At 40.4% G+C, this 223,966-nt stretch overlaps 34 protein-coding genes across 51 annotated transcripts; 16 read left to right on the forward strand and 18 right to left on the reverse strand.

The window, feature by feature from the left end:
- The first annotated feature begins 3,945 nt into the window (after nt 1–3,945).
- Nucleotides 3,946–12,893, forward strand: nrv1 (nervana 1). The gene is made up of 4 exons (XM_017144659.3): nt 3,946–4,531; nt 11,176–11,433; nt 11,489–11,748; nt 11,813–12,893. Exons 1-4 carry the CDS (start codon nt 4,399–4,401, stop codon nt 12,089–12,091), a joined length of 930 nt encoding a protein of 309 aa, XP_017000148.2. The 5' UTR covers nt 3,946–4,398; the 3' UTR covers nt 12,092–12,893.
- A 205-nt stretch (nt 12,894–13,098) lies between these two features.
- LOC108059408 (uncharacterized) lies at nt 13,099–17,749 on the reverse strand. 3 transcript variants are annotated; one of them, XM_070219690.1, is made up of 7 exons: nt 17,540–17,749; nt 16,212–16,275; nt 16,030–16,143; nt 14,266–15,568; nt 13,961–14,055; nt 13,821–13,898; nt 13,099–13,759 (listed from the first exon to the last, which is right to left on the reverse strand). In XM_070219690.1, exons 1-6 carry the CDS (start codon nt 17,732–17,734, stop codon nt 13,822–13,824), a joined length of 1,848 nt encoding a protein of 615 aa, XP_070075791.1. In that variant the 5' UTR covers nt 17,735–17,749; the 3' UTR covers nt 13,099–13,759; nt 13,821. The 3 variants fall into 3 exon arrangements, with proteins under 3 accessions (XP_070075791.1, XP_017000145.2, XP_070075792.1); XM_017144656.3 differs by having other exon boundaries at nt 13,110–13,762; XM_070219691.1 differs by lacking the exon at nt 17,540–17,749 and having other exon boundaries at nt 13,124–13,762; nt 16,212–16,407.
- A 1,992-nt stretch (nt 17,750–19,741) lies between these two features.
- On the forward strand, nt 19,742–34,413 carry LUBEL (Linear Ubiquitin E3 ligase). Of its 3 annotated transcripts, none has more exons than XM_070219480.1 (18): nt 19,742–19,954; nt 21,784–21,912; nt 21,976–22,174; nt 22,394–22,530; nt 22,579–22,716; nt 22,948–23,298; nt 23,824–24,105; nt 24,263–24,548; nt 24,602–25,798; nt 26,072–26,241; nt 26,296–26,553; nt 27,085–27,643; nt 27,736–31,595; nt 31,668–31,934; nt 32,231–32,688; nt 32,758–33,129; nt 33,536–33,704; nt 34,078–34,413. In XM_070219480.1, exons 2-18 carry the CDS (start codon nt 21,859–21,861, stop codon nt 34,111–34,113), a joined length of 8,793 nt encoding a protein of 2,930 aa, XP_070075581.1. In that variant the 5' UTR covers nt 19,742–19,954; nt 21,784–21,858; the 3' UTR covers nt 34,114–34,413. The 3 variants fall into 3 exon arrangements, with proteins under 3 accessions (XP_070075581.1, XP_017000153.2, XP_070075582.1); XM_017144664.3 differs by having other exon boundaries at nt 22,588–22,716; XM_070219481.1 differs by having other exon boundaries at nt 21,798–21,912.
- Nucleotides 34,414–35,394: 981 nt separating this feature from the next.
- meng (serine/threonine-protein kinase meng-po) lies at nt 35,395–52,687 on the reverse strand. The gene is made up of 2 exons (XM_070211691.1): nt 52,172–52,687; nt 35,395–38,515 (listed from the first exon to the last, which is right to left on the reverse strand). The coding sequence occupies exons 1-2, from the start codon at nt 52,182–52,184 to the stop codon at nt 37,158–37,160; spliced, it is 1,371 nt and encodes a 456-aa protein (XP_070067792.1). The 5' UTR covers nt 52,185–52,687; the 3' UTR covers nt 35,395–37,157.
- LOC108061276 (uncharacterized) lies at nt 45,729–46,218 on the forward strand. The gene has a single exon (XM_017147365.3). The coding sequence runs from the start codon at nt 45,790–45,792 to the stop codon at nt 46,108–46,110; it is 321 nt and encodes a 106-aa protein (XP_017002854.2). The 5' UTR covers nt 45,729–45,789; the 3' UTR covers nt 46,111–46,218.
- On the forward strand, nt 48,426–49,386 carry LOC108061250 (uncharacterized). Its single transcript, XM_017147341.3, has 2 exons — nt 48,426–48,877; nt 48,937–49,386. The coding sequence occupies exons 1-2, from the start codon at nt 48,495–48,497 to the stop codon at nt 49,343–49,345; spliced, it is 792 nt and encodes a 263-aa protein (XP_017002830.2). The 5' UTR covers nt 48,426–48,494; the 3' UTR covers nt 49,346–49,386.
- Nucleotides 49,375–50,139, reverse strand: LOC138911840 (E3 ubiquitin-protein ligase KCMF1-like). Its single transcript, XM_070211416.1, has 2 exons — nt 49,957–50,139; nt 49,375–49,897 (listed from the first exon to the last, which is right to left on the reverse strand). The coding sequence occupies exons 1-2, from the start codon at nt 49,968–49,970 to the stop codon at nt 49,549–49,551; spliced, it is 363 nt and encodes a 120-aa protein (XP_070067517.1). The 5' UTR covers nt 49,971–50,139; the 3' UTR covers nt 49,375–49,548.
- A 4,915-nt stretch (nt 52,688–57,602) lies between the features above and the next one.
- On the forward strand, nt 57,603–62,556 carry TTLL3A (Tubulin tyrosine ligase-like 3A). The gene is made up of 4 exons (XM_044395176.2): nt 57,603–58,992; nt 60,162–60,229; nt 60,292–60,736; nt 61,268–62,556. The coding sequence occupies exons 1-4, from the start codon at nt 57,603–57,605 to the stop codon at nt 62,332–62,334; spliced, it is 2,970 nt and encodes a 989-aa protein (XP_044251111.1). The 3' UTR covers nt 62,335–62,556.
- Nucleotides 62,557–63,007: 451 nt separating this feature from the next.
- TTLL3B (Tubulin tyrosine ligase-like 3B) lies at nt 63,008–67,227 on the reverse strand. 2 transcript variants are annotated; one of them, XM_070215130.1, is made up of 4 exons: nt 65,595–67,227; nt 64,273–65,078; nt 63,120–63,328; nt 63,008–63,059 (listed from the first exon to the last, which is right to left on the reverse strand). In XM_070215130.1, the coding sequence occupies exons 1-3, from the start codon at nt 66,898–66,900 to the stop codon at nt 63,197–63,199; spliced, it is 2,244 nt and encodes a 747-aa protein (XP_070071231.1). In that variant the 5' UTR covers nt 66,901–67,227; the 3' UTR covers nt 63,008–63,059; nt 63,120–63,196. The 2 variants fall into 2 exon arrangements, with proteins under 2 accessions (XP_070071231.1, XP_044251012.1); XM_044395077.2 differs by having other exon boundaries at nt 63,008–63,064.
- A 705-nt stretch (nt 67,228–67,932) lies between these two features.
- Nucleotides 67,933–76,854, reverse strand: Liprin-alpha (PTPRF interacting protein alpha). 3 transcript variants are annotated; one of them, XM_017147425.3, is made up of 15 exons: nt 76,690–76,853; nt 75,368–75,637; nt 75,203–75,304; nt 74,385–74,738; nt 74,206–74,307; nt 73,963–74,130; nt 73,786–73,905; nt 73,212–73,340; nt 71,663–72,586; nt 70,532–71,157; nt 70,274–70,476; nt 70,110–70,217; nt 69,735–70,054; nt 69,555–69,671; nt 67,933–69,495 (listed from the first exon to the last, which is right to left on the reverse strand). In XM_017147425.3, exons 2-15 carry the CDS (start codon nt 75,614–75,616, stop codon nt 69,406–69,408), a joined length of 3,612 nt encoding a protein of 1,203 aa, XP_017002914.2. In that variant the 5' UTR covers nt 75,617–75,637; nt 76,690–76,853; the 3' UTR covers nt 67,933–69,405. The 3 variants fall into 3 exon arrangements, with proteins under 3 accessions (XP_017002914.2, XP_017002911.2, XP_070069947.1); XM_017147422.3 differs by having other exon boundaries at nt 73,200–73,340; XM_070213846.1 differs by lacking the exon at nt 73,212–73,340 and having other exon boundaries at nt 76,690–76,854.
- Nucleotides 76,855–78,673: 1,819 nt separating this feature from the next.
- Nucleotides 78,674–82,979, forward strand: homer (protein). The gene is given in 7 exon segments (XM_017147447.3): nt 78,674–78,702; nt 79,389–79,677; nt 79,742–80,190; nt 80,249–80,327; nt 80,895–81,164; nt 81,219–81,353; nt 81,408–82,979. Coding segments are annotated over 7 exon segments (1,620 nt in total). The 5' UTR covers nt 78,674–78,688; the 3' UTR covers nt 81,792–82,979.
- A 59-nt stretch (nt 82,980–83,038) lies between these two features.
- Aatf (Apoptosis antagonizing transcription factor) lies at nt 83,039–84,792 on the reverse strand. The gene is made up of 2 exons (XM_017147464.3): nt 83,381–84,792; nt 83,039–83,314 (listed from the first exon to the last, which is right to left on the reverse strand). Exons 1-2 carry the CDS (start codon nt 84,715–84,717, stop codon nt 83,212–83,214), a joined length of 1,440 nt encoding a protein of 479 aa, XP_017002953.2. The 5' UTR covers nt 84,718–84,792; the 3' UTR covers nt 83,039–83,211.
- A 987-nt stretch (nt 84,793–85,779) lies between these two features.
- Smg5 (Smg5 nonsense mediated mRNA decay factor) lies at nt 85,780–92,464 on the reverse strand. Of its 3 annotated transcripts, none has more exons than XM_017147427.3 (6): nt 92,239–92,464; nt 91,617–91,768; nt 89,683–91,325; nt 87,818–89,161; nt 87,061–87,219; nt 85,780–86,995 (listed from the first exon to the last, which is right to left on the reverse strand). In XM_017147427.3, exons 2-6 carry the CDS (start codon nt 91,754–91,756, stop codon nt 86,754–86,756), a joined length of 3,528 nt encoding a protein of 1,175 aa, XP_017002916.2. In that variant the 5' UTR covers nt 91,757–91,768; nt 92,239–92,464; the 3' UTR covers nt 85,780–86,753. The 3 variants fall into 3 exon arrangements, with proteins under 3 accessions (XP_017002916.2, XP_070069209.1, XP_070069210.1); XM_070213108.1 differs by having other exon boundaries at nt 87,818–89,164; XM_070213109.1 differs by having other exon boundaries at nt 87,818–89,164; nt 91,617–92,020; nt 92,094–92,464.
- A 2,379-nt stretch (nt 92,465–94,843) lies between these two features.
- Ance (Angiotensin converting enzyme) lies at nt 94,844–97,710 on the forward strand. The gene is made up of 6 exons (XM_017147459.3): nt 94,844–95,460; nt 96,028–96,391; nt 96,455–97,021; nt 97,081–97,221; nt 97,378–97,550; nt 97,613–97,710. The coding sequence occupies exons 1-6, from the start codon at nt 94,872–94,874 to the stop codon at nt 97,627–97,629; spliced, it is 1,851 nt and encodes a 616-aa protein (XP_017002948.2). The 5' UTR covers nt 94,844–94,871; the 3' UTR covers nt 97,630–97,710.
- Nucleotides 97,711–98,296: 586 nt separating this feature from the next.
- Nucleotides 98,297–100,682, forward strand: Ance-2. The gene is made up of 4 exons (XM_017147300.3): nt 98,297–98,320; nt 98,378–99,324; nt 99,699–100,259; nt 100,319–100,682. The coding sequence occupies exons 1-4, from the start codon at nt 98,297–98,299 to the stop codon at nt 100,623–100,625; spliced, it is 1,839 nt and encodes a 612-aa protein (XP_017002789.2). The 3' UTR covers nt 100,626–100,682.
- Nucleotides 100,683–101,147: 465 nt separating this feature from the next.
- Acyp (Acylphosphatase) lies at nt 101,148–101,667 on the forward strand. The gene has a single exon (XM_017147335.3). The coding sequence runs from the start codon at nt 101,264–101,266 to the stop codon at nt 101,621–101,623; it is 360 nt and encodes a 119-aa protein (XP_017002824.2). The 5' UTR covers nt 101,148–101,263; the 3' UTR covers nt 101,624–101,667.
- Nucleotides 101,668–106,462: 4,795 nt separating this feature from the next.
- Nucleotides 106,463–153,090, forward strand: Ance-3 (angiotensin-converting enzyme Ance-3). Its single transcript, XM_017147408.3, has 9 exons — nt 106,463–106,962; nt 107,421–107,927; nt 109,775–109,933; nt 109,994–110,234; nt 110,295–111,019; nt 111,514–111,617; nt 111,672–111,770; nt 152,028–152,168; nt 152,656–153,090. The coding sequence occupies exons 1-9, from the start codon at nt 106,726–106,728 to the stop codon at nt 152,969–152,971; spliced, it is 2,529 nt and encodes an 842-aa protein (XP_017002897.2). The 5' UTR covers nt 106,463–106,725; the 3' UTR covers nt 152,972–153,090.
- Vajk1 lies at nt 114,233–117,172 on the reverse strand. 2 transcript variants are annotated; one of them, XM_017147410.3, is made up of 4 exons: nt 116,990–117,172; nt 116,056–116,529; nt 115,389–115,988; nt 114,233–115,281 (listed from the first exon to the last, which is right to left on the reverse strand). In XM_017147410.3, the coding sequence occupies exons 1-4, from the start codon at nt 116,999–117,001 to the stop codon at nt 115,276–115,278; spliced, it is 1,092 nt and encodes a 363-aa protein (XP_017002899.2). In that variant the 5' UTR covers nt 117,002–117,172; the 3' UTR covers nt 114,233–115,275. The 2 variants fall into 2 exon arrangements, with proteins under 2 accessions (XP_017002899.2, XP_017002898.2); XM_017147409.3 differs by having other exon boundaries at nt 114,233–115,988.
- LOC108061303 (uncharacterized) lies at nt 124,398–125,448 on the reverse strand. The gene is made up of 2 exons (XM_017147413.3): nt 125,211–125,448; nt 124,398–125,152 (listed from the first exon to the last, which is right to left on the reverse strand). The coding sequence occupies exons 1-2, from the start codon at nt 125,403–125,405 to the stop codon at nt 124,772–124,774; spliced, it is 576 nt and encodes a 191-aa protein (XP_017002902.2). The 5' UTR covers nt 125,406–125,448; the 3' UTR covers nt 124,398–124,771.
- Vajk2 lies at nt 128,378–130,190 on the reverse strand. The gene is made up of 2 exons (XM_017147412.3): nt 130,108–130,190; nt 128,378–129,307 (listed from the first exon to the last, which is right to left on the reverse strand). Exons 1-2 carry the CDS (start codon nt 130,117–130,119, stop codon nt 128,495–128,497), a joined length of 825 nt encoding a protein of 274 aa, XP_017002901.2. The 5' UTR covers nt 130,120–130,190; the 3' UTR covers nt 128,378–128,494.
- Vajk3 lies at nt 140,880–143,945 on the reverse strand. Its single transcript, XM_017147411.2, has 3 exons — nt 143,845–143,945; nt 143,528–143,566; nt 140,880–142,199 (listed from the first exon to the last, which is right to left on the reverse strand). The coding sequence occupies exons 2-3, from the start codon at nt 143,537–143,539 to the stop codon at nt 141,348–141,350; spliced, it is 864 nt and encodes a 287-aa protein (XP_017002900.1). The 5' UTR covers nt 143,540–143,566; nt 143,845–143,945; the 3' UTR covers nt 140,880–141,347.
- Nucleotides 153,091–154,860: 1,770 nt separating the features above from the next.
- Nucleotides 154,861–160,650, forward strand: NimA (Nimrod A). Of its 2 annotated transcripts, none has more exons than XM_070211590.1 (5): nt 154,861–155,509; nt 158,252–158,426; nt 158,480–158,597; nt 158,697–159,410; nt 159,713–159,868. In XM_070211590.1, exons 1-5 carry the CDS (start codon nt 155,201–155,203, stop codon nt 159,729–159,731), a joined length of 1,335 nt encoding a protein of 444 aa, XP_070067691.1. In that variant the 5' UTR covers nt 154,861–155,200; the 3' UTR covers nt 159,732–159,868. The 2 variants fall into 2 exon arrangements, with proteins under 2 accessions (XP_070067691.1, XP_044250878.2); XM_044394943.2 differs by having other exon boundaries at nt 154,864–155,509; nt 158,697–159,406; nt 159,713–160,650.
- Nucleotides 160,651–160,850: 200 nt separating this feature from the next.
- NimB1 (Nimrod B1) lies at nt 160,851–162,660 on the forward strand. 2 transcript variants are annotated; one of them, XM_044395210.1, is made up of 4 exons: nt 160,851–161,057; nt 161,208–161,765; nt 162,106–162,309; nt 162,368–162,660. In XM_044395210.1, the coding sequence occupies exons 1-4, from the start codon at nt 160,876–160,878 to the stop codon at nt 162,621–162,623; spliced, it is 1,200 nt and encodes a 399-aa protein (XP_044251145.1). In that variant the 5' UTR covers nt 160,851–160,875; the 3' UTR covers nt 162,624–162,660. The 2 variants fall into 2 exon arrangements, with proteins under 2 accessions (XP_044251145.1, XP_044251146.1); XM_044395211.1 differs by lacking the exon at nt 161,208–161,765.
- On the reverse strand, nt 162,581–165,257 carry NimB2 (Nimrod B2). The gene is made up of 3 exons (XM_070211472.1): nt 164,485–165,257; nt 163,355–163,891; nt 162,581–162,971 (listed from the first exon to the last, which is right to left on the reverse strand). The coding sequence occupies exons 1-3, from the start codon at nt 165,159–165,161 to the stop codon at nt 162,662–162,664; spliced, it is 1,524 nt and encodes a 507-aa protein (XP_070067573.1). The 5' UTR covers nt 165,162–165,257; the 3' UTR covers nt 162,581–162,661.
- A 558-nt stretch (nt 165,258–165,815) lies between these two features.
- Nucleotides 165,816–166,368, reverse strand: NimB3 (Nimrod B3). The gene is made up of 2 exons (XM_044395212.2): nt 166,128–166,368; nt 165,816–166,072 (listed from the first exon to the last, which is right to left on the reverse strand). The coding sequence occupies exons 1-2, from the start codon at nt 166,310–166,312 to the stop codon at nt 165,856–165,858; spliced, it is 402 nt and encodes a 133-aa protein (XP_044251147.1). The 5' UTR covers nt 166,313–166,368; the 3' UTR covers nt 165,816–165,855.
- Nucleotides 166,369–166,689: 321 nt separating this feature from the next.
- NimB4 (Nimrod B4) lies at nt 166,690–168,733 on the reverse strand. Its single transcript, XM_044395209.2, has 3 exons — nt 168,372–168,733; nt 167,745–168,308; nt 166,690–167,265 (listed from the first exon to the last, which is right to left on the reverse strand). The coding sequence occupies exons 1-3, from the start codon at nt 168,659–168,661 to the stop codon at nt 166,773–166,775; spliced, it is 1,347 nt and encodes a 448-aa protein (XP_044251144.1). The 5' UTR covers nt 168,662–168,733; the 3' UTR covers nt 166,690–166,772.
- A 552-nt stretch (nt 168,734–169,285) lies between these two features.
- Nucleotides 169,286–170,737, forward strand: NimB5 (Nimrod B5). The gene is made up of 3 exons (XM_017147319.3): nt 169,286–169,651; nt 169,952–170,494; nt 170,565–170,737. Exons 1-3 carry the CDS (start codon nt 169,347–169,349, stop codon nt 170,659–170,661), a joined length of 945 nt encoding a protein of 314 aa, XP_017002808.2. The 5' UTR covers nt 169,286–169,346; the 3' UTR covers nt 170,662–170,737.
- Nucleotides 170,738–171,009: 272 nt separating this feature from the next.
- Nucleotides 171,010–171,918, reverse strand: He (Hemese). The gene is made up of 2 exons (XM_017147322.3): nt 171,697–171,918; nt 171,010–171,475 (listed from the first exon to the last, which is right to left on the reverse strand). Exons 1-2 carry the CDS (start codon nt 171,802–171,804, stop codon nt 171,056–171,058), a joined length of 528 nt encoding a protein of 175 aa, XP_017002811.3. The 5' UTR covers nt 171,805–171,918; the 3' UTR covers nt 171,010–171,055.
- A 457-nt stretch (nt 171,919–172,375) lies between these two features.
- Nucleotides 172,376–175,157, reverse strand: NimC1 (Nimrod C1). Of its 2 annotated transcripts, none has more exons than XM_070211477.1 (2): nt 174,873–175,157; nt 172,376–174,278 (listed from the first exon to the last, which is right to left on the reverse strand). In XM_070211477.1, exons 1-2 carry the CDS (start codon nt 175,077–175,079, stop codon nt 172,503–172,505), a joined length of 1,983 nt encoding a protein of 660 aa, XP_070067578.1. In that variant the 5' UTR covers nt 175,080–175,157; the 3' UTR covers nt 172,376–172,502. The 2 variants fall into 2 exon arrangements, with proteins under 2 accessions (XP_070067578.1, XP_070067577.1); XM_070211476.1 differs by lacking the exon at nt 174,873–175,157 and adding an exon at nt 174,339–174,622.
- Nucleotides 175,158–175,715: 558 nt separating this feature from the next.
- Nucleotides 175,716–189,250, forward strand: LOC108061227 (probable cytochrome P450 28a5). Of its 2 annotated transcripts, XM_017147317.3 has the most exons (7): nt 175,716–175,914; nt 176,215–176,461; nt 176,528–176,632; nt 187,525–188,071; nt 188,136–188,402; nt 188,521–188,693; nt 189,009–189,250. In XM_017147317.3, exons 1-6 carry the CDS (start codon nt 175,727–175,729, stop codon nt 188,682–188,684), a joined length of 1,518 nt encoding a protein of 505 aa, XP_017002806.2. In that variant the 5' UTR covers nt 175,716–175,726; the 3' UTR covers nt 188,685–188,693; nt 189,009–189,250. The 2 variants fall into 2 exon arrangements, with proteins under 2 accessions (XP_017002806.2, XP_070075619.1); XM_070219518.1 differs by lacking the exon at nt 175,716–175,914 and having other exon boundaries at nt 176,436–176,632; nt 187,547–188,071.
- Nucleotides 179,964–180,933, reverse strand: LOC138914830 (probable cytochrome P450 28a5). The gene is made up of 3 exons (XM_070219519.1): nt 180,683–180,933; nt 180,352–180,618; nt 179,964–180,233 (listed from the first exon to the last, which is right to left on the reverse strand). Exons 1-3 carry the CDS (start codon nt 180,864–180,866, stop codon nt 180,070–180,072), a joined length of 615 nt encoding a protein of 204 aa, XP_070075620.1. The 5' UTR covers nt 180,867–180,933; the 3' UTR covers nt 179,964–180,069.
- Nucleotides 189,251–189,632: 382 nt separating the features above from the next.
- LOC108061226 (probable cytochrome P450 28a5) lies at nt 189,633–191,972 on the forward strand. The gene is made up of 6 exons (XM_017147316.3): nt 189,633–189,894; nt 190,071–190,317; nt 190,391–190,495; nt 190,568–191,114; nt 191,176–191,442; nt 191,641–191,972. The coding sequence occupies exons 1-6, from the start codon at nt 189,707–189,709 to the stop codon at nt 191,802–191,804; spliced, it is 1,518 nt and encodes a 505-aa protein (XP_017002805.2). The 5' UTR covers nt 189,633–189,706; the 3' UTR covers nt 191,805–191,972.
- An 804-nt stretch (nt 191,973–192,776) lies between these two features.
- Nucleotides 192,777–196,150, forward strand: NimC2 (Nimrod C2). Of its 2 annotated transcripts, XM_017147311.2 has the most exons (5): nt 192,777–192,841; nt 192,910–193,012; nt 193,362–193,417; nt 193,488–194,406; nt 195,188–196,150. In XM_017147311.2, exons 1-5 carry the CDS (start codon nt 192,777–192,779, stop codon nt 196,148–196,150), a joined length of 2,106 nt encoding a protein of 701 aa, XP_017002800.2. The 2 variants fall into 2 exon arrangements, with proteins under 2 accessions (XP_017002800.2, XP_017002801.2); XM_017147312.3 differs by lacking the exons at nt 192,910–193,012; nt 193,362–193,417.
- A 769-nt stretch (nt 196,151–196,919) lies between these two features.
- Nucleotides 196,920–218,717, reverse strand: rk (G-protein coupled receptor rickets). 3 transcript variants are annotated; one of them, XM_017147302.3, is made up of 15 exons: nt 218,615–218,716; nt 209,494–210,344; nt 208,191–208,262; nt 207,461–207,604; nt 206,990–207,133; nt 206,338–206,409; nt 206,192–206,263; nt 204,559–204,627; nt 203,365–203,502; nt 203,163–203,303; nt 201,314–201,379; nt 201,111–201,254; nt 200,677–201,044; nt 198,323–200,116; nt 196,920–197,367 (listed from the first exon to the last, which is right to left on the reverse strand). In XM_017147302.3, the coding sequence occupies exons 2-15, from the start codon at nt 210,012–210,014 to the stop codon at nt 197,039–197,041; spliced, it is 4,074 nt and encodes a 1,357-aa protein (XP_017002791.2). In that variant the 5' UTR covers nt 210,015–210,344; nt 218,615–218,716; the 3' UTR covers nt 196,920–197,038. The 3 variants fall into 3 exon arrangements, with proteins under 3 accessions (XP_017002791.2, XP_070067678.1, XP_070067679.1); XM_070211577.1 differs by lacking the exon at nt 206,990–207,133 and having other exon boundaries at nt 218,615–218,717; XM_070211578.1 differs by lacking the exons at nt 204,559–204,627; nt 206,192–206,263; nt 206,338–206,409; ... (3 more) ...; nt 209,494–210,344; nt 218,615–218,716 and adding an exon at nt 203,569–203,833.
- Nucleotides 218,718–223,966: the final 5,249 nt, after the last annotated feature.

The following is a 223,966-nucleotide window of genomic DNA, read 5'->3' on the forward strand; positions in this document are numbered from 1 at the left end:
CACATTTTGATCAAAAGAACAACATTTGGAAACCAGAAACTCGTAACTTCGGTTAATTTGTAAGCTTATAATATAATAATAATTGCGAAGAGAGAAATTTAAGAAAATTACTTGAATTGAGAATTGAGAAGCGAATCACTTTCAAATCTTTTTCAATAAAATTCAAATGAAAGTAGTCAGAAACAAAACATGTATTTTATTTAATTCATAGGTTGGAAAGGATTATCTCATATTTGGCCTAAGATCTCCAACCTCTGTTAGTCCAAAAACTTACTTGATGGGCATATGACATACTTTTCGGATTTACGTAAACGCTGTTGCCCTGCCGTGATAAGAATTATCACATGAGATAACGCTGATAATGCGATATCAAAAAAATCTCGACCGTCACCCACCTGAGGAACTGGTCAGCCGCTGACTGATAAAATAAACTTAAAGCCAGATCGATTGGCTTTTATTTGTATATAATCATTTAAAAATGTACGCGGTAGGAACCATTTTTATCAGTTCAAATAATAAGTCGGCCAAATGCGTCATTCAAAATCATTAACGAAGTGCTGCTGTTTGCTTTTTGATATTTTGTTTATTTTTAAAATGCCGGGAGAAAAGTGTACACTAACATAGTAGTAGTTATTACTTTGGAAAGAATTCGAAGGAATGATGTTTCAGCTCGTAAGTATTTTAATATTTTTATTTAATTCTGAACAACTCAAACAATTAAATGTATACCTTTGGTGGATAATATTATAAGGAGCACCTTTATCTTAGAACTTATCTTAAGATATTAGCACTTGCAGAGGTTAGCTACTTATACACCAATTTCGTTTTTTTTTTTTTAATACAGGTTAAATTCCCCAAAACATCCCTGGATTGCCAATTCATATCTATAAAATAGATATTGTTAACTAGTTAATTGATCAAAGTCGAAAATGATCATTTTCGCTGGAAAGTATTTCTTTCCCGAACAATTAAGTGGATCTATATGAGTATCTTTCGGTCAGCTTAGTGCTTATGTAGATGTATGTATACCCTCTAATTGACAGCTAATTAGTTGAATGACAGACCATTGTCCACTGAACCTACGCCAAATAGTAGTTGAATCTTTCGCTAAATAAAAAAAATCAAAGCACATCTCTAATGAGGAAGCTCTCTGAGATTGAAAGATCGACACGCTCACGCACACAGGAGCTGCTGGAAAATCGGTTTGGTCCAGGATAAACTGGTTTTCCGAAGATATTCTCGGGGATAAGGGAGATCTGTCATGTGTAATTGCATTTTCTTAATTTGGAGTTCAAATGAAAGCGAAGCGTGAGCTGGACAAGGCAGCTTCTTTCATAATCTACTCTTGTTAAGATATAACCAGACAAATCCAAACGAGGAAGCTGTGAAGTTACAGTTTTTAGACACGACTTAACCTACAGATGTGTGATGTACGTCATTAAAAAGGTATTTTTAAAGACATAGGAAAAATATTAAAAAAAACTACAACCGATATTTAAAGATTCTATTCATATAAAAATAACAAGACGATTCTTAGTTTGAAAAGTTTGTTCCCGAAAAAATTAATAAACCTTTTTGGTACACCAGCTTTGACTTGTAGCTCATAAAGTTTTGAAAATTGTACCAGCTCTCCGAAACTCTCTTACATTCCACTCGTCTGAGAACCCAATAAACTCAGCTACAGGAATTGCGCCTTACAATTGAGTTGTCGACATAATTTACCTACTCTGCCGTTGTCAAGTGTAATTTAATCAACTCAAGATGATTACAACAGTGGAGCACAGAGATATATGAGCATAATACGGTGACCATTTATCCATGCAGATTATCCATACTCATAATCAGCAGCAACAGTCCAAGAAAGAGGAAAATTGGCAATGGCAACCCATTGTTGGGGGAGTTGGGTGCTGCAAGGGGGGTTGCCATGCAGGAGGAAGTGCACATTTATGGGATTTAATGAACTCAGAAGTTCTTGACACTTGGCAACCGTTGATACACTCGAGAAAAGTATTCTCTGTATTACGGATTTTATGGAAAATATTATTACTTGTCTATACTTCGTATGAGGAATTTGAATTAGGGATATTGGAGTTTTTTGTTGCTTATATTATTTTATATTTTTTTTTATTTAAAATAAATTTTGTGTGTTTATGAGCTAAATTAATGTCAAATAAATATAAAATTTTAATCAACAAATAACAAAATAATTAAAATGAAGCCTGTTCATTTTGTTCAGTGCAGCATTAGCAATATCCAAATGCTGATGACGACGAGCAATGATTGAGGAACAATAACAAAGAAAGTTTTCCCGTTTTCCGCGTGGAAATTTCCAAAGCCCAGAGCAGCCAAAAAAATGATCCAACCGTTTGGGAGAGCGTGGAAAAGCAAAACAAAGCGAGTTTGTTGGGGAGTAAAACAACACGCGAGCATAATGAGAGCAACAGTGGTGGGGGGCGGCCAGTGCGGAGGGGCGGGGATGTGGGTGGCGGAGTGTAGTGGAGCCAATGTACTCAACACTCGGCGCATGTCAAAGAGAGAGTGGGAGAACAGAAGATTGGGAGAGAACTGAGCTGGTGTGCGTGTGATTTTCTTTGTGCTTTGTATTTCATATTTATAAAGCAGGGGCGCATCCAACTTTTTGGGGGCTGAGTGGGGCCCACTGCCATTGAGCAGACAACTGTTGGCTGCACTGGCAGAAACTGCTTGGCCCAAATGACCACCCTCGGGTGTGTTGTTGTCTGGCCGCTGTCTGCACTCAATCATTTATTCTATTTGCGTAGCCAGCGAAAGAGGTAGAGAGAGCGAGAGAGATAGACAGAGAGAGGCAAGGTAAGACACACACGAAACCACAGGCTAACACACACACACCTTGGCCACCCACCCACCTCCTCCGGCCACCCCCTTTCACCCACAAGCTTTTGCTTTGGCATTTTTTCATGTTGCTTGGCAAAGTATCGAAAACGTTCAACAGCTGTCGGCGTCACACTGCGAGAAAACGACCATAGGTTAAATGGTATGTTACATCTGACACTATCTTGCCTTGTATGCAATCCAATTAATCGAAACCCAGAAACTTGTATAGTATTTGAGTAAATATTTTATTTAAAGAAGTTTTAAAGTTTTAATAAAATCGTTTACATACTATGGTTGCTATTAACACCTTTGAGTTTCCGTATAAAGAACGCAATGAGATTGGCTCTGTTATAATTATTAAAATAAAAGTCAAAGGCAAAATTAAAAAAAAAAAAAAATTAATTTAATATACGTAAATATTAAAATATCATGTTCCTTATTCGATAAACTGTTTGATTATAGTAAGAACCACCTGCTTATTAGCTGCTTAAATAAAAAATCGACACGAAAAAAAGGTATTTTTTCTGTATAATATTTTTAGCACATTTCTAATTTTCCTGCAATTTCCCCGTTTTTCCCAGTGCAGCTCCACTCTTATCTTGGAGCTTTTGTCGGGAGAACGCAAGAGCTACACTCAGAAAAAAAAATCGCCCTAAATTTTAGAAAATCGCCATACTTTGAAAATCGCCTTGATTCCGTTTCTATGCGATCTAGTCTCTCAGTTTTAAAGCCATCGCGATGAAACTTTTCCGAAAGTCTTCTTTCTATTGCAGGTTGTACATATGTCGGAGCGAGCCGGATCGGACCACTATATCTTAAGGCTCCCATAGGAATATTCAAACAAATATAAGAAAATTCATTGTAACTTTGTAGGAAGTGGGCGTTTTGATTCTTGACTACTTATGTATAAACAAAATTACTTTACTTTACTTTATCTACAAGGGTATATAAGCTTCGGCTGGCCGAAGGTAGCTTCCTTTCTTGTTTTCAGGGCGATTTTTTTTCTGAGTGTATAGAGAGCGCGGCGCGTGGTGTGCCTGTGTGAGTGTTGAGGGGCGAAGAACGCTGGCGTTGTTTTCCGCTGTGCTGGGGCTGCGTTCGGTTAGTTGGTGATCTTCCGCCGAGAGCGCAGCACGCATAGAAATCCGCAGTCGCAGGAAGCAGGGAAACCAAGAGTTGGCAACAACTTCCCGTGGCTCCCAGCCCGTTTGTGTGTGCTTCTGTTTCGACCTCTTCCGCGACTTAAAATCGGCTGTAACGCGCCTAACAGCCCTACAATCCAGCCGTGTATTCGAAAACGCAGATAATTGCATAATTACAAGTTTTTCAAAATATATTCAAGAGTGCTGCGAGTGCGAAAATAAATGAGAATTCGTTTCCGAGTCTGCTGAATCATCGCATATAGACAGCACCACATATACATAAATCAATTTTCGTAGCCTTCGCGCCGTCCACGTCATCAACGAAAAATATAAACCCAATTTTCGAATCCAATCGAAAAACTGAAAAACTAACCGTAAATAAGTGCGAAAGAACTGCGCCGAAATGTCAAAGAATAACGGAAAGGGCGGCAAAGGTGAATTCGAATTCCCGCAGCCAGCGAAGAAGCAAACCTTCTCGCAAATGATCTACGATCCCCAGGATGGAACCTTTTTCGGACGTACCGGCAAAAATTGGAGTAAGTAATCCAGTAATGGGAACCTTGTTTTGTTTAATTTAAAATTTATTAAAATCCTATATTTAGGGAGTTTTAGTGGACAGATTTCCAAGTAAAATCAACCTATGTTTTGAAAAAGGAAAAATCGTTTTAATCTCTTGAATGTATTGAATATTTGAAAGAGAATTTTAGAAAGAGCAATATACTATTTTGACCGAAACAGTAGTTTTATAGAAATTAAATTTCCTTGGGATGACTCCACTTCATACTTATCTTTTTACGCACTCTACAACTAATATACCCAAAATATCTCTATGGAATAACCACAAGAGATATCCATATTTACTCCCCACTCGCTCTGTACATAGAAACAAAAATGCGATTGTTTATTGCATATAACCAGCCACATGTCCGTCATTTGGTTATGGAAACTATATATACGAAGCGGTTGCTTGTAAATAAGGCTTATCAGTTCATTTGGCGAGTCATAAGTGAGATGAGGTAGAGAAGCTGCTTTGGAAATCTCCGTCACGCTGGCTCGAAAATGTTTAGTCAACCGCCATAAAAAAGATAAAAAACATTGCAAGCCAGCCTGATAAAGGGAATGTTTTATAAGCAGTCATTAAAAATATTATTAAGAATTACAATCACCTTGCGCAACTGTGAGCAAGTAAGAAGAATCTAAGCAGTGAAAAAAGCCCATTAAAAATTTGAAATTAAACAAATGGATACTTTTCTTCCACACATTCGTTTTTTCCTTTGTTTAATTGCCTTTTATAATTTGGCTGCCGATCCCTCTTTTTTGCTACCCACAAAGCATAGCGAAGCATATTTCGACGATAATGCGAATTCTTGATTTTTCGAAAATGGACACGGACCCACGTTCGCAAAAGTAGAAAATCGGAGGGAAAACGTGAGAGGGCAGGGTGCTGAGTAGAGAGCCGATCGCTTTTATCGCCTATAATATTTGCCTTCTTATATTATAATGGGTTCTGTAAACAAATTCAAGGTTTCGTTCGGAGAGGCAGAGTGAGATTTTACGCTCTCACGATACCAATATTTCAGAAAGCTGCCGATTGCAAAACAAACTGCTGAAACACTAGAATTTTAGAATTGTTTTGTGGATTTCTCCGGACTTCTAAATGAAGTGGAGCACCTATGTAAGTGGACACCTTAATTCAGATGTTTGAAGCCCCTTATCGGAAACACGCTGAATAGTTCTCTTGACGTCATTTGTTTGCTTTTAATTAAGTTGGCCGAGTTCGCTTCAAATTTATCGAAATGTTTAGATTGATGTATAATTTATTTGCCAAATTAAAGCCACAGGTGTACCAGCGAAAAGCTCTAATAACTTTTTATGCTAATTCCCAGTCTCAATTTGCTTGCTTTGGAAATGGGAGCCAAGCCCCAAAGAACTTAACCCTCTGTTGACACACCTGCTTTCACAGAACAGATGTCAGAATGTCGATTTAATAAAAACTACTTGTTCAACAAAGTGTGCATATGGACAAAGGTTAAAGTGTTTGTTTTGCCTCCTGCTAATTCCTATCATTAAAACCGATTCATGGTGCATGTCCTTTTGGTTTTCCACTGCTTATTGCCCGGCAATTTTTGTCATGTGCAGCACATTAGTGGGAGAATTAAATGGCAACGACCCCATGGAAAAAGTCAAGAATTGTATACATACTAGATCTAAATTTGATTTACGATCGCCCGATTTTATTCGGATTTCAAATGAAGGCAAAGCATTGGACGGTTGGCTAAGCTTTGATTTCCATTAATTAACGCAATGAGAACTTGTTTAGGTTCGAGCTGGTTTTTTTTTAGGTGGGGATGAACCTTCTCGTAGAACCGGTTCAGCGGGTTTATGTATTTTTGTTTTTTTTTTTTGGAAATGCTTTCGCTTTATTACACATTTTAATTCTCTACAGCGGATTTACCTGCACAGAGGAAAATTCAAATATATTTGCTATCAAAATATAAATAATTTTAAAATATATTTATTTCGTTTTAAATTAATTTGTATTAGTAAATCTTCAGTAATTTCTTTAATGTGTGACTTCGTTTTCTGTACAAATCACACTGCGGTGGATATCAGATCAATGCAACCGCAAAGCAGCAGGAATGGCAGACAAATCACTGCCTTAGCCAGTTTCTAAATCGGGCTCAAACCGGCTAGAACCGCATTTCCCCGGTTACATCTGATTTCCCCATCAATCGCCCCCGCCACGCCCCCCAGTCTGCTTACATTGACATGCTGCTAACTAATTGTCACGATAGCGACAAGTCTACGATAAAATACACAATTTAATTAAAGCACAGGAAACTAGCCTAATTTGCTTAAGGTAATTTAAAACTAAATTTATCTTTCACTGAACAGTATAGAATTCAATTTAGTCTTTTGTTCTTAAATTGATTAAATCTCTTCGATCTCATCAACTATTATTAGGTATTTCAAATATTTTCCTATTGCAAAGAACATTTTCGAATGCCCTCTAGTATATTTTTAAATAATAATAGAAGCTTTTGTTTTTTTGTGATTATGTTGCTATGAGGCTAAGGTAAACATTTTTTCTGCTTGTACACTAGTCTAACTTATTTCAACAAAACGTAATTATAGAAACCAATCCAAAAACTTTCCTGCTGTCTTTGCTCACGCAGTTCGAATAATTCGGCAATTTCCAATTTGTTGTGAACAGAATAAAAAACGGGTAGTTCCGTTCCGCCCGCATTCCAGCCCAGAAATAATCAGCAAACTAAACGTTTGCAATGTTTGCCGTGGGCGGGTCATTCGGGGCTTCCCCTCGTTAACATGTGAAATTAATTCACTTAAAATGCCGCAAAGTATGCTATAGGCCCTAAGCACACAGACAGCTGAAAGAAAGATGGCCAAGGGATCCTGGGTGTGTTACTGTGTTGGTCTGTGCTTGTGTCTGTGGTGGTGACGCAAGGACAAAGGGTGCGGCGAGTAGCAACAAATAAAGCGGCGCCACGGAGACGGCTTATTGGCAATGAGGACGAAACGGGACGGGATGAAATGGATGGCGGAGATGGAGGTGAATGTGAATGGGGATGTGGAGGTGACGTGACCCACTCAATCTGACTGGATTCGGTCCGGGGGTAATGAGTATAATATAATGATGACAGACACCAACAAGTTGCATCCTTGTTCTTATTTCATTTCTTTCTGTTCTCCTTGGCCAGGACTTTCGTCTCGGTGGCGTCATAATTGTTGCTTCCCCTTTGCTCAGCTTAGGCACCCGTGCCCAAGTACACCAAAAAAAAATTGCAAGTCCTTTTAAAAGCTTAGAAAAAAAATTTTAGATAAGTTAACTTAAATTGTTGAAAAATAAAAAATCTCAACATAAAAAAAATTTTTGAATAATTAACATAATAAATAATTAGATACTAGTAAAGGGAAAGAAAAAGGCATCAAAGGAATAATGTTCGACTTTATGAAATTTTAATCGGATATAATGTTATTTGACACCCTTAATGCAAAGTTGGTTTCAAATTTCTTTACTATTTGCATTAGAATATTCTACACATTAAATAATTTTGTATAATTCCCCATTATATTTTCCGGTCTGTTTTACCTATTTTTATTAACAAGTATCACGATCGTGGGACACTTCCAAAGTCAACTTGTCACACACTCATTACATAAATGAGCTATGGTTGCACATGTGCAGGCCGTTAACCGATTTCCCACAACTACGCGGCTTACTGGTCAAATGTGCAAATTAAGCCACTCAGCGGTGGGTTTTTAGTGCTCGAAGCGTTGTCCTGGATTCTGGCCATATGTGCGTCCAACACGTAACTAAATTATTAAGCTTAGTCGGCCTTGGTGGTTTCACTTGGATGACGCCTAGAACGGAGCGAGGTTATCAATCGTTGGTCATGCAAACCGACTAGCGTTTCCAGCGCTTTTGGGTTGGGTTTTCCGGGGTTGGGAATGGGGATGGGGATGGGTAGGGAGTGCCGCTATGTATATGGGTCACGGGTCCTTTAAGTTTGTTTACCACACCAAACGAACGGACGAATGGACAAGGATAAGCGAAGCCCTCGACCCCGCACCCTCCCACGTCTATGATTGTCCAGTGTTATTATAAAAACTTGGTCACTGAGTTGCAGCACTCCACCTCCACGACTGGTTGCACAATGTCCGAGTGTGGGTGGCAGGCCATATAAGTAAAGTTTCCTCCATGAGTCGCATTTACTGTTATGCATAAACTTGATACCGCCCGTCGACATCTTGTTTGACTTTTATATAAGTGTTGAATAAGTTTTGAGCCAGCGGACGAGGACTCTCTGTCACTCGTCCTTCGGGATAAACGTATTTCTTGCTTGCCGATCTCTTTTACTGGCAGATTGTTTTTCATAATTACATTTTCCAGAACTCAAGTTTATTTTCGGTTGTTTTCCATGTATAAATTTCAAGAAAGAAATACATTTTAAGGCAAGAAAATGGCAGAATTGAAAGAACGTCTGGCATATTTTAAATTGAAATTTTTACTTATGGAGCAGAAAAATGTATATGACTTATATATTAAGCCAAATGAAAATGTTTGCTATTTTTCATTTGCCAAGACTTTGGAATATGGTGGGACTGTACTTTTTCGTTATCTCTATCGTGGTGCTATTACCATCAAAAATAATGTCCATTTATCATATGTATGCCATCAAGTTTTTACTTAGTAATAAAAAGTAAATTACGAGAAACCATATTTTTACGATATTGCCACTAATGCAACAATGCCCCTCGGGGGCACAAAAGTAATAAATATATTCATGATTTCAAATTCATCTACTGCATACGCAGTGGGGAGGACATGGCCTGCAATAGACATATGTAGTGACTTCTATATAGTATATACATTATATTTCTCGGCGAGTATCAAATGAAGTGGAGTAGACTTATCGATTTCAGTGGGAAAGGCAATGGCGGTCCCTCCTTGTGCGAGTCTTTGTAATGCCTCATTCAGCGAAGACATAAGAATGTTTTGGGGACTCTGCCGTCATGTAATCGTAAGCGTGTAGACCAGAATTCCTTACACATCGGATATTGGTGGCCAAGCGCCACAGGCCGTCGCGTCGTCCCACCTTGCCAGGCGGCTAGGCGATTGGGATTGGTAATGGAAAAGGGGCAGGGGAATGTGAATGGGGAGGAAGACTGGCGTCACACCACCGATAGACTATAGTCTACCGCCGGCACTTGTCTATGACTGGGTCCGCGCTCCGGTCATTGCCAAACTTATTTCCTTGTACTTGAACGCAATTATTTCCCATTTGGACTTGGCAACAAGCAGTCGATCCATTTGGCGGACTCTGAAACTTTGATGAGCGAATGAAAGCTGAAATATGGAAAAGTCGTTACCAACCGACGGCGAAGGCCATCGATTACCAATTGAAAGTTCTAGTTGATAGTCTTGTGCCTTCTTAAATTGGGAATCGTATAAAGCCACAAATGGTTTGGATATATGATATATATTCACTATACTGGGATGGATCACTGATTACCAATAATACATATAACAATATAAAACTTTGACAAGCCTTTTCATCAGCGAAATATTTTATTTTTCTTAAATTTTCTTTTTATAGCAATTTATAAACTTAGAAAAAGAAAAGTCATTACCAATCGAGGGGCACTACAATCGATTACCGGGTGATTAATTAATGGGTACTCAAGTATGGAAGAACCGAAATGTGATTTACTGGCTCGAAGCAGTTTTTAATCGACCACTTGGCTGGCTCTTTTTTGTAAAGACCCTGCCAAGGCCCATCGATAGCTGGGTGCTACGGGGTGCTCAAACAAGTCAATATCTACCCCGTATCGAGTAATTTCTCCTTGCCTTTGTTACCTACTGTACTCTGGGGTCTGTGCATTGTATTCGATATTCATTCATACGATTAATTTGTTTGGAAATTTTAGCTCGGTTTCGCTGTCAATTTCGGTTTGTCGATGTTGTCGCTTATTTATGCAATTGCTATGGGGCTTGGCAAAGTCGGGCGCCCGATGTCCGGTGCTCAGTGTCCGGTGGCCGCAGGGAAGTAACAAACGCCCCACTGAATTCTAGCTGACTCGTCAATGGTAATGACATTGAAATACTGAAAAACGCCGGTCCCTGCCTCTGTTTGTTGTTTCTGGTCTTATTTACTGCACTCGTCGTAAGCGTTCGATTAGCTGCGTGCTCGTTTCGATTGCATAAGCCTCTGTTGCTATTCTCTTGTTTATACCCATTCCCGTTCCCATTCCCAGATCTTCCCATTATCCAGTTCCGCAGTGCCACTATGGCCCCATTTTCGCAAATGACAGATACTATAAAATCGTAATCGAGTGACACACAAAAGGCAGATGCGAAGACTGCAGACCATATTTTATAGTGAAATATATATTTAAGCAATCAACAATTCTGATTAATATAAAACGAGGTCCCATTGTCATCCATGACTCAAGCTTACGATAATGAATAATTCCTTATTTTTTATTTTGTACATGTTTTAAATTAGTTCGTGATAATATAAATGACAATATATCATCGTACTGCGATTTTCCCAAAATGAGAGGCCATTATTTAAATATATATTTTAATATAATTATATTAGTGATCATAATTATAAAGAACACTATCTAATTTTATCCGTTTCCTTTGTCGCCACAGGTCAGCTGCTGCTGTTCTACACGATTTTCTACATCGTGCTGGCCGCCCTCTTCACCATTTGCATGCAGGGTCTGTTGTCCACCATCAGCGACGACGAGCCCAAGTGGAAGCTGCACGATTCGCTCATTGGCACCAATCCCGGCCTGGGATTCCGCCCCTTGAGCGAGCAGACGGAGCGTGGATCGGTGATCTCCTTCGACGGCAAGAAGGATGCCGAGAGTGATTACTGGATCGGGCTGATTGACGACTTCCTCCGCGGTAAGCTACCTCAAGTCTAACTAACTTTACATTCTAAAACATGGTTCCCTTTCAGACTACAACCACACCGAGGGTCGGGAGATGAAGCACTGCAGCTTTGGTCAGAAGAACGAGCTCACAGATGTTTGCGTGGTCAACACCGAACTGTTTGGCAGCTGCTCGAAGGCTAACAACTACGGCTACAAGACGAACCAGCCCTGCATATTCCTCAAGCTGAACAGAATCTATGGCTGGGAGCCGGAGGTTTTCGAGGAGGAACAAAAGGGTATGCCAGATGATCTGAAGAAGGTGATCAATGAGACCAAGAAAGAGGAGGTGAGTAGATTGGATTCGAGGGCATGTGATCCAGGATACTATTTAAAATACTGCTTAATTTCAGCGCAAGCAAATCTGGGTGAGCTGTAACGGACACATGGGCAAGGACAAGGAGCACTTCGAGAACATCAAGTACTTCCCCACCCAGGGATTCCCCACCTACTACTACCCGTACCTTAAGCAGGATAGCTACCTGAGTCCCCTCGTCGCCGTGCAGTTCAACTCACCACCAAAGGGACAAATGCTGGACGTCGAGTGCCGCGCCTGGGCCAAGAACATCCACTACAGCGGCAGTGCTCGCGATCGCATGGGGTCAGTGACCTTCCAGATCATCGTGGATTAAGTCGCCAATTTGTGATCGCAACAAACAAAACAGAAAACACTAGCCGTATTATTTGTCGAGGATATGGCGACCGCGTCGGAGACCAACTACCACCTACCTTACTACAAGAGATACACACATATGCGTACATAGATATAAATATATATATTTGAAATCAAAGCTAGCGACCTTAGGTTCTCAAGTGCATTGTATATATTTATACGAAATATCGATCCGACCGTCAATTGAACTCGAAACATCTGGCCCAATTTGAAAATAGAAAAGTTGAAAATCTTGAAATTAAAGTTCAAATCGTACTCACGCAATTGTTGTTATAGCTTTTAGCTTGTCTATTGCTATCAGTTATTATTATTAATATTTATCTTATTATTTCATTATGAATTCTTGTAAATTTGATCATTATTTTCTGTCAGTTGTATTTAGTTTTTATTCATAAATGTTAAAACATGCCCGAAAATTATTTGTTTCCTGCACACGGCCTGTACAAAGAAGTAACTAAATAAATTGAAATTGTTAAACGTATGCAAATAATGGAAAAACAAACAATGGAAAATGAAACATTTTGACCTAAGTTAAATGTCAATTATTATTTTCAAACTGGAAAGTATTCAAGAACCTCTATGTAGTGCAATTTAAAAACCATTAACCGCAGCAACAAAGAAATTCCAGTCATATTTATGCGACTAACAAAACACAATTTTTAATTTATTTTAAACATACTTTCATTCACACAAAAAAAGAAGCTAAGCGAAAAATGTTCTTGTGTTGCATCAATTTAATAAAGAAACAAATAATATAAGTACCCAAATTGTATTTTCATTTTATACAGGGTGTCGAAAGTCAATACATTTCTGACAGTTTTAAAGAATTGCCCTTGTAATATCCAAAAATTAGAGCCTACTTTTTGGCAAAATTAAATTTTTTTTTTCTTGCGGAATACCATTTAAATTTTTGTTAGGCTTTTATTAATTTGAATGTATTAAACAATTGCGAAATATTATCTCTTACAATATAAACATACATATATAGCATAGTTATTGATCTTGATTTGTAACATTTTAAACTGCGATATTTTTAATATTTTCAATGCATAATTTTGGTACACATAAATATTTAGGTCTATATAAAGTAATCACAAAATATTATTATCACAATTTATGGATACATGTACATATCAGTATTGGTTTAAATGTCCTCTTACCTTTCGCAGTAATGTTATTCTTGCAACTGGTTTTGATTCAAAACATATTTATGATATGCGATTTAAATTCGTTTATCTTTGAAGAAAATTAAACGATATGGGATTACCAATTGTGTCTTAATTTGCAATACAAATAAGATGTAGTTTCTCTCTTAAATATTAAAAAAATAGAAGCATTGATAAAATTATATTTTTTAAATTATCGTAACGCTTTATGGTTCATTGGTAGGCAATTCTCAATCCAATTTCATAGCATACCAAACCCAGTTACAAGAATGCCGACTTCATTAATATCTTTACGGTTACAACGACGCGAGTAAAAACATCGGATTTCAGATAAAACTTCATTATTCTGCTACTTTAAGTTAGGATTAGCTTGGAGTTGTCGGCTGACTTAAGACAAAAGTTTAGCTTTAGTTGAGACGAAGATTGAAACACGATTTCGTTAGGTACTTTTACAATTGTTACTGCTGTAAATTATAAGAGAAGGTTACAATAGTAATCATGAATTAAGGGTATCAATTTCACCTCAGGCATGTCGGGCTCCCCAAAGTTGCGTCTCATGGTACATTCGATAGATATTGTCTCTGATAAGTTTGGCTTTATCTGAATTGAATGAAAATGTTAGTATTAGGGATTTCTATAATAGTTTTAAAAGCTGCTCTTACCCTTAGATAGGTTAAGGGCCACCACATTCTTTTTCAGGAAGTCAAGGCACACGTCTTGAGAAGTCCCCAATGAGTGCATATTGCAAGTCAAGGCTCTGTGGATTAATATTAAATTGCATTTGTAAGTTATTCTTCTGAATATATGGAAATTAAGCTTTTTAGAACTTTTCAATTCCAAATAATTCCTAACATTATTAACTTAATACAAAAAAATATTGTATTAACAATTTTTTTTTTAAATTAAAATATAATAAATTTTAATTGGAATGAAATACATTATCTTATACGCGACAACAAGGACTCACCCGAGCTGTCGAAATGCCATGTCCTCCTGCTCCCTGACCGACTGGGCCTGCGTGAGGCTGGTCTTGCTCTGCCTCCGATTGGCCGGAACGGAGCCAGTGGACGCCGGAGCCGCCGGAGTGGCTGATTGCACCGCCTGATGCGAGGAGCTGGACGAGGAGTCGCCGCCCTGCTTCCGCTGCGACTTGGAAGGTGGCACATCTACCGCTCCCGTTACCACTCCTCCTCCGGCTCCTCCTCCGGCTGCCTGTCGCTGTTGCTGCTTCTGCTGACGTCGCTTTTGCCGCCTCATCTGACTCTGACCCCGGTGCTCCCGTTCCGCCTGCAGGGCGTCGTGGAAGATGGCGTTCCAGAAGCGCGCCTGCTGCCAGATGGGCTGTTGCCGCAGCGAGGAGAAGAGGTACTCGCGATAGGGATCGCAGCCGGGCACCTCGACCTCGTGGTAGAAGAGGAAGCAGAGGTTCATCAGCACCGCCGCCGGGCCATAATCCTCGCATTCGCTGCACTCGAAAAGGGCCAAGGCGAAGTACTGGGCCAGACCGCTGAAGGTCAGCGAATCGAGTCGCTTGGACTTGTGACGCTGCTCGGTGAGGAAGCGGGTGAACCAAAGGCGGCCAATCTCCAGGCGCAGCAGCACCCCGAACTCCGACTTCAGCTCCAGGTCGACGGCACTGGGGGATCCACCAAAGAGCAGGGCCGTAAAGTGCTTCATGAACTCCTTCACAGGCTCCTCGCCCGCCCGACAATCCAGACTAATCGAAGACGCCCACGATGGCACTGAGTTCTGCGACTCCGAGCGGATGAAGTGCCTCCAGTCGGTGGACTCCATGCTGGGGCTGGCCAACAGCTGATCGGGCTCATCCCGCAGGCTGGTCAGAGTGCTGCTATTGGAGGCTCGACTGCGCGACGGCAGGCGCATCGAGTTGCTGCCCCCCGCCCACTGCTGACGTCCTCCGGATCCCCCTGTTCCCGCTCCGCCCTCCGTGGGCGGCTGGACATCGATGTGCGGCGGCAGGGCTTCCATCGCATCGCCTATCCTCTGCACATCCCTCTGCATGTCCATCTCGCTGCGACGGGCTCCGGCAATTTGCCTGGCCCTCTCATAGCCGCCGGAGTGACGCGACTCTATGGAATCCGAGCGGGTGGTGCTGCTCACGTGGGATCGATTGGCCATGTGCTCGGGTAGGGACATCGAGCTGCTGTCGTCGCTGCTACTGGAGCTGCTCGAGGAGCCGGAACTCGAGCGGAGTGGTCCACCCAGTTTGCTGGCCGCATGACGGCCCCGCGATGGTTCCAAGCGGGGACCTAGAAGAGGGTCAAGGGCAAATAAGTGAGGTGTTTTGTAAAGGAAAAACTAAGAATAAGGACATGTACTACATTTTTCCTAAAAGTATTAAGAGATTTCTTAGCAATTTTTTTTATTTTTTTATGGTATATTCCATAGACCGAAAATAACAGATATTTGAGTCTTTTATTTTTTTTATAGAAAATACATAATAGGAACTTTTATATATGGTCTTTGGTGTATTAATATTTACTACAAAAATTTTGAAATATTTACAGATTTCCCTAATCTAAGACTCTTTTAAAACTTGTTTGTAATATCATAAGTTTACATAGCGAATAATTATAACTAACTTAATTTAAATCAATTACTTATAGCTATTTTACGTATAAATTACCTATATCTTAATGAGAAATACAAAATTTAGAAGATTTCGTAAGCTAGTTTCTAGACTTTTGAATTTTCTTTGTGCTTTACTTACGTGGCGCCAAATTGGGCTGGCGATAGCGTCCTGAGATAATCTCCTCGTGTGCTCGTCGAGCCTTCACTCGTCGACCCTCGAAGTCGATCTTGGTGTAATCAATAGTCTCGTCAACTGCAGAGAGAAATCATAAAGTATTTGATAATACTGTTGTCATAAGTTCTGTAGTTTGGGGTACTTACACTTTGGTATATCCTCATCGTCATCACAGTAGTCAGAATCGCTGCTACTGCTGCTCAGGGTCAGCTGCAAGTAAACAAAGTAAAATACGCATTTTAAAACGAACTCGATCATAACACCGCATACAGAATGTTGTTCAATAATGTATGTTTCAATGTAAGTGTTTCTAATGGTGTTATCATTTTGACTTTTAACTGAAGGACATGTTTTCAAAAAAAAGAGAAGATTTTATTTCATTTTATGTTTAATGTTCTAGACTTTTAACAAATTAACCCTGTTTTAATAAAATCCGCCACTGGGTCTCACTTTATTAAATAAATATGCAATTAAATCACCTTAACAACCTGCGATGAACACACTCAAAAATGATTGATATTCCAACACAAAGAGCGCCGAAGAAAAATCGAATGTGCACTTTCTCCTCTTTTCTGACTGGTGTGAAAATAATTAATTTCAATCAAGGACGAGGCTGCAGCGCCCAAAGCGAGAGAAAGTCAAGTACAAAGGGAGCAGCAGAGATTATACTCCTACCCGCTTTTCCTTTTCCCTTTTCCATTTCCAATCCCAGGCCCATCTGCAGCCATAGCCGGCACCTCCCCCAAAACGCAGATTGGGGCCTCCAAGTGAAGGTCAAACGAGTGCAGCAGCAAAGCGGAAACAGCAAGAACAAACAGCACAACAAAAGTATCAAAGTGTCAGTTGCTTTTGCAGCATAGACAGAACCCACACACAATCTGCCAGCCCAGCCCAGCACCACCCCCGAGCACCTCTTGTCGCGTTCATTACCAAGGCTAACCCAGCTCAACCCTAGAGATGTGCGTCGTGACTCAAGGGTGGTCGTGATTATAATATAATCGAAATCGTAACATATTGCCTGCATAGGGGGGCAAAAGCTAGAGCTACCATCTGGAGCCAAAAATAAAATAAAGGTATTTTCTTATGGTTTCTTTGGGTTATGGAGGTTGACCTACCAGTATTTATAGTCATACAAAATGTGACCTAGTCAATTTCAAATGAATCCCCATCCTTAAAAGTTAAAATTAGTATTATCTAACAATTTTTTTTAAACTTAGTGAAATCTGCTAGAAATTGCACATGTTTTATTTTTCTCAGTTCACTAGAAATTACGTATGATAAATGAAAAGCTTTAGAGTCGCCTAAATATACTAATTCAATACTAATAATCGGTTTGGAAATGTTTCCGAATTTAGAGTTTTTTTTAAGTTTTTATGTCACGTCGTTTTGGCTACCAGTTCATCCCCCGTTTTTAATATAGTCTATTTTATTATTATAACTACGCCCGTCACGCTGCCTTCCCTAGTTCGCATACCTTGTTTGATATTCCGTTGAGCAGCTCGTTGCTGTTGCCCAGCACTGTGAGAAACTTGGACTTGAGGGCCCCGATGCTGGGTGTCCGTTCCATGAACAATTTGATTTTCGATCGCTCGCCGGCAAAGCCAGCCGGTGGAGTCCCCGTTCCCGGCATCGCTCCCGGAGTGGGTGGCTGCGGCTTGGCATCCACCATGTCCTCGTAATATCTATTTTTGACCCAATTTCCGCCGAATCGCCTGACGTCTGATGATGTCGCTTTACTTGTAGGACCTCTCACTTGGTGCTGCAGTTCTTTTATTTCTTTGTTTAACTGGGAGCAGCAGTAGAGCGTTGCAACTGCTGATGCTTCTTGTATCGATTTTTCATATGCATGTCATAAACTTTGGGTGAAGGTGAACTTCGTACTCAGCTGCAGAATTTTTGGCGCATTTCGGATAATTCTCAAAGGAAACTTTTAAGGGTGTATGGATATTCTTTAAACTCGACGCTTTTCCTAGCCAATTATCTGTTTCTAAAGAAAGGGGTTTTGATATTGGCCTCTCAAGCAACTGCAAATTTTATGTAATTTTATATTAACTGACACTGAGCCTTAAACATAGCTTATTTATATGTTTATTTATGTATTTCTAGTTCTCAGAAGGCTATTCTAATTTTTGGGCAAAGTAACGTGAGGAAAATCGGTAAATTATAAAGGCACTTCTTTGACTTTTAGTATTTTGCATGTACTCCTTGAGCGCCCAACTGGGATACTACATTTTCAATTCCCCCTGGCCCACACACAGGCACACACACTGGCGCACGCACACGCCCCTTTTTTACACGCAATACGACAGGCGGAAGGGTAACGCTAAATATATTTTCCTATGAATTTTCCACACGCGTCCATTGCCTGCAGCGAACATTGCGCGAATGCAGCCGGAAAATGCTTCGACCAAAGTCGAAGTAGCGCTAACATTTGTCGGGCTTTACGTTCGCAGCTGTTATCGATTGCGTGGAAATCTACATAATATCTACATACGGAATTTTCTTCGGGAAAAGCTCTGAGGAAAATCCTACCTGTTCTCTACACAAGTGCACTTGAGGAAGCTTGCCGAAAGCTTTGCGATGGCCGCTGAAGAGACCCGGCATTTCAAGTTGTTTACATACAGCTGGCGAACAGCTGATTGGGAAAACGTCGGCTTGCGTCAACGGAGGCAAGGTCAAAACGTGGGCGTTCTGCTTTTGGGGGTGGGATAAGGTGGGTGGTTGACACTTCTCTGTGGTTCGTATCCCCAAAATGTGCGTGTCTGCAATTATCGAACTTTGACTCTGTCGCAGCCAATTTAATATGCATTGCATTTATTTTTAGACCAGCTATCGCGGTTATCGAACGGACCCCACACGAACCCATCGACGGGGGGCCTTAATTCCATAATTCCCATTATACCATCATATCTCCCATCCATCCGAATTGCCTTTTGATTTGCACCTCCGGCAGACAGCAGGTGGCCCGTGCCGATACTTTTATTGTTGTTTCCATTTGTTCGATCTGAAAGTTATGGATGTTCTTTTTTATTGCTGGCATCTAATGTGCAAAAATTGTTCAAGGTTTGAGATCCACAGGAGATCCCCATGGATATTTGTTTGCCATAAATCATAATTATAGCCGGGGTGTATCCCGATGAACGATTCAGCGGTTTTCTCCATGGATTCTGGATAAATACGTTCTTTAAAAATCATTTAGAAAAACATTGACTTTTTAGGTTTTTTTCTGGATTTTGCAAATAATAGTTCAATGTATACAAAATGAACTTTAACAACTTCAAAACTTCTTTACAATTTTTAATATTGTTCAAAATACTGTTCAAAAATATAAATTACATAATTAAAAATACAAAATTGTCATATTTTCATTCATCGAATCAAACGAAATTCAGGAAACGCAACAAGTAATAAATTCTGAATAACACTCGTAAAATGTTTAACAACAAAAATCGGATAAAGCAGATATATTCGAAAATTAATGTTATTCACACACGCGACGGCGTCTCGCAATCAAAATGTTCTATACCGCTCGAAAACGATGTATTTATAAAACAACGCGAAAATGCTGAAAATAGGAAAGAGAAGAGACGGAGACTGAAGGAAATGGTCGGGAAAGGCAGACAAAATGAGAATATAGTTCTGCGTTGACTTCTTCCTACTCGTGCGACGACTGGGGACCGAGGATTGCAGTAAAAGTGCTGTTTAGAATCTGATTGAGATTTCAGTTCGCTGGGAGACGATCGCCGAACGAGACCGTAGCTGAATTTTCATGTCGTGCTGTGGCTAGACATTAGAAATATATATATCCCTATATATATATATTCATGTGCTACCAGCTGGCAGTGGCAGTTTTGAGTGCGGCAAGACGCGTCAAGTGAAATCGAATTATGTAAGTGACCTCTGCATTCGCGGATTCCAATTGCTGTCCGTCGATCCACAACAATTCACAAAGTTCAAAAGCAAATTCAAATTCGCATGGTAATTAAATCGATCTGAAGTGTTCTAAATATAAAACTCAGCTAATTTTAAACACAGAACGCTCCATGCGAAAGTTCAAGGCATTTTGCAGAATAAACAATCGAACGAAAAAGCGAGTAAAATATGGATGTATATTTTTTGTAGTTAATTCGCCAATTTTAAATAATAAAAGACTGTGCATTAAAAAAAATACGAAAATATAGGCAAGCCAACAAAATGTTTAAAAATAGTTCACCAAAAGTTCTCCCATAAAAATAAAAACTTTTTCTTTCGCCGCGTGAGACTGTGTCTGTGAGTCAGCGTTGCGTTCGCCTCGGTGGCTGCTCCCAGGGCATTTGCCACTCGAAGATGCCGGACGAAGATGACGGCGGAGGCGGATCTTCTGGGTGAGGCGGAGCGGGTTCATCCATCCCAACCCAATCCAACCACTGCAGGCGGCTTTCATAAATATTGCTGCGCAGTGTGACACAATTTCGGGAAATGAGTATGGAGTGGCTGCAGAAGGTTTCAAAAATAGCGCGAGAGACTCGCGAGTGCAGGCCCAGTGAACACGTTGCGTATACGCGATGAGTGAGAGAGGAAAATAAGTCTTGTTTTTTGCCGTGTGTTGGGTAAGGCCTCTTGTTTTAAAAATATTATGGACAGAATTAATGGTGCGTTAAGCACGTAATTAGTGCATACAAACAATGCAAAAATCTTGTGTAGAAAATAATTTGGAATATAACTTGCACCTTAAAAAAAACCTTACTCTTACTTTTTTAGTTTATTTTTATAACTTAAGTTTTTTTAATTTAAAAATGAAAATATACAGAGATTTCCATTAAATATTGTTTTAAAGGAGAGCAGGAATGCGTTTGCACCTGCCGTTTTTCGATGCCTTCGCATTTCCCACATACACAGCCTAAAAGTTCATTTAAATGTCAACAAATAAAACAATTTTTTCTATAATGAGAAATTTATAATAGATAACGGACGAACATAAATAGATAGCTCAAGAAAATCGTCTGATATCTATATTTTAAGTTAATTAGGTTCTTTCTATTTTAAAAGTGTTTAAAAGTATTATTAAAAGTGCTGATAACAGTTTGTATTTATCGTCATCCCGAATATTATTTTCCAATAACCTGCGTCATTACAGAATACATATTCGCTCAGCCTTTAAACAAGATTTTATTCTCTCTGTTAGTTTTCTTCATTCGCTTTTATTTGCTCTTTAATTCAAAATTTTAAAAACGATTCTCTAATCACATTTTCTCATTTGTTCTCTTTTCTAATATTCCTCCCTCTACCGCGGATTTTCTCGGCATCTCAGCCACTTATCCGCGTTGACAGAGTGACTCAATTGAGTCGCTATTTCCTCTTTCGCCGCATTTCATAAATAAATAAGACCGAAAATGTTTTGCCAAAATAATGTATATTTATTTCTGAATTTTTCTATGCACAGAAAACAGTTTTAGCCTAAATTTAGCGGTTTTATTCTCGATCGAACTCTGGCTGCGTTTAGTATTGTGCACAGCATCCACGAAATTGCATTTCTGGTCGTTGCCTCCGGAATTTGGGTGAGCCAGCTAAAAATATGCATTCATAATTCGCATTTTTTGGCAGTTTGCTTAATTGTATTTGAAGTCGTTTGAAGTGGCTGCGAATGAGCAGAAATGTGCCACAGGGAATTAGTGTTCTATAAATAAAAGTAGTTAAATAAATTACATTTCAACCCTAATTAGTTTTTTAATTATTTAGAAACTATATTTTAGATACACAAAAGAAATCAAATAAAACTTATCGAAAAGCTAAGGAGACGGCAAAACGACAAAGATGACGACCCAACAGTTGCTTAGCAAGAATATTCGCTCCATGCCCTCATGGGTGGTAAGTGATAGTCAGTGATCTTAATCAATTTAGAATTGCAATATCCACTATCCACTATTTTAGAACGAGGCCAATGACCGCATTGGACCAAAGCCACCGCCCACGCCCCCAAATGGAGTGGCTGGGGGTCAATCTAAGGCCCCTGCCCTGCCGCCCAAATCGAAGAGCACTCCCGAACCGGATTACGAGATCATAGAGTTCTCCAGCCAACAGTACTCCAACGAACCGATGAAGACCACAGTGATTAGGACCAAGACGCCAGGTGACGGAAAAATTAAATAGATTTAAAGATAAAGATGATAAAGATTTCTATTAGTATATATTATGTTAGTAATAATTATTATTATAATCCCATAAAAACAAGAATATTTCTAAAATATAAGGGACATAAATATTCTAACCATAAATTCTTATTAACTAAAAAAGATTTGTATTTCAACTATTTTAATTTTTTATCCTTTTATATTATTCCATATTGCAGATAACAAACTGAAGTGCACCCTGTGTGGTTCCCAAAATCCCTGGGTGACCTGTGCCGAATGTGCGGGTCAGATCTTCTGTGCCTCCTGCGACGACATGTTCCATAAGCATCCCAAGCGAAAGCAGCACATGCGAAAGGTATGTTTAAGTTCAATACGGAAATCATATAAGAAACTAATGACTTAGACCTTGCAGGCCGTGGAGCAAGGCACACCACCGATTCCCCCGAAGGTGCAGCCCGGTGGTGGGGCACCTCCCCCAGTGGCGCCTCCGCGGCGCAGCAAACGCGGCCTGCTGACACCGTTTCTGGGCCGCAAGGATCAGGTACGCCACTGCACGATCTCCTAGACCCGTAAGAAAAGCCCTTCGATGGGCTTAACCAAGTAGAACCAAGTTTGTAATCTTCAATTTGAATGCTTCAATAAAAAACAAGTCCTTAAAAAAACCAAAAACGGCCCGCCAAAAAACATAAAACCAACAAACCAGAAATATTTTTGTATCAATACTTTTCCGACTACCGAAACCGAAATGGCACCCAACCCGACTCTTTTCCAGATGCTGCCGCCACCCTCGCCCACGCCCTCGCACAAGTCGCTGGGTGGCTGGCGGGGAGCGCTTGGGGGCGGGGCCACGCCCCCAGTGCCATCAGTCGCCAGCAGCACAACGAGCAGCGTAAGCAACCAGATGAACAACCGACCGCTTCCAGAACCACCGCGCAGCGAGGGCGGTGGATCCTCCAGATCGGGCACCCCCAAATCCGTGTTCGACACCATCCAGCGTCCGCCGTCGGTGCAGCTGGAGAAGATCAAGAGCAAGGCGAGCGCCACCCTGGACCGCATGGCCATACTGCAGCAGCGGTACCGCCAGCAGAAGGCCCGGCAGGATCTGAGCGCCAACAGCGAACAGGTGAGTGACCGCCCGATCATCCCACGAATTCCCTCATCATCGAGTGTCTCGTATTGTCTTTGCTACGAAAAAAGTAATATCAAATGAGGGTCAGTCATACCTTTAATCATAAAAGTGGTATTTTTATACACAGATAAAAAAAAAATAAAACAAAATTTTAGAAAAATTTATTTTTTTCTTTTTTAAGGATTTTTACTTAAAAAAGTCTGAGATAGGAAATTGGTTAATTTAAATGTGTCGAAATTAAAAATTATTTTAGACTCTTAATTCTTATGCTAATTTTACAAGGCTTTAGAAAATTACTCTTTAAATTCTTGATTACCCATTCATTAAGAACTTGAGTACCCATAAAATAATAACCATTAATTTCAAAAAAATGAAATAAAGGGTATTTCGAGAAGATCCTTGATATTATTTTTTCCTATGCACCTCGTATCGTCATTGTCTCGTCTCGTCATGTGTCGTTTCTCCCTTTCCTCTCTCTCTCTCTTTCTCTGTTTCTCGTTGGTCATTTCCCCACCGCAGCATTTGTCGAATGGAGCCGGCTTCGAGCACTGGTCAAACATTTCACCATCGCCCTCGCATTTTCGTTCCGGCAGCATGTCATCCGGTTTGAACTCATCCCATTTCGACCTCTCGGATGACTCACAATTTCACAATTCCTTGCTGCTCCAACAACGACAGGCGGCCGGCGCCCAGCGGCGTCAGATGAGCACCTCGGTGTTTAACCTTAACACAAACCCACGTCGACCTTTGGCCGAAACGCAGAACGGCAGCGCCTGGCTCACCAATCAGCGCATCCAACAGGTGAGAACGAGATTGGATAAAATATGATTCTATAAATTGCAAAGATTAGGATTATTAATCCATGATTAGTCCTAATGTATTACAGTGATTTCTTGAAGGGCGATTATTATTTCTTCGGTTTATTATATTAAAAAATCTCTTTAACCTCCTTTTGCAGGCCCAATCGCTGGCTCAGCTAAACTGCGCTGGCTGTCAGCAGAGTCAACAGCATCCTGGCTGGCCACAGAATCCCCACCAGCACCACCATTCGCATCCCCAGCACCCCGACCAGTGGTCACAATTTGGCTCCCAGCAGCAGTTCAACAACTCCAATCTATCACTAAACGTGGGACCCGGTTATATGTCACAACAACAGCATCATCCGCACTATCCACCGCCGGTGTTTATGACCCAGCGCGGAATGATGTATCCCGGAGCACCCGGCTATCCCATGATGCATCCAGGTAAATAGGGATTTTCCTCTATATAAAAGTTAATAATGCTTTTCCTTGACTAGGTGTCATGGGAATGCCGCCCTCGGCTGCTTCGAGGGCTGCCTCCCGTTCCCGTTATGCCGCATCCCCGACGCCAAGTCGAAAATCCATGTCCCTGCGTCGGAAGCGCAACAGCTATGTGGATGACGAACTAACCGATGACGAGGACTCCGACCAGGATGACCGCAGGTCCTTGGTCTCCAACCGATCGGGCATGACCAGCGCCTCGCGATCCCAGCAGCATCATCAGCCCCGTCAAAGGCGCATCTCCAGTGCCTCACAGCTAATTGGTGGCGATGAAGTGGATGGCGATCAGAGAATCAGGCATCACAAGATAAGGGATCGCCGGGGATCCATTGCCAAGTCCGTGCAGAGCGAGTGGCTGCCGGAGAGAAGGGACAATAACGAGGGAACCCTCACCAGAAATAAGCCATCAACCGATTCGGCCCGAACCAGTCGCATTTACTCCGATTTGGAATCAGAGGGTTCGGGTGCCCGTGCCCTGGTTCAAGCGAAAATCCAGCAGAAGCTCCAGGAAGCCGATCAGAACAGGACCTCAAAGAAGGTGGAACAAAAACGAAAACCGGAGATGAAGGACGAGAACACCCAGGCTGCGGCGGTGGTGCAAAAAGTGGTGGAGCCAACGCCCCAAGAGGAGAGTGCCTCGGAGTACGAGGAAGTGGTGGAGGAGGTAACCGCCTCGGAGAGTGAGGCCGAGGCTCCAACTGAAGCACCCAATGCCCAGGAGATCCCCGAGGAGATTGAGGCTGATGAACTGGGACCACCACCTTCTACGCCCGACCACGAATGGGAATGCGAGTTTTGCACGTTTGTGAACGAGCCCAACATCAAGATCTGCTCCATATGCTGTAAGACACCCAGTAAGCCACCAGTTCAACCGAACAACGCCAAAAAGGTAGAGGAAAAACCACAACCTCCAGCTCAAGTTGGAAAATCCAGTAATATCAAAGGAGGGGTGAAGCCAGAGGTCAAGCCAACTCAAAAGCCTGCTCCAAAAAGCCAGCAACCCAATCAGAAAACAGCAAATGCGTCCACCAAGACTACTACCACCACCACTAGTCCAAAGATTCCCTCGACTGCAGCTAATGGAGCCAAGAACACCTCCAGTATTCCCGTCAAGACACCTGCAAAGCCAACACTGAAAACCTCGTCGGAGAACGAATTCGATAACTCGCTGGCCAAGAGCCTATTGCACAAAGGTAGGATACAAAAGAGAATCTCATTTTTCGAGGGCACAAAGGCCTAAAGCCTAGAAACCCCGCCATCAAAGACTATACCTAGTTAGTACACTAATAGAGCGATCGAACTGTAAGCTTACAATTAACGCATTTATGGAAACCAAATACAGAACATAACCACAACCCAAGACGCATCCAGTTTGTTTGATTTGAATCAGTTTGGTGACCCCGAACCCATTACTCTCCACCCCACCCCCCACCACCAAGCTAATGCTCTCATCCGTATCGTTCCAGAGTCCGTTGAAAACATTTGGAATACGCTAGATGAGAGCATTCAGGCGCAGGCGGAGAAGGTGCTCAAGAAGGCCCAGAAGGTGTCCACGGGCTGTGGTGGGACTCCTCCCCGGGAAATAGCGGCCGTGGAAATGGGAACCTCGCCGCCGCCCCAGAGCATTTCCACTCAAGTAAATTATTGTGAAAGTAGTTCAATCGTTCAGTTATAAACCGATGAATTACAGACCTACGACGCCCTGCCCTTCAACTCAAAAACGGAGGAGATCCCAACGGTTGTACCAGATCGTTTCAGAACCCCGGAGCCCAATAAGATGGAGCGACGTCCCCACTATCGCAGCAACTCCCAGTTGCCGCAGGAAAATGAACGATACCGCAGTGCCAATGACCTGAGGTATCACGACGGCTTCGGTTTGGATCCTTATAGTGCCGGTCTCGTCACCAGAAGACCCAATTTCATAAACGAACTACGCATGCTGCAACATGTAAGTTGAGCTACTTAGTTGTAGGAAAAAAGAGAGAACGCTATCAGATACCCTTTACTTAGCTAAAGGGAGTGCGAGGAAGATAAAATTTTGATTGGGCATAACTTTTTAACGAATTGTCCGATTTGAAAAATTTCTTCTACATTTAGATAGGTATAAATAAACGCAACAAAATTGCAATTATACCTTTCCGAAATTTTTAAAAATGTGAGCGCTAGACACATTTGAAAATCGTTTGTGGGCGATTGTGGGCGACTTTGGGCTTTTGTGGGCGTGTGAGGGGGCGTGGCGCTCGGCTGAAATAAACTTGTGCTGCGTAGGAAGCCCAAGAATATGTGTGGGTAGTCCCAGCTTTCTAGCTTTTGTAGTTTCCAAGATCTCAACGTTCATATAGACGGACAGACGGACGGACAGACAGGCATGGCTATATCAACTTGGCTAGTGTCGGAAACGCTTCCTTCTGTCTGTTACATACTTTTACTAATACAAAAGACCCCTTTACTCTACGAGTAATTGTTTTAATTGTTTCAGCAAATCTCTTCACCCTTCGACCTACCCCACGAGTCGTTCGGCGTTAAGCACGAACCCGCCCGAGATCCGGAAACGGAAATGCACATCATACTCAAAGAGCTGGAGCTGTACAAGTTCACGGTGGAGGAGCTAGAGGCGGCTTTGAAGTACTGCTCCCCCGAGACGCATCCCATTCAGTGGCTGCGCGAGAACTGGCACAAACTAGTGCAAACGGTGCAGAGTTTGTCCACGAAGTATGGTCAGGAGAGAGGTGAAAACACCATTGGAACCGTATCCCAGAACGAGGCACGCGAGGCTCTGCGCAATTCGGGTGGCAATGTGTGGCAGGCGGTGGCCGATTGCATTCAACAGCGACAGCAAAAGTACCGGAAACTGGCCTCCAAGGGGAACTTCCTGCGGGACGACATCGTGAATGCGCTGACCGCGCACCAAGGTAATGTGGAGCAGGCGCTGGTGGAGCTCAATCGCACGCAACTCAAGCCATTTCTAATGCGCATCTGGGGCTCGCCGAATGGCGTCGAGAATGAGAGTGGCTCGACGGCCATAGACACCAAGTCGGGTTAGTTTGTAGATCGATCATCCAGAATCCATAGCAATGCCATAATGTCGCATCTCTCTCTCTCTCCCCCCGCATTCATTTGCCAAAAACAGATATCCATGACTTCTTGAACACTCATGCTTTGGACTGCCTGCAACCTCAATTAGTCGGAGAGAGTCCCAGTCCCGCCCAAGCCAATCCCTTCGACCAACTTCGAACTGACGACAGCCCCGTGAAATCCACATATGCCACTCCTAGTCCCTATCAGATGGAAGACAGCACGCTGAAGAACCTGGAGATACTCATCGGCAACATGGAACAGAACCAAGCCAAGCAGAACCAGGAGGTCCTGCGATCCATAGAGACCATGCTGGACACTTTCAAGGGCAAGCCGGAGCTGGAGTACGAAACGGATCCCGAGATAATGCGTATCCTTACAAAGAGCCCGATTAGCACGAACCTGAAACCTGCTGGGTCCGTGGAGGATAAGTCCAGCGAGGATGTGAAGAACTTTGTGTGGCAGCACATTCAGGATATTGTGCCCAATCTGGTGCAACAGGTCGAGCAGGAGCTCATGGAGAAACCTGAGGTAGAGGTAACAGTTGAGGAGCCAAAGAAGCCTGAACCTGAACCTCAGAAGGATCCTGAACCTCAACCTCAACCTGAACTGGAGCCCACGCCCAGTGTTGATCCTGGAGTGTACATCATGGAGGAAGTCATCAAGCCTAATCTGAGGGAAGCCAGCATACGCGAAGAGATTCCACAAAGTTTCATTTATGCCACTGAAATAGCCAACTTCAAGTTGGAATTTGATCGAGGCACCGAACGATGGCACGAGGCTGAGTGGGAAAGCAGTGATCTTAAAGATGCAGAACGTATTGTATACAAAAGCTACCTAGCTCCGAAGGAAACAGTTAAGGAGGAGGTTAAAAATACAGAAAATTTGATTCCAGCTGCGAAAACTGAAGAAGAATCTGCATCAGAAATCTCCATCAAACCTCAAAAGACTGAAAACATCGAAGTATCAAAACCAGAAACTTCAACACCCCCAATAGGTAAAAATGAGATCGTTAATAAAGCACTTGCACAACACACACCAACAGAAACATCAACACCTTCAATTACCGAGAAAAACATAATTAATGAAGAAACGGAAAATAATAAACAGAAATCGAATGAAAATAATTTGCAGACACAGAAGAGTTCATCAGAATCACAAGCACAATTGGATGACCAGCCAAGTACGAGTAGGGAGGCCAACCGAAGAAATAAGAGGTCTCAGCAGCCGAAAAAAAGTAGACAGCGTGAGCAAAGTCAAAAACCTACTAACAGGGTAAAGCTACCAAGAGATATAGAATCGAAAGAAAATGGAACCAAAGTAGTACAAACAGCTTTGACAGAGAAAGAAGCAACTAAGGAAACTTCAGCAGAAACTCAGTCAAATTCTATTTCAACTGATATTCAACCAGTTGCAACTGAAACCGATATTGAAACTGTCATAGACTCTAAAAACGAGACTGTAACCGAACAAAGTTTGTTTCCTCCATCAAAGGATGACAATGAAAATAAACCTTCCTTGGACCAGTCGGAAAATCTACCGACAAATGTCTTAAAAGAAAGTGCTGCAGAAGAAGTTTTGGAGCAAGTCGAAGAGGTTCAAGAATCAGTTAGCCTGAATGAAATAATTGAGCCCATAACACTCACTAAAGATGAATCAAGTATTCAAGATGTTTCTCCACCCCTCAATACCATAACATCAGAAAAGTCTGCAGAGTCTCAAGGGGAAGCCGAATCAGTCAGCATAACAGAAATAACTGAAACCAACATACAACCCCAAGAAGAAGCAATACCTAAAGATATTATGCTACCAACCAATACATCGGTAGAAGAAGAATCATTGAACGAAGTTAGTAAAAAAGATACTATCGCATCTACAACCATTATTTCACCTTCGATAACTGAAGCTCCAGCACCTGAAAACATCGATATAGCGCCCAGTGCTTCATCAATAACCAACGATCACAAGCGAAGTCCTAAACGGTTTTCAAAGATACCCGTGAGAACCTTGAGCAGCAACAGTCTTCGAAGTGAGAGCAGGGCTAGCAATCGAACTCCAACAGCAACTGATGAAATCGAAAGGGAAGAAACTACGAAGGAAGAAGAAATTATTCAGAGAAGAGACAGTCCTTCCAAACCTGAAGATGGAATTACCACGTCTGATAATCAAGTTAGCCAAGTGGAACAGTCTGAAAGAGAAGCTAACATTGTTGAAGGAGCTGCAGTCCAACCTATAAATTTGGAACCCGAAGTGCATACCCCAAGTGCAACAGCTATAGCAGTTACTCCCACAGACTCCGACGAAGTGTTCGAAGATGCTCCCGAGTTCAGCAGCAGTGAGGGAACCCGGCCTCACGATGAAACCGCTTCGGATACAGAGCTCTATAGTCTGGATAGCGATGGTCAGCGGGCAGAAACCAAATCACCGGAGAATGAAGTTATCCTTTTGCTGGACGAGGAATCCCAGCTGGAATCCTCCATAGCCAAGTCCAGCAGCGATGCTAGCATTGGCTCCCAGTCAAGCCATTCGGAAACATCTAAAGTTGTGCTCAAGGAATTCGTTCCTTCCGGAGATCCGGCCAAGCAGAACCTCAGCGAATTGGTAGAGGACACACAGCGGTTGATCAAACAAATGCGCGATGAGATCAGCATGGATGAGTTCGAGTCCACCGACGAGGATGAATACTCCGATGAATACTCGGATGAGTATGACGAGGGCGAAGAGGAGGAGTGGTACGACAGCGAGGGCGAGGAGGAGGGCGATTTCGATGGGGAGGAGGGCAACACCTACAATGAACACCCTTCCTATATAGAGGAAGCATCCACCGGTGACGACGAGGGCACCGAAATCGAGGACATAATGGAGGAGGACGAGGATCTGGCTGATGAAGACGAGGCACAACCCACACAAATCGCACAACACATTGAACCAGTCATATCCAGTTCAGCTCTGTCAGTCACGCCCACAAATCAAGAAAACGATGCGATCGCAACCACTGAGGTTGTTTCCTCCACAGGAAGGAGCCCGGAGAATCCTGAAGTGGAGGTGATCTTGCCTCTTCAGACAAGTCAAGAGGATGAGGTAAAAGTGGAAGCTCTGCCCATTCAATCCCCTCCTATAATAACGGACTCGGAAACTCGACCTGCGGAACAACCTGTTGAACTTGTCCTGGAAGTTGAGCCTCTCCCAGAAGTTGAGCCTTCCCCAGAAGTTGAGCCATCCATTGAAGAACCATCCGCCCTGCCCATAACACCCGCACCACCCATTGTTGATTCCGAATCCCAACCCGTGGAGCCGCCCGTCGAAACGGTACTGGAGGAGCCCAAAAAGGTAACAACGAGCACCAAGGGCAAAGCTGCAAGCAGCGGAACTGCCTCCAAAACGGCCAAGTCCACAGTCAGTAAGATTCCCAAGCCCACCAATGAACCCACCACTAACAGTTCGACTAGCTCACCCTTAAACAAGAAGGTTCCGCTGCGGTCCAAGTCCTTCTCGGCGCCCATGGGCATTTCGTCGGTGAAGAGAATCCAGGAGGTCTACCTCCAGAAGCAGACCACATCGATTGCGGCCAGTCGAGTGCCGCTCAAGAGCAGTCCGACCACCAAGAAGTCCATCAACGAAGCCATCTCCAGGTTCAACTCAAATCAGTCCGATGGACCGAGCACCAGTGGAGCAGCGGCGGCGGCTGCAGCGGCATTGTTGAAACCCCGTTCCCAGCCCCGAATTCCGAAGAAGAAATACCACGAGACCTGCTTCTCGGACGACGACTACGAGACCTCGGCCACCGAGGAGGAGGAGCCGGAGGATCCCAACCAGGGCGAACCCCTAAAAGCAGAACTGCTAAAGCGTAAGCTGAGTATGCCCGTTTTCCGGGCATATCCTAGTGTCCAAGAGCCGGTTATTGAGGACCCAGCGGTGTGTACAAGTCGAGATGTGGCTAAGAAAGTTCAATTATCATCTAGGTTCATTTGCTCTCTCTCTTTTCAGATCCTGGCCCGCAAATATGTCGATCAGGAACTGGTGGCCAACATCGCTGAAGCCCAGATAGCCGCCACCTTGGTGAACATGAAATTCTCGGAGGATGTAGCTCTATGGGCGGCCAAGGAGTGCTCCGACCTGGACCAAGCCATCGCCATGCTGCAGCAGGAATGTGAACTCTGCATGAACAGTTTTCCCATGAATCAGATCGTGTCCATGCTGAAATGCCTCCACAAGTGCTGCAAACAGTGTGCCAAGAGCTACTTCACAGTTCAGGTGAGCGCTGAAAAAATATCTTATGAGTTTTTGGAAAGATTTATAAATAGACGATAAATATACCTCCAGAACTGATTTATCCTGAGGTGTTTTAATAATCTGAAGGGTTTTTAATTAAGGTTTTTTATGCTAGACAATTAATAACGAAAGCCTTTTGTAGTTCCAAATTCAAAATAAATTGTAACATACTTTTAGACACCTTTATAAGCTTTTGGGATTTTTAAGATTTTAAAACGAGACAATTCTTCTATTTTATTTAATTAATTTATTTACTTTTAATCTTTAATTTTTTTCAGATAACCGATCGCAGTATCAACGATTGCAATTGCCCCTTCTGCAAGCTTCCCGAACTGAGTAACGAGGCTGAGCATGAGGACGAGCACCTGGAGTATTTCTCCAACCTGGACATCTTCCTAAAGAGCATCCTGGACAATGATGTGCACGAACTGTTCCAGCGCAAGTTGCGCGATCGCAGCCTGCTGCAGGATCCCAACTTCAAGTGGTGCATCCAGTGTTCCTCCGGATTCTTCGCTCGGCCCAAGCAGAAGCGGCTGATCTGTCCGGACTGCGGATCCGTGACTTGTGCCCAGTGCCGGAAGCCCTGGGAGCGACAGCACGAGGGCAGCAGCTGCGAAGCTTACCTGGAGTGGAAGCGCGAAAATGATCCCGAGCTGCAGGCCCAGGGCGTTCAGGAGCATTTGGCCCAGAACGGCATCGATTGCCCCAAGTGCAAGTTCCGCTACTCTTTGGCCAGGTAAAAATAAGCATTTTTACTTTATAATATATATAATATATTTTATATAAATATTTCTCATTTTCCCAGGGGCGGTTGCATGCATTTCACCTGCACCCAGTGCAAATTCGAGTTCTGCTACGGCTGTGCTCGGCCCTTCATGATGGGCGCCAAGTGCTCGGTGTCCTCGTACTGCGCCAAACTCGGTCTGCATGCCCATCATCCGCGCAATTGCTTGTTCTATCTGAGGGACAAGATCCCCATGCAGCTGCAGTTCCTGCTCAAGGAGCAGAAGGTCAAGTTCGACACGGAGCCCGTGCAGCTGAAGGACGAGTCCAGCAGCTCGACAAATGCCCGCGCCCAGGCCCGCTGTCCCATTCCGCTGCAAAAGGAAACGCCGCAGGGTCTGGTCGATACAGTGTGCAACACCGAAGTGCCCGACAAGCACGCTGGCATGTGTCGGTAAGTTTTGGTATTTTAAATTAAATTAAGATTGAAAAGTGTTTAAAATCTATATAAGTATAGTTCCGCAGAAACCTCTTGGGATTAATGGCGAATATACCTTTCACATACCTTTTTAAATGATTATAAATCTTCAGATCAGTGGCAGCCAGCAGAGGCCGAGCGCACGACCCATGGGATTGGGAATTTCTCTGCCGCTGCGCTGTCTGCGTTTCGGAGCACACGTACGCTGTAACGCAGATAAATGCAATGCGTGTTTTTATTGTATGTGTGTTGCTTCTGCTGGCCACCACTGCTCCGGAGTATTCCCTTATATTACCACTAAAGTCAAAACTCCTGTGAATAATATTGTCTTCCTCATAACTTAATCTAATATAAATTCCCCTATATTCCGATATTATTTCAGCACCCACTACGTTGAGTATTTAGCAGCCAAGGTGGCCAAGGCTGGCATCGATCCGCTGCCCATCTTCGATTTGACGGACTGCGTCCAGGAGCTGCGGAGGCGTGGCATCGCCCTGCCCGAGCGAGGACCCTGGGACACCGATGAGATCTACAAGACCATGTGCTCCGAGGTGCGTTCTTTGGCTATCATCCATTTATCGCTTTATTGATTTCCTATTATTTGCTTGGCATGGTTTGAGTTCGCCATTTCCATTTGCTTTTAACGGGTTCCTTTACGCGGAAATCGAGTTTCCTGCGGCCGAGGGCGATTTGTTTTCGCCGGGTGATTCAGTGTCCGCCCCCATCGATTGATCGAGGCGGAAAAAAACAAATAAAGAAAATAAGATCGTTTAGCCGCCAACTAAATTTGGATGCCGTCTGACGTATTTCACACGCGTCTTAATTGATATTCGTTTTATTATTATTTAATTGTAAACAGTTTGCGCGGTCGAACCGAAAATGTTTATAAATGTACCCATCTCTCAATCTCGTTCTTACTTATAGGTAATCAAACAGCATATTCCACTGAAATCGGCATGAGCAGGAGCAAAAGGAGAAGTGAAGCTATGATGGTCGACTGTTGCAATTCTTCATTAATTTTTATGATTTATGGCAAGCACTTTTATAGACATTTTTATACACCAACCTGCACACGAAACAATTTTAAGTCTTAGACTGTTCGTTAGACATTATACATTAGCCATGGCATGTATACACCTTCATCGACACCTACTCATCGTCCATCCAGAAGCCTTTCCCATTTTGTTTAGTTACTAAGAGATGGAAAACAACAGCCCAAAAAAACGGCACGTGGAACAGAGTGCATTCAATAAACCGAATATGTGAAAATTCAATGCAATTGTTTTTATTTTTTTCTAATGATTTTCAACCTGTGAATAAGAATGTGCAGACGCCTTTTCAAGATACCTGTGGTTATGTGAAGCACAAAAATATGAGTAACCAGTGATTTTCTCCCAAAAATCCTAGGCAAATAAAAAGTTTGTCAACAAAGTGGGCGGTACCAAAAAGTTCTACTATATAATTCTCAAAATTATTGTATACTTTTGAGCTGACATGCTTTGTCAAAGCAAATGATAGCTTTGAGTATCTCGAAAGTCGTAATTCCACTAAGAATTATATTCTTCCCCTTGAGCGTTTGCGATATTGCCAAAAAGGCAAATGCGACCCATAAATTATGTCCCGCGGCAAAAAGAAAAGGCAATAATAATAACAACCACATGAGCAGAAAATAAACCAATACAGTAAGTGGGGGATATTTAAATTCAAATTCAGATTCACATTCACCGACGCGCCGGGACAAAGTTACTCGCGGAGGCCAGGAGGGAACGTGATGAGACGAGAGGCGCTGGCGGAGGAATCGTAAAAACCTATTTTCGTAGCGATTGAAATGAATTTATGCGCGCGGCACAACATGTTTTGATATTCGGACAGTTTTACACCAATAACAACTAATTAAATGGGATAAATTGTATATTTATTGATCCATAAACGATCGCCTCGTCCTGGCAGTTGCTTTGAACTCAATACCCCCGAAGTGCAGCATTCGGATGCGCTGTTTTTAGTTCAGGGATTCAAAGCGCGTGGCATGGAAATATGCAGATCACATGGCCCATGTTATTTATGATCATCCAGACAGTTTGGCACTTAAGGTATTTATTCCTCGTTCACGTAGACAGGCGTTATAGACATTATAGTCATCGCAAAGCGATAGTCCCTTGGGAATCCATCGAATTTATTATTTCTAAATAAAATAATACAATATATTAAAAACGTTAAAATGGAAAAATACAATTTGTTGGTCTATATAAAAGTAAAAAAAATCATAATTATATTAATATAAATCTATTGTTTAGATTAAACAACCTATTTTAAGAATGTTGTGAACATTTTTTTTATTTTCAGGTATTATAAAAAACGTTCATATTCTTCGTCTAGCCGGCAATATGGAATGCCTTGTGCTTGGCCATTAAAAACGTTTAAGTGTTGGCATGTGCCTCGTAAAATAATGTCTTCAATTTGTATGTTTTATGAAACAAAGTCAAGGTGAAACGACATTGACCTTAGGGGCTCAAGTTAATTACAGGTTAACCGAAGCCATTAATCAATCACTCGGCCAATCGATCGGATTGAATCCGAGCGGCCTTTGATTCATGGGTGCCAGAATTATACAATTTAATGGCTTTACTATATGTGGGAGGGAGAACGCGTAATGCAAACATCTTGTCCGCCCACCCAACACACGACGTAACCCCACCTTTGTTGAATTAACCTTAGCGCTTGTTTATTAGAGACTGAATTACGGGCAGCGGCGTCACATCCTGTCCACTGCAAACAACAACGGCTGGATGGGTCTAGACCTCCTCCTCTTCCCATTTGGCCGCCATGGAAACCGTGACATTCAATGTCGAAGCAACTAAAGAAAATCATCTGAACGACCTTCGCGAACAGCACAACAAATAATTAGCCAAACAATGGTTGGGTTTGCGCGGAAAGCCATCATCCTGCTGATAAACAACAATAAATAATTTAAATTCAAATAATAAATATTTACGATTAGTTGTAGGTAGCTTCTCCAGAAATGTTATTCCCCTGATTGTTTTGCAAATCGCGTATGGCGGATTATGAGGCGATTTGTTTAGAGGGTTTTGTTTGCCAAAATCTTTTATGAACATGTGGAAACGAAAACTAGATTTCGCCAGTTATATTAAAAAATTCATTTTTAAATAAACTCAGTTTACGGTTCTATATTTTTAGCATTTCGTAGGTGTACATAGGGTATTAACTGGTAGATACATATAAGTATACTTTAAAAGTCGTATGCAATTAAATAGTATTTACAAAATGGTTTTATACTTCACACCAATGCGGTCGTATTAGGGGTAGCTACATAAATACATATATAGTCTATTTCACAAATATAAAACAAACCTTAGCCGTCTAATAATTGGTCGTGAATGCACCGTTCGCACTCCTTACATATCTTTAAACTATAGATCTAGGTTATTGCATTAGTTTGTATCCCGTACACACATAAAGTAAGTAACGCGTAAATCACACAATATAGTACACTCATAGATATAATCATAAAACTACATACATATATATGTTTAGAGTATATAGAAAATCATCGTAGCGGAAGACTAGAAAGGTAACACTACTGGAAAGTTATCCGTTGACGTGTTGTTTTTTTTTCTCAAACTGGGTTTCATTATCCTACAAATTCTTACTACTTAGTTATTACAAATTTCGTCTATATAAAATTATATTAAATTCAGTTCTGGGATTTTGCACTCGCAGAACAACAGAAAAAAACCGTCGAGAAGTGGCTTCTCTGCTCTACAAAAACGATCTTATAGATCCACAAATTCAAACAGTTCACATTTCTCCGATTGGGCGATATCGTCTTATTTACACATTGATGTTATCATATTTTGAAACATCTAAAATATTTGGGTTCAAAAATCTTTGGAAAAATTCGGAGGAGTCTCTAAGGTCATTTATATATTCCGAATCGTCACCCTGCTCAAATCTCTTGAGGATTCGCTAGATAGTTAAGTAGTAATCTACTGCATCAGATCCAGAGCGTGCAGGCTCTCGACATCCGGATCGGAGGAGGCGTCGCAGGTGGAGAGCCAGTCCCAGACTCGCCGTCGCACCATCGCCTGATCGATGGGTATGTCCAATCCATACGTGGACATCATCCGCTTGAAGCGCAGCTTGTTCTCATCCCCCGAGAGGCGACCTTCCCGCTGGTTAAGGTAGATGCACGAGTCCTGGTCGTGGTTGGTGGGCGAGATGAGGGTGGCCGACTTGGAGGTGGAGATGCGGCACTCCACCCAGCGGTCCTTCATGTACTTGGCCACCTCGGTGATCTTGCACCGGTCCTCGGGATCGTGGCTCAGATACTTTCGGAAGCAGCGCATCAGACGCGGCGAGAAGCGCCGGAAATTATCGGGCACCTTGGTCGTCTTGCGCTGTTCGTACTTCATGAAATTGGCATACGACACATCCTTCACCCAATCGGCGGATTGCCAGGGGGGATTTCCCGTCAAGATGTTGTACAGCAGGATGCCAAACTGCCAGGAATCGCTGACCGGCAGGCACTGGAAGCGCTCGTTCTTGATCAGCTCCAGCTGCTCGGGCGGCACACAGCTGGTCCACGTGTGCTTCACCTTGTGCACTAGCAGACCCTTCTTCGTGGTGGCTCCAAAATCGCAGAGCTTCACGCGCGTAAAGTCGGGCGTAAAGACAAGTATGTTCTCGATCTTCAGATCGCGATGCACCAGACTCTTGGAGTGCATGAAGCCGAGGGCCGAACTGAGCTGCTCCGAGATCAGCTTGCAGGCATTCTCATGCAAGCCATTCGGTCCGATATTCGAAGCAAGATCTCCGTAAGGGGCGTGCTCCATGGCGAAAACGTAATAGTCCATCGTCTGGAAGGCCACTGCGTAGGCGCTGAGGATGTGATGGTGGTGCGACAGCTCGTAGTTGTAGTGGAACTCCTTCTGGAACTCCTTGATCGTGGTCAGCTCAGCGTGTACTGCCTTTAGCACCACCAGCGTGCTGGTCTGTCTGTGCCGGCACAGCAGGATCTTGGCGAAACAGCCCTCGGCCAGCGTCTTCTCGATATTGTACTGATCGGCGAAGGTCATCAGCGGCAGCTCCACGTCCGGAATGAGATGGATCTGGCCTCCGTCGTTCTTGTCCGGCTTCTTGTAGATGCTGCTCCTGCGGCTCACGGACGCGGCGCCTGGCACCTCCAGGCGCCCGGTACTGGTGCTCGTCGGCGTCAGCGGAGTGCTGCACCGCTTCTGGTTGTTGTGGTTGGTGCAGGTGCTGCTGTTGTTGTTGCTGTTGCGGCTATTCGTGCTGCCGCCGTCGCCGAAGGAGCGGCGCAGCCGGAAGGAGAATGAGCGTTTCTCTAAAAAATAAAAAAGAAAATCAAATTTAGAAAAATGTTTAAAAAATATGTTATTTGAATTTTGACAAAAAAAAAAGTTTTTTATTTAATTATTACTTCTTTCTTTCATTTATTTATTTTATAAAACAACAAAATAATACAAAATTTGTTTTTAAATTAATGTTTTTTATATTGATTTCTTAAATATGATCGGGGTAAATAGGTATAAATTCGAAATCAATTTCGTAGACAACTTAGTAATGACTTCAAAGTTTTTAAGTGTTCTTAGATACATTCTACTTTAAATTGATTTATTCGAAATCATTTACATACCTACTTGTAGTATATGAAATAAAAGCTAACTTTGAATTGATTTATTCGAAAATAATAAATAAGCACATAAAGCAAACAGTAAAAGGAAAACCCAAGGCTATGAAACCAAAAATAGAAAAATCGATTTCAAATGAAAGTCAAAATATTAAAATGTCATTAGCAATGACCCCACCCATGGCAACACAGAATTTACCTGTTCACACCTAAACATAACTAACCACAAATAAAAAACACAATATTGTGTCATTCTGAGCTGTTTTAATTGGATTTATTTTTGGTTATTTTGCTCCATATGATTTATAGCCAACGTTTGATGTGCTGCTTGGGTTGCTTTTATGTGTCCATTTGTTGTTCCACAATGCGAATTATTAATTTATCAGCCAGCGGAACATAGGAAAACGTTTTACAGCCCTCCATATCGAAGGGGGCGTGTGATGGGGATTCGCCCACGCCCAAGACAGAGAAATAGACGATGTTGTCGCCAAATTGTCTGTGACAAAGTTAGTGCAGAATTTGCGTAGATCCGCGGGGTGGGCCGGGCTGTCTTCACTATGAGTTATGATTATATGGGCCGCGCAGCAAAGACGTCAGCAGTTAGTCACTCTGACTGACGATTGCTCTGATTTTTGGAATCCGCAATCTGCGTAGTGCCAGCCGCAACACTCCTACCTACCTACAGTCGGTCTCGTTTATAGCCAGGGAAATCGCGGAAAATCATTTGATTTGCAGTCAAATGGGACACAGTCAGGCACCTACATATATCAATAGAATGCGTTAGCTGGAAAATCGCACCCGGCTAAGCAAATAAAATTTTCACCCGTACATTTATAGGGCGTGATGTGATTCTCCTCTCTTGATTTTCTCACAATTTTACCGCGAATTGTTTTTGACGCCGAACTTGTATCTATATAAATCGGGACTCTTGCTCGTATTTCATTCGGTGTCACTGGGAACGAGCTGTGTTGGCGAATTAGTAATTACATCTATTCAAAAATATTTCCCCTTAAGACAAATTACTATCAGACGCCAGAGGAAAATACTTAAAGCTCAGGCATGCGGGAAATGCATTTTTGGTCGAACAATTTATGAACACTTCCCAAGGTGGGTCCAAGTATACACATATGTATGTACCGAAATGGGCAGCGGGTATAAATAGTTACGGGACAGCTTGACAAATTTTCTTGATTTACGATATTAAACGATCTGCTTAATTTTGTAAATCTATATGAGACAAATCGAGACATAAAAACCGTCTAGAGGTAATTATAAATTCCTAAATCATTTACTTAGTCGTTTAGTTCCCATCAAGAGCGTTATTATAAAACATAAAATAATATTTAGATTGTATTTCTTAGATTTCGAAATTTGGAATATAAAACAAGAGAGAACGCTATAGTCGGGTGCCCCGACTATCAGATACCCGTTACTCACCTAAAGGGGGTGCGAAGGAGATGGAGAAAAACTTTGATCCGCCGTAACTTTTTAACGAATGGTCCGATTTAAAAAATTTCTTCTACATTTCGATAGGTATTGATAAACACAGTAAAACTGCATTTTTACTTTTCCAAAATATTGAAATTTTTAAAATCGTATATAAGCGATTGTGGGCGTTAGAGGGGGCGTGGCACCCTTTTGAAATAAACTTGCGCTGCGTAGGAACTCATAGAATCTGCATGCAAAATGTCAATCTTCTAGCTTTTATAGTTTCCGAGATCTCAGCGTTCATACAGACAGACAGACGGACAGACAGACGGACAGACAGACGGACAGACAGACAGACAGACAGACGGACAGACGGACAGACGGACATGGCTAGATCGACTCGGCTAGTGATCCCGATCAAGAATATATATAGTTTATAGGGAGCGGAAACGCTTCCTTCTACCTGTTACATACTTTTGCACGAATCTAATATACCCTTTTACTCTACGAGTAACGGGTATAATGACTAAACTAAGTTCTGTTTTTAAGGCTAAAAACAGCTATGAATGTTAAAAGAACTTGAATATTTGACCCTACTAAGTTTTGGGGATTTCTTGGGTACTTTTTTCCTTATATAATATTTCTGGAAGGAGAGTATTTTTGGAGAAAACAAATGTGATTTCATTTGTAGCCCATTAACCCCCAAAAATAAGTGCCATTAGTTTGGAGAGTGGACATTGGCAGCAACAAGTCAAAGTTTTTCGCGGTTCTTTTCTGTTTTTTTTTCGAACATTGTCTATTTCCGTTCCAGAAGTGATTGGCTTGTGGCCAGAGGTGGTCAGTGCCCAACCGCAGAGATCCCTAATAAACGAGATCTCCACTTGTTAGCCAGCCACAAAATATGGGGAAACTAATTATAAACCGTTGGAAACCGTCAAGCAGACGAACAAAAGCCCCAGCGACCTGCGTGTGCTCATAAATCAAACTTTCACTTTCCTACCATTCAGTCCAACCCCCTGAAAATCCCTCCCGTCCCTACATACTCAATTCAAATGAAATGCCAATTTCATCTTGATATTCTCTTCATATATTTGCGGCAGAAACACTTTGCAATGCCAAAAATAGCAGAACAAACAAATGAGCCAAAAAGGGTCAGCAGGCATTCTCAAAGATGCATTTCGGCGGGCTAAATATAAAATGGAAGTCAGAATTTCCGTGTAAATCATCTGCCTTCGAGGGGAGTCGTGTAAACAGTGGCTCAAAATAAACAAACACCCCAGTGGACAGTCGGATCGAAGTGAAATGTGAAATGCAATTGCAACAAAGGCGCCAGGAGACTCGAACTGCCAAAGGAAAAAATTGTTTTAACGATAGCTGAATATTTTTGGCTAATATCTTAGCCGATCTGCAGTTTCTCTTACTAATTCAGATTTACTATATTGAAATCTTATTATTAGTTGAATCTTTTTTTTTCTTTATAATTTTTCCCAAAAGTGTTACCTGTGTAAACATCAAGCTGATACTTTTTAATTATAATAATGGTAATCGTTCTTAAATTTGAAAAAATTTTAATTTTGTATTATATTAAATATTACCTTCTAAGACTTGGTTAACGCTAGCCAAGGTAGATATATTTTAAACGAAAGCTACATGAAGTCAAATATGGTATATTGACGACTTCAATTGTGATATCTGTCCATAGTAAATATTTAATTAATTGTCTTCTTTTCTTTAGGTATCGTTTTTAATTATATCTTGTTTAATGATAAAGCCACAAAGCTTTTAAGCAGCACTCGAGGATTTCCAAAGAATCGATATGCTTTTCTTGGCCACAGAGCAGATTCGCCGGGCAGATTCGTCCAACTCTCGTATGAGTGACTGACAAAATGAGCGTTTCGGCTGCCGTGCCCCCCGCCCCCCTGGGGTCTAGGGGGTCCACCCAGAGATTTCTGTGTCCCGGTTCCCGCCTGCTTGGCAACCCGCCCGACACTGTGCGCGACTTTGGGGGCATTGCTGACGTCAATCGGCAAATCGTTGTCGGTCGGCGTGCCACATACAGGCACAGATATAGCCCCACTCACGGGCCAACGAGGCTAGGCTGCCGCTGGGTCTCCATCGGTTTGTAAGTTTCCTATTATTACAAAATAAATGCAAACACTTTTAGACCAGCGCCAATCCAGCCAGCCATGATGAATTGCCCGGGCTGGCGTCTGGAGACTAGAGAGAACGGAGAACGAAGAACAGAGACCCGAGACCATCGACCGGACAATCCCCCCTACTAATACCACTACCAGCCCCTAATCGAGCATTTTAAACAATTGATCCAAGCTGATTGCCCAATCAGCGGAACTGGTTCACTTAGTGCCCCACTCTTTGATGTGGGCGAAAGACGTAAGTTGATTTTCAGGACCTACGGCAACTTGAAAAAGTCGGAATGGCTTTTACGTGCTGCATTTATAGGGTTGGGGGACCTACGACAATCTGTTGCCGCGCTTTCATTTCCCATCGAAATTCAAATTCAATTTCTCCATATCTCTCGCTTTTCAATACTTTTTTCTGTATACCTAATTACTGTTTACACAAACATACGAATTTGGGTCAAGCAAGTTCTATTACAATGTACATAATGTAATTTTGTTGATTTTTTCAACGCAAGGTAGCTGTGAACTTTTCTATATTTATGTTAGTGTTTATAATCTTAAAGATTTGAATTTCCCTTTCCGTTTAAGAATAATTTATAAATTAGCTAAAAAGGAAACCATTAATAACTTAAGTTATTGTTGGTAAATAAATAATCCTATTATTTGTGGTGCAAAAAATGTAGTAGGTTTTTTCCTATTGCTTATTTTAAGGCTTGTCCAACACACTGTATCGCATTGCTCACTCCCTATATAACAAGTTTTCGTAAGCAGAATATAACATATTATACAACAATTCAATAAAAATTAACGACTGAAAGAAAATTTCCGCTGCGCCCACAAGCCCGAGCGAAGGCAACAAAAACCAAAATAAACAAAAAGAAATAAAATTAAATATATATAGGTTTTTAATGTAGGCAAAGGCGGCAAAACAAGAAAAACCAAAATTAAATAAATAATATTAAGAGAGATCTTTTTTTTATGCCTGGATCCTACATGCGTCTTAGACAACGGATGAGTATTGATATAAAAGCAAAGGCAGGCGAAAAATGCGAATTTTTTGTATATTTTTGTTGTATTTATAAAACACGTTTAAATTTGTTCAATTCGCTTTCCCTATCTTTTTGGCCCAAGGAGTGTATTTTTAGAAAAGTAGGCGTGTATCCAGCCGCCCTCCCCGGTCCACGAAATATTGATATATGGCAGCACTCTAGAGGACCACCAACCAGAGGCAGCTGCTCTGGGAAAATTGCGCACATGACTAGCACGAGCGGCAGGTGGCAAGGTGGCAAGTGATGATGCAGGATGAAAGCCGGCTCCTTCAAGAAACACCTTCGTTCTGAGTGGCGCTTGACAGGCTCGCATGCCAGGGCTAAAAAGAAGAAGAGATCTGAACTGAAGAGGCACAGTGATGGCCCAAAGTCACCGCCCACGGTAAATTTTTCCATAATTTATTTTAATAGTTCCGCCTTAACGATTTATTTAATTTGCTCGCCTTTATTTCATATTATATCTGAAAGTACATATTTTTTTGTGCAAAATAAATGCTTATAAATAGCCTCCTGTGAGGCGAACAAATTTGTAATTACGCGCTAACGAAAATGAATGAAAATCAGCGTGAGGAAAAAAACTGAGAGTCGTGTAAAAAATTCATGTAGCTGACAGTTTTCAAGGTAAGGTCAAGGCAAGTGCCTACGTAAAATCATTTATCAAACCTCTGGTTGATTAAAAAGAATCTCGCAAAAATGTTGAGAAATGAATAATGTACAATTGAGCAGGACCTATAAATAATATCCGAATAGTTTGCCCCCGTCGAAGGTAAGGCGATATATGTATTATAGATTGAGCCGATGCCTGCGTACATAAATTAAGTGGGCCATTCATTAGGGGTCAGATCGGTGCGAAAGTGGAAAAGCTCCATACTTGTAAAAATAAATACATAAGTTTTGGGAAATATTCTGCGGAGGAGGCTAGGGGTTAAACAATTGCTGTTTAATATCTCTCATGTGGTCTTGGCTCTGTAATATGTGTTCACGGAACACTTAAAATGCTCATAAATAATTGTAAGTAATGGTAATAATAATATTTGCATTGCAGTCTGAACGCGGGAAATTCTCTTGGTTGACGTCAACTTTACTTAGCGATGATTGAAATAATTAGAAGAGTTTTTCTTGTTTGGGGAAGCGGATATTAGGCATGGAAATCAATTCGATAATTGTTTGCTGATTAATTGACTGTTATTTGATTTGTTTACCCTCAAGATAGAGCAATAAATTAACAATTCAGCAGGCAGCCTTCTTCGAATGACAGGCAGGATTTTAGAATGACCTATAAAGACTTGATTAATGTGTGGCCCGTTTTCAGATATATCTGTCAGTCTGATAAATTTTTTTTTAATTCTAAATTCTAATCGCAAATTTAAAAAACTATTTTTTATAAAATATGGCAAAAAAGGGGTCACACCTATTGCATTCCCACAACAATGAATATTTTTGGACACTCGGTAAACAAACAAATTTCATGCCATGCACTCTTAAATTTTTTGTTCTTAATAAAATTAACAAATAATGCCCCAGAGAAGTAAAAAGACCGAAACAACATTTCTAGACGGACGGGACAATAACAAAAACATTTCAAGAGAAAGCTCAATGGCAAAAACATCATCACGTGCATCTAGTATAAACAAAAACACCGCGTCTAGACTATATCCAACAAACTGGTTAGAACTGACTTCCTTTGAAGTGCTCCTGGAACCATTGACCACTTGATGGCTTTCGAAAGGTGTTCCCATTGTGAAATTATAGATAGATAGTTCCTAAGAGTTCCAAAATAAAACATGATCGAATAATGTTCTTTAAAAAGAAACATTAATTAGAGAAATAATATGAATGTTCAATCAAAATGTTAGACTACATTTTCGAAAGCCCAATCTGCGTAAGATATTTTCCATTTATATAATAGACATTTATTGGCCCGACCAAATAAACGATTCATGTGATGTTTGAGCGGCTAAAGCGTAGCAAAAATTAATAATTTATTAAATACTACACACGTATATCCGTACGTATATTTATATACAAAAAATAAAATAGAAATGCTTTCTTCAGCGTCACGAATACAGAAGGAGAAGAAAAAACGTTCACAGTGTTTCCCACGCATTTAGCTTGGCTTTCTCTTTTAAAAAGTAATCACACAACATTTTTGTATTTACTCTTACTCTCATTGTTTATATTTTGCATTCTATTTTGACTAGCATTTCATTATAGAGTCATTATGTTTTCAATAATTTAATCTTATAATTTAATCGATATGTTTTAAGTTTTAAACTTTGGGCTACCCCTGAGTGTTACTTCAGAATTATACTTTTAAATACGAAAAGCATGTTTACAAAGTAGTAAATAAATGTTTCCATCCTGGAGAAGTCTTCTGAACTGGAAACCGATTAAAATGGAGGGCCTACGTCGAGCAGCCGATGGAATTCAACCCGCAGTGATTATTGACTTGACCACCCTCGATGACATGCAGCCCGTCATTAAGCACCTGGCCGATAGAAACAATGGAGTCTACGTGTGCCCCGTTTGCATCGAGTCTCCTGAGGAGCCGGTGACCACCATGTGTGGTCACATCTTTTGCAAGGAATGCCTGATCGCCGCCTTGGTTCCATTTCAGAACTGTCCCATGTGCAAGAAAAACGTTTCCAGTTTTGTTCGCTTATACATATAGCCGTTTATTCAAATTTTGTTTTTAAAGTTTAAAGTTATGTTCAAGTTATGTATGTTTATTTCGTTCGGTCCAATCCTAGACAACAATAAAATTAGCCGCACCAGCAGACGATTTATGCACTTAACATATCAAATCTTTAATGTGCTCATTATGAGTTTGTACAATTTTTAAGTACATATTTTTATTGCGTGTCAATGGCAAAAAGCACGTCATCAAACGCACGGAGCACAGAAACAGTTGGTCGAACGAACCTGTGCAGTCTTTCGCCTTTCTCGCACCGACACAGATGGATGTTGTATCTTTTGCGGGGCATGGCAATACTTATATATTTTATCTTTTGGTTAGCCATAATATTTCTCGCGCCGACAGGCGACGGCACGACCTTGTCCCATGGCTCAACGCGTAGAAAGCGAAAAAAGCGGACAGTAGAAGATCAAATCGGAATGAAATAAACCAAACCAAAGCATTCCTCTTGGATGCATTATGAAAATATATTTTATTTTAGTAACAAATTAAATTTTGATTATCATTTGGAAGGGATTATAAATAGAATAATTATTATAAACTGCAGTTGGTTGTGTATTTCTTATATTTTAATATATTAATGGCCAACAGTGCGTATGGATAATATAGAAATTTATTTTAGGTAGCCCTCCCAAAGAAATATTTATGAAAGTGCAATTGAAACGAGTGATTTTGGTTTCATCCGACATCTCATTTCACTATGAACATTTATAAATAATATTCAAGTCGTATTTTTGCCCATTCGCCCGTTTTGCAATTATCTCGAAAGGTTCATTGCACCTTGTCTTCTTAATTTGAACACAATCAAAAAGCATTTGCAATATCTCGCCAGAATTAATTGCACATTAGCCTATCGGTGTTGAGAAAACACATCTTGAGGGCACACAAGAAGCACTTGTCTGGTCGAAAATAGCCTAAACACATTACACCAGAGAAGACATCGCGCATACGAAGCGTGTGCCGCTGTGGCAATTAAAAATCAGAAATCGTAAACAATGTTCAGCCATAATGTGCGAAATGTGGATAATATTTTTTTTTAATTTTTGTTATATCTTTTAACAACTTATTTTGAGAAGAAAAATTTTATGTTTCTGGATTGTTGGACTTTCACAAGTTTCTTTATTGCAGAAAGCGAATTAACGATTGAAATGCTCTCCGTTTTTTTGTAATCAATATATTTATTTCAGGTATTATATTTCATTTAAATATATTTTAAAACTTTTACTTTTTGCCCTACCATTTACATTTGACAGCCGTCAATATTTTCAACACATTTTTTCAATTAGGGCGCATTTAATATGCGTACACTCTGCATTCACATGTTTTGTTTTGTTTATTTGAGTGATATTGAAAAATCGTCTGGGGATGAGCAATGTTTGCGCTGCGGTTTGACTGGCCCGAGTTCAAATTTCCACCAAAATCGACACAGATATATGAAATACTCTTGAGCGAGCATGAGTATTTACTGTCTAGCTAAAATTGCTGAAGGCGGCAATTGGCTTCGCACTTCATTAATGATGCCGCGTCGGAAGCTTCATTGCCCAAAAGGAATACAAAAAAATTACGCATTTAAAAAGAAATATACACATATCAACGGATTTTCTTAAATGTACGTTAGGGAGGTCTAAAAAATATAAACTTTTAATCTTAATTAAGGTGCATATTAATGTGCAAATATTATAATTGAAAGCTACAAATTTTTCTTTTAATATTAAGTGGTTAATGAATTTCTTGATAGAAATGAGGAATTTTATCATTGTGGTATTGAACCGCCCTAATGCACATATACAAAGATTGGTTAGATGGCTCTCGGAAAATTCGGCAGCAAATTTCATTTCCGATTCAATGCATCCCGAAAACCAAAAATGCTCAAAATTCGTATCAATCAAAGCCGTTTTTTGTCGCTTGACTGATTTCAATGGCTCTTGCTGTACCTATAAATATTTAATATTATATTTTGTTTATTTTTATTTCAATATCACATGTTATTCATCGATCGAGAAGCTGATTTCTTTTTTACGTACATCTTTTTGGCAGACAAATCATTTTTAAATTGATTTCAGTGAAATAATCATTTTTCATAAGTAGACATTGATTTTCATCTGATCTTAATTAAAAGCGATTTTTCGTCAATTCTTGGCGGATTTGGTTCTGCTCGCTGCCAAGCAAATTAGTTCAACCTTAAAGATCTAATTGGCCACTGACGAAAGAGATGAGTATCCAAATTGATGGCCAGAAGACCAACATTGGGATTAGCACATCTAGTGTGCCTTGAGGGCAGCTCCCATACGAAAATCACAGACAGTCAGGCAGTTGGAATTAAAACACACACTAAAACGTACACGTAGTCAATAAACAAAATGGAACACAGAGTTGAATTGTTAATGGAACCAATAGCGGATAGCAAGTTGATGTGCAGATCGGACCACAAAACGGACCGAAAAGTGGAGATTGAGGAGCCCCATCTGACGCAACAGCTTGGGAAGCACTACGAAACGGAGGCCGAAGTTTTGGGGTTGCTTCTGGACCTGGAATCCCGATATCGCCAGTACTACGATCTGTACCAGTGTGAAATGCTGGCCCAGAAGACACTAATCGAACGTATATGGCTGTTGACACAACGCTACCTAATCCTGATCAGTTCGGAGCAGAGCTGTCGATATCCCGAGGTCTACACCCTGTCGACCGAAGAGGCGATTGTCAATGAGTACGAGGAGAAATTGGAAGTACTGCGAGCCTCCAAGTAAATTTATTAAAATATTTTAAAAATCTTATAAGCTCTAATATCAATTTTTCCCAAAGCAATACCATGAAAAACTCGCTGTTGAAAATAAATCAGCACTGCAAGAAGTTTTATGCCGCCTACGAGCGACTCGATAAGACCCTGGAAACCCCGATGATCATGGGCGATTGCCATCATAGGAGCATCAAGTACCACAAGATGATGGCCGTCGATATATTCAACTATTTGTACGCAGTGGTCCTGAAACTCAAGTGCTACATGCATCAGCTGGATCCCGTGAATTTGGAGAGTGTCGAGGACTATCGCGATTTGCTGCAAAACGAATCACTGATGGACGAGTTCGACGAGTACCTCAAGGGGAACTTCGTGTACTGCAAGTGCCTGCTGCCGACTCAAACCTGCCCAATACTGAAGCTAAAGTGTTCCCACCAAAACCTAGTAAATTTGAAGTATGTCAGTCGTATCTAATCAAGGCACAATAAATGGAAGCCCTCTAATATTAAATAGGATTCCTTGTGTTTCCTTTATTTATTGGTCTGCCCATGGCTGCTTATACAAGTAATCAATATTAATGAGCGTCCCATTAACATTTGTGGGGCTCTGTTCCCAATAAACAGAAGCCCCAAAATGGTCGTCATTATTCCCTATAACTGAATGACTTCAGTGGCAGTTCAATAAACATTTAGTTTATAGCAGGTCAACAAGTCGGGATCTGCGCTGGGGTGAAGCTCCTCCAAATGCCGCTCGAATTCCTCCAGATTAAAGTTGTTTATCTTGCAGTAGGGACAGCGAATAATCACCGGCTCATCTTCGGTGAAGAATCGAGCCAGGCTAGCTGGCGTGAGGATGCAGAGCATCGCATGGTCGAACTTGTGCTCCTCGGTGGTCACGTCAAGGGCGTAGCACCCGTTGCACAAGTTGAAGTCCACCGGGCAGGAGAGGCAGTGGAACCGGCGACCCGGAAAATTGCGGCGCATGCAGCCGTTGCAGGTGATGCCCATGTGGCGGTGGGTCTCGTCTCTACATGGGATCTTATTAGTTTGGTTTGAAACTATGTGCCTTTGGAGATTTAAACTTACTTAGCATTCTGCATTTTCTTGAAAAGGTTAAGTATTTGTAAATGTCACGCGGAATTTAGAACTCAACACTTAACATAAACCCAATAGAGTGCAAATGGTAAAGGATGCTGGAGTAATGTTGAATGGTAGAAGATATTTCCTCACAAAGTACGTGTCGCCAAAAGGATTTGAGAAGTGATTGTCATTGTGAGACCTTAACAACGGTATTTCAGAGAGCTATCGATAAGGACAGCTTTTTCTAGTAGCGTCAATCAACCATCGGTAAACATCGTTATTTTTCAATACTATAAAGTGGTGGAAAATATTGAATTTTTGTTTAATAAAATGTCTGATTGTCTTAAAAAAAATTTATCCAGGAATTGAAAACTACAAAAATACTGTCATATCCCAGTTCTCAAAATAATAAAAAATCTATATCCAAAATAAAAACCTATTCTATTTAAGGACGGCATCTTTACACATACTGCATTTATATTTGTTCGTACTTGTTGAATGTATAAATTTGGCATTTAAGATATTAGTTTTGAATATATTAACCGTAAAGCTAATAGAACTTTTATTGCACGACCACTTTCGCATCCTAAAAATTATAAAATACCAAAAGATACTGGATAAGCAGATATGAAGTCAGCTCGTGTAAAGGGGCCTTAATCCAAGACAATTTAAATGCAACCCTGTTTTAAATATTTCCAAGCATACGAAACGAAAACCTGAAAACGAAACTTAAAACAATCTGAAATTGAAAAAGCCAGAGGGCTCAAAGATATTGTGAAAGTGACCTTTGCTCAATCGTTACATTTTCGTGCTGGGCATAATGTTGCATTACCATGAAGACACAAAGTCATTTCTGTTATCTATGGTTTTATTAACCCCTGAACTTTTAGCAACGCCAGCGAGAAAAGTGCTTTGAGGATGTTCGGGCGACGAGCAGCATGTCACATATGTACATAAGTAGCTGAAGCGTGTTTAATGCGATTCGCCCAGGCACTAGTCGCATTCACATCCCGAGGATGGCATTCAAAAAGGCAAGTCCTGGCCGCAGGTGGCACTTGAGTATGCAACTGTCGTGGCCGTGTGGGGCCTCATCACAATGAACCCATTGAGGCAGAAGTGCCCCGACTTTGGCCCCAGCGAGATGGCAATCAGAGGGCATTTGTGGGCGCACCCGAAAGGACACTGGATCGTAGATGGCCGGGCCCAAGGATACCGCTCTGAAGCCAAAGTCAAAGCCACCTGGCTAATGACCGGCTGCTACACCCACATATATACACCGATATTATGAGCGGAGAAAATCAGAATCTCGTGCGTCATTCCGATTATGAGTTTAGGGTCTATCCCCAGCCGCCTAATTTATTTTATACATTTTGGATAAACAAAATTCATGGCATTTAGCGGGCAGGCCGGGCAGCCCATGTTTATGATAATGACGTCGTTGTCATTTGTCGCCTGGTGTTTTTTCTTCTCTTTTTTTTTTCTTTTTTGTTTGGTGTTGAAAGGAGCTCCAAGTGGTAAACCATGTGGGTTGATTGCTCTCTTCGGCCTGTGTGCTTCTCGATTTATTTTTAGCCAGGATAATTGAAAAGCAAGCAACACAGAAAAACAGCAGGATGAAAATGGAAATGAGAGGGGCGTTGACAAGGGGCTAGCTCGACTCCCACATCCCACACATTTGATTGAAAAGAATCTCGTCAGTGTTGTGTGAGCTCTCTGAAAAGGATTATTTACATAAATATAGGATTGGCTCACAGCTGAGCTCGTGTGGAGTTGGCCTGGGCCAACAAAGGATAATCGGATTGGATGACAAGCAATCAAAGAGTAAAATTGTGCAACTGTTCGATAACCACTGGCAATTACAGCACTCAAATGGGGAGCTGCCTTCTAGGAAGATTAATAACACAGTTCGAAGAAAAAGTTCTAGCTAAGAATATAATTTAAGAGGGTCGAACAAGTGTGTCTAAATATTTTAATGGAAGTTGTAAATAAGAAAATCATAATTTAACTTAATATTTTATTTTGGGCTGATCATAGGATCTTTAAAATACAAAATAAAACATTAAAATACTTTCATGACGCCAAAATTAGAATTTATCCATTCACTAATCATTAGAGCCTTTTCGGTTCGATAATTATAATTATTATGATCTTTAGCGATCATCTTTACAATCAGATTAAGACAAATATAACCCCAAAGAGAAATAAGACATATTTTACTCACCGATAGTGCCCATTTTTTGCAATTTGGTTTCCTTGATCAGTAATCCAAAAAACGATCTGTTATCCTTTTTTTGTACTTTTAAAATGTCGGTATCAAATACCGTTGATCACCGATTCCAGTGTGTGTCTTCGTGGCCAAATAAAACGTCAAAAAAGCTGCGATCACACTTAGAAAGTCACATTGCAAATAGCAAAATTCGCTGATAATTGACTAGTTTTCGGTAAACAATATATTTTGCGTTTTGTTTTTGTTTCGCAATTTCCAGCGTAAGGTGGAAATTTCAAGGTTGCTTCACAATTAGAAATAAGTTGGCAGAACAAGATGAATGGGATATTTTAGTTGACTTGTTTTCTTGCCTATGATTTTTCTTTATTTTTCGCGAACGGATACTAAGTAGCGGGCAGTATAGTCGCAACGAATAATGGCAACAATAGAAATACACAAAACACAAGCAGCGAAAGACGCGACAAAAATGAACGCAGAAATCACGGCACTTTCACGTCCACACGTCAGGAGTTTTCCGTTATGAATGATTTCCCATTTCCCAGACTGTTCGGTTTTTATATTTGCATGGACAACCGAAGGCGTTCGTCGGCAACTTTAGCTTTTAAGCTCTTAGAAGAACACTTTTAAAAAAGTATTATTCTTGGAAAAACATTTAGTGAGCTACATTCATTTAAATGTCTATAATATTTTAGATTCAAAATTAAAATATAATTATATATTATATATATATATATAATAATATATAATAATAAAAAAATAATAATATTATAATAAAGAATTTAAAACAAATTGGCAAGATACTCAAAAATTATTATACCCGTTACTCGTAGAGTAAAAGGGTATACTAGATTCGTGCAAAAGTATGTAACAGCTAGAAGAAAGCGTTTCCGACCCCATAAAGTATATATATTCTTAATCAGGGTCACTAGCCGAGTCGATCTAGCCATGTCCGTCTGTCCGTCTGTCTGTCTGTCTGTCTGTCTGTCTGTCTGTCTGTCTGTCTGTCCGTCTGTATGAACGCTGAGATCTCAGAAACTACAAAAGCTAGAAGGTTGAGTTTTCCCACACATATTCTTTGGCTTCCTACGCAGCGCAAGTTTATTTTAGCCGAGCGCCACGCCCCCTCTAACGCCCACAATCGCCCACTAACGATTTTAAAATGGGTCCTGCGCCCACATCTTTAAAGATTTCCGAGAAGTATAAATGCAATTTTGTTGTGTATATTTATACCTATCGAAATGTAGAAGACATTTTTCAAATCGGACCATTCATTAAAAAGTTATACGCAATCAAAAATTATATATCTATCTCCCTCGCACTCCCTTTAGCTGAGTTACGATTATTAGTCGGGACACCAACCCGACACAGCGTTTAGCTGAGTGACGGGTATTAGATAGTCGGGACAACAACCCGACTATAGCGTTCTCTCTTGTTTTTTTATTAGTACCTTAAATTTTTCTATTACTTTATCTCTTTACTTTTTCTTTTGTTTTTAGTTCGGTAATTTTTTTAAGAAAACAAACTCTCTTAAATATTTAAAGATGCTTCTCTTTCTTTAGCGCTCTCTCCGACTCTTTACCTGCGTTTTCCATGTTGGAGAAAAGCTTCTTTGGCCGACGGGAAAAAGCTTTCATCTTTGTTGCTGGCAGTAGTAATTTTCATTCGAGGGCCTTCACTGAATGATTTTGCCTTGAGTTCAACGCATCCTGGCGAAAGTTCTTTCACTTTTGTCAGGAGCGGATTTGAAAAGGGTCTGTAATATTTTTAGATTTTAGTACATTTCGAATATCTTCAAAGGTCGTATTTAAATGCAATAAGATTTATGAAATGGAGCGCGGCATAAAATTAAACTTGTAAAAAATATTGAGAGTCTAAATTACCAATCTTATTTTGGACATGGATTATCGGCTCAGCGGTAACTATGCTGTTACATTATGAGATATTATAAACGCAACAAGGTACATGTTTTCAAACAGTCTAACTTAAAACCCATTTCGTTTTATGATAATAAAATATTAAATATTTAAACTCTTTTAAAACAAACGCTTAGCCATGACGTGTTCTAAAAACTTACAAAATAAATTGTACTTCTTCTGTACATTTTCTGAGCTTTTCTAATGGTTTCCCCTCTACTTAAAAATTAGTAAGGAAGTTGTACTTACATATGTCAAAATCTTTAAACCACGAAAATAATGCTTCCAACTTAAGCGCATCGCTTTCGTCTTGTCAAAACTACCTGACCCAAATCTGCTGGAATTCTTAACCGACTCCGCCTCTAAAGTAAATAAACTTAATCTGGCGCATTACCTCAAATTACCAGGCCTTAAGCCCATTCCGATATAACCCCACCCTCCGCCCCGACCCAAAATTAATTACCGCCCCAGTTACAAGAACAACTGTCTTCGAAAGTGAACCACCAGCCCCGAGAGGCTAAATACCAGGCAATTTTTTAATGCAATGCAAATAAAATAGGCAAAGGATAGGCGGTCTCTTAACTTTGTTGGCACGCAAGGACACCGGAGTTGAAATCCGGCTCCTGTCGAAGGTGTTGCCGTGTGCTGGTCGTTCCACAGACAACAACTTTGCCGCAACTCCGGCAGAAAGCCGTGCAAAAACCGCTACGAATCAAGTTTTGCGGCCGGATTGTCCTTGAACCAAATACCTCCCACAAGGAAGGGAGAAGGAGGCGGAGCAGGAGGAGCACATGGCACTGACGTAAGGCCCCTGCACTCATAGAAATTTTTACCCTAAATCGCCCTAAAAAACTGACTTTTCGCCCGTGGATTTAGAAAATCGCCCATAAATTGTATCCGCTGGCGATTCGCCCGTGTATTTAGAAAAATTTTCTAAAAAATCCCTATAGAAATTTGGTTTAATTTAGGGTGATTTTTCTTGAAATAAGAAATATTTTCCTGTTTTTAGGGTGATTTGCCCTTATTTTAAGGTGTATTTTTCTAAAATTAAGGGCGAATTTTCTGTTTTTATAGGCGAATGCCCTAAAAAATTAGACAAATTAAAAAAAATCGTGTTTGAGCATGCTTAACTGAATTTGGGAAGCATGTTTTTTTTTTAATCGTCTATATTCTGGGAACTGGGACTGCTTTAATTAAACAACACCGGCGGAGGACACCGTTTCATATTATTGTATTGGTGTGTAGCTTATATGGGAGCCGCGTTAAGAGGGGGGCCCGATCTATACAGCACAGCCGTTAGAACTGAAAAATCATGTTTGTAAATGAATTAGGGAAATAAATATGAGGAGAAAAAACAACTTACTTTTTTTGGTCATTGCGAGAATCGAACCCACGACCTCTCGGTTTAGAGTCTAACGTCCTACCGCTGCACCACAGACCCATCGCGCAAGACGACGAACAAACTCTGCACACATCTTATTTTCTTGAGGTCTACGTTATAATATGACTAAAGGCAACTAAACCGTATATTTTTTTCCTTACGACTGTGACAATTAGTCCCGTTTTCTTGCCCGCAAACACAAAGTATACTTTTAACTCAGAACTCCCATACGTTTTTAAGGTTTAAAGACTACTTTAATTTAAAATTCGGACGAAAAAATGTCCTCAGTATTATGTTTAAAAAAAAAAAAAAACATAAAAATCAAGTTGAATCACACAGGGTTCGAACCCACAACCCCACGACCTTAGTCCTCATATAGCAAAGTTGAAAGCGCAAGTGATTAGACCGCTGGGCTACCGAATTTCACACTTTTGGAGTGATTTTTAAGGCAAATCGCCCTTGTATTTAGAAAAATTTTAGAAAAAAAATTAGGGCAATTCGCCGTTGGATTTAGAAAAGGTCAAAACGAAGCAAATCGAAAAAAATCGCCCTAAATATTAGAAAAATAGAAAAATTAACCCTAAAAATATTTTTTTATGGTCACCTGCCTTAAATTTATGGCAAATTTGTCGTAAAAATAGAAAATTTTTCTCAGTTCAAAGGCGAAAAATTTTTTAGGTCGATTTTCTAAAATGTAGAAAATTATTTTTATGAGTGTGGGTAACCTCAGCATAACCCAATAATCGCTCAGTCGCTCAGTCAGTGATTGTGGTGGCAGTTAACTTGATTATTTTACAAATAATTGAAAAGTTTCCCTTTTCCTCGCCATTGCGAAAATTGCACAAATTGCGCAGACAAGCAGCAGTACATCCATCAAGCAGGCTAAGACACCTCCCCACTGCCCATCTAGCAACCCCCTCGGTTGGCTTTTCCGGTCCCCTGACGTAGGAAAAGACTCTTCCCAGTGACGACAACGCCGGCGATGACACCAACACCAAACAACAGCGATGACGACGACACCCACCGCTCCATGGAACCGGAGAAAACAAACAGGTATCGTGCAAGAACATCATTCACATGACGAGGATTATTCGGTGCCGAGGAGCATATGTTTCGTTTAGAGTCGGAAAACGAGGGAAATGGCACTAGGATAAGTCGCACTTTATGCCAATTTTATGCAATAGGTTAAATAATTTTCAATTATGAAAATAGTTTTTAAAATAATAGGAAATGTTGATGTAATAAATATAAATTTATTATATTAGATTTTATTTTTTTTGATATTGCTTCTTAAGTTTGGAATTATACAGTTTTTAAAACTATCAGTTGCTTCGAATACTTATCAAACCTTCAACGATAGAAGCAAATCCCAAGAATATAGTTTTGAAGGTCATTTTTATGTCACCTAATATCGCCAGGTAACCGTTACAAACATTTATACCCATTCGACCTAACCCAACGTGAAAAGTACAAAAACTATGCTCCAAAGCGGAAACTCGAATACAACTAGAACGAAGGTATCTATAATGTCTGTTCTGATATTCGCATTTAATGGAATTTCTTGAGCTTCATTTGCTTACTTAGGAAAATATAAAAATATTTTTTGAAATTGACCAAAGAATTATTTTTGCTTTAGAAAATTGGAATATAAAATATGAAAAAAAAAATGTGTAAATATTAAAGGGCTATAAACAAAAAGATTAATCATGTGTTTTTTTTCAGAAAAGATGTTGGAATAATGGGCTTAAATTACAATGTAAATAGACAGATCCTTATGTTATTTAAGTACTAATTAAGATCCTTTATTAAATTTTCAGGTATTTAACTATTTGTAATATTAAATAAATAAAATAGAGATATTCAAATAGAATTTTAATAAAATTTCTTACATAAAAACCCCGGAACATGACTTTGAGTATCCTAGTGGAGAAGCCCGACCAAAAGCCAGAAACTAAGCCCAGGAAGCAAGTTGAGCATGTACCTATTAATAGAGTCGTTGCCGAAGTGAACTTGTGAACTTATTTCTGGCTCAATGGTTGCCAGGGAGCCCCGCGAATTAACAACCCACTCACCCAGTGGCCCAGTCCGAGTGCCAAGTGCTGCAATTCAGTCGGCTGGCGAGGCTTCCGCCATGCAGACGCGTCCGAGCAGTGAACCGCATCGCAGCCGGGATCAGGTGAGGGATGGGGATCGGGAGCGGAGTCAGCCGCAGAAATGTGCCAGTGCCACGTTGGCCAAGAAGCCAGTCACCCCGCCGTCCGCCCCACCGCCCACGCCGGCCAACAGGGTGGTGGCTCCACTGACGGTGCCCGTGATTCAGCTGACTCCCGCCCAGAGTGAGAGTCCCGCGAAGGTGGGTCTGATAGCTTCCCTAAAGGACTCCTCCACCACCACCACCGTTTCGGATAACAGCAACAAGGAGAACCAGCCAGCAAAGGTTCAAGCTATAGCCCGGATTTCCTGCCCCCTGGGCGCACCCACCAACTACGTGGCCAGACGCACCTGGATCACCACCGAGCGGATGAACGAGCTGAGGCGAAAGGCCCAGGAGGCGGCCAAGCAGAACAAGATCTTCACCATCCGGGGTTGCTTCAATTCGGTGCGGAATGCCCTGCTGACGCGGGGCTGGGTGGAGAAGCTGGACGACCACCGGAAGGTGATGCCGGCGGGACAGATGACCTACGAGGATCTAACCCAGCGGCTGCCTAAGAGAAAGGCGGGCGAAACGCGGCGGCAGTATGTGCAGAAATGCGAAAGGAACATCATGTCTCGATTTTTGGAGCACATGCCCGTCGACTTTCTGTGGACGAACCGCAAGGAGAAGTGCGACTACATAGACCAGGCCAAGAATCCCGGCATGACCATCAACAAGTTCCACCGGGCGCCGTTCACCTCCAAGGAGGGTCTCTGCAGTCAGCTGCGCGACTTCCACTGGTTCTTCGAGGAGGGCACCGCCGAGATGTACTTCCCCAGGTGCTACAACGTCTGGAGTCCCGAGGAGCTGGGCGATTTCATCGAGAACTTCAAGCTCACCGCCTGCGTCGCCTTTCTGAGGGCCATGCTCTGCAAATACCACAAGCAGGGCTCCGAGGCGGTCTTCACGTGCAGCGGCAAGATTCCCTACTCCTCGATAGACTTTGCCTACAAGCGGCTGGTGGAGTTCCTGGACAGCTGCCAGCACAACGACATCGACTTCGAGGATCCGCCCAAGATATGGGAGCACGACTGGGACGCCTTTCTGTTCCAACACCAGCAGCTGGTCAACGAGGACGGACGCATCCAGCACGACGGTGGCCAGCGGCTAGATCCCATGGTCAAGAGCTGCTTGTCACTGGTGGACAAGATGAAGATTCACTGGCCGCAGTACAGCCTGGATGGATATCAGAATCTGTGGATCGTCAAGCCGGCCAATAAGTGTCGGGGCAGGGGCATCATCCTCATGGACAACCTCAAGAAAATCCTGGGCGTAGTCAACCCGTCGATTGCCTCGAAGAGCCGCTATGTGGTCCAAAAGTACATAGGTGAGTTTACGAATAAACCAGGGATATTTTCAGAATTTTCGGAAATTTCAACTATTGGATACTAACTCTTAAAAGGTTTTTTATTCGGATATCAGAAAACCATAGGTAGTTAGTGAAACTGAGTTTGTATTTTATAAAATTGCCTAAGACCTTTACTGAAATTTCTAAGACTTTGATTAATTTCCTCTCTAGAAATATAATAGTAGACTATTTTAACCATCAACTTATTTTCTAAAATTAAACTCTCTGACACAAAACATGGTTTTTAACGGGATACCAAACTTCCATTCACCAATCGATACCGACTAAAGCATCTTAAGTGCAGACCTAAAACATTTCAAGTCCCGCTACTGAACGATATAAACAAATACACGGAAACTAGGTCGTAAATCAGGACGGTGCCAAAGTTGTTGTTCGAGCTGCTGTTTTTGTTCTATGCTCTATGTAGGCCCCGTTTTCGAGGAGCTTGAAACGTCAGTTGCGGTACCCACACGCACGCACATGGGTTCCAACACCCATACTATACTATATTCGTATATCTAAAAGTCTTTGGCTCCCAAAGCCTACATAAATGCATAAATATTTGGCCTAAAAACGCAATCATTGCTTTTGCCGCCGTCGTTGTCGTGCTCGTTTGCTGGCAGCAATCATAATTTGCTTTACGGTTTCTGTCTGCCTCGTGGATTGCAACAGGTTGGCTGGAGACCCGAGCAAAGCAATTGATTTTTAATACAACCCGAAAAGGCTTTTATTTGACCAGAATTAAGATTGTCAATTTGAAAAGGGAATTGCAAGGAAGTCCATCGGAAGAAAGTGGAATTACAATGGAACCTATTTGACTTCTTGATTTGTTGTCTTTGGGATTTATCTTTTCAGTTTCCGCCAAGTTCATTATGAATATTATTTACATTTTTAAATCGGACCAATCGGACCATTAATTAAAAAGTTATAATTTATATGAAATTTCCGATAGATGGCGACACTTTTAAGCTACTGCTTGCATATCTCCATCTCTCTCACACTCATACAGCTAAGTAATTTGATGGTATTCTCTCTTGTTAATTTTTTTTATAAAGATTTAATGAAATTCGTATGCTATTTTTGGGATTTTACTAGAACTTAAACATTTGGTTTCCGATTACTCCTACTACATCTTTATATTGTTGCAGAACGGCCCTTGATCCTGTTCCAAACTAAATTCGATATTCGTCAGTGGTTTCTCATAACCAACACGCAGGTGAGTCAACTTTCAGGAGCATCCAGCCCAGCTATTTATAATCCGCCTTACACAATCTCTAGCCCCTAGTGGTGTGGTTCTACCGGGAGAGCTACCTGCGATTCAGTTCGCAGGAGTATAGCCTGAGCAACCACCACGAATCGGTGCACTTGACCAACTATGCGATCCAGAAGAAATATACGAACGGAAAGCGGGACAAGCGGCTGCCGAGCGAGAACATGTGGGACTGCTACTCCTTCCAGGCGTATTTGCGTCAAATTGGCAAGTACAACATGTGGCTGGAGCGGATTTATCCCGGGATGCGAAAGGCCATCGTGGGCTGCATGCTGGCCTCCCAGGAGAACATGGACCGGCGACCCAACACCTTCGAGCTCTTCGGTGCCGACTTTATGATCTGCGAGAACTTCTATCCCTGGCTGATCGAGATCAACTCCAGTCCGGATTTGGGGGCGACGACCAGTGTGACGGCGCGCATGTGTCCGCAGTGTTTGGAGGATGTTGTAAAGGGTGAGTTTGTGTTTATGGGGAACTGGAGAAAGTTTGTCTTTACTTCCATACATATTTTAAGAAAATCAAAGCTCTTAAACTTTTAATTTGGAAAATATATTCATAAGGTAATACCATATTTGATCACAATGTCAGAAATCTTAGGTGACACTAAGAAAATATATTGTTTTTTCGAAACGGAATTTAAAATTTTTTTGTTTATCGACCTAGTTTTTTTTTTATGACACATAGAATTTATTACATTGATCAGCCAATTTAATGGCTATTCCAAAATTAGCATAATACATATAAAAAATATATTTTTTTATAAAATATTCTATTAAAAGGAAACAAATTAAAATAATGGTTAATAGTTAATAGTTAGGAACGTTTTCTCGTCTGTATGGTAAATTTAAAGTTAGAGTTGAGCCTTGAAAATGTATGCGAATTAAAGCATACATTAAATTTAAGATGCAGAGGGAAAAATAAAAAAACAATAAATAAAATATGTTTCAAAGCTAATAAATATTAAATATTTATTTTTCCTTTCAGTGGTCATTGACCGTCGCACGGATCCCAAGGCGGATATGGGCAACTTTGAGCTGGCCTACCGCCAGGTGGTGCCGCCCACACCTGCCTACATGGGTCTCAACCTCTTTGTCAAGGGCAAACAGGTGCTGCAGAAGGTGAGCCATGGCGGTGGTCATGGACACTACTACTACCAGCAGCAGCGGAAGGAGCGTTCGCTGGCCACCAGCAGCGTTTACCGCCAGCGATCGGCCATCATCCATCCGGCGACGAGTATTTCGCGGATCCACCGAGCCATGCCCACCTTCAATGCCACCGAATACATGGAGAAGTACATGGTGGAGCCGCTGAGCAGCAGTCGGAGCAGCCTGTGCAGCCAGCAGCCGCAGAAGTCGCCCTCGAAGGCTCCCGTTCTCACTGCCCCGCCAACGGGATCACCGAGTCCCTATATCCTCAAGCAGGCTGGCCGCTCCATTACCCAGCTGCTGAGTGCCTCCCACAAGCGAAATACGGCGGGATCTCTGCCGGGTGAACCGATTCCGAGCACCGCCCTGCCACCGAAACGTCAGCGCAGCTGTGGACCCCGTCTGAGCTCCACGAATCCCGTGGAGAGTTCGGAGAAAAAGTTCAAGATTCTTATCAAAAACTATTCGGCCGCCGGAAATGAAACGCTGCAGGATGTGCGACCGGAAGCGGCGCCGGCGATGAGCGAGCGGAAATGGCGCAGTTTGCGCAACATTGCGGCCACAACAACTGGCGGCTCCTCCAACTCGGCGTCCCGCTCCAAAGCGGCACCTTTGGTAGCTCCTCCCAGTCTGCCCACGCGCCGCTTTAGTCGCACCAAATCGGAGATCGATAGCATGCACGCCATCGGCAGGACCTTTGGCCGGAAGTCGAATGGTCCCAGGCTGCCCATCAGCATATCCGTGCAGGCTTTGCATCGAGGTGAGCCCATTGTGGCGGCTCTGAAGCAGGCCACCAGTGAGCTGCAGCTCTCCCAGGCCCAGATGATGAGTCCTCGAACCGCGCTGGCCAACAAACTGAACAGCGCCACGCTGACTGTTCCCACGCCAGCACTTCCGGTGGGCTAAGACACTGCTGAATCGAAGAAATGAATACCTATTACCTGACCTAGGAACAGATGTTCATTTACCCTGTGAATAAGCTGCCGTATCTATTTATACAAGCGAATATTTAAAGGCAACATAACTAATCTTCAAAACCGAACATAAATATAAGTGTTAATTGCTCTTTTTAAATAATGAAGATAAATGTTTGATTTTATTGTCCACTTTAAAATTAAACAAAGATTATTGAAACTTTCCAAAAGCTGAAGTTTAGTAATACTTATTTAAGCTAACTAAATTTATCTGCTTTCTTTTTGATACATTTGTTTTTAATTTTCAAGACAAGTTTATTGGAAAAATCGTTGTATAAACTAGGAGATGTTATTGTATTCTATTAAATGTTTTACCTATTCAATAAACTTTAATCGATTTGGAATTGATGATACTGTGTGTAAATGGTATTTTCGCTACCGGTTCGGACACTCTTTTTGGGATATTTTGGGGGAACCCTTTCCACATAGATTCTAAACCCATTCTGAAACGATTTTATTTTAAGTAAATTATAAGTTTTGTTAATTTAACTTACTTTTTGTATATTTTTATGTTTTCAGGCAATATTTTTTGGATCAGTCTGTTGCTCTGGGGAATAAAAACTAACTTACTAAATTTCTTTATAAATCTTGTAAAAAAAACTTACCGCTTTATTTAAATTTTTTCACATAGATACTACTAATACAGTTCTGTAAAGTCTGTTCTTCAAGAAAACAAAAATTAAATAAAAAAGATTATAACTCGTAAAGTTTACCTACTGCACTAAGTTTTACTGCAAGTCGGTGTTCCAAGTATACTTGTCCTTTGGAATTGGATCATCTTGTTTACTTAAGCTTCACTTTGGAGCCGTATATTGAAGTGCCAGGTTCTCGCGAGCTGTTGGGTTCAGAATAACCTTGGGTTCCAAGTTCTGCGATGATGGTTGGGCAGAAGCCGCACTTGAACTTCCAACTGATGCAGCAAGTTTCTTTAAAGATTTGAATACAATTTGTTTTGAAAAGTCATAAATAATATTTTATCTAACTTAACTATTAATTTCACTAAAGATGAATTAACTATTATAGATATATTTTACGACCTCTTAGTATCAAAGATTTTAAAATCCATTTGTAATTTATCTTACCTAGTTTTTTCACAATTCTACACCCAGAAAAAAAAGAACGAAAAAAATCAAGAACATTTTTCTTGATTTACGAACAATCCGTTCGCTATTTTTCGTTCATGAAAAACGAACGCCGCGGGGTCAAATCATGAACTTATTGGTAAAATTATGAACGCGTCACAGAAAAGTGTTGAGCTTTGAACGATTGTGGTCAGATTATGAACAATGGTTCTGAAATTGCGAACGCTGTTCATAAACTATTTCTTTCCCGGACCGAAAAACATGCAAGTCTAGTGCCCCGTTTGTCCGTACTTGAAAAATTGGTTCCGTGGTCCAGCTGTTAGACCGTCCGCCTTTGACATAGAGTAGCCCAGGTTCGAGCCCGCGAGAGGACGTCGTGAATCGTAAGTTTTGATAAAATATTATTTCTAATGTTAATATGTACTTCTAATAATAAATAAACTATATGACAACAACAAATTCTAAAATATAACATGTATTAAAAATAATTCAACCACTAAAAAAAAGAATATTAAATACATCTCTACCAGGCGCACAGTAAAAACAGCAAGTGGCAAGTACAGAAATCTTGTTTACTTTTGTTTTTTTTATGAACTTTTTGTTCTCAAATTGACCCCAAAATGTTCTAAAAGTGACCCCATTCGTTCGCAAAACATGCCAAATATTTTGGTAAAATTTTATGAACAAGCGTTCATGAACTGACAACAAACGGGCTTACGCACTTTTTGACCCCGTTTGGGCTTGATTTTTGAACGTTTCGAACGGATTTTTTTCTGGGTGTACCTTACCTTCTTTTTAGAGATTTTGACAGCGGAGGCCTTGACATTTTTAGCCTGAGCTTCCTTGACCTTTTCCACCTTCTTGCTCGTGGTCTTAACGTTGTTCAGAATCTTGCGCAGGAGCCGCGTCCTCGGGCTGTTCCTCATCCTGGGCATGTTCTCGAAGAGAGTCATCTGCTTGCCATTGAGTTCCAGCGGCTTGCCGTCGGCTCCCTTGTTGATGCTGTAGTTGACCTCGAAGGCCAGCTCAAAGAGTCCGGTGGGGGTGGTGGGGTTCTTTGGCAGATCGACCACCACTCGGATGCAGTCCTTCAGGACCATCGGACAGATCCTGGCCGTGATCTCGGTGGATGGCGAGAGATCCGGCGTCGAGTTGATCTCGATCAGAATGGGATTGTAGTGCTCGTCGAGCATGAAGTCACAGCCGTACAACTCGAAGGCGTTCTGCAGCAGTTCCGTCTCATCCAGACTGGCCATCACCACGGCCACCAGGTTTTGCTTGAATCCGTTGTAGGTCTTCGCCCACGTCCCATCCGGAGCGCCCATTTGGCGGAGGTAGCTCTTGAACTGGTCCAGCGACCACATGTTGTTCTTGGGCAGCCTCGGGTCCCGGTTGCTCTTGTTCTTGTACCGCTTCTGCACCGAGTTGTTGGTCAGGTGGATGGACTCGCGCAGGTCGTCCATGGTGAACTCCTGCGAGCTGAAGCGCAGATAGCAGTCGCGGTACGTCCAGATGCTCACCTTGGTGTCCGTGATGCTCAGCAGCATGTACTGCCGGATGTCGAACTTGGTGCGGTAGACCAGCAGGGGTCGTTCTGTGGAAAAAATATAAGGGTTTGGGGAAATAGTGAATAAGAACAGAGGAATTTGTATTACTCAAAATCATTTACTACTTTTATTAGTAGATTCAAACCATTTCCTACAGACTTTTACGAAAGTGCAGCAAAACGCAGTTCCGAATCTTCAAAGTATATCACTCATACGCACTGTGGCCTTCGATCAAAAAGTTATTTTAATCTAGCTGATTAGGACTTCAGCCATACATTTGATTTATTCAAACGAAATTCACACGAATTTGGATGAGAAATGAGAAAATTAAGTTCTAACTGCCATACGTGTCGTATGAGTAATTTTTAAGGAAACTTTAAGACCATTTCGCAAAACCTACATGTTTCTTAGAATAAACTTCATTTGAATTCATTTGTTGCACACATAATTCTATCATATTTAAAGGTGATGATTCAGTCTTTCAATGCTACAGAAGTCTCTTTCAACAAAATCCCAATTTGATTAAAGAACCTCTATTTATAACCCTTAACAACCCCACTCACCTATGTACTTCTGGACAATGTACTTCTTATTCTGGTTGTTGGATGTCCACTGCAGGATCTCGTCGAGGGAGCTGCGAATTACGATGCCGATGCCGCGCGACTGGTATCCCGGCTTGAGGATCCACAGGTTGCGGCTGCCGTCCCACCGATAGTCCGGTCGCAGGGATTCAATTTGGTCCAGATACATCCCCGCCAGACGGGCGTACTCCGTCATCACCTTCTCGCTTACCTTGAACTTGGCATTGGACTTGAGCACATCGGTGGACTGGACCATGAAGGTCTGGTTCTCAACGATTTCCGCCGGCGTCGGTGGCTTGATGCGGGCATCATCCAAGGAGTAGTGTTCCGCATTCCGCACCATCTTCTTCACCTTCCCGAGGGCAAAGTCCAGAGAGGTACTCGAAATGGTGCCATGCTCGCTGATCATTTCCGCCGGCTGGTGCTCCCTCACGTAGAGCAGCAGGGAGCGGGCCTGCGTCTGCTGGTAGTCCTCGATGAAGGCCATGCGCTCCTCCAGATTGTTGCCGCCCAGGCGATAGAAGCGCGGATAGCTCATGCCGCAGACGCCGTCCTCGCGATACCAGCGCTCCTGCTCGGCACAGCCCACCAGGCCGACCTTGGTGGAGAAGTCCAGGAACTGACTGCGGCGCACCCGGTTCCGGAAGGGTCGCACCTCGGCGCACAAATCACGCTGACCCTTGCCCTGCCAGATGAAGAAGGCCGGAAAGTGGTTGATCATCTTGGAGATGACCACCGCCTCGTAGTCGTTGCCCCGCCTCGCGTGCTCCAGCAGGGCATCCTCGGACATGCTCTGCAGCTTGGCGTGCCGCGAAGCTGGGAGCTTCTCCAGCCAACCCCGGCGCATCAGAGCCCGTCGCACCGTGTGGTAATTCCCGTACACCGTGAATATCCGCCGATTGCGGTACGCGTCGATCACACGGGTTCGGTAGACATTGCGCATCTGACGCTTCTGGGCATCCGGTGCCATGGGTGACATGGACGTGGTGGTTCTCGTGGTCGCATTGGAGACTCTGGCTCGGGCCAGGAGATTTTGAATGCTTTCGGGACGGTAGTGATTGGCGGTCATGCTGCTGCTGCCGCCGAAGGTCGAGGCAAAGGGACCTCCAAACGTACCGCTGTTGTTATTGTTGTGAGTGGTGAGCGGCTTCTGGACGGAGCACTGCTTGCACAGCTGGACCAGCTCCGCGTCCAGGTTGTGGATGAGCGACTGGATCTTCGAGACGGGGTTGTAGTAGCGGTTGCGATTCCCGGTGAATCCCGCCGGCGTGCTGCTCTGCGTGGTCATACTGCTAACTGCTGCTCCTGTTCTCCGCCCTCAAATCCCTTTTAGTGTCCGCCGTCTCCTTGGGGGTGTCCTTCTTGTCCAGGGACCCTGCCCTGTTCTGCCGAAAAGAGTGAGTGTTTGGTGAGAGTGGGCTAGTTGCCAAAGCCAAGGCCAATTGCTCCGCGCAATTAACGTGGAATTTTGAAGCAGGAGCCAAACAGTAGTTCCTAACAGTATCGCATGTACTAACGAAAAGTCTTGATTGACTTAAAAAACATTTCTTCGCATAGACAATAAAATTTGAGACTAAAAAGGAGAGGAAACCTTTGACGAAACGAGTGTGAAATTGAAATGAACGCATTGAAATCAGAGCTTACTATATAAAAAGTGAAAGGAAATTCCAAGTCCTAAAAAAATACCCCAACGGAACCCGCTTAAAGAATATATCAATATCGCTTGTTTCCTTTTTTTTGTAATAAATTTTAATTTGTAGTTATATTTTCTTCATTTGTTTTTGTGGTTTGCTGGTTTCCTTTTTTCAAATATATATGGTACATATAAAAAACTCCTAACCGGAATTTTTACCTAATTTGCTTGTATTGCATTCAATTTTCATGTTCACAATATTGTATAAATATATTTACATATGTGTGTATGGTAATCAACTTTATATTTAGGTTATGCATTTAGTTTAGTTACGCTCATTTTTTAAACTTCCCCTTGCGGAATTTTCAACAAAAGTCAACAATTAAACCAATCCTTGTTCAAATTAACTTAGATATTGGGGATTAGTAGTTAGTCAATTAAGGTTACACATCATAAATATTTGCTTTACTTCTGGTTTTACTTAGATAATGCTACAGTTACATACATAAATAAGTTTTCAGTTTTTAGAGCTTTTATAAGTTTCTTTACGCATTTCTTTTTTTTGTTTTGTTTTGTTTTTTTAATTTTGCTAATACAGTTGAAATAATTTCATTAAGTATTCTCTTGTTGTTAGTATTTTTATAATATATATTTTAGTTTTATAAATTAGTTAGTTAGTTTTATAAATTTCTATTTCAACTTAAGGACAAGCGTTAGTTGCAATTTTGGTTTGTCGTACAAATAAGTAAAAACTTAAACTTAGTGTACAGAAGACCCCAGAACCAACATTTCAGATGCTGTGGATGTTTTCTTGTGTACGTGTTGCTATGTGGCAGTTTGTGTGCTTTAACATATATATATGGGGACAAGTAAGTACATGCGAAACTTAAATAGAGTGGTTAGTATCAAGGGGGATTTCAACAGATTAGAAAGACTTGATTCATAAATGAACTGGCCGCGCTTGCAACTAAGTATCCACGTCAACGAATTTCGAAAAGGATTTGGATTTTTATGTTTTGAAAAACAATGGATATGCTTTTAGATTTTGTGAGTAGATCGTTAAAAATATTTTGAAGATTTTATTCGCTATTGAAGATTGAATTTCCTCAAGCCAATGAGCAAAGAAATTCTTTTTATTAGGGGCTTAAGCAAAGGCTAATATTTGAGTTTTGGTGTAGGTTTAGATCGCCTTTAAAGCTTTTTCGATTACTAAATGATCTCGTATATATAAGTATGTAAATAGTTGATTTCAATGGGCGCTTGCGACTTCTACACATCCCTTCCCCTTCGTTCACTTCACATTTAATACTTTCTTGTTAGTTACACGTATGCTTCATAATGTTTAATAATTAGATTTATTATAATGTATAAATCGTATATATATGCAGCTGTTACTCTATATATGTATGCCTGATTGTTGTGCATGTTGTTCAGTTTATAAACTCAATCGGAACGCCGTCTCTGCCTTCTACAAAAAGCCTAAACAGAAACACGATAATGTCATTTGTAAAGCGTATGTTAGTTGGTTTAATTTAAAAGAAAATTAATATTGGATTAAATTAAAAACTGTACAAAATGCCATAAAAATTATATAACAAACAAGTTTGGTCACGAATTTGGTTCGAAGCACGCCGTCATTTCTGTCCACCTCTGCATCATCTAAAACAAAATACTGTTAGTCTATTGCAAGCCCAATTACACTATATAAAAAAATACAATAATAATTTTACAATCGAAAACTGATTAGCTTCTAAAACTTGTACACGCCCGGCAGCGGCAGCGACTTGGCGCCAATGCAACTACGTATGTCCTATGTAGAGTATGTGCTATGTCTTGTATACATTGTCTTGTTATGGATTATGTGACTATGCGTGTATTTATATATATATTAAATATGTGGATTAGACGTGCATCATGCTGGGGAGTCTCTTGCGTTGCGTCTTTCTTGTTAGAGTTATTTGTGGCTTAGTTGCTGCTAGCATTTAAATCCCTCTCTTTTTTAGTTCTGCTTGTATGCTGTTACTGTTGCGGTTTAGGAAACGTTGCCCATGGTCTTTACGTTCTTATTGTTGTAGGTTGCTTATGCTGTCTGTTGTCTATGTCCTGCCCTCCAGCTGGTGCTCACTCATCCACCGAAGAAGTGGGCGGACTGTAGCTGCATCAGGAAGCGCTGCGCTGCTCGTTCTCCGGCCTGCGATCTGTGGCGATCTGCAGCAGATTGTTGAACTCCGTGTCAAGGATTTGACGAGCCTATACAATAAGATTAAATTTACTTATTTGAATTAAGATAGAGGGTTCGTCTGGTTAACCTGAGCATTTTGTGTGGGTATTTGGAGGGCCAAACCCATGGCGGTGGCATCGAAACCCTCGTCCAGGGCCATCAGTCCCCCATGCACTCCCGATTCGAGCAAGTTGTTGGCATATTCCTGTAAGCAGTAAAGTATATTTGATGCTTAAGATTCTCCCATGAATCACCTAGAAATACTCACCTTCAATCCGATACTGCCCACCCACCGTATGACTCGGTCGTTGCTCCAAACCAGCACGTCGCACAGACCGTTTTCACTCATCTTGCGCCTGTGCTCCAGCTCCGTGCGATCGTAGTTAAGGCGCTTGAGCATCGATATGCCATACTGCAGGCTGGTCCGATGGAAGCTGTCCACCATTTTGAGCTGACCCCGCAAGTCCTTCTTGGTGAGGTGGTCCAGCATGCGGGCATCCACCAGACACTCCATAAAGGTTGTGCGATATTGCGGCAGGCCGAGGCCGGGCAACCAGTAGTTGCCAATCCACTCGTGGTTCATATCGCCTAAGGGACAAATAATTAACCACTGATTCTAGCATTTTAATAAGCATTATCTTACCAAACGCCAGAGTGGTCCGTGAGGTTTGTGGTGCCGAGGGAGAGGTTAGTGAAACCATTTCCTGAATGGCCAGGCGAAGCTTCAACCGGTGCAGAGGATTGCTGATGCCTGTAAAGGGAAAAAGGTTACCCAGCGAAAGCAATAAAGACATCCAGGTTGCATACCGATCTCCCGCTGAATTTCCGTGTCGCTCAACGCACTCATAATGGCCCCGGATTTGACATTGGCCCGACAAGCGGCCACATACCAGGCGGGCATGCCCACCCACAGCTCAAGCCAGGCGACTATGGTGGGGCCGTTCCACAGGGCAAATGGAGTGCCCGCTTTCATGGCCTCGCCCAGCAAGTCATTGCGATAGTCGTGCTCCCTGGAAGTACAAGAAAAAGGTTATAATACATTCCCATATTAAATGTAATACTCACTTTTTCTGTCTGCCATAGTCAACGCTGCTTATTTTGGATCCCTGGGAGCTGGCAATGCGGGGCATCATGCCACCAGTCATGCTCATGGCATCATAGTTTGAGTCCACCTCGCTCAATCCGATCGACAGGTTGCCAATGGACATCATGCTGGGCGATCCATCGGGCAGCGTGTCCTTCACGCCCTTAACCTTCTCCTTTTTGCTAAAGAACCGGCCCAACGAGGACTTGATGCCCTTCTTCTTCTGCACAGCAGCGGCTGCAGCTTCCCTGGAAACGCCCGAAGTGGGCGTCTGCAGCATGGACATGGAGCCCATGGTGTTGTAGTGACGCAGTGACTCTTGGCTGCCGTAACGAGAGCTCAGCGGCGACAATCCGTAGCTGTGGCTGCTCATCGCCATGTGACCGCCACCGTGATTGGGCGCCACCGGGGCACTGGGATTGAGGCCAATCGAACGTCGCCTCAGCTCCTCCTGGCTGTGGGCCAAGGCCTGGGCCACGCGCTCCAGGCGCATGGAGCGAGCGGTGAGTGGAGAGGCAGCTCCGCCGGAGCTCGAGTCACCAGTGGTGGACATGCCGCCATGGAGCTCTTCGCGGGAGGCGTCACTGGACAGCACGGGCAAGTTGAGCTGTCAGGGGAAGCAAAAAAATCCTTAACAACAATTATGTGTTAGTTTAAAAAAAAAAAAATCGAATGGTCCGCGCATTCTTCAGGTCAAGAGAATCCACGAATTCTTAAGATCAAATGATTCACGAATTCCTTATTCATCAGGTCAATTGATTCACGAATTCTTCTGGTAAAATAATACGCGAATTCTTTAGGTCACGAGAATCCACGAATTCTTAACGTCAAATGATTCTGATATTGTTTAAGTCGAATAATCCGCGAATTCTTCAGGTCAAATAATCCGCGAATTCTTCAGGTCAAATAATCCGCGAGTTCTTCAGGTTAAGATAGTCTACGAATTAATAAATTTAAATGATTCTAATATTGTTTAAGTACAATAATCCGCGAATTCTTCAGGTAAAGTAGTACGCGAATTTTTGCAGCTAAAATAATACGCGAATTCTTTAGGTCAAATGAATCGCGAATAGTGAAAACAGTGATATACATTAGTAATTTCACCCACTCACCGTATGATACTTCTGCATGAAATCCCGTTGAGGACTGTTCGGGGTGCTCCGGCCGCTCATGGGTGGACTCTGTCGGTCCATGGAGCGTCCACGGGACAGCAGGTTCACGTGCTCTAGGCTGCCCACACGCGACTCCAGCTCCTCGGCGCGCGCCTCCGTCGACTGTTTCTCTTCCTGAATCAGGCGAATCTCATTGTTGATGGCGTCCAGCTGCTCCTGCAGCATCATGGCCAAGGTCTGGGCATCCGTGTGACCAGACGGCGACATCATGTCCGCCGTGGCCGCCGCGTACAGGACATCCGCTTCGTCGCAATCCGCAGCACTGGCCACCAGCTCGTAGGCCTGCTGCTGGGCGTGCGCTGCCTGCTGCAGCTTCTCCCACTCCTGCTCGGCCATGGAGCGAACCAGGGCGTTCTCCTCGGACAGTCGCTGTTTGCTCTGGCGCCGCAGCGAGTGCGTCTCAAAGCTGGCGTGCGAGTTGCTCCGGCTGAAGGCGCCGCTGGGATCCACCACGCTGCTCGGCGAGAGGCTACGGGTGAGCGCCTCTGTCTGCTGGATGTTGTAGGCGATCTCCTGCTGCAGCAGCTGTCGCTTAAAGTTCTCGATCTCCAGCCGCGTCTTCGACAGCTCCTTCATGATCTCGCTCTTCTCGTGGTGCAGCTCCTCGGCCACCTTGCGCGCCTTCTCCAGCTCCTGGGTGAGGGCGTTCTTCTCGTCCAGCGCATGCATGCGCTCCTTCAAATGCACCTGCAGCCGCTCATTCGACTCCGAGAGCAGCTTGTCCACCGTGGAGGAGAGCCGCAGGTTGTGCTCCTCGTTCATTTTGAGACGCTGGTTCAGTCTTACCACCTCGTTGGTCTTCTCGTCGAGGTTCGTCTCCAGACCCCGGATGCGGTCTTCCGCCGAACCGTGTCTCTCTTGAGCCTGTAAATGTTTAGAGCCAGCGAGTTTAATGAACTTGTTCACAAGGTTTTAGCAGTGGCAGTGGGAAATGTTAGTTCGGGTTTTTAGTAATGAAAGCTAATAGTGAGTGAGCCCTCTGGTATACCAACTACTTGAGAAAAACATCATTTTTGTAGTCAAAAAATAAAAATTAATTAATTATAAAGAAAAGAGAGGATAAACATATGTTATCTTTTATTTATGAAGATTATAATATGTTAAATAGATATAAAAATAATTTAGAAATTAATTTAATTTCAGAAATTATATATTTTTCACTCTAAATTAAACTTCAATTAAAAACCTGTAGGTAATTGGTATACAGAGGGCATTGTTTGGTCTGATTTTGATTAGTTTTCGGGTGCGTAAGAGTAGAAAGTTCTGGTGCAGTACAGAGAGAAAAATAGTAGGTATAGTACATAGAGAAAGACTTGTTGTTCAAGTTGTTGTTGGTGGTTTCTTGTTGTGGAAAGTACGCAAAAGAAAATAAGAGCATTACACAGAAAAACAGAGTTGAGGTTGTAAGGGATTGTAATAATTGTTGATAATTGTCATATGGAACCTGTCCGGCGCGCATATTAGTTCGAGTGCATACCTTGTTTCCTACCTTAGTCAATGCCTCCATGCGCGCCTTCAGCTGCTCCTCCATGTCGGGCTGCAGCTTGGCATGCTGGGCGAGCTTCTGTTCGGAGAGCTCCAGCTTCTCCTCGATGGCCCCGATCTTCTCTTCGTGCAGCTGTTGCGGATCCGGCATTGATCAGGTGGTTGTTCGTTGGTTTTTGTGTTTTTTTTGGGGCGGGTGTGGTCGATTAGTTGTCGGGGGGATTTGTTGCGTATGTAAATGCAATTGATTAGTCACGCTTGAGGGGAGCTTAATGAGAGAGCAGGCTTGGGCACAAATAAAAGTACAATGGATCGATTTTTTTTTGCGAAATATCAAAGGACTTAACAACTAATTTTATGAAGTATTTTCATAGCGATATTTTGTATAGCATTAAGGATATATGTATTGCAAATCTAGTCGATGGAATGATATTAAATCTACTTCAAATATCAAGAACCAGGACATTGAATCCCAATTAAATATTTAATATTAAAAAAATTCGATCCTTGTATGAAAAAGTTAAGATATTTTGCCTGCCTGGACCGTAAACCCAGCCATTATTCCTGTTTTCACCCACCTTAAGCTGAGCCTCTTTGTGCCGAAGCTCCTGCTCGAGTTTCTCGTTGAGATCATGCAACGATGTGGACTCCCTCTGTGCATTCAGGTAGCGCTTCTCCAATGTGGTAATGCGCTCCTCCTGTAAATCAATAGATTGAATAAAATATAAGAATATATAAAGGAGTTTTTTCCTCACCTGATCCTCTTTCTGGGCCACATTTTCGCGTAGATCTCGCTGCAGCTTTGAACACTGGTCCTGGGCCTTGCAATGATCCTTCTGCACCCGCGACATATTCTCCTCCAGCTCGCTGATCTTGTTGTTAAGATCAGAAACGCGTCGCTGCCACTGCGAGAGTTCCGAGGTCTTAAAAAAGGAAGGAGAAAGATTTAATAACTTGTTTATCAAATGCAGAGTAGGAAGTGCCTTCGCTATGCTCACCTGCTTCTCGATGATCGTTTGCAGTTCGTGGGTCTTGGCCGCATAGTCGTTCAGCTCATTCGCCTCACCATTGACGCCGCCAGTTCCGCCCACGCCCGCCATCTAAAGTTTTGGGAAATAGAAAATATACATTTCATGACCGAAATGGTTGACTGCATTTCAAGGTGGGGAAAACGCACCTTCTCTTTGAGCCCGTTCTCAGCGCCTCCACTACCGGCGGCCGTTGCGGCACTCCCCGCTCCGCCGCCACTCCCCACGCCCGCTGGCACCACGCCCGCCTTGTACTGGGCCAGCTCCTCCTTGGCGGAGCTCAGTTCCTCCTCCATCATGTTGTTCTTCTCAATGGACAGGCGCAGGCGCTCGCGCACCTTCTCGTCTAGCGCCTTGTGGTGCTCGAACAGCGATTTGAGCGCCTTGAGCACCTCCACCTCGCTGGAGACGCCGCTCTGGGCGGCGGCCTGTCGCTTCACGACGGTCATCCGCAGGGAACGCTCGTGGCGGGAGACCAGGCACTCCAGGTGCTCCAGAAGAAGCTGGAAATATAAAGTTATATCAGTGAAAAGGCTTGTAATTATACCGAAACCGAATGTTTAATAGTATATTTTAATATATTACATTTTAATATTTTATTTTAAGTACCTGATACCGAAACATCTCATTACCTTTATATAAAAACCCTAACCAAACCAATTTTCAGGTCTCAAAAAAATCTTAATTCTAGTTAGGCATGAATTAAATTCTCATACAAATTACTATGTATCTTAATGTTTTTGCTTTTTTAATAGATATCATAGACATTGGTATGGTTCCTTGTATAAACACCATATACAAATAGACAAATCTGGAGACGGATAAATTAAACAGAGTATATACAGTGGAAAAAATAAGTACTGACAAGTGTTTCTTGTTATATTATGAGTAATTTCTTAATGTTTGAACAGTAAATCTACTTCCATGAAAATGAAATTAATGTAAGTCATAGAAAATGGGAACTTACTCTGGTATTATTGCGCTCCGCCTTGAGCTCCCCGATCTCCTCGTCGCGCTCCAAAAGGGTTTCCCGCGCCTGCGTCAGCTCCTTGGTGAGGGTGGCAAACTCCTAGAGGGATTAGAGAATCAAGGGGTTACTAAACCGATAAGTTCGTATGAAGAACCCTATTACCTGCGGCAGATTGGCGTTGATCTGCCGCTGCAGACTGTCCCGCTCCTTCTCGACGTCGTGCAGCTTGTTCTCCGTCTCGCCGAGCCGCTCCTGCGCCTCCCTCAGGCTGTCCATCAGCTTGTCCCGCTCGTCCAGCATTGAGACCATCAGCTGCTCAAAGTTGGCGTCCTCCCCGCTGAACTGCGAGGAGCGCTGCGAGATGCTATCCTCCGATATCGTGGGCATTACGTCGCACATCATGTTCCACATTATTTAGTTGGGGCCGCCAGACTGTGAAAGGGGGTGGGGGATATAGGGGTTATAGCTTACATTTTGACTGCAGAATATCAAATAAATCCTTTAAAAAATGCTAGAAAATAACCCTTTTAAGGACGTAAGTCTAGTGATAACAGTTTCTTATTGGACAGATTCTCCGTACAAAATACTAGAGTTATCCGGGTATGAAACATATTGAATAGCCTCGGGGCTATTGACTCTTTGTTGCTGATTCAGCATATAAGATAAATTATAATTATAGATATATATCGACTCTATTTTCGTATTTATATATTAACATTTTTTTTAAATTATTTTTGTTTTTTAATGATAATTTTTTCTTATAAGATATCCGGTGTAACAATAATTTTCTGAAGCGGCTATCAAACATAAAATATTCCTATATATAATGTCCAGTTTTTTGGGAACTCATTTATGTTCTCTGGGTTAAAAATGTACATTTCGTATTTATACATTCTGTAATGATATTTTTTTCTATAAGATATATAATTTCCTAAAGTGACTACCAAACATAAAATTTCCCTATATATTATGTCCAGTTTTTTAAGAAACTCCTTTATGTTTCCTAGATAAAAAATGTACATTTTGTCCGAATGTGAATGTGGGGCCAGTGGAGTCCGGCTGTTTCACAAACACACACGCGTCCGTTAGCCATTCCATTGGAATGCCCAGCATAGTGGGAGAAACATGTCTAATGAGACTTATCATAGGCGCCGCATTGATAACAAGTTTTCTACACCAACACACACACGCACACAGGCACATGCACGGCATACACACTCACACGCGCACGCACACAGGCACGGCACTTTTTCTCTTTCGCATAACTGGCATATTTTTTGTGCCTAGGTGTGTCGCTGTCGCATTTTGCAACCACAAATGCCCCGAACAGGGCTAAACTCGCAGCAGGTGCGCTTTTTCAGCGTTTTTCCATGCATTTAAATGACTTTTTCACCTCAAAAATCCGTTTTGGGGGACGGCGTTTGTGCGAAAAAAAAAGCTGCGAGAAAATCGCTCCCCACTCCTCGAACCGCCGCAAAACGTACCCCGATCGATCGCACGGCGGCTGGGCAGCAGCAGCAACAACAACTCTGGCCGCGATTTGCCCTTCGCATAGGTCTCCCGGCTGTTTTTTAATTAAATAAACCAAATTCCAAAGAGGTTTTTTACGATTATTGTAACGAAACTAGAGGTGGAGAAACAGCGATGGAAACATCGATTTATACATTTTGGAAACATCGATGATTCGCCTCCATCATCGATGTTTATCGTTTTAAAAGTGTCTTGTATATTATTTTTGTTGGTCTTGTGTCTTATATCGTGAAGAGCATAGACGGAGATCTGAATAGTAAGCCATTATTTTATTTGTTTTGTTTGTTTCAGGAGGCGTAATTTGTCCGACTATCGATAACTCAAACGAAACTAAACAGTGTTACCAGACGGCGAAACGGCCCAAAGCCCTCGACCAACCCCAATTTGCTACTAAAAGCCCCCAGTGGCCCCAAAATGGATACTGTCGTTAAAAGATTCTCAATTAAAAATTTGAAATTTTACAATAAGTTGTAACTAGAGCCCTGCATGAATGGATTCAATGAATTATTTTGAATTTTTTTCTGTTATATGAATGAATTAAGTAGAATTTTGTGTTTAATAGAATTGAATGAATTTGAATTTTGACTTTAATAGAATTGAATGAATGAATGGCATGAATTCCGAAATAATTCAAACGACAATTTATTTTGAGGAAGAAAGGGCCATTATTTTGTGATTAAATCTACCTGAATTTTATTTACTATGCAGTTAACATTGATTTGTTAAAAATTTTCCACTTTTTGTTCTCAAAAGAAAACACAAAAAAAATCTGAAAAAATCAAACAATTCATAAAATATTTCATTCGATTCATTCAATTTGAAATGAATTAGAACAACATTCAATTTATTTCACATAGAATTGAATTAAACAAATCAGAAATTTCATGGCATACTATGATAAAACAAAAATTGAATGATTCATGCAGGGCTCTAGTTGTAACCAATTTGTTTTTCACAGCTGTGAATTAATTATGACATTTTTGTAAACAAAATGGGTCTTAGATAAAAGAAATAAAGAAAACAAACATTAAAATCCGCCATCAAAATGAGCTGAGGAAAGCTTCCTAAATATAGGGTAAATCCCCGAAATCATGATTGGTCTGGCAACTCTTAAATATAAAGGTATGGCAGCACATAAATCGATACACAATCCAAGACTGCCAACCCGCGGAAAATTTATACGAAGTGGCGATGCGATATTCGCGGACATCGAAAAGTCTCTCACTTCCAGAAGTGTCGCCCAAGTCACTTCCAGAAGTGTCGCATTTTAAAATTGAAATACATTTTATTTTTATTTGTATTCCAGTTTCCCTTAGCTTTTGAAAATCCGTTACAAATGATAGATATCGTAATCGACCATGTTTAGATACATATGTATCGATAGGATACCTTAAATATCACTATGCGATATTTCAACACAAAAGATATCGCGAACCGCGATGATATATTTCCCTCATCCCTAATTTTTGTGCCAGCTCAAGGCGTTTGTGTTTTATTTTTTTAATAGTGAAATTAATCAGTAAAAGCCACTAGCATAAGGTTTAAGCCGTTGCCAAAGCACTCAGCCAGCGCCGAAATCAGCAGCGAAAGAATACGATGGGGTAAGGCCGGTGGGCGTGGCGGAAGCGCCGCAAAAAGTGATTTTACTGTGGGACAAATCGACGCCGTACTAGCGCTGACATCTCCCCCCCCCCATGTTGTTGTTGTTGTTGCTGGCGTTCTGTGTGTAGCGGGCGGCGTAAATATGTACACAAACATACATACACACACGCGTGGGCAGGCCAATTATGTGGGTGTGCAGGTGTGTGCGGCTGTGCAGGTGTGCGTGTGTTTTCCGCCTGAGAATCAAAAAATCAAAAGCAAGGCTGCCGAAAAGGCTTAGCACATAATGCAATTTAGTCGGCGGTCGCCAGTCGCCAGCGATAACGGAAAGACACTAGAGCTCAGCGGACGATGTCGGAGGATAGGTAATAGATAAGATAGTACATTCATAGTCGGTGGAGATGGAGACCCCCTCGAATATCGTAGAGCCTCCCCCATCAAATCAATCCCAATTACTTCAAAGAAAGAATACTTAGGATTCTAGTTGGTATATGACGTTCCAATAAGAACGCGAATTCTTTGGTTTTGAAGCCATCAAAATGGTTCCTAGGTGTGTTTTAATAAATTAATTACGAACTTTATTCGGATGATAAGATTTACCAAGGAAATGTAAAACATTAGTAACTCCAAAGTTAACTAACTAGTTTTAAATTAATTAATTCTAGTTGGTAGATGAATTTCCAATAAGAACGCGAATTCTTCGGTTTCGGAACAATCAATATTTTAAAAATGTATTTGGATTATAAGATTTACCAAGGAAATGTACAATATTAGTGACTCCAAAGTTAACTAACTGGTTTTAAAATTACGCAAAACAAGCTAAAATTTCGTCATCTCAGTACTGAAAGGCCTAAATTTGAAAATATTAATTACTTTACTAAATTATATTATAGTCAAAGTAGTAGTTTAACCCCAGGCCGACGTCTTTTACTATTTGTTCAGCGTTTTAATAGGAAAACACACACGCAGGCCCACCACATTTATTACCTTCTCGAAATGGAATTTTTAATTAATCGCACACCTGCCATTATAATCCCTTTATGACCCACAGCGAACAACCGATTTTCACCTGCCAGGCGCACGTCTTCCACATCGATCCGAAGACGAAGCGCACCTGGATCACGGCCAGCATGAAGGCGGTTAACGTGAGCTTCTTCTACGACAGCTCGAGGAATCTGTACCGCATCATCAGCGTCGAGGGCACCAAGGCGGTGATAAACTCGACGATCACGCCCAACATGACCTTCACCCAGACCTCCCAGAAGTTCGGCCAGTGGAGCGATGTGCGGGCGAACACGGTGTACGGTTTGGGATTCGCCTCCGAGGCGGAGTTGACCAAGGTGGGCTGGCCAGTCTATATACCATATTTCCTGTAACTAATCAAATACCCTCCTCCCCTCACAGTTTGTGGAAAAGTTCCAGGAAGTCAAGGAGGCGACCAAGAATGCCATGAAGTCCGCTAACGGCTCGAATGCCGTCACGCCCACCACCTCGGCCAACACGTCGCCCATTTCCGGGCGAGCTGTGGGCTCCATGCAGAACGACAACACAGCCATCGATCCGCACACCGTGGAGCCGCCGAATATGAGCAACACGAACACCCAGAACGCCAATCCGGACAGTCCCTCCCACAAGCTGCTGAGCACCAGCGATGTTAAGCCCGACATTGGATCGGCCACGCCCTCGCCGCAGCCCACTTCGGGCGGAACTGCAGTTGGTGGCGGCGGCGGCGGAGTGACCATCTCGTCGGGCGGAAGCATTGTGGGCATGCACACGGGTCCAGGAGCGGGTGCCACCGCCGAGCAGCAGCTGAAGTACGAGAACGAGCGCCTAAAAATGGCCCTGGCACAAAGGTGAGGGTCGGATTAGCCTTCCTTGGATCGAGGTCTCAATTCCCTGGTTTCTTTTTAGCTGCGCCAATGCCAAGAAATGGGAAATCGAGCTGGCTACCTTGAAGAACAACAACATTCGCCTGACCAGTGCTCTGCAGGTGAGCTAATAGAATTTAACAATGCTCAATATTTTGATAAATGTCACATGACATGCTGTAATGTTGTTACCAGGGTTCTGAAATTGACACACATTTTAAAAGCATGAAAAATTGTATTTTATAGTGTGAGCAAAATTGTTGACATGTGTGTCAAATACAAATGTGTTAAAATGTGAAAAATAATTATTAACACACACAGCTCACTTGTGTTTTTTACTCGATGTGTTTTCAACACGACGTGTTTTTTAACCATTCAAAGCATATATAAATTCTTATACTCTGGAAAACCGTGCACTTTTAAAATTTTTGAATGTCAAAAAATCATTGTGTTAAAAACACGCTGTGTAAAAAACATGTCGTGTTAGTAACACGTCGTGTAAATAACACAAATGACATGCGTGGGTTTTTTATGTTTCTAACATATGTTTTTTTTACACACAAGTCAATAACTATTTGCGAACTTAACACATTGATATTTAACATGTTAATAACACAAGTTTTTTACAGTGTGTGCTATTTTCCTAACCCTGGTTGTTAATGAAACCTCCTTTATTTTTTACTCCAAAGGAATCAACTGCCAATGTAGACGAATGGAAGCGCCAGCTGCACACTTACAAGGAGGAGAATATTCGCCTCAAGCGGGATATGGAGCAGCTTTGTGTGGGCGGAGGAGGTGTGGCTGCAACCGGAGCAGGAGGCGCCGTGGAAGACGAGTTACGTCGCGAGGTGGCCACGCTTAAGGCGCGAACGGAACAGCTGCAGAAGGAACTCTTGCAACAGGAAATTGAGCTTAAGTCGGCCAACCTTAGCCTACGCGAAAAGTCCAATGATCAGACTGTAAGAAAAGCAGCAATATAATTTAATATTATCATTAATATTACCCCTTTACAGCTGGCCAAGTTGAGCGAGTTAAACGTGGTGTTCGCCAAGCAACTTTCGGAGCTATATGGGGTGCAGAAGGATATGGAGGGTGTTATACAGCTAGCCAAGTGCACTTGAGACACAGAGTTGGCGGTTATGCGAAAGGTTTGAGTCCATATTGCTATTGACTATTATTATTATTATATATCTCTCTGCCAGGTTTCAGCGCAGGAACAGACTACAATGATCAACACTACAACGACATCATCGACAACAACAGGAAGCACGACTAGTAAACGTTATTTAAGCAACTTTCCAACGGCCGAGGCTGAGAGCACGCTCTCCAACGTCACCTCGATCCACACCCAGCTGCAGTCGTCGCTTTACGAGACCCAGAACACGGCCCAGCTGAAGGCCATGGACAAGCACTCGGCCCTGCTCCAGGAGCTCCATCAGCGACAGGCGGCTCCCAGGCGCAACTCTGCTGCCTCCGCTGAAGCAGCTGCTGGGTCTGGTGGGGCCAAAACCGCCACCATACTCGTATCCAAATCAAAAACCAAAACCGGGCTGCCCCTGTTGCTGAAGAATTCCATTAACAATTAGAGAAAATCCCAGAGAAAGGCGACGAGAGAGAGAATTTAGTCAGTGGCATTTTTGTAATCTTTATATTGGTAGTTTGTATACAAGGACAGCGCTAGGAGAGAACCCTCGTACTTCCCCAAACCCCCCCCTCATTTTAGGCCCATCTATTTATGTGTATCGTAGCCTCTTTTGGTAACTTCGAATTGAAAACAGAATAAACCTAAGCCCAGTATTTTCGTCAAAATTGTTCGCGTCCTTGTGGCACTTATGTAGGTCTTAATTGATTGATTCTCGTGCGCATTCAAGTGCAATATATACATTTATCTCTAGTATTTAAATGTAATAATGATATTATGTGCTCTATACACTTTCAGCTGATTGTTAATTAATTTTTAATGAGAGCTTGCTAACGAATACTCCCCGAAACTCATTTCCCAAAGATAAACCCAAGCATTTCTATTGAACAAGTGTCACAAAGATTATTTTGTAAATGTGCTCTAACTTTTTATAGTATTTTTAGGAGGAACCTTTTGTATTCTCTAAATCTTAGGAGTAAAATTTAAATGTTTATTTATTGAATTGTATTTCAACCCCCATTCGATTTCAAGGTCCCCTCACACGGCTCCCGTTTGCAGTTATGCACTGATTTACTAATATTATATATGATATTTATAAATATAAAAATTAAAGTATGCATAACTAACAATGACTTAGACGACGAACACACTAAAAATCCAATATTGAAAGGTAAAATAAATAAACGAAGAGAAAATTTTATAAGTGGAACGAAGTCCAAGTAAATCACGAGACTAGCAAAGTAAATTAAAAACAAAAAACAAAACCAGTCAAGTATGTGCATCAGTGGACAACTAGTATAATACATTAAAAAATTATTAAAATTAATTTATATTTATCGAATCGAATTAAAAACGCAACTCGAATAAAGCCAGCAAATAATACATAACAGTACACACAATCTCCGAAACACAAACACCCACTAAACGAAACGGTTATGAAGCGGTTATTTCGAACGTTTGCGGTTATATTCAAGCCATATTGTTATGCACTCGCTGCATAAATAACCCAGTTGAGAACAAATAAGAATTAATAACGAAAATGAAATGTTGAACATACAAATTTAGCAGTTAAAAGTAAACAACAAATGAAAATATACATAAATAAATATATGAAATAAAGTCAAATTCAAAATCAAGTCTCTATTATTTTTTTCAACAATAAAATGGGAATACTTTCAAGCATATATTTTTATTCGTTTAAATATGTTTTTTTATACATAAGTAGAAACCTGCAAAAGTTACCTGGCATTAACTATAATTATTATAATTAGAAAATAACATTTTTTATGACATTTTATAAATTGTATTCCTATTTAAAAACTTCATAAACCATATATTATTGTTATTTTACATTTATATTTTCTTTAGACAAACAACGATTTGTACAACTCGGATTTGGAGCTCTCCGTCCAGTCGCTGATTTCATTGGGCGCCATAAAATTGATGAGTTTGTTGTGCACCACGTATCTGAAATTATTTTATAAATTTTATTATGAGTAGAATATAACATTAATTCAAATAGTTATTAGTTACCGCAGCTTTCTGCCCTTGCTGGCCCTGGTGTCCACCTTCTTCTTCATCTTCTGGCGCAGCTTCTGCAGCTCCACGAACTGTTTGGTGATCTCGCTCATGTTGGACGAGGTGCTGGCCTTGTACTCGATGAGCTCGCGGAGCTGCTGGTGATAGAAGTCGCTGTCGTCGTAGATGTGCTTCAATCGCGGCGCCGGCTCGTTTTCCTGCTGGTTTTCCGCCTGATTGCCCTTCGGCGTCTGCGACTTCTCCACCAGCACTTCCCGGTTGGCCAAGGCGCTGTCGATCTTCTTGATGATGTCGTAGTCCTCCTGCAGGGACTTGCGTTTGACACCCGCTCCTGGTGTGAGGAGCTTGGTGCGATCATCCCACTTGAGCAGCACTTCATTGCGATATCCCCTCATCTGCTGGAAGTTGTGGTGCAGCACAGAGCCAAACCTTTTGGCGGGTGGACCCGCCTCTGAATCCTCTGAAGGCTGCTTGCGCTTCACCGACTTCTTCATCTCGGAGTTCTGCTGGTGGAGGACCGACTGCAGGGCCAGCAGTTGCTGCAGCAGCTTGGAGGAACGCTCCTGGGCCTCGTTTAGCACCGTTTGCAGTTCATCATTCTGGGAGCCCAGTTGCTTTATGGCCTCCGGCGCTGGCAGCTGATTCGCCTTGCTGGTGAACTTCTGGGTGTTGATCCTAAGCTCGAGGAGTCGCTCCCAAATGCCCAGTTGGTTTTGGACGCACAGTCCCTTTTGGATTTCAGCCTGGTGGTTGGTTTTGGACATCACATCCGTGGGTTTGATGGCCTCTTCCTCGGCATCTTCATTAGAGTCCTCTCCTTCACTGTTGTCTTCGCCGGATTCATCGGAATCAGAGTCATCATCCTCCTCTTCATCATCATCAAAATGACCAGCCAGCAATTTCTGATTAAAGTCGGGCACAGGATCATCTTCGGCATCTCCAGGAGCAGTTTCCTCCTCTGAATCTTCGTCTTCTCCAGCCTTCAACTTGTTTTTAAAGTCTGCCAAATCCCCCTCATCATCTTCGTCCTCGTCGCTTTCCTCATAGGACAGCTCCTGGTCCTCATCCTCCTCGTCCAGCTCCTTGCGACTGCTAATCTTGCCCTTGTACCGATCACTCTGCTCCGACAGCAGCTTCACATTCCGCTTCCTGAAGTCGGTGCTCCGCGCATCCGGCAGGTCGTACTCCTCCTCCTCGAAATCCACCAGACGGGCACCGGTTGCCACGTCGAAGTCCGAGTCCTCCGCACTGTCGCTCTCGTTCGGATGGGAAAGCAGTTTGCCCACCTTTTCGGCCACCGTTTGGGGCTGTTTCTTTGATTTTCGCAGCATTTCGCTAGAGTTTCATTTAAATTTTTGAAAAGTGAAAGAGCTACTTTACCACATGGGAGTAGTGTTGTCAAAACAGCTTTTTTCCCGTCATTTCTGGCTTTTGTTCAACTTGTTGCGGGTCTTTTTTTGAAACAGTGGAAAGCGGGAATATTTGCCTTTTTTATATCTCCTTATTAAGAAATTCGACATGCTTTCCCAAGATTTCGCCAAAATTTACTATTATTAAATAATCAAATTTAAGAAATATACGTATTAAAATATTAAAAATTTGACCCGCAGAAAACATATTTTTTCTCACCAAAGTTGCCAGCACTGGTTCAGTGTGATCGTTGTTTGACAAATTAGCGTCGATGAGTTAGCAACAAAAGTGGAACGGTAGAAAATGGAACATTATTTCGCTATTTGGCGGCCGAATTGAAAAATTTGTATTGCACAATTTTTTACAATAAAAATATCAGTCTAGATAGGCTGGGCCAAATCAACAAGTGTTTTAAAAATGCATTTAAAAAATCGGATATGAACCATTTCTTCTGCAATTCATAAATAATAACTAATAACTATTAATAAAAAGTGCAAAAAGCAAATGAGAATATTGCAAATGAGCATATTACAATTAATTGTTATTGAAGCATTTTGTTAAACATGTAAAATGAGCAAGTAAAATGAGCATGTAACAAAATGAGCAAGTAAAATGGCTAGTAATATGAGCATGTAAAATGAGCAAGTAAAATGATTATGTAAAATGAGCCAGTAAAATGAGTATGTAACAAATTAACTTAAAAATTAAATGAATGGACATTTAAGAAAAAAAACATATCTTTTGAACTATGTACTATTTTTCCTTATACGGGGTATTAAAGAATTTCCAAAGTGTATGTGAAAAAGTAGCTCCCCACATTTATTTCAGATGATCTTGCAACCATTCGGCGACCGATGTCCAAATATGGTGTCATTCCGGTTTGGATTCTTAATAAAATATTCAATAGATTGCCTTTAAAATCTAAAACCAAATTTTTGCCTAATTAAAAAAAAAATTTACCATTTCCTGATGAAAACAATATATTTGTGGTCGGGCGCTTTATTTATCAAACAAAATCTAACAAGCTTTCAATTTTGGAAACATTTAAAACGAAGAAGAATTTTGTTTACATATGTGCGGCATTTTTCCTTTATTCTTTATGGGAAATTGCATTGTGTGTACCACATAGAGACTTTAGTTAAGACTGCATTTAAATGTAAGTTTATATATATATATATACCATATATTTTGTTTTTGTAGAGAAGATCACGCAGATCGCCTAGTCAGAAGCGTGAAAATGTAAATTTACTCTGTCTGCCAAACCGAGAACGAAACACAACTGCAGGAAAGGTCGAGCGGATTTTGAATATATCCAATATCCAGCTCGACGCAGGAAAGGCGAAATCTTGAATACGTGTTGGTACATCAAGCAAACAACGGATTAGAAAGTCAATCCGTCCTGATCGCCGTCTTTCCGGTCTTCCTTCTCCTAGCCGCTTCACAAAGGTCTCTGGTCCGTGAACCGCTCAGGCCTCGCCTGCTGTTATCTTGAAAAAATTGTTTGTTTCTTTGTTTTTTTTTTTTAGATTTTTTCCTTAAGATTTTCTTTTGTAGGTTTTGTTTTTGCCATTTGTCCATTTAACACTAGCTGGGAAGTCGTCATCATTGTAGCCATCGAGTTGAAAGTGAACGATTTTGATTGGTATTTTGTTTTAGTTTGGTCTAAACACAACAAGCAAATTCCTCGCAATGCTGTTGCTGCGTAGGCTGGGCTGTAACAGTTTCAGTTTTTTTTGTTTGGGGGAAACACGGCCACAACCGAGGCTGCAGCAGCGATTGCTGGTTTGGTTTTGCCGTCGTCCACGGCCTTCGTTAACTTTGGAACTCCATGTCGATTTGTGGTTGTACAGAGAGAACACGCTCGCACCCTTGTTTTTAGCTTGCATTGCAGACCAGAGTCTGCAGTTGCCTTTGCCGCCTTAGCGCCCGCTACCGTTGCCACTCCGCTGGGGACCGTTCATTTTTTGTTGGCCTTGAATTTGGCGTAGAAGCTCTGGATCTGGGCATAGCGGACGGGTATCGAGTCCAGGATGCCGGTGTAGCTGAAGTTCTGCTGCTGGCGGTTCTTCTCGTGCAGATTATCGCCGGACAAGTATGTGACCACGCTCTTCTGCAGCTCGCTTACGTGCGGATCGGCATGGTTGGCCACCAGGTGATTGCAGAACTGGGCAATTTGCAGGAAAACCGAGGCGTCACGATCTGGAAAAGGCAAAACAATTAGTTGGCACATTCTATAATGCGATAAACTCACTCCGTAAACTCACCCATCTTGCGTGATATTTTCAGCAGGGAGAGGGGCTGGCTTTCGTTATCGCGCTGGGCACGCAAGTGCCTATTGCCCTGCTTAAACTCCTGTTCCAGCCAGCGGATGACATGGCGAACATTCTCGCTGCGTTTCTTCAAGTCATCCAACTCGTTGAGCACTAAGTGTTAAAAGATAATCGATTAGCATGGTGTCTTTCTCCTTGACAGTAGGTTAAGGTGATTTGTGGATACAATAGAATAAAATAAATCATTCCTTAGTAAAGTATAGAGCCCTTCATTAATGGATGCAATGAATTATTTTGAATTTTTTGTTTTATATAAATTAATTAATTACAATTTGGAGTTTAATAGAATTGAAGAAATTTGAATTTTGAGTTTAATAGAATTGAATGAATGAATGGCATGAATTCCGAAATAATTCAAACGACAATTTCTTTTGAAGAAGGGTCATAAAAAAGGGTCATAATTTTGTGATTAAATCTGCTTGTATTTTATTTTCTAAGCAGTTAACATTTATTTGTTAAAAAATGTTCACTTTTGTCTCAAAAGAAAGCACAAAAAAAATCTGGAAAATTCATAAAAATTATTCATTCAATTCGAAATGAATTAAAAAAACATTCAATTTATTTGAAATAAATGAAATAAATTATTTCACATAGAATTGAATTAAACAAATCAGAAATATCATTGCATACTATGATAAACCAAAAAATTAAATAATTCACGTGGGGCTCTAGTAAAGTATTAAACACTCACCTGCATTCGGGATGAGGACTATGCACTTCTTGGTCCTCACCAACGACTTCACGATGCCATTGTATTCGGTCAATGCCTTCGAATCGACCACAACGAACGGGGACATGACCACATGGGCGGGACTGTCCCGCAGCTCCTCCTCCAGAGTCTCCACCTCGTTCTGCAGCCAGAGTTTGCCCATTAGCTCACACTTCTTCGACTTGGCCTCCGAGCGCTCCTCATCGGCGCCCGAACTGGACTGTACGTTTAGTTTCTCGATGACACTGTTTGTGGTGGTCGAAGCGGAGGTTCCGCCGGCCACAGAGGTTCCGGTGGCACTGGCTATGACCGCCGCAGCCTTTTCGGCATTGCGATTCCTTAGGTAACCCTTGCGCGGCACCTTGCGGCACTCCTCCACGGTGTCCTTCTCCTCGTTGCTGGTGTAGCTCTTGCGAACGATGCCGTTCTTGCGATCCGAGTAGCGACGCGTGCGTCCCTCATTGCGCTTTGTTCGGTTGGTTTTCGGAGCGGTACGACGCTCGCGGCGACGCGATCCGCCGCCCTTCTTCTCCTCGCGCTGCTTCTTCTTCTGCGTTTCGGTGAAACGACGTGTCTTTACGCAGAATCTATAGTTGAACTTCTTTTGCTTGCAAATGAAGAAGCCAAAGTCGACCATTTTGAAAATACGCAGTATGGACTCTTCCTGCGGAGTGACGCGCTCCCGGATAATGGTCTCCCAGTCCAGGGTAATCTGGGTGCTCTGGAAGATGTCGAAATTCTTGAAGGCAAAGTCCTCGGTGAGTGGAACATTGGCCCGAACATCAAAGAGCTCCACTAGGGAATCTCGCACATTGGCGGTGGTCAAGAGCTCGCGCTCAAAGTAAACCTTTCTGGTGAAGACATCGATGTTGCAGTAGTTCAACAGCTTCATAATCTTGTGCACAAATTCCGGGTTCGAGTGGTAGCAGCCGATGAGGATCTCGGGATTAATGCGCAGCCAGTCGAAAAGCATTTTCAGGGCTCTGATGGTGGGCTCATTGTGCAGACAGTCGATCACGATGTTGGGATTGATCTTGGTGTACTTGTTGCGATAAACCAGCTTCTTCGGTGGCTCTGAGAAGCTGACGGGCGGCGGTCCCTCCACCGGCTTGGTCTGCGCCTCCTCGGCGCTCTTGAAGTTCAGCTGCAGCACCTCAAAGCTGCGCAACAGCTCCTCGGAGTCCACCTCTTGGGAGTTTGATCTGCGCTCCATCTCCTCGGGATACACAATTTTCTCCTCCTCAATGACAACGTCTTCGTTGTCGGAGTAGACAAATCCTCCTCCTCCACCGCCTCCAGATTTGCGCTCTTTCTTGCTGTAAGAAGCTGCTGCATAAAGTTAAAATATTAGAAAGAACTATTAATTGTTATACCCGTTACTTGTAGAGTAAAAGGTATTCGTGCTTAAATTCTAATCTTGATTAGGATCACTAGCTGAGTCGATATAGCCATGTCCGTTTGTCCGTATGAACGCTGAGATCTCGGAAACTACAAAAGCTCGAAGGTTGAGATTTCCCACACATATTCTTGGGCTTCCAATGAAGCGCTAGTTTATTTCAGCCGAGCGCCACGCCCCTAATCGCCCACTAACGATTTTAAAATGTGTCTGGCGCCCACACCTTTAAAAATTTCCGAGAAGTATAAATGCAATTTTGTTGTGAATATTCATACCTATCGAAATGTAGAAGACATTTTTCAAATCGGACCATTCATTAAAAAGTTATACGCAATCAAAATTGTTTATAAATCCATCTCCCTCGCACTCCCTTTAGCAGAGTGACGGGTATTAGATATTCGGGACACCAACCCGACTATAGCGTTCTCTCTTGTTTGTTTTAAAGACTCACCTGCTTCGTAGTGCTCCTCGCCGTTGGGCTCGCCGGGATCGGCAGCATCGATGTCACTGAAGTCGGTGTCGAAATTGGAACTGAGATCCGTGTAGTCCTCCTCGTCGCTGTAGAAGTCCGTGTCCAGTTCGCTCTCGCTGTCGTAGCACGAGCTGTCGTCCGACTGGGCGATCTTGCGACGCCTTCGCCGCAGACGCATTCCGCGCCGCTTGCTCTTGCAGGAGAGCGGCGTCTTGAGGTCCGACTCCTTGGCCTCGTCGCTGGAGCGCGTGGAGACGGCCTCGCCGATCTTGTCGACGTCCGGAGCCTCTTGGGTCTTCGCCTCCTCGCCGGAATGCTGGCTGTCGCGCGAATCGGAGCTGCAATCCTTAAGCGAATGCGGACGCGGAATCATCTTCTTGTCCTTACGCTCACATTCGCCCACTGCTGCCAACCAGTTCTTGTACTCATTGCGCGACTTGCGCACTACCGTGTCGAACTCCTGGAAGCGCTGCTCGTACTCCGCCTGGAAGCGTTCGTTGTCCGCGGCGCGAGCCAGGATGGTCTGCTCGATGCTAACGATGCAGGCGTCCATTAGATCCGAGCAGGCGGCCACCAGAAAGGCGTGCAGCGAGTAGACCTTCGGCGAATTGATCATCTTCAGCTTGGACAGGCAAAAGAACAGAATCGAGACGATCTTGAAGATGCTCGGCTCCGGAACGCGCAGCTGCTGGGAGCAAAGGATCTTGCGCAGGTCAATCAGCACGCAGTGGCACAAAGCATTGAAGTCGGGAACCTCCTTGTCGAAGAAGAATATGTCCACAATCAGGTAGAAACGGGCGAAGAAGTCCTCGAGGCTAAAGTCCAGCTTCTCGGGATCCATCTGCTCCAGATATTCGGTGTGCTTGCCAAACAGCTTGTTTAGATTATTCTCGCTCAGCTCGAAGGGTATGATGCAGACGAGCGAGTACAAATAGTGGTAGGTGGAGTCCAGGTCATGATTCTGCCCATAGTACAGCGTGCCCAGCTGATTCTGGGCCATTCCAATGGCCGGATTGAGCTTAAAGGCCTCCAAATAATACTTGGCCACCTGCTCCTTGCTGATGCTCAGCTTGCTGTCGATGCGAAAGTCCAGGAAGTAGCGATGCAGATCGCCCAGGCTGAGCAGCGAGGAGTGTATGGTGTCCAGGGCAAAGGACACCGCCTCCAGGCTCTTGTCCACCGCCTGAGTGCCCGAATGCGTGGACTCCTTGGTCTCGCCGATCATGTCGCTTATGTAGCCATCACTAATGATGGAGAAATCAATCAAGTACTTGAGATCCAAATCGTAGATCTCCTCCATGCGTGCCGAGAGTCGCTTGTAGTTGAAGATGCCGGCGCATAGGAAGCGCTCCAGCTTCTGCATGTTCTCCTGGGCGGTTGCCGCATCCTGGCCCTGCTTGTGCCAGCTCTTCTTGACGAAGGCGATGAACTCGTAGTAGCCACGCCGCCACATCACCTCGCGCACCTTCTTGCCCACCGACTGGTAGTCCTTGAAGATGATCTGCTTGCACAGCTGCACCAGCAGCGAGCGCTTCTCCTCGATTTCGTGCTGGAACAGCTGTCCCACCGTCTGGACATTCTTCTTGGCGTCGTCCAGTTGCTTGGAGGCGGTATAAAGCGATCTATTAAGGGTTTAAATACGGAATTTAGTTATCTCTTTTGGTGGAAAGACATGCACAGACATGTAGCTTTGCAAGTACAGTCAGAGCATCGCTGATAGTTATTGAGGGGATTCCCTAAACTGTTGAATTGCTGAATTGTTGAATTTTGGTCAGCTGTTAATCAGCTGTTACATACAAAATCAACTTTTATTAACAATTTTAACAGCTGTTTGAAAATTAATTGCTGAAAATTTGTGTTGAATTTTTAACAATTCAACAGTTTAGGGAGTACCCTTATTGATTTTTTCTTACCTGTAGAGATCCTTTACCTCCTGGCTGAGGGTACAAGTGCCGTTATTTGGCTCCAGGGCGCGACATCTATTCGTCCCGCCCTCCATGGCGCACTCGCTGGAGGCATTCGATGATCCTCCCGAGCTGAGAGTCGCCTCCATTTCGAAGGGTTACTGAAATATTATGACAATATTTACTATTCAAAAAACGGTTTGATCTCGATTTCACACAGCTGGCAACTCTGTCGGTTTCCCGGACTCTCCAGCTGTTTCTCGATCGCAAAATCCCCTGGTTTTTTTGCTGACGAATTGTTTTTCGAAATAAATTTCTTTACTTTATTGCACGGCTGCGTATTGTTTTTGTTGTTGTTTTCGTTTCCACTGCTGACGCACACGAACACCAGCGCACGCGTTATGTGTATGTATCTGAGTGGGCGAGAGTGTATGCGTATGTCGTAGTTTATATTGAATAATCAATTAAACACATACAAACGCACACCTTTTGCTTGCTGCTCTGGTATTTTCGATACTGCAACTGCGATTGCGAAATAACCGATGCACTTTAACACTTCTCGAAGATCTCAACGCACTCAGGTAGAACCGGATGACGTCGCTTTACTGTTTACCTGGCCCATTTGCATTACCTTTTATTCGATTCGGTTGCTGTTGTGTTGTGTGTCGTTCTGCAAATTTCACGTTTTCGCTCTTCCTTTGTTGAACAACAAAATGGCGCGTACACGGTCAGACGGCGCAGCCCGAGGTGCTCCACATGCGCGGTATGATGGAATGCCGTTCAAAGTGCTACTTTCGGTTGGGAAACTCCTGATATGATAAGAAAATATTCCTGTTTTAAATTCTGGACAAAATGACATTGAATTCGTCGTGTAACATGTTGCTGATTTTGTTTGTTTACCTTTTTTTTTGGTATTCACAACGCTTCATGCAGTCTGAACGTGCACATTCGCCTAACACTTTTCAGTGTTGGTTAACAAGCTATCGATGAGTCGCACTTATCGATTGTTTGATTATCGGCGGGGTTTTTAAATGGCATAATACAGTTAATTTTTTGAATTGAGTCTTTATTTAATAAAGTTTATTATAGACTAGTTTACTAAACTTATTTACTCACAGTCTAACTCCATAATTTCCTTAATTAACTAAGAAAATACCACAGAATTCTTAAATTAAAAATCTGAAAATCAACAATGTTACTGAAAATTTTACTCTTAATATATAAAACAGATTACAGCTGCAGACTGCAGTTATTTTATTATTTTATTTACTATTTTTACTGCCTATTCATAATTTTAATGCTTCTTTTTACAGAGTCTTTACTATATTATTTACTAAATGAAAGAGTAAATATAAAATATAGCAAGTAATCAAAGCTGGGAAAGAGCATTGGCCGCCACTTTATAAAAGTTTTCTTTGTTTACGAAGAAAGATTTATGCACATTGGTTTATTTTTATATTAAAAATTAACACTTCTTTTTGTAACCCTTTTTTGAGGCGCCTTCAATATTTGCCAATGAAGCCGCCAAATGTGAAGAAATGTGTCAAGCATATTAATGATCTTCCATATGTCGGCTTATCTCCGATTCGTTCCTACCTGGCCGAGAACCTCCACTCCGTCTGGAAACCTCAGCTGCGACTAAGCCGATCTCGCATTAAAAATAAATAATGCTCGCGTTTATCGGACATTTCTCTCGTTTGGACACTCGATTTGCGTTTGGCACGTCGAGGGACAGATACCCGCGTGTCACACTGAAAAAAATCATTGAATTGCCAACTATTTAAAGTTTTAAATATAAAGTATTCTAAACATGTTATCTATATGTACATTATATATAAAAAATATTTATAGGTTTCAAAAACATTTATGAAAATAGAGATTAAATTTTATCAGGGACCGTAAATAAGACTTATTTCGGACTTTGATTTTATACAAATATTTCTTATCGTTTACCCATTTTCTAAGCCTCATGTGTATGATTGTAAGCCTCTAGAGATTAATTTGAATAAATTTGATTATTTTGAAAGTACCATGAAATCCCAAGCGTTTTTTTGGAATTGGAGTAAGTTTGCTCAAGGGAAACACTGCAAGAAATCTAATTTTTACAATAAGCAAAATATATTTATCTTTCAAACGATTAAAAAAATATATGACTTTACTTTTTTGCAGATCCTCCTAAAAAGATGACAAAAAAAATGAATTCTACATAATAAACTTAATTGACTTTTAATTCATTATTATACATTTGATAGAATTTTTCTTTAAGTGCTATTTGCCGGCCGATTCTCCAGCGGCCTCTCTGCTCTTGGCTATAAAACTCACGCAAAGAAATTCTCAGTTCTCAGTTTTAGTTCAGACCGCTGGCGAACCGGTCACGTTCGATACGTTTGAAATAAATATCGCCGGACACAACGTAAGTTTCTCTTTGGGATTCGAATTTTGAGAACTTGAAACAAGTCGCTCCCCCGAGCGCAATTAGGTGATTTGTAAATAACCTTTAGCAGCCTTCTAATTGAGGCTTGCAATTTATTTGCTCATTATGATTTAATTACTTGGCAAACTGTTCCGCGGTTTTATGGCTATCAATATACCAATAGTTCGATTCCACCAGTCATTCCTATAATCCCTTGATAATCTTATCTGGATCAGGCAATACACGCCTTGGATCCATAACATTTGCCGCAGTAATTTCGGTGGACATGGGCAATAAATTGTTAAATATCTCACACACTTTAGCGGTTGTTAGTCGATCTAATCGAGGTTATTTATGATCTTGATACGCCTCTACCAATAGTTTGCTTAGGGTTGTTTCTGAAACAATATTTGATATTTGTTTAGGTTGTTGCATTTAAGATAATTTCTGTAAATATAGATATATGATTAAAGGTATGTTTTACATGTGTCTAGCAAAATTCTGTAAGTAACAAACTTCAAGTCTTTACAATCTTTTGATTTGAAAATAGATTTGTCATCGATTACGAAAACCCAATATCTTATCACTTATTGTTAGACTTGTTCAGTTTGAAGTGAGTTCTAGCGAATTGTTAAAATCGTATGCGATCAATTGATATAAAGAGTACATATATAGTATAAAGCGTGTCGATCTGACCCCAGAGTCATACGAAAAATGAGACATTTTAATCAATTACGCGAGAGACTTCGTCTCGACAGATACGTCATCGAAATTGGCATAACAAGATGTCGTAGAATTCGAATAGAAATTTGAAAAATGCTTACTATAATTTCCAGGAGAGAAAGCTAAAAATGAGACTGTTTTTGCTAGTCCTGCTGGCTACTTTGGCGGTGGCTACCCAGGCTTTGGTCAAGGAGGAGATCCAGGCAAAGGAGTATCTGGAGAATCTGAACAAGGAGCTGGCCAAGCGCACCAATGTCGAAACAGAGGCGGCCTGGGCTTATGCCTCCGACATTACCGATGCGAATGAGAAGAAAAAGAACGAGATCTCCGCCGAGTTGGGCAAGTTCATGAAGGAGGTGGCCAGTGACATAGCCAAGTTCCAGTGGCGCTCCTTCCAATCGGAGGAACTGAAGCGTCAGTTCAAGGCTTTGACCAAATTGGGTTATGCTGCGCTTCCCGAAGCCGATTATGCTGAACTATTGGAGACCCTCTCCTCCATGGAGTCGAATTTCGCCAAGGTGAAGGTCTGCGACTACAAGGACAAGACCAAGTGCGATTTGTCCCTCGAACCGGAGATCGAGGAGGTCATCAGCAAAAGCCGCGACCACGAGGAGCTGGCCTACTACTGGCGCGAGTTCTACGACAAGGCCGGAACCGCCGTGCGATCCCAATTCGAGCGCTACGTGGAGCTCAACACCAAGGCGGCCAAACTGAATAGTAAGTGGATATATATTTTTAGCCCATAAATCAAAACAATTATACGAGTATTACGACCACAAGAGAGATTTAGGTTTGCATATTAAAACCTATAAGGTATATGCTTTTTAGAACCTGAGTGCTTAGTTAGTTTTTTGCTTGAAAGCACTAAAAAATTCAATTTCTTTCTTAAAAACAATATTCCACTGGACTTATTATTTGAAAATGTATAATTAAAGTAAATTAAGTTTTTTTAGAAAGTATAAAAACAATATGGGAATTTCGCAATTATAAAGAATAACAATTCGAATAATGAGCTTAGTTTTTAATCATTTGGTAATTAGTTATGATTGTAGTGCAATTTGTTGTAGTAAACTTATTAAGTTGGAGTTTTGCGCAAAATTACTAATGGCAGTTTCGTTTTTATCAAATATAATCTAGAATTTATACGCAAAACTCGGTGAAAAATGCATTTGTCATCTAAGCGATGAATATAATTAAGAGCAAACTAATTTAAACAAATTGTAAATTTGCTATATTATATTATATTTATATTAACTGTAATTTCGAAAACTTTTTAATCACCAGACTTCACCTCTGGCGCCGAGGTTTGGTTGGATGAGTACGAGGACTCGACTTTCGAGCAGCAACTGGAGGACATTTTCGCCGACATTCGTCCGCTCTACCAGCAGATCCATGGCTACGTACGCTACCGCCTGCGCAAACATTACGGTGAATCGGTGGTTTCCGAGACAGGACCCATTCCCATGCACCTTTTGGGCAACATGTGGGCTCAGCAGTGGTCGGAAATTGCGGATATTGTATCGCCTTTCCCCGAGAAACCCCTGGTCGATGTCAGCGAAGAGATGGAGAAGCAGGGTTACACACCGCTGAAAATGTTCCAAATGGGCGACGACTTCTTTACCTCCATGAACCTCACCAAGTTGCCGCAGTGAGTAGAAATCAAGAGTTCATCAAAAGAAGTTTTTATTAAAGATATTTGTATTTTTTCCAGGGACTTCTGGGACAAGTCGATCATTGAGAAGCCCACCGATGGCCGCGATCTCATTTGCCATGCCAGTGCCTGGGACTTTTACCTCACTGACGATGTGCGCATCAAGCAGTGCACTAGGGTTACGCAGGATCAGCTCTTCACCGTCCACCACGAACTGGGACACATTCAGTATTTCCTTCAGTATCAACATCAGCCTTTCGTCTATCGCACTGGCGCCAATCCTGGATTCCATGAGGCCGTCGGCGATGTCCTTTCCCTTTCCGTTTCCACCTCGAAGCATCTGGAGAAGATCGGCCTGCTGAAGGACTATGTGCGCGACGATGAGGCCCGCATCAACCAGCTCTTCCTCACTGCCTTGGACAAGATCGTCTTCCTGCCCTTCGCCTTCACCATGGACAAGTATCGCTGGTCGCTGTTCCGCGGCGAGGTGGAGAAGGAGAACTGGAACTGCGCCTTCTGGAAGCTGAGGGACGAGTACTCCGGCATTGAGCCACCAGTGGTGAGAAGCGAGAAGGATTTCGATGCCCCTGCTAAGTATCACGTATCCGCGGATGTCGAGTATCTAAGGTTGGTAGCGATTAATATTCAAAAATGTTTAAATTTAATTTATTTATTTTATTTTTTAGGTACCTGGTCTCCTTCATCATTCAGTTCCAGTTCTACAAGTCCGCTTGCATCAAGGCCGGTCAATATGATGCCAACAATGCTGAGCTCCCTCTGGATAATTGCGATATCTACGGCAGTGCTGCGGCTGGAGCTGCTTTCCAGTAAGTCTTGTAACATTAATACCTTTTGAAAATCTAAAATCGGACCATTCACTCAAAAGTTATGACCAAATAATGGAAAGTGCGCTCGCAAGCAGTGCAAGCAGTCGCTTTACTGCTTAGTAGATATATCTTCTAATTTATATCCCTTAACTCTAGAAACATGCTGTCTATGGGCGCCTCGAAGCCCTGGCCCGATGCACTGGAAGCCTTCAACGGAGAGCGCATCATGTCCGGAAAGGCCATCGCCGAATACTTTGAGCCTCTGCGCGTTTGGCTTGAGGCCGAGAACATCAAGAACAATGTCCACATTGGCTGGACCACTTCAGATAGTAAGTTAGATCTTCGAAAAAATCATGAAACCCCGGCTAAATAATTGTTTTCCTTTTTTCAGAATGCGTGTCTTCTTAATTGAACTGATTTATGTGTTCTCACACAGTATTTGTGCTCAATAAAGTTTCACAGTGCCTTACTGGTTTTAATATCTAAAAAGACGTTTTTTATTATAAGTATACTTTGTGGATATTTAATGCTTTGATCATATAATATACATTGGTAACAAAACTTTACCACATTAAAATATTGTCCCTTAATCTGGAACAATACTATATGATCAAAATGGAGATTACTTTACCATAACAAAAACGAAAATTCACAATTATATTAAATAATCTTACATTAATAACTCATTTCTTAAAATTTCATGTAAATTTATGCTTAAAGAACAGGTAATTTCAAATCTACGTATGATAATTTTTTGTAAATAGAAAAAACCTCTTAAAAACGAGTGCTGGTTATAATTGTCTGTATGAACGAGTTATAGAGTGTCTAAATTACTGAACTCGTCGTTGTTGTGTTTGCCAAGTGGAACACATTATAATTACAAATGGCCAACTGGGCGCCCAGTAAGCCACCAAGTTGCTTCACTGACCATGGATTGTCGTTGGCCCAAGTCAGTTGACTTCGAGAGCTGCTCATGCGCAGAACGTTTGATCAGACCTTTACAAAAGGTGCCGGGAATTTTAATGAGCTAGTAAATTGAGTTGCGAAAGTGAATTTTGGTAGAAAGTGTGGGAATATGTGGATATGCTTAGCGGTTTTGGTGAGTTTAAATGCTTAGGTTGAGCTATAAACTTTTCTTACTTATATTCCTCTTAAGCTCCTGGTGGGATTTACCCAGGCTGAATCCCCGCCTGATGCCACATTGGATAGATTTTTGAATGAAACCAATCAACAACTCGCTGTTATTTATGATCAGGCTGTTTTGGCTAAGCTATTGAATGAGTTGCGTGGTCCCAATGATTTGGTGGCTCTCCTGGAGATCGAGGTCACCGATGATAAGTTGCTGAAGTTTGTGAGGACTCTAACGACCCGCAAGGCCAAGTTCAAGCGCCTGGGATTGGGGGATTCCCGCCAGCGGAGATTACTCTATAAGTTTCCCCAGCTGGGGTATGAGGCACTGAATGACCGAGATTTGGAGCGGGTCTACGCACTGGCCACCAATATGAGCGATAATTACCATAATGTCAAGCTGTGTGCCTACAAACAGCCGGGTAATTGCACTTTGCGACTCATACCAGAGGTCCAATCGATAGTTCAGGCAAGTCGAGACCTCCAAGAGATCGAATATTACTGGTTCGAGTGGCGAAGTCGCACGGGCTTGGCCACCAGATCTCAGTTCGTGGCCTTTATGGATCTTTATAAGAAAACAGCCCAGCTGAATGGATATCCCCGCGCCGAGGACTATTGGTTTCGATCCTTGGAACTGAATGGTTTGGAAACTATGACCCTGCTGGATAAAATAATGCATGGATTGAGGCCGTTGTTTCTCCAATTCCATGCCCATGTCAGGGGTTCTCTGAGGAAGATGCACGGCGAGAATTTGGTGCCCCGAAATAGACCCTATCCCCAGCATTTGGCAGAGGTCTTTATAGGAAATTCTTTTAGAAGAGTGCAGGCCGAATGGTATGTGGATCTACCTTCGCCAGCGACGGGTTTGGCCAATATCACGCAGGAGCTGCATCGTCGGGGATTGAGCACCACTCAAAGGATTTTCTGGAATGTGGCGGAGTACTTCAGATCACTGGGTCTACCACAGTTGGAGGAGTGAGTTATGAATCAAATAGAATTAAATGCAAAAACGGATTGTGTGCAGCAAACTTTGATGAAAAACCAATTGTTCTAAAAAACTTTGATTAAAAGTCAATTGTTCTCAAAAATTTTAATATAAGAGATAATCTGATTAAAGATAAATTATAATTAAAGATAAATTGATCTCAAGGTTTTGATAAATTTAAATTTTTCTCAAATTTTTTTTCTCAATTTTGATAAAAGATAAATGGTTCTCAATTACCTTAATTGTTCTCAAAAATACTTAATTAGATTTAAGATTTTTATTTTAACAAAGTTTGTTAAAATATAATCCGATATTTAGTTATGAAATTAGGTATAATATTACTATTAATTCGTTACCATTACAGCTCCCTTTGGACCTATGCCCAAAAGGTATCCGCCGATGACGACGATCGCTGTTGGCACAAAGCCTGGCGGTATTACGCTTTGCCCAGAACCAACTTTACCTATTGTCCCCTGAATGACGAGGAGCGTTTCTTTAACATGTTCGAGGCCCAGGCGGATCTACATTACTTTCGGGCGGCCTCGATTCAGCCAACTTTACTGCAAGAGGAGCCCTTTCCCAATTTCAGTGATGCCATTGGCAAGTGCTTCTCCCTGGCAGCCAGTTCACCGCGATTCCTTCGAAAACTGGGATTACTAAGGGATGGCAAATGGAAGGAGTTGCCCGCCCGTCTAAATCGCCTGTATGTTCAGGGCCTGAGGGTTGTGTTCCTGTTGCCCGTTTTCTATGTCCTCGATCGCTATCGAGTTGAAGTTCTGGCAGGACATATAAAGGCGGATGACAACGAGGCCTATTGGCGATTTACGGAGCACTATACTGGAGCAAAAGCTCCAACGAAGAGGACCAACGAACAGTTCGATGTGCCGGCCAAGCTCCTCATGGAAGTAGATGATCAGTATGCCAGGTGGGAAAGTAAAATATATAATATTTTATGATAGCAAAATTAAATTACCACTTTTTCAGCCACTTTCTAAGCATTGTTCTGCAGTTCCAATTGTTGAAGCACTTTTGCACCGAATCGGGACAGTTTGAGAGTGGTAATCCCAGTAAACCCTTGGACTTGTGCGATCTATCCGATCAGCGAGGCATCGGAGGGATCCTCCATAAAGGGATGTCGCTAGGATCTTCGGTTCACTACCGGCAAGTACTGCAGGAACTCGTTGGTGAATCTGAGATCAGCATAGATGGCCTGCTGACGTACTTTCAACCCCTACAAGATTGGTTGCAACAACAAAATCAACAGAATGACCTGGAAGTGGGTTGGACATAAAGTCTGGGCTACAAAATTGTATTTAAATGTTCTGATTGTACTTTAAAGTTGTTTCATAGAGATTAAATATTTATTGAGAGATTTATACACCGGAGAAATTGTAACAAGTCATAAAACAAAATAAGAAAAACTCAAGATCGGAAAGTATTGCTGATTTCATTAGCCCAAAAAGTATGCAATAAACGATTACAATTTCCTTACACTTGTAAAATACATGTACAAAACATAAGAAGTTCAGTCGTAATTAATCCTCCATAAAAATTTTTTCAGCGGCTGTAGTTAAAAAATCACATTAAAAAATTAATCTCTTACAACTTTTTTGCAGTTGATTTTTAAACGTTTCAAATAGAGAATATGTTTATTGTTATTTTAAATTATTCTTATTAAGAGTTTTTATTACGATTTTTTTTTTGCCTGCGCCTTGTAATTACCAAATTCAAAATTAAATAAAAATTAAAATTTATTGAACTCCAGTTCCTTTTCGACCAAATGAGTTAAATGTAATTTACATTCGCATGTCTCTTTTTACTTTGAGTCAAAATGTGTTTTGTAACGTAAATGTAGATATTAATCAAAATTTGTTCCGCCAAACTCCCGAAACTCTGTGTCGAGCTGCTGTAGAAGAAAACTCTTGCACAATGGCGGCCCAGGGTGTCTTTTCCTGCGAGTTCGAGGTATTCGGCAAGGTGCAGGGCGTCAACTTCCGGCGCCATGCCTTGCGAAAGGCTAAGACTCTGGGTCTCCGCGGATGGTGCATGAATTCAGGCAGGGGCACCGTGAAGGGCTACATCGAGGGACGACCCAAGGAGATGGACGTGATGAAGGAGTGGCTCAGGACAACGGGAAGTCCACTCTCCAATATCGAAAAGGTCGAGTTCAGCTATCAGAGGGAGCGCGATCGATATGGCTATACCAACTTTCATATCAAACCCGATCCCAATGAGGAGGAGGCTCCTGAAAATGAAACAATAGGCAGTAGTTCGAGCCACAACGATTAGTGGAGTTTTTGGCGGAACAATAAAAATTTAAGGTTTTATTAGTATTTGACATTTTGATTTACGGTTGATTAAGAAACCCTCCACAGAAAAAATAATTTTAGAGATAGTATTGTGATAAGATTATAAAAGAATTACGTTATACAAGTGCTCACTGTTAGTATAAAAAAAAGTATATAGAAAATGTATATATTTTTTTTATTTTAGCTGTCATGCAATTTCTTTTAATATTTTTATTCACAAGGAAATATATTCAAAAATCCTTGTGTTTCTTAGGGGAAGTGAATTCGGGAAACCAAGAGTCACAGTTCGGTGGGTTTCCATTCGATCTCAATTAGTCAACGCCTTCTTAATGATGATTAACTTGTGCATAGTGACAGCATTGTTTACCTTAAATAACCGGAAATAATCTAAGCCAAATGCTAAACATAAGCGAGCGCCCTATAATTAAAATGCACTTGATTATAATGACTCTCGCGGGCTCTTCACTCAATAGCCACTTATTAAAACCATGCAAATAGCAATAGTTGGAAAAAAAAAATTAAAAATAAAAAGTAACTACAATACGTGCTTAATGTGCGTCATGCAAAGCGGTTAGCGATTCGCTGGGCGTATTGACTTACTCGAACTATTCACTCGTGTAAATTAATTACTTACAGGCACTTGGCGTTATTTTCCCACGGTTCTTAGCCCAGAACTTGTACTGAAATACCTACCAGATCTTAAGTATAACCCATTGCCCGTAGAACCCAGTTTGACCTTGACTGGTAATTAGCTTTTTGGCTGAAATATGGTTTATTTTTGTTTTGGAGGGATCAGTTCCAGGTACAAAATCACGGAGCAGCCAACCACATCATAAAATGTCTAATATTTATGAGCTCATATCCGAGACAGATAGACCTGGCAGATCCCAATCTAATTACTGCCTGAATCACATATCTCTCTACACATTAATATACACTATATGCACTCTCGATTGTATGCCAGTAGATTGGCAATCAAGCCATCAATCAGCATGCCAAGTCATTCGATTCATCGGGGTGGAGAGTCATGCAACCCCAGTTAACACCTTTGTGGATAGTTCTCTCCCCAGATCCCCATACATCTGGATCTTCTCCAGTAGCAATCATTCAAATTCACATGAGTCACAACTTTTTCACATGTCGCCGGGTCAAGATCGAGTGTAAAAATTGCACATTCCACAAGCGAGGGTGGAAAGAATCAGAACCTAATGTCATGCATTTTAAATGACACTTTTCCTCACGTGAATAAAATTAATCTTTCAATGACTCGTTCCTTAGCTATTTTCTTTTGAATACAAAACTCTTCTTGGGACTATTGTTTAATTTAATTTTAAATAACATTTTAAAAAATATTGTTTGCATTTCCATTCTACTATTCCTACACAGAAAAAAATATGACAAAATATCAAATTGATATTTGTTGGTTAATTTGATCTTTTTTAAGGATCAAGTTTCGTCATATCATTCTAACATGAAGAAATATTATTTTGATCTTATTTCATATTAATTTTTGAAAAAAAAATACTGAATTCGGTATTTAAAACAAGTATATTTACAATTTATATGAAATCGTATGACTTTGATATGAAACAAGAAAGGAAGCTAGCTTCGGCCAGCCGAAGCTTATATACCCTTGCAGATCATTCCTATTAATTACCAAATCGCAAAAATGTTCAATTTTCTAATATTTCTCATTAATTTTCCGATCGTTCCTATGGCAGCAATATGATATAGTCGTCCGATTTTGATCAAATTAAAATTGAAATTCGAAAATATTTAAAAAGAGTCATATCCTAGAGTAGAAGATAATACAATAAAATCCAAAGAAGCTAGAATTTATTTCCTATTACTTTTCCATTAATTTTCCGATCGTTCCTATGGCAGCTATATGATATAGTAGTCCGATTTTTTAAATAATTAATTCGAAATTCAGATATATTTAAAAAATAACATCCCCAAAAGTAGAAGGTAATATTTCAAAAAACACCGAAGCTATAATTTTTAAAAGTTTTTTTTTCCGATTGTTCCTATGGGAGCTATAAGATATAGTTGTCCGATCCGGTCGGCTCCGACATATATACTACCTGCAATAGAAAGAAGACTTTTGGGAAAGTTTCATCCCGATAGCTCAAAAACTGAGAGACTAGTTTGCGTAGAAACAGACAGACGGACAGACGGACAGACGGACGGACGGACAGACGGACGGACAGACGGACAGACGGACAGACGGACAGACGGACATGGCTAGATCGACTCGTCTTGTGATGCTGATCAAGAATATATATACTTTATGGGGTCGGAAACGTCTCCTTCACTGCGTTGCAAACTTCTGACTGAAATCATAATACCCTCTGCAAGGGTATAAAAATATCAAATGTCGTTTCGAATTTAGTTCGAAAGGGAGAAATAGTGTTCCACAGTTTACAACACTGTACCAATGTGAGATTGTGCAGCACTGCAAAAACAGCTGGCCCAACTTTGAGACCAAAAATATTCGAGAACAAGGTGTTTTTATTGTCAAATGAAATCAATTAATTTTTTTATTGAGTGCTAAGTCGAAACATTACAAAGTTGTGGTGATTTTAACTTTGCCGTCGAGTTAGCACACAATTTAAAGACATTTCTGAATGTGCGTGTGTGTGTGTGCCGGCCGCAGTTTTACGTTGTGTGTGTCACAGGTAAAACTAAAATAATAAAATATTGAAGATTTTGCTGGCCCACCTATACATATGTACACCGACTTAAAAAAATGTGAAATGATTAGAATTAAATTGTTTTAATATAAAATAAAAATTTCTGTTTTACTGGGGGGTACTAATATACACGAAATAATATCATTTTAATGAACAAAATTGATATAAAAAATATCATTTTGATGACAAAAATTGATATAAAAAATATCATTTTGATGACCAAAAAGTTCAAATGTTATTTTAAACACTAATCTTTCTTAAGATTGAATTGATATTTAACAAGAGGGAACGTTATAGTCGGATGCCCCGACTATCAGATACCCGTTACTCAGGTAAAGGGAGTGCGAGGGAGATGGAGATAGAGATAGAAAACGTTGATCACGCATAACATTTTAACGAATGGTCCGATTTGAAAAATTTCTTCTACATTTCGATAGGTATTGATAAACACAATAAAACTGCATTTTTACTTTTCCAAAATATTAAAATTTTTAAAATCGTATATAAGCGATGGTGGGCGTTAGAGGGGGCGTGGCACCATTTTGAAACAAACTTGCGCTGCGTAGGAATTCCTAAAATCTGCATGCAAAATGCCAATCTTCTAGCTTTTATAGTTTCTGAGATCTCAGCGTTCATACAGACAGACAGACGGATAGACGAACAGACGGACAGACAGACGGACAGACGGACATGGCTAGATCGACTCGGCTAGTGATCCTGATCAAGAATATATATACTTTATGGGGTCGGAAACGCTTCCTTCTCCCTGTTACATACTTTTGCACGAATACAATATACCCTTTTACTCTACGAGTAACGGGTATAAAAATATCAACTTGATATTCTCGAAAATATCAACTTGATATGTTCGAAATATCAATCTTGCATTAATTAATATCGGCCCAAATTTGATATGAAATAATGTTAACTTGAGTGCAATTTCATATCAATTTTTTTTTCTGTGTATTAGTTTAATGGGCTGTGGAACGAATTCAAAGCTTCAGAGGCATCAGAAGTCATTAGTTTCTGCCCATTAACCGGTGCTAAAATAGTGATTTGCTCTTGCGGCTTGCTCGAATCACAGGTGGAACGCATTCGCTTCAGCCGCGTCAACTACACCTGTTTATTGTATTTGCCGGCATGAGTCGAAATCTTTGCAACATTTCTTTGGGTCAAGAGCAACAATGAAAACGCCACAAATGCGGGTGGATGCCATTAGTATGTGTGAGAGGAACGCAAGACGAGTTTAATCAAAAACTTGAGCAAAACAAATAGTTTATCGGCAATGACTTTGTACGGCTTTGTTGATTGTAGTTCATTGATTTGTTTACTAGGAAGATTTTGTTCTAGAATTTCTTTTATAAAATAATAAAATTAAAAGAAACTATTTTATGTGTAGTATTACTTCAGCTTTAAATACGTTAAATGGGGAAAAATATAAGCTTTAAAATATTGATAAAAACAAGACAATTTTGTTTTTATTTATTACATTTTATTGTACAAACAAAGTCCTATTTTTTCACTTTTTGGATGAACGACTACCCACTTTGTACTCGGAGTTTTTATTCCTACTTTAAATTTAACACGCGGACGATAAAACAGGGTTTAGAATTAAAACAAAAAATAAAATTTCTTAACCAAATAGCAACCAATATCTCGACTTCAAACTCAATCCGACTGAGTTGCAACCCATGGGAGTCCACTCAAATGTCGTGTACTTTCTCACAGTCGACTATTTTTATGCGGTTGAGCTTTTCGCTTGATAAGTACACGAATATACATGCACCTTGTAGGGGCACCCTTACCCTCCCTTTTAATGGCCAACATGCATGGCAAAAACATTTACATACTACTCACTCACTCACACAATTGAGAAGCCAGCTCATTGTTGTTCCCAGGTTTATGGAAGATGCGATTGTAGTTGTTGTCGCTGGCAGTGCTAATTGCGATTATCTCACACGAATATACAAAATATATAGAGAAGTTGGCAGCGACGTTAGCTGCAACGGCGACAGTGACTGCGTTCAAATTTGAATTCATTTTCGAGTTGAAAAAAAAGTGGCAAGTAATTTCGAAAAATATTCTTACTGTCTAGTCAGTAGAGTTTTAGACGCGTTACCGGACGTACGTGGGCGGTACGAAAAAAAGCGCAGGAAATCGTGTGTTGAGTGAAAGTGAAAACGGCAAGAGTTCTTACTTGAACCCCAAGATCGTATGGAGCTCTTACCAAAATATATAACGAAATAAGCATAGAATCTTGTGATCTTGTGCGCTAAATATACTGCCAGTGGCTGGCAATTAAAATATTTAATTGCTTGTGAAAGAGTTAATAACTAAGCTGTCAACGGCGACCTTGGCAGTGTGGAATATAGATCTTAAGATAAACGCAATGCACAGTGTTTCGGTCCTAAGTTGTCTTTGCCTTGGCCTCAGTTTAGGCTGGGCCAATCCCCAGTTGAATCTGCCCACCCCCCAGCCGGAGGTCTTCTACAATGGTTATACCCCGAATGTGGCCACTACGCCCGCCCAACTGCGAGCGGATCGGGATAGGGATCAGCGCTATGGACCTCCCTATTCCGATGCAGGGAGATCTGGCAACACTGACGATGGGCTGGACGACTTTAGGGTGGGTGTGGCCAAAGTTTCGATGACTGAAAGAAAATCTATCTAAAACCAAGAGATTAAAATTTAAAGAAAATATTTTGAAAATATTTTGGCAATATAAAATATGTGGTTAATCAGTACATTAACCAAAATACTAACCACTATATGTGGAAAGTGAATTAGATATATATATATAAATTTGATAAATATCGATATTCGTCAATATCGATATTTTCGATAAACCCAGTAAAATCTCAGCAAATTATAAGGCGTATTAATATTATGGACATGAATAATATACGTTATTATTAATTATAAACTCACTTTGAGTATCTATAAAGAATTTAAGAGTAAATGAAAATTAATAAATAATAATAGAATAAGCTTAAAAATTTTAATAAAAATATTCTTGGATTTAGAAAGATATTTTCTCAGTGCTCGAGAGCCACTTAAGCCCCTAAGCTGATCTTTCGCTTTCAGTATGGCCAGACGGATGACGAACGCATGAGGATCGGATATTCCTATCCCTCGCCCCGAGTGAATTTCAGTGACTCACCCTTCAGTGGGGATAGGTTTTCCAATCACAACTACGGACCCATTTCAAGTACCACCGAACGCAGCTATGGCAATGATCCCAATCTAAATCAGCGATATTCGGATGTGCCCTACTCCTCTCAGGGGGAGCGTAACTTCAATCCCAACGATCAGTACAATTACAATAATAATCCCAATGTGGAATTTGTGGGCATTAACAATCGCAATCGATTCGAGAATCCCTTCCTCTCGAACCAGGATAGGTTCAATCTGAATCAAGGTTACTTGGAACGACAGCGATATCAGCAGGATCGTCGCTATCAGCAGGAACTCGAGAAGCTGCGGATCCTGCTCGTGGAGTCCGATCAGAAAGGATCCCTGGAGTGCACCGCCAACGTGGCTGCCCAGTGGAATTTCGAGACGAACGTCAATGATTTTACCCAAACGGAAGCGGTGAGTGAGCGGTTTTTGGCCAAATACAAGTACCAGTACTACACTGGTAAAAAAAAAATCGTAAATGTCACTATTTTACCATTGTTTCAATTATTTTTCCCAGCGAAATAGATCCTAACATGAAAATAGTAAAATCGTATATGGCGCATAGTTAATAATGTTTTAAATATTTTTATAGTAAATTCAAAGATTTTTGTATTTGATTTGACTATTTTTTTTACCCAGAATCTTGTAATAATAATTTACAAATTTGTGTTTTTTTTCGAGTGAGCGCCTAAAGTATTAACTGTAATTTTGAAATGCAGTTATTTATTGTCATTACAATCAAAAATATTACTGTGAACTTAAAAGAGCATTCTGTCTCGATAAGAAATAATATGGGCATGGCTCAGGGGTCAAGGGCTAGGTTCTGATACTATTTTGTGCTCGGGGGTACCAGGTTCAAGTCCCGCTGACACCACAACTTATTTTTTTTTTTTTTTTGTAATTAGTAATTCTTACAACTTTTTTAATACAATATGGTTCTTATAAATGTTAAGGAAATGTTAAATACGCTTCTTAAAAACTTTTTACTTACTCTGCCTCAGACGGTTTTCGAACCGGGGTCCTCTCGCGTCAGAGGTAGATGCCTTACCCATTGATCCATCGCATTATGTTACGCGCGAGTGGATAAGTTCAACTTAAATGTAAAGTTAACACGATCCACAACACATATAACTTTTTAAAGCTAAAAATGCTACTTTTCACTTATACATTTTATGGAAATTTAATTTAATATTATTTGAATCTTGACTTTCAAAATAATTGTGTCAAATAAACTTTTTATTCAAAATAAATTGCGAAAGTATTTAATGGGATCAGAAAAAACATTGATTATACTACGTATATAACTTACTATTTACAATACTAAAAACTACTATTGCGACTTTGGTTTTCAACATCAGTAATATCATTTCAAATATAATTCCCTTCGATTTTATTATTTTTATATTTGAATGAAGGTTTAAATATGCTTTTTATTAAAATCAATGATTTATTTATTTGATTTAACTATGAAAAGTAGTAAATGAAATCAACTAAAAAAATATTTGATTTTACTATGCGTTTTTTTTACCAGTGTAGTAAATCGCGTAATTGTGGTTGAACGGCACGCGATCTTTGCGGTGCTGGTGTTTTAGTGGTGGTGGTGCAGTTTTCCCATGGTTCGCTATGGTAGTTTTCCTACTCACGCACACTCGGATAAGTCTGAAAAGTCAGCAAAGTCGAATTCTGAAGGTCGAATCGCCTTGTCAGATTCCCAGGCAGACATGCCAATGTCAAAGCGATGTAGTCTCTGCGTTTTTCCCAACTGTTTTTCCGAACTGTGTGTGGACTAATCGGTGTTTGAAGGTAGAGATATAACTCTTGCTTAATTTGATATTGCAGTGCTAATCCTAAAATTCTAGTTCTATAAAATTCTAGTTCTTAAATAGAAAAGAATGAATATGTTTCAACTTTTATCAAATAAATTAATACATCTTTTTACTAAAGATAAAGAAGGAAAATTAATAATTTGTTGTTAATCATTTTTTTATTTTTCAAAGTTATGGTAGTCAAACTAATTTATTTCTAAATTAAATGCAAACAAAAATCTGTAGTTTAATTATGTGATATTTTCACAAGTTGATAAAATGTATACATTTTGTGAGACTGACATTAAATGAAATCGAGCTTCAAATAACACTTCTAAATTATGACTTGAATGTAATTTTATTCACAACAAATGTATTAATCAATTCAATGTTATTTAGAGTTGAATTTGAGGGTGTTATTAATTGAGATGTAATTGTTTTTGGTTTATCCACCAGCTCAATGCTCAACAACGATATGTTGAGTTCCAACGAATCACTGCCGAACAATCGAAGCGTATCAACAAGGATCTCATATTCGATCGTCGTCTTTATAGACAACTGATGTTGCAGTCGGAAGTGGGTCCCAATGCGCTGCCCCTAGATGTTTTGGATAGGGTAAGATTGATTATAACTTCCTCATATATTATATAGTTTTTAAAATATATTTTTCCTTAGTACAATCGGCTGCTGAATGAGATGCTGTTCCTGTACAACAGCGCCGGAATCTGTGCCTACCAGCAGCCCTTCCAGTGCGACCTCCACTACATTCCCCAGTTGAAGGACATCATGGCCAAGAGCAGGGATTGGGATGAGTTGCAGCACACTTGGGTGGAATATCACAGAAAGGCGGGTCGTGGAATGCGAGATAGCTATGAGCAGCTGATCGATGTAATGCAAGAAGTGGCCTATGTGAACAGTGAGTGGGTTATGATCATAACTTACTATCTAAACTAAAAAACCAATCCTCCTTTTGCAGATGTCACCAATGGCGGGGAGTACTGGTATCTGGGCTACGAGTCGGGTAACTTTCGCCAGGACATGGACATCGTTTGGGAGCAGATAAGACCTCTTTACGAGGGCCTCCACGCCTACGTGCGCCGCAAGTTGAGGGACTACTATGGACCGGATCGTATCAACCGTATAGCTCCCATTCCCTCGCACATTCTGGGCAACATGTACGGCCAGTCGTGGTCCAATGTGCTGGACATTTTGATACCCTATCCGGGTCGCAAGCTGATCGATGTCACGCCGCGAATGGTGGAGCAGGGCTACACACCGCAGCTGATGTTCCAGCTGGCCGAGGAGTTCTTCACCTCCATTAATATGTCGGCCGTGGGTCCGGAATTCTATAGAAACTCCATATTCGAGCAGCCTTTGGACAGGCGGGTACTTTGTGAGCCCTCCGCCTGGGACTTTTGCAATCGTCACGATTTCCGGGTGAAAATCTGCACGGACATTAATCAAAGGAGCTTGATAAGTGTCCATCACGAGATGGCGCACATTCAGTACTTCCTGCAGTACCGTCACCTGCCCAAGATCTTCAGAAACGGGGCCAATCCGGCCTTTCATCAGGCGGTGGGCGATGCCATAGGGCTCTCGGTATCGACTCCTAGGCACTTGCAGACCCTGGGACTCCTGCAAAGGTCCCTCGACGAGTCCAGCTACGATATAAACTATCTATTTACCATGGCCATTGATAAGGTAAGAAACATTTATTTACTTATACATTTTTAAAAGGGAGATATTGCCGGAGTGTCACAGAAAAAACGAGCTAAAAATAATCCATTGCCGACTCATGGTTTTATAGTAAACATTTAATTTCCTCAAAGTGAAAGCTGATTGCGAGGAACACAACAAAATTACTCAGAATTGATAAATAAGGCGATGACTTGGTTTTGGTACTGGCGTATTTTCAATTGCTTTGTTAGCTTAACCACAAAAAGATAAATTTATTTCATTCAAATGTATTACAGCTTGAAATTAAACTAATTTTACTACTGGGTGTGATTATAAAACTTGGGGTTTCCGATTCGTAATAAAAGAAATAATATTAAATATTTATAGTATTTAAATAATAGAAATTATTAGAAATTATTCTCCATAGAAAATATTTCCATACATTTTATAACTTTTTTAATATTTTAAAAAATAATAATAATTAATTTTTAATGATTTGATTACATTTCTTCCTTCAGGTGGCCTTCCTGCCTTTTGCTTTGTCTTTGGATAATTGGCGTTATGATGTCTTCAGTGGCAATGCGAACAAACGAACTATGAACTGTCACTACTGGAATTTAAGGTTGGTATTTATGAAAATATATCCATACTTTTACTAAATTAAATTATTATATAGAGAAAAGTACTCCGGTATAAAGCCGCCAGTTCTACGCTCCGAAAAGGATTTTGACATGGGAGCCAAGTACCATATACCAGCGAATATTCCCTACATCAAGTGAGTGCTAAAAAAAGTTCTTTATTACGAGATTGATTGCATAATTACTTGGTAAACATTTCTCCTATTTAATTATTTACTGCATAACCAGAGCAATTAAAACGTCTAGCAGCGGCTTGTTATTAATTTTGCTATTTCTGATTACAATTTACACACAATTTCAAACATTTTCCGTCAAATTGCCGGCGATTACGCGTTGCGATCGCTGGGATCGTCGAACCGGCCATAAAGTTGGCCCACTAACATCGCATAATGTCCAACAACACACATACAGAAAGCCAAGCTTCGGGTCTGTGGAAAAGAAAAAGAAAATGAAATGAAACTGAAAACTCACATGTCTGCAATGTTTCCCGCATTCACTTTCCACTTGGCTGCCGCCAACAAACAGAGCGGGTTTAGTTGGCCATCATTTAAATTTTAAGCCCAGTTGAAAAACTGTTACGAAAATCCAGACTAGACCATTTTAACTGTTGACTGTTCAGGCTCGACTGCCAAACTCGAGACGTTGACCCAGTAATCTACAAATATTTTCTGCTTCGAATTTCCATTTGTATAAAAACAACTACAAAAGAAGGTGTCAATGCCAAATCATATGTCTTGGTTTCTACTTTTGATGTTGTTAAATTTGTTTTGTCTAGGGTTTCACCGCTAACTTATACGAACGTCTGTGGCTTAGGTTCTTTTAAAGTGGTTATTAGGCAATCCCACGTGGGTTTATTATATCAAATTTTATACAATAAATCATGTTGTTAGTGTTTTTTCATAAAAACCAAAAGTTACGAAGTTAATACAAATTATTCTTCATCTTAAGTTTCATGGTATCACACATATTCATACAGCATACCCCTCTTAAGTTAATATTTCTTAAAAAACATACCGACTCCACTAACCGAATGAAGTGCTAGCCATCAGAGCCATTAGCCAGATTTTTATTGCCGCCATTCTTTTGGCATTAGCCGCACACTCTCGATGGGAAAAATAGGGGGCGGTTGGAGGATGAAGGAGGGAGGATTACAACACCACCAGTTCGCCATTCGGGCATTGTGCTGGCGATTATTTATTGCATAATCAATAAACTGCAAACGCTACAGTTACATAAACAAAAGCTACCAGAAAACAACTAGCCACCAAGAGAGTTAGCCCCAATATGGTAATAAAAAAGAGCTGTGCTCGACTCGACGGGTCTTACGGTCTTACGGCTCAAATATCGGTTAGCAGCACATGTCCTACAAACCGACTTGGAGGAAAAACGTGATAAATCCGTGGCCCACTTTATTTAACCCACTCTGCAAATTGCAGCGGCTTCAATGGAGCCGAAAATGCAAATTGAAACCCAATCTTTGTGGTCGTTGCAACAGGCTGGCTATAGCCAAAGCCGCAGAAAGGAGTGCAAAAACCGAGACCGAAAAAACCAAAAGACCCCCCTCCCTTACTTTTTGCTGGTGCTAATAAAAAGTAATGCCCACACCGCAAAATAAACGCTAGGAAATGGACACGAGTGCAGAGACTTGCGGAGCTCGAGAGCCCGAGGAAAGCGAAATGATGGTGTGGAAAATGTAATAAACATGTTGAACTGTCTTGTGGGTCCTCCTCCCTCGATCCCCTCCTTGGAAATAACCCTGTCTGTCTATCTTTCTGTGGGCGAGACACTTTGAATATGCAATTATGAATGCAAGGCGATGTTTACCTCATTTGAAAATTAGATAAGACATTTATGGGCAATGAAGGAACGACTTGATTTGGCTCTTTGCCTTCCATGTCTGCTTCTCTGTGGGTAAAGTAAAGCGATTCGACTGAAAGTGAGTTTTGGCCCATGCAAATGGCTGCAGTATGTGGGAAATGTTGAGGTTAAACTGCAATTAGTATTTATTTATAATGAGGGCAATTAGGCTGAGACGGAATCGAGCTATTTAACTCTTTAAATATTGTGTTAAACATTTTTTAATAATTATATTTTTTATAATATTACATCCGAGATAAATCATAAATTATTTAAAAGATTTGGGGACGCCTCTTATCCATTTAAAATAAAGTACGCATTGCAAAACAGATTTAATGCTCATTTTTATTTTACTTTATTTTTTATTGCTCAAATATTTATACCTACAAAGGTAATATAAACATGGGCTTAAGTCGTTAGTAAAACAAGCTATTTTATAGCTTTACTTTAGTTTTATTTTTTTAATGTTTCGACTGGTTTAAGTTGCGCCTTTTGAAAATAAAAATGTTATAAAATATATTGTTTAAAGTTAATGTTTGTTGAGATTGTTTAGTGCCCGTTGTTTCCATATTCTTGAATAAAAAAGTTAAAAGACTTTTCCCCAATACCGATAGTTTCTAAAATGTTTTCCCATTGCTAGCAATTGCGAGTTCAAAAAATATTTAAATTAAGTTAATATTTATGAAATTTGCCTAATCAATTTATGTTCCAGTCTAAAATTAATTAAGAAAACAGTTGTATATTCGTTTTGATCACTTGGTTTTTCATTTATTTAATTGTGTGTTCATTCATCAGCTTCATGTTGTATGAGATTTTTTGTTTGTTTTTATACAGAGTCAAAAAATATTTGGTAAATTAAGTACTTTTTATAAATCCGTTTCGTCTGCTTATACGAACAAGCAATATTACATAGACGTATTACAAGCTAGGTAGCGAAGAGTTACAAAATATTACAAATTACAAAAACTAATACAATACGTTCGTTTACAAACTGACTTAAATAGGCGTCTCCCTATCTCGAATATCGCACAAGCTTAAACGCTATCAGAAGTCTTATCACACGCTCACAACGCTGGGACGCTGCACACAACTGGATGGATTGGCATTCCTATGTAGATATGTGGATCCATCTCACTTGGGAACCGGAACGGGTGCACGAGTCGGGGTGGACCAGAGCAGAAGAGGGAGGAGCCGCGGCTGGAGGACAAAACAGCAGCAGCAACCACATCGATGATGCACCCAAGGTGGTGTCGCTTCCTTAACCATCCAATAAGATCCACATCGTCGTAGCAGTACAATATAAGCCTGGTATCCTGGTATCCTGGGATCTGGCGACTACTGTCTGTGTTCGATCGAGTGTCTTGGAGTCTTGGAGGGTCGGGAAGTGGGTTGGTGTCTTGGTTCTTGTTGATGTTCTTTGTTGTTGTGTGGGCTGTGCGGCCCAAATGTGTCGCTTAGAAGTCTTAATCCTAAGTTCCTTTACAATCCACTCATTCACAGTGCTTCACGGGTTTCGTCAACGTTTCAAGGTATCCTTTTGTGTTATGTTTTTCTGTTTTTATATGGCTTACGGCTAGAAGAGAGTTTCGGTCTAAAAGCTAAGTTCGTCGGTTACTACTCGTCTGGTTTCTCTGAATCTCTGTCGGTTATCACGTTGTGTAGGAAAAGTGTTATGATAATATGGAATGGAATGATGTGTTAGCGGGTCGGGGTTTTCTATTTCTTTTTCGATTTGGGAAACTGTGGTAATGGAAGAGTTTATTCGCTTGCCATCCCAGTTGATTCTCAATGCTGTAAAGAAAAGCGAAAGAAGAGGAGAGAAAGAGAGAAGAGTGCGATTCACCAGTTTAGTAGCCGTGATATGAATGATAATCATGAGAGGCAAATTCATGCTCCACCTCGTGCTCATGCTCCACGATGGGATGGGAGTAATGCTGATGCTGATGATGATGGACGGGGGCGTGATGGTGCTCCTCCTCGATGTGCTTGTGATGGAACTCGGGCTCCTTGTAGCTGATGTGCTTCTCGTGGTATTCCGGCACGTGCTTCTCGATGTGAACATGGACGGGCTTCTCCACGGGGATCTTGACCGGGTACGGAACGTGTTTCTCGACCTTCACGGGCACTTCCTTGATCACCGGGTAGGGGGCGGGCACATGGACCTTGACCTCATAGGGCACTGGCTTCTCCACATGCACGGGCACGGGGCGATCGTAGGGCACATGGACGGGAACGGGCACCTTCTTGATCACGGGCACGGCCACTGGTTTGTCCACATAGTGGGGCACTGGTTTGTCAATGTAATGGGGCACTGGCTTGTCGACGGGCACCTTCACGGGATAGTGGACCACCTTCTCCACGGGATAGGGCTTGTCCACATGCACATGCTTCTCCACATTGTAGTGGACAATCTTCTCGACGGGGTAGGGAGCAGGGACATGGACCTTGACGGGCACATGGACCTTCTTTTCGACTGGGTAAGGAGCGGGCACATGAACCTGAAGGACCAAAAAAACCAAAGAATTAGAACCCCAAATTGATAGGCTACCTTTCCCACCAACCCACCTTAACGGGCACTGGGCGATCGTAGTGCACATGGACTGGCACATGGACCTGCTTCTCAACGGGATAGGGAGCTGGCACCTCGTAGGGAACCTTCACGATCTCCTTGACCTCGTAGGGAATGTGCTTGATCACCGGATAGGGCTTGGGCACCTTGACCTTAACGGGCACATGGATGTGCTTCTCCACCGGCACATGCACGATCTTTTCGATGGGCACGGGCACTGGGACCTTCTTGATCACCGTCAGTGTCTTCTCCTCGTGCACCGGGAAGTGGGGCACGTGGTGGTGATGGTAGTCCTCGTAGTGGTGCAGTCCTCGCTTCGATTTGGTGGTGTCCTCGCTGGCCGCTGCCTCGGCAGCCTTGGCCTCCGGCTCAACCTTCTTCTCCTCGGCGGGAGCGGCGGCCTTCTCCTCCTCGGCCCGAGTGTAACTGGTGGCCAGGAGCAGGACCAAAGCCAGCGATGTCGCTGTGCGCTGCAAGTCAAAGAAGTCCTTGTTAGAAGGGTGCTTAGTGGGATTTAAAAGTTCTTAAAGTCCACTTTAACTTTAAAAGTATTTTGAATTATCAGGCAATAAAATACGGAGCCGCAAAAAATTTTAAAAATTAATAGAACATCTTCATCGAGAAGTTAAAATATAATGTCCTAAGTTTAAATATCTTGGTATGTTGTAAAATAACAAAAAGTTTGTTATTATGAATAATTTATGAAATAATTAAATCATTCAAATAGATTCAATCCACATCTTAATAATGTTTCGGAAGAATTGTTTTGAAAACATATTGCTAAAATCACTGATTGTTAGACTTTAATGTTGTAATGCATTTTGATGCATTTTCATCACCGAATAATCGGGTAATTTTCTCTCATGTTCTTGAGTCCTTTTCAACCACTTCTTCACTGCACTTTTTTTGGTCCTGACCACCGATACTCACCATCAACTTCATGCTGCTGCGTTTATCCTTCGATGGACGGGAATGGAAATCCGTTTTCCCAGGTCGTTTGGCCCGCGATTCGAGAACTGGGCGAGAACTGATCCCGATTTTTTGTCGAGGGGGTGTTTGGTTTTGATCACTAGTCCACGTTCCGTACCACTCTAGGCTGTAGACTGTTCGACGGTTAACGGTTTAATGATGCCAACTGCAGCGCCTGCGCGCACTTTTATAGTTCCCAATCGAAAGCCAAGCCACTCTACTCCACTCCACGCCGAATGAATGGATGCACGAAGCGAGCTAAGCCGAAGAGCAGACGGCCAAAACCATCGGCAACACCAATAATAATCGCAATGGCCCAAAACACATGCGGCGCAGCGAATGGTGAGCGGTACGCTATACTAAAACTAAACTCTTGTGCCTGCTGTTGTTGTTGTTGTTGTGCGGCGGTTGCCTGTCTACTTTGCCTTTGGTGGTCCGCTGGCTGGTGGTTCGCTGGATTTTGGAGGCGCGAAGTCAACGCAGCCAAGCGCCAAATGCAGCGCCACCGTCACCGCAAAAAAAAACAAAAACAAGAATGGCAATCTAGCTTTAAAATACGAAGTTTTAAATACCCTTTCAAAAATTGAATTTGGTAAACCCAATTAAAAGCTAATTTTATTTGTGTGTCAATTTAATATTTTGATTTTAAGTAGATGCATAAATATTAATACCTTTTTTCTAATAATGCTCTTAAATGAAAGTTAAACAAAACAAGTGATTCGAATTATTTATTAGATAAATGTCTATATAATAACAAACATTTGTTTTTATAAGGTAAAGAAACTGCTTTATAATGTACAATTTTTATTATAAATGATACTATAACTGTTTTAATATTTTACTCTCAACTATCCTTGCAACTAACAGATTTAAAAAATATTATTTGGTCCTCAGGCAATTAAAAATTATATGCCAATGCTTTCGACATTTTGAGTACATTTTTGGACAATTAATACGTTTTATAGACACATTATTTTAAAGAAGGCGCCGCAAACCGATCTTCAAAGTCGTAAAACCCTCTCGAGAAGTATGAAAAACAGAAATAAGATTGCAATACCAAGAGGAGACCGAGCAAATGGGTAAAAACGGGGGTTTTTTTTTGCAGGGGAACTGGGGGAAGAGCAGACGAGGGTCTATGGATGCGTGCCATTTTGCTGTTTAATTCGACTACCGTCAGCTGCCGCTTTTTCGCTTCTTGTGGCTGCCGCAAGTCAATGCACGTAAAAGGCTTGAGAAACCAAACGCAAAGCCACAACGGCAACTTCGGCAGCACAGGCCCCACAATTTCTGGCTGGTAATTGAATAATACCCAAATGGATGAGCCGCCTTCAAGCCACTTCAAGTGATGAGCTGTTCGCTTTGTTGGCGGTTTTCATTTCAATGTTGTTTTTATGTTAATCACAGATGATTATGTATGTACTTGTTGCCGCTGGATTTTTTATTTGCTATTTGGGGATTATTCTTCAGGACGATGTTTTGATTGATTACATTGAAATTATTTTAGCGATTTTACACGTAATATTTTAAACTTGGAATTAGTTCTGTGATTAGTTTAAAATGGTATATAAATTGTTTAAAAAATTATTCACTATTCTTTAATGAAGAGTTGAATAATTCGAATGTCTCTCATTCTTAAATCCTTTTTGTTTAATTATCCCTTTTTTTATAAATATTTTGTTAATTGTTCCCCATTACTCACAAAGTAATCGTACTTCAAATGAGCATAATAATAATCATTTGTAGCCATACCCTAAAAAAGCACTAGTTTACTTTAGCTTTTCCTTTCACCGCTTTGAATGTTTTTCCTAATTGAATGCTCAACTAATCCTGGTGAGTTTTTTTTTGCGCTCTCACTACAAGTCTTTACCCCTCTTACTTTGGTTACACCCCCTTTTTTTCTGGTCTCGTGTCACCTGATTTTCCCCTTCCTCGACTGACCACAGACAATCCTTTGTCTGGCTGTCATCTGCATCCTTTTACTTTTTTCCCCATTCGTATTATGCCATTATCCCATTCACCCGACCGAGCCCCAATGATTCCGGACCAGTTTCCGCGAGGTTGGGGGACAGGTCCCTCCCTCCCAACTTCAAGTCTGGGGAGTGTGTCACTCGGTCATTCGGTGCTGGTTGTGTCACTGCTCCACATTCGATTCACCAACCATAACCTAAGACAAAGAGCAATCACAAGTAGTAGAAACAGAAGCTCGCGAACCGAGACGATAGTAAGTACAATCCAATCCCATTCAATCCATATCCATTTCTGCGTAATTGATACCAAGTAGCGCCACTAGAGACCAAGTGGACCCTGGACGGGGCGGGTCCAGTCTTAGTTCGATTACCTTCCTCGTTATTATGTCAATGGGTCTTCAGTCAGCTGCGGTTTGGCACACATATCGAGTATAAATATATCACACTTATAGTGTGGATACGGGTTTAAGGTGCACACCATAACTAATAATGGTTTTTCTAGGAAAATAATATACAAAAATATATGAAAATAAAAAATTTATTTTAATAAAATTATTAATTTAATCACGAAAACATATAAAAATTAAAAAATGTTATGATTAAGATTTGTTGATATAAGAACATGAGAACTACATGGTAAAAGGTTCCCTTTTATAGATTAGAATTTAAGATATGTTATTAGATTTATTATGTTCTTATTTGTAACATAGTAAAATCCTTTTTCTACTGAGTGGCCTGATAGTCATGTTGGGTATCTTTTAATCCAAGACTTGTTACGATAGCAAATATTTTCTCGCTTTCGTTGCATGCATGCAACTTTCGATTTCGTTTCGATTCGCGTTTGTTGCATGTCTTGACCACATTGTTCGATGCACATTTCCACAATTGCGGGAAAGAGACGGGTATACGGGGGCCAGAAGAAAGAGAGGCAGAGAGTGGCGTTTGGAGGCTGCTGCCCCAGCTGATGTTGATATTATGTCATATGTTCGTTTGCTGGGGCGCTCGCCTACCGTCAGAGAGATGATTTCGAGTACATTGTCTGAGCCCCATCATAATCGGTACGAGTGCACTTACTTCCTCGACTTAATTACCATATGCCACCATATATATCCATACTTATTATCACTCTTGGGTCTTCTTCTTCCATTGTTTTAGCTTGCCTTTGAAAATCGTCTTTCGATTGGAGCTTAGCTTCTTTGTGCCGATATTCAGGCTGCAGCTCGTTTGTTTACATTGTCTGTGGTTCCTGACCTTGCCGCATTTGGCGATAAACTAAGCTTTACATAAATTAATTCATCTATTTTTCGGTGGGTCTTTATTCGCCGACAAAGGTGTCAAAGTTGAACCAGCTGCCAATTGATCATATTCCATAGAAGAAACTCGCTTTGCATTTGCATTCGCTGCCTGATTTGTGTAACAATTTATTGTCGTCGCCCGAGCATTCCATTCCACTTCGTTCCCATTTTAAGTTTTGATGTCTTCAATTTTGGACGACTTCCAACAATATATAGAGCTGTAAGCCCCATGTAGGCGAAAATGACAGTTATGACATTTTATGTGCCGTTTACCAAAGTCCCATTCAGCTCTTTGTCACCTACAGTCGTTGGTTGTTGTCGATTCGCTTGTGGTTTCCACCTGCCAAGGTGTACGTATAACTGTTTTTCTTTTTGGGTCTCGGTGGTTTAACCGTTTCGCGTTTTGTTTACTGCCATTTTGAGGATGGGGCCACCGCAGACGGGGTTCATTGCATTACTGGTCAAGGTCGTTGCTTGGACTTGTTACCCAGCCCACCAGACTGAAAACTTGGCTCCAAAAACGAACGAAGCAATTTGTCATGCAGGGAAAACCTTATGAGTAGGATGAGCTCTGATATGTGGATGATGTCCCCGTGAGAGAAATAAAAAGATAAAATTTTATTGAGATTAAAATTTTATTTTGGTAAAATTAAGTAAATAAATTTTAATTTAAATATCAAAAAATATTATGTGTGTTTTTATTATAATATAATAATTATAATTTAATTTTGAATTTTATTTCACAGTAAAAATTTAAAGAATATTCCTAATGATTTTAATATTTAATCAATACCCATTCAAGTGTTAGTTAAAAAGCAGCCATCATCTGTAATTATCGAAACAGAAAGTGAACCTCCTTGATATGCAGTTAGCTCAAAAGGGAAACCCCCGAAGTTCAATGCCAAAACACTGCTTGCCCGCCCAAAAAAGTTCATTAGGCAAACAAAATATTAACTATCCCCATGATCTGTTCGCTATTCAGGTTAAATACCATTCCAATGAACTTGCAAGACGTGTAAACTGCAATCACTGCCCTATTAATCGGTTTGCTGCGATCAGCTGTTAAATTATTTTTACTATGGCCAACCGCTCCTCTCAATGATCGTTGCAATTAGGGCTTAATCGGGGTTTACGATCTCGACTTAACGCATCTCTCAACCGATCGGCGAAATAACACTCAGAAACAACAACAAAAAAGGCAGGAAATGGGGTCAATGGCAAAAGCATTTGAACTCTTGTTTATACCCTCTTTTATTTTTGGAATGGAAACTGTTCATAAATAAATGCCTTGTCCGAGAAGTTAAGACGCCATTTGGTCACATTGTCACGCGCCAACGAATGCTTTTGATAGTGCAAAACACAAATATCTATATTTATTTATGCATCTGCAGCAAGCCGTGACGTTCACTTAATCAAAATTGCGGCGAGAGAGTCTCTTACTATTTTTGTGGGCAGTGCGCTAAGCTAAACTGATTAATAAGGAAGTTGGGCCTCCGATCCACCTGCGAATTTATGCAGATTTTCCAGCAAGAAAGCCAGAAAAACCAGTCAAAGAAAAAGTATTTATAAGCATAATAATTCCGCCTTGGGGGCCAACTTCGTGTCGGCCAGCTGTAATGGGCTGTAATAGTTGACCCATTGACTTAGTCAACAAATTTTGCGATTTTCAGTGAAAAGCTGGCGAAATATTATGAGGAAAATCCGCTTGCCTGTCGTCACTGCTACTTCAGCAGAAACTATTTTAAATAAAGACTTTAATTTCGATTTCAGTTTTGGCCACAATTCACCTTTGTTTTTGTGGCCATAATTACAACAACTCCCAAGTCCGAAACAAAGTTGGCAATCAAATGCACAGCCGTCTTTGTTGTTGGTGTAAATTGCGTAAATTGAATAAACATTATGCTGTAGTAGTAGAGTGAAGCCCAGGGTATCAGGTAAAACACATTCGGGCCGGTACGTTTCTTGTCGACATGTTCGTTTTACATTTGGTAAATCTGCTTTTGCAGCTCTTGGCTTTGTTGCCTTCTGAGCCGCACTGAGGCGAAGCCGAAGTTGTTACTTAGTGTGAATATGGATGGGCATGCGAGAGGTGCTTCAGCGGTTCGAGTTTTAGGATAAGATTGAAAATGATATTAAATATTGTATCAAATAAAATGATATGGAAAATTTATTGGAACTAATCTGACAAATACACAAAAATGTTACAAAAATGTTGGCAGTTAAATTAAATTTTTATAACACAATATATATTTCATTAAATTTACTGCCAAATTTATACCAACCAGTAAAACACACTAACGTTTTTTTATTTTATAAAAAACTCTCGGTAACTCTTAAGTCCAACCTCGGCCAGTCTAAAAATATAGAGCGGAGCGTAATTAGGCAGCACTTAAATGACTGTAATTAACAAAACAACAGCAATAAAAGAAAAATACGTATATTAAGCAATCATCTTGGCCAAATAAAATACGAAAAAGTGCTTAGAAATGGTATGGCTAGAACTAGGAACTATTGGCCATCGTAATAAACTGTAACAGGTACATCAATCAAATTTATTATGGTTTTCCTATATTTTTCCAAAAGCATGCAAAAACGCAGTAAAAACTTGATTGAGCGAAATAACTTCCGAATAAGAAAATTAGTGCACAGAGAAAGGAAAAACAGTACGCATTGAAAATTCAAACAATATTTTTAAAGCACACTAAAAAAGGCAACTGATGACTTAATAAAGTTGTAAAAGCAAGAACCACTTTAACATTTTGTAGTAAAAATTAAGCAATTAGTCGTTGCAAAATTATTTTCAGATTTTTGTCTTCTATTGCGAAAATCTACTACTTTAATAGTTACTTTGCAGCAGATTAAAGATCTGGTCTATGATAAATGCCAAACATTACCCAGACACATTTTCCCGAGGCTTTCGTCGCTTTCGGCTGCTGCTCATTTGGCTCTGTGGGATTGTCGAAATGTGGCAACACATTTGCGATTTGGAAAAATTTCTTTGCAACCGAAAAGTTGCGCGCAAAAGAAATTGCAAGTCAATTACCCGTCTAGCGGTTTGCATGGCGCCATGACGCAATCGCCACATGTGGCAGCCGAAGCCAAAGAAAAAGCCACAATAATATCAGCCGAGTCGACGTCATCAGCATATCGCTAATTGATTGCGTCTGCATTGCTTATTATTATTGTTGTTGCTGTTGCTGCATTCACTTTGCTTTTTGCTTTTTGGGTCGAGCCATTCTCCATTGGCACACCACCGCACACACTTGGCACAATCGAAGTAGCACGAACAGCGGCTCCGTTTCTCGGGTTAGGACAAGATCAATGTTGCTGGCGTTGGTCAATCCAGAGGCAACAGGTTCTCCCAAAACGAAAGACTCAGGCAGCGAACTTGAAATGCGTATCGGCTCTTTCTGGATTGCCTGTCATTGCAGTTGATTGCGCCGATAAATGTTGCTGCCGCTCTAACTCACGTGCATTATTTGTTGCATCACTTTTCACCAGTCCGCTTTTCATTTCAGTTTTGCCAAATTACCTGCTATTTTTTTGCTTAAGTGCTTGAGAGATTATGTGAGAAGTGAAGTGGAGTGAGAGTGAAGTAGTTCCATTGAGGCCGCAAGCTAGTAAACTCTGACTGCGGTAGATCTAAAGTATATCATTATTAAAATATTATAAATGAGTATAAATTTTCAAAAGCAAACAAATTAAAATATACATTTTATTTTTGTGCACAAAATTTGAATTATTTTTATTGTTTACTCGATACTATTAAATTTGTTGATTTGCTATACCAGAAGTACTTCCAATTTTGTTATTAAAATGTTACTATTATTTTTTATTAATATTTTAGATTTACTATATAATGTTAAAATATTACATTTCTTCGAGTATCTTTGAATTCAAGTGGCAACAGAGATACGATTTGTCAATACGTGTCCTAAGTCTACAAAACAAAGTGCTCTTGAAAAATTCCTCCTCATTCTTAAGTGAATAAAAATAAACGAACTTTGCAATTAGTAATTTTGAGTAAATTATAATTTTAGTTTCCGTTATTTCCTTTTGGTTAAAAGAGTCTCTGCTGAAAAGCATTATAGCAATTTTTGTTTGGCGAAGAAAATAAAATAATAAAGTCGTTGACCATTTAGATTTATTCATAAATAATATCTTTTGATTTCTTCGTAGGCTTTAAATTCACTTTTTCGCTTGACTTTCATTTGAGAACAAAGGCTTCGTGTTTTATGATAAAACTTTTATCATCCCTCATGTATTTATCATACGAAAAATGAACTTTGTTTTTTATTATTTCCGACTATTGTGAAATTAAAATGTATATATCGCTTTTCCATTTTATTCAAACTGATATGAACGGTACTTTACAAGAAATATCTCTTTTGACGTAAATTTTATTCAGGAAAAGTAGTATTTTTGTTATTTGTTGATAGATAAGAATTTATATATACGTATCAATGCTATTGGTTCAAGTTTTATATTAGAGCTCTTTGCATTTCAGCATCAAATTTCACTTGATGACTTTCATTATCTAATACAGTTCGGCGCTTGCGAATTCGCCAAGTAATCAGAGAAGCTGTGACAATTATTACAAGACAAATTCCTAAAATTAGCCCCAAAATGAGTGGTTTGTGGCTCTTATTCACTTCCTTATCAGGACTAGATGGTTTAATCTGGCTTGAAGAATGAGAAGAATCCATTGGGGGTGAATCAATTGATTCGGTTGTATCGTGTCCTTCTGTAGTCGATGTTGTGGTCGTGGTCGTAGTTGTGGTCTCGTCGACCACACAATTGCCTTCGGCGGACTTTTTGAAGCCAGGACAACATAGATATTGATCTTCCATTTTGGTTTTGGTCTAAAAATGGTGTACTTTTTAAAACCCCACTTAGTATATATCCTTTTAATGAGCTTACCACATTTTTACTTCCTGCTGGAATTCCTAATTGAGTGAAATATTTTGAAAAGCTTCCATAATCCTCCATGGCCTTAGGGATACTCTCCGTGTAGTTTACAGCTACGTGTTGTAGACACAAGTGAGGATCTGCTTCACAACTAACAATCATGTACAATGATAGGCTCACAAAAGAAAATATTTGAATTTTAAACATTTTTAAAAATTCTGTCCGCACCGGGATACAAATAAAAAGCAACTGTGGCAACCATTTGAGGAATAATGATAATTTATTCTGTTCTGGAGAAAGATAATGGGCGTTGCATGGGTTATTCAAGAGGATTCGCATGTCATCAACATTACTATAATTCATAAATCTTAAATATTTTTTTCACAATTAATTTGTGTGAATTTTACCAATACTACTTTAATTGTAAATATTTTCTGACAACATATTTCAGGATTTATTTAATCAATTTTATAGAAGCCCCCTTTCAAGCAAATAATTCCTACACCTCTGGGCGAATAAGATAGGGAAGCTTCACTGCAGATTAAATAAAGCTCGGCTTATGAAGAGCTTTATATTTGGTGCATAGTGCTAGACATTTTAAATTTTCAGTCATCTTACTTTCAAATTATAAAATTATTAATTTGTTTTCTTTAAAAAATCCATATTTTAATAATATCTCTGTTATACACATTAGGCTTAAGCACAATTTTTTATCATTTAGCAATTTTGTAAATCTGTGAGTCCAAAACCTTTTGTTAAGCGTAAACAAGAAATTAAAGCTCTGTAAAGCTTCTATATAATATATCTATTTGAAAAGACGAGAAGCTTAAAATATTTTAAAGATATATTTGTTGCATAGACTAAGGGTAATCCAATAACTTTACAGTTTGGAAACCACTGAAAAAAATTTTAAAATGTTTAAAAATACAAGCAATTCAAGCTATTTTAGAATGCTGTAGAGAACAACGCTATTTAAAGGATAGTCTGACTAGACCCACAAAAATAGAAGTACATTAATAATAGGTTTTGTTATAAGTAATTTGTTCGAAAGCGTATTAACCGCAAATTGCGCTTCATTTTTTGATTATGCCATAAAAATTGTAATAACATTTAATGCCACTTAATGTTTATTTGAATACTATGTTAATAAAACACACAAATTAAGGTCTTAAAATAAACAACAAATTTAGATTAATATAACGATTAAAGATTTTGAAGCTCAGCTCCTAGTTCGACTTCTTAAAATATGCGTTGTGTTTTATCAAAAAAAAAATTTGTTGTAATTTAAAACTATTCAATACTCATTTCATACACTGATACACTAAGTGTCCATCTAGTAAAACATACAAAAAATTACTCATATTAGATATTCTGGTCGATTCCCCACATCCTCACAATTTCTTGATAACTGAATTTTTCGTTAGTCATCTGACCAGAAAAAAACGTGCAGTATCATGGGATTTTATTTTTGGTTTTTATTCCAGCCACAAATAAATATTTTCATGTTTTATGAACTCAAGAATTTAAACTTTCCACCTAAAGAAAACATACATTTTTTATAGTTGAGACTTCCAAGGCTTCAAATTTTCGAACTCTTTGGTTAAATCCAGTTTTATTTCGAAAGTCTAAATTAAATGATTCACTATGTCAAAGCATTTGTTAAATCTATATTGCAACTCTGAGCACAAGAAACGACAAAAATTAAGGCCAGTAAAAAAATATTCTTTCAGTCCCAAAGTTCATACCAGAATGAATAGGCTTAATGCACAAGAGAAATGATCAATTTGATTTAGTTTGTTTTTTTATTTGGCTACCTAATGTTTTAAATGATTAATTCTAGTTTCCTTAAAAATTAAAATTTTTGAGTTAATTTAGTTTTAAAAATCAATACTATAATTTCACGTTATAAGCTAATTTATTTAATTACTAATTTTATATATTAGACTTTAGAACTAACGTGCATATGCCCACTATCTTTTAAAACATAAGTTCGTTCGCGGTTCTCCCAAATACAGACTACAACGAATAAAAATAAAACGATTAAAATAGCTATAATTGGACAAATGAAATATACGTAATATTCATCAAATAATGTCTTTCGCTGCACACATTTTCCATCGTCGGTTTCTATATAGCCAGAGCAACAAAAACGTTCTCCTTTTTCCATTTTGATTTCAGTCTAAGAATTTCAAAGTTTTTGAATTTATTTTTTGGTTTTTTTTTTTAGCGGCATACATACCTTTGGTATTAAGTTAAGCTTTTCGTAATAAATATACATTTCGCCCAAATTTCCATATTGACTGGGAGTATTCAGATCCGTAGTCCTTACTGGCACTTCATGATAACACCAATGATCTTCATCGCAACTCGCAATATTATATGTTAAGAAACACAGCAACGGAATTATTGAAAGCCGGGACATTATATTTTATTTCACCCGTTCTGGGAAACGTTCTAAAATGTACTGATCGTAATAGAGAGCATTCGACTTATTCTCCGAAAGAATAAGTTCAGTTACGCTGACAAATATTTTAAAATTGGATGTCAAAAAAAAACTTCAAGAAAAACTTAAAATAAAAAACTTTTTGAATAAGCTGACAAAGCTGCTTGCATATGTAGAAAAGCTTAAAATAATATATCATGTTGTTGCATAGTTTTGGGATTATTATGCGACTAAATGTCTCTCTTTTCTTTAAACATTTAGATTTTGTTATCAATTATTTTTGTTTCTGCTTACCTTTTTGATAAATTTCTTTATCGAAGAAGTCAACCCTTAATTTTTCCGTCCTTTGATTTTTTTCTTCTATTACCAAGAGCTTTTTTTTTTTTAATTTTCGTTTTATTTACATTATTTAAATATGTACAAACATTTCATAGAAAAGAAATTTACATGAAAAAGTCGAAGGAGCAACTCGTCAGCAGTTATTTCTCTGTGATTGTCTACAAAAGAACTGTACACTCGAGGGAATCGGAATCGGAAGCCGAGGAGACAGGCACTTTCTGAACGCCGCCCAGAGATGGGTTTTGGCAAGCTTTCTATATATGGGATGGCGTCAGATGTGTGATTTTCTCTTCAGCTTCGGATCCTCCTAGAATTTCGGTTGGTATCACAAACTAAAACTAAATTTGTAAGTCGTACGTTGGCGGTTGCTGGGGCATGGGAAAAAGGGGCGGGGGCGGGAGTTGATTCTTGTTGATTCTTAATGTCATTTGGATACTTTCTTTCGACTTGTTGGTTCGCTCGCCTTCACCTGATTTCACATCTCATTTGGCCCTCGACAGCATAGCGATTTGATCTACTTTTTGTGGAGGTAGCCACCGTGTCCGGAGCTGCCGTAGGAGGAGATGCCGTGTCCGGAGGCGCCGTACGAGGAGATTCCGTGTCCGCCGTACGAGGAGATGCCGTGGCCGGAGTAGCCGTGGCTGATGATGGCCGGAGCAGCGGCAACGGTGTGGGTGACGGCCACGGCGGGCTTCACGTGGCTCTCAACATGGACGGGCACGGGCACGGCCACCTTGTAGGGCACGGGGCGCTCCACATGGACGGGCACCTTGTGGATGACGCGCTTCTCAACGGTGTATGGCACGGGCTTCTCCACGGGCACGGGGTATGGCTTGTCCACGTGAACGGTGTAGGGACGGTCGACGGGGATCTTCACGGGCACACGGATGACCTTCTCGACGGGGTAGGGCTGGGGCACTTCGACGGGCACCTTGACGATCTCCTTGACGGGCACATGGACGATCTTCTCGACGGGGTAGGGCTGGGGCACGGGCACCTTGACGGGATAGGTGACGGTCTTCTCGACGGGGTAGGGCACATGACGCTCCACCTGGTAGGGCACCTGCACGGTCCTCACCACGGTGTTGGTGTGCACCTGGGTGGGCAGCTCAGCGACAGCGGGGGCCACTGGAACTCCGATTCCGATGCCCGATCCCAGGATGGCGCCTCCCGCCGACGGTCCGTAGCCGTAGCCCAGACCATGGCCAATGCCGCGCTTCTCCTGCTTCTTCTCGGCGGGCTCGGCTGGGGTCTCCACTGGCTTCTTGGGCGCCTCCTCGCTGGCGCTGGCCACCAGCACGCACATCGCCACAAGGCCGAAAATGAGCTGCAATTGTAATGGCAATGGCAAGTGCGTTAAATTCGATCGAAACCCAAATTGGGTCGGGGCCTGGTTATGCAACTGCAGCCGCTTCCGGCTCCACCCCCCGGGCACTCCATAATTCGGAATATGACAATTATGCAATGGCTGGAAAGTTGGCTGGGCGATCAGCCAAGTTCAATGATGGCCTAGGCCCCCTAACATATTGGGCTGCGCATGCGGCGTATACGTAATGTGGATTGCCATTTTCGCAATGCCTTAGGTAAACGACATTTTGAAACAGGCAAGTGACCAAAACTTGCAAGGGTTTTTAATGTGAAATTCGATCTATTTTAAATGCTTTATTTTCCAAAACAATTTTTTGAAGAAAATTTTTGAAAATTATTTTGAAAATATTTCAAAATTTTTAAGTTTTTTTTTGGTTTTGCTTTGAAGTTCAAAGTTTGAACCTTGTTTAAAAGTTTTAATAAAATTCCTATAAATTCAATTTTTTGTCACAACCTAGAATATCCTTTTTCTAAATTAAAAAAAATCAAATAATTGCAACCGTTTTAAATGTACATATTAAAAGCAGTCCTGCCTAGAGAGATTTTAGAACATTCGTTAATTCTTTTGGTTTAATTGAGCCGTTAAAATCAAGCAATAACTTGTTTTTATATTTCTTTAAATTGCCACACCGACATGACTACGTTTATCCATAAATATTTTTTATTGGCGAGCCACTTAAACTGAGTTCGAGTTCTTCAGGCACAATTATTCTAGGCAACACTTTGAAGGAGAACACACTGAGCTTAGACCGAACATACCATGGATTTCATTTTGCACTAGGTTTAGCTCCTCAACACTTTGCGATCAAGATGGGCTTGTATGTCTCAACCAACCCGCAACAGTTAACTGAATAATTTCGCACAGACGCAGCGAACTTTTATATGGCCGATGCTGTGGCGGGATTGTCTTCAGTCGCGGCTGCGCAGTCGCTGCGAATCGAGATCGCAGCAGCCGGGCTAATGGAAAAAGCTCGCTCTCTATTAGCCCGACTGCCACCTCTCTCTCGGTTTTGGCCAACTACTGTCCGTGTGAGCCGTGCCGTGATCGAAAGGAAATGCGTCAGCAAGCGAGCTTTTTTCGCGAGGGTGCCTCACACGGACAGTGTCCATGTCGTTCGTGTGATTTTCACTTGTGTGCGTGCGTATCTGTGAACATTGGAGCTCGAACTGTAGCAATCTTTGCAATCCGCTGGCAGTTTTCAGATACTAAGTACTTGGGCAGTGAAAAGGAACGTTTATTTTCTATCTTAAAAACTTCACTTTAGTTGTTTTTTTTTTGGTTATTTAATGGCATTTGTTTAATTTTGTCGGAATGTCGATCTTTGTTTGTAAGGATGTTAATAATATTCGTTATCTGCAGAGGAAGTGACAGTTCATAAGTGCAACTATAAACTTAACCCATCGCAATTTGGGGTTTAGATATCTACCTTGAGTTGAAGACTTCAGTTCCCTAAAAATAGTCAATATTGAAAAACTTCTAGATTTTTCCTAAAATAAACTTTTCTTATTTATTTTTTACGTAACTCGTAACTTCAAAATTTTGGTTAAAGAGACAAAAATGTTTTTCCTCAGCGTTTTTTTAAATCTATTTCATTCTAAATTACTTCTTTGTACAACATTTCTAAACAATTTATTGGACTCTCTTAAAACTATTTTAAACAAAACTAAAAAAATATATTAGTCTCAAAAAAAAAAAAACACAAATTGATTTTCATTATTAGCAGTAAAATCAAAAAAAAATTAAAATAAAGATGATTCTTTTGGAAATTTAGTTTGTTATGAATAAAAGGAATTGTATGGCTGCAATAGTTTTATGAAGCTTTTTGGCCACATCTTGACAGTTGGGCTTATTATAATTAACTTGTAAGGGTTTACTGCACCGAACAATTTTCATCCTTCATAACAAAATGGTAAAATCAAATGATTGGAATTTAAAATAATTTTTCCGACCCATTTTATAAAAATCCTTTAAAGTTGCCAAAATGTACTTTCGTCACTTTGTACCGAGTCGCAAGCCTTGAGCCATTAATAACCGACCGCCAGCACCTCAGTCACATAATCAAATTAGACACAACGGCCAAAATGTTCCACAGCCATAAGTCAAATTCACATTAGCCACACATTTCCTAAAATTTCAGGTTGCAACTGCAGTCAACTGCTGCAGTTGCAGTTGCATATTGAATGTAAATTGGTTGGCTGCAAAACAACAAAAGCAAAAACATGCGCCGCATAGTCTGCTTGATTCTGTGTGGCTTCGTGACTGAACTTTTGATCTCTGATTTGTGTTTGGCTCAGTATTCTTGTTTTTCGCCTATTTTTTTCTTATTTTTTTTCGTTTTTGGCTAAGCAGCGCTCGAGCCTTGATATGGGTGCATTGATTGAATGCTGCGGCGGTGTGGGTAATTTGACATTTTAATGCTGCAGAGGAAATACTCGCCAATGGCCATGTAAATGGAACGTGTGAACAATGAGTGGACCGCAAAGGCGCACAATGGAGAACAAATACAGACCAAATCATGTTTGGATTTATGTGCATTAAATTAATTGTGGACATAATGCTCGGACATAATGGCAGCCGAGCGTATTAGGCTTTTGTAATGTGCAGTTGAAGGCGAAGGTCGCCAGACATCATCACCATGATCGCCGTGTTTACCGCGATCATCAGCATCACAATCGGTTGCAAAGTCTGAGTCAAAGTTGAACCACATAAATGGCGGTAGCGGCGGGTGGTGGTGGTTTTGCTTTGGCTTGGGCCTTGTCCGTGTGGCGCTTCTTTTGTGGCCACATTTCTTTAACTAATGTGAGGCTATCATCTCAGCCGCAGAATCATCGGACTGCAGCAGAGCGGATGACTTAAGCGCTTCAATAGAAAAAATATGCAAACCAAACACGAAATCAACGGCAACAAAAGGCAAAGCCCAGGCCACCGAGCTCAAGTTCAAGTTTATGCATCGGGTTTTGGTCTGAGTGGTTTCTTTTTCTTCCATCGGTTTTTATGGTTTTTCTAGATCACTTTCATTTTGTTGTTGATTCGCCAACATTTGAATAAACGGACAGAGATAGATCGAAGATCTTAGCCTGATAGGTTTGTATTGATATAAATACCCAGTACTTATGGTGTAATCGGGTATTTCGGGCTTATTATAATTTATTTAATTACTTTTTTGTCAAATTAAATTTTTAGTTAATCTTTACATAAACATAAAATGTTCTTAAATTTTTCTAAGTCTGTTTTTTGGCCTGATCCATTCCCATTTTAATGGCTACTGGTTAATGTTATTTTTATGGTGTTGTTCCTTTTTCGATTTTTAAAATCTATCTATGCAAAGTTTTTTAAAGTGTCCCGCACAAAATGGTCAAGATATAAAAAACGAACGAGAATATTACTAAGTGAGCAATAAAATCCAACCAAAAGTCAATATTGAACGCACAAAATAAATTAGAAAGTAGCTGATTTCCACAAGAACCATATGATAACACTGAGAAATTAATTATAAATAATTGAATATTCAATTTCCGTTCAGTTATGCAAGGTATTGCTATTTTCAGTCTTCAATTCACAGTTGTACATCTCATTAGCATATGATTTTATCCGACTCTGCTAAAAGAGGAGGGTCTTTTATTATTGAGTTTGTTGTTTGACATTTCGCGTTCACCGGCCGCCACTCTAACTAATATAATTAATTAATGCAAAATTGACGTCAAAGCTTGGCTCATTAACAAGAAGAAATTATTGAAATTGAGACGAACACTTTGAAATTTAGATGCTCTTAGAAAAGAATATGTAAGACTAATGTGAAAAAATTATAATAAGATCTTTTGAATAATAATAAACTACTGAACATTTATGAAATCTATGTTTGTTTTAATTTGTCATTAATATTCTCATTAAAAACTCGTTTTTTTTATTTTGACTTTTTTTATAAGTTAAATGGAAATTTTATTTTTGCAGAGTATTTACAAAAATCTTTAGCAGTCTTAAGTCTTCCTTTTTTATAATTCTACCTTTATTCTTGACGAGCCAGACCGCAATTTATGGTTTTTTCGGGGGTTTTTTTTTCTTAAAAAATAGAGATTATATAAGCAAGGAACAGATTTGTTTATAAAGTCTCAGTCACTGATGCTGCCCAGTAATGTTCTTCTCGGCCAGCCAATTGTGCCATTAAAAATGATTTAAATCTAAGACAGCAAACACCTTTCGTGTTAGCAGGCCATAAATTATACCAAATACAAAATAAACTTATTCAAATTTGTTTTAGCGTCTTTTCGCTTTCGGCAACCAAAGGCGAAAAAAACCCGAAGTCAAGAAGTTTGCTAAATGGAATAAAACATTATATATAGATGGTAATTAACAATGCGAACACAAAAGACTGTCATTTATTATAGGGCAGAAGCACTCATGGATTTCATTCAAGCTCGTTCGATTTATCGAGCGCTGCTTAACATTTGTCATTTGCCATTTATTTAGCTGTGTATTTTTTGCACCTCCGTAACGCCGAATCCTCAACTCAAGCATTCTCCCATTGCGTTTGCTCCAGTTTTGAGATGCCACGCATTTGTCAATCGAATGCCGAACATGTTTCGATGTCTGATCCGTGCAAATATGCCCCAAACTGATTAAATTCACTTTGCTCTTTTGGCCAATCAAAAGCGGGGAACCACTTTTTGTGCTGCAGCCAACTAATTGCGGCTTAATGGCGTTCGAGTTGATTTCTAAATTGTCTAAAGTGCAAGTCGCCAAAAACTAATAAACTGATGGAAATTCAAGCAGATTTCATATACAAGCTATATATGTGGAGAATGTTCGCCGAGTTCTTTAGTCGGAGCAGTTTGATCAGTTGATTAGCACAAGGAAGCTGATATGATGCCAAATAAAACTCATTATCATCCACTTCTTTTTCTCCCTGCTCATCATCAGATTTTAGCCTGGTTAATTTATCTTAATCACAAGTTCCGAAAGGAAACGGCGAAGGTAATGCCAAAGTAAGTGCTTTATTTAATTGAGCACTCTTTTTTTCAACTGTTAGTAGGCCGTCAGTCAGGGTCTTTTTTCGGCCGTAGATCAACCAGAAATTTATCATAATTAAAGAGAAGCCGAGCGACATAATTTGACCCAAATTTTGAAAATTGAAATCGGAATGCGAATGAAGTGGCAAAAGATTTTCCTTGGACGGCCATAAACGATTTCGTGCTGGATCTAAGGTCTTTGGGATTTCAGCTGGAGTTCGACTTGGGTTTGAGCTCGGGCAAATAACATTTGTCAATTGAAATGGCCAGAAAAACAGAAAAACTTGTACCGACTGCGGGTCGAAGACAATCGTGCAAAACCTTCGACATTTAATTTTGTTTCGTTTTTGTTTATCTTTGGTCTGCACGTTTGGTTAGCAAAGAAAATTGTCTAGAAATAAAAAAAAAACAGAAAACACTTTACATGGAGCAATTTTTAGTGCTTCTTTTATTTTTTTGCTTGATAATTGCCCGCAAAAAGGTCATAAGAGAGCCGAAAACAAATTTTTGATTCGCTCGTTGATGGACACTATTTTTCGCCACTGTCTTTGCCACCGTTTCGACCTCAACACCCTCAAAATGAACAACAATAATGACCTTTGACTGGCGGCAGTTCGCACTTAAATCTCTCGTGCTGTAATATTTTTGGGAAAACTCCAGTTCGGCGGGTCTAACAATGGCTTGCAGAGTTTCCAAAACGAAAACGAACTTTTTGATTTGACATTTTCCATGTAATTGGCCAAATGCGGTTAGGGGCCCGGCCCCGCTTTGAACCTTGAATTATCAGACCAAGACAATACCACCGCAGCACCGCCTTCGATCGCCGTCGAACTCGAAGTGCACACGGAACCAGACTTTGGAGAAGTCTCTCCCCCCAGAGAACCTGAGTGGCAGCCCCCCATCCCCAGCGATCTTGGTGAAGAACTGGCTGGCACGCCCTCGGAAACGCCCCCACAAACACCTACAGCAGCCAGTTTGGCTGCCCAAAAATCGTAAATAATAATGCAAATAAAGATATTAGTTGAGCTGAGTCGTGAGTGTGCCTATGGAAAATAATTAGGAATCTAGATAACCAATACAGGTATTAAACAGTTAAGAGCAGCCGAATTTATTTAAATATTTAAGTGATATTTCAGTTAATGGAAGATCGGAAATTTATTTATCTTAGATCCTGAGAATTTTTTCCAGATGTCTTGCGTTATTTTATATCGCCTGCCGACTTCATTGACATTCTTGATTCCATGTTTGAGGCGAACTCGTGTTTGGCAATAAAAATAAATAAATCATTTTGAACTCTGGCCATTGTTCCGTTCGTAAACAAAAACTTCGCGGCAATTAGTGCAAAAAAAAGGTTACTAACAATAAGATCAGAAAAAAAACAGAACTTTGAAAAAATGAAAAGAAATACAATAGTTTCGGTTGGCCTGGGAATTATGTCGTTTGCTCGACTTTTGTTTTTGCATTTTATGCAAGTCGGTGGCAGAGTGTTTTTGTAACACCCTGTGAGGAGATGCAAATTTATTGTTTTATGGAGCAAGCATAAAACTTCCCAAGCCACATATAGCTGTCAGCACCAAAAACAGAAATGAAATATTTCGTAAGATGAAGAAAATATAAATCATTTAAAAATTGGTTTCCTAAGAACTATATTATGTACGATTAATAATTATTTTTCTTAGTAAATCTTCTATTTGCTAAGTATTTCTCCAAAGGCCAATCTATAAACCAATATAATAACTGCAATATTTTATAGCTCTTCTATAATTGTATGATTAACGATTCAATTGAAAAGTTGTGCTGTGTGAAACTGTTTTGTCATCCCTCATTCTTCTGCGTTAAAATCTAATTTATCTAACTAACCTCATGTAACAGACAGTTTCAATTGCTCGATTGACATTTAGCCAAGTACCCACTGCCACGCCCACGGGGATCAATGAAAAATTAGGCAAATGATTTGACTGCAACAACATGTCATGACTCGACTCGGCTTTGTGAAATAAAAAATTACTAATATCAACAGCAGCAGCAGCCATCTCACCATCCCACAGAAGACAATGAATGGACAGAAAACGGAGCCAGTTCGCTGCAAATGCCACAGTGACACACTAACTGGGTGACTCCAAAAGCCGCCGCAACAGCAGCAATAGCAACAGCAACAGCGCCTAAATGCAAAAACAAAAATTATGCAACTTCGCTTTTTCGAGCAGCTGCAGTAGTTGGCTGGACTGGACTCCTGCAGTTTCCATGGTTTCCATGGTTCCAAAGCCAGATTTGGGAATCTGCCGCTGGTGTCGTTCGATTTCTTTGGCTTTTGGGAAAGATGTTTTCCAAGAGATTTTCCTATTCAATTTGGAGCTAAGCGACGACTACTCGACTAGACTGTGGACCTCAAAAGGCGTTGGCCTCCTTTTGTTGGCCGCCGTTTGACATACATAGTTAGCTGCTTAGATAGAGAACCCGAAGGAGTGTCCATGGCTCCGCAGAAAAACACTTTCAATACGGAAATGGCAAACTGAAAAAACTGGGAATAAATCGCGCTGGATTCGAGTTCGTTGCCTGAGTCTTTTGTTTCGTTCGCTGGACGCAGGTGAAAGGATTCGCGCACATTTCGTGCGAGAGAAAAACACACCCGTGGCCGAGAGACTAGGCCAGACCACAATTTACGGTCATAATTCAAAAGAGCAATTGCATAATCCGATTGAATGCGATGCGGTAGCATTTGTGCGCCTAATTGTTTGCAATTTGAATTCACCATCAGATTTGGGCGGAGATGAGTACGGACAGGTAGTCATAAGTCGACTTAGAGATATGATCAGGAGTGCGGCTGGCTGCTTAGAAAGCCAACTAAGGAACTCTAAAGGCAAGGAGGAAGTTTGTTTATTAAGTACTTGATTTTTTATATTCGAAAGATATTTTATATATGCATTTCTGAATTTGTATGTATTTAAAATATAAATATTAATAAATAAATATTTATTAGATTATTTTCAAAATTCGAATACAAATAAATTAAATTAAATATATATTTTTAATGATTTCTTATCGTACTAATTCTAACCTAATTTAGATTGTTGAAGGTTATTATTATTTTTTTTTGGTAGTCTTTAATGGTTTATTTAAAATTTTTTAGTAATGGTTATTCTTATTATAATTAATTTTCATATTAATATTTAAAAATATGATAAATACAAAAATGTAAAGTAATAAATGGGACAAAGCTTACAAATATTTTCAGCTAACATTCCTCGGCATTGTTTGGTTTTACATCGCATCGCCGTGGGGTCAATAGTCTTAGCATTTAGCTGAAATGCGATCATGCACCATGTCAATTGCATTGTGGCTATAACAAGTATTTTATTTGCCGACTGGCTGGCCAAATGAAGCGGCAAGCACTATTGCAGGGCAGGCAGACCAAAAAAAGAGAAAAAACAGAAGACACATACGATATATGGGGAGATCTTGTGGGAGGGTCTTTGGCGAGGGGGGTTCGCAATGGATTGGGTAGAGAGGAGTCACTGGGATTTCCAGATTGCCAAAGACGCTCGCTTCACTTGACTTGCGCACCGGCGACTTCGATTACGTTCGCAATTTGAGTTTCGGTTTTTGGTTTCGGTTTTGGGTTTTGAGTTTTGTGATCGAGAAACTGGTGCAAGCTATTTTTTTGTCGTCGTGATTTCTGTGCAAACTGCTGGCAAACAGACATGCATTTTGGCAAAAGAAAAAAAAACGATCAAATACTAAAACTAAACCAATTCATTTCGCAATCGGTCGACAACTGTTTGACGTTGCAGACGCATTCGGCTTGGATTTTGGCGATGGACAAGTTGGCGGTGACCTTCAAAACGCCGCCGCCGACTGGATAGTGGTCGTTCATTAGAGCAAAAGTTTCGCATTTGGCAATTTGTGGAACGTCTTTAGGTGGCCTTTTCTCAGACTCAGACCGAAAAGCTGAAAATTGCGAAAATTCGGTCTGTTCAGTTTGCCATCTTTTGTCGTCCGCCGTTGCGATTGTGTCTCCGTCATTTTGTGGCAATTAATTAAGTTTCAGCAAATATGCGTACCTCCCCCATCATCAACCGATTTCCACCGATCTCTCAGCCGATCGGCGCAAGAAATATGGTTTTAATTGGCCACCGTCGTCGGTTGGCGCAATTTGTTGTCTTGTCTCTCGGCCGGAATGGTTATCATTGCGTAAATGCTGCAACTCAGCCAGTTCCTTTAGATGTCTGGGACCCCATCGATGCGGCGTGTGTGGGATCTCTTTTTCGATTATGGGCGGATACTGAACCGATAATTTATGAGTTGACAGTGCTCCAGTTATGAGCTTCGCTGATATCGCGTATGTTGCCAATGCAAATTAATGTATATTGATGATATGCTGTTGAGTTCCGAACTTAATTGGATTTGATAATACGAAGCCTAGGAATTAACAGTTTTAGAAATTGTTTCTGACATGATAAACATAGAATTTTTATACATTTCATAATCATTAATAGATTTTTAATGTTTTCCTAAATATTCAAGATCATGAAAGAAACCTTTGACTATTCCGTTCCTCTAGATTAGGTCTTATTCATTCTATGTAATTATTAACCATTAAAATATATTTTCATTTAATTACTATGTAGCTAAATGTGGTATTGATCAACTTGGAGCATTCTTGTTCAAAATAATTCGATGTAATTAGTTAGGGTCGCTCGGCGACAATTAAGCTTGATAGAGAGATCCGCTTTGTAATTGCATTCGTTGCATAACCCGAAACGCCAACCAAGTCAAGAACGAAACTAATGTAGGTACAACGACTCAATGAGTGTAAGAATGGGAATATGCACATTTGCACAACACCTACGACGACGACGAGTGGCAAGCACGAGAGCAATATAATTCATAACAAATTATGGTTGAAAATACAGAATTACGAGGGCAGTGCATGTAAGTGCGGTGTGCCCCCAGCCACGCCCCCAAAAATGGATGTGTGTGCAAATGCTGTCCACAAAGCAGCCGACCTTCGGGCAAAGCCAAATGAATTCTTTGGCCTGGAACTGGTTCTGATTCTAATTCTAATTTCTGATTGTGATTTCTGTTCTAATCCAGAGACACCGAGATCGGCTCTCTTTTGTTTCTAAATCGAAGGCGAAGGAAATTAAGTCAGAAATTAACAAGAACTGGTGACTTTTTATTAGAAAGTTGTTTCAGTTCCGTCTTTGGCACGCGCAGCGTCCTTGGGATCAGTGGTTCGTAAGCCCAAAGTCGCCCAGAGGCCAAAGGCCTCGAACATTAAACAGATCATCCCGAAAATAAATGCGCTGATCTTTAATATATGGTAAGCAAGTTTAGAAAAACTGTTTTAATTGCCCTCGTTTGGGTAATAAGTAAGATGGCCCGAACCGGATTCTTGTCTAATTTTTTGTTTGTTTGTTTGCCTTTTTTTGAGGTAAACAAATGCTAAACAGCCCTAAACTTAATTGATTCAATTCATCAAACGCAAACATGCTCAGAACTTTTTTTGCAGTTTGAAAGTTGATATTTTGGTATTTGTATTTGATGAGGAAAAACCCCGCTTAGTTCGTTCACTTGTCGTAAAAAGCTGAAAACCGACATTAAATATCAAGTGTCTACTCTACTCTTCTTTTGTCCGTCCGCCGGTCCTACGCATGTGGCTAAATGTTACTCGAAATTTACGAGCGACTTTTAAATGAACTCAACTGACGTTGACTTTGACGCTGGGAATGGGATTGTATTGGATAGGATAGGAATGGAGAAGTGCACGTCATCTTTGGCTACCGACTGCTGCTCCGGTCGACCTTGCGCACGTCTTTTCTTAATCTGATCAGCGCTCATCTCGCTTTTTTACATCACTCGACCTGTAATCGATTGGCCTATGAGCTTGTCTGCCGGTGGCATCCACGACTTGATATTTCCTTCCGTCTCAATGCAAATGCATTGCCAATTTGGGTCATGTCAACCCATGTCACTGGAACGGTGAGAGGATTTTCGGCTTTAAGGACCAGGAAGGCGTCAAGATATCAGTTTATATTGTGACTAAGTAAAATTGATTTATTTAAGCTTAAGCTGCCCTTAATTACAAGCATAAATAATTAATTTTTCATGTCTGAAGTCTTCTTTTGGCATTTTGAAGTTTTTGAAAAGTTTATATCAAATGAGATAAAAAAAAATTTATAATGTTTTCATATTTTATCTTTATTTAAGAAATTCTGCAGAAAGCTAGAGTTTAATTTAAATACATTTTTATTTATATTTTATAGTCATTGAATTTCTCTGTGCCCAAATAGCCATTTATGGAAACATTTTCCATTACGCCTAAAATCCATTGTAAAATTATCGATTTTAATGAAATGGTTTCGTTTTAGGGCACAAATTCCAGAGTATCCACCCATTTAAAAAATTCACCAGATTCATAACGACATAATCTTTATTTACAAAATACATATGTACAAGATTCGATAACAAAGAACCCGATGATAACTATTTCCAGCAGCCAACCCGTGACAAAGACATCATCATTTATTTTATACATTTTATTTTATTTGTCCTTAATAGATTTTCACATAGATATTTCTGTTGCTATCCATTTTCAATTCATTGTGCGCCGAAACCTTTCACTGATAAACGTGGCCAGCTAAACGGTCCATAAATGGTGAAATTTACAAACGGTTAGCTGGTATTTATCCTAAACCTGGGTGTTCTGGGCCAAGCACAATGGCTTCCATTGGATGGCTGGATTGGAAATAATTTACAAAAGGCATTGCTTGTTTCATCTTGGGGTTTGGTTCTTAACAGCTACAGAGAGTGGCAGGTCGGAAGTTGGACTTCCCGGGGGTATATTTAGTTGTAAGTGTTTTTCTTTTGATCGGATGGGAAGGGTAGGCTGATTGAAAATGTTGCTAGATTTCCTTCGGCTCATTTCCAGAAAGTCCGCTCTATGCTCCAATGGAATAGCCCGCTTCCGGTTTCCGTTTCCGTCTCTTCGCTTACTTGTGGTAACCATGATGGTCGGCATAGACGGAGGCGTCATGTCCGATGGCGCTGTGTCCATAGCCGCTGTGTCCGATGGCGCTGACGGGGTAGCTGCTGACGGCCACGGTGGGGGCGTGCTTCACCACGGAGTGCGAGACGACGGGCACCTTCACGTAGACTGGGTAGGGACGGTCCACATGGACGGGCACCTGGACATTGACGGCCTTCTCCACGTAGACGGGATAGGGCTTGGCCACCGGCACGGGGTATGGGCGGGGCACCTCAACGGGCACGGGACGATCGACGGGCACATGGACGGGCACCTTCTCGTGACGGATCACCTCGTAGGGCTGGGGCACTGGCACGGGCACCTTGACGTACTCCTTAACGGTCACGGGAACCTTACGGATGACCTCGTAGGGCTGGGGCACGGGCACCTTAACCTCGACGGGCACGCGCTTCTCATGAACGACGGGATAGGGGCGGTCCACATGCACGGGCACTGGGATTCCCTTGGTGATGGTGATGGTCTTGTGGACATCGGCCTGCTTGCTGATCACATAGGGGGCGGGGGCATGGTGGACGGCCACTGCGGGGGCGGTGTGTCCGACGGCGATCGCTGGACCGCTGTGGCCCACAGCGATGGCGGCGGGAGCCGAGTGTCCGGTCAGTCCGTAGCCATGTCCGTAGCTGCCGTGTCCGGAGATCGAGCCATGGCCCAGGTAGCCGGTGTCTAGGCCAGCGTGGCCGTAACCGTAGCCCAGGTCGAGCAGACCGCGCTTGTCCAGCTTCTTCTCCAGCGGCACCTTCTCACCCTCGGTTTTGCTGGCGCAGGCGGAGGCCACCAGCAGAGCGGCTAAACAGATCTGCAATGGAATGATTGGGTGCGGTGGGTTAGGATTAGGTATAGACTAAATGACCTGTAGTCCTTGACAAAAGCATTGAAATAATGCAAGGTTTCTAATTTGCTAGTGGTTTGATTTACTAAAATATAAAACTTGGGATAATTTATTTAAATATCAGACTCTACATGGGACTTTACATAATATATCTTATTTCCTATTATTTTAAATGTTTTAAATTTGTTAGATTTTAGATGAGTACTGGAATAATAAAACCTTTTATTACCAATTTTAAATTTAAACACATTTTTAATAAAATAAAAAATTTTTGTAATATTATTTTAGTATTATCTTCACAGTTACCATATCATATCCCCTTGTATACATATCATATTCTATCATATCTTATCATAGTCCATCATATCCTATCATATTCTATCACCAACTATCATATCCTTTCATATCCTATCATATACCATTATATCTTATATTATCATATCCTATCGTATCATATCATATCCTATCATATTCTATCATATCCTATTATATCCTCTCTTCTCCTATCATGTTGTTTATGTTGAACCAATTCTGTCTTGAAATATACAAAGCATATTACCTAACGGCAAGGCAAGGCAGACTTTTATGACCCGTTGCCTAGTTTGATCGATTAGGTAATCGCATTAGAAAGCGAAGGCGATATGTCGCCCCGATTCGCATTGTGTCGTCCGTTGTCTCATCGCCCTCTTTTGCGATTCAAATGGTCAAGTGAAATTCGTGCGTGCCGCGCATAAATGATGCAGTGCAGAGAGTTACGCCCCAAAAGTAGACTTCGCCCACTGCCACACCCACTTTCAGCCCACCGCCCACCGACTACCGCCGACTGGCGTCACGTTACGCATAAGCAGTCGGCGATTCAGCGATTCCACGGCGAGTGCATTTGGAGTTGGCTTTAATTGGGCACATGAACCCAGTTGATTGCGGCCTGGTATTAGACGTGGCTGGCACTCCAATTATGATCGTTCAGTTAATAGACGCTTATTAACCATGTCTTTCAAGTTGAAGTTGCCCGTTTGCGAGCAATGCAATTCATGGATTGTTTAAGGAAGTTGTTTAAGCTGAAGATATTTCATATTTGCATTGCAAAAAACCTACATGACTATACGGAAAATAAGTTTAATTTGATATTGTTCTATATGCAATCAATTGCAATTCTTTGAGTGTTTTCTAGATTTCCCACACTTAAATATGACTACCAATGCCATTAGTTCACACATTTGCGTACTGTACATATATCAAATTTAATTTCTTGAATTCTGATTGGAAATTAGATTCTATATGTCTATTGTACTTACGAAGACTTTCATTGTGGAGTCTGTTGGGACTTGCCAAGGCTGTAAGTAAACAAAGGAAAATTTGAATTAATTACAAGGAAACCAACATGGGTTTTTTTCGAATAGAAATAGTTATAATAACAATGCATTCTTAGGGAAGCAAAATCAATTACAAGCATTCTTTAAAAAGTTAAACAAATTTCAAGCACAAGTCTGGTCACAGTTTTAAAATTTTTAAATCACAGCTTAAACTATATTTTTAGGTTTCACTTGGAGTTTTACGCGTATTTGGAAAACAAACAGAAATAAACTTTAATTTTAACTTAAACTTCACTTACAGCGAAATAGACTGTGGAAGGATTGTAGAATCACAAGCGATTCCAAACCTTTGACTGGATGCTGTCTGTGGTCAGTGGCGCGCTTTTATACCCCCAAAGAGTTTTTGTGTCAAAACGAAACTGAAAACGCCGATAAGCCAAGTCGCTGAGCGGTTTCCAAAAGCTTTTCCCACTAAAAGCCAGGCCAACTGCTCTCTTCAAAGCTCAGAGTTCGGCTTGGTTTTTGCCTGTGTTGGTAAGATTTGCGAATGTGTGAGTGCGGCTCGGAAAGTTCCAAGCGGAAGCGCTTACCAATACAATGGCAATCCACCAATACTCCAACATTTGCGGCTCTTCTCTGTTTGTATTGGTGCTTTTAGCCGCCGACTTGAAAGTGGCTCATAAAATATGGGTGCAAATTTGATCAGATTTGGTATCAATTTGGAATCATAAAAAAGCTAATTAAATAAATTAACTAAATCTTGAATTGAAATTTATCTTGGGAAAATTCCGGAGAACGTTCTACGATTTTTTCGTTATTTATGTTTTTGGGTTTGGGTAAACAATCTTCGGATTTCTCAGCATATTCTTTCCAAAGTATATATCTCTGGAAAAGGTCATATGTCTATCAAAATTGAAATGTTTTGTTTGGCAAGTTTCAGAAGTCAAAAGTTTTGTCCGAACCTGATTTTTAAAATCAATAATATCAGATTTTGTTTTGATTCCATTAGGTAATAAAAAAGTAGCTTATTAATATCATATTTAGAAACCAGGAACGCAATTTAAATTAGAGACCTATAAATCAGAAAACCTGAAAGAGGGTTATCTTGTTTGAAACAGAATTTTGTACCCAAAGAAAAGTAATTTTTAGATTTATTTTATTATTTTATTTAATTTTATTAGATTTTTCTTTATGCGAAATAAATAAAGCTCTGTTGTCTTTGCATCATCAGCTATAAATTAATAGAAAAATCAAAAAATCTGACGAGGAAAGGAGGATTGTGATGTCTCAATTTCGATTGATGTCATAGTTAGGCACCTTCAGATGTCTCTGGTTTCAATTTCGCACTTCCTGCAAAGACAAGGTAAAAACGGAAGCAACTATGTTGCAATTCATCGGCTTCTTTGATGACGAATTCCTGGATTCGCAGGGCGGAAAAGATATCTGCGATTGAGGGTGGTGAAAACTGATGCAACTGCGGTTCAGGTATCATATTTCGTAGTTGCAATCGAAATCGATTATCGGAATGCCGGGAGGGCGAGTGTAGTGAGGTGGCGTGGAACCCCGACTGGGATTGCAAATGGATCTGCGACTGGAACAGTGACTGGATCGGGTGCCATGCGTGAGATCAGAGATCTGCGATTTGCACTCTGCCGCAAAAGTGAAAGGCCTTTATCTTTATGGGTCGCCGTTGCAGGGGAAGGAGTGAATTCAAGTACACCCAGAGAAATGTGGGACTATTTTTTAGGTAACGTATGACCTAAAAAATTTAAATAGACTAAAATTTCAGATTTAGGTAATGGGTTACCTAAAAATATTAGCATGTGGACTATGTTCCTACTTTTTAGGTAAAGCTAAAGAGATTTTTATAGGCCATCGTAACCTTCAAATTGGTCCATAAGACCTAAAATTTAGGAATAATTTAAAGTCGATTATCACTCACAACTTAATACAAATATTGGTCCCTAATATTAATAAACAAATTATTCGGTTTTTTAAGTTTAATGTTAAAAAATTTTTTAGACTTTTCTTAAAGCTAGTGATGGAAAAGTTTCAATATATAAAATCAATACCTACGTGGACTATTTTCCTACTTTTAAGGTAATAGTGCCCTATTCTAAAAATAGAATTCGCCTGAGCCCCTTGAAGCAGGCTTTGGTTTTGCCGCAGGGCCTTTAAGTAGTTCCGTAGACCAGAGGCTAGCCTATTGGACTCTCGCGCAGAAGACCCGGGATCGATTCCCACCGAGGACAAAATAAAGTGATTGTTTTTTCAGAAAGATAAAATATTTGCTTTTCCGAATAATACAATATAAGCAATTAAAATAATCAAATATGTTACTATCAATAGTAAAAATCCTAGCTTTTTTTTAAATACCTAATATTTAGGTAATTCTGACCTAAAAATCTAGTCCACTAGCCATTTTTTTAGGTAACCATTACCAGAAATAAATTCAAGACTGCGTACAAAATATAGTCCACATGGACAACATTTTAGGTAATGCATGGCCTTGGCGCGTTTTTCTGGCCATATTTCCTAAAATTTTAGGTAATTAGGCCCCTTTTTAGTCCATTTTGTTTTCTGGGTGTAGTTGCATTTGCACAAAATCAGATTACATATCAGCCGGGGCTGAGTCCGTGATTTGGCAATTGCCAGCATAATTATTTGTTAATGCGCAAAATGAAACCTGTTGGATGTTGGACTCCGTTCAAGCTGTCTGACAGCCAAAATGATATGCGTGCACCGTGATTGACTAATCCTAAATCCCATTGTCTTGCCTCGGGGCAGGCGGGAAAGATATTTGCATTTTCTATTGTCTGCTTCAGATTCTACAAAGGCAATCAAACTAAAACAAACATTTAGCGATCGGCGTATAAAGCCGCTTTCCAAATGCTAAAAATGTTTTGTCAACACTTTAGCTTTTTAGAGCTGAACTAATAAAAAAAGCTTGTTTAATTTTTGCCGGGGAACGGCCTCTGCTTTAATGGTCTATTCCTTATTGACCCGTCGAACAACTATCAAATATATATGACACTTCTGCTGCCGTTATTTCAATTATAACTGCTATTCTAAAAAACTTTTTACTAAGTAGTTTTGTATATATTTGTGTAGCTAACTTGAAGAAACTAATGACTTGAAATTTTATTACACTCATTAAATTTGCATTTGATGGTTTGTATCTTTATTTGAGCTTCGTCTTTAAATACATAAAAACATAACTATTTAATTAAATATTTTTTATGTGCTCATATGATGAAACATATTATATGTCTGCAAAAATTTGTAAACAATCGATTTACTTCTGAAGAATTTTTTTATAAAGAAATAAATATTTTGAATGTAGGCTTATATTTCTTGAATTAAACTCTGTCTTTGTTGGTAGACAAAAAGCTCAATTTAAATTCAATTTAAATCAGCATATAATTATATAATCACCAAAAAGAGAATGTAAGAATGTTTTAGTATGAGCATTAGATAATATATTTGATAATTTGTAAATTTCCAATCAAGACTAACTGGAATACGTAAATGGGCAAACTGGATTCGCCTTTCGAGCATCGCCCTTGACCACAAAGAAAAAGAACACAATTCTTGGTTGTCTTCTCTATTACATGGAATATTCCCAGTCTTAAGCCGCAGTTTGTCTTGTTTTTTCTTAGCAGGCTGGAAAACTTTTACTTTCTGCTGAAAATGTGTTGTTTGGCCACATGGAACACAGTCAAGTCTGTGGGGTATCTGCAGCTGTTTGCCCACAACAACGGGCGTTACAATTCTGTTAGTCCAGATACTCGGATTTAGGGGGTGGTAGAGGTATACCTATAGGTACCAAGATAGAGAGAGGGAGAGGGGTGGTTGTGGTTGCAACATCAAAGCCATGCGATTGACCCCCATTTCCCTCCAGTTTGCAAGCTGCTGTAGTTGCATTTCGGCTTCGGTTTTGGCTTCTCGGTTTGCATTTTTAGACGCTATGCGGATTCTCATGTTCGAAGTCGCCATAAATTGTGGTCAACCGATGCGACGTTATTCATTGATTATAACGACAACAATAACTGCAGTACAGTCCCCCCTTTTGCATTGGCCGCCTGCTGATTTATGGCCAATTGTTCGGAGTGTGTTAATGTTCGGCTGTTGTGACTCTTGTGCACGCTGTTGCGGTCTGTTTTCCTAGAGTTTTGGCCAGGCCTCTTGGTCTCTGAGTCGGCCCCTTTATTAGCCAAATAATAATTAGGCTTATTAGGGCCACAAGTCGGCTGGCTGGCGTTCGGTGGCAATCCTCACTCACTCACGCCGTCTGCCATGCGATTATTCACACAATTGTAAGCGTGCTGAGCTGCAAGTGAGCGACTTGACATGCCAGCTGGAAAATGGTCTGGGAAATTCCGATCTGCAATAAGATGACTAACGGTGGAAACACTGATGTGTAATAAAATTAGGCGTTATGCAAAAATATCATTGTTTTTTTTTGGCATATTCTTGAGTGAAAATTAGATTTCATTGTAAAATAAATAATAAAATATTTACGATTTCTTTTAATCATTCAAAAACATTCAAACCATTCAGCTTGACCTCAGCATTTTGGAGATCCTCGGCACTTGTCCGAATTTCCATCATCATAAAAATTACGAGCTGACAGCGCAAACGATTCTTTTTTTACACCTCTTTATTTTGACTACCCTGCCAAACTACAAGCATATTTTTTACAACTTATTGCCAGCCTAGGCCGACTTAAAAAAATAACGAAAAATGATAAAAATAAAAATAATCATTACGGCGAACATAACAACTTTTATGGCAATTCGGAAAGGAATTAGATCAAGTTCGCTGCCACGAGTCTGGGTTGCCTCGAGTGGATTGTGGATTGTCCGGCGATTGGGTTCACCAGCTTATTGATTTATGCGCACGGATCTAGCGATCCGAGACAATCGAGACACAAGCAAAAGTGAGCTCGAATTAAATGCTAATTAGGTTCCAAAAAGCGGATCTAGAACAATAATAAATAAAATAATGATTCAATTAAGAGTGGAATTACATGGAAAATGAGCAATGTGCTGCCGCGAACGGATCGGAATTGGAGTTGAAATCGGAATTGAAATCGGAATCCGAATTCGAAACTAAAACTGAAACTGAAAGTGCATTGTGCAACGTACTGAATCGCCATCCACATCCACATCGACATCAACTCGAACTCTATTTATGGCCAAGACAAAAACCGGACCGACTTCTTGGCGACTTGGAGCGACTGCATCCGCAATGTTTCTAAACGAGAAGAGAAAAAAAGCCGTCAACGCGAAAAATACAAAGTAAAAAAGAAAAAAAAAACGTATAAAATAAAACTAAGCCATCTGAGTGGCGATCTATTGAAGGAAGCTGTTGCCCATTCGTTGTCGTGGTCGCCTTAGTTTGTTTAGGCCACACGCCCATGGCGCTTAAATGATTTGCTGGCCGGGCCAAGAGAGTGGCGTGGATAACAGGGCGTATGCCTAATGCCCGGGCCTCCAATCGGGGCTGGCCACGTTTTCTGTGCAAAGTTTTGGCATTTTGACATATCAAGTGAAAAGCCTAAACGATTTCCGACAAGTAACCAGTTTTTTTTTGCTTTGCTTCATTTTTTGTTTACAACTAAATGCACATTACAAATGCGCATAAATTTTGGTAACATTTAAATAAATCTAAAAGTTGTGAATTAGTGCGGCTGTGGGTGTGGGGTAAATATTAAATTGATTTCTTAATGGAATCAATTTGTCATCAATGTAAAGTTAAGATAACAGGAGTAGACTTCTCGCTAACTAATAAAAAAGGAAGAAGAAGATATTCTAGTCGAAAGTAATAACTAGTTTGTTAGACAAAATAAAATAGTCAAAAAGAACAAATTTGTTAAGAACTGTTATCATATTAATTTTATAAAGATTCTTGTAATATACAAAAATAAACATTTTATGACGCTAGAAAAAATGTATAAAAAATAAAATGGATTTCGTTTGGTTTATTTCTGAATTTTTATTTTTTTATATTTTTTTTTCCTATTAACTCAATGTGGGAAAAATCAGAGCACTAAAACCGCCTGACCCAAACAACTCAACGCAAGATTTGGAAGTCATGAACTCGGTATGTTATAATTAATTGATATTGCTCTCGGATTCCCCCACAGTTCCATTACAAAACCCGACCCGTTTCCACCCGATGAACATGCGCATGAAAGTCAAGGTCGGCCGAAAAAAAACAAAAAGAAACCCAAAAAATGTTGTAAATCTCAAGCAATTTTCGCTTTGTCAAGCGAAACAATAAGAAGTGATATTTTTGCCCTAAGAGTAACGACATTAGCAGCAAATTACAGGCCGCACAATAATTTGAGGCAGACTGAACAGTTTTCGCGAAACGATTGAATGCATTCAGGGGTCTGCCAGTCAATCAGTCGGTCAGTCAGTCAGTCATGGACATTGAACCACTTTAGGGGCATGGCTAGCAGCTACTGGCTACTAGAAAACTAACTGGCAACTAACTAAACCAAAAGCGATCTGAGACACAGCACTAACCCAGTGTGACCTCAGCAGGTGACATTCACATCAGTTGGAAGAATCGAGTTTGAATTAAATTATAAGCTCGAAACGAGAAATCTATAAGCATACCATTTACAGAAAACTAGAGTACTACACTCGTTTGTGTGGGTAAAAGGCTGTAAAATACATTTCCACCCGTTTGCTTTCCTTGAGTACCCATCTGGCCTCTGGCCGAGTCACAAAACCCCGCGAAAACTCGGCATTGTGCAAGAAGTTTGCGGCTCAAGTCTTTTGATTGTCCGCAAAAACCGGCAGACAAATGCAGAAATGTCAATTGCCTGAGACTTCGGGGGAAAATCGATCCATCGATAGCTCAGCTCAGCTGGCCCATTCAGCAATTGGCCAAAATGAATGGCTCGGCGACGAGAGACGAGAACCCGAAAACCGAAAACCGATCATTAGTGGCGATCGCATAAACGACATCGTTCATACGCCCCGCGGCCGTTCAAAACGGACAAACGGACAGTCGGCCGTTGAATAATCGTACTCGCTTTGTGGTCTCCGTAAAATTAAAGATTTTTCGCATATTTTTCATGAAACACATGTTCCATGTCCCCCTAAGACGTTGAAAAGAATTTTCGCAACATTTAATTTTAGCACAAAGCGGCGGCTGCTGCTGCTGCAGTGGCAGCAACAAAAATTGGACTAATTGCCGACAATGTTGGCTCTGATTGACTGGACCAAAAGACTGCCAGACTGGACGAGTGTTTGATTGAATGATTGAACGAATGAATGGCAAGCGTTGAGACAGCAAACGGCAAACGGCAACACCACACCACAAGTAGACGAGGCAGCTGCCTAATCCCTGTTATTGGGTCATGTCGCGTCTCTGGGAAAATGTGGCGACGATGTGGCAATGTGGCAACCGCTGCCAAGTGCCAAAAACATAACACACCACCACTGAGCCACCGGAGCAACAGAGCCACTGAGCCACCAGGCCAAGTTGCTGGCAGTTTCAGTGGTAGTTGGCTGAATCTGAAGCTGATGCACTTAATGGTGCATGGGGCACGTTGTTTCTACGTCTGGGAGTCTTGCAGCCGTGATCGAACATTGTGAAAAGTGAGCATTAAAAATGCCATTTTTTTTAGACCCCACTTGCAACATTCTCACTGGGTTGTAGGGAAGTAAACGTTCCAAAACCGTCTCTATAGAGCTTGGTTTCAGGGAATCCCCTGACAGAAGGTCGAAAACAAATTATCGGCTCTTCCCTCTCATTTAGAAAGAAAGAAAAACGAAACAAAAGGCAAGCCATTAGTTGAACTTGTTCTTGGCCCTCAACTTATTACTAGTTTTGTGTGCTAACCAAAAAAATCCCCAAAAATCTGCGGAGATATTGCATAATGATTATAAATCAATAAGAAGTGACTCGGCAAAAAACAAAAATAGTTTCTTCGAAATAGAAACAAAGTTCAGGAACTATAAATAAAATTAAGATTTTCGATTTTCATTTTAAAAGCGAAATCCAGCTGCTAAGGGTAAAACCAATTCGAAATTATCTTTTGAATAATTGCTACTTGATTGCGCAGCCGTCGCCATAAAAATACAATAAAAATGCCATAAACATAAATGCGATTAAATGAGCATAAAGCAAATGGCAATTACAAGACACAAAACTTGACTTTTGCATGATTTCGAAACTGCAAGAGAACGACGACTTTGCTTTGGCTATGGCGACTTGCTTTAGTTTAAGGCTTCAACTGGAGCTCGACCTTGAGCCAGAATGCGAACGAGCGGCCAGCTCGAGACTGCAGCTCAAACTGAATCCAACTGACAACCGCCAACACCGAAAACACGGACTGACTCAGCTCGCAACTCACAACTCTCACCGCGACACAATTGACAATGTTTATATCGGCCAAGAAGCGTGACCGAAGCCGTTCTAAGCCATAATCTCGCATTAAAGCCATGTTTCCTTCCACTTTCAGGTACTTTTTCTCCACGGTTCTGCAGTTCCAGATCTACCGTGGCCTGTGCCGCGAATCCGGCCAATATGTTCCAGGCGATCCGAGGAAGCCTCTGCACCAATGCGACATTTACCGCCAGCCAGCAGCAGGAAACCTACTCAAGTAAGTTTTTTGTTAAAGGTTTTCACCAGAAAATATAGTACACATTCCTGGGGAAGCTTTTGTATTTATAAATATTTTTATTTTCATAATATATAAATTTAAAACCAAAGGATGCATTAGTTAAAAAAATTTAGGGATACTGTTTTATGAGTAGTATATAATTTCACCAATCAGTTGTGTTTAAATAAAATTGCTTTTAATTAAATCAAATTAAATTATCATACTTTATTATGAGACCAAAGATATAAGATTATATATTCTTACTAATTGCATTTATTTCTTAAAGTAAAATATAGAAAAAATATATATAATTATAAAATTTTTAGCTAAATGAAGGTATATGTAATTGATTCTTGTTCTCCTTTTGTAAAGTACCTGCAGATAGTAAGTCATTCACATCATACAATTTTTAAGCACCCAAAGAAAATCGTTATAAATACTTGGAATAAATGAATATTCTAACATTACCTTTGTTTTTTCTCCACAGAACCCTCATGTCAAAGGGCGCCTCGCAGCCATGGCAAGAGGTCCTTGAGGAAACCCTGAGGGAGGGTCGCTTGGATGGCACCGCCCTCCGGGAATATTTTGCCCCCCTCGAGGAGTGGCTGCGTCAGGAGAATCTGCGGACCAACGAGTATGTGGGATGGAACTACGATGGCGACTACTGCAAGCGCAGCATCGAGACGGCCGGCCTGCAAATCTTTGGAGGTTACTACAACGGCGGCAAGGGCCAAGAGTCATCAATTTACCTGTACCCCCTCATATTTCTGATTTACTCGTTCATCAGCTTACATTTCTTTTGAAATTCTGCCCAGCCTAATTTAAGAACCTGTAAACAAGCAGTCAGACAAAATGTTGTTCCACTTATAAGTAACTTCCGCTTATTCAAGTCGCACCTCTAACCAAGTTGAACTTGAATCAATGCCAAAAAATACACACACACAATTCTAAAATGAAATAAACGAAAAATAAAAAACGCAAATCTGACAAATTGCCCGACTGGCTGCACCCTAAAAATTGCAACAAAAATGGTAAATAAACTTGGGTGATTGATGGAACTGGGGATACCTGGTGATTTTGTTACGAGAACAGTCTGAAAAATTAAGAGAAAGAAGAATATTTTTAGACAGAATAGAATGGAAAATATAAAACTGGCAGGCAATAGACTTTATTATTTGCTTAATCCCATTTTAAATCCTAAAAACTTTCTTTAAGTCCTGGTATGCCCTATTGTTCTTTAGATACCCCTCTTGCAAAACCAGTATCAAAATAAGAGGGGTACTGGGAGGGGGTTTTGGGGCAGCTTCGAGTGCGACTGTGAGTGCAACCCATGCGGGTCATTGGAACTCAGGCGTCGCACGCACATTGCTCACTCATTTGTTGGGCTTGTTGTTGGCCTGCTGGTTGCTTACAATTTAATCAAATAAAATAAATAAACCTGCTGCAATTTCATAGTTGTGCTTTTGTTTTTTGTATGCTGCAGCTGCTGCCCCGTCTGCGGTTTCTGGTGGAGTGGCCAACTGGTTTTTTGTTGTGTATAAATTTGATTTAATAAATTGCAGCAGCAGCAGCGACTTCGGTGTAAACAAGACAATCAACACTTGTGTGGGTTGGGGGCATCATCATCGGGTGTTGCACGGTCATCTCGTTGGCATTGTTCTAAAGTTTATCTAAGAAATAAGACACTTTAGCTAAGTAAGCTGAATGGAGCCGCGCACTTTCCGCATACTTGTAATCAACTTTAATGGCGACGATTGGGATGGCAAGGCGTAAAACGAGCAAATCTCTTTAAATATGCTTAGACCAGATAAGTAAGAATGATCTTTGTTGACGTAAGAAGATCTCAAATTATAGCTTTACTAATTTTTAATCTGCTGGATTATGTACGGAATATATATATTCTAAGTATCAATAAATAGGTATTATGTTGTCATATAAAACCAAAAAAATTATAAAATTATGGTACTGTATAAGAAGATTAATAAGAATTTAATTGGATTTCTTACTAAGGAATTATTAATTTAAATACATTTAATCTTCTGTTTCAGATCAACGCAGTTTATAGTAGTAATATTATTAATTATGATTTAATTTCTGAGATAATATCCATTTAACTTCATTTTATTTCCCATAATTTAATTTTATATAATTCTCCCACACTACTGTTAATCCATTTAATCCCCAGATTCAGATCAACGTCATTCGAGCTGAAGAAAAGCGCAAGTCAAATCAAAACAAAACAAAAGTGACTACGAAAACAACAGCCATAGTCGGGTTTTTGCCCCGCAATGACAGCCGCATGTTAAGGACATGATCAACATTTCAATTAGATGCAATCATCGCCCTCGTCGAGATCTGGTGGGTCTCGAGGGGATGGTGATGGGGATGGGGTATACATACATAATCGCTTTGGGGAGTTTCGTTTCATTCACTTTCAGTGGAGACTTGGCTGTGCGTACTGTTTGTGTGTTCGCCGGGGTGCTTTACATTTCACTTTCGCTTTGTAGAATTGGAGAATTGGGTGTGCAGTGCTTACTTCCGCTCTCCGATCTCAAGTCCCTCGCCACCCCGGACGGCCTTTATTGGCTCGACGACAATTTGCAATGACTACTGTATTTTGTTGGTGTTTTCGTAGTCTACTTTATTTCGAGAAGGAACATTCGGGGTGAGTAACAGAATCACCGCCAACGGGGAAACAGTTTTCACGAGACTCGCGATCCAATCGTACACGCAGCGCATATCAAAACGGGTGGAATTAATAATAATATCAGAATAACGGAAAATATCCTCGTTGTGAGCAGAACAGGATCTCAGTCCAAGACAGTGAAAGTGCATTTACAAACAAGTGATTGAATAATTCCGATTTTTACAGAGACTAAAGAATTTTTAAGTTTTCTTAAAAATAATATATATTTTTAGAAACAATTTTTCTTTTTTAAAACCTTTTTTAAAAATGATTAATTACTAAAAAGGTGATAATGAAGTGAACCATTCTTAATATTTGTAAAACTGTAATTTTTAATACAACAAAAATGGAACGAGTAGGGCTAATGGGGAAGCTGCTCCTGCTCCTTGTTTTGGTTATACCATTGGGATCAGGACAAAACAGCAGCCTGAAAATTAACACAAACCTGAAGGACATCGAAGCTGGGTCTGTGGCCGTGGCCCTGCCCTCCATCCAGGGTCCCGGGAACATCTGCATCCGCGAGGAGCCCTACGTGGAGCATGTCCAGGTGCCCGAGATGCAGCCGGTGCGCGTGCGCACCTCCAGTTGGTGCATGGAGATCCCGCCGCGGTGCGCCACCTACAAGACGGAAATGCGCGAGGTGATGAGGGTCCAGGTGAGTTTTGAGTTCGGACTGAGTTCCAAATGGTCGCAGGTGTTCCAACTGCCGGCTCTGCCTTTGCGGGCATCTCTTGCGTCATCGTCGTCCCAGCCAGTGGCAACACCTTCGCCGTGGCCACATTTTCCACCATCTTGGGGGAGCCTGCGCCAAAAACCTGATTTCGATTTCGATTCGCCCAACCAGGAAGCCGCTCACCACGATATCCATAAATTGCCCCGATTCGATGGCCGACTTTGATTGCGTTTCTCATACAAAGTATATTGCTCGCTATATGGGTTCTGTCCGCCAACAGATGCATTGCGCAATTCTAGCCAATCTAAGGGGGGTTTCCTGTCCTTTAGCTGAGAAGGAGAACGGAAGTCAAGTCGAGTGGAGTGGCACTTGTGGCAGCTGCGCTTCGCCGCAGGAGCTGCAGATCCACTTCACCTGGTTGGGCTTCAAACGACCGGTTTTGACCCCAAGTCTCTGGGTTGACAGTCATGTGTGTCCTTGGCCAAACTTCTTGAACTACTGGGCACATGGGGCGTATACGCATTGCTCATCAAATGTTTGGGTATTATGAAAAATGTTGTTAAATTTTTCTAAAAACTAAATATCATTTTAACTAAATTTTAAAATATTTTTTATATAAAACTTAAAATTTTAACAAAACTATTAAAATAATAAAATAATTATTTTCAATTTTTTTTTTAATTAATAAGCTTATTAAAAAGGAAAGGTTTTTCATGTATTTTACTAAGTAATAATTATTCTGATAACAAGTGTAAAAACATAAATTATTAAATAACCAAAAGCCACCCATTTGTCATGTTTATTTTAACGATCCTTCATTATTTATTTAAAATACAAGAACCAGTACACTTGCATCATAATATTTTAAATGCTACGTTGATAAATGATGATAACTGATTCCCCATTAGTGTCAATAAATAATTATTAATTTTAGGCAATTGTTTGAGCCAGACAAACAAACTATTAAGCCCACAATACCCGCCGCCTGGCCATTTGAAACTGCGCAGTGGGAAAAGCGAGGAAAACAACGGCAGCGGCCAAGTGTTGACCAAGCATGGCCAGAATCCGGTTGCAGTTGCCTGATCCGCGGAGCCTAATCAGGCTCGTCTGGTTTTTTATTTCGGTTTTCTATTCATTTATTTATTTTGCCACTTTTTTTTCGGCGGACCGGACCAGAGGGGTAGGCAAAATAATTATGTCATGGTGTCAGTGATGGAAAGTGCAAATGAAAAGCGGAAAATCCAGCACTTATGGCCAGGCTGGATCGGCGGCCGGGCATTAGGAGCTCCACTTGTGCGCGGCGACTTGATGCCAAAGCTGTTGACACACTTTCGATTGCATCACTAAGCCGAGTTGCAATCGCCATGACAAGAGGCAGCCAGTTTTGGCTTAGTTTATTTTATTTTTTTTCTGATTCCCCCGTTTCGTGTCTAATGATTTGTGCGAGTCGAGATCGCTGGCTGCCTGGCTCGAATTAATTTCATAATTATTTTAATTGGAGCTCTTCGGGGCTCCTTGTGCGAAGGTGTCCGCACAGAATGACCATAATGGCCAGCAGCACCCCGAAAAACATATTTCTCCGATTGCCGCAACCATTTTCTAACCCTGCCGCTCGCATTCCTGGCGCTTTTGGTCAACGCCTGCTTGGCCAACACTCTGTTTTTTGGTCATAAAATGTAGCCCCTAATTCGCCAATTTAATTTAATTAATTAACATCAACATGAACGCACTAAGAAGTTCAGCTCTCAGTGGAAAAATGTTCAGTAACTTGAGTCACAAAAGAGCCGAAAGATTTTCGATAGCTTTCCAGGGGAAAAATTGTCATTACAGCTGATTGATAGGCACAAACTACACAAAAACCACCGAGAAGGGGGTGAAATGGAGTGGGCCATGCGGTTATTCGAGTGGCACATGTACAGAAAAATTGCTCAACTTGTATATAATTACTTTTTATGACAAACATTTGAAAAGCCACCCGTAATTATGCAGATACAATGAATCAGAAGACCAAACTCGAATCGAATTTCACTGTTTATATTAAAATTTCCGCCTTATTCATTCGTGGGGGGACACATATGCAGGCAGACAAAGATACAGATACACATTCACAGATACGAATCCATCAGCTTGACGGCGAACAATGCTTGAGTCGGGAAATGTGTTGGACTGGGACTAAAATCTGGAACCGGAATGAGTGTGAGAAGCTCGCCCGGAATTCAGTTATCCAATTAAATTGGCAACTCAAGGGGTATAGTAATTCCACTGGGGCGGGGACATTGCTCGAGAACTTACAATAATCTCCATCTTAATTTTGTAACTGTCAAGAGCTGGGCCAAAGTCCACTGGCCACAGGGGCAAGTGACACTGAGGCGTTGACAGGGTTGATGGAGAGGAGGGCCCTTCACAAGTTTATCCAATTAATGGACTCTTGCGATGATGCCCCTTTGGGATCAAAGAGATTTTGTGGAAGGTCGGAGATTTCTTAGGAAGAATGTCAAGTGCCCCGAATAATGGGGCATACTTTTCGGCTCTGCTTAATTTGTGTTGTGATCTTTTAAAAGCTCATTGTTATTTCATTAGTTTAATTAAACACTGGTTTTCAAAAATATGTTGGCTTAAACACAATAAAAAAATATTAAAAATAACATAAGAAATATAAAATTAAATAAATTAAACAAAATTAATTTGCCTAGAATAAAATATATCCACCTAAACTACTTACAGAAATTGAACAAGACCCGAACAGTTCGCTTTTGCTGCCAGGGCTACGAGGGAAATCTATCCGACAGCCAAGCCACCTGTAAACCCATTTGCCGGGGCGGCTGTGGGCGTGGCAGTTGCGTAATGCCCGACATTTGCAGCTGCGAAGAGGGATATATTGGCAAACACTGCACACAGCGTGAGTATATGGATAGATTTATATAATTTCCTGGTTTAATGATCTTTTCAAAGGTTGTGATCATGATCGCTGGGGCTTGGACTGCAAGAATCTCTGTCAATGCCAAAATGGAGCGGCCTGCGACAACAAATCGGGATTATGCCACTGCATAGCTGGTTGGACGGGACAGTTGTGAGTAGAATTTTAAAATTCCTAACTTTAAATAATACTTACTTATTTTATTTAATTAATTTTAATTAATTTTACTTAATTTATAACTTTCTCGTAAAGTTGCGAACTGCCCTGTCCCCAGGGAACCCATGGCATTATGTGCCGCAAGGCCTGCGATTGCGATGAGAAGCCTTGCCATCCACAAACAGGTGCCTGCATCCTACAGGATCATCCGCTTGAGTTGAATGTAAGCCATGTCATCGTGGAGACGGTCAACTCCACGCTGGAGAAGATGGGCATTATACCAAGAGCGACCACGCCTCCTACGCCCCTGCCGGAGGTCATAGTGATCAAACAGCCCGTCGTTGGCCATGAGAACAGTCAGCAGTCGCCGAAGATCATTGTTCACCAGTCGGGCAGCGAGCTCCTCGAGAATCTCCATTCGGCCGCAGCCGCCGGAGTTCCTACTCCCGAGGTTATCCACGTCATCACCAATGGGATAACCTCGCCGCAGGAACATCTAGCAGGATTCGTGGGCGGTGACTCCAATACAAGCCAGGCATCGGCAGCGGATCATCAGTCCGGTTTGGTGACCACACTAGTCAGCATAATGCTGCTCCTGCTCATCGCCATTGCGGTGGGCTCACTCTACGTGTATCGTCGGTATCACCATAAAAACTCAGCCGTTTACAATGCCAATGGGACAGTGACCACGTTGCCTGCGAATCCGGAAGTGGTGCTTACCGAGGCCGCGGCCCTGGGGAAGAACTTTCACGAACCACTACCCGAGCCACCGGTGGTCTTTGCGGTCACGCCCCACTCGAACGAGGGTATGTAAGTGTCTCTGCCGACCTTAAAGTAGCTATCACACGATCACCAAAAATTAGGAATATTGATCAATTTAAATTTAAATTCAACAAAGAGAAAAATTTGGATGTCCGTTATTTACTAATTTAAATTTGAAACATTACAAACTAATTTGATTTATTTTTGAAATTTAATGGATCATGTTATTTTAATATTTATTTTAACTCAATTTCCCTATACCAAAAATATAATAAAATCAGGACTTTAACCTAAAATAATTTCACAGAAAATTTAATTAAAAACTCATATTTTTACAAATTACCCCACAGTACAACCAGAATTATATGACACGCCGAGTAACAACTCTTCGATTAAAACACCGCCCTACGCTTATGCTAGAAAGGAATCCCTGTACTCGATGGTCTCGCCAAAATCTCGCAAAGGCAGCCTGGACTCGCATTTGTATGATGAGATCCGCTACCACCAGCAGCACCACCACCACCACCAGCACCACCCACGGAACCACCAACACGTCCAGCACTCCACAACTGCCTCCGCTTTTTTGCCAGCCAGGCCGCCAGTGATGCCCAGTAATGACCAGTTCTCCAGTGGGGGCCTTCATCCCCACCAACGATCGCACCATGTCACCCACCTGATAATCCCCCCACAAAACTCCAACTTCTTGCAGGTTCCTGCCCAAATCACAGCCAAAAGGATTGCCCACCTGTGAGGAGGATCAGAAATATTAAGCCCACGGTCTTGAATTTATTAAATATTTTAGTGAGTTGCCGAAAAATTAGGTTCCCTGTAGATATTAAAAAAAGTATAACTTGTGGTAACTTTTACGTGTTGTACAGATCTTTTTAAATGGATATACATTTATTACATTTTCCCATAAAAATTATTTTAAATGTTTCTTTAACTGCTTATTTTCTCAGCTATTACAATGCATTAAAATAATAAGTATATTTTACTGGTAATCTTTCTTATATTCATAACTATAAATTATCAGAAAATATTTAAGAAAAGAAGCAAGAAGCTTATTCATACGAAATTCGTATGCACAGTGAGAACTGGGTAGTTGAAAATGCAACGGATTTGGATTCGACTCCACCAGAATTATTAAAATAAACTCATATGGGAATCATTAACGATAAGATTTAAACAGAAAATATGTCGCGAGAGAAGTAATAAAATTTATTTGTATTACCATTTAAGTATATTAATTAAACGTCAATGTATAAGTGAACTACACTTATTATGTAGCTAATAAAATTAAAATAATATTAAAGATAAAACTGGAATTATAATTACTTTAAATGTTTGACCGGGGAGAAACGATTGAAGCTTAATTTTAGCGTTTCTCTAGAACGTTTTCGAGTCCCGAGAGTGAGAGGCCATGCTGATAAGGCAGCCCTCATAAGTACATCCAAGTCCCAAGGCAGCTCACTCATTCGCTCTTCGACATCGAAGCTTAGAACAATAAGGCGGGATGCAATTTAGTGGACCGTTGGCCGTGTTTACCGCTCTGCTGACGCTGGTGGCATTTCCTGCCCTTATTCAGGCCGATTCCACAGAGCTTTACGGCGATATAGAGAATACGGAATACGGCGATTTTGAGTCACTAAGTCAAACCCGCGAGCAACAGAAACATCTCTGCCATCGCGAGGTGCCGTGAGTACAGCATAGTTTTTATTATTGAAACTCCAGTCGCAGAGTATATATATTTCATTAAAAACACATTTTGGCTTTTAATTGATAAACATATAGACTAGACATATAGACGGGGAAGCCCTTGAGATTTATGAGATTACCCGATTACAGCACTGTGTTTTTCCAAACCGAGAAGGATTCCCCGGTGCGCGGCAATGGTTCGACGATCTACTACCATCGCATAGAGGTCTGTTGTGCGGGCTATCGTCGGGATGCCCACTCCCAGGATTGTGTGCCGGATTGCTCCGAATCTTCACCAGACAATTGCCGCAATGGCTTTTGCCGTAGTCCCGGAAACTGCGAGTGCTTCGCCGAGTTCGTTCGCAACGAGCAAGGCGCCTGCATCCACACCTGTCCCATTGCCTGCCAGTACGGCAGGTGCTATCTGAACGGCACCTGTGCCTGCCATCGGGGCTTCGTCCTGGATCAGGATACCCGGCAGTTCTGCCGTCCACAGTGCTCGCAGGCCTGTGGCACCCACGAGGAGTGTGTGGCGCCCGGACAGTGCGACTGCTCTCCCGGCTATAGGCGGACGGCGGATCTGGGATGTCAGCCTGTCTGCGCCCCGGACTGCGGATTCGGAAAGTGCGTGGCGCCCAACCAGTGCGACTGCTTCGCGGGATTTATAAAAAGGCCGAACAGAAATGTCTGCGAAGCTGAGTGCTACCTGTAAGTGTTTCGTAGAGTAAAACGTAGAAAAAATTGTTTAAAGCGGACCACTCATTAAAAAGTTATGAGCAAGAATGCTTACTCCTCTAGATGGCGCCACTGTAAGCAACTGACTGCCTTGCTGTTTGCATATCTCCATCTCGCTCACACTCAAATAGCTAAATAATTGGTATTCAATAGTCGAGGCACTCGACTGTGTAATTCTCTCTTCTTATTATTAAGTTTAAAATCTAAAGAAAATAATTTTAATAATATTAACTTATTTGAAATTTTTAAAACCCTTTCAGCAATTGCGGGAATAATAATATTAACTTATTTGACATTTTTAAAACCCTTTCAGAAATTGCGAGAATGGTTTCTGTGAGTCGAGGTACAAGTGCCACTGCCGAGAAGGATATCACTACAACGTGAATACCACTAGCTGTTTGCCGGTGTGCATCGACAATTGTGGCCAAGGGAATGGGGTGTGCATTGCACCCGGAGTTTGTCGCTGCTTTGAAGGATACGAAGCCCATGGTGCCGACTGTCGTCCCAAGTGTCAAAGGTTAGTGTCCTAATGATTAAATCTTCCCACTTTTAATTTCCATAATTTTGTTTCCCAGATCCTGTGGAAAATTCGGTCGATGTGTGGCTCCTGAGATCTGCGGCTGTGGTCAGGGTCAACAGCATTGCCGCAATGGAAGCTGCGATGATGTGGAGCATTGTACGTGTCCTGCGGGGGAAACACACTTTATAGATCGCTGCCTGAAGCCCGACCAACTCATCCAGCAACTCAATACCAGCGAAAAGAGAAAACACTTTAATCGTCAGCTGGCTTACGAGTTTAATGCCCTGATTGGGCGTCTATTTAATTTTTGATCTAAGAAGAAACAATAAAAACAGATTGGAGGTCTAACTTAGACGGCCTGGCAGGTCTGGCGTCCCTTGATGCCGCTCTTGATGAATCCCGGCCGGCAAATGCAGAAGTTGGGGGCACTGCAGAAGCCATTCTGGCAGCCTTGGGGGCAATGGGGCTGGCAGATGTTTCGCTGGTGCTCGTCCCTCACATATCCCGTCTTGCACTCGCATTGGTTGTTGCCCACGCAGACGCCATTCAGGCAGGGCAAGTCGCACTTGGGCAGACACTCGGCCGACTTCCGGTCCCACTCGAAGCCGGAAGTGCACTCACAGATGTCCGGGCCAATGCAGCGTCCGTTCTTGCAGGGTCTGAAATTGGAGAGAGAATACAAAAATTAATCAGTTTAGCTAAATAATAAATCTTTATAATTTAAGAAATAAGAAACTAGGGATGTAATATACTACAAAATATTTATAATATCAAAATTAACGTTTAAAATTTAAACAAATTTAAAGAAAATTATAAATTGCTTATTTTACTATAATAATAGTATAGTAATAATAATAGTATAGCATATGATTACCAAAGCAAACTTTTGAAGAAAGCTGTTGTTTCCTCTACATTTCAATAATAATTTTCAATGAGCTATAAGGGAAATTAGCGAGTATTCCTTCTTTGGCAATTAAGTATTAAATATTACAAACATATTTATTGATCTCAAGAACCCTATCTTATAGGAAGGCCTACTTACATCGAGCAGATGGGCTCACAGCGACCTTGGAGCTTGAGGTAGCCACCGTTGCAGTTGCAGCGTCCTGGAGCCGTGCACTTTCCGTTCTCACAGCTGTCGCAGACCGGTTCGCAGGATCCGTCGGCGGCCAGGCGGTATCCTTCAAGGCAGGCGCACTTGTTGGGCGCCACACAGCGTCCGAAGGTGCAGCCCGGATTGCATTCCGGCTGGCAGTACTTGCGACTCTCCGGCTCCAGCGAATATCCCTCGCGGCACTTGCACTCGTTCTTGTCGTCGCACACCCCATTGCCGCAGCCCAGCGGGCAGGTGGAGATGCACTTGCCCTCGGAGGTGCGAACGTGACCGGGGATGCAGACACAGGTGTTCGGAGCGGTGCAGATGCCATTGTGGCAGTCGTCGGCGCAGATCGGCTCGCAGCGGCGGTAAATGTGCGGGTTCCGCTCGTAGCCCTCGCAGCAAACCTGGATGCGACTCATGTCCGGAGAGGTGCCGTTGCCCACGAACTGATCCCGGGAGTTGCGGAGGAGCGAGGAGGTTCTGGATTTAAATAAATTTTGTGATCAGGGTTCCTGTTATTTACTTTTTAAAATAGTTAATATTTCGAAACACATCAGTGATCAATACTAAAATCTAATTAAAACATTTAAAAATTTGATTACTATTTAATACAGATAACTTTTACTTTAATTTAAAAATATTAAGTTCTAGTTTTAAATCATTGGTTTCCATAGTTATATGACATATTAAGAGTTTTTTAATTGCTTTGATTCAAATATTGGTATTTCATTATTTTTATTTTAATTTTTGCAAGATAAGTTGTTACTTTATTTTTCAAATTTATTAAGCTAAATTAAAGAATTCATTTTTAATACTAAATTGCACAAACTTCCAGCTTATCTACTAACTTTCCGTTGCATATTAAATTCATTCACATTATTAGCTTGGCATACATATACTTGTAAAGTCAAGTCGCATTTAATTATCAGGCCAGCAGAGGAAGCTGAGGTCGTTAGTTCACTATTTTAATTGTTTGCCTTGTTTTCGAATGCCTTCCGAATTGGGCGATAACTTTTAGTGAAATTATAGAAATGTTTTCCTCCCGATTTGGATTATTTTTGGATTATACTTACGGAACGTCCTTGAAGCACACACCGCTGGCCATGGCAGATCGGGTTTTGTTGATGAACAGGGCCGTCTCATCGAGGACTTGGGCCCGATGAACCGGCGGATTAACCGGCTGGACATAGTGTCCAAAAAGTGGTGGCAATGTGGAGGGTTGGTAAGTCTCGGCAGGCACGAATCCGCTGGATCCCTGGCCCACATGGTTTTGGTTGCTCCAGCTGGATCCCTGACCCACTTGGTTTTGGCTGTTCCAGGTGGCTCCCTGACCTACTTGGTTTTGGTTTCCCCAGCTGGATTCCTGGCCCACTTGGTTTTGGGTGCCCCAGCTAGATCCCTGATGACCCACTTGGTTTTGGTTACCCCAGCTGGATTCCTGGCCCACTTGGCTTTGGGTGCCCCAGCTAGATCCCTGATGACCCACTTGGTTTTGGTTGCCCCAGCTGGATTCCTGGCCCACTTGGTTTTGGTTTCCCCAGCCGTAGTTACTCTGGTTCTGATTGTTCCAGCCAAAACTGCTCTGGTTGTAGCTACTCCATCCAAACTCAGTACTATTTCCCGAGAGCTGGAGGTTTCCCGATGGCGGCTGGCGCGTCTTTATGCCCGAAGTCTTGAATTGTCCCTGGCCCAGGGAGCAGATGGCCAGCAGAACAGTCAGGGACAGCAGCAGCTGACACGATGACCTCATGATGATGTCACTTGATTATGGCTTCGGTATGTAAATTTATTGTGCGATTTATTCCACGTCCGCTGGCGGCTGTAGTTGCACTTCGACTAATCGCCTCCCGATGCGAAGCCGGCGGATCTCTCAGTCGCCAATCGCCTCCGGCGGCGACCTCTTGTCCCCCTCCTAATCAGCACCTCGTCATTGGACCTATCAATGAGGCAAGCGGAGCGAAGGTTTGCTGCTCTCCTCAGCTGCTTTCGGGCAGAGCAAATCGATCACTTCTATATTTTTGCGGCTCGTAAACAAAATTCATTGCTTTTGGGTAATTCCAAGAAAAGTTTGACGCTTAACGATGACTTCAGGTACTCGCGAGAGTTTTTGACTTGATGAAAGGCCAGCTCTAAAGTTGCAAAACATGTCGATGATGATTCTAAGCCACTCACGAATCTTTTTAAGAAAAAAGTACGTTTCTTATTCAAGAGAATAAAGAATTAAAAAGGTCTGAAAGATAAGTGTGACCTCCAAATCTTTTTAAGAATTATAAAAAAAATATACAAATTAAATTTTTTCGTTCGATTTTGTGTTATATATTTAAATTCCTCTAAATTTTATTTTTCTCTTTGTTTTCTTTTTTTTATCAATGTGTATTATAAATAAAGAGTTAAGATCGTCATTTTTGGTATTCAAGCTTTTTGGTTTGCTATCGTTCATTTATTTATTGATCATAATCCTGTTCGCTACGGCACTTTTTATTCTGCCGGAAGTAACCCGGAGCACACTCGCAACTTCCGGGCGTGATGCACACCCCATTCGAGCAATCCTCTCTGCAGATAGGCTCACACTTCAGGTTCTGGGTATTCCCTCTATTCACATAGCCATCGCAGCAGTAGGAGATCTGTCGGAGTCTAGAGTTCGGATTCACGGTTTCCACACTAAAAGAGGAATGGGGTCTTAAGATTGGTTAGACGAACCGAATGGCCTACCTACATAAGGCTCCTGTAGCAGATTCCCGGGGGCCGTTGGGCCAGCGTCTCACTGCGCCACATGGAGTTAGGATCCCCATTTGAGGCGCTCTTAACACTTTTCCAGAACTGGGCGACGGCGGGAGTGGGTAGCTCGAGTCCGACGAGACCCACGATAAGAAGGCTAATCAGCGTGGATGTCAAGTGCATTTTGCTCGAAATTTAACTGAGAGCGAGGTCGGATTAAGATGCGAGCGCAATGCTCGCCAACGTCTCGTAGCTACTAAATTGTCGTCTGTGTCAAGCTCGGCTTTTAAGTGTGCGGAGAAAGAAATGTTCTATATTCCTTAGAAGATAATTAGTATTTTAGTACCCGGCATATGTGGGGTATATTGATTTGGCAGATGAAAATTAAATAACCATTCAGAAAGCCGGAAAACTAATTTACCATACTTGAGTAAATTATTTTATTAAGGGGTATAATTTATTTGAATCTAAATTCGAGTAGCCCCAAAAAAATACATGCCCCAAAGATCTACCCACAAGATATGCGTAGAACCACTGATAAGACCGCGACTTTTGAGAAATGTATGTGAGTATTTATTACTGATTTCTTTGTGACTCTGAAAATATGAAAGTATTTTAGTAGGGGAACCGAAGAACCCTTATCTCACAGCCACCAAGTGTCTGTGAGAGGGGTTAAATTGAAGTGCCTGCCGAGCAGCAGATTGAACTCCTGGATCAGCGAAGCGTTCACCTTGATGGGATTCATGGAGGCGTAGGTGGTGACCGTATCGGGGGACATGCACCGGTCGATGAAGCGCGTCATTCCCACCTGGCAGCGGCATCGTCCCATGGCGTTGCACAATCCGTACTTGCATCGCTGGTAGGTTCTCTCCGGACCCGGGACCACCGCACATCCGCACACATTCGGGGCTATACACTTGCCGTAAAAGCCGCATCCACCCACGCAGACCGCCTCGCACTTCTCTCGATTCCGGACGTAGCCCTTGAAGCAGCGGCAGTTCCCCGGCGAGATGCAAACCCCGTTCTCGCAGTTGTCCCCGCAATCCGGCAGACAGCTCGTCGTGTTCTGGTCATAGCGATAGCCATTCTGACACACGCACGTCGTCGTATTCGCACAGAAGCCATTCTCACAGCGCCTAAAAGATAGTTAAAATGGAAGAAATTCAATAAGCTGGCAAATAGCACTCTTTTAGTCGATCTTGTAATAAACAGAAGGAGCTGCTCCTTTGGTAGCATTTAACTAGATTTTTAACTTTAAATTAACAAATTAAGAATATAGATTGTAACTTTCATCGCTTGATTTGGTTTTCGTCAGATGATCTTCAAAACCTACGAATTTTTATAAATACTTATAATTTAGAAATTTTCTGCAAAAATTTCTGCTGTAAACTTTTAAAGTTTTAGCTAGAAATAGTTGTATTCACTTTATTAAGAGGTCTTTACTTTAGCTCTTCTTTGTATTAAAATTGTATTAAATTTTTTATAAATAATTTCAGGCGGAATTCTTGCAAATATCATTTCTAAACATTTTTGGTTTTCATTTTCGTAGGGCTTGTCCTATTCTACATGTCAATCCTGTTATTTCAGTTATTAGTTTCTAGGCTAGCTGACTTACTTGTAGCACTCGGCTTCGCAGGAAATGCCGTTTGCCCGTTTCTTATAGCCGGGGAAGCACTCGCATTGGTTTGGCCCGACGCAGTGTCCATATCCACAGTCCGGAATGCAGACAGGCTGGCAGCCCAGGGCCGCGGACTCCCTCAGGCCACGGGCATAGCCCTCGGCGCAGGAGCACTTGCCCGGCTCCCAGCAGACTTCGTTGTGGCCACAGGTGGCATTGCACTGCGGCTGGCAGAACTTTTGCGATCCGTCCAGCTCGTAGCCCCGATCGCAGTGACAGGTCCCGTTCAGGTAGCACTGGCCATGCGGACAGCCCAGCGGACAGGTGGGCACACAGTTGTTGCGGTAGTCCAGCACAAAGTCCGTGAAGCACTGGCAGATTCCACCGGCCACACAGAAGCCGTTCTCCTGGCACCGCTCCCCGCAGTCGGGGACGCATTGGCTCCAATCGTACTCGTAGCGCCGCCAGCCCTTGCAGCACACCTCGATCTCGGTGAAGTTCTGATTGGTGGTGCTGTTGCCCACGATCTTTACTTCCTTGTCGTACTGGAAGAACACGGCCCTGGAGGTGGGATTATTTACAATCATTAATAATAGAATTAAATAGCGTTTTATTTCAACTTACGGCACTTCCCGGCGGCACTTCTCCGGATGTTCACCCCGCCGGGGAAGCGATAATCCATTGGGTATAATATAGGGCTTCCGGCTGGTGGTCGAGGACGAGAGGCGTCGCTGGAGGGCCTCGTGCTCCCGCTGCTGATCCCGCTGACGCTGCTCCTCGCGCACACGCAACAGCTCGTCCTTTTGCTGCTGCAACTGCTGCTCGTGCAGTTGCAACTCCACCGCCTGCAGCACGCAGAGGAACAGGACCAGGAGCACCGAGTTCAGGCACAATGAGCGCAGAAGCGGCGACATCTCAACTCTGGGACAGATTTATTTGTGGCGCGCCACCGAAACGCTCAAGTCGCGGTTGTTTACTGCTCCGCCGACGACGCAGCAGGGCCCAGTCTCTAATCACAGCCGGAGGCAAAGATAAGAGGGCTTTCAGCATTTAATTCGGATCGCGAGCCGGAGATCCAGGGACCGCAAGGCCAATGTATGTCAAGTGAGAACGAACTAAAGATTGTTTTATGGGGTTTCATTGCTAATTGCATGATTTGCCTTGTTTTTCTGGGTTCTTAGAGATGGAAAAAAATTAAGAGACTTTGAGGCATAATATTAATAACTAAATTATTCAAATATTTTTAAAACTGGGAACTTTTTACAAATTTGTATATAGGGACAATTAAATTTATAATATTATTTAATAATTTATTTTCTATTATTTATATCCCTTATAAAACATTAAAATACATCATATTAAAATAGGTACCAAGAATTCGTAGCACTTAAAAAATAAAGCTTAGCCTTAAATGATTTTCATTCTCTCAGAAAAACAAAAAACAATTCGATTCCTCTCTTTTTCGTCTATGCATCGAATATAGCTTTTCTGATAAGACAACAAAATCTACTCTGTTCAAGCGGCGAAAATTAGTATAATTTTAGCTGGCAAATTGTAAACACATTTTGGAATCGGAATTAAATCGCGCGAGCCCTTAAAATGTGGCTACGAGATCTAGGTCTTCGTCTGAGTTTCATTCAGTTGATGGTGTGTCTGCCCACCATTTACACCAATGTGCCCACCTATTCAGAGCGATACAATAGGAGACCTGTATCCCAGGATCCTGGTAGCTATGGTAGCCGTGGATATATGGAAAACAGGCAGCTGTCCTTTAATCGACCTGGACCAAACAGCTTCCAGGATCCCAGAATGGTTGAGCAGCCACCGAAACGTCGCGAATATATGATTCGATCGCATGAAACGCCGTCCGATAGAGGGCAGCATAAGTGCCGCATTTTGGTGCCGTAAGTACTTGCCTGCACTGAAAACAAACTATTCTTGTTTTTATATTTTTTGTTAAATGTTTTTTTAAATCCCAGAATAACAAAGTCTTGCATGACTAAGTTTAGGGTCTTAATCATAACTCTTTTATTTCTCTACTCACAATAAGAAGTAAGAAGTCTACTCATAATTTCATATTTATTTGGTTGTGTTACATCACCATGTAAATTCGAGTAGATAATAATCCATTTTACTTGCCTAAGCATCAGTCATTTTTAAGATTTAGTAACACTCAATCTTTTTTTCAACATTTTTCTTGCTAGACCCGATACGGTTGAAAAGTACCCGCATGCCAGTGTCATCCAGCCGGACCAGGCTAACCGGTTGTCCCTGATCGAGGTCTGCTGCACCGGCTACGCGCCCAGTCGATTCAAGGGCGTCACCGTGTGCCGGGCGCAATGTGGCTGTCAGAACGGGGGTTGCAGAATTCCGGGGGAGTGCGAGTGCTACGAGGGATTCGTGAAGAACGACAACGGCGACTGTGTGTTCGCCTGTCCGCTGGGCTGCCAGAATGGCCAGTGCTTCCTCGACGGCAGCTGCCAGTGCGATCCTGGCTACAAGCTGGACGAGACGCGTCGCTTCTGCCGCCCCATCTGCAGCAATGGGTGTGGCATCAGTCCGCGGCACAACTGCACCGAACCGGAGGTCTGCGGCTGCTCCAAGGGATACCAGCTCACCGACGACGGTTGCCAGCCCGTTTGCGAACCGGACTGCGGAATCGGGGGCCTCTGCAAGGACAACAACCAGTGCGAATGCGCACCGGGCTTACATATCAGGGATGGCGTCTGCCAGGCCGATTGCTATCAGTGAGTCATTTTATAATTCCGGTTTGGAATAAGCCCCCTATTAAAATCATTATTCTTTTAATCTTCGCAGAAAGTGCAACAATGGCGTTTGTGTCAGTCGCAATCGGTGCATCTGCGATCCGGGATTCACCTACCACGAGCAATCCACCATGTGCGTTCCGGTCTAGGCGGCCCACAACTTTAACCAATCTTACATTTTGATCTCCACTCGTGTCAAAATAAAAGTTGAGAAAATATAAAATACCCCAATATAAAGTACAATGAAAAAGGAATCCTATAATTTCTTATCGTAAAAGTTTATTAGAAATGCAGATTTGAAAATGTGTTTTAAAGCTTAATTCAGTATGTATTACATAGCGATTATAATACAAAAAACATTTTTTTTACTTGCCCTCATCCGGTCTAGATAAAATATTTTAGAGACGTTATAATGACGCATTAACACGTTTTTATACCCGTTACTCGTAGAGTAAGGGGAAAATTGAAAATTACATTTGAAAAATCTAATACAAGCAAAAAAATGTAATTTTTCCTTTTTAAATTTGTGTTAGTGCTGCACGTCTATTTTCGATCATTAAATTCAACGACGGTATTTTCGTAAGGTTCGTTGGGTTCACACTGGTTCCGCACCGAATAGGTACCATGGCGACGCTTTATGTAATATACGGCCCCTGCTAAAATAGCCACGGCAAGGGCAATGCTAAAGAACCAAAGACCGAATGTTTTCCAACCTGAACTATTTTCGGGCTCAGGGGCTTTAACAACTGGTTTTGGCGATGTTGCGGTGGTCGTTTTATCAGTACTTTCTTCAGTACTTTCTTCAGTACTTCCTTCAGAACTTCCATCTGCACTTTGAGTACTTGGCGTTCGTTGAGCACTTTGGGTACTTTGAGTAATTTTTGCAGTTTCCGTACTTTCGCCTGTAGGTGAATCCGATTCTGAATCAATAGGATTCGGGGTGGGAACTTCGCTTGGGGCCGCCTATAAAACAAAATGTACTATTAATATTTTTTGTTTCGCCATTTTTTATAAGTATTTAGTAGGGATTAGACCTTTCACTTTCGATTTAAATAGGTGGCTTAACTTTGTTAATAGATTAATGTCTCTCTCTATTTTTCTTACTCATATTTATTTAATTTAATAGTTCTAAAACTTTATTTAAGTAAAACCACATGTATACAAAAATTTAAAACGTTACGTACTTTTTTCACCGACGGATACTCTTCGTCACTTTTTTTTGAACCGTGCCCCATTGCGGTGGTAATAGCGCACAATAACAGGCAAACAAAAATCAGTTGAAATTTAAGCATATTTTTTTTATTTTATATTTCTTTTGATGTTTTAGGCCTGGATACTTCTTTGGGGCAACTGCTCCGTGCTGTGCCAAAATATCAACTAAGCTTTAGTGTGTGCAAATGTTTCGGTGAAGCCTTTTTAAAGCTACAGTTAGAAACATTAAATAGCGATAAGAAATCATATATGTACAGAAATCCACTTATATGTATTCGGTTAGAAAATATGTGCATGTCGTCATAAATGACTCAATGGTTAAACCTCTGCGTGCCAAACGTTTCTGGGATGTAACTGTAGAGCAACCATATCTAAGCTAAAATGATAAATAGCCAAACAAATATATAAAAGCTATGATGAATAATTGTGTGATGTGAATGGGAATCTGAAAGTAAAAAGCACCAAAAAAACAGATAAATACTTTTTGTAACTATCTTTTCTAACGTTAAATGAATAGAAATTTGTGAAAATTCCATTTCCATGTCAAGCTTTAACGGCACCGATATCAAAAAATAATATTAAATCAATTAGACTTAAGTTTTCAAGCTTATGTGTTCCAAAAACAAATAAATAAGCAAGTTTACGTACGTTTGCTTTAATTTTTATTAAGATAAAGTAATGAAAATTATTTACATTTAATAAAAATGATTATTATTATATTCGATTATATAATATGTAGGTAAGTATACTGCTTTACATAGGGAGGTATAAATGAGAACTATTCAAATTCAGTTTCATAGATGCGTTCGTCGGCTTCGTAATCTCGCCTGGAGGTAGAACGTCGATAGTACTTTGCGGCCACAACTGCGAGGGCTGCACCAAGGATGATTCCAGCAAAGGAGCCCATGATGACCATCCATTTGGTGGACGATGCGGTGCTGTTCTCAGGAACTCTGACCTCAGCCTCCGATCTTGCTTTCTTGCCCTGCTGCTGTATTTTGCACACGAAATGCGACTCCTCTGAGCTGCCATCCTCACTACTGTCTTCTTTGCAAACCAACTGGCCGCTCGGTGGATCACAGTGGCAGTTATCCAAATTCAGGCAGGGTTGGTCCTGAGGATCCACACAGATCTTGGCGCACTTGGCCGTATTGAAGGTACCCTCCTCATCGTACTCGATCCAGCAATAGCAACCACCAGTGCAGTTTGAGTGATGAACTCGCAGGACTTCGGTGGATGATGTGACTTCTGTTTTTGGGGTTGTCCTTTGCTGCTGATCATCGTTGGCAATCAAGGCGTCGCTCTCCGAAGATGTCTTCGCAGCTTCTGTCGTAGAGGTGGAAGTGGAAGTCGTGGTCTGTGGCTTGCAAACCCCATTGATTTTCTCGTAGCCCCTCCAGCAAAGGCACTCTTGAGGCGCCACGCAATCTCCAAACTCACAGCCCTCGGCACATTGAGGCTTGCACACAGAAGTCGCAGGATTCGTGTCGTTTGGCTGATATCCCACATGGCATATGCAAATATTGGGAGCCATGCAATCACCATTCTTGCAGCCGCTATCGCAGATCGCCTGGCAAACATGAGTGGAGTTCTCCTCAAATCGATAGCCCGGATCGCAGGAGCAAGTATCCGGCTGGGTGCATTTTCCGTGGACACAGTTGAGGCTGCAGCGCGGCTCACAGACACTATTGGGTCCCATCAGGTAGCCAGGATTGCAGACGCACATTTCCGGGGAATAACAGACCCCATTTGGGCATCCCTTGGAGCACTTGGGGGCGCATTTCCTGTCCTCCCCCGTCTCTTCATGACCCTCATAGCATTCGCACTGATTGGGCGCCACACAGTGTCCATAGTCCGAGCAATCTTCCTCGCAATGCGGTTCGCAGCGATTGTCCTTCATCACGTAGCCGGGATTGCAGATGCAGTTGCTGGGACTTAGGCACTTTGCATTCTCCGGGCAACTGGCGCAAACTGGCTGGCAATTGGCTCCTCTTTCGTCACCGGCATATCCCTGCTCACACTCGCAGAACCCTGGCTTCGAGCACCGACTGTTGGGACCACAATCCTCCTGGCAGATGGGTGAGCAAGTGCCTTGCTCATCGGCCTTGTAGCCTTCCAAGCAGGTGCACAACTGCGGCTCCTGACAGTAGGAGTTTTGGCCACATTTCGGGTCGCAAACTGGCAGACAATCAGTGCCATTTTCCAGCTTTTCATACGAGGGCTGGCACTCGCATTTGCCAGGCTCGGAACAGAAGCCATGATCTCCACAGCCGTCGGCGCAAACGGGAAGGCAATTTTCATGGGCAGAACTTCGATGGTAGCCACTTTGGCAGCTGCACTCGCCGGGTCGCTCGCAAAACTCGTTCTTGCCACAAGGCGACTCACAAATTGGCTGGCAATCGGATCCGCCGTAACCCCCGTTGCAGCTACATTGATCGGGAGCCACGCAGAAACCGTTGACAGGACACTTGTTCTTGCAGGAGGGCTTGCAGTCGTAGATGGATCCCTCGTAGCCGCTACAGCAGCTGTACTTCGGCTCAAATCTGTAGGCAACCTAGGGTAAAATATAATAATGTAATATATTTTAACCTTAAGTTAGGTTAACCCCCATTACCTCGGTTTCCCATACAGGCTCTTGCCTATACTTTGTCTGCCAGCCTCCGAAATATGAATACTGTTGATAAGGCACCTGTTTAAACTTCATAACTCTATGATTATATGTAACCCTCTCTGGGTTACTGCAAACATTTCTGGGCCAGATTTGGCCCGAACCTAGGCCAAAGGTCACTGCCAGGCACGCAAATTGAAGGGATATCGAATACATGAATAATATGACTCAGTGTTTTTTCCTAAAGTACATATATTCACTATCTTAAGCCAACCGTTCCCCTCAGTGATCAAAACCGAACTGGACCCTCATTTTGTAGTGCTTACATTCGCTCCTCATATTGTATGTATTCCGAACATTATCAGCACAGCCGGAAATTAAGAAGAATAGACTCTTAACCAAAGAAATTTTCGCTAACGAACTTTATAGATTGGAATTTTTTGGAAAATATTAAAATTTATATTAAACAGTTCATGAAAAAATAATTGTTTTAATAATTTTACTTTCACATCAGGTAAAGCACATAAAACCTTCACTTACCTCATCTTGATAGGAGTATTCCGTGCGATATTTCGTCTGCCAACCACTCCAAAATGAATGTTTCTGGTAAGGTACCGATTTACTTTTGTAGACGGACCGGGTGTACGTAACCATCTCAGGCTTATTACAAACATTTGGACCGTGGGCTTGAAGGAAGTCAATGAGTACTATCAAAATAACCAGACACACCCAAAGAGTTTGTGGCATTGTGCAAATCAGTAAGCTTGTGAAATTCAGCAGAAATTCACATAAAACTTTCCTATCTCTGTAATGAGTTCTGTACAGCGTTCCGAATCAAACTGAGCTCTCAATATCACTCAATTTAATTTAAGTTCCTCAAAGTAAAACCACACATCCGTTGAAATTCAGATAAACTAGAACTGCACACATTAGAACATCTTATTTAGCTTGCCGTTGTATATCCCGGAATCACATTCTAATTGCATAACCTTGATGCAAAGAACAAAGCAGGAACACAAAATATATATTTGTTTTAATTTCCAAGATTTTAAGTTTTCCAAGGTATTACACAAAAATTTTCCCCGACTTGAACCATTGTCCATAAAATTAAATTTCTTAAATTTTGGTTTAATTGGTTAATGAAATTTTTCAACGTGTAAAGAAAGCTTTTTTTGGTGAATTTCACCAGCAAACTTTTTTAAAATAGATTATTAAAGCTTGATAGGTAGATTGACCGCCTGCAATTGTGGTAAGCTTTTATCTATGTAAGTACTTGAGTACTCGGTCTGAGTATCGAAATCTAATGAGCTACAAATATAGCTCATTTTCCGGTGTCGTCGCAGACGCTGAGCTGAGTTGTTTGCGTGTGGAGGTCTATTTTAAAGCAGTTCAGAATGGTAGTCATTACATTAACCCTAGTTTCGTTGGCGGTGGGCATGCTATATGCTGTTTTCATATGGAACTACGATCACTGGAGAAAGCGGGGGGTGCCGGGTCCCAAGCCCAAGCTTTTCTGCGGCAACTATCCACACATGTTTACCATGAAGCGACATGCCATCTACGATCTGAATGACATCTATAGGTGAGTATTCCATCTAAAAGTAAACGTCAGGAGCGGTCCAAAATAATTTACTGTTTCTGTACCCCCCTTTTTCCATTGGACTATCCTATAGAAATAGTCGATAAGAAAATATCTCGTTTTGTAAACATTCACTAAGAGAAATTTATTATGAATCTTAATGCTATTTATTGTATAATATAATAGTTTGTAATACTAGTTTTAGTCCGGCATTATAGGCTCCTAGCCCCCATAGAAATCTGGCGGCCTGACTTAATGTGTCTTTTAATTGACCGATTATAATTTAATTATAACTATATTTAGGCAGTACAAGAACAAGTACGATGCTGTGGGCATTTTTGGCTCCCGCGCTCCACAGCTGTTGGTTGTCAATCCCGAGTTGGCCCGGCGAGTATTCGTATCAAACTTCAAGAATTTCCATGACAACGAAATTTCAAAGAACATTGATGAAAAAAGCGACTTCATTTTTGCGAATAATCCGTTCACCCTAACTGGCGAAAAATGGAAGAATAGGCGGGCAGACGTGACTCCTGGTTTAACAATGGGACGGGTAAGATGCAGTGCATCCGAAGACATGCACATCGTAAATATATCGATGTATCTTTTCCATTTATAGATAAAGACGGTCTATCCGGTGACGAACAAGGTGTGCCATCAGCTTAGCGAGTGGGTGGAAAAGCAAATACGTCTCGGTTCTCCCGAAGGTATCGATGCCAAGCATGTAAGTTTGCATAAATACAATCAGGGTGTTCAATTGCGTTGCAAACTTTGTAAAGTGTAAAAGTGTATATCAATTCCAACAACAATTTGTATACAAAATAGTTTTAAAGGCCTACTTTTGACAATTTTTATACCCTTGCAGAGGGTATTATGATTTCAGTCAGAAGTTTGCAACGCAGTGAAGGAGACGTTTCCGACCCCATAAAGTATATATATTCTTGATCAGCATCACAAGACGAGTCGATCTAGCCATGTCCGTCTGTCCGTCTGACTGTCTGTCCGTCTGTCCGTCCGTCTGTCCGTCTGTCCGTCTCTCCGTCTGTCCGTCTGTCTGTTTCTACGCAAACTAGTCTCTCAGTTTTTGAGCTATCGGGACGAAACTTTCGCAAAAGTCTTCTTTCTATTGCAGGTAGTATATATGTCGGTGCCGACCGGATCGGACAACTATATCTTATAGCTCCCATAGGAAGGATCGAAAAAAAAAAACTTTAAAAAATTCTAGCTTCGGTGTTTTTTGAAATATTACCTTCTACTTTTGGGGATGTTATTTTTTTAAATATTTCTGAATTTCGAATAAAATATTTTAAAAATCGGACTACTATATCATATAGCTGCCATAGGAACAATCGGAAAATTAATGGAAAAGGAAATAAATTCTAGCTTCTTTGGTTTTTATTGTATTATCTTCTACTCTAGGATATGACTCTTTTTAAATATTTCCGAATTTCAATTTTAATTTGATCAAAATCGGACGACTATCACTATGGACGGCAGTCCATGTAGTGACGAAGCGCACCAGGAGAGTGTGCGAAGGCGACTACTATTATATAGCCGCAAAATTGAAAATCTGCTGTGATAGTCCGATCGTAATGAGTAATACACCAATCGAAAGGTATTGCAATAACTTAAAGGATTGCATACCAAGACTTTAAGAAAATCAATTGGCTTGGGAGAGAGAGCGGTGAAAGTGAAAAAATGAAAATTTCGAAATTTGGAGCTGTTGGGGCCGGTGGGGATAAATTCCCCCTCGCAATGTTTTAGTTGTATTCCTTTTGAAAATACCCGTCGAATGAGGGGTCATTTGTCAAAATCCGACGCTCCGTTCAAAAGTTATAGCCAAAATAAGATTTCCTTCTTCTTCCCAAAATGAAAATTTAATTCTGTTTGTCAGTTTGTCAGTTTGTCAGTTTGTCAGTTTGTCAGTTTGTCCAAAACATGTTTCTTAAGTTTTGAAAATTTAATATGACGTTCATCCCATCGATATAAAAAACTTTTGTTCTACCACTTTTGGAAAAACTCGCTAGTTTAGCGGGAAAACAGCTATAAATAGCTAAAATTCGGAAAACCGTAACTTCTATACTACTAAAGCTACAGACTTGTGCTGCATCTTGTTTGAAAGGTATTTTTAAAAGCTATAAACGCCTTCTATATGCAATTTGTGTAAATGTAATAATTAAAAAGATATGAACAAAAGACAATTTTTTTTAAATTTTTTTTTTAGCTTTTTTTTATTTTTCTCAAAAACGGCTCTAACGATTTTCTTGAAAACTTTAAACTGTATAGCCCTTGAGATTCCTTAAATTTTGGTATATAACACATTACTGTAAAAAGTCACGTTTAAAAGTTATTTTTATACGAAAATAGCCACTTTTGCCAGCTCGAACAACTAAAGCTTCCTGGGTATTGAATTTTGTGTGAGGGTATCCGAACTGTATTTTAGGGTCATGGAATCAGTAAATTTGCACTTAAGAGTTCCATATAGGAATCTTTTGTTCTACGACTTTTGGAAAAAGCCGCTACTTTAGCGGGAAAAAGCTAAAAATAGCTAAATTTCGTTAGTTTGTAAGTTCTACACTACTAAAGGTACCGACATGTGCTATACCTCGTTTAAAAGGTATTTTGAAATACTTAAACGCCTTTTTAACTTAATTTGTTTAAATACAATGGCTTACAAATTATGATTGACCAATTTTAATTTAAATGTATATATTAGCTCCTATGAAAGCAAATGTAAACAAACAAAAACTTCTGATATCAAATAAAAACACCTCTTAACGAGGTAAAAAACTAGTGACGATCGCACCTTCAACATACAAAAGTTCAAATTGATTTCAATTGAATTGATTTGATTTGAATTGATTTGATTTCAAATCATTTGATTGATTTGAATCATGATTCAAATCATTTGATTTTATTTCAAATCATTTGAATTTGATTTGAATCATGATTTGAAATCAAATGAATCATGATTGGATTGATTCAAATCAAATTTGAATCATGATTCATTTGAATCATGATTTGAAATCAAATTTGAATCATGATTCAAATCATTTGATTTTATTTCAAATCATTTGAATTGATTTGATTTGATTTGATTCATGATTCAATGATTTCAAATCATGATTCATGATTTTGAATCAATCAAATGATTTGAAATCAAATCAATTCAAATCAAATTCAATTGATTTGAATCATGATTTGAATTTGATTTTATTTGAATCATGATTTGAAATCAAATGAATCATGATTTGATTGATTCATTTGATTTCAAATCATGATTCATGATTCAAATCAATTCAAATGATTTGAAATAAAATCAAATCAATCAAATGATTTGAAATCAAATCAATTCAAATCAAATTCAATTGATTTGAATCATGATTCAAATCATTTGATTTTATTTCAAATCATTTGAATTGATTTGATTTGATTTGATCATGAAATTGCTGTTGCAACCCGGTGAGTTAATATGAAATTCACCAAACTACACATAGAAAAATTCAATTGCTTAAATTTTAAACGAACAAAATTTGGGTATGTGAAATGAATAAAATTTAAAAATTATTGCTTCTTTGGATTTATACATATTTTGTTTTCAGTGGCATAGCATTTTTTTTTAATATTTAGGATTTAAAAATTAATGGATGCCTTTATTATATAGCTGCCACCAGGACTTTCTAAAAAAAAATTGATTTTATCCTTTCCTTACAAAAAAATGACAATAATAGAAGATGATAACATAATTTTTAATTTTAAGCTGGCCAATCGTCGACCTTCTAGCTCGGGCACCCTTTTTAAAATTCAACAAAGGGGTAAACCTCAGTGCAGCTGTACCTACAAAGAAAAAAGTTTTCAGTTTTTGGAACATTTAATAAATTGTGGTTTTATTAAACCGCTACATAATACGGCGCAAATTAAGGAGAGTTGCTTCCCAGAGGGGAGGTAAATATTTTCTAAATTTGTACACAAGGAACAGCAATTTAATAACCAAACTGTGTCTGCGCTGGTCCAGCATTTTTTTCGTTTTTTAATTTTTGAATGTGCGATTGTCACTAGTTTCTTTTATCTTGCAGTAACAAGATTTTAACACACGTACTACTTGTACGTAGGGCGTTTATTTCGTCACTCTCTTAGGGCAATGAAGGTTACCTTAATTCTCTAAAGTTTTTCCAAGTCTAACCAAATGCCGCCTCGCAGAGTAATGAGGAATTGGACAGGGTCGAACTCATTGTCTTGCCGGGTTTTGGGATTGATCTTGACAATAAACTTTGAGATCAGTTCTACAATGGCTGCCTTAATCTGCGCTGTGGCAAATCGCATTCCTAAATAAAAAGAAAGAAAATTAATATTAAAGTAAACTAATTTCGTTTACATTATTAAAATATCTATTTAGGATTCATTAAAAAGATACCCGAGCTTAATTTCATAGTATATACATACCAATCCATACACGTGGTCCATCTCCGAATCCCATGAAGACACCCTTTTCCCTGAATGTTTTGGCTGCATCGGGCTCCATGAAACGTTCTGGCTGGAAGGATTGAGGATCCGGGAAGAAGTCTTCATCCACCATGAAGCAATAGTGTGGTACCACAACAGTGGTTCCCTTCTCCACCACGAAGTTGGGGCCATCCTTGTTGGGAATCTCGATGGATTCGGTGCACAGTTTATTGGACATAAATCCGGGTGGGAAGAGGCGGATAGTTTCTGCAATTTCGGAGGTAAACATATTTGACAACATTAACTTAAAAATAAAAAATGTTCAACTCACCCTGTAGACAAGCATCCAAGTAAGGCAAATCGTTAAGCTTCTCAAAGTTGATGATGCCATTCTCGAGATGGGAGAGGATCTCCTGACGCAGTAGCTCCTGTGCCCGGGCATTGCGTCCCAGGTTGAGGAGCATGTGGGCCAGAACCGTGGCCGTCGTTTCGAATCCGTCCAGCAAAAAGGTCATGGAGTATGCAAGTAACTGGCGGTTGTCCAGGTTACGCTTCTGCCCAAGCTGCAGGATGTAGTCCAAGAAGTCGGCCAGCCGAAGCTTATATACCCTTGCGGATCATTCCTATTAATTAACAAATCGCAAAAATGTTCAATTTTCTAATATTTCTCATTAATTTTCCGATCGTTCCTATGGCAGCTATATGATATCAAATAAAAACACCTCTTAACGAGGTAAAAAACTAGTGACGATCGCACCTTCAACATACAAAAGTTCTGATATCAACATTTGTGACGAAAAATTATTACACTCGTCATTAAATAGACTTTCTAATATTTTTTTATTCGGCCCGCCCTAGCAGACTATTCCAGCCTTTTTCCCTTCACAGGCATTTTCTATTGCAGCGTGCCGAATAAAAAAATATTAGAAAGTCTATTTAATGACGAGTGTAATAATTTTTCGTCACAAATGTTGATATCAGAACTTTTGTATGTTGAAGGTGCGATCGTCACTAGTTTTTTACCTCGTTAAGAGGTGTTTTTATTTGATATCAGAAGTTTTTGTTTGTTTACATTTGCTCTCATAGGAGCTAATATATACATTTAAATTTAAATTGGTCAATCATAATTTGTAAGCCATTGTATTTAAACAAATTAAGTTAAAAAGGCGTTTAAGTATTTCAAAATACCTTTTAAACGAGGTATAGCACATGTCGGTACCTTTAGTAGTGTAGAACTTACAAACTAACGAAATTTAGCTATTTTTAGCTTTTTCCCGCTAAAGTAGCGGCTTTTTCCAAAAGTCGTAGAACAAAAGATTCCTATATGGAAGTCTTAAGTGCAAATTTACTGATTCCATGACCCTAAAATACAGTTCGGATACCCTCCCACAAAATTCAATACTCAGGGAGCGTTAATTGTTCGAGCTGGCAACAGTGGCTATTTTCGTATAAAAATAACTTTTAAACGTGACTTTTTACAGTAATGTGTTATATACCAAAATTTAAGGAATCTCAAGGGCTACACAGTTTAAGGTTTTAAAGAAAATCGTTAGAGCCGTTTTTGAGAAAAATAAAAAAAGCTAAAAAAAAAAGGTTTAAAAAATTGTCTTTTGTTCATATTTTTTTAACTATTACATTTACACAAATTGCATATAGAAGGCGTTTATAGCATTTCAAAATACCTTTCAAACGAGATGCAGCACAAGTCTGTAGCTTTAGTAGTATAGAAGTTACGGCTTTCCAAATTTTAGCTATTTATAGCTGTTTTCCCGCTAAACTAGCGAGTTTTTCCAAAAGTGGTAGAAGAAAAGTTTTTTATATCGATGTGATGAACGTCATATCAAATTTTCAAAACTTAAAAAATCATTTGATTTTATTTCAAATCATTTGAATTGATTTGATTTCATTTGAATCATGATTTGATTGATTTGATTTGATTTGAATCATGATTTGCAATCAAATGAATCATGATCAATCAAATCAAATCAATGATTCAATGATTTCAAATCATGATTCAAATCAAATCAATTCAATGATTTCAAATCATGATTCAAATCAAATCAAATTTGATTTTATTTCAAATCATTTGAATTGATTTGATTTGATTTGAATCATGATTTGAAATCAAATGAATCATGATTTGAAATCAAATGATTTGAAATCAAATCAATGATTCAATGATTTTAAATCATAATTCAAATCAAATCAAATTTGATTTCAAATCATGATTCAAATTAATTTCAAATTTCATATCATGTTTCAAATAAAATCAAATTCAAATCATGATTCAAATCAATTGAATTTGATTTGAATTGATTTGATTTCAAATCATTTGATTTATTTGAATCATGATTCAAATCATTTGATTTTATTTCAAATCATTTGAATTCGATTTGAATCATGATTTAAAATCAAATGAATCAATCAAATCATGATTCATTTGATTTCAAATCATGATTCAAATAAAATCAAATTCAAATCATGATTCAAATCAATTGAATTTGATTTGAATTGATTTGATTTCAAATGATTTGATTGATTCATTTGATTTCAAATCATGATTCATGATTTTGAATCATGATTTGAAATCATTGAATCATGAATCAAAACAAATCAAATCAATTCAAATGATTTGAAATAAAATCAAATGATTTGAATCATGATTCAAATTTGATTTCAAATCATGATTCAAATGAATCATGATTCAAATTTGATTTCAATTCATGATTCAAATCAATTGAATTGATTTGATTTGAATTGATTTGATTTCAAATCATTTGATTGATTTGAATCATGATTCAAATCATTTGATTTTATTTCAAATCATTTGAATTTGATTTTAATCATGATTTGAAATCAAATGAATCAATCAAATCATGATTCATTAGATTTCAAATCATGATTCAAATCAATGATTCAATGATTTCAAATCATGATTCAAATCAAATCAATTCAATGATTTAAAATCATGATTCAAATCAAATTTGATTTTATTTCAAATCATTTAAATTGATTTGATTTGATTTGATTTGAATCATGATTTGAAATCAAATGAATCATGATTTGAAATCAAATGATTTGAAATCAAATCAATGATTCAATGATTTTAAATCATAAATCAAATTTGATTTCAAATCATGATTCAAATTAATTTCAAATTTCATATCATGATTCAAATAAAATCAAATTCAAATCATGATTCAAATCAATTGAATTTGATTTGAATTGATTTGATTTCAAATCATTTGATTTATTTGAATCATGATTCAAATCATTTGATTTTATTTCAAATCATTTTAATCATGATTTAAAATCAAATGAATCAATCAAATCATGATTCATTTGATTTCAAATCATGATTCAAATAAAATCAAATTCAAATCATGATTCAAATCAATTGAATTTGATTTGAATTGATTTGATTTCAAATCATTTGATTGATTCATTTGATTTTGAATCATGATTTGAAATCATTGAATCATTAATCATTTGATTGATTTGAATCATGATTCAAATCATTTGATTTTATTTCAAATCATTTGATTCAATGATTTCAAATCATGATTCAAATCAAATCAATTCAATGATTTCAAATCATGATTCAAATCAAATCAAATTTGATTTTATTTCAAATCATTTGAATTGATTTGATTTGAATCATGATTTGAAATCAAATGAATCATGATTTGAAATCAAATGATTTGAAATCAAATCAATGATTCAATGATTTTAAATCATAAATCAAATTTGATTTCAAATCATGATTCAAATTAATTTCAAATTTCATATCATGATTCAAATAAAATCAAATTCAAATCATGATTCAAATCAATTGAATTTGATTTGAATTGATTTGATTAAAAATCATTTGATTGATTTGAATCATGATTCAAATCATTTGATTTTATTTCAAATTTGATTTGAATCATGATTTGAAATCATTGAATTGATTTGATTTGAATCATGATTTGAAATCATTGAATCATTGATTTGAATCATGATTTGAAATCAAATGAATCATGATTTGATTGATTCATTTGATTGATTCATTTGATTTCAAATCATGATTAAAATCAAAGTCAAATGATTTGAAATAAAGTCAAATGATTTGAATCGTGATTCAAATCAATCAAATGATTAATGATTCAATGATTTCAAATCATGATTCAAAATCAAATGAATCAATCAAATGATTTGAAATCAAATCAATTCAAATCAAATTCAATTGATTTGAATCATGATTTGAATTTGATTTTATTTGAATCATGATTTGAAATCAAATGAATCATGATTTGATTGATTCATTTGATTTTAAATCATGATTCAAATGATTTGAAATAAAATCAAATGATTTGAATCATGATTCAAATAAATCAAATGATTTGAAATCAAATCAAATCAATTCAAATCAAATTCAATTGATTTGAATCATGATTTGAATTTGATTTTATTTGAATCATGATATGAAATTTGAAATTAATTTGAATCATGATTTGAAATCAAATTTGATTTATGATTTAAAATCATTGAATCATTGATTTGATTTCAAATCATTTGATTTCAAATCATGATTCATTTGATTTCAAATCATGATTCAAATCAAATCAAATCAAATCAATTTAAATGATTTGAAATAAAATCAAATTTGATTTGATTTGAATCATGATTTTAAATCATTGAATTGATTTGATTTGAATCATGATTTGAAATCATTGAATCATTGATTTGAATCATGATTTGAAATCTAATGAATCATGATTTGATTGATTCATTTGATTTCAAATCATGATTAAAATCAAATTCAAATGATTTGAAATAAAATCAAATGATTTGAATCATGATTCAAATCAATCAAATGATTTGAAATCAAATCAATTCAAATCAAATCAATTCAATTGATTTGAATCATGATTTGAAATCAAATTTGAATCATGATTCAAATGATCAAATCATGATTGAATGATTTGAAATCAAATTTGAATCATGATTCAAATCATTTGATTTTATTTCAAATCATTTGAATTGATTTGATTTGATTTGATTCATGATTCAATGATTTCAAATCATGATTCAAAATCATGAATCATGATTTGAAATCAAATGAATCAATCGAATGATTTGAAATCAAATCAATTCAAATCAAATTCAATTGATTTGAATCATGATTTGAATTTGATTTTATTTGAATCATGATTTGAAATCAAATGAATCATGATTTGATTGATTCATTTGATTTTAAATCATGATTCAAATCGAATTCAAATGATTTGAAATAAAATCAAATGATTTGAATCATGATTCAAATAAATCAAATGATTTGAAATCAAATCAATTCAAATCAAATTCAATTGATTTGAATCATGATTTGAATTTGATTTTATTTGAATCATGATATGAAATTTGAAATTAATTTGAATCATGATTTGAAATCAAATTTGATTTGATTTGAATTATGATTTAAAATCATTGAATCATTGATTTGATTTCAAATCATTTGATTTCAAATCATGATTCATTTGATTTCAAATCATGATTCAAATCAAATCAAATCAATTCAAATGATTTGAAATAAAATCAAATTTGATTTGATTTGAATCATGATTTGAAATCATTGAATTGATTTGATTTGAATCATGATTTGAAATCATTGATTTGATTTGATTGATCATGATTCATTTGATTGCAAATCATGATTCAAATCAAATCAAATCATGATTCAAATGAAATCAAATCAATTCAAATGATTTGAAATAAAATCAAATGATTTTTTAAGTTTTGAAAATTTGATATGACGTTCATCACATCGATATAAAAAACTTTTCTTCTACCACTTTTGGAAAAACTCGCTAGTTTAGCGGGAAAACAGCTATAAATAGCTAAAATTTGGAAAGCCGTAACTTCTATACTACTAAAGCTACAGACTTGTGCTGCATCTCGTTTGAAAGGTATTTTGAAATGCTATAAACGCCTTCTATATGCAATTTGTGTAAATGTAATAGTTAAAAAAATATGAACAAAAGACAATTTTTTAAACCTTTTTTTTTTAGCTTTTTTTATTTTTCTCAAAAACGGCTCTAACGATTTTCTTTAAAACCTTAAACTGTGTAGCCCTTGAGATTCCTTAAATTTTGGTATATAACACATTACTGTAAAAAGTCACGTTTAAAAGTTATTTTTATACGAAAATAGCCACTGTTGCCAGCTCGAACAATTAACGCTCCCTGAGTATTGAATTTTGTGGGAGGGTATCCGAACTGTATTTTAGGGTCATGGAATCAGTAAATTTGCACTTAAGACTTCCATATAGGAATCTTTTGTTCTACGACTTTTGGAAAAAGCCGCTACTTTAGCGGGAAAAAGCTAAAAATAGCTAAATTTCGTTAGTTTGTAAGTTCTACACTACTAAAGGTACCGACATGTGCTATACCTCGTTTAAAAGGTATTTTGAAATACTTAAACGCCTTTTTAACTTAATTTGTTTAAATACAATGGCTTACAAATTATGATTGACCAATTTAAATTTAAATGTATATATTAGCTCCTATGAGAGCAAATGTAAACAAACAAAAACTTCTGATATCAAATAAAAACACCTCTTAACGAGGTAAAAAACTAGTGACGATCGCACCTTCAACATACAAAAGTTCTGATATCAACATTTGTGACGAAAAATTATTACACTCGTCATTAAATAGACTTTCTAATATTTTTTTATTCGGCACGCTGCAATAGAAAATGCCTGTGAAGGGAAAAAGGCTGGAATAGTCTGCTAGGGCGGGCCGAATAAAAAAATATTAGAAAGTCTATTTAATGACGAGTGTAATAATTTTTCGTCACAAATGTTGATATCAGAACTTTTGTATGTTGAAGGTGCGATCGTCACTAGTTTTTTACCTCGTTAAGAGGTGTTTTTATTTGATATCATATAGCTGCCATAGGAACGATCGGAAAATTAATGAGAAATATTAGAAAATTGAACATTTTTGCGATTTGTTAATTAATAGGAATGATCCGCAAGGGTGTATAAGCTTCGGCTGGCCGAAGCTAGCTTCCTTTCTTGTTTTGTATAGAAATTGTTGTTGCAACTGCCTTACACTTTTACACTTTACAACGTTTGCAACGCAATTGAACACCCTAAATGAAAGCTATTTGACTTTATCTTGTTATTCACAGATGAGTCTCTGCTTTACATCAGAAATGGTCACCGATTGCGTTTTGGGCCTGAGTGCAGAGAGCTTTTCAGACAAGCCCACCCCTATTATGTCGAAAATCAAGGACCTCTTCAACCAGCCTTGGACCATAGTGTTTTTCTTTGTGCTGACCAGTACCTTTCCATCGTTAAGCCACTTGATTAAAGTGCGATTCATCCCGCTCCAAGTGGAACGCTTCTTCGTAGACTTGATGGGCAGTGCTGTGAAGGCCCGTCGTGCCCAACTGGCGGGTGAAAAGCAATTCGAGCGGTCCGACTTCTTGGACTACATCCTGCAGCTTGGGCAGAAGCGTAACCTGGACAACCGCCAGTTACTTGCATACTCCATGACCTTTTTGCTGGACGGATTCGAAACGACGGCCACGGTTCTGGCCCACATGCTCCTCAACCTGGGACGCAATGCCCGGGCACAGGAGCTACTGCGTCAGGAGATCCTCTCCCATCTCGAGAATGGCATCATCAACTTTGAGAAGCTTAACGATTTGCCTTACTTGGATGCTTGTCTACAGGGTGAGTTGAACATTTTTTATTTTTAAGTTAATGTTGTCAAATATGTTTACCTCCGAAATTGCAGAAACTATCCGCCTCTTCCCACCCGGATTTATGTCCAATAAACTGTGCACCGAATCCATCGAGATTCCCAACAAGGATGGCCCCAACTTCGTGGTGGAGAAGGGAACCACTGTTGTGGTACCACACTATTGCTTCATGGTGGATGAAGACTTCTTCCCGGATCCTCAATCCTTCCAGCCAGAACGTTTCATGGAGCCCGATGCAGCCAAAACATTCAGGGAAAAGGGTGTCTTCATGGGATTCGGAGATGGACCACGTGTATGGATTGGTATGTATATACTATGAAATTAAGCTCGGGTATCTTTTTAATGAATCCTAAATAGATATTTTAATAATGTAAACGAAATTAGTTTACTTTAATATTAATTTTCTTTCTTTTTATTTAGGAATGCGATTTGCCACAGCGCAGATTAAGGCAGCCATTGTAGAACTGATCTCAAAGTTTATTGTCAAGATCAATCCCAAAACCCGGCAAGACAATGAGTTCGACCCTGTCCAATTCCTCATTACTCTGCGAGGCGGCATTTGGTTAGACTTGGAAAAACTTTAGAGAATTAAGGTAACCTTCATTGCCCTAAGAGAGTGACGAAATAAACGCCCTACGTACAAGTAGTACGTGTGTTAAAATCTTGTTACTGCAAGATAAAAGAAACTAGTGACAATCGCACATTCAAAAATTAAAAAACGAAAAAAATGCTGGACCAGCGCAGACACAGTTTGGTTATTAAATTGCTGTTCCTTGTGTACAAATTTAGAAAATATTTACCTCCCCTCTGGGAAGCAACTCTCCTTAATTTGCGCCGTATTATGTAGCGGTTTAATAAAACCACAATTTATTAAATGTTCCAAAAACTGAAAACTTTTTTCTTTGTAGGTACAGCTGCACTGAGGTTTACCCCTTTGTTGAATTTTAAAAAGGGTGCCCGAGCTAGAAGGTCGACGATTGGCCAGCTTAAAATTAAAAATTATGTTATCATCTTCTATTATTGTCATTTTTTTGTAAGGAAAGGATAAAATCAATTTTTTTTTAGAAAGTCCTGGTGGCAGCTATATAATAAAGGCATCCATTAATTTTTAAATCCTAAATATTAAAAAAAAATGCTATGCCACTGAAAACAAAATATGTATAAATCCAAAGAAGCAATAATTTTTAAATTTTATTCATTTCACATACCCAAATTTTGTTCGTTTAAAATTTAAGCAATTGAATTTTTCTATGTGTAGTTTGGTGAATTTCATATTAACTCACCGGGTTGCAACAGCAATTTTTTTATTAACAACATCGTAAATAAATAATAATAGCTTGATATGAAGATTGACCGCCTGCAATAATGATTAGCTCTTATCAATAATATGTAAGTACCCGACGTATGTTTTTGAGTAGTTGGCTCTCTAAGTATCGCTTGTTTCACGAAGAGCCAGGTATCTCTCTAAGCAGCCCAGTTGATAATCTCTCCCGGGCCTGAGTATCGAATCCAATGAGCGACTACAAATAGAGCACAATTTCTGGTCCCGCCGCAAACGCTACACGGAGCTCTTCGCGTTTGGAAGCACATTTTAACGCTGCGGAGAATGGTTCTGATTACTTTGACCCTGGTTGCGTTGGCTGTGGGCCTGCTGTATGCTGTTCTGATATGGAACTACGATCACTGGCGAAAGCGGGGAGTGCCGGGTCCCAAGCCCCAGCTTTTATGCGGCAACTACCCCAACATGTTTACCATGAAGCGACATCTCATCTACGATCTGAACGACATCTACAAGTGAGTTTTCCATAAGGTCTCTTAAAATAGTTATTAAATTCTATTAATCAAATTTGATTTTTGGGAAAATGCTAGTACTAAATCTTAATATATTTTGTATCATACCGGTATTTTTTCATCGTTAATAACATACAATATAGCTCGATAATTTTTTAATTCATTAATTAATTTTTTAGGAAGTATAAGCACAAGTACGATGCTGTGGGCATTTTTGGCTCCCGCTCTCCACAACTGCTGGTTGTCAATCCGGAGTTGGCCCGGCGAGTATTCGTATCCAACTTCAAGAACTTCCATGACAACGAGATTGCCAAGAACATTGATGAAAAAACCGACTTTATTTTTGCCAATAATCCGTTCTCGCTTACTGGCGAAAAGTGGAAGAACAGGCGGGCAGACGTGACTCCTGGTCTAACAATGGGACGGGTAAGAGGCAGTGCATTTAAAGGCAAGCCTATAAACCCTTGCTAACGAATCGATGAATCTTAAATATTCGCAGATTAAGACCGTATATCCGGTGACGAACAAGGTGTGCCATCAGTTAAGCGGGTGGGTGGAAAAGCAAATACGTCTCGGTTCACCCGATGGTATCGATGCAAAGCATGTAAGTTTATAACGTATAATAATAATTATATTATAGAATTAAACCAGTTTCGTATTACCTTGCCATCTACAGATGAGTCTCTGCTTTACAACAGAAATGGTCACCGATTGTGTTTTGGGGCTGGGCGCCGAAAGCTTTACAGAGAAGCCCACTCCCATTATGTCGAGTATCAAGGACCTGTTCAACCAGCCTTGGACCTTTGTGATCTTCTTTGTGCTGACCAGTAGCTTTCCATCGTTGAGCCGCCTGATTAAACTGCGATTCGTACCGCTCAAAGTGGAACGCTTTTTCGTCGACCTGATGGGCAGTGCTGTGAAGGCACGTCGCGCCCAATTGGCGGGTGGAAAGCAGTTCGAGCGGTCCGACTTCCTGGACTACATCCTGCAGCTGGGGGAGAAGCGCCAGCTGGACAACCGTCAGTTACTTGCCTACTCCATGACCTTCTTGCTGGACGGATTCGAAACGACGGCCACTGTTCTGGCCCACATGCTCCTCAACCTGGGACGCAATGCCCGGGCACAGGAGCTTCTACGTCAGGAGATTCGCTCCCATCTCGAAGATGGCATCATTAACTTTGAGAAGCTTAACGATTTGCCTTACTTGGATGCTTGTCTGCAGGGTGAGTTTAGGGTATATAAGGCTATAGGTTATGTTGCTAAATTTACCTCATAAATTTGCAGAAACCATCCGTTTATTCCCACCCGGATTTATGTCCAATAAACTCTGCACTGAATCCATCGAGATTCCCAACAAGGATGGCCCCAGCTTCGTGGTAGAGAAGGGAACCACTGTTGTGGTACCTCACTATTGCTTCATGTTGGACGAAGACTTCTTCCCGGATCCTCAGTCATTCCAGCCAGAACGATTCATGGAGCCTGATGCGGCCAAAACTTTCAGGGAAAAGGGTGTCTTCATGGGATTCGGAGATGGTCCACGCGTTTGCATTGGTATGTATATTTTTTGAGTTTAAGGATTTTTAAATACTTTTCTTAAGACTCAAGTATACTATAAATTCTAAGACAGAAGAAAAACATTATTAGTCAAAATTAGATAGATTTATTCGGTAATCTATCTAAAACTAATCATATTAAAAATAATTAAAATAGTTTTTTAATTTTAATAAAATTATTTTTATCTTTTTTCAGGAATGCGATTTGCCACAGCTCAGATAAAGGCAGCCATTGTGGAACTGATCTCAAAATTCAATGTCAAGATCAATGCCAAAACCCGCAAAGACAATGACTACGACCCTGGTCAAATCATCACCGGTCTGCGTGGCGGCATTTGGTTAGACCTTGAAAAACTGTAGAGATTCAATTGATCCATAACCCTCCCCCTGAGAGCGACGAAATAATTGAACTTTATGCGTTGCGCAAGCTTTCCAGTCTATGTTATGCATATATTCTGCCAGAGAGATAGTTAAGCTTGCAATAGCTTTGACTTTGTTATTGTTTTTGTGAATACAATTTGTTTTCCCTATAAAATATATTTTTATAAACACTAAAAGTTGTTATTTCAATCAAATTATTTTTATTGGTTTAATGTGGTCTAAAAAATAAAAATGGATTGAAATGAATAAGTTATTCTATATGGAAAAGAACTCTACAGTAATTACACTGGACAACAAATTGAATTTTTTTAAATGGTGCATACTTAGTTATAAATAATACACATCATAACATTAAATTTTATACGTTCAAAAAACACGTTTTTACAGTTCAGTAAACATTTTGATAATTTTATTTATTTTTAAATATTTAAGATGACATAAATGACCTTTACAACGAAACAACCTTTTCAACGAAGCTGCTTTTGCACTTATTGACTATCCTTAAAACTTTTACATTAATACAATTTGTTGTATCAAAATATATCGAGTTTTTGCAACAAGGCCTCTGTTTTCCATAGCATTAAGCCCAATTAAAAGTGGACAGGCTTAAATTAATTTTAAATGGAACGATAACAAAAATATAAGGTAATGTTAAGGATCTCAATGTGAGTGGACTGCACTTGGACTCGTATCGCAATCTCCGGGGCTATTGTTCTCCCTGCGTTTGGGTTCATTAAACACATACGAGTAGAACGCATGGGTATCTGTCCCAGAAGAAAGGCGATAGAGAGAGGAAAATAATACGTTTAAATGATAAGAGCTCGAGTCTGTGTTACTTGTCCATTGAATCCATGGGAAGCCAATTGGGTGATCATTTGTCAAGCCTAACTTAAAGTGAACAGTTGATCGAAGTCGTTTAGTCGGGAATTATTTTCAGATTTAAATCTAAATATGTTGATTCTTATGTTGGTTTTATTGACCGCCCTGCAGGCTCAGGCCTGTGTTAATCGAGTTCCGTAAGTAGAAATCTTCGGGATTTAATTGTATTAATTGTAATTTAATTGGATCTGATGTGAAATTTAAGTGTGGTCAAAATGCGTGGAACTCTGGTAACAATGCGTAAACACCAAAATTATGCCAACTGCACTACAAACTGTGGCCCCTTGGTGGGGAGAACCAGAACTGAGGTGAGACAGTCTGTAATATTCCAGAAACATAGCAAAGAGTCAATTAGATAAGCTTATAAAGTGAGATATTTAAAGTAAGAGAGAGAACTGTTAAAATATAATTTCAGGATGTATAGCAAAAATTCTAGTAGTACCTGTATAAAAAATATATTTGAGTTTTATTTATTTTAATTTAAAATTTGTATTAGGGAACATTTATTAAATGGTTTAATCTTTAACATGGTGTTATTATTAAAAATACAAAATAATCATATTTAAAACTCAAAAAAAAAACATTGCAATACAAATTTAATTTTTATTTATCTTGAAATTAAGATAAGGCATTGTAATTTCTTCTTTTTCCCCCTAGACTTACATGGGATTCCATGATGTTTGCTGTGATGGCTACATACGCAATGAGGAGAAGTAAGGATCTTAAGTGGCAAAATAATGAAAAACCTCCAAGTTCCCATTTCTTTTCCCCCCGTTTTTCCAGTGAGTGTGTGCCGCAGTGCAAGGATTGTGGACTCGGTGGAAAGTGCCTGTCGCCGAATGTGTGTTTGTGTGAGAAGGGCTTCTCGAATCGTCAGGATCGCAGTCACTGTGAGCCGGAGTGCAGCGACCCCTGCGTGAACGGAAACTGCGTGGGTCCGGATGAGTGTGAGTGCCTTGCGGGCTACCGCTTCTATAATGGCTCCCAGAAGGAATGTGAGCCTATGTGCAAGGAGGACTGTGTGAATGGTCGGTGCCTGGAGACGGGGAAGTGCCAGTGCAACAACGGCTATCAGCGGGACGAGAAGCTGAGCAAGTGTGTGCCCATCTGCCAGGATGTCTGCTATCACGGCGAGTGTGTGGCGCCCAACGAGTGCCGCTGCAATCCCGGCCACGAGCAACGACTGGGGCAACCCTGGATCTGCGATCCGATCTGCTCCAGCGGCTGCGCCAATGGCAACTGCATAGACGCCGAGCAGTGCTACTGCAAGGCGGGCTATGCCCACAAGGACAGCACCCTCGCCTCGGGCTGTGAGCCAGTGTGCAATCCCGCCTGCGTGAACGGCACCTGCATCTCGCCGGGTCACTGCGCCTGCTCCGAGGGCCACGTCTTCGCCGAGGGCTCGCGCCACGAGTGTGTGCCCTCCTGCCGTTCTGGCTGCGAAAACGGCTTCTGCAGTGCTCCCGGTCGCTGTGAATGCCACGAGGGCTTCGAGAAGCTCTCGCCGCACCGCTGCTCGCCGACCTGTCAACCGGCCTGTGGCCGCAACTCCCGCTGTTCCGCTCCGGACACCTGTGCCTGCGACGCCGGCTACGTCTTCGTCAACGGCAGCTCCACCGAGTGCGAGCCCTTCTGCCCCAGGAACTGCCGCAACGGCATCTGCAGCAGTCCCGGCGTTTGTACCTGCTTGGACGGGTATCAGGTGGGCAGTGAAATAATCCTACTAATTAATGTATCAGAGAGAATGTTCTTTATCACCCCAAGTATTTTTGGTAAATTTTCAAAATGATACGTTTTTTAACTTTTTAAATTTTAACATCAGTTTTATTCTTTAAAGTCAAATTGTTATGATTTTATAACATTTCTTATACAAGATTTTTCCAAAAGAAAAATTTCCTGTTAAAGCTTAGTTTTATAATTTGCGATATTAGAAAATTCAATGATGTGATATTTTTATGGTTATCAAAGAATTCATAACACTATTTAAACTAACTTAACACTTAAAAAAAATAAGCTGTTCCTAAAAGAAAATTGTATTTTAAGAGAGGCTTGGCTTTCTAATTTTTGATACTACACACAAAAAAAAAACTTAGTAAAATCAACTGTAATAATTGTCAAACAGGCCCCAACCAGCAAAATTGTCAATTCTACTAAGTAAATAGTCATTTCACAACAACAAAATACACACAATTAGCAAAGACACAAACCCAAAGCAAAAACAAAATACACGTAACTATTTTAATAGTTACGTAACTATCTTTGTTGGTCAATTTTACCAAGCAAATTTTTTTGTGTGTAGGAATGAGATCACGTTATACTGGTATTGCTACCAAATTATTTATATTAATTTAAAATGACTACTTCCTGAACAAAATCATACCATACAATTTGAAAATATGTTTATTTTTTAGTTAATCAGGAAATTTAATTTACTTTTCTTTATTCTCAGTAAATTGATTCTATTTTATATAACCTTCCTCCAGGCTCTCCTCTCGTTCTACTGCATCCCTGTGTGCACAAAGTCCTGCATCCACGGCAGCTGCGTGGCGCCCAACGAGTGTCGCTGCTTCACCGGCTACCGACCGAGTTCCACCCAGGGAACAAGTGTCTGCGAACCGATTTGCAGCCAGGATTGTGGTCACGGTCGCTGCATCGCCCCCGAGATTTGCCAGTGCGACGTGGGCTACGCGAAGCGGTGGCCCCGCGGCTCCTGTGAGCCCCACTGCCCCCAGAAGTGCATCAATAGTCACTGCGAGGGATCGGGACTGTGTCGCTGCTACGAGGGCTACAAGCTGCGAGCGGGATCCAACTCCATCTGTGATCCGGAGTGCACGCCGGGCTGCAGAAACGGCACCTGTGTGGAGCCCAACAGCTGTGCCTGCTTCACGGGCTACGAGGACACCAAGCTGCCGTACGAGTGTACGCCCACCTGTCGTCCCAGGTGCGAGAATGGTCGCTGCTCCGCCCCGGGCCAGTGTGAGTGTAATCCCGGTCATGCGGTCACTAATTCCAGTGATCCGAACTCGTGTCGACCCCTGTGCCAAGAGCAGTGCATCAATGCCGAGTGCCTGTCGCCGGAAAAGTGCGTCTGCCTGCCGGGCTACCGATTTTTGGCTGGCAGCAGCACCGAATGCGAACCGATTTGCTCCAAGGGCTGCCGTTCTGGCCAGGAATGTGTTGCTCCCGACACCTGCGAGGGAGCCGACTCACTGATTAGCCCCACCACCGGCCGACACCTGATCTTCCACTGGTCCATGTTCATCCTGGCCATCCTGCTCTGCCTGGCCCTGGTGATGGTTCCCCTGCTGGTGCTCAGGGAGCTGCAACGACGTCGTCGTGGAGGCGACAAGCAGAGGAGCCACCTCATCGAGAACCCCACCTACGGAGTTGTCCAGGCCAACACCGAGGAGGCTGACAACGAGCTGGCCATCGGTCTGGGGGATTAACTTGTATGATTTCATGAATTTATAGATTTCCTGTATTTTATAGTTTCTTCATATTCTTAATAGATTTTTACATTTTGCTAGAGAAACATTTTGTAAATCAAAACACCAATTTTGTTTCTTGTATGTGGAAATAGTTTATTTTGAATGTTTATGGCTTGGTTTCGTTTACAATCGTTTCCTTCGATTAATTTCTACACCGAAGGATGCTTGGCATCGTCGTAAATAATACACACATATATAAATATATATATATATTTATGCTAAACATTTATGGTTAAAAGTTAATAACGTAAACTACCGTAATAAATTATGAAATACATAATACTCTTTGTCTACTTCTGCCAGTTTCTCAAGCTGTTGGTAAGGTATATATTTTTTCTTTAAATTGCATTTTAATATTATAAACAAATTGTTAAAACTTGCAAGGGAATTTCGAAGAATATTTAAAAAGGTGTTAACAAAAATAAAATCTTACAACTGGAATTAACTTAAACATTGGGGATGAATCCAACAACAGTTGAAGAAACTGGACTTGTGACATATCCTTTAAACGTTGTTATCCTTTGGGGTAATTTTTCAACTTACAAATGATTCAAGCGGATATTGATCTTCGGCGTGATCTAACTTAACAAATTGGCTACTTAATGCTACATATATATTTTTCATTTTCGATGCCTAAAGCGGATTTTTGTTTATTTTGTGTCTTTACTAGCCTAAGTGCCAAATTCTTCGTCCTGCCCTCGTCCCTTCATTACCTCCCCACCCCGCCCCGTATACGATCTATGAACACAGTCAGCTTTTGTCCTGTTCCCTTGACTCTTACAGAAAGGTCTCCCGGTTGACTCCACCCATTCCGATTCCCAATCCCCGCCAGCTCCAGTCCCACCATCATGGTGGTGCGTCGTTGGGATCGGGTGGTGGCTTCGCCGGCTGCAGCACCACCGGTGGTGGTGAGGTGCTGGTGGCAGTGATGTCGGTGGTGGGCGCAATGAGGAAGCCACTGGATGCTCCGGGAAGTGGCATGCCCAGAAAACCGGCTGCTCCCGTGTTGGCCGAGTCGCCGTCCTCCATGATGACCGAACTGTCGGCGGCCGAGGGAATGGTGGGCAGGAATCGCACTCCCAGGCGAGGTGGCGACGAGTCCTCTTCCTCCTGCACCGCTTCCTGGCGGACCAGTCTGGGTTTCACTGCATCCAACTGGGCCTTGCCGTTGTGGGCTGGAAAAGGATAAATAAAATATAAAATTAAATGCATTTTAAGTGGAATTCAATTAAAGATATGATTTATTTCATTGATTTTAATATTGATTCGATATTATAAGTACTTTAAAAATAGTTAATTCCATTAAAACTGCATATAAATACAAATTCGACTAACCTATCGATATTTATAAATCATTTTCTGACTTTAAAAAAAAAGATGAAATGAAATAATAAATAAAACATTTTTTTCTAAGATAAAATCAGATCTTAAAATAGTTTTTCTCCCTAGCTCAATAAAAACTGTAAGAGATCTCTCATGAAAATATAAATAACAATAGAGAACGCTATAGTCGGGTGCCCCGACTATCAGATACCCGTTACTCAGCTAAAGGGAGAGCGAAGGAGATGGAGATAATTGGCTTAACTCGTGGGTTAAACTTTGATCCGCCGTAACTTTTTAACGAATAGTCCGATTTAAAAACTTTCTTCTACATTTCGATAGGTATTGATAAACACAATAAAACTGCATTTTTACTTTTCCGAAATATTGAAATTTTTAAAATCGTATCTAAGCGATTATGGGCGTTAGAGGGGGCGTGGCACCCTTTTGAAACAAACTTGCGCTGCGTAGGAACTCCTAGAATCTGCATGCAAAATGTCAACCTTCTAGCTTTTATAGTTTCCGAGATCTCAGCGTTCATACAGACAGACAGACGGACAGACAGACGGACAGACGGACAGACGGACAGACGGACATGGCTAGATCGACTCGGCTAGTGATCCTGATCAAGAATATATATAGTTTATAGGGTCGGAAACGCTTCCTTCTACCTGTTACATACTTTTGCACGAATCTAATATACCCTTTTACTCTACGAGTAACGGGTATAAAAATGGTATAATTTATTTATTATGATTTTACATATCATGAAAAATCATTGAAAGTGTTAATCCTATGAGATTGACTTACCAATGATCGAAGGCAGAGGAGTGCTACTGCCAGCACTCGATCGGGAAAGCCGGAAAGTGGAGGTGCTGGCGGTGGTGGCCGAGGCGGAGGAGTCGTTCCTTGAGCTGGACAGGTTCGAGTCCTGCGACGTCTTGCGGGTGATTAGCCAGGCGGAGTGGCGCCGCCTTCCGTGGCCATGTTGGTGGCCGTGGGGCTCCAGCATCTTCAGCGGCATTGCGCATGAGCCCGGCGCCAAGGGAGCCGAAGAGGGTGGACCATGCCGCCAGCTGGAGGATCGAGAGCTGCAGAAGTTCTCGCTGGAAATGGAGCTGGCTCGATTCTGCCGCTGCTGCTGTCTCAGTTCCGCAAACTGATACTGATACGGATTGGCAGCTGCGGCGGTATAGGCCCTCTGGCGACGCTGTTGCGGCTGCCGTCGCTGCTTTCTACGCCTCCTACTCTCGCCGCAGCAGAAGGTCCTCAGGCGGTGCCACAAACTCGGCGTCTGCTCCATCTTATGCCAGTTGGGCATCTCGCTGGGCAGCATCCGGAGGCAACGACAACCGGGTGGATGGGCCACGGCTGCCGCAGGCAACAGGGTTGGCGGCAGTTCACCACCTCTCTTGGTGCGCCCCACTGCACCACCACCCCCACCTCGTCCACCCTGACCACCCACTACGCGTGCCTCCTCGAAATGCTTGCATAAGGTCACACAGTCCTTCTTAAACTGCTTGGTCATGATGGCATAGAGAAAGGGATTGCAACAGCTATTCAGGGGCAGCACGAAAACCGTGAAGATCTTGGCCTGTTCCAGAGAAATCAACTGCAGACCAAAGATGGCCGTGATGGAGAAGAAGGCGATGGGTGACCAGCAGAGGAAGTCCGTAAAGACCAGCAGGGCCATCCGCTTGGCAATGCGCGAATCATTCGTATTCCACGCCTGGCTGCCCCTGATGGCCCAGTACATCTTGAGGTAGCAGCCCATGAGTGTGAGGAAAGCACACCCATTGATGAACATCAGCGAGATCACATAGGTCAAGCTCGCCGGACCCGTCGTGGTCTCAAAGGGCAGGCAAACGGCGAACTTCCGGTAGTCCGAGACTCCCAACAGAGGCATCAATGCCATGAGGAGGGCAAAGACCCAACCCACACTCATTATGTAGCCCGCCTGGCGCAGCGAGAGCCTCTTGTTCAGGTGAATGGCATGGGTGATGGCATAGTTGCGCTCCAGCGTGATCACCGCCAGTGTGTAGACCGACAGCTCGGAGCTGAGGACGGCGAGGAAACCGGACAGCTGGCAGAGCAGGGACATCTGCCACGGAATGGCGAACATCCGGAACTCGCCCAGCGTCGCTGCATCCACAATGGCCAGGATGCCCAGGTAGATGCCCATGAAGAAGTCCGCCGCGGCCAGATTGCAGACCAGGAAGCGCGGCACATCCATCTTGGAGCGCGAGCAGAGGAGCACAAAGACCACGGTGCCGTTGCCAAGAAGTGACAAAAGGAAAACCACCCAGACGCCGCAGCGCAGGGTCCACCAGTCGAAGAGATCGGCGCAGGGCAGAAAGGGTCCCGGCATCGGCAGGCACTGAACCGCACCCGGCTGAAAGTCCTCGGCGGTCATGCCGGAGAAGAGGCCCGTTCCGAAGCCATAGCCCGTGGCCGGACCACTCACCTCGTGCTCCTCGAAGTACTCTTCCATGTAGCTGGTGGCGATCTGGCCGCCCGTCTGCGACTGCAGCTGCTCCTCGTTGAAGTTGGCCGCCGCCTCCCAGGGATCCTGCATGGCGGCACCCAGCTGCTTGCTGAGATTGTCTGCAGGGGAAAATATAATTTTGGTTAATTCATGTTTACATTTTACATAAATTAAGATACTTTAGATACAGGATTATTTCTAAATCTAGAGCTAATTTTAAAAATAAACCTTTTGAGGACTAAAGCATAAATTAAAAAATCCAGCAAAGTTTAGCTTATGAGGTTTCTCAAGTAGTGATACATTTTGTAGAATGTTTCTGATATGGAATCCATATTATGGATACACAGAAAAATCTTTAACAAAATATGAGGTCGATATGTATAGGAAAATTAAATATTTTTTAAAGATCAATGTATTAATATGATTTTGTTATTTTTTAAAGATCAATGTATTAATATGATTTTGTTATGAAAGAAGATTATATTTATCTTATTTTACGTTGTTTAAAAAAAATTTATCAAAATAGAAATAACTGACTTGATAAAATATTGAATAGATTAGTTTGAGTTATAAACTTTAAATTAATCAATAAGGTAGAATTTACCCGTATATCAAATTTGTTTTCTGTGCATTACTGATCGCTGATTAAGCTATCTTTAAGGCTTCTCTCTATACTCACGCATTTGTGGCCAGATATTCATCATGCTGTTGTTCCACAAAGTCATATCGAACTCCGCGTCGGAGGGAAAGAGCACAGCCTCTTGGACCTGGGAGGTTTTCTTTTGCGACGACATGGCCACCAGTGGCAGAAAAGCGCAGCAGTGGTAGGCATACGAGAGTATGAGCGTTTGGATCCGTGGAAAGGTGTCGGGTGGCGGAAATTCCCTTAGCTTTGGATTATTAAAGGTCTTTAGGTGGAGCAGAGCACGCAGTCCCGATTCGGGGAGCTCGGGAAAAATGTTGTTGCCCAAATTGAGATCCTCGAGGGCTGTGAAGCCAGCGAAGGCCTCCTTGTGTATGTGCGAGATCTCGTTACCCTCCAGGTCACTGTGTAAAGAAGATGTAAGCCTTAGTGGTCTATAAAAAATTAAATTAAATTAAAGATGAACCCACAGCAGCTGGAGCTTGGGAATGCCCTGAAAGGCATCCTGGGGCAGCGCCTTGATGCGATTGTAGGAGAGCAACAGATCGTGCAACTGCTTGAGTCCGTTGAAGGGCTTTCCCTGAATCGTTTCAATTTGATTGCTCGATAGATCTCTGGGTTATAATAACACACTCGTTATATGGGGAAATATGTGCAAAAGTTTTGTACTCACAACAGCCTTAAGTCTCTGCAGCTACTTAAATTTGGGATGCGTTTAAGGGAATTGGTTTTAAGTTCTCTGTAAAGATAATGATTAAATCATTATGATATATTAAAGCAGGGGTGCATGAGCTCAAAGAACGCGGGTCACACGCCTATCTTGCATTAAGCACACGTCGATTCTTCTTTGCGCAGCTATCACTATGGACGGCAGTCCATGTAGTGACGAAGCGCACCAGGAGAGTGTGCGAAGGCGACTACTATATATACACGAAGAAATGAAAATCTACTGTGATGGTCCGATCATAATGAATGATACACCTATCGAAAGGTATTGCAAAAACTAACAGGATTGCATACCAAGACTCTAAGAAAATCAATTGGCTTGGGAGAGAGAGCGGTGAAAGTGAAAAAGTGAAAATTTCGAAATTTGGAGCTGTTGGGGCCGGTGGGGATAATTGCCCCCTCGCAATATTTTACTTGTATTCCTTTTGAAAATACCCGTCGAATGAGGGGTCGTTTGTCAAAATCCGACGCTCCGTTCAAAAGTTATAGCCAAAATAAGATTTTCTTCGTCTTCCCAAAATGAAAATTTAATTCTGTTTGTCAGTTTGTCAGTTTGTCAGTTTGTCAGTTTGTCAGTTTGTCCAAAACATGTTTTTTAAGTTTTGAAAATTTTATATGACGTTCATCACATCGATATAAAAAACTTTTGTTCTACCACTTTTGGAAAAACTCGCTAGTTTAGCGGGAAAACAGCTATAAATAGCTAAAAATCGGAAAGCCGTAACTTCTATACTACTAAAGCTACAGACTTGTGCTGCATCTCGTTTGAAAGGTATTTTTAAATGCTATAAACGCCTTCTATATGCAATTTGTGTAAATGTAATAATTAAAAAAATATGAACAAAAGACAATTTTTTAAAACTTTTTTTTTTAGCTTTTTTTTATTTTTCTCAAAAACGGCTCTAACGATTTTTTTTAAAACCTTAAACTGTATAGCCCTTGAGATTCCTTAAATTTTGGTATATAACACATTACTGTAAAAAGTCACGTTTAAAAGTTATTTTTATACGAAAATAGCCACTTTTGCCAGCTCGAACAATTAACGCTCCCTGAGTATTGAATTTTGTGGGAGGGTATCCGAACTGTATTTTAGGGTCATGGAATCAGTAAATTTGCACTTAAGAGTTCCATATAGGAATCTTTTGTTCTACGACTTTTGGAAAAAGCCGCTACTTTAGCGGGAAAAAGCTAAAAATAGCTAAATTTCGTTAGTTTGTAAGTTCTACACTACTAAAGGTACAGACATGTGCTATACCTCGTTTAAAAGGTATTTTGAAATACTTCAACGCCTTTTTAACTTAATTTGTTAAAATACAATAGTTTAAAAATTATGATTGACCAATTTAAATTTAAATGTATATATTAGCTCCTATGAGAGCAAATGTAAACAAACAAAAACTTCTGATATCAAATAAAAACACCTCTTAACGAGGTAAAAAACTAGTGACGACCGCACCTTCAACATACAAAAGTTCTGATATCAACATTTGTGACGAAAAATTATTACACTCGTCATTAAATAGACTTTCTAATATTTTCTCATTCGGCACGCTGCCATAGAAAGTGCCTGTGAAGGGAAAAATGCTGGAATAGTTTGCTAGGGCGGGCCGAATGAGAAAATATTAGAAAGTCTATTTAATGACGAGTGTAATAATTTTTCGTCACAAATGTTGATATCAGAACTTTTGTATGTTGAAGGTGCGGTCGTCACTAGTTTTTTACCTCGTTAAGAGGTGTTTTTATTTGATTCGAATACACCTGTATTAAAGATACCTTATGTAGTACTATCTACTCACAAACTCTTCAGTCTTGGCGTTTGACGGCACAGATTCGTTGGCACCTCCTGAATGCCGGCACGATCCAGTTTCAGTATCTCCAGGGCATGACAGGCCTCCAGCTCAGGAAACGAGCGCAAAGTTCGCACATCCGATAAAATCCTGAAAAAATCAAGGAGTCCTTAGCATTTTTCCTGACACCTCGACCCGGAAAGATACTCACAGCTTCCGCAACTTGGTCATTCCCCGAAATGCCCCTGTCGAAATGGTCGACAGGGGATTGGCCCTCATGTCCAGCATTTGCATGCTCCTGGGCAGCTCAGTGTCGTTTATCCAACGCAGTCGATTGCTGGTGATGGAACTGGGGGGTGGGAATTTAATAAAAACGTTTATCCAATGCCAAGAAAAGTATCTTTCGGATACACACTGCTGAACTGCTGGCAAGTGGCACTCGGCTGCAGCTGCATTTAAAAGTCAAGTTTTGCAAACAAGCCAACAAAGCTAAAAATAAACTGTGACAAGAGCATACTTTTGGGCGCTCATATTGTTAACGCCATTCTGTGTTTCTTGGCCGACATTTTTGAGGAGAAAATGGAAACTCTGAAGTGCTGAGTAGAGTTCACCTCGAAAAGGAAGCCGCGTCATCAGCCACAAAAAGCTTATTCAATTTCCTGACACTTTTCTTAAATTTGTAAATCACACAAATTAAGTTCCATTTAGAATCTCTGCGAGTGGAAACATCTTTTTGTTTATCTCTTCTAGTTTGTTGCACCGACTTGGCTTGACTCCCATTCTTTTACGAGTGGAGTCAACAAAACGCAGACACTTACTTTTAATCCTTTTAAATTTGATTTTTTGTTTGTGCCATATCCAAGCTCCAATAGAAAACCGCACACACATGGAGGGTTTTCTTTTGATTTTTTTTTTCCCATACAGTCGTACGAATTTATTTACCAGCTTAATTCCCCAATCATGGATGCACTGGATGCTCTGGAGATGCAGCACAGCGTGGCTTTTATCGCAACATTTAACATGCTCATAATTATCCTGTTTACCAGAAATTGAATTTCCTTGGGGACTTCTTGCAATCGCAAACGATGTCAGCATTGCCATGACAGTTGCCACGGAGACCGAGATGTTGCTGCTTCGAGGAAGCAAAAACAAAATGCAGCTGGTATTTCAGTTCTCGATTCGTGGTTGGCAGGATATGGAATAGAAACAGGCTGCGATGGCTGGATATGGCCATAAATTGGACAAGTAATGATGCGTTATGATTTTCGGTTTCCGCTTGTTTGCCGCCCCACAAAGTGGCAAATGTCGTGGCAAGTCAACAACACCCGTGGCAGCTGCAATTGCTCCCCGCCCGCCACTTTGGCCCATAATATTGGTCGAACACCTGTGCTTTTCATATACTTACAGCTCCTGCAGTTGCGACAATTTGCTGAGTCCCTCGGGCAGACTGCTTATTAAATTATCGTCCAGCTCTCTGCAAAGGAAAGGAAAAATAGTAAAACATGCTTTGAAATACATTTCGTGATTTCGATTATAGAAATTGAGTTGCAAATTTTGCTCTCGCATTTTATTTTCCCACAGAATCACAGCCATTTGCATGACTTTGTTTGGGGGTCAGTTTTCTTTTCTAAGCTACGTGACATCACGTAGTTCCTAGCGGTGGCTTTTCCATTTCCGATGGGGCAACTTGACTCCTGGTCGAAGATGCAAATTTATGCGTGAGAGTATTTTTTAACAAACTGCTCTGATTTCAATTATTTATAAAAAATTAAGGGAATTTTTGTAAGGATGACAGAAGAATTGACCAAGTTCCAAAAAAAGCAATAAATCACTTAATAACTTGTATAAACAAAATATTTCTAGACTTATTTCAATAAAATAAAATAAAATAATATACAAAATTCATGGGGATAGTGTTGACTGAAAACAACAGATGCTCTCGCCAGCAACTTTCCATCTCATTTTCACCCACATATGACCCACTCTGACTCCACTTTTGGGTGGGCGTGACTCGGCTTCCATAAATCTGGAGTCAAACGGCAGTATGCACACGGAATATTTTCCTCATTCTTCGTGAATGGTTAGATTTACGCGTTGCACGGGAAAAAGTTTTTCACTTTCACTTGATGCATTCCTCGGAACGGTGGTCACGCCCCCTCCTTAGTCTCGTTTCAAGAGGAGAATGGAACTCTGTCAGCCACAACATAAATTTGCATATTTGTCTGCTGCCGTGGGTGGCAGGGATAAGGACATGTGGGCGGTTAAGGTGGCTAAGGAGCCAAGTGGAGCGCTTTTTATGGGCCCACGGAAAAGCGTGCAGCGCAAAAGCCAAAAATTTGCGGTAAACAGCAGCGCAGAACGTCAACGCTGGCGACGACAATTTAAGCTGTCGGCTCCGAACTCAAAACCGAACTGAAACCAACGCGCAAGGGGAAACAAGAAGAAAAAAGGAAAAGTTTTCCACGCTTTTGCTGTAAAATTGAAATTTATTCGAGGCATGGCCGCAAAACGGATAAACACCATTTCCACTTGCCACTTGTGCTCGCTTGAGGTATCATCGTTTTTGCTCTATTCCTGGCATTTTTAATGGGGTAAATTAGTTTGCTTGATTGAAGACGAGGTTTAAAAAAAATGTTACGTCAATATCTAATGGACATTTTAGAAACAGATTTTAAATATTAAAAAAACCTTTAAAAATTCCAAACATTTTCATTTATAAGAAGATTTTGTCAGAAGATTTTTCAATGATCTTACATCGGCTTAATTTCCTTAAAACAGAATTAATTTATTTTTAAAATATATTTCTAGGTATTTTCATCACTATTCAGTATTATCAACCATGCTCTAGAGCATTTAACTTTCGGACATTCTTCGGAAAAGAGAAATCATTTTTCTATTCGATATCAATTGCTGTTTTGTGGGTCGCCTTGGTGTCAGTGTGTTTATGTCATGTCGCTTTGGCTCATGTGTGTGTTTGCGTTTCCTGCATAAAGTTCTTAAAGTATTCGAAGTTCTGTGGCACGGTTCTTGCTACTTACAAAACTTTTAAGGCGGTTAAATTTTTTAGAGCTCCCGCGGAGATTTTCATGATTTGGTTTCGCTTCAGCAAACTGTAAAATAAGGAGAAACGAATGCTTAAACTTATGCACATGAAAACGGCAGCCAGGAGACTTCAATTACTTACAGCACGATCAAGTTTGGCATTCGCGGAAAGTCCTCGTCGTTTATTATTGTCAACAAATTGCTGCCCAAATTGCTGTCGATGTTCCAAGTGGAAGCAGAACACAGAAATTATTATCAGTTGAGACTGGTTTTATGATCCCCTAACTTTCGTTTATAATTCAATGCTTTTTGTGGCTCGAGTAAGTTTATAGATTAAAAATGGTAATACACTTGGGATGAAGGAAGTTACGGGTCAATGCTCGCTAAAAACATGCACATAAAATTATTATTATCGACTGTGGTTAGTTTATATGGGATTTATTGTCGGATGTCTGTCGTTTATGTGGAGTATTGAATCAATTGTATTTTTAAATAATTTATTTGCTTTGTGTCTGAGAATTCAGGGCTAGTAAACCAGTTTTCTAAGCCCATAAATTAGTAAAATTTAGCATTCCCCCGCACATCAGTTAAATAATGAAATAATTAGCCTAATTGGTTACCGAAATGCATGCCAATAATTTAATAAAACATTTACAATGCGCTAACGGCAACATCGATTAAAGAATCAAAGTAACATATATGTATTTTCCCAATTCGTTTTGGTTACAAATTTTCGAGTCATGCAGGATAGTAATTAGTTTAAAGAACTCTTGAAGGCAAGTCAAAGGGCTCACAGTGCTTCGAGCGTTCTGAGTCCGGCCAGCGCGTTCGTGGGAATGCGATAGAAGAGATTGCCCTCCAATCGCAAGGTGCGCAGTTTCTGCAGGTGGCCCAGACAATCCCCATCCAGGCTGACCAGGGCGTTGCCATTCAGCTGTCTGAGTTTTTTGTTTAACCATTGCAAAAATATCAAAATAAAGAAGGGGAAAAACAGCACAGAAAAGCGGAAAAATATGAGAAAATAGCGTGTAATTGCTCGGCGAGTGCATGTGCGTGTGGCGGTGTGTGTGTTTGCCCGAAAAACAAACAAATTCATCCGGCTGAGAAGTCCTCGCTGTGCTCTCCTCCCACATCCTTTCGGCGATATCCTCAACTTAATTGCGGTGCTTAAAAGCAAACATAAACGTTCACGTCCACGTACACTCAAACACACACACACACTGTTCTTTTCATATTATTTTAAACATTTTCCCCTGCATACTTACAGGCTGGTCAGCTGGGCGAGTCCTTGGAACGACTGCGGCGGCAGGGACTTGAGGCCACAGTTCTGCAGGCTCAATCGTTTCAATTTGCCCAGGCCATAGAATGCATTGGGATCCATATTAATGATGCTATTGTCGGACAAAGTTCTGCAAATAAACCTTCCCTTGGTCAACAACAATGATCTCTCGTACTTATATAAACGGGCATAAAGTCAAACTAAAGTCGAGTGTCGTCGCCTAAAGTGCAGGAAATTGCAAGGACGGCAGAGTCGGGAGTAATTAATCGTCCCAACTCGCTGGAATATACAGCGTAATCAAGTAATTTATATTACCAGGGGGTTCGGGACTTAAGTCAGGGGAGTGGGGATCTGCGGTTTTCCAGGGGGTTGACCGCTGTGATTCTTTCTTTTTTTTTGCGCATGGGTTCGCTGTGAAATTGAATAATGAGTTGCTATGCCCGGCGACGGCAACTTTGACTGTTGAAATGACGAAAGTTTTTATATTGTTGTCATATTTTTTACTCTTGTTGCTGCCGTCCAGCATAGATTAAAATGGGGTGGTTTTGTGGTTTCTAAAATACCCCAAGGGAGCTGGGTGTTTTATACTACGGCTTAATTTTGGAAGGGGAAGGATAATCCGCACCATGAATGAAATTGGTGGATATATCATTAATTAAAGACGCCATAAAACTGTAGAGCTTACATTTTTACATCAATCAGGGACTTATACTCACAGCTCCTCCAGATTGGGTGCCATAAAAAATGAGTTTGCCTCCAGCTTGGTTAAGTTGTTGTTGCCCAAATCTCTGTTGGCGAAATGAATGACAGAAGCAAAACAATAAAAAAATTAATAACTGTATTGAAACATCCGGGATGCCAACATTTCATCCATCAGCAAGGCAAAGAGAAAACATTTGCCATTGTCATGAATTGAAAACGAGGCTTAAATGATTGGAAGTGAGGGAAAACCTCTGTAGGGGCCATCAATCAAATGGGAAATTGCATAAAAACATATTGAGATAACCCTGGAACCTCTCCACGACGGAAAATGGCATAAAAATGAAGATGAACCGTTTGGCAAGGGAACAGTTTTTCAGAAAGCGAACAACTTTTAGGAAAAATCCGAAAGTGAGCGTAAGATCCACATTGCAAGTGATTTTAATGGCTTATGACTGGCGGCTCTGAGCGATGCGTTAATTAATAAATTATTTATTTATTTATGGACCGTTCGAGTTGGCCATTAATCAGCTGAAACTTTGGTTAAGCCAAAAGCGGTTCCCAACTCCTTTGAGATAGCCCGTCGGCGGCAAGAAAACGTGACTCACATACGTGAGCAATGACAGCGACGCGACGGTGACGATGACGATGATTGCGAAACGCTGCACAACGTGGCGTATGTGTAATTAGATTAAACCGCATGCCAAAATCGTCCGAAACCGTATCGGACCGAAGACTGCGAAATTGACTTGTAATTATGCGATTTGTGGAATTCCAGCAGCGGGAAATGGTTCAATACCTCAATACTGTGAGTCGGCCTAATCGCTTAATAAGGGGAAGTCTTGGAATTATTAATCGTTTAATTAAGCGGCCATTGTGGGTATTCGGATTTGGGGATTTACTTTGCTTAAAGTAAGAGGTATTAACATGAAGGACCAAATCTAAAATGATGAAGACTTTATACTATAAATTTTGATAGTCTAATTAATTTGAATAAAATATAATTCTGTTTTAATAATTAGGTCGGTAATTTATTTTGAAATAATTATTAATTGGTAGATAAATGGTTACTATTTTAATTTGAATATTAACATGCATCTTAAATCAAGTGAATTTAATATGAAAATATATAATAGTATAATATTTCATTTTAAAATGAATCTTATGTCAAGTGATTTAGAATGACAAATGTTGGTAATTTTTCGCAACATTTATTTTAATTTATGCATAGTTTCATAAATATATTCAAAAATCTCTACGAAGTGATTGATATTATTTCAAAGATTTATGATTTCTGAAAATGGTAATTGCTATACTCACAGGACGACCACTTCGTTGGGCAGGTTGACGGGCACCGCCAGGATGCCGATGCCGCGGCAGCTGAGCCGCAGGACCTCCAGGCTGCCGGTGCAGTGACAGTGCTTCTGCAGCCAGCGCTCGCAGACCGCGTGAAGCGTTCGCTTACCTCCGATGACGTCGGCGGAGGAGGTGGAGGTGGAGGCGGTGGTCAGCTGGCTGCCGTGATACTCCTGCAAGGACTTCTCGTACAGGATCTGGGCCTCCCTTTCGGGATCCGCCGAGGGCAGCATGACGTTCTCCCTGATGCCCGTGGGCGTGGCAGTGGCGGTTGTAGAGCTGCTATTCACAGTTAGTTGGCTAAGTTGTTCGCTATTTGGTTGATGTTGCTGATGCTGCAGGTGGACGTATGGCTGTTGCTCCTGGCGATTTCCCCCGCCCGAGGCGGAATTTTCTTTGGTTTCATCATCATGGCCCATCGCCAGTCGGAGCAGCAGCAGAAAGCAGAGCGCCAGGCGCCAGCTCCACCGGCAACGCGCTGCCATCGTTGCTGTCGTCGCTTTTGTTGATTGATGCTGTCAAGCATTTGTCATTTGATGACAGTTTTGTGTGCGATTCGTTTCTCGCTCATGATTCTCGGCTGCCGTCGCGGTTCCTTAAACTTGGCTCACTCACTCACTTCTCTGCCGCAGTTCGAATTTATTTCATTCACTTTGCATTCACTTTCCTCAGTTGCACTTTATTGTGTTTTTTTTTGTATTTTTACATATATACTGCACGACAGCAGATGGAATTCACTTTGATTGCTTGCGTTTTTACGCTTAACGTAGCTCAAATGCTGCGGTTTCTCGGGTTATCGCGGTGATTGATGCTGTCTAAGGGGACGGGAAAGCGATAATGAGGTGTCACTCAGGGTTCTTAAATTATTATAGATTGCCTCTTAACGGTTAATATATGCCATTATTTCCAGCAACACATTATGTTATAAAATGGATTTTTTATTTAAAATCTAAATTTAACTCCAAGCGTCAAAAATCATGATTTGCATAAACAAAACTTGTTGAAACCATAATATATATTCTGTCAAAAAGAAAAAATATGTGCTGTTTTGCCAACTTTTTGTCACATTGCCCCTCATCAGGACAGCATAAAAGAAAGTTTTTCCCCCAATCAACCCGGACTCATAAAGGACAAAATTAGCCAACAGCCCATCAAACACTTCATATAAACAATGGGCCCAAATCACTAGCTGGCCAGAACCGAGCCTTGTTCCTGTCAGAAACAAAAGGCTAAGAGCAGCACACACAAAGCTGATGAATGACAAATTTGCCACAGAATGCTTCCTGCAGAATCGTGAGGCAAGGCCCATTTTTCACCACTATGCCCGAGTCATAATTAATGAGTCTGTTGACAGTTTTAGATTTGCGATGGGCTACAAAGTGTCGACGAATCGCTTTTTTTTATATGTAGGTATATGTATGGCAAACCAACTAAATGAATCTTAACTTCACATTCTGCGCGCCCTGAAATGTCACGATGATGTGTTCGGTGCAGGATGAGGAAGGACAAAAATATGTCCGAAAATAAAAGAGATTTCCCAGCACGAGCCACCGGCAACAGCAGCACCACCTTCGCTCACACTTTTGCCGGATGATTTATGGCATGTTTATGTTCCACTGACCTCGCAACTAGCAACCGAAAACAGCAACAACTGAGCGGATAGTTGGGCACCTCGGAAACACATCCCGTGGATAAGGCAAAAATATTGAAGAAGACGCGGAAAATAAATGACAATGTCGACGTTAAGATACCTGTTAATATAAAAATATAATCCAATTTCTGGCGATTTAAATAAAAAACATTTAGAGGTAATATTTTGTCTAGTTAATAAAAACCATTATTGAAGATCATAGTTAAGTGACTTTTCTTACCCTACTAAAAAAATAATAATAATAATTTAGCAAATACAACTCAGATTCAATACACCCTGCTAATCCAAATGTTAGGGTACACAAATTCTCGAAAAATACCACAAACGATGACGGCGATGATTTCAATTGGCTCTAATCGAATCTGGGGAGTATTTTATGGCCCTGCCCATTTCCATTCATGAATAATAATCTGTTCGCTCCTCTCGCCTTTGCTAATTGTAAACAAACATCGATTGTTATTTATTTACTATTAATATCGATTATAAACAATCTGATATTTAGTATCTTTTATGCGAATTTGAAAGAGTTTGTGCAGCTTGGCGACAAGGTGATGAAAATGACTATGTAAACTTGGGGGAAGGCTAATAAAATAATTTTTAAAAAATATTGAATCTGTTATGCATTAATAGAAAGATTGTTTCGGTTCACTACTAAGCTTCCCCTGCTTTTATTCTCCCCTAGCAACAAATCCTCGAGGCAAACTTTCTACCCTCGCCGACCGAAAACTTTAAACCATCTGCAAACGAATGGGAAAATTCAAATATTTACACCCTGAGTAGGGTGTGAGGAAAAAAAGGTAAAACAAAAACAAAGTAAGAAAATAAAATAGGTGGAAACAAAATCAAAACCAAAAGGCAGACAAATGCAAACACACGTTTTCCAGATTGAGATTGTTTGGAAATGAAAATTGGCCGGCTGCCGAGATTGTTTTTCATAACTCTGAAGAAGCTGGGGTAAAATCCTAGATGCTATTAAGTGTTCCTAGAAGTTGTTTGTTTGCTTGGGAATAATTTGAAAACAACTTGGTTTGCTCGTGACTTAATATACGTAAAGGTATTTAAGCAACGATTCTAAAGTACTTCAGCATGAAGTGATAAATGTCCTTTAGATGAGAAATTTTACAATCTCGCCCAAATCAATCCCCAATTTCCACTCAATTCGGACAGCTCTTAATTAACTAATTAGATAGCTATTAGCCGCCTGGCTGATTAGTTGACATTGACTGGATATTGTGACAGATCAATCTCGGTGTTTATCACATAATCGTTAAAGCGGTTTATCGCAATTTTCGCTGAGCCATGCAAATTTTCACAGTCGAACGATTGCCAAGTCAATCGTTTCGGTATTTTACGGATTTAATTGTCACACGATTTTTGTTGTGACTGTGACTTTAATTGATATATGTTTGGTCGGTTGGCACATAGTCACCGCGAGTGTTTTTCGGTTTTCCACGCACTTCAATGCCAATCCGTGGTCAACCCACATAACTCCGCAGAACGCTTCAAAAATTCATGAAAATCTCATAAATTTTTGCATTCGCAGCGATTAATTACAAGAACCCAGACACTGACACGCCCCAAAAAATAAAGCGATCTGTGGATGGGAGTGTGAGTGCGGGCAGGTCGGTGGGAAATATGAAAAATATGAAACCCGATATGGCAAAAGTTGAAGTTTTCTTGTTGAAAATTGATTTTGACATGGAGTGAATTTATATTTCCCCAAAAACAGAGCGCCGGCAAACTCTCGAACCCGAGATGCAAACTTGTGGGGCTTGATTTAATCAATTTTGGCTCACTTCGCTATGTAAAAGAAATCAATAGTCAGCAGCAGAAAACACAAAACACTCGAACGTGAGTGCGTTTCTCGTATATCTCAATATCTCGGCCTGTGTGTTTTTTGTACAAGTGCACCTCACCAAATACAAAACTGGATTTTCAACACAAAATGCAACTTCACTGCTGTGTGTTGCATTTATGCTGTTTTACACTGACCTTGATTCATTGTGGGATATTTTCGATTTTTTGTTGCTTTCGGCTTTTGGCTTTTTCGCGCTCGACTTTATTAATGACAGCTGTTGCATAATTTATTTAATTTTTTGGCGCGCTCGGATCTGTTTTAAGAGCAAAATAATTAAATGTGATTTCTGTTTAAGGAGAAAATCAATTTTCTACTAAATCGCCAAAGGAGAAACGTGGCTGATGAGTATGAAATTTAACTAATTAAATAGTTTTCATACTATATGAGCAAGATATTTCTGAAATTTCAATAATTTCAAGGCAGAAACCAAATAAATTTTCGAAATAATTGCCTAGAAATAAATCATTAATTGAAATATTCAGGAATTTTCATAATTAATCCGTATATTATTATAAACATTTTTAGACCATAAACTGACACAGAAAATGTAGATCTTTTTTTAGAGCTGCCAAACAATTATCAATTTGAGTTCCCCCATCAAAGCAGAGGCCACATGAAAGTTCACACCTCCCATCCGATTATTTGGCGGCCTTATCCCACTGATCGGGGCACTTTTGATCGCTTTGATCTCGTGGCTCCTCTCTTTGGCCCATTGTTAAGCGGCTCACATGTATTTTGCGATGTTATTATTGCGGGGATGGCTGTCGAATCGATTTCGTGTATCTTTGAGATGGCCCCAGGGAGTGATGGGAACAACTCGCTGGCAGCTCTCATTATTGGCGATTATTCAACTGTTTATTTTATGGCTTTCTCATTACATTCTCCTCGGTGCGGTGCTGTGTGCGGTGCAAATTGGCAGCGTCATCGCCGTCATAATCGAGCTATTAGCCAGAAGAAGAGAGAAGGCTTCTTATTTACATTTCATGCTACTCAATTTTATTGGCAGTTTGGGTCAATTGTCTGATGACGACGACGGCCGAAATGTGTCTGAAATCGTTTTCTGATTCTTTGTCGGAGATTCCCCCCGAAAGTAATTAATGCCCGAAATCTTGACCCTTGATTCGTTTTAAAACTTTTGTTCTCCATTTCTCACATTTTCCCTTTATTCTCCGGAAAATTACGTGCATGCAAGCAATTCATTTTGGCAAATGGAAATGCCACTTTGTTTATTATTGTTATTTGTATCATTTTTCGGCTCTCTTGGCTGGCAATCAATAGAATATCGAGCACAAAGGCAGCTGCCAACTGGCAACTGACCTGAAAATGTGTCCAAAACTCGATTAAGTAAATCGCAGCAGTGGGGGAGCCAGAAAATGAGATCGGGGCTCACTTATTTGTGGCTATCTTTCGGAGAACGTGACGCAGCTGCAGCAATTGATTACGCATACGACCCGTTGAACCCAGTTAACTCTGACCGCTGCACTAGACAACAATACCAAAAATTCCTTTCTCCTTTTCATTCTCATTTTTCGGTGTTTTGTGTTTTGTTTTGCTGCAGACATTTTTATAGCTCCCAAATTGGTAACAGTCAAATGGGTGGGCGAAGATGTCAGTGGCAGGACCCTCCAGATGGAGGAGATCCACTTTCCAGAACCAAAACCAGAACCAGAACTCCCTCTATATGCGTAATTGTTGACTGACTTTTGTGGTTTGCTTATAGCCGTTTAGACTGGACCACTGGGCCTTTGTGGTGCCGACACTTAACATACAAGGAATGGTACTCGCTTCTTTAGCTTTTAAACATGCAAAAAGGTTACTCAGAAAAATTATACAGAACTATTATCATTTAAAAAATACTTAATATTTAATGACTCAATAGCCCCATTTACTTTTTTAAATAAGAAAAGTACCTATCAAAAATACTACAAAATTAAAATTTCTACACGAAAGTTTCGTAGAATTGAGAGAAAACAAAAGTAAATATAAAAAAATATCATTAAATTAAAAATGAATTCGATATTAAATAATATTTTCTCTGAATTATTCTACCTTTTTGTTCTGTGCACTTGAATTAATTGTTGAAACAACTTAATTACGCATGCCGGAAGATTCCCTTTTAAAGGGAATAAAGAAAGTGCAATCTCATTTTGAGTCAATGAAGGGTAAATTTTCATCGTCACACCTTGAGGGCTAAGGGTCGCCATGGAGTTGCTCGAAGCCAAGTAGAAAATTTTCCATTTGTGGCAAATGCGCAAATTGCATTAAGGCAAAAGTTTTCCTTTCAGCTTGAACGATTTTGTCAGCATCTTCTGCTTGCCCCATCTCCCCCAGCGACCCGTTCCATTTGCCTAATTACACCAATGTGGTGGCAACATCATTAAAAAACTTGCTCTGCTCTTTTTGATTAACACCACGAAAACGGTGCATATAGAGTTTATGGCCAAGAGTTTTCCATATATTGTTGCGACACATATTTGTGGAATCGTGTCAATTGCTTGAACACTTTTTTTGGCCCACTGTACGACAATTTCCGCCAATGACGATCAAAAACAGAGAGCCCACGCCCACGCATGAGTTATCATATCAAAAACGATGTCGCCATTCAATAAATATAACATTTTAAATGAAAATGTTTATTTTTGCGCTACCAATTGGTGATTGCAGTCGCGAGACTTGTTTGTTAGTGAAAATACTCTACACTCAAAATAAAATTAACCCTAAAGTCAAGGAAATCGCCCTACTTTTGTCTTCAAGACAAGCTCGCCCTAAATTTTAGGGTCAAATTTTTCTATATTTTTGATTTTTTTTGACGTCATATTTCTAAATTTTAGGGTAATTTTACTAAATTTAAGGGCAAAAATTTCTAAAAAGTAGGAAATTTTCCTAAAAAATAGAAATTAAAAACAAAACAAAAAAACATGTTCAATCATGATTTTTTTTTGTATATACGTTTATATTATGTACTCCTCCCTATATACATATGCAGGCGTTGTGTGTCTTGTATATTGTGAATGTTAAAGGTTATGTATTTATTATTATGTATTTGCGCTTGGATTTCTTATCTAACCAAAGCCAAATGTGGTTGTAAATGTGGACTACGGGACTGCGGAAGATTGGGAATGTAGAAATTATGATTAGTTAATATTTTAGGTTCATGAAACAAACTTACAATTTTTTACTTGTCCGTCGTGAGAATCGAACCCGGGTCTCCCGCGCGAGGAGCGAATGGCCTACATACTGGGCCATTGTAGCACTTAAACTTGCTGTGGCAAACCGAGCAATGTATGTAAAGGGTGAAGCGGACAACACATTTGAATACTAATTGCATAATTTTGACCATTCGCGTTTTACTTATTTACATACGTATATACATATGTATATATTTATGCTATTTTATTTTATGTGTAGTATATAGTAAATAACTGAATATAAACCTAATTATTTTTAGTTTACTGCTTGCCATCAATAAAAAAAGGAATAAAAAAAAGTAAAAAAATAAATAAAAATAAAGTAAAATAAATTAAAAAAAATAAAATAACATTAAAAAAAAAAGTTAAAAAATTTTGCTCTGGGACTCGAACCCGCGTCGATTCGATTGCTAACCAAGTGCTTTAACGGTCTGCGCCACGAGTACAGCTGGCCGGCAGCTGACAAGTTCTGGCATTGAACATTTTGGTGTGCCAGAGCATGTAAAAACAACTATTTCTATTTTTTAGAAAAACTTTCTACTTTTTAGGAAATGTTTCTATTATTTAGGGTTAGCTTAATTTTAGGGTTAGGACACTCATTTTTAGAAAAGGTGTTGCCAATATATTTTATTATTTTCGTTTGCCTTTCTATTTTTCAGAAAATAATTTCTAATTTTAAGGGCATTTTTTCTAGATTTTAGGGTGATTTCAGTTCATGGTAACCATTTTCTACATTTAAGAAAAACTTCCTGGATTTAAGGAAAACTTTCTTGACTTAAGAAAAATTTCTTTAGATTTAGAAATAACTTTCTTGTATTTAGAAAAAAGAAATTTTAATGGCGATTTTCTAAAATTTAGGGTTAAATTTATTTTGAGTGTAATTCTAAGTGGGAATATTGATGGAAAGGATAGATTGGGATTAAATATCTTTGAATTTGAAAAATGCATTTTAAAATTATAAAAAATATTTACATTTCATGATTTTGAAAAAATTGTATCCTAATCCCAATACCAAATGAATTAAACCAGCCTTTCTATAACACAAAGAAAAGAATATCCCTAAGTCGACCAATAAAGTTTATTCATAACACTTCTGTCTGTCATTGCAACGCTTTTTTGTCTGTGGCTTTTCATAATGGAAATTAGTTTGTTCATGCGTAATTTTTATAAACTGTCGTCATCAATGGAAAACCCCGCTCTCCGCCGAAAGCAGGCGGCTCGCTTCTAACTTGCCCCGGCTTGCCTTGGAAATGCACTTAGGCTTCGCTTTTTTTTTGTTATTTGTTTTGTATACATTTTTCAATTAGCTGCAATTTGCGGATCGCAGCGGCAGCTGCCTGAGAAAGAACATTGCCGAAAATTGATGACGCCCCGGAGCAACCGAACCTTTTCATTTTATTTGGGTTTTGCAAAACTTTAAGCTCGTAAATTAAAAAGAAAAGGGTTACGCTCTGAACGCTCATCCTCGGGACTGCTGATGGATTACAAATTAAGTTGAAACTGATGCGGGCTGCAATGTCGAAGAGACTTGGCTTCTCTGATTAAATATGCAAGCCAAGTGGGAATTGGAATTGGAATCGTGGGGAATTTTTCTGTTCGGTTGCCGAGTTCGGAGCCTAAATGGAAATCCAAACACGCGTCAACACTTTGCGGCCTGTGGTCAGTGGGTGGTGCTGAGTAGGGTGATGATTCCCGTCTCTCTTATATATTTTTGGCATTTTTTCTTTGTTTTCTGCTTAATGAAATGCATGAGATTTCGGCTGTCTGTTGGCGTATCTTTGGCGCTAAAGTGTTGTGAACATTTCTGGCTACCAGATTGGCATACATAATTAACAATTGCACTCGGGGCGCGCTCTCTAGGTTGATGTTACCATTTTTGATGGCTTTCGGGGACTTGTTCTTGTCCCCGGGTGCATTGACACTTTTTCGGGGTTTTCCCTGCGCGGTTAAACGAAATCTGACTACAGATAGTCATAGTAATGAATGCGAAGTATTCACATGCATTATGCTCGCCTTGGGAAATTTACACGAAGATATTCGCGTAAATTGTGCTTAGGGAGCTAATAAATTTTTCATTTTGTCTGGGTTCTTGCTTTGTTGCGAATTTTGGAATAATCTTGGAGAAATTTTAATTAAAAATCATTTACGGAATATTTTTAAATAACTTTTTGAATGAATTTGTGTAAATACTTTTATTGCCATTAGTTAAATATATATTTCTTTAAATTTAAATACTTATTTAAGATCAAATACTATTTTCCGATTATATTTAATGTACTTCGTTGATAAGTTCTCCATGTTGGACACTTAATTAACATGTGAATAAAATGGCACTATCTTGATTCATTTAAATGTAAATTTCATTTTCATATCACTTAACGATTTCACATTTGAAATAATTATCAATTTCTGCTGGCACAGTTTTCACGTATCATATGGGCATTCAATTTTATATATGCTATCACGATCACGATATTCTAGGCATTTAAAGCGTCACGAGCCGCTGCGTTAAATAAATCGACGTCATAGATCAGTGTGCGAACTTTTATTATATATTTATACCCGTTACTCGTAGAGTAAAAGGGTATACTAGATTCGTGCAAAAGTATGTAACAGCTAGAAGGAAGCGTTTCCGACCCCATAAAGTATATATATTCTTGATCAGGGTCACTAGCCGAGTCGATCTAGCCATGTCCGTCTGTCCGTCTGTCCGTCTGTCCGTCTGTCCGTCTGTCCGTCTGTATGAACGCTGAGATCTCAGAAACTACAAAAGCTAGAAGGTTGAGATTTCCCACACATATTCTTTGGCTTCCTACGCAGCGCAAGTTTATTTTAGCCGAGCGCCACGCCCCCTCTAACGCCCACAATCGCCCACTAACGATTTTAAAATGGGTCCTGCGCCCACATCTTTAAAGATTTCTGAGAAGTGTAAATGCAATTTTGTTGTGTATATTTATACCTATCGAAATGTAGAAGACATTTTTCAAATCGGACCATTCATTAAAAAGTTATACGCTTTATAAATTGTCAGCATATATCTATCTCCCTCGCACTCCCTTTAGCTGAGTTACGATTATTAGTCGGGACACCAACCCGACACAGCGTTTGCACTCCCTTTAGCTGAGTGACGGGTATTAGATAGTCGGGACACCAACCCGACTATAGCGTTCTCTCTTGTTTTGTGGTCGTTTCGGTCGTTTTGTGTTTTTATTGAAAATTGAAAGTGTGTTATAAACACTCACACACACTCCACTCGACGTGGAGTGACAAATGCAGGCACCAACACATTCGCAGGGGAGATGAAAATCAAAACAGCAACAAAAGTTGTTGATGCCGCCAAAAAGTAAACGACCTTTAACGCCAATAAAAACACACACCAAAACAGCGGCAACAAAACGGCGAGTGAAGAGAGGAAAGCGGTATTGTATGGACTCCTTGCCGCAAGTTGCCGTTGCCGTTGGATCCGTTAAAAACGCGGTCAGCGGCCAGAAATTTAATTTATGCGTAACGAGTTCACGCGCCTACAAAACTTGGTGGCACCTCAGTAATCCGTTTGCTGGCCAATTATTTATTTTTTAACCGTCAGAGCCAACCGCACGCGTCGAACGCACAAAGCGAACTGAACCAAAAAGCGTTTTCGGAGGAGCCTCCAGCCAGCGGCAGCAGCAACAGCAACGGCAGCAACAGCAGCAGCAACATATATCGCAGGTTGCCAGCAACACACAGGAATGTTGCCAATATGCCTGCAACTGCGTCACTCCTTTGGCTTCTTTTTGGATTAAGAGTGGTTTTGCTACGTGAAAAAGGTTTCAAACCTATAATATCAGCCATAAAAGGAAATATTCATTTAATAAATATTTCAGATTTAATTGTTAAAATAAATTATTAAATAAAGTATGTGTTTTTTTAATTGAGACTTAAAATATTTAATTCTAGTTTCAAAAATGAACTTACAGATACTTTTATTAACCTTTAACCTTTGGTCCATAACTCCCATTTTAAAAATTACAGGGTAAAGTAGTTAAATATAAGGATAACAAACATGTAAATTAAAAATTAACTAAAATAAATATAATGAATTCACACCTTGATTTTTGTAGTAGAAATTGTGATATAATTTTAAATTGATTCCCATAACAGATCTTTGAGCTTAGAAACCTTAAACTTTTGTGTTTGACTAAAATGTTGCCGAGATTGCGCAGTAAAGCCGCGGTGGTATTGCCCAAACTGTTCCGTTCCGCTGGCCGTTGCGGTCCCAGCTCGTAAATGCTGCCAGGTCCTTCGGTTAGCCTGGCTGGGAGAACTGCTTAATGCAAGATTTACGCCCGGCATTCATTGAGTGGCCATAAACACCTGTTGCTGCGCTGCCTTGGCTCCTGCTGGAGTCTGCTTGTCGCTTTTCCGACATTTGCTACATCTGCTGGCTACAAGGCAAACTTTTTTATGGCCCTCTGCAAAAAAGAGAAAAGTTTCCTTCTTTTATTTTTAGTCATTTCAAAGCGGCTTATGTGAAACTAGAAAAATTGTGTTATTGTTGGGCATTTATTTGTTCTGCTGCTGTTATTATTGCGAGCCGCTGGAAATATTTCCCAGACTTTCTGTTTTTGTTTCGCTTTGTTGCGGCATAATAGAGGTCAGGAAAAAAGTTCAATTGTCGGCAGTGCCGCCGAAAAAATGTGTAAATTGTCAAAAAGTCAAAAGGAAAAACTGTCATTTGTTAATTGAAAAGCATTTAGTTGGAAATGTTTTTGTGGTCTCGATGAGTGTAAATTTGAGTTTGGCAGGTTTTTAGTGTGTGTAATTATTAGAAAATTGCTTGTACGGACATAATTCTCAATTAGCCAATGATGTCAGAAAAGTTTTTGTGAATTTTAAGTAATTTTATTTAAATTTATATTCATTTCGTGTGTGGCCAGTAGATTTATTATCTCATCTCGCCTGGCATTAGCATATTAATCCAATAAATCTAACGGAAGCCCACCGTCCGAATTTAAAAATAGAAATTAAACACTTTCCCAGAAGCCTTTTTTCCCTTTCATTTGCAAATTTTCACATTTCGCTGACGCCTCATAACTTCCAGCGTTGAACGGGCTGAGAAAGGGGTTGGCCGAGCGCATTATGCATAAATTCCCGTTAATTAAAAGCGCCACAAAGTGCACGAGATAGCCGTGGAATGGGCTAGAGAGTAAGAGAGAAATAGATATAGGGCCAAGAGATGAGAAGAAAGAGGAAATGGTCCTTAATGCAGGCCCAATATAAAATATGCGTGTCGGTAATTTGAGGAATGCAACAGAGGACCAAAGGCCCCGTAAATTTTCAAGAGCTTGCTGGGAACCCATTCCCCTTACTCACCAACCCCCTTCTCACCGAATGAACTTGGCCAACCCAAACGGAAGCGGAAGTTGCAGCAAATGGCGCATGAGATTGAGTGTGTGTGCAAGTGCTAGTGCGGGATATAGCACATTAGGAACAGAGGGGGTGAAATGCCGAAGAACTCCTTGCCCGACTGTCCTCGTAACAAGAGTCCTGACCATGCACACACAAACAGGATAACGACGATAACTACAACAGGGAACCTTTCATGTTGAAGGGGGCCTTTGGAGAGCAAAATATTTACACATACTAAATCAGGCGAAAGTCCTCGAGAGCCTGCGAGCGTGTGTGTGTGTTTGTGTAATGACCTTGTAAGGCTGTTTGCCCTGTGCACTTTTTGTTGAACTGAGTTTTCACTGAGGACCAGCGGCCAGAGTTTTAACCACAATTATGCAATTAGAAAAACAGCATTTCCAATCCAACTAAAGGGTAGCTCTAAAAAGGAAGTGTTTATAAGGTTGCTACTAAGGCCGCCCATCGTTTGACAAATGATCCCAAGGGAACGCCACTCAATTTGCATATTTTTCACTTTCAGCCTTTCATTTCGGCATAATAAACTATTCATTAGCATTGGAAAAACTGCCAAATGCAGAAAGGCGCGCGTTTAAGCCATAATTTATCAACGTTTCAATGGCCAAGGAAATCCAATGTGTGTTTTTGAAATTATCATAAATTAGACAACGAATGAAATGATTGATGGCCCAATTAACTATTCGCTTTAAAACATAAATTTACTTTCAATAACTTTTTAATTCTTATTTTAAATTTCAAGAAATATTTTGTTGCGTTGTTTACATATTGCTTTGGTACTAAACTTATTTTCTTATTTGTTTTGCGGTCACAACATCAAGCAAAATATGTATGGCCATCAACACTCGTTTAATTTTGGTTCATTTGGGAAATAAGGGATCAATGTCCAAACAATAAACATGCAGCATTCTCTGCCCTTTTACCCACATCGACCTACTTACGAACGCTGGCATATTGATGTCTAGGATCGAAAATATCCAGGGCGGGCAGCATTTAGCTCTCATTCGTTATATGTGTGTGACAGTTGACTGAGGACCTTGGGATGCGTAAGGGAAAATGGAAAGGGAAATACCATGCAGAAAACGAAAACTAAAACCGAAGACAACCAAGATGAGCGTGAAGCACACAAAATTGCATGTCGAGTGCTGCATAAAACTCGAGTTACAGCAAATTTGTGGATATCGCTTGCCAACCAAAAAAAAAAGGTTTCATTCTAAGCTGAGGAGGAGAATCAACAAACCGTTTCAGTACCAACTTTATATAATTGGGACAAAAACAACGATAAACGTAAATTCAATGTATTTCGGCAATGAAAACAATAAATTGTAATTTTTTATTTATTAATATTTTCAATTTTATAAATATTTATTTGTTATATTTTTCAAAGGTATACTAGTCCACTGTTTGTCACATTTTGCTGACCATTGAACTTTTCCAGCAAACTTTTCGTCCTTTTCGGCGAGCGAAAGATAAACAAGCTGCATTGTCGGAGACAATTAAAACCGTAAAGTAACACCGAGAACGAGTCGTGTCACAACATTTCTGACACTTTAATTGCCCCTCGAAAATGTGAAGGAGCAGCGACAAGGACACGAGGATGTGCTACGTCCTGCGAGTCAAGTGACAGCGACCACATAATTTGCGGCTCTCGCTTGACTTTAATTGCATTTAGCACTATTGGACGAAACTTAATTTAAACAATTACAGGGTCAGGCGAGCGCGAGGACAATCCGCAAAGAGCTTGGCTGCTGGGCAGGCAGCAAGGCAGTTGGGGTAATGCATTCGCAGACGCCATAAAATGCAAATTCCTGTTGATCCTGTTTGGCGATGCCAATGCATGTGCTCGGTCCTTGCCATTTAGCCGGGTTAACTGGGGATGCTGGATGCCCAACTGCCCTGTCATGTCTGCTGTGCGCCAATTTCCATGCTTTCCACGAGCAGCGTTCCTGGCGCGCTTTAGCACAAACCAATCTAAGGATGTTGTCAAGCTCGCAATCCCAATGCGCCCTCAAATGGATGAAAGGTGGTGGGTGGACGAGGCTCTGACCCCAGCCTGCACTGCTGCTTCATTGGGCCTTAGCACAAATATTTGATTTGAATTTTTCTTTTTTTTTAACCCTCTCAACAGTTGTCTACACTGACATTATAGTGGCTCGGAAATGCTATTAATAATATTCATTTAATATTAATTTATTTATTAATCGCCTATGAAGAAATTATTTTCTGGCTAAAATTAAAAATCTTTAAAGTTTTTAAAAAAATAATCCCTAAGGATTTCAATATACACAAATTGTCCCAAAAATTTTAAAAGCATAAGAGCTCAAGAAATTTCGAAAA

This window comes from Drosophila takahashii, chromosome 2L, assembly GCF_030179915.1.
Source record: "Drosophila takahashii strain IR98-3 E-12201 chromosome 2L, DtakHiC1v2, whole genome shotgun sequence".
NCBI lineage: Eukaryota > Metazoa > Arthropoda > Insecta > Diptera > Drosophilidae > Drosophila > Drosophila takahashii.

What these genes read in the sequence shown, in the direction of transcription:
- Aatf (XM_017147464.3), bottom strand. Translation starts at nt 84,717, where the DNA reads ATGCTGCGAAAATCAAAGAAACAGCCCCAAACGGTGGCCGAAAAGGTG. An exon ending in AGCAAGGGCAGAAAGCTGCG is followed by an intron (nt 83,315 to 83,380) that starts GTAACTAATAAC and finishes AAATAATTTCAG; the next exon opens with ATACGTGGTGCACAACAAAC.
- rk (XM_017147302.3), bottom strand. Translation starts at nt 210,014, where the DNA reads ATGGCAGCGCGTTGCCGGTGGAGCTGGCGCCTGGCGCTCTGCTTTCTG. An exon ending in TTGTCGCAACTGCAGGAGCT is followed by an intron (nt 203,503 to 204,558) that starts GTAAGTATATGA and finishes CCCACCCCCCAG; the next exon opens with TTCCATCACCAGCAATCGAC. An exon ending in GAATATCTGGCCACAAATGC is followed by an intron (nt 200,117 to 200,676) that starts GTGAGTATAGAG and finishes TTTCCCCTGCAG; the next exon opens with ACAATCTCAGCAAGCAGCTG.
- LOC108061250 (XM_017147341.3), top strand. Translation starts at nt 48,495, where the DNA reads ATGGAACACAGAGTTGAATTGTTAATGGAACCAATAGCGGATAGCAAG. An exon ending in GAAGTACTGCGAGCCTCCAA is followed by an intron (nt 48,878 to 48,936) that starts GTAAATTTATTA and finishes TTTTTCCCAAAG; the next exon opens with CAATACCATGAAAAACTCGC.
- Acyp (XM_017147335.3), top strand. Translation starts at nt 101,264, where the DNA reads ATGGCGGCCCAGGGTGTCTTTTCCTGCGAGTTCGAGGTATTCGGCAAG.
- NimC1 (XM_070211476.1), bottom strand. Translation starts at nt 174,548, where the DNA reads ATGTATTCGATATCCCTTCAATTTGCGTGCCTGGCAGTGACCTTTGGC. An exon ending in AGCCTGTATGGGAAACCGAG is followed by an intron (nt 174,279 to 174,338) that starts GTAATGGGGGTT and finishes ATTTTACCCTAG; the next exon opens with GTTGCCTACAGATTTGAGCC.
- Ance (XM_017147459.3), top strand. Translation starts at nt 94,872, where the DNA reads ATGAGACTGTTTTTGCTAGTCCTGCTGGCTACTTTGGCGGTGGCTACC. An exon ending in GCGGATGTCGAGTATCTAAG is followed by an intron (nt 97,022 to 97,080) that starts GTTGGTAGCGAT and finishes TTTATTTTTTAG; the next exon opens with GTACCTGGTCTCCTTCATCA. An exon ending in GCGGCTGGAGCTGCTTTCCA is followed by an intron (nt 97,222 to 97,377) that starts GTAAGTCTTGTA and finishes CCTTAACTCTAG; the next exon opens with AAACATGCTGTCTATGGGCG.
- TTLL3B (XM_070215130.1), bottom strand. Translation starts at nt 66,900, where the DNA reads ATGACCACGCAGAGCAGCACGCCGGCGGGATTCACCGGGAATCGCAAC. An exon ending in CATTGTCCAGAAGTACATAG is followed by an intron (nt 65,079 to 65,594) that starts GTGAGTGGGGTT and finishes TTTTTTCCACAG; the next exon opens with AACGACCCCTGCTGGTCTAC. An exon ending in TCAAAATCTCTAAAAAGAAG is followed by an intron (nt 63,329 to 64,272) that starts GTAAGGTACACC and finishes AAATCTTTAAAG; the next exon opens with AAACTTGCTGCATCAGTTGG.
- NimB5 (XM_017147319.3), top strand. Translation starts at nt 169,347, where the DNA reads ATGTGGCTACGAGATCTAGGTCTTCGTCTGAGTTTCATTCAGTTGATG. An exon ending in AAGTGCCGCATTTTGGTGCC is followed by an intron (nt 169,652 to 169,951) that starts GTAAGTACTTGC and finishes TTTTCTTGCTAG; the next exon opens with ACCCGATACGGTTGAAAAGT. An exon ending in TGCCAGGCCGATTGCTATCA is followed by an intron (nt 170,495 to 170,564) that starts GTGAGTCATTTT and finishes TAATCTTCGCAG; the next exon opens with AAAGTGCAACAATGGCGTTT.
- Ance-3 (XM_017147408.3), top strand. Translation starts at nt 106,726, where the DNA reads ATGCACAGTGTTTCGGTCCTAAGTTGTCTTTGCCTTGGCCTCAGTTTA. An exon ending in TTACCATGGCCATTGATAAG is followed by an intron (nt 111,020 to 111,513) that starts GTAAGAAACATT and finishes TTCTTCCTTCAG; the next exon opens with GTGGCCTTCCTGCCTTTTGC. An exon ending in GCAGCAGGAAACCTACTCAA is followed by an intron (nt 152,169 to 152,655) that starts GTAAGTTTTTTG and finishes TTTTCTCCACAG; the next exon opens with AACCCTCATGTCAAAGGGCG.
- NimB3 (XM_044395212.2), bottom strand. Translation starts at nt 166,312, where the DNA reads ATGCACTTGACATCCACGCTGATTAGCCTTCTTATCGTGGGTCTCGTC. An exon ending in ATCTGCTACAGGAGCCTTAT is followed by an intron (nt 166,073 to 166,127) that starts GTAGGTAGGCCA and finishes TTCCTCTTTTAG; the next exon opens with TGTGGAAACCGTGAATCCGA.
- NimC2 (XM_017147311.2), top strand. Translation starts at nt 192,777, where the DNA reads ATGTTGATTCTTATGTTGGTTTTATTGACCGCCCTGCAGGCTCAGGCC. An exon ending in GCCTGTGTTAATCGAGTTCC is followed by an intron (nt 192,842 to 192,909) that starts GTAAGTAGAAAT and finishes GTGAAATTTAAG; the next exon opens with TGTGGTCAAAATGCGTGGAA. An exon ending in CCTGCTTGGACGGGTATCAG is followed by an intron (nt 194,407 to 195,187) that starts GTGGGCAGTGAA and finishes ACCTTCCTCCAG; the next exon opens with GCTCTCCTCTCGTTCTACTG.
- Ance-2 (XM_017147300.3), top strand. Translation starts at nt 98,297, where the DNA reads ATGTGGATATGCTTAGCGGTTTTG. An exon ending in GGATATGCTTAGCGGTTTTG is followed by an intron (nt 98,321 to 98,377) that starts GTGAGTTTAAAT and finishes ATTCCTCTTAAG; the next exon opens with CTCCTGGTGGGATTTACCCA. An exon ending in GGTCTACCACAGTTGGAGGA is followed by an intron (nt 99,325 to 99,698) that starts GTGAGTTATGAA and finishes TTACCATTACAG; the next exon opens with CTCCCTTTGGACCTATGCCC.
- NimB1 (XM_044395210.1), top strand. Translation starts at nt 160,876, where the DNA reads ATGCAATTTAGTGGACCGTTGGCCGTGTTTACCGCTCTGCTGACGCTG. An exon ending in CTCTGCCATCGCGAGGTGCC is followed by an intron (nt 161,058 to 161,207) that starts GTGAGTACAGCA and finishes ACCCGATTACAG; the next exon opens with CACTGTGTTTTTCCAAACCG. An exon ending in TGCGAAGCTGAGTGCTACCT is followed by an intron (nt 161,766 to 162,105) that starts GTAAGTGTTTCG and finishes AAACCCTTTCAG; the next exon opens with AAATTGCGAGAATGGTTTCT.
- Smg5 (XM_070213108.1), bottom strand. Translation starts at nt 91,756, where the DNA reads ATGGAGGCGACTCTCAGCTCGGGAGGATCATCGAATGCCTCCAGCGAG. An exon ending in GAGGTAAAGGATCTCTACAG is followed by an intron (nt 91,326 to 91,616) that starts GTAAGAAAAAAT and finishes AACCCTTAATAG; the next exon opens with ATCGCTTTATACCGCCTCCA. An exon ending in CGAGGAGCACTACGAAGCAG is followed by an intron (nt 89,165 to 89,682) that starts GTGAGTCTTTAA and finishes AACTTTATGCAG; the next exon opens with CAGCTTCTTACAGCAAGAAA.
- LOC108061227 (XM_017147317.3), top strand. Translation starts at nt 175,727, where the DNA reads ATGGTAGTCATTACATTAACCCTAGTTTCGTTGGCGGTGGGCATGCTA. An exon ending in GATCTGAATGACATCTATAG is followed by an intron (nt 175,915 to 176,214) that starts GTGAGTATTCCA and finishes AACTATATTTAG; the next exon opens with GCAGTACAAGAACAAGTACG. An exon ending in CTTGGATGCTTGTCTACAGG is followed by an intron (nt 188,072 to 188,135) that starts GTGAGTTGAACA and finishes CCGAAATTGCAG; the next exon opens with AAACTATCCGCCTCTTCCCA.
- LOC138914830 (XM_070219519.1), bottom strand. Translation starts at nt 180,866, where the DNA reads ATGACCTTTTTGCTGGACGGATTCGAAACGACGGCCACGGTTCTGGCC. An exon ending in CTTGGATGCTTGTCTACAGG is followed by an intron (nt 180,619 to 180,682) that starts GTGAGTTGAACA and finishes CCGAAATTGCAG; the next exon opens with AAACTATCCGCCTCTTCCCA. An exon ending in TGGACCACGTGTATGGATTG is followed by an intron (nt 180,234 to 180,351) that starts GTATGTATATAC and finishes CTTTTTATTTAG; the next exon opens with GAATGCGATTTGCCACAGCG.
- TTLL3A (XM_044395176.2), top strand. Translation starts at nt 57,603, where the DNA reads ATGCAGACGCGTCCGAGCAGTGAACCGCATCGCAGCCGGGATCAGGTG. An exon ending in TGTGGTCCAAAAGTACATAG is followed by an intron (nt 58,993 to 60,161) that starts GTGAGTTTACGA and finishes ATATTGTTGCAG; the next exon opens with AACGGCCCTTGATCCTGTTC. An exon ending in TTCTCATAACCAACACGCAG is followed by an intron (nt 60,230 to 60,291) that starts GTGAGTCAACTT and finishes CACAATCTCTAG; the next exon opens with CCCCTAGTGGTGTGGTTCTA.
- NimA (XM_044394943.2), top strand. Translation starts at nt 155,201, where the DNA reads ATGGAACGAGTAGGGCTAATGGGGAAGCTGCTCCTGCTCCTTGTTTTG. An exon ending in GCGAGGTGATGAGGGTCCAG is followed by an intron (nt 155,510 to 158,251) that starts GTGAGTTTTGAG and finishes AACTACTTACAG; the next exon opens with AAATTGAACAAGACCCGAAC. An exon ending in TGGCAAACACTGCACACAGC is followed by an intron (nt 158,427 to 158,479) that starts GTGAGTATATGG and finishes ATCTTTTCAAAG; the next exon opens with GTTGTGATCATGATCGCTGG.
- He (XM_017147322.3), bottom strand. Translation starts at nt 171,804, where the DNA reads ATGCTTAAATTTCAACTGATTTTTGTTTGCCTGTTATTGTGCGCTATT. An exon ending in AGTATCCGTCGGTGAAAAAA is followed by an intron (nt 171,476 to 171,696) that starts GTACGTAACGTT and finishes TTTGTTTTATAG; the next exon opens with GCGGCCCCAAGCGAAGTTCC.
- NimB2 (XM_070211472.1), bottom strand. Translation starts at nt 165,161, where the DNA reads ATGAGGTCATCGTGTCAGCTGCTGCTGTCCCTGACTGTTCTGCTGGCC. An exon ending in GTGTGCTTCAAGGACGTTCC is followed by an intron (nt 163,892 to 164,484) that starts GTAAGTATAATC and finishes ATTTAAATCCAG; the next exon opens with AACCTCCTCGCTCCTCCGCA. An exon ending in TGTGAGCCCATCTGCTCGAT is followed by an intron (nt 162,972 to 163,354) that starts GTAAGTAGGCCT and finishes CTCCAATTTCAG; the next exon opens with ACCCTGCAAGAACGGACGCT.
- LUBEL (XM_070219480.1), top strand. Translation starts at nt 21,859, where the DNA reads ATGACGACCCAACAGTTGCTTAGCAAGAATATTCGCTCCATGCCCTCA. An exon ending in CCAATCAGCGCATCCAACAG is followed by an intron (nt 24,106 to 24,262) that starts GTGAGAACGAGA and finishes CTCCTTTTGCAG; the next exon opens with GCCCAATCGCTGGCTCAGCT. An exon ending in CTATCCCATGATGCATCCAG is followed by an intron (nt 24,549 to 24,601) that starts GTAAATAGGGAT and finishes TTCCTTGACTAG; the next exon opens with GTGTCATGGGAATGCCGCCC.
- Liprin-alpha (XM_017147422.3), bottom strand. Translation starts at nt 75,616, where the DNA reads ATGTGGAACATGATGTGCGACGTAATGCCCACGATATCGGAGGATAGC. An exon ending in TGGCCCAGAAAGAGGATCAG is followed by an intron (nt 73,906 to 73,962) that starts GTGAGGAAAAAA and finishes ATTGATTTACAG; the next exon opens with GAGGAGCGCATTACCACATT. An exon ending in TGGGCAGTATCGGATTGAAG is followed by an intron (nt 69,672 to 69,734) that starts GTGAGTATTTCT and finishes TACTGCTTACAG; the next exon opens with GAATATGCCAACAACTTGCT.
- nrv1 (XM_017144659.3), top strand. Translation starts at nt 4,399, where the DNA reads ATGTCAAAGAATAACGGAAAGGGCGGCAAAGGTGAATTCGAATTCCCG. An exon ending in ACGTACCGGCAAAAATTGGA is followed by an intron (nt 4,532 to 11,175) that starts GTAAGTAATCCA and finishes TTGTCGCCACAG; the next exon opens with GTCAGCTGCTGCTGTTCTAC. An exon ending in ATGAGACCAAGAAAGAGGAG is followed by an intron (nt 11,749 to 11,812) that starts GTGAGTAGATTG and finishes GCTTAATTTCAG; the next exon opens with CGCAAGCAAATCTGGGTGAG.
- Vajk1 (XM_017147409.3), bottom strand. An exon ending in ATCGCCCAGTGCCCGTTAAG is followed by an intron (nt 115,989 to 116,055) that starts GTGGGTTGGTGG and finishes TTGGTCCTTCAG; the next exon opens with GTTCATGTGCCCGCTCCTTA.
- LOC108061226 (XM_017147316.3), top strand. Translation starts at nt 189,707, where the DNA reads ATGGTTCTGATTACTTTGACCCTGGTTGCGTTGGCTGTGGGCCTGCTG. An exon ending in CTGGTCTAACAATGGGACGG is followed by an intron (nt 190,318 to 190,390) that starts GTAAGAGGCAGT and finishes AAATATTCGCAG; the next exon opens with ATTAAGACCGTATATCCGGT. An exon ending in TGGTCCACGCGTTTGCATTG is followed by an intron (nt 191,443 to 191,640) that starts GTATGTATATTT and finishes ATCTTTTTTCAG; the next exon opens with GAATGCGATTTGCCACAGCT.
- LOC108059408 (XM_070219690.1), bottom strand. Translation starts at nt 17,734, where the DNA reads ATGGTGGATGCCAAGCCGCAGCCACCCACTCCGGGAGCGATGCCGGGA. An exon ending in CGATGAGGATATACCAAAGT is followed by an intron (nt 16,144 to 16,211) that starts GTAAGTACCCCA and finishes TTCTCTCTGCAG; the next exon opens with TTGACGAGACTATTGATTAC. An exon ending in GGCCCTTAACCTATCTAAGG is followed by an intron (nt 13,899 to 13,960) that starts GTAAGAGCAGCT and finishes CATTCAATTCAG; the next exon opens with ATAAAGCCAAACTTATCAGA.
- LOC108061276 (XM_017147365.3), top strand. Translation starts at nt 45,790, where the DNA reads ATGTTTCCATCCTGGAGAAGTCTTCTGAACTGGAAACCGATTAAAATG.
- LOC108061303 (XM_017147413.3), bottom strand. Translation starts at nt 125,405, where the DNA reads ATGTTTAAAATTCAAATATTTTCTTTTGTGAGCCTATCATTGTACATG. An exon ending in CAGCAGGAAGTAAAAATGTG is followed by an intron (nt 125,153 to 125,210) that starts GTAAGCTCATTA and finishes CACCATTTTTAG; the next exon opens with ACCAAAACCAAAATGGAAGA.
- NimB4 (XM_044395209.2), bottom strand. Translation starts at nt 168,661, where the DNA reads ATGTCGCCGCTTCTGCGCTCATTGTGCCTGAACTCGGTGCTCCTGGTC. An exon ending in AAGTGCCGCCGGGAAGTGCC is followed by an intron (nt 168,309 to 168,371) that starts GTAAGTTGAAAT and finishes TCCCACCTCCAG; the next exon opens with GGCCGTGTTCTTCCAGTACG. An exon ending in TGCGAAGCCGAGTGCTACAA is followed by an intron (nt 167,266 to 167,744) that starts GTAAGTCAGCTA and finishes ACTATCTTTTAG; the next exon opens with GCGCTGTGAGAATGGCTTCT.